This window comes from Panthera leo, chromosome E3 (genome assembly GCF_018350215.1).
Source record: "Panthera leo isolate Ple1 chromosome E3, P.leo_Ple1_pat1.1, whole genome shotgun sequence".
In the NCBI taxonomy this organism is placed as follows: Eukaryota; Metazoa; Chordata; class Mammalia; order Carnivora; family Felidae; genus Panthera; species Panthera leo.
Genome location: NC_056694.1, coordinates 21418219 through 21634106, shown reverse-complemented (window position 1 = coordinate 21634106; position 215888 = coordinate 21418219). Strand labels below are relative to the sequence as shown.

Below are 215888 nucleotides of genomic sequence, written 5' to 3'. Positions count from 1 at the left end.
TCTGTGTGTTAAAAATAAACATTACAGAAAAAAAATTTTGTTTTAAAGACAAACTCTACGCCCCACATGGGGCTAGAACTCACAGACCCCAAGATGAAGAGTCTCATGTTCTACTGACTGAGCCAGCCAGGCATCCCAGAGGAAAAAAGAATTTTTTAAATTACTGTTTGAGGGGTGCTTGGGTGGCTCATTAGGTTAAGCATCTCACTCTTGATTCCGGGTCATGATCTCACAGTTTGTGAGTTTGAGCCCTGCATTGGTCTCTGTGCTGACAGCATGGAGCCTACTTGGGATTCTCTCTCTCTCCCTGTCTTTCTGCCCCTCTCCCTCTCTCTCTCTCTCTCTCTCTCAGAAATATATGAATAAATATTTTAAAAAATAAAAATAAATAAATTGTTGTTTGAAAGAGCAGAGAGCTAGACCCAGGGAAACCTCCCTCCTGGGAAAGCTGCTTAAACTTATGCAGAAAAAAAATCAAAGTACTTGCACATCTAGGGTTCCAGTAACAGAGGAGGGAAGCTAAACAACTGGGAGAATAATCCCAATAGTGTGTCACGTGGAATTTATCCTACTGACTGTGGGATGCCTTGTGAGTCAAGATTCTGGCATGAAAGGGAGAATTTAAGAATTTAAGCTAATTTTGGGGCGCCTGGGTGGTTCAGTCGGTTGAGCGCCCGACTTCGGCTCAGGTCATGATCTCGCGGTCTGTGAGTTCGAGCCCCGCGTCGGGCCCTGTGCGGACAGCTCAGAGCCTGGAGCCTGCTTCCGATTCTGTGTCTCCCTCTCTCGCTCTCTCTGCCCCTCCCCTGCTCATGTTCTGTCTCTGTCTCAGAAATAAATAAACATTAAAAAAATTCTAAAAAAAAAAAAGAATTTAAGGTAGTTTCATAAAGAGACTGTTTCCTGAGATTTCTGCCGCGTTCAGTGCACCAAGGGCTGATGGAGCCCCTGGAGTCTAGCTATCGTGGGCGCAGTCACTCCGAGGCTGAAGAGGTTAGGGAGCAGTGTTACCGAACTCTGCAGAGCCATGGCCCAGAAGAGTGCAGCCACTTCCAGAACCCCAGGGATGCAGCGAAAGAGCAGGGCTGGTGAGGGGCAAGGGAAAATAGGAACACCTCCAATACCTCGGCTACCCTTCCGCACCCTCTGATCTCCTGCGGGCTCCTCCCGTTGGCCAAATGTGACTGGATGCCAGACAGCAAAGGAGGCCAGGTGATAGAGCCCACGGAAATCAGCCTCCTGGGGCACAGAGCCCGGCAGGAAGAGTGGAAAAAAGATCCAGGGCGCACAATGTGGCTGAACTGAGGAGACTGACCATCTCCTCACTGGGAAACCGGAATGGAATTAAGGCAAGAAATTATAACGGCCTGAACCAGGACGGTGGTGCAGAGGGGAGGGTATAGATGAATGCAAGAGGGAGAACCGGTGGGATGGACTTGCCTCTGTGAAGAGTGAAGGAGAGGAGTCTAGGATGTCCCTGAATTTCTGATTTTGCTAACGGCTACTATCTTGGCGGGGGTCCTAGAGGAAAAGAGTGGGTTTCATGGTGCAGGGGGTAGCAGAGTTTGATTTGGGTCTTGGTGAATCAAGGAGCCTGGGAACAGCCCAGTAGAGCTGTCTAGTTGGCAGCTGGGTATTAGTAATGTGGGCACGATACTTCTTCATTGCTGTGTCCTTAGCTCCTAGCCCAGAGCCTGGCACATAGTAGGTACTCAGAAAATATTTGCTGGAAGGAAGGAAGGGAGGGAGGGAGGAAGGAAGGAAAGGAAGGAAAGAAAGGAGGGAGGGAGAAGGAAGGGAGGGAGGGAGGAGAGGGGGAGGGAGGGGAAAAGAAGGCAGGATGGAAGGAGGGAAGGAGGAAGGGACAGGTGGGTGGATGGATGGAAGGATGGATGGAAGGATGGGTGGATGATGGGTGGATGGAAGGATGGATGGATGGATGGATGGGTGGAAGGATGGATGGGTGGATGGAAGGATGGATGAATGGATGGATGGGTGGATGATGGATGGATGGAAGGATGGATGGATGGATGGATGGAAGGATGGATGAATGGATGGATGGGTAGATGGGTGGATGATGGATGGATGGAAGGATGGATGGATGGAAGGATGGATGGAAGGATGGATGGGTAGATGGAAGGATGGATGAATGGATGGATGGAAGGATGGATGGATGGATGGATGGATGGAAGGATGGATGAATGGATGTATGGGTGGATGATGGATGGATGGAAGGATGGATGGGTGGATGATGGGTGGATGGAAGGATGGATGGATGGATGGATGGGTGGAAGGATGGATGGGTGGATGGAAGGATGGATGGATGGATGACTGGATGGATGGGTGGATGATGGATGGATGGAAGGATGGATGGATGGATGGAAGGATGGATGGATGGATGGAAGGATGGATGAATGGATGGATGGGTGGATGATGGATGGATGGAAGGATGGAAGGATGGATGAATGGATGGATGGGTGGATGATGGATGGATGGAAGGATGGATGGATGGAAGGATGGATGGAAGGATGGATGGGTGGATGGAAGGATGGATGAATGGATGGATGGGTGGATGATGGATGGATGGATGGGTGGATGGAAGGATGGATGAATGGATGGATGGGTGGATGATGGATGGATGGAAGGATGGATGGGTGGATGGAAGGATGGATGAATGGATGGATGGGTGGATGGAAGGATGGATGAATGGATGGATGGGTGGATGATGGATGGATGGATGGATGGGTGGATGGAAGGATGGATGGATGGATGGATGGGTGGATGATGGATGGATGGAAGGATGGATGGGTGGAAGGATGGATGAATGGATGGATGGGTGGATGATGGATGGATGGATGGGTGGATGGAAGGATGGATGAATGGATGGATGGGTGGATGATGGATGGATGGAAGGATGGGTGGATGATGGATGGATGGAAGGATGGATGGATGGAAGGATGGATGGGTGGATGGAAGGATGGATGAACGGATGGATGGGTGGATGATGGATGGATGGAAGGATGGATGGAAGGATGGATGGGTGGATGGATGGATGGATGAATGGATGGATGGGTGGATGATGGATGGATGGAAGGATGGATGGAAGGATGGATGGGTGGATGGAAGGATGGATGAATGGATGGATGGGTGGATGATGGATGGATGGAAGGATGGATGGATGGATGGATGGGTGGATGATGGGTGGATGGAAGGATGGATGGAAGGATGGATGGGTGGATGGAAGGATGGATGAATGGATGGATGGGTGGATGATGGATGGATGGAAGGATGGATGGGTGGATGGAAGGATGGATGAATGGATGGATGGGTGGATGATGGATGGATGGATGGAAGGATGGATGGAAGGATGGATGGGTGGATGGAAGGATGGATGAATGGATGGATGGGTGGATGATGGATGGATGGAAGGATGGATGGATGGATGGATGGAAGGATGGATGGATGGAAGGATGGATGGATGGAAGGATGGATGAATGGATGGATGGGTGGATGGAAGGATGGATGGATGGGTGGATGGAAGGATGGATGGATGGATGGAAGGAATGATGGGTGGATGGATGGATGGACAGATGGATGGGTGGCAGGGTGGGTAGAGGGATGGATAGAGAGCTGTATGTATGTATAAGAAAGAAGTTACAAGCGGAGAGATCAGTTTGGGGGTTATCAATCAGAGATGAAGGCTGATGCTGTGGAAATGGAAATGCATGTAGAGTGAAGGTTCGGGTAACACCATCATCGGAGAAGCAGAAAGGAGCCTGGGTGCCTGAGTAGGAAGAATCAAAAATTCAAAGAGGCACGGGATGGAGGGGTGGCAGGAGAGAATGGGATCTCCGAATCTGGGGAGGGAAATCTCAGGGAAGGAGAAAGCCACGTTCTCAAATGCTGCCTGTGAAGAGAGAAAGTCTGGGGGGAGGGGTACAGCCATGACTGGACTCGTGACAGAGTCCTTCAGTGGGGTAGTTGCAAAAGCCGCATCCCAGTGGGGGAAGGGGCTAATGGACAATGGAAGTGGGGGCTGGTATTGTGGGCTGTGTCCCCTGAGAGTCACAGTCCGAGACCAGGGAGCTCAGAGTGGAGGTGGTTTGTTGGAAAGTGCCCTGGGAACACGAATGAGAGAGGGAGGAAGGCAGGATTGGGCAGCAGGAGGATCTGAACTGTGATGAGGTCACAACAGAGACTTAGCTCACCTCTAGGGACTGTGCAGCTGGGGTGACCCTCACTGGATGCAGGGGCAGGATGGCTGCTCCTTTTGGTCCGGGATGATTCCTAGTGAGGGACTCGGCAGGGAGCCATCGGCGACAGTCTCCCGGCAGCTGGGGGCGTAGGTGCCTTGGCCCTGAAGGGGAACATACAAGTGGTTGGTGTAGACGAGTCTCCCAGGGAATTGGTCTATGGAGGGAGAGACTGAGAGACAGCTAGAGGGAGACAAAGGGCCAGAAAAGCTTTTGTGTGCTTCCGCATTTGATAATTTGGGACACACTGGAGTGTGGTTTTCGGGGGAAGGAGGGGGAACCCCTGGAGGAGAGACTGCAGAACCCAGAGAGAATAACGTCGCAAAGGGGCCCCGTGAGGACAGGTCTGCCCTGCTTTCTGCTTAATCCCCAGAGCTCGGAATGTGGCACAGAACGGCACTGAATAAATGACTGGATCCGTGAATGAATAAATTTTAACACTGAATCGAAGAAACAGATGCCGTTCAAATGTAGAAATGCAGGGGTGCCTGGGCGGCTCAGTCAATTCAGCAGCTGACTCTTGATTTTGGCTCAGGTCATGATCGCAGGGTTGTGGGATCGAGCCCCACATCGGGCTCCATGCTGAGCATGGAACCTGCTTGAGATTCTCTCTCTCTCTCTCTCTCTCTCTCTCTCTCTCTCTCCCCCCCTCTCTGCCCCTCCCCCTGCTCACTTGTGTGTGCTCTCTCTCAAATAAAATAATAATAATTAATAAATAAATAAAATGCAGAAATGCTCTGAAAAGAGGAACCAGGACATCCAAGTACTCTCTCCACCTTCCTAGCACACCTGTAGCACGTGTTTGACTCCATGGAAACCCCTAGAAGCCGGGCAGGTACCCCAGGCCTGATTCTCCTATCCAGGCTTTAATCCTGGACACTTGTCTTTCACGCTGCGGTGCTTTATGTTTCTCTGTAAGAATAATCTATAGAAAGACATTAATGCTTTTTAAAACAAATTTGTGAAAGAATAAATGGCATATGATGAACTGTGTGTATTTAGATGCCCAACTGAAAGAGTTTCAACATCTGTGTAAGTGACAGAAACCGTTAAGACAATCAAGCTGGTAAACATATCCATCACCCCCAAAAGTGTCCTTGTTCCCCTTTGTCACATCCCTCTGTGACATCCTGCCACCGCCATCTCCAGACGAACATCAATCTGCTGTTGTAACAGATTCGGCCACATTTCCTAGGATTTTACACAAACAGAATCATTTGGTATATCCTCTTTTTTTTAGATCTGGTTTCTTCCCCTCGATATAATTATTTTTGGGATTTTCGAGCAGAGAGAGAAGTCTCTACAGAATGTTCACAATCTTGTCCTGTTTGGTGCTTTTCTCAATGGCTTAGACAAAGATGTAGAAGAATTATGTTTACATTAAAATCCTCAAGGGGTGCCTGGGTGGCTCAGTCAGTTGAGCGTCCGACTTAGCCTCAGGTCATGATCTCGTGGTTTGTGGGTTCTAGTCCCACGTCAGGCTCTGTGCTGACAGCTCGGAGCCTGCTTTGTCTTCTCTGTCTTCCTTTCTCTCTGCTCCTCCCCTGTTCACGCTTGCTCTCTCACTCTCTCTCTCAAAAGTAAATAAACATTAAAAAAAAATAAAGATTTGGGGGTGCCTGAGAGGCTCAGGTCATGATCTCACAGTTCATGGGTTTGAGCCCCGCATCAGGCTCTGTGCTGGCAGCTCGGAGCCTGGAGCCCGCTTGGATTTTCTGTTTCCCTCTCTCCCTGCCCCTCCCCTGCTCGCACTCTGTCTCTCTCTCTCTCTCTCTCAAAAATAAACATTAAAAAAAAATTTTTTAATAAAGATTTTTTTTTAATACTTAAGTAATCTCTGCACCCAACATGAGGCTCGAACTCACAACCCCAAGATCACATGCTCCTCCACCTGAGCCAGCCAGGAGCCTGCCCTGGAGCTCCCTCTTTTTTTTTTTTTAATTTTTTTTTAACGTTTATTTTTGAGACAGAGAGAGACAGAGCATAAACGGGGAAGGGTCAGAGAGAGGGAGACACAGAATCTGAAACGGGCTCCAGGCTCTGAGCTGTCAGCACAGAGCCCGACGCAGGGCTCAAACCCACGGACCGCGAAATCATGACCTGAACCGAAGACGGACGCTTAACCGACTGAGCCACCCAGGCGCCCCTGGAGCTCCCTCTTAAGCAAGGGAGGCAGAAACCACATAGATCACATCCCCCTCAATCCACTGGCCGCACCACCGCCTGTGGGGCTGGCCAGTGGCGTCTGGGAAGGAAGAAGGACAGATTTTGCTGGCCAGTTCCCCACCTCAGATAATCCTTTTTTTTTTTTTTTTAAGTTTATTTATTGTGTGTGAGAAAGAGCAAGCAGGGTAGAGGCAGAGAGAGGCAGGGAGAGAGAATCCCAAGCAGGCTCCGTGCTGTCAGCCCAGAGCCCGACGCGGGGCTCGAACCCACGGACCGTGAGATCGTGACCTGAACCGAAGTCGGCCGCTTAACCGACCGAGCCACCCTCAGGCGCCCACCAGGCGCCCCTCAGATCATCCTGTTGACAAAGAGGAGACTGAGGCACAGACAGGTGAGGCAACTTGCTGTAACAGCCAGGACTTAACCAAAGCGGGCAGGCAGAGCCCTGGCATCGGGTCCAGGCCCTACAGCTGGCCCACACCTGGACTCTCCGGCTCTCCCATGTAGCCCAGGCCCAACAGGTGGCAGTTTGGGCAAAGCTGGCTTCCACGGGGCCCTGTTCCACTCTGATAATCTCCAAGTGCGTAGAAGTGACACTCCAACCTTCAACCTCTCTGTCATGAATGCCACCCTTCTCACCAGATCTTTCAGGATCTGTTAAAGCGTTTAGTGATTAAGCAGCGGCCTCGTTGATTCATTAACAACCCACTCCACGCTGACCCGCAAGGTCTACGGAGGTACAAACAACTTTGCCGCGCGGCCCCTCGTGCACAAATGTGCTTTCCAAGGAGGGAACGCGCTTTTCCACACCTTGTTTGGCTTTGGGTTTAAATAGAATATCCACGAGACTTTCCCTAAATGCAGACCCCTGTCAACAATTCTCAAGGACTTTCGGATCTAGGACTTTTTACAAGAACCCCGAAGAGCTCTCATTTATGTGGGTTCTATCGACAGCAATTTATAGAACTAAACATTTAAATGAGGAAGCAACTTAGGGGCACCTGGGTGGCTCAGTCGGTTAGGCGTCCGACTGTGGCTCAGGTCATGATCTCACGGTTTGTGGGTTCCAGCCCTGCGTCGGGCTCTGTGCCGACGGCTCGGAGCCTGGAACCTGTTTCAGATTCTGTGTCTCCCTTTTTCTCTGACCCTCCCCCGTTCATGCTCTGTCTCTCTCTGTCTCAAAAATGAATAAACGCTAAAAAAAATTAAAAAAAAAAGTAACAATAGCAACCCCACTGCATGTTAAATAAATTACACTCTTATGAAAAGTAACCATATTTTCCTGAAAGATTCGGTGAGAAGGGTGGCATTACTCCGCATACTGGCCCAGCTCTTGAATGTCTGGGTTAATAGAAGACGGCTGGATTCTCACACCTGCTCCTGTGTTCAGTCTGTTGTGACAGCTCATGTCACGTGGCCTCTGGAAAACTCCACTGGACATTCGCGAAATGATGAGAGAAAAAAAGAAACGTGGCATCTTAGTATTATAAAGACCATTGTAGGCATCGCCTCATTGAGTCTTCCTGACAAAACACCTCGGTACGATTATGACATCCCGTTTTTGCAGAGGAGGGAATATGGACTCAGAGCACTTGAGTCCTGTCTATCAGAACACACAGCGAGGAGCAGAGAAGACAGAATGAGGACAGGGGTCGGCCCGCCCCCCCCCTCCCCCGCCCCCGCCTGCCCCACTGCCCTCCACCACTGTCCTGCAGCCAAGGCAGACCCTCCACGTTTGTGAGAACCGGGACCTGGGCAACAAACAAAACTGCAAAAGAGCGAGAGAGGCGGAGAGAGAAGAAAAAAAGTGCACCTTTTCCTCACTGGATCCAACATGGAGAGAAAGAAGGCCTGAGATTCTCAGTGACAACCAGGCAGCTCATGGTTAACTACGGGGTTAAGTGTGGGGAGAAGGAAGGAGCCGATGTGCCAGGTCGGGGGCTTCTCTCCAGATGTTGTTTATTCTTCATTTATCCTGCTGCAAAGTGAGCAGTAAAAACATCCCTTTGGAAGAAGAAATATTGTTGACATGTCGATACCACCCAAAGCAATCTACAGATTCAATGCAACCCTTATCAAAATAGCACCAGCATTCTTCACAGAGCTAGAACAAACAATCCTACAATTTGTATGGAACCAGAAAAGATCCCGCATAGCCAAAACGATCTTGAAAAAGAAAACCAGGGGCGCCTGGGTGGCTCAGTCGGTTAAGCGGCCGACTTCGGCTCAGGTCATGATCTCACAGTCCGTGAGTTCGAGCCCCGCGTCGGGCTCTGTGCTGACAGCTCAGAGCCTGGAGCCTGTCTCAGATTCTGTGTCTCCCTCTCTCTGACCCTCCCGCATTCATGCTCTGTCTCTCTCTGTCTCAAAAATAAATAAACGTTAAAAAAAAATTTTTTTTTTTAAATTAAAAATTAAAAAATTTAAAAAAAAAGAAAAAGAAAACCAAAGCAGGAGGCATCACAATCCCAGACTTCAAGCTATATTACAAAGCTGTAATCATCAAGACAGTATGGTACTGGCACAAGAACAGACACTCAGATCAATGGAACAGAATAGAGAACCCAGAAATGGACCCACAAACAGATGGCCAACTAATCTTTGACAAAGCAGGAAAGAATATCCAATGGAATAAAGACAGTGTCTTCAGTAAGTGGTGCTGGGAAAACTGGACAGCGACACGCAGAAGAATGAACCTGGACCACTTTCTTACACCAGACACAAAAATAAACTCAAAATGGATGAAAGACTTCAATGTAAGACAGGAAGCCATCAAAATCCTCGAGGAGAAAGCAGACAAAAACGTTTTTGATCTTGGCCACAGCAACTTCTTACTCAACACATGTCCGGAGGCAAAGGAAACAAAAGCAAAAATGAACTGCTGGGGCCTCATCAAAATAAAAAGCTTCTGCACGGTGAAGGAAACCATCAGCAAAACTAAAAGGGAACCGACAAAATGGGAGAAGATATTTGCAAACGACATATCAGATAAAGGGTTAGTATCCAAAATCTGTAAAGAACTTATCAAACTCAACACCCACAAAACAAATAATCCAGCGAAGAAATGGGCAAAAGACATGAATAGACACTTCTCCAAAGAAGACATCCAGATGGCCAACCGACACATGAAAAGATGCTCAACATCACTCATCATCAGGGAAATTACAAATCAAAACCACAATGAGATACCACCTCACACCTGGCAGAATGGCTAACGTTAACATCTCAGGCAACAACAGATGTTGGCGAGGATGCGGAGAAAGAGGGTCTCTTTTGCATTGTTGGTGGGAATGCAAACTGGTGCAGCCACTCTGGAAAACAGTATGGAGGTTCCTCAAAAGATTGAAAACAGAACTACCCTATGACCCAGCAATGGCACTACTAGGCATTTATCCACGGGATACAGGTGTGCTGTTTCGAAGGGGCACATGCACCCCCATGTTTATAGCAGCACGATCGACAGTAGCCAAAGTATGGAGAGAGCCCAAATGTCCATCAATGGATGAATGGATAAAGAAGATGTGGTATATATATACAACGGAGTATTACTCGGCAATCAAAAAGAATGAAATCTTGCCATTTGCAACTACGTGGATGGAACTGGAGGGTATTACGCTAAGTGAAATTAGTCAGAGAAAGACAATTATCCTATGACTTCACTCATAGGAGGACTTTAAGACACAAAACAGATGAACACAAGTGAATGGAAGCAAAAATAATATAAAAACAGGGAGGGGGACAAAACAAACAGAAGAGACTCAAAAATATGGAGAACAAACAGTGTTGCTGGAGGGGTTGTGGGAGGGGGGATGGGCTAAATGGGGAAGGGGCACCAAGGAATCTACTCCTGAAATCATTGTTGCACTATATGCTAACTAACTTGGATGTAAATTAAAAAATAAATACTTTCTTTAAAAAAACATCCTTTTGGACAGGGAGGAAAGTGACTTGGCCCAGGTCTCACAGTTACTAAGTAAAAAAAAAAAAAAAAAAAAAAAGTGTCTTGTTTTCCTCTTGCTTTTATTTACTTGGTTTTACTTGACGTACCTGGTTTCCTCTGAACCACCCAGGAAAGCTCGCCTACGGCAGCAGGGTTTAGGGTTTGCCTTCTTTCAGTTGTTAGAACAAATAGCAGCATTGACAGGTAAGTGTGCGGTGGGTGAAGGTGGGTTTCTAAAAGGCTGTAGAAAACTTGGGAAGGAATTCCAACCTGGAGGAGCTCAGCCTGGATTCCAGAGTAGGAGGGGGTGTGACATGGGGACACCGAGGGACGCTCTGACCTCGAGTCCGATGTGTGGGTTTTTCCCCACACCACCACGCGGTTCTGCGACACCAGCGGGTGTCCCACACCTCGACACAATTTGGACACGGAGACAGCGTCCGAACTCACAGGTTAAGGGCTCAGTCCCATGAGACCGCCCCCTCCCCCACTTCACCTGTGCTTCTGACCCACCCGGTATAGATGGGATACGAAGACACCCTCCTCACGTGGGATTAATTTGCTAGAGTGGCTCGAAGAGCTCAGAAACGTTTTACTTGCTAGATCACCTGTATATTATGAAGGGCTCGTAGAGCAAGGCAGTGGGGGAAAGGGTGCAAGCTCCATGCCCTCTCTCTCTTTCTCTCTCTTCCACAACCCCCACGTGTTCATCAACCCAAAAGCTTTCCAAACCCTGTCCTTTTTGGGTTTTTATAGAGGCTTCATTACACAGGTATGACTGATTAATTCATTGCCATTGGCGATTTATTCAACTTCCGATCCCCCAGAGGTCAGCGGGTGGGACCGAAGGCTCCAAACCCTAATCACACCCAGCCCCTACCCTGCTGGGTGGGTCCCAAAGTCACCTCATTAACATGACAAAAGTCTCCTTGATCTCTCTCATCAGCTCAAAAAGTTCCAAGGGATTTGCGAGCTTGGTGCCAGAAACAGGCACGGAGACCAAATATAGGTTCTTATAAATCGCTACATCAGCGATTACAAACTACAATTTTTTTAAATGTTTTTATTTTTGAGAGACAGAGAGCCAGCAGGGGAAGGGCCGAGAGAATCGGAAGCAGGCTCCAAGATCTGAGCTGTCAGCACAAAGCCTGATGTGGGGCTTGAACTCATGAACCTGAGCCCAAGTCGGATGCTTAACCGACTGAGCCACCCAGTCGTCTCACAAACTACAATGTTTTAACTTTTTTGTTAATATCGAGTTACTTGCCGAACCTTACACATAAAAACCAGGCTTTGGGATTTCTCTTAAAAATCAGGCACTTTGGAAACATTGGGACTGTGTTCTCCAGTGGAAACAGTAGAATGGGACCAGCTGCTGGGAGGTGGTATTTGGGGGGGGGGCGGGGACAACAGCCTCTGCCATCAGAGAAGCACGGGCTGTATTTGCATACTCCTTGTTGGTACATTCTGTCCTATTTTATTAAGGAATTGTTGCAGGATTTTTTACCCCGATACCTGGGATTTGTTGTCTCACTGCTTGGAGGAATAAAGAGGTGGACACAAAATAAAATGAGCAGCAGGAAAAAGTTAATTTGAGTATAAGATCAGAAAGCAAGAGGGGTGCCTGTGTGGCTCCGTCAGTTAAGCGTCCGACTTCGGCTCAGGTCATGATCTCTCAGTTCATGAGTTCGATCCCCACGTCAGGCCCTGTGCTGACAGCTCAGAGTCCGGAGCCCGCTTCAGATTCTGTGTCTCCCTCTCTCTCTGCCCCTTCCCTGCTGGAACTCTGTCTCTCTCCCTCTCGAGAATAAACATTAAAAAAGAAAAGAAAAGACCAGAAAGTAAGAGTAGTATGAAAGCTCTCTTTCCAGAGAGGGAGCATTGGGAAGTGAATGCCCTTGACCATTTGGGTGGTATGAGGGGCGGTCTATGGCCCCAGGGTTCCTTGGGTTCTACATTTTATGGTCTACTTATTTTTAGTCAGGTCTTTTGTCAATTTCCTAAGGGGCACCTGAGGGAGTAGGCGGTGTCTGTTACATTTTTAAAGAGAAACTTAATGCCAGAGGGAGTTTGCACAGAGGTGAGACCTTCCCAGAAGACCTGTTTTAAAACTTGTGTTTTTCCCCACCCAGAGACCTTCTAGCCCTTAGCCTCTCCCTTTCTGCCTCCTGCATCCGATCAAATGTACAGATTCCCGCCCCCCCAACGTAAATGTCATATTTATTACAATATTTATATATATCTTTATTATTTATAAACTGTATAAAACTGTACTATTTCTTTTTTATTTAAAAAAAAATTTTAAGTTTATTTGAGAGAGGCAGAGACAGCACAAATGGGGGAGGGACAGAGAAAGAGGGAGACAGAATCCCAAGCAGGCTCCACGGTTAGCACAGAGCCCGATGGGGGGCTCGAACTCATGAAACCGGGAGATCATGACCAGAGCCGAAACCAAGAGTCAGACACTTAACCGACTGAGCCACCCAGGCGCCCCATCTTTTTTTATTTTTATTTTTAATTTATTTATTTTTGACCTTATTTAAGTTTGACCTCAAACATTCTCATTGATTAAGTTACCTCCAGCTGATCTCTTAACTCAGGCAAAAGGCCGGAGGGCAAAGCATCCCCTAATGGGAACCAAAACTACCCCCTCAGGCAAGAAGGACTGCCCGGAGCCAGCAAGACCCCACCCGCGATCTACCCCAGGACGACGACGCCCTGACCTTTACAGCCCACCTGCCTGGGTCCACTGACCTTTGTCCCACATTTCCTTACACACACCTGCAGGTATTTTCAGCACTTTGGAGAAAGTTTCTCTGCCTTTGGATTTTGTCAGAGGCCTGCGGCCGTCCCTGCTCTGCTCGGAGCCCCCCGCCCCCGGCTCCCCCACCCCCTGCACCGAGCCAGGCTGTCGCACCCCTGCGCCCCGGCCCCGGGTTCAGAAGGTACGTACCTATTCCTTCGCGTCTGGCTCGGCCTCCGAGGTTCAGCTGCGGCGGCGCCTGTCGGCAGCTTGTTGCTACGGAAAAGTAGCGTGGTTTTCCACGGAGCGTGATGGCACCTGCTTGTCCCCGTCCCCGCGGTGCGACCTGGGGCAGCGGTGAGCCAGACCTCGGTGTACAAGTCTTCGTGGCGACGTCTGTTTTCATCCCTAGAGAAATACCCCGAGCGTGCAATTGCTGGGCCGCGGAGCTGGGAGGGGTATGTTCACTTTAGAAGAAACTTCTGAAAAGCGCTTGCACGTGCAAGCGGTCGTGCTGTTCTCGGGCGGGCCACGCCCGGCTTTTACAGATTAACAGCCCTGAGACTTACTTCTCACTTATTTTCTGAGACTTTATTTAAAAAAAATTTTTTTTTGAGAGAGAGAGCTCCAGTTCCAGCTGGGAGTGGGGTGGGGGTGGGGGGCAAGGGGCTAGAGAATCTCAAGCAGCGTGGAGCCTGCCTTGGGGGGCCACCCCACCACTCTGGGAGCATCAGTGGCTCAGTCGGTCCACCGTCCCACTCTTGATTTCGGCTCAGGCTATGATCCCGGACAGTCATGAGACTTTACACAAAATTCTGGACTTTTCAGTTTTCTAGAACAATCGGAAGGTCTGGCACCATTGGGCCTGTGTTCCTCCTCACATGACAGCTGAGCCATGACTGCCCCCTTTAGCAGGGACACATGCTCTCCAGTGGGCCGCAGCCCCACCTGGCCAGCCTCCTCGCTCTGACCCCGGAACCTGCCTGCTGTCCCCCTACCCAGCCCCCCCGCTCTTGTAGGGCTCTGGGTTCCCATCCTAAGTCTGCCGCTCACCTCTCGGTGACCTTGGGCAAGTTACTGGCCCTCTCTCTTTCCTCATCAGTAAAAGGGAGATAATCAGGCTCCGTCTCAGGGTCGTTGGAAAGACCAAGTGAGCGAAGACGTGAAGAGAGAGCACTTAGAACGAACATGACGCACCTTCATTATCACTGTCCTTTCTGAATTATGCTGCAAGGTGGGGGTGCTGCACACCCAGGGCCCAGCAGGGTCTGGTGAAGGAAGAAGGTGGGTTGGAGGTAGGGGTCTGTGGTGAAACAAGTTGGCCACGACGCTACTCCAGCCAGTGGCTGTCATGTGGCACTGTGGGCCTGGTGTGGCCACATCTTCCTAATGGATTTGTTTTTTTTTTTTAATGTTTATTTTTGAGAGAGACAGAGTGCAAGCAGGGCAGGGGCAGAGAGGGGGGGAGACAGAACCCGAAGCAGGCTCCAAGTCAGCCACTTAACCCACTGAGCCCCCCAGGCGCCCCCCAGATCTTCAGAATGTTCTACGAAAGTGGGAGATCAGTCTTGTTTAAAGTCTCATGCTTTGTAAATGCTAGTGTCTATTTCAAAACTTTTTTGAATGCTCTGAACATCCAGTGGAAGTGTTGCGCTGTCCTCCATTGCCTGTCCCGGTGCCGCGGGCCCCTCGGGCCGTGGCTTGGTCGTTCCCCATAGCTCCCCTGGGCTCCAGACGCTTGTCTTTGCCTGCCTTGGCCCGGAGAGCACCCGGCAAAAGGGGCTGAACAAAGGGTGGTCACTGTTACTGCTGCTGCAGTGATGGGGCCGTGGCTGCAAGTGCCCTCCTGGGATTTTTCCGCTGTCCCCTGCCTCCCCCCTCATCCCCCCCCCCCCCCAGTCCCCGCATCTCTCCTCCCCCCTTCCCCCAGCTCGTCCCAAGCCCGCCTGTCCCCAGCGTGGAGGCGGGCCAGTGGAGGAGTGGGTGAGTGAAGCAGGGCAGTTCGGGGCTCCTGCCACTCTCCTACCCCTCCCTGCCATGGGCACCCTACCAGGTGGAGGCTGTGTGGGCGGAGCTCAAGGATTACCCTCCTCCCCACTGGGGACTGCACAGAGTTCAGGGGTTCAGGGCTGGGCCCACCGTCTCTGGTGCCTGGGGATATCATTCTCTTCCTCACCCCTGCCTGTAGTGGGGCTGGAATTTGGAGTTTGACCTGCAAGGAGGCTCTCAGCTGTAGGCGGTGCAGGAGAGGGCGGCCGCTGTCCCCTGGCTAGGAGGGGGGAGGAGCCGGCGGGGGGTGGGGCCCTTCTCCACAACCTCCTTCGGCCTCAGAAGCCACGGGCAGGCCCCAGGGCAGGTGAGCCCTGCATCAGAGGAAGGTAAGGTTCCCTGCTGGCACCCTGCCCAACCCGGTGCCCATTCTCCACACTGGGGACGTTGGTCTGGGGAAGGGAGGCCCTGGTGGCCGAGAGGACTCCCGCTGTGAGCCGGGGGTGGGAGCATAGCTCCTCTCTACCGGGCACATGGAGTGTGTGTTGTTGGGGGGGTGGGTACAGCCCGGTGGCACCAGGCTTGGTCCTCGTTCGTCCACTTCCCAAGTTCGGAGTTGGTGGATCATTTCACTTCACTGAGCCTCAGGTTTCTTATCTGTTAAATGGGAATGTAAACCCCAGCCCAGCCCAGCCTGCAGGCGTGCTGTCTCCCAAGGACCCAAAGAGATAATGCGGGTGGAAATATCTTTGTAAACCCCTGAAAGGCCAGAGGGATAGGCTGCTGCCTGCCCGGCTGCTATTTACAAGGCAAATCTGAGTTTCACTGCAATGTGCTGGCACATTTACTGGCCTCCTCCTCCTGGGCCTGGTCAGTCCCTGCGGAGGACACAGCCACCCTGATTCACAGAGAGAGACAGACAGCCATCCGGAAGCACGCCCAGGTTTGCACTGATAGTGAGAGGCAGAGCCGAGACTCCGCTCCCACAGCCATGAGCTCACCCACAACATCTGGTTTTCCGACAGTGGGTGTTGTGCTGGATGATTCTGGAGAAGCGCAAGGGAGAGGTGCCCTCCCGAAGTCCTTAGGGATAGGACTTGGGGGAGGAGGGGTCATAACGTGCAAGGGTATATAGCAAAAGCTCTGGAAATCCCATGGTTTTGTTTGTTTAAAAAAAAATTTTTTTTAATGTTTATTTATTATTGAGAGACAGAGAGCATGAGCATGGGAGGGGGAGGGGGAGCATGGGAGGGAGAGAGAGAGGGGGACACAGAATCCGAAGCAGGCTCCAGGCTCTGAGCCATCAGCACAGAGCCCGATGCGGGGCTCGAACTCATAATCCGCAAGATCATGACCTGAGCTGAAGTTGGATGCCCAACCGACTGAGCCACCCAGGCTCCCCTTTTGTTTGTTTTTTTTTTTTACTGGAAATCCCATGTGTGCTACCCAGATGTCTATTGAGTGCCAGCTTCGGAATAGTGTGAGCAAGACAGACATGGTCCCTGCTTTCCAAGAGCTTACAGTAGTGGGGACGGCCAATGATGACTCATACCAACCTGACATCTTGTTTGACTCAACAGTGAGGAAAAGTCACCTTTGTTATGACGGCAAATAACTTAAGGACCCGATTTAGGCTGAGATGGGGAGAGAGCTCCTCTGGGCTTGTGATGGTAGGATAACATCTGAAGCCCGGATAGGAGCTGGTCAAGCCGAGGCTGGAGAGAGGGAAGAGCATTCCAGGCAGAGGGAACAGAATGGCGAAGACCCTGAGGCCAGAGTAGTGCTCAAGGGCCAGTGAGAGATGAGGCTAGTGATGTCCTGATCTGACTTATGGTCAACGATCCCTGTGGCTTCCACCCGAGGGGTGGGTTGGAAGGGGACGAGGCGAGAGGTCCTCGCCCTAGTGTAGACCCAGGTGGTGCTGGCTTGGGATGGATGGACGCCTGGAAGTAAAGGGAAAATGGATGGATTCAGCCGTGCTTGGGAGGTGGAAGGGAATGAATTAGGGACCAATAGATTCCGGGAGTTGAGAAGGAGACCCTCTAAGTGCTTCGACAGTGTGTGGCCCTGGCAATGGCCCTCGTAGCCATCTCGCTTGGGCACAGGGCCCCCCACACATCGCAGGTGCCCACGGACCCCTGGACGGGTGAGTGAATGAATGAACGCATGACTTAAGGCTCTTGGGCGTCTGCAAGCGGCAGGTTGTTCAAAGTGGCCGCTGAGCGTCGTGGCGGGTACTGGCCTCCAACAGCGTGCTCCCCAAATTGGACGTGTTCTGTCTGAGGAATCACGAGACAAGGTCATCCCTGAAGGTCCCCACCCCTGGCATTTTCCCTGCCAGGCAGCGGTTACAGACTTAGGCGGTAAGCCTGGGTTGCACCTGGGTTCAGTCATTTACCAGCAGTGTGATTTTGGGCCCCGTGCCACTGCTTTATTTTTCTCCCATGTTCGATGGGGTTAATCAGAGACCTGACCTCTGGGGTGTTGTGGATTTAAAATGAGATTCACACACGTAGGTGGCCAGGATCCACTTGACCACAAAGTCCAGGCTCTTTTTTTTTTTTTTTTTTCTCTAACAAGGACAAGGATACACCAAGTATTCTAGACTTAATCATGTTATATAATGGACTTGCTTAAAGTTTTTAACAAGCCTGTGACATAGGTCTTGGTATTACCCCCATTTTATAGATGGGGAAACTGAGCCTCAGAGAAGTTGTTTACCCAAGATCACGGAGCTAATACGAGGCAGAGCCAGGATTTGAATCAGGCCTTGCAGTGCAAGTATCTTTACACTCGATCAGGGCAGCTCTTTCCCAGAGAGCTTTGGTCTATAATTAAGTCTTGCAGGAAAATAGTTGTTGTCTGTTGTCAGGGCAGGGCCCCTCCCTAGTTTCTGTCTGTCTGTCTCTTTTATTTCCTGTCCCCAATAATGTGGTTTGACAAATGTACCTGCGTCCTGGCAAAATACATCAAACTATTTTGTGTCTTGCATGTGTTTAATATATGCAGATGCTGTTATGCTGTAAATCTTGTTCTGTTTGTTTCTGTTTCTTTTGTGATGAAATGTTTCCAGACACGTAAGTTATAAAGAATCATGTAGGGGCGGCCTGGGTGTCTCAGTCGGTTGAGCGTCCTGGGCTGAGCGACTCTGGGTTTCGGCTCAGGTCACGATCTTATGGTTTGTGAGTTCGAGCCCTGCACCAGGCTCTGTGCTGACAGCGCAGAGCCTCCTTGAGATTCTCTCTTTTTCTGTCTGTCTCTCTCTCTCTCTCTCTCTGCCCCTCCCCTGCTCATCCCCTCTCTCTCTCTCTCTCTCAAAAAAAGAATAATGTAAATCTGACCCCCGGCAGTGGACGCGCACAGGGGAACCAGCCTAAGAAACCTAGGGCTCCCACCCCACCTGTGGACGCATTTCCCGGTCTTTTCCTCGCACCGGGGTGTGGAAAATTTCCACATCTGCTGTGGCAAATTATGTAACCGGCTAAAAGGAAAAGGGTAGGCTGACATCCTTGGGTGCTGGGCTTCCTTTGTTCTCCGGCCCATGGGTGACTGCTAGGGCAGGGTGTTCTTACAAACAAAGCTGTTGTTACAAGGACAGCTTTGTCCGCACTCCTGCTAACCCTGCCCTCCCATACAGAGAGGGTCCCTCCCAGGAGGTGAACCCGGACCCCACCCCCAGCTTGGCCCCGTCTAGAACAGCGCAAGGGCACAGGGCTCTCACGTACAGAGCTGCAGGGGCCATGTCTGCCCCACTCACTACTTTGTGCCTAGCACAGACCCTGGCACACAGCTGGTGCCTAATAAATGCTTGTGGAAAAGAACAGAAAAGGCGGGAGGGAAGGAGGAGGGGAGCAGGCAGGCAAGATGGGCAGGAGGGAGGAAGGAAATAACGACAGAACAGCCAGTGTCGGATAATGCAGGTTCCTTCAGCTGAGGACCTGGGTTCGAATCCTACCGCTGGGCATTTACTGTGACCTAGAAGCAAGTGGCTAAGACTCGAGCCCAGCTCACTTTTCCCTCTTCATGCCTCCGTCTCCCACCTGTAAAGGGGACTGGTGTGTGCCTCACAGGCTGACCAGATGAGAAGTGATCTCCATGCCTCCAGTCCACAGTGCTCACAGATTTTGCTCAGAAGGGGCTCATTGAGCCTGTGAGCATGTGGGTGAACCAGCAGCGCTGGGGTTCACAGCTTCTCTGATCCCCGCTCCTAATCCTGCCACACCCACGGGCCGGTCCCTCCCGGCCCCTGGCAGGGCCCCCACCTCCCTGGGACCCAGGAAGAGCCTGGAGTCGGTGCCAGCCTGCCCGGAGCTGTGATGAATAAGTTGTTTATCCGCTCCCACCGCCCTCGGTGCCTGGCGGGCAGAGGCCTGCAAGGGGCAGCTGGGGGAGGGGCCGCCTCACCCTTCAACCCACTGCCCCTCCTTCCTCCCTTTCAGACCTGCTGGGTTCTAGAACCATCCACCCTACTCCTCAATTCTGCATCAATCTCCGCCTTGAACTGCTTCCTGAGCTCTAAGCCCTCACCTTCCCCGAAGCCCCTGGATTTGGAAGCAGCAGGTCGGTGTGTTTAAAAACACAGGCTGTGAAACCATACAGATCGGGGTTCGAGCCCTGGCTGTGGACATGATGCTAAACCTCTCCCGGCCACAGCTTCTTGGCTGATCACGTGCACTGACCCTACCTACCTAATAGGGATTTCACCCTTGAGCTACCCTGAGGGACCATCCAGCCCCTTCCTCTCCAAGCCTCCAAAATGTGCCTCTCCTGGTAAGACCCTTTTTTACGAGCCTCTCTTCTGACCCAAGAAACTAGCCTCCCTTCCCACTTTCTTGAACAAAGACTTTGCAGGTGTCTGGTCCAGTTAGGTTGGTCCGGAGCAGGATATTACCCCATTTCACAGATGACAATTGCCATGAAATCTAGGCTGATTGACTGCTGGGTGAGGGGGATCCTGGCTTCTGCTACTCAACTTCCTCCTGTATTAGGACAGAGTAAGTGTCTGAGCTGGGTCTGCCCACTACTGGCTGGCTTCCCTCTTTCCCTCCTTCTCTCTTCCTTCCTTCTTTCCCCTCCATAAATGCGGTGGACCCATGGCTGCTTGGGTCTTCCCTTCCAGGGAAGATTAGGTCTGAGAAGCTGTGAGCACCCTCCCAACAGAACTAGGCAAGGTGCAGCCCCAGGGAGAAGTTCAAAGTCATACTTGGCATGCGAAGGAAACGTAAGATCATAGAGCGCCCCCCTGAGGCATCTTGTCTAAGTGAACATCCAGTCCCCTCTTATAGGGCTCTAAGGTCCTGTTCTCCACCCAGGGGACTTCTGTGGCTCTTACAATTGGGAGAAGATGCTCCTGGCATCCAGTGGGTAGCTACCAGAGAGGTTGTTAAACATCCTGTGTTGCACAGGACAGCCTCCCCCACCCCATAACAAAGAGTTATTGAGGATGAGGAAACGTATTCTAGGAACAAGGAACAGCTTGCCCAGGTAATCAGGCTGTTCTGTCTGCGGGAAATTACTCCCCAATCCTTACCCTGTTGATTAATCACCAAGCCCTATTGATTTTTTAAAAAATTTTTTTGGAATGTTTATTTATTTTTGAAGGAGAGACAGAGTGTGAGCAGGGGAGGGGCAGACAGAGAGGGAGACACAGTATCCGAAACAGTCACCAGGCTCCCAGCTGTCCGCACAGAGGCCAGTGCGGGGCTCAAACTCACAAACCGTGAGATCATGACCTGAGCCAAAATCGGACGCTTAACCGACTGAAACACCCAGGCGCCCCAAGCACTGCTGATTTTTAAAAAAATTTTTTTTAACGTTTATTTATTTTTGAGACAGAGAGAGACAGAGCATGAATGGGGGAGGGTCAGAGAGAGAGGGAGACACAGAATCCGAAACAGGCTCCAGGCTCTGAGCTGTCAGCACAGAGCCCGACGCGGGGCTCGAACTCACGGACCGCGAGATCATGACCTGAGGTGAAGTCGGCCGCTTAACCGACTGATCCACCCAGGCGCCCCATGCACTGTTGATTTTAACCCCAAGTTATTTCTCACATCCTCTCGCACGCCCCTCTAGATTTCATCTAAAGTCTGTGGCATTACACGGTCACCTTCCTGCTTCTAGTCAACCTACCCTCACCCCCATTGGATCCTACAACTCCCTTGTCCCTTAACCCAGAGCACAGGTGTGCCGTGGGGGCATGGCTGCCCAACAGGAGATGCTTTGAAAAAGTATGGGAGCATCTTTGCTTATGACAGTCGTTTGGGGGTACCACTGGCCTTCAGTGCATGGAGACCAGAGATGCTAGACTCCCCGAAATGCACAGAACTGCCCCATGCAGCATGAACTTTCGAGATGTTCCAGACTTGCATGTGGGTGAACAACATGCTTATAGACTAGAGCTCCAGGGTATATGAAACACCAAGTGGTTTGTTTTTAATTAAAATTTTTTTTTTGATATTTGTTTATTTGTTGATTGATGTTTATTTATTTTTGAGAGAGAGCCAGAGACACAGAATCTGAAGCAGACTCCAGGCTCTGAGCTGTCAGCCCAGAGCCCAATGAAGGGCTCGAACTCACGAACTGCAAGATCGTGACCTGAGCCGAAGTCGGACGCTTAATCAACTGAGCCCCCCAGGCGCCCCAAAGTTTTTAAAGCAAAGAATGTGCCTGCTTTTATCTTCATAGCATTGTCTCAAATATTTTTCAGTGCTGTGTCTTAAAAACATGGTATTGCTTGGACTTTTCCGTAACATTTAAAATCACAGTAGGCTATTTGTAGTTACATTTTGGGGGAGTCAAAAACCGCACGTGGATTTTCGGCTGCACAAGAGGGTCAGCACCCCAACCCCCACACTGTTGATGCTGGTGCTGTTCCTCTGCAGATTCACTTTTGATTCTGAGGTTTTGCACTAAAATGGCTTCCGACTTTCTCATTTCCCTTAAGTTCAAAACTTAGCGTAGTGGGTACAAGTATCTGACTGTTCTTGGGGTCTCCCCTTGGGGTCTCCCGTGGAGTCGGCAGATGGGTGATATGTTGAAGCATTCATCAGTTTATCATAAATGGCTTTCCTTTTATTTCTTTCGGACTTAGAGCATTGTATTGACTTTTTAAAAAGTGATGTGCGAGGGCGCCTGGGTGACTCAGTCGGTTAAGCGTCTGAGTCTTGGTTTCGGCTCAGGCCATGATCTCTGGGTTTGTGAGTTTGACACCCGCGTCAGGCTGCATGGAGACATCGTGGGGCCTGCTTTGATTCTCTCTTCCCTGCTCCCTCTCCGCTCCTCCCTTGCTCCTGCTCTCTCTCTCTCTCTCAAAATAAATAAATTGATTTAAAAATCTTTATAAAAATATTTGCTATAAAACTATTTGCTATATTTGATGTCTGAGAAGTTGGGAATCGCTGACCCTATAAAAATCCTTTAATGACATCAAAGGGCTGAGATAGTCACCTTCATATCTGATCGGCCCCACTGCCCAGTCCCCTCTTCCTAATCTTACCTAATACTCAGGCGAGAATCTGGCGATTCCTTAAACGTGACATGCTTATTCACCCCTCAGTGTGTAGATGCTGTGGTCTTGGCCTGGGATGCTCCCCATCCCTGCTCATACGTGTAGGACCACCGACTCATTCTTCAAAACTCAGTTTATATGCTACTGGCTGGATTCCTCCGCTGACAATGAAGTGGTCCTTACCTCACTCACTGCATCTTGTAGAAAATAATAGTGATGGTGATAAGAAAAGCAGCCAGAATTGATTAAGCACAGCTGTGCGAATGCTGCATTCCACCCTTCCCAGGTATGAGCTCAGCCATCTATGGATATATACTCTTATCGCCCAGTTAGGGAGTTTGTCCCCGTTCTAAGGATTGCTGAGCGGTGAAGCCAGTGGCGCAGCTCCTGAGCTTGAATCCTAAACACATCTGTCTCTGAACACCTCCCCATATGGACCATCTCTGTATTGTTATCTGACGAGTGAATTTCCCCATTATTGGGCGGCACATCGTGGGGGGCATCATGAGTCTTTTCACTCCCAGACCTCCAGAGTGGAGTCACACACTGGGAATAAGTCCATGCCCAAATCGCTTATGGTTGAAAATCACCCTTAGGAGTCTTATTAGTTTCCAATTATTGCTGCAAAAAATCACCAGAAGGTAGTGGCTTGAAACGATGCAGGGTTATTACCTTACAGTTCTGGAAGTCACAAGTTCTAAATGGGTCTCCCTGGGCTAACATTAAGGTGACAGCACGGCTGAATTCCTTTCGGATGCTCTAGGGTAGAATGCGTTCATTTCTGTTCCCAGCTTCTAGAAGCTGCCTGCTTTCCTTGGTTTGTGGGCCCTTATACTCCCATCTTCAAAGCCAGCAACATTGGTCCAAATCCTTCTCATGCTGGTTCTCTTTTCGGATTCTCTCTTCACTTTTAAAGACCTTTGTGTGATGGGGCGCCTGGGTGGCGCAGTCAGTTGAGTGTCCGACTTCAGCCAGGTCACGATCTCGCGGTCCGTGAGTTCGAGCCCCGCGTCAGGCTCTGGGCTGATGGCTCGGAGCCTGGAGCCTGTTTCCGATTCTGTGTCTCCCTCTCTCTCTGCCCCTCCTCCGTTCATGCTCTGTCTCTCTCTCTGTCCCAAAAAAAATAAATAAAAAACGTTAAAAAAAAAAAAAAAGACCTTTGTGGTTGCAATTATCTCACTCAGACACTTCAGGGAAAATCTCCCAATTTTTTTTTTTAATTTTTTTTTTTTTTTTTAACATTTATTTTTGAGACAGAGAGAGACAGAGCATGAATGGGGGAGTGTCAGAGAGAGAGGGAGACACAGAACCTGAAACAGGCTCCAGGCTCTGAGCAGTCAGCACAGAGCCCGACGCGGGGCTCGAACTCACATACCGCGAGATCGTGACCTGAGCCGAAGTCGGACGCTTAACGGACTGAGCCACCCAGGCGCCCCATTTTTTTTTTTTTTAATTTTTTTTTTTTTTTTTAAATCTCCCAATTTTAAGGAGAGCTGACTGGCAACCTTCATTCTGTTTGTAAACTCAATTGTCTTTTGGCCATGTAACTTAACATATTCACAGGTTCTGAGGATTAGAAGGTGCCCATCCTTGAGGGGGACATTCTGTTCCCCATAGGAATCCCTGAAATTGCCCACAGAAGTACAGTATACTGAGAAACAGCCGAGGACACAGTGGTTCAAGGCATGGATTCTGGAGCAAGATTATTTGCCTTCAAGTCCTGTCTCTGCCACTTGAGCCATATTAATCTTAGACAAGTTCCCTGTGTCTCAATTTTGCCATCTGTAAAATGGGGATGAAAACAATAGTGCCCACTTTACAGGTTTGTAAACACTTAGAATGATGTAGGAGGTGCTATATATATTACAAAATACATTCAGTTTTACGGGCCTGGCCCGTATTGGAACAAGACTAGTGTCCCGCCGACCCTCAGACAAGATGTTGGCTCGACTCTTGCCTACCTCCGAGGTTCCTCAGAAATGGGAAATAACTCCAGTGTCTTGTTTTACTCTCACTCTTGGTCATGTGCTCCTGAAGTGGGATGGGATGATGAAACCATCTGTACTGTTCACAGTTTGTTCTTAATATTTTGCCGAGTGAGTGGCTGAGTTGCTAAAAAGTAGCTGTTGATTTGATGTGACTTCAAATCGTTCGTTTGCTGAATGAATGAGTGAATGGATGGGTGGATGGGTGGGTGGGTGGGTGGATCTGCCTTCCTGGGGGATCTGTCCCCACTACACATGTCTCCACAGGTGTCCTTTCGCTTGCTCCAAGGAGGTAGCCACGCAGAGGGTGAGGAAGTAGCTCTGGTGCTGGCATCTGACCCGCTTTTGCACTTCCCGCAGGATTGAAAGTTTGCTCAGGACCATGGAGAGCAGCTCCAGCAGTCCTCAGCCCATGGAGTCCGATCCCCTGGAGGCTTTTCCCCAGAGGAGCCTGGAGCCAGGTGACATCGCGGTGTTGGTTCTGTACTTCCTCTTCGTCCTGGCTGTTGGACTTTGGGTAAGCCAGGCCAGAGGAGGCAGAGGAAGAAACTCGCCCAAGGTCGTAAAGTAATTAGAACTTTAAACTTGTAAAAATACAGAGTTGACCATGGGTCAGGTGCTATTTAGGCACTTCCATCTCATGCTATGTCATGTAATTTGCACAGATGTCTATGAAGAAGACGCTACTGCTGTACGCATTTTATAGATAAGGACACTGAGGCTCAAAAATGGAAACTCCTTGTATGTTAGTAAGTTAGCACAGCTGGGTTAGAATCCATATCTCCTTCACTTTGAAGCCCATATTCTTTTTTCTTTTTTAAAGCAAGCTTTTTAAAACAATTTTTTTAATGTTTTTTATTTTTGAGAGAGAGAGAGTGTGTGAGCAAGGACAGGGGAGGGACAAAGAGACACGGAGAGACACAGAACTCAAAGTGGGCTCCAGGCTCCATGCCGTCAGCACAGAGCCCGACACGGGGCTTGAACCCACAAACTGTTGAGATCATGACCTGAGCTGAAGTCGGACGCTTAGCCGACTGAGCCACCCACGTGCCCCAGTTTTTTGTTTTTTGTTTTTTAAGGCAATACAGTCACCAGGTTCAAATAAAAGCAACTTAGGGGGGGTCTGGGTGGCTCAGTTGGTTGAGTGTCCCGACTTTTGTTCTTGGCTCAGGAGTCATGATCTCAAGGTTTGTGAGTTCGAGCCCTGAGTCAGATTCTGCACTGATAGCCCGGAGCCTGCTTTGGGTTCTCTCTCTCCCTTTCTCTCTGCCCTTCCCCGACTCTGTCTCTCTCAAAATGAATAAACACTAAAAAAAAAAAAAGAAAAGAAATAAATAAACATAAAAAAAACATAGTGAAAATTTCACTACTACCCTTCCCTTCACGAGTAACCACTGTTGTAACCTTGTTTGTACATTAATTTGAGTTTCCTTATGGAAATCCAAGCAAATATTATCATGTATATTTACCTCTTTCTTAAATAGGAAGTAGGTTATTATACTGTTGTTTTTTTACCTTGCTGTTTTTCACCTATCATGATCTCTGGGATATCTTTTCATATCAGTGCATAGAAGCTTCCTTGTCTTTTTTTTTTTTTTTTTTTTTTAATTTTTTTTTTTTTTTAACGTTTATTTATTTTTGAGACAGAGAGAGACAGAGCATGAGCAGGGGAGGGGCAGAGAGAGAGGGAGACACAGAATCTGAAGCAGGCTCCAGGCTCTGAGCCGTCGGCCCAGAGCCCGACGCGGGGCTCGAACTCACAGACCGTGAGATCTTGACCTGAGCCGAAGTCGGGCGCTTAACCGACCGAGCCACCCAGGCGCCCCGCTTCCTTGTCTTTTTAAAAGTTGCACAGGATTGGGGTGCCTGGGTGGCTCCGTTGGTTGAGCATAGAACCTTGGCACAGGTCATGATGTTACGGTCTGAGAGTTCAAGCCCTGTGTTGGGCTCTGTGCTGACAGCACGGAGCCTGCTTGGGATTCTCTCTCCCTCTGCCCCTCTCCCCCACTCACGCTCCCTCTCTCTAAAAAAATTGCATTTATCTTATAATAAATGAGGCTGGACACCCTTACATATGTTTAAAGACCACTTCATTCCTTTCTGTGATGCACGGTTTCATATATTTTTCCCATTTTCATTAGGTTCTTGTTCTTTTACTTACCAACTTCTAGGAATTCTTTATTCTTTTAAAGTTCTTATTTGTTTAAGTAATCTCTACACCTGGCATGGGGCTCAGACTCGTGACCCCAAGACCAAGAATGACATGCCCCTCCTCTGACTGAGCCAGCCAGGTGCCCCTAGGAACTCCTTCCATGCTCAGAACATGAGTAATTTTGGGATAAGGATGCTGAAGAGAAGATACTGCTATCTGGGTTTTAGGCCATTTGGTACAAAAGACTTGAAAGCTGAGCCCCAAGGTGTCCCCACTTTCCTCCAACTATTTATACATCATTTTTCTACTCCTACCCCTTAGCTTTTCCTCCTCCAAGTCAACAAGGGGATGCAAGTGCTGGACGTTCCAAAGACCTTTCTCTGCACACTCCCCTGCCCTCCGCTCTTAGCAGGACATAGTGAGACGGAGGAGACGTTGTTGAGAGTAAGAGTTTTCGTGTCAGACAGCCTTGGGGTCAGGGTTAAGTTAGGGTGAGGTTGGAGGCACTGGGAATCGGTATTTTCCCAAGAGGACCAGGAGTCTCTGATATATTACTAGTTTGGGAGCCCTGGATTTACATAATCCCTTTCAAGGAGTTCTTTATTTAAAAAAAAAAAAAAAATTAAGTTTATTTATTTATTTTGAGAGAGACAGAGACAGAGAATCCCAAGCAGGCTCCACGCTGTCAGCACAGAGCCCAATGTGGGGCTCGAACTCATGAACCGTGAGATCATGATCTGAGCTGGAGGACACTTAACCTGCTGAGCCACCAAGGTGCCCCGGGAGTTCTTCATTTTATTTTATTTTATTTTTTATTTATTTATTTTTTTTATTAAAAAAATATTTTTTAATGTTTATTTATTTTTGAGACAGAGAGAGACAGAGCATGAACGGGGGAGGGTCAGAGAGAGAGGGAGACACAGAATCCGAAGCAGGCTCCAGGCTCTGAGCTGTCAGCACAGAGTCCGACGCGGGGCTCGAGCTCACGGACCGCGAGATCATGACCTGAGCGAAATCGGACGCTTAACCGACTGAGCCACCCAGGCGCCCCTGGAGTTCTTTATTTTAAAAAAATACTTCCTGTGTCAGGAATGAGCCGGAATGAGCCTCAGGTTCGGTTTTCTATAGCAAGGTCATTTGCAGGGATGAAAAGGTACCATTTCCTGCCATGTCCTACCCGGTAAGAATCCCCTCACCGGCGTTCGCACCCAGGCTCAGAGACGTGCAACTGCTTGCCAAGATCAGACGAGCCACTTAGCAGCCGAAATGTGTCTATTCGAACACCTTTGATGCTTAGAAGCTCGCTCCTTCTAAAGACGGTTTTGTTGGCCGGCTAAGGACATGGGCTCCCAAGGCTGACCTGGACCTGAATTCCCGGCACCTCCGCTCTCAGGAAACAAAGGCACTAGAGTGACTTTACTTCTGAGTCTCATTTTCTTCATCTGTTAGATGGGCCTCATGATACCAACTTCATAGGAGTCTGTAAGGATTAACATGAGCTAAAGCGCAGAGATGCTTAGGGGCGTCTGATGGCTGTGCTCCTGTGACACTATGTAGCACTAACACTCAATAAATGGTGCCCCTTATGAGCCATCCTAGCGATGAGCATGGGTTGAAAACTCAGACATGTAAGGGAGCCATAAGCAGGGGTTGTATTGACCTGAAGAATTTGTCTCCTCTAAAGCATTCAAATTAAAATCTTAAAAACCGTGGGTCCAAAGATCTGGCCTGCTGGACTCCCGGTTGGTTTTCCATGGCTTTGGCACTTCGGGATGCCTCTGACTGTTACCCACCCTTCTTCTTTGTTTCAGTCCACAGTGAAGACCAAAAGAGACACAGTGAAAGGCTACTTCCTAGCTGGAGGGGACATGGTGTGGTGGCCAGTAAGTGGTCTTTGGTTCAATTGAAGTCACTTCTTCACATGCTGATGGTCTGTCTAGCCTTTGGTCTCTCAGGACCCGGGTTGCACGTTGTGTGAAGTCACGGTCTAGAGAAGGCTTAGCTCCAACTCAATCAGTTAGGCTGGTTTCAGGTATGGTTGAGTGCAAGGGCTCAAGTGATATCATTAGGACCTGGTTTCCATCCCTCCCTCTCTTCCTCTCTTTAACCTTTCCTTCCTCCCTCCCTCTTTCCCTCCCTCTCTCCCTTCTTTCCTTCCTTCCCTCCTCCCTTCCTCCCTCCCTCTTTCCCTCCCTCTCTCCCTTCTTTCCTTCCTTCCTTCCTACCTTCCTTCCTTCCTTCCTTCCTCCCTCCCTCCCTCCCTTCTTTCCTCCCTTCCTCCCTTCCTCCCTTCCTCCCTCCCTCCCTCCCTCCCTCCCTTCCTTTCCTCCGTATCAATTTCTCTTCTTCTGGATGAGCGCTATTCCCCAAACAGAGTCAACTTCATGGCAACAGGATGGCAGAGTTTGCTCTAGGCTTCTCATCCTCTCAAGTCCCAGTGCACAGAAGAGCATGGAAAATATCTCACCTCTGACGGTGTCCCATGCCCACCTCTGTGCCAGTCACTGTGACCAGGGTAGTTTGATGTGCTAATTGGCTCAAGCCTGGGTCACACACTCAATGCCTGAGCTGGGGCGGGGGGTGGGGGGGTGGAGCTTGGAACCTGTCCTCAAGCATATGCGATGAGATGGGAAGGGGCTAGAAAGCGTTACTGGGACAAGGCGGAATGGATGTTGAAAACACAAATAACAAACATAGCAGTCCAATTGGTGTTTTCTTTTCGAGTGGACCTCAGGGCATTGCCAAATACAGCATGCACGTGCACACACACACACACACACGCACCCAGGTGTCTATGGGCCTGCCTACGTCATGGATGGTCAGGGATAATAGTTTACTTAGAATCTCCTGAAATAAGAGTGGAATCTTTGAACTAAGAAGAGGAAGGACCGCTCCCATTCGCACTGAGTCCAAAAGATGTAGGGTTTAAGGTGCAGACAGACAAGTGGTATCTGAGCCCCTGATCAGTGAAATGTGTGGAGACAATGACCATACTGTTCTCAGAAGGTACCAACGACATGCCTTGCGTTATATGTTCAACAAATTCCCTAAAAATATATATTCACCGAGGAGGATGTCTGGCACTGTGTCCAACACATCAGTAAGCTGGTCTTCACCCTCAAGGAGCTTGTATTCGAGTGTTTCCCGAAGTATGAGTAACAGTCGCTCTAAGATTTTCCAGCTACACACTGACATAGCATTAAATAACTTCAGATCGCATAATGTGAACATCATCCCTTTCCTATTCTACGTCACTCCTCCTGACTGCATAAAAGAAAAAGTCACAGTTTGGTGCTAATATACCTTCATCAGTCTTTCATCTCTGACCAAGCTCTATGTTTAATCAAGAGACTATAGGCCTCAGTGAGAGAAACTAGCTAGGATTTAGTAACGGAGATGGTGTCCCAGTTCCAGATTCTTAGGAGAGAAAATGTAATTTACCTACTTTGGGCCAAGTAACTGGGGTGTCTGGTTCAATCTGTTGAGACCAGGGATTGGGGCCATTGAGTATAGGCTTGGCCACTTAATGTTCTACCAGAAGGAGAACTATTTACTTTGCCAAGGTAGAAACAGAACTGGGATATATAACAGAACTGGGATATATAACAAAGGCTTCCTGATTCTCCTCATGAAGCACCTTCCACAATACCTGTCATCCTTTCCCCCAGGGACGATGCATACAGTTGTTCATGTTGTGCACTGCACTACCCTATGGGGTATGATTCACATTTTAGGCATCATAAAGATGCATACTTACTGTGCCAATAACTGATAGATGGAAGTAAGAGAGTTTGGGGGAAGACGAGTCTTTCTAATTTGAAAAAAAGGAAGATGCCAGCTGGGCTAGGGATGGCCCTGCCTTCTCTATTTCTCCTTCTGTCTTGGTCCCTTTGGAGCACGGGAAGAACTGGGGGTGGGGAGAAGATAGTGTAGACCTTGGCTCCAGGATCTGACTTGTCTGTCTCCCTACAGGTGGGTGCGTCCTTGTTTGCCAGCAATGTCGGAAGTGGGCATTTTGTAGGCCTGGCAGGGTCGGGTGCTGCTGCGGGCCTTTCCGTAACTGCTTATGAGTTGAATGTAAGTATCTTACCGGGGGTGTCTACAGCTCACCCTTTGCCCAGTAGGTGACCCTGGGGGACAGTGTGAATGCCCCGTACTTGTAAAAATGGAGCAGTACTTCACGAGGAGACAAGCAGGAAGCATCAAGGGTACCCCTCGCCAGCTAAAACTAGTTTGACCCACAGGCTTCTGGCTTGCGTGGGTGTGCTCGGTGCTGGCCGGTAAGGTCAGGACCCTAATAAACCACTGTGTGGGAGAAGAGGGCTCCGAATCCCTTCCCTGCGGAGGCAGAAGCCAGAAGGTGTCCCGGGACCAGAGGGATTTTCTGTGTATCACAAAAAGCAGGTGACATCTGTGGTGTGGTGCTTTGACCTATCTTGCCCGGATGCCCAAGAGCGAGGACACGCTGTCCTATGGGGCAGGGCTCGTGAAGGATATGATTTTCACTGAGGAGGAGGGCTTCCACTGTTAGTGGTGATTTTCATCTTCATAGTGACTAACTTTCTTTGAAACAAACGATTCACTTATTTATTTATTTATTTATTTATTTTATAGATAAGCTCTATGCCCAACATGGGGCGTGACCTTACAACTCCTAGATCAAGAGTCATATGCTCCACTGACTGAGCCAGCCAGTTTATTTATTTTGAGAGAGAGTGAGAGAGAGAGAGAGAGAGACAGAGAGAATGTGAGCAGGGGAGGGGCAGAGAAAGAGAGAGAGAATCCCAAGCAGACTCAGCACCATCGGTGTAGAACCCACTGCAGGTCTTGAACTCATGAACTCTGACCTGAGCCAAAAGCAAGAGTTGGACACTTAACCTACTGAGCCACCCGGGCGCCCTGTGACTAATATTTTAAAGCTCATTCTACCCTGCAGCCTACACTACACGCTTTACCGTATGGCGGGATCCCTTACAAAGCCCAGCCTGGCTCAACGAGGGAGGGGATACGCCTGGAGGAAGGGGGAGGACGTGAGGTTTAGGGTGACACCGGATGAGGAGTCACGGAAAAGCTTCTATTTCCACTCTTCCCTCCTTCGTCCCCTTCTGCCACTTAAACGTGGAAATATGATGGTCCAGGGAGGGTGAGGTACGCAGACTGAACCAGAGGTGGAGCCAGGCCTGGCTACCTCCAGGGGCAGAGGGAGATTCAGATGAGCGCCTTGAAGGTTGGCGGGAGCCGAGTCCTGACTCTCTTTTCCCCGGGCAGGGCTTGTTCTCCGTGCTGATGTTGGCCTGGATCTTCCTGCCCATCTACATCGCTGGTCAGGTGAGTGTGGGGGAGTCGGGGTGCCGTGGGCTGAGAAACCCTTTGGAAGGGTCACCCCTGCGTTCCCTCCTTCCCCCCGACGACCTCCCTTAGTCCCCGGGAGGTCGGTCCTTGCATGGCAAGGGACGCCGCACAGGTGAGACCAGGGGAGCCCCGCCCTTGGCAGCTCCCACCTGGTGACCGATGATCAAGATGCACATGGGCTGGAGGAGATGGGAGCCCAGAAGCATCTCTTTTCAATGCGAACACACCGGTGTGAGGCTCGTGGTGTCTTTGACGTGTGTAGGCGGTAACATATTACTGCTTTTCTTCCTTTGCACACAGAGCTGTAAAAACTGAGATTTTTCTGGCAGATGCGAAGGGTCAAAATGTTTGTTCCCAAATAACAATGCTGCTTTAGACTTAAGATATCTATCGATCTATATCTCTATATCAATATCTATCTATCTATCTATATATGTATATACACATACATACATACATATGTGTATGTGTTTTTAAGTTTATTTATTTTGAGAGAGAGAGAGAGAGAGAGCATGAGCAGGGAGAGAGAGAATCCCAAGCAGACTTCATGCTGTCATGCTGTCCGTGTAGAGCCCAATACAGAGCTCGAACTCACCAAATGTGAGATCATGACAGCTGAAATCAAGAGTCGGACATTTATGGGGCGCCTGGGTGGCTTAGTCGGTTAAGCGTCCAACTTTGGCTCAGGTTGTTTGAGCCCCACGTCGGGCTCTGTGCTGACAGCTCAGAGCCTGGAGCCTGCTTCGGATTCTGTGTCTCCTTCTCTCTCTGCCCCTCCCCTGCTCTTGCTTTCTCTCTCTCTCTCTCTCTCTCTCAAAGATTAAACATTAAAATTAAAAGCAAAAAAGAATCGGACGTTTAACTGACTGAACCACCAGGCACCCCTGCTTTAGACTATTTTGAAAAAGTAGTTTAAAAAATTGTTTCTGATCTGACAGCTTTATGTCACTCATACTGTCTAGATTTATTTCTGCTCCAAAGTTTCTACCACACGGGGCAAGATCATACTCAGGACCATTCATAAGGCAAGAACTGATTTTAACTTTTGATTATGGCAATTAAAAACTACACAAAGTAGGGGCGCCTGGGTGGCTCAGTCGGTTAAGCGTCCAACTCTTGATACTGGCTCAGGTCATGATCTCACAGTTTGTGAGTTCAACCCTTGCATCAGGCTCTGTGCTGACCGTGTGGAGCCTGCTTCGGATTCTCTCTCTCTGCCTTCCCCTGCTCTCTCACTCTCTCTTAAAATAAATAAATAAACTTAGAAAAATATTTAAAGAAACTTAAAAGAAAAAATCTACCCACTCCATTTTTATTGGGAAATAAATACATTGAAAACGTGATAAAACACAGATGCACAGCTTAATAAACTATCGTAAAATAAACACCCGGATCAAGACATAAGACCTAACCTCCCCCGTGTGCCTTTAGCACGTGACCATGCCTTCCTTTCTCCTTGAAGTTCATCTAGTTAACTCCTTTGCTTCTCTTTGCAGCTTTCATTATGCATAAGTAGACAGTTGGTTTAATTTATTTTTGAAAAAACGTATACGGGATCAGGGTAACATATTCTTTCATTAGCTGATGTGTTAATTTTTTTTTTTTTTTTTTTTTTTTTTTTTTTTTTTTTTTGCTGTGTAGTTCTCTGTAGTATGACTACAGCCCATGTGTCCATGTGTTTGTCCATTCTTTTGTTCATGAGCATTTAGGTTGTTCCCAGTGTTAGGCTGTGATGACTAATGCTCCCGTGAGCGTTTATACAAGTGTCCTGAGGCACGTAAACAGGTGTTTATGGAGAGTGTCTACCTATGAGTGTCTGGGCTATTGGGTATGTTTGTCTGGCTTTGCTACATACTCCCCCAATATCCCCCAGAGTATTTCTATCAGCTTAGAGTCCCACCAGCAGTGTCTGCAAATCCCCTTGGCTCCACTGCTTCACATCCTTGCCAACACTTGGTATTTTCCAACTTTAAAATTCTTGCTAATCTCAACGCGCTTTCGACTGGCAATTCTATTTTTATTTTTTTTGGCCCTTTGGATTTCCTCTTTGGGGAAGTCACTTGTCTGGGGCTTTTGCCAACCTTTTTTAAAATTATTATTAGGTGAGGGGCGCCTGGGTGGCTCAGTCGGTTGAGCGTCCGACTTCGGCTCAGGTCATGATCTCGCGGTCTGTGAGTTCGAGCCCCGCGTCGGGCTCTGAGCTGTCAGCTCAGAGCCTGGAGCCTGTTTCGGATTCTGGGTCTCCTCTCTCTCTCTGCCCCTCCCCCACTCTTGCTCTGTCTCTCTCTGTCAAAAATAAATAAACATTAAAATAAATAAATAAAATTATTATTAGGTTATAGAGCTTCTTATTGATTTGTAGAGGTTCTTCATATATTCTGGAAACAAGCCCTTGGGGTGGTTTTATGTGCTGCAAATGTATATATCTATCTTTTTCTACTCTGTGGTTTGCCTTTCCAGTCTCTTAATGATGTTTTTGATACGCAGTTCTCAACTGCAATGTAGTCACATTTATCACTTTTTCCTGTCTTTCATGTTCTGTTTAAAAAATATTTTCCTACTCCAAGGTCATAAAGATATTTTCCTATATTGTCTTTTAGAACTTTTCACATTTAAGTCAATTATCCATGTAATACTGATTTTTGTCCACCGTAGTTTGAGAATGGGATAATGCTAACGCCACCCATCAGGAAACTTACAGACCAGTTCATTCATTCATTGATTGAAGATGCGTTTATTGAGCCAAATGTCAGCTGCATGCCAGGTCCCATCGGTTCCCCATCCTCACCTCGTGATGTGACCATTACAATGCTTTCCCTTCTTGCTGGAAATTTCTTTTTCATTCACAGGGAGGTTACCTCCTGTTCATCTTTCAAATCCTACTTTAAGCAATAGTTCCTCCAAAAAGCCCCTCTGACCTCCCTGATGAGGTTAAATTTCCTTCTTCATCATATCGTGGCCTTTGCTGCTTTGCATTAGCTCATGTGGCTATGAAACTCAGATGTCTCCCAATAGACTGTGTGCCTCTTCTAGTAAACCAAGCTTTTTCAGTCTCAGGGGGTACTCTGCATTATAGGGTGTTCGCAGCATGCCTGGTCTCTACCAAGTAGATGCTCGCAGCACCCCACACCCCAAATTGTGACAGCCAAGTCGTCTCCAGGCGTTGCCAAACGTTCCCTAGGGAGATACAAAATCGTCCTTGGTTGAGAACCACTTTCCTAGACTGTGTGCGTCTCCCATTAGATTGTAAGCTCTAGGAGAGTGGGAACCATTTCTGTTCTCTCCTAGAGTTGTGCCTGGTACACAGGAGATGTGCAATTAAATATTGTTGAAATAACTCAGCAGCAGGGTCTTTGATGGATTCAGAAGGAAGAACATGAGGAATGAGCTAACACCCAAGAGAAGAGGCACTGGTTAGGGACCAGAAGTCTTGGTCAGATCCCAAAGCATCACCAGAGTTAGCAAGTGAGAGGGCTGTACTGATGAACATTTGGGGCGTCGGAGGTGAATGGGGTCCTGGGGCTGACGAGGCCCAGGTGTGGGTCAGGGAAGTGGGGGCTGGAGCAGAAATGCCCCATTCTTGCCGGGGCTGAGCAGACTGAGACACCATGCAAGGTGTCCCATGTGGGTTCTCTGCATTGTCCCTGTGGCTGCTTCCACACTGGGGAAGGGTCTCCAAGAAAAGGAAGACCTTGAAGGAGCTGGAATCCCCTTGAGTCCTGGGCAGGGCCCTGGGGAAGGCTGGAGGTAAGGGGCGGGGGTTTCGGAGGAAGAGGGAGGGGATTTACATGAGGAGGAAGTATGGCAGTCTGGATGGGATGGGGTGGGGGAGACAGTATGCAGGTCCCGGAAGCCCCTTGCCGTCCTCTGCCCCAGGAAATGGGGGGTCTGGGAGGGAGGGGCCCCACAAGCAGCGAGGCCTCAGGAACCAGGGTACTCATCCCCCCAGGGCAGCAGTCATTTACTGCATTTATTTCTTATTCTTTTTTTTTTTTTTTTTTTAGTAGGCTCCACGTCCAACGTGGGCTCGAACTCATGACCCTGAGATCAAGAGTCGCATGCTCTACCAACTGAGCCAGCCAGGCGCCCCTGCATTTACTTCTTTTTAACATTCACCCAGCTACAACCAGAGGGTGGTTCCTGTGCTGCCTGTGGGCCGTCCCTCACCTCTTCGGCTCTTTCTGTCTGTCTGTCTTTCTCAACCTTGCTTGCTGGCAGATTGCCTTTCTAGCTCCTTGACAGCTTAACAGCTGTGGTCACAGACAGTAAATCTGCCAGGGAAGCCCGTTCCTCTCACCTGAATGGACTGAGGCTCTTCGTGTCCTCTCTAATCAGCTGTCACACCATCACCACGGGCACATCCGTTCAGTACTGGTTGAATGTCCCCATGCGTTATTCCTTGATAGAGTGTCAGTGCATGTGCTTCTGGAAAATCTCTGTTGTGGGTACCTTGCTGCAAAACCAGGGGAAGACATGAGAGTCAGAGTTCCAGATTGCTCTCTGGGGGAGATGGGCAGGAGAGAGAAGCTTTTTTTCTTTTTTCCTATTTGAAAATGCCCATTTATTCCTGGAGTTCTTTTTTGTTTGTTTGTTTGTTTGGCCAATATTTTATTGTGAGAAGACGTTCAAGCATACATCGAAGTGGAAATAATTTTGCACCATACACCCTTGGGTTCTTGAATACCCAGATTACCATTAGCCATTTACAATTCTTATTTATTTATTAAAATTTTTTTTTAATGTTTATTCATTTTTGAGAGACAGAAAGAGACAGAACGTGAGTGGGGAGGGGCAGAGACAGAGAGACACAGAATCGGAAGTAGGCTCCAGGCTCTGAGCTGTCAGCACAGAGCCTGACGCGGGGCTCGAACCCAAGAGGTGAGATCATGACCTGAGCAGAAGTCGGATGCTTAACCGACTGAGCCACCCAGGTGCCCCAACTATTTACTATTCTTGAACCGAGTCTAGCCATCTAGTCTTTCCCAGTATCCCTTCACAATCTGACCTCGAAATGGATGGTTTGCCATTCATGAGCTTGTGGTGGGGGACCTGTTAGTTTTCTCCTCCCTGGGTTAGACTTGGGGATACCCAAGCAGCAACAGCCTGGAGGAGAGGCTGCAAACATTTCTGCAAATATCTTTATAACTGGGTCCTTCCCCATCCAAGATCTAGTACCTCACGGAAGAGCCATTGGTTTGATGTCGCAGTGTCTCAGCTGCAAGTCTGGGGCTAGAGTACAGTGAGGGTGAGGAGATTGGGAAAGAACATGCCAAACCCTCAACAGTGGTTTTCAGCAGCACACCCCAGTCACTTGGGTGCCCATATGGTAATGACATCTGACTTTGGACCACCCAGCCTGGGGCATAGGGAGCCGCCATGATTCAGTGCCCCCCCCTCATCTTTCTGCCAATCCTGGAGCCTGCTATTAGAATCCCCTGCTTTTGCTGGTAACCTGCCCCAAGGTTTAAATTTTGTTTTAATGTTTATTTTTGAGAGAGAGATACAGAGCATGAAATGGGGAGGGACACGGAGACACAGAGAGAGGGGGGGGGGAGACACAGAATCTGAAGCAGGCTCCAGGCTCTGAGCTGTCAGCACAGAGCCCGACGCGGGGCTCAACCTCACAACATGGGATCATGACCTGATCTGGAGTAGGACAGTTCACCGAGTGAGCCACCCAGGTGCCCCCTGACCAAAGGATTAGAATAGAGCAATTCCCCAAAGTTTGGAACCTGGACAAATGGAGATTCTTGAGATGCTTTTAGGTGTCAGACATGGGACCCGCCACACTGAGTCACGTGGTAGAGTTATTTCCTTTTCTGTTGTCTTTCACTTGTTTGATGAGCTCAAGGGGGAAGCCTTACATTGGTCCTAGCCTGTCTTCAAGACCAATCCAACACTTCTCCAGCATTCTTTTTCTTTTTTAAATGAGTAGGCTCAGGGTCCAGAGTCTTTGGTGTTGCCAGAAAGGAATAGAAAATAATGAATTGTTTTACTACCCGGTGTTTATTTTACTACCTGTTGTTTATTTTTGCTGGTTCTCTTAAATTGAAGGTTGATTTTCCATTTATGATGGTGATTTGAAGTTTAGGTAAATGTATTTAACTGTTTAGGTGAGCTGGTTGAAAGGAAAACGTTAAGTAACTGATAAGAGATAGCAAACTTTGGGATGGGATTGGTAGTTGGGTACATCCCCCTGCACAGAACCCCAATTCCTCCACACCCCACCCCTCTGCCCCCATTTTCTCCTCCTTTCTTAGGCCTATGATCAAGAAGGCCATTGGTGCTGCTGAGTTTGGGGAGGAGGGAAGGGCCAGTGCCCTGAGACCATGTGCCCAAAGTCAGGTATGTGGTGACCACTGAGCTCTGGCCCCTAGGTCACCACGATGCCAGAATACCTGAGGAAACGCTTTGGTGGCAACAGGATCCCCATCATCTTGGCTGTGCTCTACCTGTTTATCTACATCTTCACCAAGATCTCGGTAAGGTGGGGACATAGCCCAGCCGTGTACCTGTGGCATGGTGAGAAGATCAACGACAGCCACTGCTTGGGAGTGTGTCCTCCCTGTGCACTTCCTCCTTCTGTTGGGCAGGCTTCTGGGAGGTTAGCAGAGGGTAGGAGGGGTGGGAGGGAGAGGACAAGCATGGGCAGAAGTTGGGAGAAGGTTCTGCCAAAGGTTCTCTGGCAACATCTCTAGACGGTGCCGGTCACCCCTTGGGTGGAGCAGTCATATTCCTCCTGGGATTAGACAGTGATCAGCTATTAATCAGATGGGCTGCGGCCATTGAGCCTGCTCCACCTTGAACTTTGGTTGGATGGGCCAATCTCTAGAAAGAGGCCAAGAGCAGATGCCTTGCAGCCTCCAGGCCTGCCTGTGACTCAGCTGATGCTGTCTCCACTTCCAATTGGGGCTGAGGAGAGCCTGTCTCTTGTGAGGAGAGTGCAGGGGGTGCAGAGGAATTCCATTCAATCCAAACAACAATAACTGAGTCCATGCCAGCTGCAGGCTTGAAAGACAGACGTTGGATGACAGCATCCTTTCAGAATTCTGCCTCTGGGTCTGGTGGAAAGCTACAGATGTGGGGAAGCCGTCACCAGGGAAGTTATGACCAAGGAGGATTACGAACTAGAGAAAGGGGACTAGTGTTCCTGATGGATGGACTAGAGCAAGCAAAACATTGGCGACGTGGATGGGCATAGCTTGTTAGGGAAGCAGGGAAGCAGTGAGTGAGGGAAATGAGGCCAAGGGTCAAGCAGACCATGAAGCCTGGCATGCAACTCTAACTTATTTACATAGACGTTATCTTGGGGGCAGTAGGGGGCCACGGAAGAATTTTAATGGGCAGGAGAAGGATGATATGCTCATGGCGGTATTTGATAAAGGTTGCAAAGTGGAGAATGGAGGCTAGAAAGACCGGGAGTAGCAGCAGGAGGGCCACTGAGGAGGTTGTCGTATTAGCCCAGTGAATGGGTCTCAAATGTACTTGCCCAAGGGTCCCAGTTTGAGACCTCTGATACAGGAAGAGGTGGCTGAAGAAAGCACAACGTAGGACTCTTCTGTTTGCTGGAATCCAGTCTTAGGGGAACTTGCGCTGAAAATGTCCATCCATTCATTCATCCGTGAACTTCATGTCTCTACAGGTGGACATGTATGCGGGTGCCATCTTTATTCAGCAGTCTCTGCACCTGGATCTCTACCTGGCCATAGTCGGGCTGTTGGCCATCACAGCTCTGTACACCGTTGCAGGTGTGTCTGAACGAGAGGTGATGCCTGAGAGGCCGTGGGCCACCCCCGCCCCCATCTTTTCCTGGCCCATCTTCTGATGTTCTAGTGTGTTAAAACCATCCATTCATTACACCTCAGTCAATGACCCCAGATAATACGGTGCCTCTTGGCCATTGTCTAAGGGAAGAGGGCTTCCCGATTAGAGGGAGGATTGAAAAATGCACCACAATTGCATCAAGCTATTTTCCATTTATTTACTGCAGAATTATTTATTGAAAACTGAGTGAGGCGCGTGTCTATTCACATGCACTCTGCAAAGTGAGATGGCAAGCAACTGTAATCTCGGAGAATAACGTGCGGCAGCATCGTTTTTCCCCGTCGGAACCACACTCCAGGAGAGTGACTGGCATAGAGTATGGCCTGGACAAATATCTGTGTTGGAATATTCACCTTTTAATCTTCATCTTCTGCTCCAGCTCACCCTTCTCTGCTTCCTCTTTGTATAATATAACTCATTCCACAAATCTGTCTGGATATCACCTACATGTGCTAGACATCGTGCTAGGAAATGAGGTAGAGCAGTAGACAAAACAGGCAAAATCTTGACCCCAAAGGAACTTCTATTCTAATAGGGATGGGGAGACAGACAATGAACAAGGAAACCAATAAATTATATCAGGATGTATTGTTATAATCTGATAAGTGCTGTGAAGGAAGTTCCACGCAGGGTGAGGTGGGGAGTGATGGGTAAGGAGGGGTTTTTTATTATTATTTTTCTTTACATAGCATGTTCAGAGAAGGCCTTTCTAAGGTGACATCTGAACCACATTTAAATGAAAGGAAGGAAACTTTAAAGACAAGGACAGAGGAAGAGAAGACCAGGCCAGGAGAAGGGCACATGTAAAGACTCATGCTTTGTTTGGGGGACAGAAAGGCGGTCAATGTGGCTGACGCTGAATGAGCAGATGGCTCAAGCTGCGACCCGCTAACCTCCAGGGGGGCCACTCCCACCAGGCAGAGACGGATTGCCACACCCTCCCCCCCCCCCACCCCGTGTGGCTCAGCAGGAGATGGGGGAAAGGCCAGCAACCAGTGCCTTGAGGGAAATGAAAGATGAAATGAGCCTGGATCTTGCTCCGAGGGCTGTGGAACACCACGGGAGGCTCTAAGCTCAAGAGCGGTCAAATCAAACCCATGCAAAGGCCCCTGAAGAATCTCTCAGAGTGTTCCACACTAATGGAAGCTGTGTGCCTGGAGCCCAGGGAAAGGGAAGGGCTAGTCCCAGTAGCCAATTTACCTTTGTTTCCTGGTCTGCGTGTCCCATTAGACTGTAATCTCCATGAGGACAGGGAACATGCTGTTTTGCTTGCTTCTCTATCCCTACCATGGAGAGCTCGGTAGGGCACTCACCAGATATTTGGTGAACAATTGAATAAAATACTAAACAGAGTGCATGGCACATGATAAATTGTTCAGTGAACATCAGTATAGAAACGACGGCGGGTTTCAGTGGCACCCGGCTTCAGGATCACTGCACTCAGGCAGCAGAGAGTTGGGACAAGACTCTAGGCTGGGTGTCTGCCCATTTGCGACAGGGCCCTATTCCTGCTGGCCAGGAAGGAGGAGGCATGGTAGAGAACCCCACACCTCTGCCCATGTTTTTTATTGCACGCTGACTTTGCCCACTCGTAAAACATGCTCAGATCAGATAAACATCCCTTTCCCTTTGGGAAGAAGGAGGTATAGTATAAGGAAGAGACTAGAAAGATGGCCTTGGCCAGATAGATTTGCTGCCATTATTGTCATTACCAAGACTATGCTAGGTGGCAAAAGTAAGAAGAATTCACTGAGGCCAACCACAGGAGCCTGCTCAGGAAGCCTGTTAGGGCTCTGAATACCTAGTACTCATATCCTTTTTCCAGGGTTAAAAATAAAGCTGTTCAGAGCTTGGGGACTACAGCCCATGCATCACTTCCTGAATCAGTTAGAAATTACTGTGTAACGAACCACCCACAGATACAAGGATGTAAAACAATGGTCTTAAGCAAGAGCAGAAGCTTCAGGGCCCTTGAGGGCTAGGCTTAGGCCTGCACAGTAGCACACCCCCATATTCTGTTGGTCGAAGCAAGTCGTTTGGCCAAGCCCATAGTTAAGACATAGAGAAATCAGCTTTATTTACATCAACATGAAAAGCAGGAGAACCTGGGTGGCTCAGTTGGTTAAACATTCAGCTTTGGCTCAGGTCATGAAATCACAGTCCATGAGTTCGAGCCCCGCATCAGGCTCTGTGCTGACAGCTCAGGGCCTGGAGCCTGCTTCAGATTCTGTGTCTCTCTCTCTCTCTCTGCCCCTCTCCAATTCATGCTGTCTCTCTCTCTCTCTCTCTTTCTCTGTCTCTCAAAAACAAACATTTAAAAATTTAAAAAACAACAACAACAACAACATGAAAAGGAGCAGGAAAGCCACAAGGCAACATGGGCCCGTGCCCAGGAAGGAGGTCTTGTGGCCATCTTTGTAAACAACACTAAGAAATCTCAGGTCTTGAGCTTCCAGATTCTCTCTGTTGTTACCCAGGGTGTCCGACCCTCATCTCCATGCTTATTCCCACCCTCACCCCCAGGTGGCCTGGCTGCTGTGATCTACACGGATGCCCTGCAGACTCTGATCATGCTTATAGGAGCACTCATCCTGATGGGCTACAGTAAGTGGGGCCCCAGGGTCACTTGGGTGGGTGACAGGCCCTCTCTCAGGAAGGGACATCTGCTCTCATCATGGGGATCAGCAAACCCAGCTGCCAAAAGCATACCCCTGGGGCATTCCATCACGGATGATTTCCTTGAGACATGGTTGTTTTAGCTGGAAGAGAACTGAACTTACAGAAATTTACTGTTTTTTTCCCCAAGTTTATCCATTTATTTTGAGAAAGAGAGAAAGCACCGGGGGTGGGGGTGGGAAAGGGCAGAGAGAGAGAGGGAGAGAGAGAATCGCAAGCAGGCTCTGCACTGTTAGCACAGAGCCGACGCGGGGCTCCGACTCACGAACCGGGACATCATGACCTGAGCTGAAGTCGGACGCTTAACCAACTGAGCCACCCAGGCGCCCCGGAAATTTACTGATTTTTAGGTAAAAATGAATAGTTCCTCCTATATTGAGAGGGAAAAATGATTAATAAATAAAAGGGACACAGGGACAAAATTCTTCTTACAGAAGAATTCCAATTAATAAATGCAGACAGAGGGAGAGAAATAGAAAATCAACATGAGGGCACCACCGTGATAATTGGAGGCAAGATTCAACGGTAAATGCTCAAGATAGCAGGGATTTTTGCATGATCTCAGTTACCATGTCCAAGATATTCACTAATCACAAAGGGGAAAATAGTCGCTTTACCGTGGGGCAACCTGGCATGCACCATTGTAGCTAAGTGATCGTGGTCAATGTCTCCAGGAATAGGACATATTGATATGTAGCTGCTCATAGGGTGAGAGGGACATAACGGAGCCTCTGTGCCACGCTTACCAAAAACACATAATTATTCAGGAATAAACATCAGACATCCGATGGAGAATCATTTTACAAGATTCCTAATCAGTTCCTCAAGAGTGTCAAAGCCACAAGAAATAAGGACTCGGGAATTGTCTAGGAACAGGGGTCGAGGAGATACGAGTTTTATCATAGCATTGTGCCTTTCTGCACACTTTAAATTGTGTTTATGTGCAGCTTTCGTCTTTTATTTTTTTATTTTTTATTTAAAAAAAATTTTTTTTTTTAACGTTTATTTATTTTTGAGACAGAGAGAGACAGAGCATGAACGGGGGAGGGTCACAGAGAGAGGGAGACACAGAATCTGAAACAGGCTCCAGGCTCTGAGCTGTCCGCACAGAGCCCGACGCGGGGCTCGAACTCACGGACCGCGAGATCATGACCTGAGCCGAAGTCAGACGCTTAACCGACCAAGCCACCCAGGCGCCCCAACGGCTTTCGTCTTTTAAACAAAACTATAAGGAAGTTAATTATGGAAAAATTGTTTCGCAACATGAACAAAAATTGTTCATTAACTTTAACAAATGTTTTGGACCCTCATGAAGAAGAAAACTTCACTGATATACCGTATGTGAAGAGGAAATACAGGGGCGCCTGGGTGGCTCAGCCAGTTAAGCATCTGGCTTCAGCTCAGGTCATGATCTCACGGTTCGTGAGTTTGAGCCCTGAGTTAGGCTCTGGACTGACAGCTCAGAGCCTGGAACCTGCTTGGGATTCTGTGTCTCCTTCCCTCTCTGTCTCTCCCCAACTCTCGGTCTCTCTCAAAAATAAATAAACATTTTTTTTTAAAAAAGAGGAAATACAAATGAGTAACAAATACATGAAGGACAATTGTCAGCTGTATTAGAAAAATGCTCGGTGTGGTCACTGTCATAAATACCAAACCTTTGAACCTCCCAGGGCTTCACGAGCTGCTTATGACAGGTTTTAGATGCAGAGACCCAAAATATAGATCTTCCCAAGTTCTGTCATTCTTAGCAACACCTCTAGATCTTTCCCCACAAAAGTATGGGTTCTCAGTGGGGAAGTTCCATTACTTAATCCATTACAGTCGGGCAGGAAAGAGATTACAGATCAGCCCTCTGTAATCTTCATCAATCTGCTTTATTAGATGTTCTCCCAAGGGATCTGCAGATATTCACATGTTGAAAACTAACTGGCCATATACGTGTGGGTTAATTTCCGTGCCCTCAATTCTGTCCCATTGGTCTGTGTATCCCATTGGTCTGTGAGTCTTTTTATGCCAACACCATATGGTTTTGGTTTCTGCAGCTTTATAATAAGCTTGAAATCAGGAAGCACGATGCCTCCCACCTTGTTCTCCTTTCTCGATGTTGCTTTGGGTATCTGGGTCTTTCGTGGCTCCATATGAATTTTAGGGTGATTTTTTTTTTCTATTTCTGTGAGGAAAGCCATTGAAATTTTGATGGGGATTCCACTGATTTTGTAGATTGCAGGGCACCTGGCTGGCTCAGTTGTCAGAGAATGCGACTGTTGATCTCAGGCTCGTGGGTTCAAGCTTCACGTTGGGCATAGAGCTTATTAAGAAAAGAAAAAGAATCTGTAGATCTCATTGGGGGGTGTGGACGTGCTGATAATATTAATTCTTTTTTTTTTAATGTTTATTTTTACTTTTGAGACAGAGAGAGACAGAGCATGAACGGGGGAGGGGCAGAGAGAGAGGGAGACACAGAATCCGAAGCAGCTCCAGGCTCCGAGCTGTCAGCACAGAGCCCGATGTGGGGCTTGAACCCATGAACTGTGAACCTGAGCCGAAGTCGGACGCTTAACCGACTGAGCCACCCAGGCGCCCCTGATAATATTAATTCTTCTAATCCATGAACACAATATCTGCCCATTTATTTGTGTTTTCCTTAATTTCTTTCATCAGTGTGTTATAGTTTTCAGTGCGCGGACACTTCATCTTCTTGGTTACAATTGTTCCTATTTTTTTTTTTTTTATCCTCTGTGTAAATGGGGATTGTAACAGGGTTTTCTTAATTTCTCCTTTCAATCATTTGTTAGTGTATAGAAACACAACTGATTTTTGTATGTTGGTTTTTGTATCTGCAACTTTACTGAATTCATTTAAAAAAATTTTTTAGATGTTTATTTTTCAGAGAGAGACAGCACAAGTCTCTCTCAAAAAAAAAAAAAGAAGAAGAAAAAAGAACCTTACAATATCACACTCCCAAATCCTCTCTTCTTTTATTGTTGCCATACATTTACAGATGTTTTAAACCCCAATACAACGCTACAAGTTTTGCTTTAGACAGTCATTTGTCTTTTAGAGTGATTAAAAAGAAGAAAAAGCCTTTTTTTTTTTTTTTAATCTGTTTATATTAACCTTCATTTTAACTAAACTATCTGTTTCCTCTACAGTCCTATGTATTTTGTATTATGTTATTAATATTTTTTAATGTTTATTCAGTTTTGAGAGAGAGAGAGAGAGAGCACCAGGAGGGGAGGGGCAGGCAGAGAGGGAGACACAGAATCCAAAGCAGGCTCCGGGCTCTTAGCTGTCAGCACAGAGCCAACGCAGGGTGAGATCATGACCTGAGCTGAGGTCAGATGCTTTACTGACTGAGCCACCCAGGCGCCCCTGATTATTAATATTTTGAGAAGCAATACATAATCACTACCGAAGGCATATAAAAAAAGTTAAGAACCTTGAAGGCGACTAACCTTCCTGAGTAGCTCTGCTCTAAGTAGGATTTCACCCATCTCCTACCATGCCCTTAACCACTTGGTGTGGATTGCTCTGAGTTTCTGGACAATTTGCTATTCCTCTGAATTCTAGGTTTTGCTGCAGTCGGAGGGATGGAAGGCCTAAAGGAGAAGTACTTCTTGGCCCTGGCTAGCAACCGGAGTGAGAACAGCAGCTGCGGACTGCCCCGAGATGACGCCTTCCATATTTTCAGAGACCCACTGACATCCGACCTCCCGTGGCCCGGGATCCTATTTGGAATGTCCATCCCGTCGCTCTGGTACTGGTGCACGGATCAGGTACAGACCAGCTGGCTGAGCGAGCGCCCTCTGGGAGGCTTCTTTCCTTGGGGGGGCCGGAGACTCTGGTTTTTCTTCCCTCCATCTGCTCTTGTTTGCATTCCCCGCCCCCCTTGCCCCCAAGCTCGACTACTTCCTTTTTACATCTGTGTGTTGTTTTACCTCTTGAGCTTGCTCATGTAGGGGCAAATCCAAAGCTACTAATATTTGCAAAGGGGAACTCTTTTCTTTTTGAGAGAGAGAAAAAGAGGGTGCAAGTGCGCAAGGGGCAGAGAGAGAGAGAGAGGAGAGAAAATCACATGAGGGGCAGAGGGAGAAAGAGAGAAGTGGGGTTCCCCCGAAGCAGGGCACAAGCTTACCCAATGTGGGACTTGAACTCACAAACCGTGAGATCGTGACCTGAGCCAAAGTCAGATGCTTAACGACTGAGCCACCCAGGTGCCTCTCTTTTTTTTTTTTTTTTTTTTAAGTTTATTTATTTATTTTGAGAGAGAGAGAGCAGGAGCAGGGGTGGGGCAGAGAGAGAGAGAGAGAGAGAGAGAATCCCAAGCAGGCTCTGCACCATCAGTGCAGAGCCTGATGTGGGACTCAAAACCATGAACCGCGAGATCATGACCTGAGCTGAAACTGAGAGTTGGTCACTCAACTGACTGAGCCACCCAGGCGCCCACGAAGGGAAACTCTTAATACATCCTGCTAATGTCGGGAAAGATCCACTAAGCAAAACAGATGATATATTTCAAAAGGAGGTTAAAACTGATAGTGGGCCTCATTTGCTCAACAAATACTCACTGGGTGTCCTCTGTGCACCAGGCACTTGGAAATCATGAGCAAACAAATCAGACAGGGCTCTCGCCTCTCTCGGAGCTCACCTTCTTCTAGTGGGGGGGTAGACAGACAATATATCTATTTAGGCAAATTGTGTGGAATATTTAAAGGTGATATATATCATTTTTTTTTTTTAAAGCAGGGTAGGGAAACAGGGGTTGAGTGTGGGAGTGCAGTTTAAAATAGGGTGGTGGTATGGGTTCCTGGGTGGCTGAGTTGGTTAAGCATCCAACTTTGGTTCAGGTCATGATGTCACGGTTCGTGGGTTCAAGCCTCACATTGGGCTCTCTACTGTCAGCACAGAGCCTGCTTCCAATCCTCTGTCCCCTCTCTCTGACCTTCCCCCACTCATACTCTCTCAAATAAATACACATTTAAAAAATTAAAAATAAATTAAAATTTTATTTATTTAAAAAAATTTTTTTTTTATTTATTTTTGAGACAGAGCATGAATGGGGGAGGGTCAAAGAGAGAGAGGGAGACACAGAATCTGAAACAGGCTCCAGGCTCTGAGCTGTCAGCACAGAGCCCGACACGGGGCCTGAACTCACGAACCACGAGATCATGACCTGAACCGAAGTCGGATGCTCAACCGACTGAGTCACCCAGGCGCCCCTGAAAATTTATTTTTTAAATGTGTATTTATTTTTGAGAGAGAGAGAGAGAGACCGTGATTGGGGAAGGGGCAGAGAGAGAGGGAGACACAGAATCCAAAGCAGGCTTCAGGCGCCCCATAAAAATAAATTAAAATTTTTTTAAAAAGGGCAGTGGTGGAACGTGCAACTCTTAATCTCAGGGTTGAGTTGACGCCCCACACTGGGTGTAGAGATTAAAAATATATACTAAAAAATAAATAAAATAGGGTGGCAAGGGGAGGTAGGACCAAGAAGTGATCCTTGGAAGCACAGGTTTCGAAGGAGAGGAGCAGGGCTCCCAGCGATAGGTGGGGAACAGAGTGTGCAGCAGAGGGAACAGCCTGTGCAAAGGAGAAAGCAATAAGGTACAAGGCAGCACAGGATGCATAATTAGCCATTGTGTTGACAGAGCGTGGATAGAATCAACGTTCACATTTCTTACATTTGCACAAAGGAGCCGGATGCATGTAGGTAAAAGAAAGAAGAGGGCTCATGGGCAGGGAGACAGGGCAGACGCGCCAGGTTGGATGGAAGTTGTTTCCTCCTGTGCACCTGTTCGTACTTTGTCAAGATTTAAGCCCCGTGAATCAAAATGCCTCTCCTGTCGAAGACCAGAGATCTGTGTGCCATCTTGGCAGCCGTATTGCAGAGTCAGGGCTGATGGAAGTTTAACCGAAGTAACGATCATGGCGTGGGGCCGCGGAATGTATGCCGGTCAACACTGCAGGAAAAGGAGGCAAGGTCCCCCCACGGGCCGCGACTCCTCGGCGCCCGGGGCAGTGGTGGGCGCAGCACACATGAACCGCCCCTCTAAGAGGGAGCCCGTCCTTGGCAAATCTTCTCCCCCTCAGCCCATCTCAGGTAGAGGAGACCTTGGGACACAGCGCAGATCTAGGTTAACAGCATGAGCTTTGAACTTCACAGGCCTGGGAGCACCTGGGTGGCTCAGTCAGTTGAGCATCCGGTTTCCGCTCGGGGTGTGAGTTTCAGCCTCGCATCGGGCTCTGCACTGACAGCGCGGAGCCTGCTTGGATCCCCCGTCCCCCTCCCTCTCTGCCCCTCCCCTACCTCAAAGATAAACATGAAAAAAAGCAAACTTACCAGGCCTGGAGTTAAGTTCAGGGGGCGTAACCTTGGCATCCTAACATCTTGTTTCCTCATCTGTTAAGTGGGGTTACTAGTGGTTACAGAAGAGGGAAGCATGAGGAATTCGGTCATAGTCCTTTTGTTGCAGAGACAGCTAATACACCATTAAAAACATTTATAGGTTTGCTATGCTTTATGTTACTGCTATTTTTTTTTTTAAGTAGGCTCCGCGCCCAATGTGGGGCTTAAACTCATAATGTTGAGATGGAGAATCGCAAAGGGGAGCCTTGTGTGGCTCAGTTGGTTAAGTGTCTGGATTCAGCTCAGGTCGTGATCTCACAGCTTGTGGGTTCAAACCCCATGTCGGGCTCTGTGCGGATGGCTCAGAACCTGGAGCCTGCTTTGGATTCTCTCTGCGCCTCTCTCTGCCCCTCCCCTACTCACGCTCTGTCTCTCTCCCTCAAATAAACGTTTTTTTAAAAATTAAAAAAAAAAAAAAAAAGAATCACATGTTCTACCCACTGAGCCAGCCAGACGCCCCTGTTAACTGCTCTTGACACAGTATGAATTTGTGCAAATATTTCCTTGAGATTCCTCACGCCCTTCTTAGTTGGGATCCCAGCATGCACCCTTTGAAAGCCGCCTCCAACCCACCTTGCATGGTTCAGGAGCCTGGGGATGTAGTCACAGAAGACTCTGTCTCCTTCCAAATGCCAGGCAGGGCAAGAGGGCCTAGAAACCCAAGCCCTCCTTGACGCTGTACTGGTTTTGACCACACAGTGTAGCTGCTGACCTAGATTCTGTAGAGTCTTCTGACTTGGTTCACTGTGCTGGTGCTGCCCTAGGGAACGCACAGCCCTCTGTCTAGGCTACTTTTAGAACAGGACACGGGCAAAGCAGCATTCACAATTCACAAAGAATGTTCCAGATCTTCCTGGGTAGAGACTGAGAAGGTAAGTAACAGTGGACAATTATAATGGCATTTAAACATTTCCTGATGCTGATCCAGGCCCTGATCTAACCATTCGGTGAATTAATTCCTTTTCATACCAGTCCTATGAACTGTGGTTCCATGACTTGGGCCTGGGGGTGTCTCTGTCTCTCTCTTAAAAAAATTTTTTTAAATTAAGAAAAAATTTTTTTTAGCGTTTATTCATTGTTGAGAGACAGAGAGACAAAGCAAGAGTGGGAGAGGGGCAGAGAGAGAAGGAGACAGGAGACACAGAATCGGAAGTGGGCTCCAGGCTCCGAGCTGTCCGCACAGAGCCCGACACAGGGCTCGAACTCAAAAACCATGAGATCATGACCTGCGCTGAAGTCGGACACTTAACCGACTGAGCTACCCAGGCGCCCGTCTCTCAAAAATTTTTTAATGTTTATTTATTTTTGAGAGAGGGAGAGGCAGAGCATGAGTAAGGGAAGGGCAGAGAGAGGGGGGAGACACTGAATGCAAAGTAGGCTCCAGGCTCTGAGCTGTCAGCACAGACCCGACACGGGGCTTGAACCACGAACCATGAGATCATGACCTGAGCTGAAGTCGGATACTTAGAGAAGTTCCATGGGAAGTTGTAACTGGCCCACCTTGGATTTGTACTTGTCCTTAACTGAAAATGGTAGCCAGAGAAATAGAGTAACTCTGTGGAGAAATCTAATTGGCCAGCGGCAATCCCAGGATAAAGGAGTGGGGAGGGAACAGAATGGGATTCCTGGCTTCCCGAACTGTACCATGGGTATTGGAGATAGGGAAGCAATGTTTCCTCTGAGGGAAGCCAGGCAAACCAAGATCCTAAGTCCTTGACACGTACTCAGGAGCTGTGCACACTTAGTTTGCCGTTACAGAGAGCCACCTCAGCTCCCAACCACCCCACTGTTTTCCAGGTGATTGTTCAGCGATCTCTGGCTGCCAAGAACCTGTCCCATGCCAAAGGAGGCTCTCTGATGGCTGCCTACCTGAAGGTGCTTCCTCTCTTCATGATGGTATTCCCTGGAATGGTCAGTCGTGTCCTCTTCCCAGGTGAGAAGACAGTGGGGAGTAGAGGCCATCTGTCTTTGAGTTTCAGGCCCTTTGAGTTTCATACATGTTCTAAATGTATGACTGCCATCATAGAATGTGATTGGAGTCCCTGCAGAGTGATTTTGACTGAGGTATCTCCATCCGGACATTTGACTCTATACTGTTTCCCAACAGGGGTTCAACAGGAACGTCTAGTATATGTCCAATCGAGGGGTGACCCGTGTGTATTTTTTTGAAGCCACAAACTGAGCTCAGACCTTGTGGTTCCAGATGTCAGTTTCCTAAAGACTAATGTGAGAGTTCCTCTTAATGCTTTAGTGTTTCAGCTCCATTTGGTCATTTTGGCCCAGTGGCCAAATAACTTTGGGGGTATTTAACAAAAATCAGGGATATCATAGCCTCTAGAATATTTGCCTTAGAAAAGTTTTTTTCAGTCTGGTAAAGTGATGACATTTGCACCGTGTGGATAAACAGGACTGGGGGGAGGGTGTAATCGGGAGTCACTGTGATGTCAGGAACTGCTGATCTGTATGGAGGAAAGTTCCTCTTCTTCCATATCGGTGAGCCTTCTCTCATGCCCACCAAGGCTGTTGTTAACTCAAAGGGGAGTGTAACCTAGAGTGCTTCCTCCTTTGTGCTTTATCCTAAACAGTGCCACCTGGTAAAGAAAGGGTAGTGTTATGCCCAGAATTCGTGATCCCCAAAGACCACTAGGGAGCCGAGTCCGATGCAAAAGCAAAGAGCCTTTATTCGAGCTAGCTCGAGCTCAATCCCCTACCTGCACCGACGCAGTGGTGAGATACCAGGGAAAGGGAAAAAGAGCGAGTTTCAAAAGGACAAGGTTTTATTGGGGCCTAGGGGCAGTTGGTCGGGTAATGGCTATGGCCTCAGCCGATTGGCTGGGGAAGGGTCCGAGTCCTGTTAGGCAGGTGAGGGGGGGTTACTCAAGGGGAGGAGGTGTGGTCAAGGTGAAGGACACAGAACTTAGATGGAGTCGGCCGGCGTAGGCCCGCCCTTTCAGTAGGATGGCCCAGAAATTTTGTCAGAATAATTTAGGACAGTAAGCATTAGGAGGAAAGTGTGGGGAGCTGTCCGTGGTGCTAGACACTGGGCTCATGCTCCTGCAGTCCAGATGGCATGGAGAACCCAGAGTCACTGGGCCGGTGTCCAGGGAAAGCGCACAAGGCTTGGAAAAACCCTCCTGAGACTAAGAGCTGGAGTGACTTGATGGAAAGTACACAGCTCTCGGGTAGGCTTAACATGTGCACAAGAAAGCAGCTTTAAACAACCTACGTTCATCACGCCGAGTCTTACCGAGAGTGCAGTGGTTATGAATATGGACTCTGATTTGAACGGTGCAGCCAGAATCCTGGCTCTGCCACATACTAGCTGTGTGACCTTGGAAAGCCACTTGCCTCTGTTTCCTCACTCATAAAACGGGGATATTACTTCATGAGACGTAAAGCAGTTCTGGCACAAGTAAGCACTGTAGAAGTGTTTGCTCTTTTTTTTTTTTTTTTTTTTTTTAATGTATTATCTCATTTACTCCTCAAAACAGCCTTAAGAGATAGGTACTGTTAAGGCTGTTTTCATTTACAGATGAGGAAATTGAAGCTCAGAGAAGTCAGTTAATCTGCTCATTTATTTAAAAAAATTTTTTTTAACGTTTATTTATTTTTGAGACAGAGAGAGACAGAGCATGAACAGGGGAGGGTCAGAGAGAGGGAGACACAGAATCTGAAACAGGCTCCAGGCTCTGAGCTGTCAGCACAGAGCCCGACGTGGGGGTCAAACTCACGGACCGCGAGATCATGACCTGAGCCGAAGTCGGACGCTTAACCGACTGAGCCACCCAGGCGCCCCAATCTGCTCGTTTATTTATTCTTCTGTGTATCCACCAAAAATCCTGAGAGCCAATGATCTGCCAGGCCTTATTCTAGAAGATGCTGGGGATCCATTAGTGAATAAGACAAACAGTATCTCTGCTGTTGTAGGGCTCACATTCTAGTGGTGGAGGAGAAAAAGATAAAAAATATCCATTGATTGTGCCGACAGCTGTGAGTGACAGGCACAGGGAGATGTTGCAGGGAATGCTGGGCAGTGGTTTCTTCTGACAAGCTTTCCAGGGATGTCTTCTGTGACAAGGCAGCCGTTGATCCACAAAGGGGCTCCTGGGTGGCTCAGTCGGTTAAGTGTCCAACTTTATCTCAGGTCGTGATCTCGCGGCTTGTGAGTTCGAGCCCCACGTCGGGCTCTGTACTGACAGCTCAGACCTGGAGCCTGCTTCGGATTCTGTGTCTCCCTCTCTCTCTGCCCCTCCCCTGCTCATACTCTGTCTCTCAAAACTAAACATTAAAAAAAAAAAAAAAGTTGATCCATATGGATGTTTTCAAAATACATTTCAGAGTGGAGCCAATAAGATTTTTTTTAAGTTTATTCATTTATTTTGAGAGAGAGAGAGAGAGAGAGAGAGAGATTGAGAATCCCAAGCAGGTCCTGCGCTGTAAGCACAGAGCCTGATGCGAGGCTCAGACTCACCAACTGTGAGATCGTAACCAGAGCTGAAATCAAAAATCCAGCATTTAACGACTGAGCCACCCAGGCGCCCCGAGCTAATAAGATTAATGATGGGTTGGATGTGGGGGTTAAGGAAGAGCAACCTAGACCCCTCCTAGGCTACGTGACTTGCCAGAAGTTACCTGGCTAGTGCTGGGTGAGCTGGGATTTGAACCTAGGTGCATCGGCCTCCAAAGCCCGACTCTTAATCACGTATCTTAGGATTTTTTTTTAAGTTTGTTTATTTTGAGAGAGAGAGCACGCATGGCAGGGAAGGGGCAGAGAGATAGGGAAAGAGAGGATCTCAAGCAGACCCCGCATTGTCAGCGCAGAGCCCGACGCGGGGCTTGAACTAATGAATCATGAGGTTTTGACCTGAGCAGAAACCAAGAATTGGATGCTCAACTGACTGAGCCAGCCAGGTGCCCCTCATGTTACTGTATCTTGCAGCAAATTACACTTTAAGCTTTGGATCGGTGTCTGGAAGACCAATCACAAGACCCTGACCATCACTGTTAACTGCCAGCCAATCAGCAATCACGATGCCATGTTCTTTGCCCCTAAGGACTTTGTAATGTAATGGATGAGTCTGGTACTCAGGAAAAAGCAAGCTAAAATATAAATCAAAACACTCTAGCATGTGGTACCAGCAGTAAGTGTGAAGAGAGAGTGAAGTAGGGTGGAGAGGGTGAGGTGGTCGTAGTGTGTTTGAAGGCCTAGACAAGTGCTTCTCCAAGTGTGGTCCCCAGTCTAGCAGCATCAGTGTCACCTTGGAACTTGTTAGAAATGCAGGCTTTCAGGGGCGCCTGGGTGGCTCAGTCGGTTGAGCATCTGACTCTTGATTTCGGCTCAGGTCATGATCCCAGAGTTGTGGGATCGAGCCCCCTCCACACTCAGTGTGAAGCCTGTTTAATTCTCTCTCTCTCTCCCTGTCTCAGTCTGCCTCTCTCCCCAACCTGTGCTCTCTCTCTTTAAAAACAATGCAAATTTTCAGGCCCCATCCAAGACCTACTGAATCAGAATCCCTTGGAGTTGAAGCCTGGCAATCTGTTTTTAACAAGCCCTCCAGAAGACTGAGAAACCCCGGCCACTCTACTTACCTGTTCCTGTGTCTTCCCCCATGTCTGCTCTGCCAGGTGCCCCCTGAATCCTCAATTGGGTCCAGAAACCACCTAAAAGGATGCTGCAGTCCTGAGCTATCATGAGTCTGGACAACACTCTCTTCTGCTTATCCAAGTGAGAAATGGTGCAGACTTTGAAATGAACCCTAGTGGAAACTAAGAGAGAAGCAAAACCACCCTCAAAACCAATAAAACACGAGTCTAGAAATGTACCCATTTTCAAAGCCAATGGTCCCACCTGAGCCCTGGAAATACACTAGGGGAATGAGACCCACCCATGATACTTCTAGCTGTATGATTTGGGGAAGCCTTTTCACCTCTCTGGGCCTCAATTTACTTGTCTTTAAAATAGGGGTAATAACCACATCTTCCCCATGGAGTTGTGAAGAATATAGAGAAGGTATATGTACTGTCTTTCTCTGTAGCACCTGAGCCATAGTGAACCTCCGGTGAATGTTGGCATTCAGAAACAGGTTTTGTGTTATTCGGATCTGACATTGCCAGAAGCATCCTTCTTGTCAAACATCAGAGGGTCTGACAGAAGAACCTGCCCCAGATCTGAATGGTTGATTAATTAACCTAAGGCATGTGGGTGGTTGTTACTGAATGGTGGGTTAATGATCTGCCAGGCCGCTGGTTCCACATGTAACTTAGCTGAGCCAACTAATATCCTTATGGATTCTTTAAGCTGAACAGACAAGGACAATGGCCTTGTAAACTGTGTCTGTCACATTTCATGGTTGAAGGTTGCATGTCGAGAAGGGTAAACAACATGAAGTTAACAACCAAAGGTTAAACTGTGTAGTTAATTAAATATCTCGGGGAGAGTCTTTCTTCTTCTAGATGTACCTTGAAGAGAGGGGCTTTTGGACAAAAAGAAGCAAAGCCCATAGGATTTGAAGGTGAACAAGACCTTTGCCCGACTGGGAGGCTCCTTACCATGTTCTGGGCATGGGAATGACAGTACTTCCTTATCTTTTAAGACTTCTCAGAGGAGTCATAAAAAGCCAAGAACTTTGAACTCTCAAAATAATTTTTCTTAAGATGTTTTCAGCTCAAGACTTCTCATCAAATATCACTTTTGGTCTACAGTTTTAATTTTATGTAAGGATTGAACCAGAGTTTTGGGGGCATCTACTTCTATTCCGCAGCAATTGTATGATCAGTTGTGGCCACAACACCCATTGGTGGATGTTAGTGGAGCAAAGGGTCCCGTCCTTGAGAAGACAAATGACAGCGTGTGGAGAAGTTTTATAGAGACCAGTATGACTTTGGACTTCCCAGTGGATGAAAGGGCCAAGAGTATTTCCATTTCTGAGGTCTGATGTTACAAAAAGGAAGATGCAACAATATTGCATTTAAAAAAATTTTTTTATTCATTTTTGAGAGAGACAGAGACAGAGTGTGAGCAGGGGAGGGGCAGAGAGAGAGGGAGGCACAGAATCTGAAACAGAGCTGTCAGCACAGAGCCCGACACGGGGCTTGAACCCACGAACCGCGAGATCATGACCTCAGCCGAGGTTGGAAGCTTAACCAGTTGAGCCACCCAGGTGCCCCATTTTGCATTTTAAAATCGTGGTCTCCTTTGACATTTATTAAATTAGCAGTTTTAATGCAGGTAAAAATATAGAATATATAAGCTCATCTGGTATACTGTCCAACATCTGCTTTTGAGGCCTCACCTAAATGGTTATCATGACATTGGAACTGCATTGGAGTGGGCGGGGGGTGGGGGGGAAGTCGGCACAGGCAGTGGAGGGCTGCATGTTCACTTGTAAACTGAGGTTCGAGATGGGCTGAAAAGCAGTGTCACCCCTCAAAATGAGGAAAAAGGACTGAAGCCTTTGGATTGAGAATAGGGGGCCAGGAGTGATTCATGGGAGTTAGTTTTCAGTCCATCTGGCAGAGGAGACTTGAGAGATCACAAGTGGCCCAGCCAAGGTGACAGGTGTTGGGTAGACGTTGGCACGGTGGTGAGGAGCATTGGTCGGCTCAGATATCCGGAGCTGAGGAAGGCAGAAGGTGACAAGGTGACAGGAAAGAGGTCACTCAGATGCAGGTGCCGAACCATTGAGACCATACAGAGTTCTGAAGGTCCCAGTGGTCACGATTGAGCCTCAGATGAAGTGACTGGCTGACTCATTAAAGATGGAAAACATACACTCTCTTGGTCTTCCTCCTCTGAAAAATTGGATTGGGAGTCAGGAGACCTGGGTTTCAGCTCTGCCTCTGACATGACGTAGGTGTTTATAATCAGGTCCCTCGCCCTGGTTCCTTATCTGTGAAATGGTTAAAGTAAACTCTGCCTTCCTCATATGGTTATGAAAAAGTAAACAGCAGTTCTGTGATAGCTAGCCTCGGCCCCATAAAAATTTATTGAGCACCTACTCAATGCCACACACTCTGTCCTCCGAGCCGGAGACCTAGGCTCATCTTCTGGGATTGTGTTCATCCTTAAGCTAGGAAGACATAAAGAACTACAGATGCCAGGGAGCACCTGGGTGGCTCAGTCGGTTGAGTGTCTGACTTCGGCTCAGGTCATGATCTCACAGTTCGTGAGTTCGAGCCCCGCCTCGGGCTCGGTGCTGACAGCTCAGGGCCTGGAGCCTGCTTCAGATTCTGTGTCCTCCTCTCTCTCTCCGTCCCACCGCTGCTTGTGCTCTGTCTCTCTCTTTCAAAAATGAACAAACATTAAAAAAATTAAAAATAAAAAAGAAAGAACTACAGATGCCAGGAAGCCATGATGGATTTACACTAGAAGACTAGAATGCTGTCCAGGAGGGAAAAGACCTGATACAGAATTACAGGGAGAGGAGGAGAGACACTCAGCCAGCGTGGTCGGGTTGTTATGAGCCTACAATGAAAAAAGCTATTGAGGAGATGGGTAAAGAAGGATTTAGAAAATAACTCGCCACGTGCCAGTCAATGGCATTCGCCTTTGCACCTCCGACAAACGGCAGGCAAGATGTGAAATGCTTGCGGCCCCTTTTGGGGGATCCGGGGATGCAGCCTGATGTAGGACACTTGGAGAGAGTGGCCGCTTAGGTGTATGTCAGCTTTATTTGGGTCACAGTAATAACAGCTGCAATGCATCCAGCCCTTCCTCTGTATCGGACTGTGTTAAGCGCATGACGTATGTCACCTCGGCTGACCCCCGCTACGATCGTTATGTGACCGTCCCAGTTTTGCAGCGATGGCAAGGTTAAACAAGAAGGTCGTGGTGTAGAGTCCAGGCTCCTTTATTTCATTGAGCTATGCTGGTATATGCAAAAACCCTGGCTCCTGGTGCCGGCCTGCGTCAGTCGGGCCGTGTTTTGGCAAGGCCTGGGCTCAGAGGCTCTGCTCACTCTGGGCCTCGTTTCTTCCACAGATCAAGTGGCTTGTGCGGACCCAGACACCTGCCTGAAGGTCTGCAGCAATCCCTCTGGCTGCTCGGACATCGCGTACCCCAAACTTGTGCTGGAGCTCCTGCCCACAGGTAATGCCCCCTCTCCCCTGAGTGCAGTCCCCTGGAGCGTCCACAAAGGAGGGCCTCGGCTGAGCCCTGACCTGAAGGAGGGACAAGATGGGAGGGCCGTGGGAAGGACCGAGCCACAGAGCCCCCGAATAAAACCCAGGCCCTGGCTCTGCAGGGGTCTCCGCCTGACTCCCCACAAGCAACCCCAGTCCCTCCTCATGGTCCCCTGAGTTCTGCCCCCTCCTAGGGGCACCGACTGGGATCAGCTGGTGCTACAGGCCTGGGGCCCTGGGGTCAGGAGTGGAGGTAACAGCCGGTAGCAGGAGAAACCTGAGGCCCATAGACCTCCCTTTTGCCCCCAGGGCTCCGTGGGCTCATGATGGCCGTGATGGTGGCGGCGCTCATGTCCTCCCTCACCTCCATCTTTAACAGTGCCAGCACCATCTTCACCATGGACCTCTGGAATTGCATCCGGCCCCGGGCGTCCGAGAGGGAGCTCATGATTGTCGGCAGGTAAGGCCGTACCGAGCAGGGCCGGGGGAGGGGAGTGAAAAGTCTCACACACCCAGGGAGGAGAAAGCTGAGCCCACCCAGAGGCCACGCCCCACCAGCCACTCATCCTGGAGGCTCAGCCTCCTCTGATGGCAAAGGGGAGGTTCCTTAGGACTCTGCGTGCAGAGAAGTCACTCATCCAAGAGACGTTCCCTGAGCACCTACTATGTGCCAGGTGGCCGGGCGCACAGCAGTGCAAAGCAAAGATTTAGTTCTTGCTTTCACAAAACTAAAGAGAAGAGAATTACAGAGAAAGGATAATTAAAAAGCAAATTACAGAGTGCCTGAGTGGCTCAGATGGTTAAGTGTCCAACTCTTGATTTTGGCTCAGGTCACGATCTCATGGTTCGTGGGATCGACCCCCACATTGGGTTCTGTGCTGATGGCATGGAGCCTGCTTGGGATTCTCTCTGTCCCTCTTGTCTCTGCCCCTCCCCTGCTCACGTGCTCTCTCTCAAAATAAATGCATAAACGTTTTTTTTTTAATTAAAAAAATAAGAGGAAATTACAACCCCAATGAGTGCTATGATCAGGAGCCAGGAGATGTAAACATTCAGAGGAGGAGTCCCCAGCCTGGACTGGGTGGGACCCCAAAGCCTGGTAAAAAGGGGATGGGGTTCTGGGGACTCAGGAAGGCTTTCCTTAAAAAAAATTTTTTTTTAATGTTTATTTATTTTTGAGAGAGAGAGAGGCAGAGAGAGACAGAACGTGAGCGGGGGAGGAGCAGACAGAGGGAGACACAGAATCCGAAGCAGGTTCCAGGCTCTGTGCTGTCAGCATGGAGCCCGACGCGGGGCTCAGGCTCACAAACTGTGAGATCATGATCTGAGCCGAAGTCAGACACTCTACCCACTGAGCTACCCAGGCACCCCCTCAGGGAAGGCTTTTCTATCAAGGCTTTTTGCAAGGTGCTGAAGTCTAGTGGGGGGAACGGAAGTGGCCAAAATGAATGGTATGCAAATTTTATGTAAAATACATGCTAATAAGGCATCTTGGAGCCCGGAGGGCTGTCTCAGTCTTGGTTTAGTGAAAGCATTCTTAGGTCAGACACAGACAGCATAACCCAGAAAAGAAAAAATAATCGTAATACATTAGACTTCATCAAAAGCTAAAAGTTTTTCACTTCAAAGGACACCATCAAGGCAATGAGAGGAGACGCCACAGATGAGGAGAAAATATTTGCAAGCCGTGTAGCTGACAAAGGATCTGCGATCTAGATCAATCTACAAAATGAGACTGTACCCCTAGAAAGCTACACACCCCCTAGAATGGCTGTAATCAAAAAGGCAAGGAGGCTCAGTTGGTCGAGCGTCCGACTTCAGCTCAGGTCGTGATCTGTGGGTTTGAGGCCCACATCGGGCTCTCTGCTGTCAGTGCAAAGCCCGCTTCAGATCCTCTGTCTCCCTCTCTGCCCCTCTTCCACTTGCGCACGTCTCAAAAATAAATAAACATTAAAAAAAGAGAGACAGACACGGAGGTAGAGAAATAGCAACTTTCATAGCACTACAGGTAGGAATGTAAAACGGTCCAACTGTTTAAAACAGTTTGGCAGGTTTTTTTTTTTTAATGTTTATTTTTGAGGGAGACAGCGTGAGCAGGGGAGGCGCAGAGAGAGAGAGGGGAACGGAGGCTCTGAAGTGGGCTCAGTGCTGACAGCAGAAAACCCGAGGTGGGGCTCGAACTCACGAGCTATGAGATCATGACCTGAGCCGAAGTGGGACGTTCGAACGACTGAGCCACCTGGGCACCCCAGCAATGGATGCTCTGAATCTTGATTGTGTTACCCGAAGTTCTGGGATTGTACACTTGCGATGGGTGAATCTTATGGTGTGAAAATTCTACCCCAATAGAGCTGTTAACAAGAGACAGCAGTAAGCATCCCGGGAGGCATACTAACCAGGGTCTCTCTTGGCCTGCTGTCAGGGTGTTTGTGTTGTTGTTGGTGCTGATCTCCATCCTCTGGATCCCCGTGGTTCAGGCCAGCCAGGGGGGCCAGCTCTTCATTTACATCCAGTCAATCAGCTCCTACCTGCAGCCGCCTGTGGCTGTGGTCTTCATCATGGGATGTTTCTGGAAGCGGACCAATGAAAAGGTAGCTCTGGACGAGTCCCCGCCACGCGAGAAGCTAGCGCCGCCCCGTGAGGGCGTGGGTGGCGTTTCCGGGGATGCGTTTCTGTGGAGGGAGGCATGGGGAGGGTGCCACCCGGCCTTTGCAAAGCAGCGATGGGGGTTCTGTGTTGATGCATTCCGTCACTAGACGGGGGAGCCGAGTTAACAAGGAGTGAATTATGCATAAATGATTAGTCGCGTGTGAAAGATAAACAGCTGAGTAACTTGCAGTCCTTTCAAATCACTGACGTGTGCATCGACCGTCCCTAGAGAGCCAAGCTCTTGAGGACGGCTTGTCGAGGTCGAGGTCGAGGTCCGCAGAGGCCCAGGCCGGCCGCCCCTTAACCTTGGACGTCTCTAAGATGGCCTTGCTCTGATTTACAGGGTGCTTTCTCAGGTCTGATCTTGGGCCTTCTCCTAGGCTTGATTCGGCTGGCCTTGGACTTCGTTTACACGCAGCCTCGGTGTGACCAGCCAGATGACCGCCCCGCCGTGGTGAAGCATGTCCACTACCTCTACTTCTCCATGATTCTGTCCGCGGTTACTCTGATCACGGTGTCCGTTGTGAGCTGGTTCACGGAGCCACCCTCCAAGGAAATGGTACATTTGGGTTTGGTACCGTGTAACCACGGAGACCCTGTGCCGTGAGCAGACGCACCCACGCTGGCCTTAACAAAGAGGGTTCGACTGTTCAAAAAGCTGGGACATCCAGGGTTAGGCCTGAGGGACAGCCTGATTCAGGACTGAGGATCATCAGAATCCATCCTTATTTCTGCCTCTATTTGTAGGCACCACAGGGGCCTGCCAGCTTCTAAGGCTTTTATCTTCTCTTATATTCATTAAGCAATAGCAGAAACATGTTCATCCCAGCATTTCTGGCAAAGCTCCCGATTCCCATCGATGGAGTCGGCTCGACACATGTATCTGCGAACCAATTCAGTCCCTGTAGCTAGAGAAATATATGTGCTGAGTGGCTCACGGGCGGGTCCCCCCAGATTCCCGGGCTGGGGTTAAGCCCTGGGGGCTGGAATGAGGGAGGGGTGGGGGGAGGTCCCAACAGAACTGAGGCTGCTGAAATAACCTGGGGGTATCGTGGGGGAAATATGCCCACTGCTTCTGAAGAGTGCAGGGAGTGGAGCTCGTGGTAGGTGCAGTGACAGGGCCAGGCCGGGGACATTCTCAGACATGAAGCTGAACGCGGGGTCGAGCAGGGGACCCCAATCTCCTAATCCATCGCTGCTCCTTAGGTAAGCCGCCTGACCTGGTTTACTCGTCATGACCCCATGGTCCAGAAGGAACAGCCACTCCCACCAGCAACTCCCCTGCCTCTTCCCGTCTCTCAGAATGGGACCCCCGAGACCAGCATCACCACCATCCAGTTGGAGATGATTCAAGAAAACATATCCAAACCCCACAGCTGTGAGTGGTCTCTCCTCGGTTACAGTTGAAGAAGCCCAGGAAGAATTCTCTGTTTCAGGGGGGAATTTTTCTACCAAATCATAAGCCAGAGAAGGGGCAGAATTGAAATTTTAGCACCGCCTGACTCCTAATGTCCAGCCTTGCAAGTGGGTTCTTCAGTAACTTTCTTTCTTTCCTTTAGTTAGTGTTTTTTAAAAAAAATTTTTTTTAATGTTTATTTTTGAAGGAGAGAGAGACAGTGTGAGTGGGGGAGGGGCAGAGAGAGAGGGAGACACACACACAGAATCTGAAGCAGGCTCTAGGCTCTGAGCTGTCAGCACAGAGCCCAATGCAAAGCTTGAACCCACGAACTGTGAGATCATGACCTGAGCTGAAGTTGGACGCTTAGCCGACTGAGCCACCCAGGCGCCCCTAAGTTTATTTATTTTGAGAGAGAGAGAGAGAGAATGAATGGGGGGAGGCTCAGAGAGAGAGAGAGAGAGAGAGAAGGAATCCCAGGCAGCCTCTGCACCATCAGCATGGAGCCTGATGCAGGGCTCGAACTCACACACCACGAGATTGTGTCCTGAGCTGAAATCAAAAGTCAAACACTTAACCCACTGAGCTCCCCAGGCGCCCCTCAGTAGCTTTCATCAGATACCTCGCTGGGAAGCAATAGCAGCAAACACTTGCTGAGCGCCTGCTAGAACATGGCTCACCTAATCCTCTCGAAATCCCACAAGGTAGGCTGGAATACTACTGGCATTCTCTACATTACACTCGTTCCAAACTGGCAGCTTGCAGACATACTGTGGTTTAGCCCACCTGCCATTGTAATGAAATGTGACTTAGCATTTAAAAATCGGGAGATTGCATGTAAAATTCCAGATATCTGTCTTCTCTTGGAAAATGGGGAGATTGTAACAACACTGGGCCCACGTGTCTGCACGACTGACATCTGGAGCTTGTAAAGCGGGCGCCTTAAGACCTGGGATGGGCCCTTCAATTAGCCAAAGTCCCCACCAGCCCCTATTGCCTCCATGACCCTGAGGCTGTGGGCTGTTGTTCATCATCACGCGTGGCCCTGTTATATATATATATATATATATATATATATATATATATATATACACACACACACACATACATGCACACACACACACATACATGCACACACATGCATACACACTGTGGCTATGTGTCCACATCAGCCTAACAGGGGAAACTCAAGTATAGATCCAGGAGGCCGTGCATTTCAAGAGACACGAGAGATACACCAAGTATTTGTTACTATGTGCGGAACACATCTGGTTGGTCCCCTTGGTGTCTTCTCCCGGACGCACAGCCCATCCTTATGACCTTCCTTTGGGTTCTTCTAGGTGACACGACCCCAGAGCAGTCCAGAGTGGTACGGGCCATCCTGTGGCTCTGTGGGATGGAGAGCCGGGGCAAGGAGGAGCCCCCCAGCAAAGTGGAACCCGTCATCGTCTCCTTGGAAGAAAACCCCCCCGTGAAAACCCTTCTGGACATCAACCTCATCGTGTGCGTTACCTGTGCCGTCTTTGTCTGGGGCTACTTTGCTTAACGTGGGGTGAACCCAGGGGTCCGAGCTCTCGGTTTATTTTCCATGCCCTGTTTTTGTAATGAGAGAAGACAAGTAATAAAGCTTTGTTTGTTTACCACGAGGCTTCATGGGAGTTCCTCCGGGGCATTTCCAACATGACACCGAGCTCTTTTCTTCTTCTTCTTCTTCTTTCTCTAGTTTATGTATTCATTTTTGAGAGAGAGCAAGCAAGGGAGGGGCAGAGAGAGAGAGAGGGAGAGAGAGAGAATCCCAAGCAGGCTCCACACTGTCAGCATGAGCCAGATGCAGGGCTCGAACCCACGAAGCTGGGGAGATGGTGCCCGAGCTGAAATCCAGGGTGAGGCACCTTCTTCAAAGGCAATGGATTGCTGGGTTGCTGTCGGTTAAGCACCTCGGTTAAGTGTCTGTTGATTTCGGCTCAGGTCACAATCTCATGGCTTTGTGGGTTCGAGCCCCACAGTGGGCATTGGGCTCTTGCTGACAGTGTGGAGCCTGCTTGGAATTCTCTCTCTCCAGCTCTCTGCCCCTCCCTTTCTTGCTCTCTCTCAAAAACAAATAAACTTAAAAACATAAAAAAGCAATGGCGGTTTGAATCTGGGGGAAAAAAGTGTAAACGGTTCCTTTTCTCAAAGGGCTGTTCACTCTTCTTACCTGTCGTGGAACACCAAGAACGACATTCAGAGGGATAAAGAAGCTAAGACACCCCCAAGGCCTCCCAGCCCAGCAGCTGCCACACCGGCCCGGCCGAGCGCTAGCCCTTAACCTTCTCCCGCTCCCTTCGACGTGCGGGGACCGGGACCTGCGTCCCACCGCTTGCCTTCCACGCTGGCGGGCTTTGGGGGAAGCAGCGGCCGGTCCCCAGCGCTTTCTCACTGCAGGGCTGCTCCTCCCTGAGATCCCCGGGAAGTGGGCCAGGCGGCGCCCTGGAATCTTGTGCTTGAAGAAAATCCGGGAACTGCGCGCCCTTTCCAAGCACTGGCGGAGCCTTTTCTCTGCTTCGTCGTCCACGTGCTGCTTCCCCTCAAACAAGCGGCCGGAAGGATGGACAAGTCTGTCCACAGCGAATCTCTGCTGGCCCAGGGGCAAAGCCACCGTGTCCCGGGCTGGGTCGGCCATCCTCAAGTCTGTGTTCTGGGCCCTCGTGGGGTCTGATGGGATCTCCGGTCCGGGCTGTTGGCCCCACGCACGGCTTAGAGGGAGGGCAGACCTCCAGAGCTAGCCGGGAGCCCACCTCTGGGGCGGCCCGGCGCCATGAGCGAGGATTCCAGTCCCGGGACAGAGGGGGCTGGCAGGGTGGATGGGAACCACTTGCTGGCGTGACAGGGCTGGGGAACAGGAGTCTCACAGGGGACCCCGGTTTCCACACTTGAGAGGAACATGGACAGGAAACCGGGGGCCGAGGAGCCATCGGCTCAGTCGCTCAGTGTGTCGTTGCCCTCGGTACCTGGGGGCAGCCTTGTCGGAGGCCGGGCCTTGCCACGCTGATCCGTGGGCGGAGGCACACCCCAAACTTTGCGGGGAGCTCCTCGCCAGCGTGTTGCTGGCAAGAGCCTGAGACGACGTCTGAGGCGAGTGGGCTCCAGGGGGCCGAACATCCTTCTCCAGGGGCCAAAGGTGGGGAGGGGAGGCCCGGCAGGCCCTGCTGGGGTCCTGAGCTCCCCCGCGCTGCCCCTCCGCCAGGCCCCAGAGATCTCTGCTGCTGCTGGTCGGGGTCGGAGCTGCGTTTCGAGCAGGCCACGGCCATCTCCCCCGGATCACTGCCACAGCCTCCCCACTGGCCTTCCTGCCTCTCGCCTCGCTCACTGTCCACCCACAGGCAGAGAGAGCGGATCTGATCAAGCCACTGTTCTGCGTAGGTCCCTTCGGTGACTTTCCCAGGCTCGCAGGATGAAGTCCACGTTCCCTGATGGGAATAACCCCTGATGGCCAGGCCTCTCCGCGGCTTCGACTCTGACCCTCTCCCCTCACAGGCTAAGTCCACGTCACTCTCGGGGTTCCCCACCGCTGGGCCAAGCGCAGGGCTGGTGCACGGTGGGTCCCGGAAGTCCGGTTATATCTGTCTGCTCTTCCCTCCACCTAACCTACCCCTCCTCCTTCTTCTGCCTAACTCCTAGCGTCTGCTTAAACACCACTTCCTCCGGGAAGCCTTCTGGGATCATCCCACTCAGGCCCATTAGGGCATGTGCCTTCAAAGCAGGTATCACACATCATCATGGGTTCCTTAACTGTCTTCCCAACTGGAGTGAAAGTTCCACAAGGGTAAAGTCTGTCACACGGACACCTAGCACAGTGCCTGGCGAACGCACAGGTGGAGGGCCTCCGCAGCCCTGCCCCGGCCTGACTGCCCACCCCTGCCCGGGGACCAGGAAGGAATACCCACTAGCCCTGCACAGATTCAGCCCCCGAGGTCTGAGCTTGTGCAGGGGACCAAATGGCCAGTCAGTGCAACCTCGACCACAGACAACGAAGGGTCTGCAGGGCCGCCCTTTGCATTGGCGCTCACCTTCGGGACAGTCGGTTGGCAAACGGGGCCACCTCTGCCTCCCTAAGGATGTGTTCCTCTGTCCGCTGGCCCCCCTTCCCGCCACCTCCACCTAAATCTGGGCCTGAATCAGCTCTTCTCCTGGGGTCCCCTGCCAAGCAGTCTGGCCCCTGCTCTAGTCCATTCCCCGCGGTCACAGCCGCAGGGGTCTAAACTACAAACCACGGGGACTGCCACCCCCCTTCGCCCCCACCATGGCTCCCTCAGCGGCTCCCAACTGCCCTGGACAACTGGACGAGGCCCTTGGTGCTCCAGCTCCTCCTCACCTCTCAGCCCGGCTCCCTGCCTCTGAGGCATCTACTTCACCAGCTGTCCTTCTGTCTGCAGGGCCCGCCTCCACCTGCCCGTGGCTCCTCCCTCTCCACACCCTGGTGCGTGTCCTGGGTTCGTCTGCCAGTTTCCCCGGCAGCCAGGGCCATGCTTGTGTGGCTCAGGTTGGGTCCCCAGGGTCTGGGCCAGCACATGGAAGAGCGAGCCCTCAGTATTTACTTGGAGGACACCCAGCAATTATGTAGAAGACCAGGCTTCAATTCTGAGGGTCCTTGTGTAAACATACAAATGCGGGGTCCCTATCATGAACTGACATGCAAACAATTTTTTGGTCATTCAAATCTAATTTATTGATGTGCATAAAGACTCCATTCAGATACAAGTAGAGAGGGTGAAAACAGAACGCTGATGACTTTTTTGGTTCTCTCAAAAGAATAGTTGGTTCGAATGTTGCCCCACATGTGTCATTTGTGATGACATTCTCATGTGTGTGGTGTAGACCCTAAGGTGACCCTCGACGATCCCCACCTCCTGGTTTTCGTGTCCTTGTATAGTCCTCTCCCCTTGATGGTGGACAGACCCACAACCGTCTACTGACCAGTTGAACATGGTGGAGGTGACGGGATATCAGTCGGTGGTTACATCACATCACGTAAGACCGTCTTGCCAGCAGATGCATCCTGGAGACTGTCTTTGCTGGTCTGATGCACTAGCGGCCACACTGGGGAAGCCAATGAGTCGAGGGGCTGTAGGAAGCCTCTAAGAGCTGAGGGGGACCTCCAGGTGTGGGCCAGCAAGAAGCCAGGGCTCTCAGACCTTGTGGTCCTACAACCACAAGGGAGCTTAGGTGTGGATCCCTCCCCAGTTGAACCTCCAGATGAGACCCTGACCCTGGCCAGCACCTTGACAGCGGCCTGTGAGACCCTATGTGGAGGCCCCGCTGAGCTGTGCCTGGACTCCTGACCCACAGAAGCTGGGAGGTGATACGTGTGTGTCGTTTTAGGTTGCCAAGTCTGTGGGCGTCTGTCGCGTAGCAATGGAGAACTGACACACTGTGTATGGCTCGTCAACGTGTGGGAGACACAAAGGGGGAGGTGGCAGGGAGTATGGAAAGGAAAGTTCGCCCATGGAGCCACAAGGGGTCTGTACAGCTGTGTCCCTGAGTGAGCAGAGGGGGACAGCTTCTTTTAGGAAGTGCATCAAGTAGGGGCCATTTGGTTGTCAGTAACAGAAACGAACCCAAGAAAGCTGATGCAAAAAACACAAAAGGAATTTATTGTGTGGCTCTGAGGGCAGGAAGTGCAGAATGGCCTCAGGACCCAGATGGGCTGTGGGTGGCAAGGGGACTACCGAGACACCCCCAGAAATGGCTTCCAGAGAGAGGTGCCCCGACACCACCCCACTTTTTGCCTGGCTCCCCTTAGCTGGCAGCTGAGGTAGCTCAGGCCACTTTCTGCCTTTGGCTTTGCTGTGCCGGATCTTTCCCCGTCCCTAGCTCCGCCACCATGATATCAGTGGGGGCCACTGGTTTAGAAACATCCGTCAGTGAGCTGCTGCTACCCAGTGGGATGTAAGACTCTAGACCGTGAGTCACTGATGTCACCTGGGGCCCTGGAGCCAAGAGACGGCAGAACAGTCTGTGAGACAGGGTGGAGTCTCTGAAGTTCGGTTGCAGACCACCAGGGCCACGGCGCTGGTGGGGAAATGGTGGGAACAGACGTCAGGTAGAGAAGCCAGAGAAGGATCGCCTTCAGACCTTCAGCTATGAGCATGTGTGAGACTCACTGGGAGCTACAGTCCCAAGAGAGGGACAAGGGTCCATCCGTGGAGCCCCCAGGGATTTCCTTGGTCCAGCTGCATCTAAACTCCTGGGGATTCACAGAGTAGGACCAAGCAGAGTCAGGCCGCCAGAGGCCTGCGCTGACCCCCCGTGGTCTCCAAATGCTGGATTAAGAACAGGACAGATGGGTCCTGAATGCAACGTGTGTCAGTCAGGAATAGGGCCATGACCCCGGTGTCGCTGTGGGCAGGGGAGCAGGAAGAGAAGGCCTGAGCACACAGGGCTAGAACATTCTATGAGAAAGCATTCCGTAGAGAAGGGAAGGAAACCATCTGAAGGGGCAGATGACCGGCACCATCTTCTCAGACACCAGCACCTTCCTGGATGAGCAGGATGGCCACCGTGAGTTTAAATCACAAGACCTCTCCTGCTCTCTGGCGGTGTTAGTGCCAGGAGAAGGGGACGGCAAGGTGGCGACTCTCCCAGCAGGAGTAATCACGTCTCTGTGGGACCTTGGAGATGCTTCCACCATGATGCGGTTACAGCTCCGAATGCAAGCCAAGCCGCCCACACCCCACTCTGGTCCTCCCCCATTCAGGAAGATGCGCACTGGCCTTGGTCTGGTATTCACCTTTGACACGCATAACCATCATTTTTCTTTAGATTGGAGCTGTTGGGGTTGGGAGATCATTACCAACAAAGGAGAGTGAAAACCAAAACATTCTTAAAATAAAGAGGGTCTGTGTTGTATTTTGGAGCCAGCAATAATAAAAGGCATGTGCCGCTCTGGAGAGAACTGTCCACCGTGGACCTTCCCGGTCCCCAGGCACCAGCGCCATCTCCTCGGCAAGCACGGTGTCCCAGCTTCCCCTGAGTGCCAGCTCAGGCTCCGCGGCATCTCCGAGGTGCTGCACAGATGCCGGATTATGGACAGTGGGCTCCCCGGGGAAGGGGCTCGATGCTGATGGGCAACCGACACCGAGCCTCTTGCTTTCTGCAAGGAGCTTGGTCTACAGCAAAGGGGGGATGGGGGAGAGGGAGCCTTAAGTGAATATAAATTTAAGATACAGGGGGACATGGGTTTATAGGTACCTATTTTTTCAAAAATACTTTCTTATTTTCTGTTTGTCCAGTGCTTAGTTTTGATGTGTCAGTGTTTTTTTTTTTTTCAATGTTTATTTTTGAGAGAAAGAGAATGCGACAAAGGGAGGGGCAGAGAGAGGGGGGAACAGAGGATCTGAAGCAGCCTCTGTGCTGACAGCAGCGAGCCCGACGCTCACGAGTCGTGAGTCAGACACTCAGCCGACTGAGCCCCCAGGCGCTTCAATAGGTACCTATTTTCAATGTAGTTAATAATTAGTAAGTGTAGGAAGCACTTTGGGGGCACAGGGAATTTTGAGTTGGGAGGAAAAAGGGATTGCCCTTTGCGAGTTACGGCTGTTAAACCTCGCAGCCTCACTTCTGTATCGTGCCACCAGTACTGCGTGTGCTGCTGAAGCAGAACACAGGGCCGGGGTCCTCCGGGCAAGGCACAGGTCGCTGATGTGCCTGGCAACCAACTCCACCAACGGAATGGTTCAAGGCAGCCGACGCTGGCAGCGTGTGTCCCTGCCTGGTGCCCCGAGGAGCCCGCCACGTCTGGGCCACTGGGAGCGGCTGTCATCAGAACAGGCATCCAGCCTGGGGGCCCCGCTCTGCTCCATTTCCCCACCTGCTCCTCCCGAGTCTTTTCAACCCTGGGTGGGCAGTGCCTTCCCGCCACCGGAAAAGGGCGGCTTCGGGACTCCCGCACTGGGTCTGCGGGGCCGACTGTTCTGTGTCTCTGGCTGGACAGGGAAGGGAGTCAGGACCGGTAAGTGCACAGGAAGAGCCCGACCATGGAACAGTCACTGGGGGACAGCCAGTCCGGGAGGTCTCTGGGGCACCTGGGGGCTGGCGTCACCGCCGCGACTTTGCTCTCCATTCCTTCAGGCTTCTACGGTCACAGTCAGACCCCCCGACGTCTCATCCGAATTCTATTTGGGTGAGAGACAGCACGCACACGCACGCATACACACAGTCCACGGTCTTGCTTCCAAGAATGATAAAGTTTTCATATAAACCACAGAATATATTTAATTCAAATTAAACATGAAACTAGAATATTGTTCGGTCCTTATCAAGTAGCAATTACATTGTTTAAAAAAAAAAAAAAAAGAACAGTACGTTTCTTTCTACATTCTGCAATCCGGCAAGGCACAGGTCACATCCAGTTTGCTGAGGTGACGGATCCAGCAGTCACCATCGATGCGCGTGGTTTTCGGGGGCTCGGGGAGGCACAGACCATACTTCATACAAAATGATTCTGCAGCGATTCTGAAGGAGAGGCACCTCCCTCTTAAGGTGTGAGAATCAAAGTCCAAGGAGCAGGAAGTGGGTGATCTGCATAATGAACGCATTTTATTAAATAGTTAAGCGGTGCTTCTTCATTCCGAACGGCCTGCACTAACCGCGCAGCGACAAAGCTTCCTCCCCACGCCTCGGCGAGCATACTCCTTCCATTCTAGCTACTTCGTTTTCTTCTGTCTTTTTCCATTTTTCCTTCTTTTAGAAATGTTTCTGGGCATGATTTCCTTCCCAGGTAAAGAAAGCCAGCGTCCTCAAGACACAGGTCATTCGGCTTCAAGTGTCAGCCCCCACCTTGTCCTCGGGCTGCGGGAGGCGAGGCCCTGCACGTCAGGCCTTCGTTTCCCTTCACTGGAAGCTCTTCGCTGTTGGGTCTGCAAGGGTAACTGCGCACCTGCCCCTGCTCCACGCGCCAGGGTGGAGGGGGCCGGGCTGGGGGAGGCTTTCTTCACAGGGCGGTGCTTTCCGTGTCGTTGTCTATGTCCAACAGAATGCGCCCGGGCACGTCTCTGCTTGCGGAGTCTGAATGCGTGTCAGGAAAGGTGCTGCGAAGCGGTTCTGAAACTCTAGAACTGGTGTCTGGACAAAAACAGGAGACACGGGATCAGCGCGTGGTAATGCCGAAGCCGCCCGGGGGTGCTCCGAGAGGAAGGGGAGCCGGAAAGTCCGAGTCAGCCCATGCACACACGCCTTCTCGTGCTAGAGCCGCCATGAGCCCTTGGGAGCGGGGGTCAAGCCTCCAAGACCCCAGGGCAGCTCTCGGATGCAGCCTTGCAGCGCGTGCTCGCTCTGACCGAGGAGAGGAAACCTCATTCTCGCCAAGCCCTCTGACGCACTAACGGAACTCCCCTCACGACATCTGGGCCGTGGGGACAGGTGTGCTTCACTGGAGACAGCCCCCTCCTCCGGGGCTGAGGGGTTATTCCTCTTAGCAATGCTACGCCAGCCTCCCACCAGTGACATTCGGGGCTGGATCGTTCTGGCTTGTGGGGCTGTCTGCAGGGTGCACGGCAGCAGCCCTGCCCTTGATGCCCTAGATGCCGTGGCAAACGGCCCCCTCTCCCCCAGGGTGACAAAGATGTCTCCAGACACTTCCAAATGTCCCCTGGCAACAACCACTGCTTGCCAATCACTGAGGTGGATCGCCAACATCCCACAAGTATTTTCTCTTGTCTTCCTAACTTATACTCCAGTTCCTTTTTCTTGTCTTACTATGTTGGCTAGAATTCCGTTAGCAAGAGGGCAACGCACAATCCTCGAGCCGTCGGTCCCTCACTCCTAAACTCACAAAAGACATCGTCACCTACCACAGCCCTCCTCCTAATGAGGCCGGGGAGTCTCAGATGCACTCACTCAGGAACAAGTGCTCACTGAGCACCCACCCGTGAGGGCACAACAGTGGACAAGCCAGACACGGCTTTAATGAAGCCGGCAGTTGACTGGGGGAGACAGCCCCTCGTCAAGACAGAATCCTTTGTCTCTCTAGTAGGTGTGTGTTCTAGAGAATTGTGAGAGCCTGCTGAGAGGTGTCAGGGCTGCTGCAGGAGAGAAGGGAGATGTTCGGATCTGCTGTGGTTTCACGCTGCCGGGCTGGGGTGGGTGTGCTGGGGAGTTTTCCCGTTATGCTTAAGAGATGCTTTTCCTGTACTTGTTGTCTTGTTCAGTGCCTCCCTGATGCCTAGAACAGCGACTGGATGATGGCTGACGCTCCATCAGTTTTACGGCTGGCCAGCTGCAGGGATGGATGGTGAAGAGTCATCCAGCCCGGCCATCTTCCCAATCCTCCCCTCCTACTGCCTCAGGCAGAGCAGTCGTGTCTCAGAGACAAGACTCGTACCAGAAATGCATTGCAAATTCAATCCCCTTACCATTGTCCTAACCCGACAAGACAGATGGTGCAACCAGTCAGCGTCTCTTTTTAGCTCAAAGAGTCTACCAGAGACTGCCGAACCGCCACGCCCGGTGGGGGTGCGTGATGCACGGGCACCGTACGCACTGGGTAGGTTCCTACTTGTTAACAGGTGGGTGCATGTGCAAACCAACACCGATGGGCCGCAGATCCTTCTCAGAGGACAAACTTACTACCTTTCTTTTTCTTTTTTTACATCACATATAAAGAATTCCTGGATTTGTCCTTCCCAGAATTCCTCTATTTTTGATGAGCACGCACGACCTCCACACCCAGGGAAAAAACGTGTGGGGGAGCCTAAGGGAAGTTCCCTCTGCCTCCTGCCTGCTGCGCCTGGTTTGCCTGAGGTTGGCAGGGTTGGTACCCCCTTTCTCAGCCCCCCTTCTCTCTCTTACATGAACCGTTTTTTAAAAAGAAGACAGCAGATCCGTTCACATGCAACAAAGAGGCACGGGGGCAGAGCCAGCTTCCAGAAGGAGACTCCTCTTTGTCACAACGGCTGCCACCATGGGGAGGGGGCCGTTTCCCAGATACGGTGCTAAGCGTTGCACACACGTCCTCATGGCACTCGCTGACACCTCCACACGAGGTAACTCCACGGCAGCAGCAATGCCACCGTGGAGGTAAGAAACGGGGACTCGGAGAGACTCAACCCCTCGGAGGATCGGAGCCACACCAGTTGGACTGTGGGGTCTAACTGACACAGCGCTTCCCTCCTCCCGACAGGAGTCTGCGTGTCCTCGGGTGAGGGTCCTGACAGAGAAGACGGTATCTGAGGAGATAATGCGTGAGTCTTAAACACTCTGGTTCACTGTAGTAAAAATGAGGAAAAGGTTATTTTAGAAAGATTCCCGCAGGAACTCTTTTCTGTTTTAAAAAAAAAAAATGCCTCTGAAACTTTCTGGCTGCGAATTTACATAAGGCATCATTTTTCATTAGATACATTCTAAGAAAGGCTAGTCTTTGAGCATACAACTCGGAGCTAAGTTCACAGGACTGATGTCTTATTAAAAAGCAAAAAAACAAAAAGAGAAGCCCAGGATGCTCCTTCCACTCAGGCAGAACATCACCCCTGATGTGGGGTTTGGACAAATCTAAGTGAGTTCCTTCCTGTTTTGAGTATCTGTATCAAGGATGTGGGCTCCCGGGGGGCCAGAACGGGCACCCTGTGACTGAGGATACGGTCCTGAAGGTTTATCACGTCAACAATTGTGAACACGTGCTTTCGGTTGTCAGTTGACCCTCCAGACAGTCCAAGGGTATTCTCCCGGCCACTCCAAACACAGCCTTGGAATTACACTTTGCAGACACAACTGTGGGGTGACCTACCCCGCCTCCTGACCCATCTGTCTGAGAGAATGACTCCCTTCTGCCCCGCAGCGGCTCGCTAGGGCTGTCGGAGACTTTCCGGTCTGTCAGAGACTCTGCGTCAACTTTTTATTATTTTTACAAAGGAGAGATTCTGCTCAAGTCTCACTAGGATATTCACCTTGACATGATTCTGGTATCTATTTGTTAAAAATAACCTGCAAAGAGAAGCAGGAGCCACTTAAAAATGTCCAACTATTAGGGGTGCCTGGGTGGCTCAGTCGGTTAAGCGTCCAACTTCGGCTCAGGTCACGATCTCGTGGTCCGTGAGTTCGAGCCCCGCGTCGGGCTCTGGGCTGATGGCTCAGAGCCTGGAGCCTGCTTCCGATTCTGTGTCTCCCGCTCTCTCTGACCCTCCCCCGTTCATGCTCTGTCTCTCTCTGTCTCAAAAATAAATAAACTTAAAAAAAAAAAAATTAAAAAAAAAAAAGTCCAACTATGAGCAAAAATAAACCCGCTTCATATCATGCAGTCATTGAGAAGATGGGTTGTAAAAACATCGTAACATGGGAAGGGGCATATGATGTAAGGTAAAATGAAAAATGCAGGATCAAAAGCCATGATCATACACACCATGGACTTTTAGGAAAGAAAAAATAGAGAAAAACTCAGAATATGAGTAGTGAACTACTTCAATTGTAGCAGCGTGGCTTATCATTTCTAGCTTCCAAATTTTCTTTAATACCTATGGTTAATTTTTTAAAATGTGTTACTTTCAGGATGTAAAAAGAGGTTAGTTTAAAAAAAAAAAAAACAAAAAACAAAAAACACTGTGAGAACCGGCAAAGTGCTGAGTTTTGAGTGGCGGCCCCGAGAGCAAGAGGACGTACCATCGCACAGCGGACGGCAGCCCTGGGGATACGTATTCTCAGGCTCCCGAAATATCATGAAATAGTAAGAAATATCTTCTACTCCTGAGCACTTTTTAACCCACAAAAGAACTGCTATTGGGAAAATCAAATGGTGCATTAGAATCTAAATATGGGTGCCCTCCTGTGGCTGGGTTTTTTTATCTTTATTTTTATTTATTTATTTTTTTGAGAGAGCACAAGTCGGGGAGGGCAGAGAGAGACGGGGACAGAGGATCTGAAGCGGCCTCTGCGCTGACTGCAGCAAGTCTGATGTGGGGCTCGAACTCACAAACTGCAAGCTCACGACCTGAGCCTAAGTTGGACGCTTCACCTACGGAGCCACCCAGGTGCCCCTGGGCATATGCATTCTTAAAGCGCTGACCTATGAGTGTAGGACATAACTCTGATTATCTGTTTTTTCCAAGATAAACATGATCATGCTAGATCGCTAGCATTCACTTAGGACCCAGTGTATGCTGAGAACTGTAAGACGTCTTATTTTATCTGATTCAATCCCTTCAACAAAAATTCTCACAAATGTCACCCTCTAACTGATCAGCCAGGCTGTGCCTTTGCCTGACGTTACACAGAGAGCTGAAATTCGAATTCGGGCCCAAGTCCACAAAGTCCTTCTACTACACCTCAAGCCTGCCTGGTACAGAAAAGGACAGAAATTAGAGAAGGCACAAGGCCGGCCCTGTGACCACCTGTCACACACGTCTGTGAACACACTTAGTACTCAGAGTGATCGAGAGCAAGCATGAACGAAGCCAGCATCATTTAGTACATGCACTGTTAGTAGGGATGCAAGCAGGCAGGGTTAGGGTGCCCGGTTAGTAACAGGCGTTAGCGCACGAGTAACGATCATCAAGGAGCACAAAAGCTTTGGCCAATCAGGTGCCTTTTCCTTACCATTAAATATTCCAATTTGAGTTCTTACTGAATATGGCAGGTCATACATCTAAATTATTTAATAAAATGTTTCAATTAGAACACTCTTGGCTAAAATCTGTTCCTTTAAAAACAGCAAGATGCAAACGCTTTAACTTTCAAAGCTGAAAGGCTTGCGCGGAGGACATCAGAATCCCTCCGTTCTCCTGTGCTGGTGCTGAGCCGCTAGACGGTGGCGGTCAAATCTGCTTGGCGGCATCGATCTCCCCCAAGGGTTTATCCTAATCCCCAGGCTGTAATTCAACTTTTTAGGATTAAATGCTCTAAGCAAATAACCTGTTTTTAGGAAACTGTCTACGGTTTTCCACATGAAAACATGATGCCATAATAAAGGATGGCCTTCCAAGGAAGTTACATTGTTTTTCTTCTTGAAATACCCAAGAATGGTTCATCATAGCAGCTTGCTCAATACTAGTGGATACATGAATCCTAAACGGGGCTTTCTGTGTGCTCCCAATGGCAGTCCAGGCGATTTTAGGCAATTAAAAGTTACTTCCGCAATACAAAAATAATTGTGGTGGCCTGGGATTTCTTGAGTTTAGGAGAATTCATAACATAGATTTTTAAATACTTAGGTAATATCTTAAGGCAAAGTACTTTCATATAAAATTTCCCTGATCTGATAAAGTACAGAGCATTACAGTGTTGTACCGGATCAATAAGATAGTTTTCTGGAATAAACACATGTGAGGTGGGAACGGTTTTAAAGAACAGACGTGATTCCAGTTCGTAGTTTTCCTATCTACGTAAAAGGAGAGATCTGCGGGTGAAATGCTGGTGTCATGAAGGGTTAAAAGGCTCAGCCTTAATTAGGGTTTAGTCGTGTCACTCTGGTGCACGACTTCCATACCCAGTGGGGCAACCCCAGACTGCTGGGTTATAAGGAGTCAGGATGTGGAATCATACCCGTGCCTTCCTCCACGCCTTTAAGGCCTCACTCATTTCCTTTTCTGGCTTCTACAGAAAGTCTTACTCAGACCAAGGCTGCGAACGCTGGCGAAGTAGCTCACCAAGGGTTTAAGGCTCAGATCAGCCGATTAGAGCAATGGTACGCACGACGAGAGCCCTAAGGCGTCCAAATGTGGACCCGGCTCAGATGAGGCTAACGGTGCCTTTTGAAAAGCTCGTATGGTTTAAGAAAGCAAAATGTAGGCGTGCTAGAACGCAAAGGAATTTAGTGTGGGATCTTTGGAAGAAGATCGGTTTGTTCGTTTGGTTTGGTCCTGAGAATTTCAAACATCAAATTAAGAAGCTCCATGCAGTTAACTTGCACTTAAGATATACAATTACAAATTGAAGCTCAAGACACAAGGAACACAATGTTCTGTGCTGACTGCACCCGAGTCCTCTTCGGTTGGATGTGATGAGCCAACCAACGACAGGGAAGTCACCGAGAAGAGCAGGACACTTACAAAAGGCTTACCAACAAGAAAGAAGGCATCCTAGCATCTTAGGTGAGCGGCTTGAAATCGGGTTCTCAATCTACTGACAGCTACCTCGAATTTGGAGCACTGCAGCTCAAAATGCTTTTGGTAAGAACAAAAGTAACGTCCACATGCTACAGAATGGACGGCAGGGGGGTCCGGTAGCTGCTCCTGAACACGTGGTCAAAAGCACATTTGCAAAACACGGCTAAGCAGGAGCGTATGGAGCTTGGTGCGAGCTGCTGGGGGGGTTACAGACCTTAGTCCTGGGAACCTTCCCCACCTGTGAGGGCACTAGGAAGGGCATCTATTGGGAAACAAACAAACAAACACACCAATGTGGCTTTGTTTTTTAAAAATAAAAGCTGGAGTGTCATCATACGTTATTAACCATTTACAATACGTGCAAGTTATGCAGTATGTTCCTGGGGGAGAAAAAAGGTTATCAGAAGGCTAGTGGGTTAACCCTCATCATCTGGAGTACCCCCAGTTTGGGGTACACCATTGGCTCATTTTCAGCAGAGAAGTCACGCAGTAGAGCTGGACAGCCCAGAGGTATATTCCACCTCGTCTCTAAAACTAGCCCCACGTAGAAAATGGAAAATTAAACTGTTGTGATTCAAAGCTCCTAACTGCCATTTAAAAAAAACACATTTCAAAAACCCCCATCTACCCCACCGTTAAATCAAATAGTGTATTAGAACACTTAGGGTGGAATTTTGGAAAGAAATCACAATTAAATAAATGCTCGTGTTTTCGACTGCCTATTAAAAACACCCCGTCAGGTGGCCTGCTGAAATCTGTACCATCATCACCACCGGAAACAGGTTTCCATGGGGATTATGGGAAAATGTCAATCCTTCCCTCCCCCTGCCCCGGAGGCACTCTGATGTGATCGCCCCCCCAAGATCTCCCTTCCTGGGGCATCCGAAGTGGCACAGACCCTGTTTTTTAAAGTTATACCTGAAATGCTTCACTATTAACATTTTTACCTTTAGAAGGAAAATAAGCATCCTAATGAGGAAGAAATGAATTTCATGCTCGTGTGGTCCAGTACCTTCCACATGGATTAGGTCATTACACTTAGAAAAATGTCAATGTAGGAGGTCTTAGACACATAATGAAACTATAAGTCAGTGGCCAGCTAACTTCAAGGGCCAGGCACTAAATATTTTTAGGTTCTGCGAGCCTAATAATCTCTGACTATACAACTCTGTTATGTTAGCACAAAAGCGGCCCAAGATGATATGTAGACAAATTAGACCCGCTGTGTCCCAGTAAAACTTCATTTACAAAAACGGGCTGGCTATGGGCCAGATGTGGCCAGCGGGTAAGGCTGGCTGCCCCCTGCTGTAAACCCAGGCCTAAAAGGAAGGGGACAGAGACGACGGAGCGCGGGCGGGGAGCAGTTTCTCACTTACCCGTTACTATTTTGGAGGCAGTGGGAGCTGCGTTGCTGAGGGTGCCGTCCCCTGCGGAGTGGGCGCCAGGGGGGTGTGGGGGCGGAGGCATGCTGGGCCGGTTCCTGGGCTTTGGTACTGGTCGCGGTCTCGGTAAGGTTCCGGCGTGTGGCTGCGCAGTCTCAGGGTTAGTCCCCGCCGCGGTCTGCGAAGCGGGCGGGCCGGGGTTCTGTTTTCCTAAAGGCGGAGTACTGGGGGGCGTCGGAGTCTGGGGAGGGGTGTGAGGTGGCTGCTCCAGTCCCTGCTCGCCGGTCGGTGCCGTGGGGGCGGGCGGGCCCTGGCCGCCACCGGGTTTGGTGTGCCCCGGGGGCGGCGCGGCCTGCGTGGGGGGCTGCGGCGGCGGGTGGCTGGGGGCTTGTATGGGAGGCAGGCTGCTGGAGTACCTCCGGGGCGCCGAGGGCTGCGGGGCGGCGCACGGCTGGCCCGGGGCCTGGCCCGCCTGCTGAGTGGGAGGAGAAGGGCTTCGGGCGGCTGGCTTTGGCGACAGACTGGGCGGATGCTGAGACGTTCCCGGAGAACTCTGGCCCCCGGGGTGGCCGGGAGGCGGGTTTCCTGGTTTCGGGGGTGCAGGAGCAGGTTTTTTAACAGCTGCACAAAGGAGGAGAACGCCTTTCAGTGAGAAGGGCACGGCGGCGAGAGCCAACGCCACCTTCCGCGGGCGAACCCGCGTGGGTACCGTGCGCCCCCGCGGAAGGACGCCGTCGGGGGGACACTTCGCCTCGGCGGTCGTCCTCCCCCAAAGCCCCCGGCCCCGTCCAACCAAGAGAAAACCAGCTGCCCGCACAGATGGAGGACGTCCTTCAAAATGCCTGACCCGCACTCCCCCACGCGGTCAAGGCCAGGGAAACGCACGGGAGGTCAGAAACCGTCTCGGCCCAGGGGAGACTCGGGAGACGAGATGACGCAGTGTGACGCGGTCTCCTGGGCGCCGTGGCCCCGCGGCGGGGAGTGAACGCCGGGGGAGCGGCTAGTTGTTTAGCAGTGACGCTGCAGGTGCTGCTTGCCCAGCTGTGAGAGGGCACCCCGGGGACCTAAGAGGTCAGCAGCGGGGGAAAGCGGGTGCGGGTGCAAGGGAGCAACCAGTACTGTCTGCAGCTTCCCTGCAGATCCAAAACTGTTCCCAAACAATAAGTTTCTATTAAAAAAAAAGAAAAGAAAAGCACCTCATACACACACACACAGACCCTTAAAGACCTGTTGTTTTATTTTGCATTTTTTAAGATTTTTTAGTAATCTCTACACCCGATGTGGGGCTTGAACTCACGACCAAGAGTCGCATGCTCCTCTGAGCCAGCCAGGCCCCCCATGACCTGTTGTTTTAAAAGTTCAGTAAGAATAGGGGCCCCTGGTGGCAGAGTCAGTTGAGCTTCTGACTTCGGCTCAGGTCATGATCTCATAGTTCATGGGTTCGAGCCCTGTGTTGGGCTCTGTGCTGACCGTGTGGAGCCTGCTTGGGATTCTGAGTCTCCCTCTCTCTCCCCTCCCCACCACTGTCTCTCTCTCTCAAAAATAAGTAAGTGTTAAAAAAAAAAAGTTTAAAGTCCAGTAAGAAAAGAACTCAGTCAAGGGGCCGCCCCCCTACACAGAGTCGCTGCTCTTAGCTCACCGAGCTGCCCTCATGTCAGAACCCTTCCCCGGTTGCCTGATGGCCCAGTAAGAAAAGGGGAGAAGCGAGAACAGCTGAGGGGGCAACAGCCAAGCATGACTGATCTGCCTACACAACATACCATGGCCCCTTGCCCTAAGCCAGTTTCTTCAAGACGGCTTGATTTTTTTTTAATGACAGAAATTCTACCAGTTCCAGAATCACTTGAATGAACAGACATATTCTGGATATAAATATAAATAAATCTGGAGGAACTGCCTTAGGTATATCTACGGAGAGTTGAAGCGCTTCACTACCTTCCCGGTATCAGCTGAGATCAGCGTCACTAAGGGGCCATGGGAGTAGAATTTGCTACCAACAGTGGGTCTGGAGACCGGGCTTTGGGCTGGGAGAGGTGGGTGGAGAGGCTTTAGTATTTTTCTTTTTTCTAAAGTTTATTTATTTATTTTGAGAGAGAGCGCGTGCACAAGTGCAAGTGGGGGAGGGGCAGAGAGACAGAGACAGAGACAGAGAGAGAGAATCCCAAGCAGGCTCTGAACCATCAGCACAGAGCCCGACTCGGGGCTTGAACCCATGAACTGTGAGATCATGACTTGAGCTGAAATCAAGAGTCAGATACTTAACCAACTGAGCCATCCACGCTCCCCAGTATTTTTCAAATTGTACCGAGATTCTACTCATCTTCCCAAAAAGGGATAGGGAAATTAAGGAAATGTTTCATTTGCCCAACACATCACCAGCACCAAGGCCGGCCCCTTACATAAACTGTCTCGGTTGAGTCTCATAAGCTCACATTGCAAGATGGACATTGTTACACCCATTTCATGGTGGAGAAAACTGAGGCTCAGAGAGGTCAAGTATTTGCAAAAGCTCACACAGCTAGCAACTGGCAGAACAGCCTCACAACCATGTTCTGTGGACTCCTTGGACTCTCTTCATCCCTTTCCTTCTCCCTGCACAGCCTGGCTGTCTGCTCACAGGGCCCAGAATTAAGGAATGAAAAGGGTATAAAGTCTCCTTTGCTCTGCTGGCCTAGAACTTTTGACCCCAGACCTTGGAAGACCTTTTCCCAAAGAAACAACTAACCAGCAGACAAAGGAAGGAACCTTTGGAATATTAGCTGTACTCTGGCTACCATAAACAACTTAAAAAAAAAAGTTCTGGGGCGACTGGGTGGCTCGGTTGGTTAAGTGTCCAACTTCAGCTCAGGTCATGAGCTGTGAGGCTTGTGAGTTCGAGCCACGCATCGGGCTCTCTCCTGTCAGATCCTATTTGGATCCTGTTTCCCTCTCTCTCTGCCCCTCCCCCACTAGCTCTCTCTCAAAAATAAACATTTAAAAAAGAAAAAGTTCTAGTTTTTTGTTCTGAGCAATATTAATTATGAATTCACATCAAATAAAAGACTATTCCTGTGGCGCCTGGGTGGCTCAGCCGGTTAAGTGTCAGACTCTTGATTTCGGCTCAGGTCATGATCTCATAGTTCATGGGTTCAAGCCCAGCATTGGGCTCCACACTGACAGTGTGAAGCCTGCTTGGGATTCTCTCTCTTCCCTCTCTCTCTCTGCCCCAACCCCACTTGTTTTGTCTCTCTCACAATAAATAAACTTTAAATAAATAAATTAAAAAAAAAAAAAAAAAAAAAAAAAGACCACTCCAGACAGGAAAGGGTGTAGAGGGAATCAGAAGAGGAAGCAGGAGAGCTGGGTGCCGGGGAGATGGGAGAAAGGTGGACTTTCCATAGGACAAACCTATGAAGGTTTGGGGAGGCTGAGGCAGGGGCAGAAGGTTCAGACTAATCCTGTGAGGAAGCCGGAGGTCTGTGGTTTACTGAAGCAGGAAAGACTCCTAATGTGGCCATAAGGAGAGCCTCAACCCAAAAGCAGGATTACACCCAGAATCCAGGAAGAGAAGACCTAATTACGCTCCAGGATAAGCTGGGGTACAGACGAAGATCCTCAGGGGAGAGGAGCACCTTAAAAAGGACCACGTGGGTCTGTAACCAGGCAGCATATACCTGACTTTGCCTCCCTGCCTGTAATTTATTTTTATTTAAAAAAAAATTTTTTAATGCTCATTTAGTTTTTTTGGAGAGAGAGAGTGCGAGCCAGGGAGGGGCAGAAAAAGAGAGAGGGAGACGCAGATCTGAAACAGGCTCTAGCCTCTGAGCTGTCAGCAAGGATCCTGATGCGGGGCTCAAACTCAGGAACTGTGAGATTGTGACCTGAGCCAAAGTCAGACACTTAATGGACTGAGCCATCCAGGGGCCCCTCCCTGCCTGTAATTTATAAAAATTCCACCTAACATTTATGTTACACTTTATAAAGATGGTGCTTTCATGGGCGTTCCCACAATATACCCCTTAAGAAGGCATTTTAATTTCTACTTTATATTTGTAGGGATTCAGTTAGGAAAGGTTAAACTAGCAGCCTTTGATCCAACCAGCTGTGTGACTTTAGGCATAGCTACAGCTCAACTTTTGAGTCTGAGGCCTTTTATTATTTATCACAATTGCCCCTCCCATGACCAGCATTGACCAGGCCACCTGAGAGTAGCTGACTCTCCTGAAGCCGGCTGTCCCTGAGGCCTCTGCCACCCCCTGGGCGGGTGAGATCCCAGCTTTCTAAGAGGTACTAGGGGAAACTGGCAACAAGTTAAAAGACAAATTTAAAAATTTCAGATCAAGAAAAAAAATGCCTGGAAAGAAAGACAGTGTTATGACAGAGGAAGACTTGGTGAGTGGTAGGGACGAGAGGGGTCATCAGTTCAGAGCGGGTAATTGCGGAGGGCTCATGGAGGAGGTGATTTCTGAGCTGTGACCTGAGTGGTAAAAAGGAACCACGTGTGGAACAGAACAGAGAGCCCAGAGATAAGTCCACGCGCAGACAGTTGGTCTTTGACAGGACACCAAAAACACACAGAGGGGAGAGGACGGTCTCTTCAACAGACGGTGTGGGGAAAAGTGGACATCCACAGGCAAAAGAATAAAATTCATCATCAGGGAAACAGAAATCCAAACCATAATGAGGCACCTCATATCTGTCAGAGTGGCTATTATTAAAAAAAAAAAAAAAAACAAACACAAAAGAAGTGCTGGCAAAGATGTAGAGAAAATCGAACCCTTATACACTGTTGGTGGAAATACAAGTGGTACCGTCATTATGGAAAAGTGAGCAGACTCCTCAAAATATTAAAAATAGAATTACCATATGATCCAGCAAACCCACCTCTGGGTACTTAGCCAAAAGAACTGAAGTCGGGGTCTCAGAAAGATACTTGCACTCCTGTGTTCACTGCAGCACTATTCACAATAGTCAAGATGTAGAAACAGCCTAAATGTCCATCGATGGATGACTGGATCAAAAATGTGGGCTATACATACACTGGAATATTATTTAGCCTTAAAAAAGAAGGAAATCCTGCCATACACAACAACATGGATGAACCTGGAGGACATTACCCTGGGTGAAATAAGCCGGTCACAGAAAGACAGGACTGCACGAAGTATCTAGAAGAGTCAAGCCCACAGAATCGGAGAGTGGAATGGCAGCTGCCAAGGGCTGGAGAGAGAGCGCTGCAGAAGGGGTAACGGAGGGCTGCTAACTAACAGACACAGAGTTCCAGTTACACCAGATGAGTAAGTTCCAGAGGTCTGCCGTACCACAGTGTGCCTGTAGTACTCTTAGAAGTTTAAGAGGGGAGACCTCACGGTAGGTCTTCTTATCCCAATAAAATTTCAAAAGAGCCACGAGAAGATGTGGGTCAGAATGTTCCGGAAGAGAAGACATGGAATGTGGATGTCTAAAGAGGGAATGAGCTCAGTGCAGGCGAGGAACAGAGAGCAGACCAGCGCTGCTGGCAGCTTGGTGAGAGAGAGCAGTGGTTAAGAGCGGGGCCCAAAGGTAGGCCCAACCACACAGGGCCCACGGGGGAGGTTTACACAGAAGCCGCTGGAGCCTTTCAACCGAGAGATGACACAACCTGCTGTGTTTTCAAACAGTCCCCCTAACTGCCGGGTGGAGGGCTTGCAGGGGTATAGGTGGGGATGATTTGGATCACATGTCAGTGTCAGGACCCAGAAAGCCCTGACCACCATCTTGAGGGTTGCAGACCCGTAAAGCTTGGCTACTACGGAGGCTGTGGTGCTTTCAAAACGGAGGGAGGGCTTGGCATGCCAGATTCCTGGAAAACTGAGAGCACTGCTTCTGAGAAGCAACCTTCGTTTGTTGGACTTTGTGGCTTAAACATACTCAGCAGTGCCTGTTTCTCTGCTCTCCATTATTTCATTTCTCTTCACTGACTTTGCTCTTAAAATGACTGATTTTTCTGCTTGCCCTTTTATAAACAGACATGGCCATGATCTGTCGGAAAGCCTTGCAAGTGAATCCCCACGCTAACCCAAGGATGTCTGCACATCCGTCCCTAAGGGGAAGGAGTAAAGGTGGCTACTTACCTCGGCGCAGAGTGTGCGGGCTGGGGCCGGCGGAATTGTGCCCTGGGCCGACCGAGAGCTGATGGGAGCCAGCCGCTGTCTGGGCCTGGTTCGGGCCAGCGGCCATCTGACTGTTGCTTCTCCCCGGGGTGGGTGCGGGGGCAGGGGCAGAGTCCTTGGGTTTCGGCGGACTAAGGGGAGCAAAGTCAAATTAGATGTCGGACGGTCCCAGCTAGAAAGCTAATAAGCAAGCTAAAAATACCAGATCCCAACCAGAGTTCTCACCTCCACAGGCAAGGAGGTGATCTGGAATTTGAAACAGTTCACACTGGGTCTACAAAGCTAGTATTTGTTTGGGGCCACACAGGACTAAATATTTCATGAGATTCATTGCATCAGACTGTCTTTCCACTCTTCTGCCCCTTGAACATCATGATAGAGACCATTTCATAGCAACCAACAAGAAATTTCTAGTTTGCCTGTACTTAAGATTGGACAATACTGAAAAACACAAAAGGGCTTTTGGACTTCAAACTAATGAGAGTTTGACACATACAGTGTATAAAACAAAGCAAAAGCTGTGGCAAAATACTAGTGCTGTAAATTACAAAATACTCGGTTATTATCAATAGTTTGGACTTGAGGAAAGAGAAACCCTTTGATCGCTCAAAGTCCGGAGCTGGTTAGTAGCAGGGGAGACGGAGATCGGAACTCGGGCTAGTTCCCGGGTCAGACCCTCTTACACTAAACCTGACAGCTACATTTTGTCAGGGTCACCAGTGAATGCCACTAGCCAAGTGCACACAAAAATGTCTACACAGCATAGAAAACAAAGGCAAACCGAGGACTGACATTCTATTTGTCCATCTTCAGTGAATTCTGATTATTATCTTAAATAATGTATTTAAGCCTTGATTGAATGGGTTGAATGCTAACAGGTACATGAAAATGTGAGGGTTTGCGAGTACTTTTTGCCCAAAGAAAAAAATTTAAGCCAAAACAAAGACGTGTGGAGCAGCGGTTAACGAGACAACACGGAGCCTCAGTTATTTTTCACCAAAACGTGAACTTGCGCAAATTATGGACTAAAAAGGAATTCGGGAAGACGCAGAGAGTCAGAGTTCAGGTGTGACGACCGAACAAGATTCCGCTCTCGTAAGCAGCTGGCTTCACACCCAAGGCACTCCCTCCCCATGCAGAGGACAGGAAGTGAGGGAGCTCTCCCGAGGCAGCTTCGTCTCTGCGCACAATGTATGCAGAAACAGGTTATCCCTGTTCTGTGCATCTGTTTTACTCAATATGTGATTATTTAGTGCTTTATAGAAGGCCGCGATAAACATTTGAGCACGTGCTCTGCAGAGGGGCTCATCTTTTACAGCAGCTTCTGGTCCTGAACCACCTGAGATACCACTTGAAGTGGCCTCCAGTGGTCATCTGCCTGGGTCAGTGTGGAGAAGTGAATTCATGCACATTAAACAGAAATCTCAAGTTCAAAGGTCCTCTTTTTTCAAGCTGCTGTATACTTGTACCCCACTCCAGATGGTTAATCTAAAGGAATCAACAAAAGAGCCTTTTAAGAAAATTTATCATATTTTTTACCTTGTACTCACATTATCAATTTGCCTACGAGACTGAACGCTAGGGGTTGGGAGGGTCTCAGTCACCAACTGCATCTAGTACAGCGTCCGGTACTCAGTTAGTTATTCAATAAGTCTGGATGGATGGATGGATGGATGGATGGATGGATGGACGGACGGACGGGTGGACGGGTGGGTGGAAGGATGGGTGGGTGAGTGGGTGAGTGAATGAATGAATGAATGCCAAGGATACTATAAGTAACTTGCTACATTCAAGTGTTAACCAGTTAGCACACCAGATGGCAACAAGCGAGTGGTCAATGGACATCGAGTGCACATCCAACAGCTAGAAGAGGTTTACAATACTGCTAGCCACCTATTGGCTTCCAGCACCGAAGCAGTACGGTAAAGAATGCAAACGAATGTTGCTTCTTTTGGAAAACAGGAAAGGAAGCAAGCAATTTGCAGTCTTTTTTTCCCCATCCTTTGCCAACCAGAAGAGTGAAGGCGAATCCGGTTCACTCTCTGCCGAGTGATTCTGTGGGCCTGGATGCCGTGCCCACAGGCCAGCCCCTGCGAGAAGGCTGGGGCACCGGGCACCCAGCAGAAGCCGGCCTCCTTACCTGTCGCCCAGGCTTGGCCCCTGCTCCAGTATGCCCGCAGAGGAGGGGACAGCCCCACCCCCTGTGCTGCTTTCAGCCCTAGAGCTCTGGGGAGGGGGCTCCGGGCCCGCAGGAGCCAAGGTGCCGCCATCTGTGGGCGGGAGTGGCGGCTGGAAAGCTGGGGCTATGTGCTTTCTATTTAGAGTGCCACCTCGCCGGTGGGCCTGGAAGTCCATAAGCTTCACACCAAAGCTACACAGAAAGAAGAAACAGTCAACACACCATGCAAGCTGACTACTGAGACAGAAGCCCAACGGTCCACGCGTGTTGAAACCCACACGCGTGGACAGCCCCCCGGTTGCCCAGCATGCAGTGAAGCGGCGCGGACCAGGTTCGCGGCCATCCCTATTACCAAGGCAAGCAGCTCACCCGGGTTTTAAACCTGAGCGAGCCGACAGACCCGGTCCCGATCAGTGTCCTTTCTCAGTCTGGGGGTGAACAGCTGCAAGCCAACAGGCGGGCCTCGTCTCGAGTGAGTGGCATCACATTAGCCTGCCTATCTGCGTGCCACCCAACGGCCACCTCGAGTCTGTGTGTTTGGGGGATGAGGTGGGAGCTGAGTGGGAAGGTTGTGACGCCACCCTGCTTCTTGAGCCGAGATGTAGAAACACTGGTACATGAGTGTGCAAAGAATAGATCTGAAAGGGTCCGTAACCTTGGGAAAAACAGTTGCTTTTGGGAAGCAGATGGCAGTTGGAGGGTGGGGAGGAGGAAGATTCACTTTTCGCTTAAGATTTACTTGATGCGTGAACTTTCAAACTCTTCAGTTTGAAAAATCGAGGCGCATGGCTTCTTGAGCTCATGTTTACTGGGTCAGCTGGTGGGGAGAATCCACCCCGGGGGGTAACCAAGAATCGTTTACTATATGCCAGTCAGACCCGTAACACTGCATTTTGTAACCTAAAGTCCATGAAGGCTCATTTCGTGGTGGACAGTTTGTCATCGTGCAGCAGGACCAAGTGTGTGAATGGGACTGCAGAGAAGTAAGGTCTCGGCACGTAATAAACACGGGCTTCGGGGGGACCGAGTAGGGAAGGAGAGCCTTCACCGTGGATTAAAAACAATCACTACCAAGCAAAATCAAACAAAAAAAGATCATAGGTCGCTACAAGATCGGGTGATCGAAATAGGAGCCTGCTGTTTAGCTGTAATGTAACACCACGTCCGTTTACGCGTGTGCAAGAACAGCACGCTACTCAAACAGGCCTAACTTGGCCTTACTGGTGAGTATGGAGCTATTTCATCACACACACTGAGCAAGCTGGCCTCTGAAGACACAAATCACAAAGAGCCTTACTAACCTTTGAAAATCCCACTAAAATCGCCCATGGAGCACAGCACGGAGACCTACGGTCTCTCACTAGATCTGATACCACCCACCATCTTTTTTTTCTTCCAGAATTGGAAATACTCAAGTTTCTCCAGCTGAACATCAGATTCAGTGGTTGGCTTCCACTGAAGGGCCACGTTCTATCCAAAATAGGTCTCTTTAAACACCAAGTCACACAACTTACTGTGAGAGGTGGGTTATTCTCACACTCGCTCCTGGACATCTGTCCACAATATTTAACTTTTCTTCCCCGCCCTCTCTCTTTTCCCCGAGTGCGTTCGGGTGGCTCTGTCACGTGTATGATGCCATCCCACAGACCACCAAGGAAAGCCTGGACGCACACGGTCTGGATGTTAGCAGACAAGCTACCCATCTGTCTTACGTAAGTCATATTAATGTTTGGAATGAACTAGAGCAAAATTCCTTAAATTTCTGGACCTAACAATCACGGGTGGTTAGTGGGCCACTCTCATGACAGGTCGGCTGAGGCCGGACCAGATACCGAGGGTTCAACCATCCTTCTACATGACATCTGCTGCTGGATGCGAGTGAACAGCTCTGAACACACACCTCTCCTTCTTCACCAAGTCCCCTTCCATTACTGCCATGCTGGCAGGTCGTTTCCTCTCGAGGGTCCCTGAGTCAGAGTCATTTCCAGTGTGAGATGAGTGATTGGAATTTGGGGTGACGAGAGGCACAAATGCTTCTGAGACGTTAAATTCCACCTCTGCAACAAGAGAAAGAAACAAGTGTACAGGCACACCTCGGAGACGCTGCAGGTGCGCCGTCCGACCACTGCAACAAGGCGAATATCGCGATAAAGCAAGTATCACGATAAAGTGAATACCCCAATAAAGCGAGTATCGTAATGAAGCAAGTCAAGTGACTTTTTTGGTTTCCCAGAGCATATGAATGTTAGGTTTACTCCATACTGTCATCTATTCAGCATGTAATAGCATTATGTCTAAAAACACAATGTATGTACTTGAAATAGAAAGTGCTTTATTGTTAGGGTGCTTGGGTGGCTCAGTCGGTTAAGCGACCAACCCTTGATCTCAGCTCAGGTCATGATCTCACAGTTCACGGGTTCAAGTCCTGCATTGGGCTCTGCACTGACGGCACGGAGCCTGCTTGGGATTCTTTCTCCCTCTCTCTCTGCCCCTCCCCCAACCTTGCTTTCTTTCTCTTTCTCTCAAAATAAATTCACTTGTCTTTTAAAACGATTTTATTCTTAAGAAATGCTAACCATCATCTGAGCTCTCAGTGAGTCGTAATCACTGATCACAGATCACTACAACAAATATAATGAGAAAATTTGAAACCACAAGAATTACCATAATGTGACAGAGACACGAGATGAGCAAATGCTGTCAGAAAAACGGCACCGACAGACATGCCCAATGCAGGGTTACCACAAGCCTTGTCTGTAAAATAATGCAGTATCGAGACTGCAAATATATAAAGCAAAGCGCCATAAAATGAGGTTTGCCCATGTGTGACAAGAGAGCATATGGGGGCACAGAGCTTTAAAACTCCCTCTGCAACGAGAGCCTCATTCTTCAGCCCCTCAGCCCTCATTGCTTCACAAGTGGAACCCCTGCACTCTCCTCTTAAGAATGGTTTGCCAAGGGGTACCTGGGTGGCTCTGTCGGTTAAGTGTCCCACTCTCGATTTTGGCTCAGGTCATGAGCTGGTGGTTCGTGAGATTGAGCCCCACGTTGGGCTTGGTGCTGGGTGTGGAGCCTGCTTGGGATTCTCTCTCTCTCTCTCTCTCTCTCTCTCTCTCTGGCCCTCCCTCATTTGTGCTGGTTCTCTCTCTCTTTCAAGTAATTAAAAAAAAAAAAAAAAAAAAAGAATGGTTTCCCAAGCCAGGGGAGGTAAAATGAAGGAACTAGAAATAAGGAAGGGGTGTGATTCAGAATATAACTTACACGATCCCTCTGCTTTCTTCTTTGTTTAAAAAAAAAAAAAAAATCATGGAATATGGACAAGGGCAATAAGCATGGATTACTTTTTTGGATAAAAAAATGAAAAGTATTTACATTCTGATTATAAAATACAAATAAAAGCAACACCAACTCTGTACTGCCTATAGCAGTTTTTCCAAGACTCGTCTTCCCAAAGAAATCTTGGGCAGAATGCCAGGATTCACTGAGACCTCACGTATTTGTTGAGCAGCCTGCATGAGGGAGGCGGGATTCTCGATGGTGTGGAGACCGTGGTAAAGAAGAGGTGAGCGTGGCCTGGGGTCACTCACGGGGCTCACGGAATAAGGGGCGGGGGCCTGGACTCCCAAAACATGCCAACCAGTGGCCCCAAAGAGGGTCGTGGAACCTCTGAGGATCCCAGGACTACAACAGACGCGGTTTGAAAATCTACGGCCTGTAGACTGAAATCCTACTTCTCTGACAGGCCAACTCCGACCTTCAGAAAATGGCTCCAATCCACCTGTCCTGTGTTACCTTCCACCTTTACGAAAAAACCAGCTCTCTGCCGAGAGAAACAAAAAGAGGTCTTCCCAATGGAAAACTGCATATTCAGTGTCACCTCTTCCACAAAGCAGTCCCTGGTTCTTTGTGCCCAGCATCTGACTTTGTCAAACTATCCGCCTCTCCTTCTCACTCGCCATGTGTTACAATATCTGTTTATGTGTCCTTCTCCAAGGGCCAAGTTCCTCCAGGGGATAGCACGTCACCACCAGCATGTGGTGCCTAGTGGGTATTCCAGTATACGCTGGCTAGAGCGAACAGCTCCAGCGTTAAGTGAGACAAAGCGAAACACAAAATAATGTGGTGGCCAATACGTCAAAGATGAACGTAAGCGGTCTATTTTAAAAAGAAACGTGAAAAAGGGAAACCGGTTAGGTAATGGTGAAGGGATTACTGATGCATTTTCTTCTCGGAAGAATTTCTTATACTGTTATTGTGTTGCCTGGGCGGTCAGTGAAGTTGGAAAGGTGAATTACCTTCAGGGAAGAACCAGTCGGCGTGCTGAATGATGGGCTCAATGACCGCAACCACGTGGACAGATGTGGCCGCTGCCATTTCAGCTAGCGACCTGCAAAGGACATTCACAAAGTCAAAGTGCTTCCCCCAGGCAGGTTGTGTCACGGCAGTGTAATTACTTTAAAACGGTAAAATCTTCAAGCACAAGTGCAAAAATTAGATGCACGGGGCTCTGACCTAGGAGTGTGGCGGTGATGCCCCAGGAGGAAAAACTACCCCCACTTGATTATCGCTCCTTGGTCTGCGTGCACCGTGTTAACAGCGAGTGAGCCAGTGAACAACAGTGTTCAGTCCAAATGCTGATTTTAAGTTGGTTCGGAGCAGGATGTCAACCAGGCATTTTCCCACCATGTTCCCACAGTGTTGCCCGTGGTAGTTATCTTGTAAGACCCAAGATACCGCCACCAGTTTTGCCCATAATACAGCAGAAAGTATGTATTGTTTTGCTGTGCCCCTCGTATCAGAAAGCCTGAGCCCCCACAGTAAACATAGTATTAAGGTGGCACCTGGGTGGCTCAGTCGGTTAAGCATCTGACTCTTGCTTTCGGCTCAGGTCATGATCTCACGGTTCGTGGGTTCGAGCCCTGCGTCAGGCTCTGTGCTGACAGTTCAGGGCCTGCTTGGGACTCTCTCTCTCCCTCTCTCTCTCTGCCTCTCCTCTGCTCTCACTCTCTCAAAATGAATAAATAAACTTAAAAAAAAAACAAACAACCCACAGTATTAAGGCTGTCATATCTGGCCCCAAGATGCGTGTTCAGAAGTTGACAGTGTGAATGTCAGGGCTCAAAAAGAAGAAAATAAGTAAGAATCACTATCCCCACTGTCAAGGAGCTCACGTTCCAGTTCAGAGTCAGAACACCACAGAAGCCAAGAAGCTGCGAAGGCCTGACACCCAGGGAGCCCCCACGTGCTTCAGTGTGTCAGGTTCTTCACCTCACTGAACTCAATGTTTACAACATGGACTGTTACAAGGTCTGGGTCATAAATGAGGACACTGAACCCCCCAAGAGGCTGGAGCCCTTGCCTGACTGCCCCAAACCTCCCTCTTCCCTCTATACCCCTCTGACCTCTCTTCCCACCGGGAAGAACATCTTCACCCCCATTACCAATCAAGCAAACGTTCTAGCTCCTTTCAAATTCCAGCTTAAAATGCAAGCGCAGTTGCACATTTTCCCCACTGCCCACTCAGTCCTCCCTTCCGTCCTGGATTCTGATTGCCCTTGTGCCTTAGAACCCTGCTGGACTAGGGAGCAACTCTTCACTCATGATCTCAGCCAAGTTTTCTTTTTGAGGAGATACTGTCTGCTGATTGGTTTGCAAGACCTTTCAATATATTCTGGACACTTCTGGAGGAACTCCTTCATAGTTCGTGAATTACCATTTGTTTAAGGTGCTTTCTGACACTTAGAAGTTTGTAGCTGTTGAGCCAAATCTATTCATTTTTAAATTGTTTACACCAATTTTATGTTTCAAAAAGACCTCTCTATCCCAAAAGGTAGTAAGTATCTACCTGCCATGTTTATGGCATCACTTTTTATATAATTAATCCTTTGGTCTGCCTGGAATTTATTGACTGTAAGATATGATGTATGTAGTTAACTTTGTATATCAACGTAGTGTTAGTTTTGCCTTATGATATTGGATCTTTTTAAGTAATCGTATACATAATGGTTGGGCGGGCATGAGTGAATAAATAAATGAAAAAAAAAAGAAAGGTTTTAATTCAGAAAGTCACTGCAATTTTTTTAATGGAGATGAGGACCGCCCCTGATTTTCCAATATGAAGAAACATGGAGGGAGTCCCAGGGCAGTGGGGAAGGTTCGGGATGTGGCCTGGGGGTCCCATGACTTCCCTGCTGTGCAAACTTAGGCAAGTTACTGGTCCTCCTCTGTAAAAATGAGGACAGAAGCACCTATTCGAAAGGTTGTGAGGATTGAAATGAGGTTAATTATTATGCTCCTGGACAGAATAAATGTCAGTGTCAGTGATTTCCCAGGAGCTTTCTAGCTGGTCTCCCTGACCCTTCTCCTCCAATCCACATTTCTCAGTGCCAGCAAATTATCTTTCCAAATATGGTTGGATGAAGTCATTCTTCTGCTTAGAAACCCTGATGCCTCCCTGACCACTTATGATCCCTTAAATTCGTTCTAAACCTCAGCAAGATACGTGAGGCTCTTCAGAACCTGGCTCTGGCTGCATAATCCCCAGTCACAGTCTCCTGGCCCCTGATTATACAAGACCATATGACAGCACTCCCAGCCCCAAATTAGCAACCAGACCCTTTCATGCCTGCAATGACTTTGCTTATCTGGTCGCACCTGCAGGAAGGTATTCATTCATCCAAGTACAGCCCAAGTGCCGTGCGAGGCTCTCCCTGAACTCTCAGCCTGAGCTGTGTTCCTTCAGTAAGTACCATGGTCATCCGACTTTATAACATCTGTGACAGCATCCCCATGGGCACAGACTATGTGCAGAGCTCATCACTGTGCCACAGCTGTTCATCTGCCTGACTGCCCAAGAGTGGGACCCTCTGAGGACTGTGCATGTGACCAGCACCAGGGACAGGACCCAGTTCACAGCAGTGTTCCAAGAATGTTGGCTAAATGGAAAGACCCAAGTTCAGAAGCGCAACTCTGAAGTGCATCTTACACCGGAATGTGTCTATTCCCACCAGGTGGAGAGAAGAGATGAATCCAGGCACACGGGGAAGACTTACCCTTCGTTTTTGGCCCATAGTAAGTTAGGGCCTAACACAATTGCAATGTTGCTGGGAGTCATTTTATTAATGTCACTGGTCTGGGCAAGCTTTGCAAGGAACTTGATTAAATACCTATGGAAGAAACGAGAAGAGAGAAAGCACATACTCTGAAACCTTTGCACTTATAGCATCCTCCTGCCCACGCGCTCAGTTCCAGATGGCTCAGGTGCTAACTGCAGAGTGCCGCTAAATCAGAATCTGGCTCAGGTTCAGTATTTTACAAAGTCCTGTGTTCTTTGCTTCAGAGAACAGAAAGCCCCACGTTAGGGCTTGGAAGAGGAAAAGAGCTCACGTGTAAACCTCAATGATTCAATCCCTATTTACTGTATATTTCTAATCCATTTCTCCTTTATGCCCTACCTATGTACCCCTCAATTACAATAGGATTAGCTGTGGGCTCAATATATTTTAATACAAACATAAAAAAATACAAGTATAGGTACACTGCTTAAAGGAAATCGTATTTGAAAATGCTTTATGTAGTAATTATGAAAATCTCCAATTTATCATATAGATATACTCTCTTCTATATAAGCACAGTACCTCAGGGGCGCCTGGGTGGCTCAGGCTATGATTTCGAGGTTTGTGAGTTCAAGCCCTGCATTGGGCTCCGTGCTGTCAGTGCAGAGCCTGCTTGGAATCCTCTCTCTGGGCCCCTCCCCCTCTCTCAAGATAAATAAATAAACTTAAAAAAAATTCTCTCCGCCTCTACCCTGCTTGTTCTCTCTTTCAAAATAAATAAACAAACTTAAAAATAATTAAAAAAAAAAAAAAGCCGGGGGGGGGTGGTGCGCGTGGGTGGCTTAGTTGGTTAAGCATCTGACTGTTGATTTCAGCTCGGGTCATGATCCCACAGTTCATGAGCAGGGCTCTACGCTGTGGTGTGGAGCCTGTTTGGGACTCTCTCTGTCTCCCGTGTCTCTCTTTGCCTCCACCCCACTTGCTCTCTCTTTCAAAACAAATAAAAAAAACCTAAAAAAAAATTTTAAATACATAAATTATAATATATCCATACAGTAGACTACTATGTAGCCATAAAAAATTGTTATGTACTGTTATGGAAAAATCTTTAGGATGTATATCCAGCAAAGAAGTTAAAGAGAATGATGTATACAATATATACTACCATTTGGTTTTTTACAAAAAGGGAAGCATGTGAGAGAAAGAAATGTATGTATGTGTATATATGCGAGAGATTCTTCTCTGTACAGCTTTTGAATTTTGAACTATGGGAACATACTCCCTATTACAAATACAATTAGTAAAAATTATAAAGAGTAAAATAAACAAAAGAAGAAGCCAAATCCTAAAGTTCCACCATAGTTCTAACCAAGACTATCTGTAATCCCAGGCTGGGTGTGCTAAATGAAGCAATGAAGGTTACTAAGAATATTAACATATTCCTAAGGCAAAGTTGATACTTAAGGTATTAAAAGGGAATATTTAGCTTAGTTTAGTGGTCGAATCCAGGACTGAAATTAAAGGTCAGGTAACATACTAGAAATTTCACCAGTAGAGTATTTGTCATTTTGGGCCAAGTCCCCTGTACAGAATTCTCTTTGGTTTTCAATGACTTAGGGCTACCTTTTATCCTTCTCTCTATGCTTCTTCAGAGTCACATTTTAAGTCAAAAGGAAAATAGAGGTTAAATTCTAGAAATTTATTCTGTGGTAAGTTTTCTTAGAAACCTAGCTATTCCATAAAGCAATACATCATCTTCAGTTCTTGACCTTTCATTTAATGGGATGATTTATGCTCTATTAAAGATAAATTTATGTAGCGTATAAAAGCACTATTGCAGAAAATAGAATTATTAATTTTTGCCTTTTACATGCTGGAAAATCTTATTTATTTACTTACTTATTTGCTTGCTTATTTACTTACTTATTTACCCATCCATCCACCCATCCATCTATCTCTATCCCCAATGTGGGGCTTGACTCACAACCCCAACCCCAAGATCAGGAGTCACATGCTCCACCAACTAAGCCAGCCCAGCGCGCCCCTATACTGAACAACTTAGACTCTGAATCCAACGTGCAGTCAAGCCAGCTTTCCACGAGAACCTTCTTCCCCGTAGCTGCAGTGGTAAACTGACCAGGCGACTCACGTGTTCGTGTGGACGCAATCAGGTGCTTCAGGTGCAGTACGATAACACACATCAAATCCCATGCCCTGCGCCCCCCAGGCACCCCCCAAAGCACTTCTGTAGTGCGCTTGAATTAAGTGGCCTCTGCTGCAGGTGGAACCTTTCTTCACTCCAGAGTCGCTGTGGCTTGGTAGCTTAATTTGCAGAATGCCGGTCATTCGTACCTGAAGTTAACAAAATTTTGTGGTGGCAACTTCTGACATGTTCTCCATAAATCTTGAAGTTTTTTGTCTTGATCCTGCACACTGAGGAAAAAAAAAAACCCGGTATTCATAACTCTTTATCAAAACACCTATTAGTAACACCTCTGTCAACAGGCTACATTAACAGCAATGTCTTCGTTGACAGAGAAAGCACAGTTGTGACACAGGGTAGATTTGGAAATAAATAAATTTGGAGTCAGATACCAACTAAATATTTAACTCTGGGCAGTTGGTTAGCCTCACTGAGACTCAATCTCCTGACGTGCCCAACAGGGGATGAGAGTGTTGATTCTACCGAGTGACTGTGAGTTTCCAGAAGCATCGCCGTGCAAACTGCCCGTGCCAATGCCCGGCACTCGTGAGACAAGACACCACCGAAAATTCCGTCTAGAAAATGCGTATCTCTGTGTGTGGCTTCATGGAGCCCAGGACTCTTGTCGGCCCAGCCACACATGAGGTGGCCAAGCTCCCAGGCACCCAGGTACCAGTGTCTTTCCCTGCCCTTCATGCCACTCCAAGTCTCCAGGCCAAGAAGCCCTTTTCTGTGCTGAAGCATTTGCAGGAGCTCTTCTGCTCTACAGTTCCAACACACAAACTTTCACAGACACAAAAAAGGGCCAGATGAGATCAGTCACCCCTGCCCGCCAGGAGGAGAGCACGTTAGAAGTTGCCCACACAATACACCTTTGGATCTAAAACATCCTCCACAACTAAAGCAATCTGGAGTTACAAGAAGGGGTCAAACGTAATTATACTTTAAGTAAGCTTCACGCCCCATGTGCAGCCCAACACAGGGCTTGAGCTCACGACCCTGAGATCAAGACCTGAGCTAAGATCAAGAGTAGGATGCTTAACGTACTGAGCCACCCAAGCTCCCCAAACACAATGATACTTTAAAAGCCAGTCGATGTGTCACCGGGATGGGATGGTGGCCCATGCTGACATTTCTCAAGTATATGGAATCAATACACCAATAAACAGATACCTTCTTTGAAAAGTGTATTTCCTCACAGGGATGAGTTTGAGAGTCTCAGAACTGAGAGAAGAATCAAGTTCGGGAGGAGTAGAGGCTACCTAAGAAAAGAGACCCCAGAAAGCTCCCCTACCTGACACTGATGTTGGGTTCCATTTATTCAGCCCCACAAACATGGACCCTTACAACAGGCTGGGCCACACGCAGGTTCCAAGGATATGACCATAACTAAGAACTTATTCTGACTTTAAAAACCTCATCACCTACCCAGGACGTGTTTCGCATTCTGTGGCCACAAAGGTTCTGGCGCAAATGCGGTTAAAACGACAGGCAGCCCCACCTCCTGCCGCAACCGAGCCGATCAGACCCAGCGGCCCATCTGCTGGGAATGGGTGACAGTGGCTAAAGACAGGGGAAGGGGTGGAGGGGAAGGGAGATTTGTTCCTCTTCCCTTAGGGGTGAGGAATTAGGGACCTGCCGGAGGAGGTGAGTCAGAACCGTGAGGCACAAGCTAACAGGGAGGCAGGCTGGTGGGCCAGATCGAAGCCCCTGGGACTTTTTGGACAAAGCTGCCAGCGGCTCCTGGACAGACTGAAGCTGGGGGTGGAGGGGAAGGGACAAAGATAGAGGCCCAGTCTTTGGGTCCGACAGGTCTGGGTCTAAATTCCCACTCTGCCAATTACTTGCTGTTACCTTGGCCCTGTTCCTCCCCAAGTTTCAGTTTCCACGTCTGTAAAAAATAAGGATAACGGCATCTTCCCTTTAGGTCATTGATTGTGGATTACAGGAGGTAATGGGTACAAAGCTTAGTAGGTACTTAGGACACAGTAAATGCTCAGCAAGTGTAAACTGTCATGACTGGTGCCATCAACATTGTATTATTGCCCTGCTGAGTTTCCACAGTTCACCGGGCACATCGCCACCGATCACTACGACACCTGTCCCCGTTATAGGGCTGTCTTCAATATAAAAGGGGCTTGGGATCAGCTGATCTATTAGTGTGGGTTCCACTATATGTCTTCATCGATATACATCACACATATTGAAGCCAATGCACTAGGGGTGACTTTCCTATACTAATAATCATACTCACACTCAATTATTTTCACCCTCAACTTAAGAGCATGCTAAATAATGAATGTGCTATTTTAATGTTATTCTATATCCAAGAGTAAGATAATTCACAAAGGGAAGATAATATTCCATAATATTCCTTTAACTTATAAAACTCCGTGTTCTTTAAACTTACCTTGCCACTTGGGTCCATTCTTCATACAGACTGAAGGTCATCAAAGGTTCAGGTAATTCCCGTAAATAGGACTTTAAAGCACCTGGAATTATTAACACTCACTTTGAGTATGTCCAGGGGTAAGCATGGGAATCTGGGGCGTGTTACTTTGCAAGCTGAAATGATCTCAGTTACCACCTTCCGAGAGTATCTAGAACAAGCCACTAACCAGCGGGAGTGGCTAGAGAATTAGGTGCTCCTAAAACAAATTCTGTCTCTTGCATAATATAGAGAGGGATCAATGGAAAACAAAATTAGCTTCAAAGTCACCTTCTAATAGACATCACTTCCCCAGGAAGATCTCCAGTCTGAAGGTGAAAGAAGGGAAGGAAAGGGGCACTTGGGGTCTCAGTCAGTTGAACATCTGACTTCAGCTCAGGTCATGATCTTACGGTTCATGGGTTCGAGTCCCTTGTCAGGCTCTGTGCTGACAGCTCAGAGCCTGGAGCCTGCTTCAGACTCTGTCTCCCTCTCTCTCTGCCCCTCCCCTGCTTGTGCTTCTCACTCAAAAATAAACATTAAAAAAATTTTTTTTTATTAAAAAAAAAAGAAGGGAAGGAAATACAAGTATGTCTCCAAATATCTGGATTATAAACCACCTTCACCTTTTACGTAATAATCAGGAAAACAAAGAAACAAATAAACCCTCCAGAACAGAAAAGACGTGTGTGTGTGTGTGTGTGTGTGTGTGTACACACAGCTTTTTAAAAAAGTTTTATTCATTTAAGTAATCTCTACACCCCATGTGGGGTTCGAACCCATGACCCCCCAGATCAAGAGTTGCACACTGTTCTATTTGTCCTTTCAGTTTTTTCCAATTAAACTTATATAGGGAGACCATTTCAATTTTATCTGTCACTTAAACCTAAAATGAAAAAAAAAATTTTTTAAGTAGGCTCCACACTCAGCACAGAACCCAACGCAGGGCTTGAACGTCTGACCCTGGGATCATGACCTGAGCTGAGATCAAGAGTCGGATGCTTAACTGACTGAGCCACCCAGGCGCCCCCAGAACTGGATTTTTGACTGATGCTCTGTCTGAGATGCGACCTGCCACCCACCCTGAGGGCGACTCCTTGCGGCTCACCTGCTACAGCGTGGGGGTCTGAGTAGAACTCATCCAGATGAGAAGTGGAGCAGTCTAAAGCAGCTTTCAGTTTCTTTAACTTGGAGGCCCCAGCTCCAATTCGGAAAAGGCCCTGAAGACAACAAAAAGCCATCAGTGTCACGTTCAAGTTGGGGGCGGCAGAACAAATCCGATGGAAGAGCCTTCTGCCCCGGCCCTGCAGACCCCTCTCTGAGGGCGGGAACGCTGCCTGCCTTGTAGGGTTGCCAGGAAGGGTGACGAGGACAAGCGCAGGCAGAGAGCAGCGCATTCCCGATCAGCGAGCGCTCGTGCCCTGCCCCGCTGCTAAAATACCTGTCTCTATTAGAAATCTACTAAATGTGCTATTTTATACTTCCACAAGGCTGATTGCTACAGATTTTCTAAATTTAGGATTCTTTTGTTTTTTTTCTAATGGACATCTCATGAGAAATTGTTAGACTAGGCCCCTTAGTCATTTTCACTGCTCTAAAAGTTACTTGGAGAAAAACACGTGAAGGTCGCCCAAGAAAGGCAGGACTGTGAAGACACTGGTCCAGGAGTTATGAGATTCGGGTTTTAAGCAAAATAAATCTAGGCAGGGTTCCTCAGTCTCAGCAGTACTGACATTTCAGGAGCGGTAATTCCTCATCACGGTCCTGTCCTGTGCGTTGCAGGCTGCTTATTAGCAGCAGCCCTGGTCTCTGCCCACTAGAGGCCAGGAGCAACCCCCCTCCAAAATCGTGACAATCAAAAATGTGTCCAGACTTCGCCAAATCGCTCCCAAAAGGGGACAAAATTTAGCCCCGGCTGAGAAGCTCTGATCTCGGCTACTAGAAGTTGGGGTCATGTCAGTGGGGGATGGGGCAGTGCCTGGAAGCAAACACAGGAGGGCTTCTAGAGTGTTCCTTGATCTGGATGCTGATCACACAGGTAGGCTCAGTTTGTTAACATTTATCAATGCATCACTTATGATACATACATTTTTCTATCTACATTATACTTCAATACGGTTCTTTTTTTTTTTTTTTTTTAACGTTTATTTATTTTTGAGACAGGGAGAGACAGCATGAATGGGGGAGGGTCAGAGAGAGAGGGAGACACAGAATCTGAAACAGGCTCCAGGCTCTGAGCTGTCAGCACAGAGCCTGACGTGGGGCTCGAACTCACGGACCGTGAGATCATGACCTGAGCCGAAGTCGGATGCTTAACCGACTGAGCCACCCAGGCGCCCCTCAATACGGTTCTTAAAAGGAAAAAAAAAAAAAAGAAAGACTCGGCATTTGATTTTCATCCCCCCACCATGAGCTCACTATGTGCCGAATTCCTTATCTACACAGGGAGTAAGTAACAAGACCTGCTTGGCTCCTGGGTTTTTCTGCGGTAAGGATACCATACCCATGAAATAAACCTCCACCAAAACTGCACAGTACCACACGAGGGTAAGATTCTCGCTACGAACAAAGTTCACGGAAGCTCTGGTCCATTTAATGCATCATGAAAGTCAATGCCACAAATCACAGCCAGAGTCTAACGTGAAACAATCAAGGGGACAAAAGAAAGTCAGAGTGTACTGCAGGCGGAAAGGGTAAGTATTGTTTTCCTATGAATTTGGTTTTATTCACAGTGTCCAATGTGCAGGGTCTCAAAATGTGGGAAAACCACCAACGGGTCTACACAGTACAGATGGCGGCAAGCAGGCCCGCTCGGCGCCCTTACCTCCTCCTTCATGCCTGTCTCCAGAAGCAGCATGACACAGGCCTCGATGGGCAGTGCAATCTCACGCCCGCTCCGCTTCAGGTGCTCTTGCAAAGGAGTCCCAAAGGCTGGCTTTTCCGCCCACTTATCTAGAGCAGCAAAGCATCCAGTGAGACACCCAACAACGTCACGGCATCAATGGGGGGTCTTTTTCCTCCCCCAAATTACCAAAGGGGATCTTTTTTTTTTAAGCGGACTGGTGGTTGAGGCTTTGGGAAAAGGGGAAACATCTGTTCTGTTTGCTTTTGCTGTTTACCATTTACTAGAGCAAAAATAGGCATGGGGCTGGGAGGTTACTTGCGGAGCAGAAGCCCTGAACACCCTCTGTGGCACCCCGTGAGAGCGGCCCAGCTGAAGTCACGAGGGTGCTCTTGCATGGGACTGGTGGGCTGCCTGGCCCTACACCGAGGATGCGTCTAGGCACCCTGATTTCACTGGAAGGAAACTGATTCCAGCCACGCAAAGCAGCACTGGCCTTCCATCTAGGGGACTCCCTCAGTGCAAGAGGAAATAACTTCTTAAGATTTTAAACACAAGCCAAGCATCATCACACAAGACCGGAAGATGGCCGATGGGAACTCGTAGCAAATGCAACGTCTCCGTGACATGCAGTGCTTCCGAATGCCGGAGCCCCAGACAGGCCCCAAACATTCTGCGTAGGGAACAACGCGGGATCCGCAGCCCCAAAGCAGCTGAGGCTGAAGCCTGTGCCAGCAGTAAAGCGATCATTTATATTATTTTGGGGTCAGATACTCTGCTCCACTCCATAAGAGATTTGAGGCAGCTTAGCAGAAATACATACAATAAAGCAGCAAAACAGAAACAAGAGTTTAGCGAATGGATGTGTCCCATTGGGATGAGAAGCACTCGGTTGGGTCTGGCCCGCCTGCGGGTCCTGTGCACATCTACCGCTGCCCAAGAAGCACACGGACGCAGAAGAGGGGAAACCGGCCCAAGAAAAATGCTCAGCTGAGGAACACTTAGTTCCTTCCGGTGACGGGAAAGGTTCCCGTCCTCCTCCGCACCACCAATGGACAATTATCCTTCAGACGCTCTGCTGTTCGAACCACGAGTTCAAAGCAGGCACGATCACCCTGGTGTGTCCTCTTAGACTCCACTACATGAAAGAGCAGGGACAGGCCCCATCGTGTGATCTGCACATAGTGGGAGGAAGAAGAATGGAATCCCCAGGTCCCTGGGCCTGAGAGCTTGTGCAAGGCTAGAATCGATGGGAAGAGCGAGTGGGGTCCCGGTTGAAGAGAGGTGAGGGCAAGAGAGGCAGGCGCCCTCCTCATCTCTGGCCCTGGCCCTGGCCCTGGCCCCGGCCCCAGCCCCAGCCATGGTCAGCATAATTCCTAGCAGCAAGAGCATCCAGAGGCCTGGCCCTTCTCCGTGACAGCCCTCTCAGAGGCCAGACCTTCCCCCTCATACTTTGTCCCTTTCATCTAAAACGAGGATTCTCAATCAGGCAGAAAACGGCCACATGACCCCTCCCCGGGAGATACATCAGAGTGCCCCGGGGGAATTCTGCAAATGGCACCTGCCATCACGGCCACCCCACATGCCTGACCCCATGGCGGCAAGGGCTGGGTGTTCTCCAAACACCTGCTGGAACTTTCTAGTAAACACTCTACGGTGTGCCCTGCCCCGCACCGCGGTGTAATGTTGGCCGAGGGTGGACGTGAGAACCAGTGACCTAGACGACTCCTGAGCCAAACTGCCCTGAGGATGCCGGCCTCTCACACAACAGACCAGTCAAGTGCTGGCTGCCACAGCGGCACCCACAGTTCACAACACCCCCCTCCCCCCAAATAAATATAAGACACACATGTAAACGTACAACACTCATTCACAAGACAACGCATGTGTGCTAAGTCATGGCCAAAAAATGGTATAGATGAGGGTCACAAATGCAGTTGCCCACAGGGGCCAGGGACATACCAGCCCTGCGCCTGGCGCCCACCCATGCTGCCATGTAGGAAAACAGATCCAGGGTTGCCAGACTCCCACAACTTCCAGGAGAAGCCAGAAACCAGATTGCTGCATGAAGGTGTCTGGTGTTTCAATGATGGCAACATTTTTTTTTTAATGAGATGTAGCTGTTTGCGACCTCTGGCATAGACCACAGATGCCAGAGTGACTCAGGAGACAAGGTGTGTGCTGTTGGCTTCAGAGAAGGCTTCTCAAAGGAGGGGGGCTTAGATGAATGAAACAGACCAAGGAAGACCAGCTGAGAAAAGTCCAGGGACCTTGAGTCTCAGAAGTGGTATCTGATTCCACAGTTCACGCGTGAAGTGACACAGGCCCGGGGCGGGGAGACGGCATGAGAGGAGGAGAAGGCCTAGCAGAAGGCAGGAAGGGCAGACCCCGGCAACAGGTGGCTCCAAGTTCAAGCCCGGATGGTTTGGAGGAAGGCGGCACCCGGGAGAGCCAGAGGACGAAGGGACAGCTGGCGTGAGGGGAAGAATCGGCTTGCTTTCTGGGATGTGTGGAGTTTCAGGGCACAGCAGGCCCTCAGAGGGAACCAGCACTGAGAAGGCTGTGAGGCCGAAGACGCTGGTGAGATGGGAACTGTCACCAGGAAGGGGCTCTGGGGACAAGGAGGGCAGGAGGGGGAAGAGCACAGCCCTAACAATGAACTTTCCTGTTCCCTGTCACTGGCTGACCTACTTCTCCAGGGAAAACAGCCTTGGGAAAAAAAGAGGTTATTTTGGGTTTTTTTTTTTTTAAAGTTCTGCTCACAAAACCCAATCTTCCCTTTTGCTGTGCTTGTTCGTCAGCTCCAAACCAGATTTTAATTCATTCAAAGGCTAAGATGATGACGGTTACCATCTTGTCCTACACGGGGCCAGGCACACGGTAGGTATCCCATAAATACACACGCCTGGAGCTCGGAACTTGCCCGGCAAGAGCCTGCCCCTTGCAAGGCTGGATGTACACCAGCAGCTTCATTCCCTCGCACGGGGACTTGACCTCGTCATCCACAAACGAGGAAACCGGATCACGTAGGAAAGCAAGAGCAGCTTGCCCTAGGAAGAGCTCATCAGATGCATGCACTCGAGCTGGGTGAAGATCTGCCTATGCAGATCGGGGCCTCCTCAAATTTAGAGAAGTGGCGTTGTTGAGGGTGCTGGTGTGCATGCACACCCACACACGCTCGCTCTCTTTCGCAATCACAGAGTCACTGCGCTCAGCACCTGGCTTGAGACCAAAGGTTCTGCAGGGGGAACCAAGGCTCCAAATGCGGGGTCTACACAACCAAAGAGTACAATAGGTCCAAAGAAGACAGAATAACTTCTGCCTCAACCAGGTTTTCGGATCTCTGCTGGCAGATGCTCTGATGGCAAATGAGAAAATGAGAATCAAAAGCTCTAATGTTGGGCTAAAACTAAACATCAGAAGGAAGTTCAGTCCACTCATGACTTGTAGGTAAAGTCTGCTGAAAGCTTGAGTATGGCGGGCAGAACGTGAGTGCTGAGAACAAGAGCCTTGTATGCAGGCAAGGAAGAGGGGGAAGGAAGTTGTCTATGGCCTCATGGTTCATTCCCACCAACTGAGTGCCTGATGAGGGGCTATCAAGTACTGGCTTCTAAAATCCCTTTCGCGAAGTCCAATATTTTCCCCAGAATGTATGCTCTTGGAGTCGCAGGGTCAGAGTTAAACCCAAGGGAACAAATAACTGACCCGGAAAAGGAGAAGACACGAAAACACATACAGGTACTCCCCCAAAGGGTCCAGCAACTGAACATGTCAGAATTGCACATGTCCCATTAGTATGTTAATTTGGGTTTGGAAGAAATTAGAGAATGCGGCGAGGAAAGATGAGATTATGCTGGGAAACAGTACTCTCTGAGGAGAAAGGCGTTATCCAAAGGAAATGCATGCAAAGGAGTCAGGGTGAAGAAGAACAGAGCGCAAGTGGCAGAGGCAAAAAGGAGGCATCAGCCAGCACGCAGGTTACATTACCTTGATGGGCTCGCATTTCGGGAAGGGCCTTTTCTAAGACTGCTAATGCTTTTCTATGGTAATCTGCTTGGGCTTCTAATAACTGAGAACAGACCCACATTCAAAAACAAAAGCAACGTTAGCATCGGATGGACACACACACAATGGCTGAGCAAAACCAAAAATGAAATCTTTTGCAAAACAAAACAAAACAAAAAAACTAAAATGACTCCATTTTTACAATGTTTTCATACTTTGTCAAGGCCAGGTGCTTACCGTAATGAAGAATTTGCCATACTCCCCTTCTTTGGCCATAAAGTTGTACATGTCCGCTGCAAGCTGGTCCTGGTGAGTGGAAGAGAAGAGAGGTCACTGAAGAAAATGGCATCTGAGAATTAATATCCATGAGCTCTTAGAGCAAAACGTCATGGAAAGAGCCACAGAATAAACATCCATCAATTGCCTGGTATAACCATACATTGGGACAACAGCAACAACAAAAAAGGAAGCTTATTAGGGGAATGATGTGGGAAGATCTCCAAGATACACGGTTAATATTCCTTATTAAGAAGTGAAGTATATACAGCCACCTGGGTGGCTCAATCTGTTAAGTGTCCAACTCTTAGTTCCAGCTCAGGTCATGATCTCACAGTTGGTGAAATTGAGCCTCACATCGGGCTCTGCGCTGACAGTTTGGAGCCTGGTTGGGATCCTTTCTCTCTGTCCTCTCTCTGCCTCTCCCCATGCTGGCTGGTTCTCTCTCTCAAAATAAATAAATAAGCATTAAAAAAAAAAAAAAAAAGAAAAGAAAAAGAAAAAAAAGAAGTGAAATATAGGGGTGCCTGGGTTGTTCAGTCGGTTTAGCATCCAGACTCTTGATTTTGGCTCAGGTCCTGATCTCATGGTTCATGAGATTGAGCCCTGCATTGGGCTCTGTGCTGACAGTGCAGAGCCTGCTTGGGATTCTCTCTCTCTCTCTGTCTCCCTCTGCCCCTGCCCCACTCTCTCTCTCAAAATAAATAAATAAACATTAAAAAAAAAAAACCAAGTATAGAGCATTAGTTATGCTATGTTACCACCTGTGTAAAAATAGAAGAGAAAAAAATGTTATATTTTTGCTGCCACATTAGCATAAAAATACCTCCGGAAGAAAAAACAAGAAATTGGCAATCGAGGTTACCTTTTGGGAGCAGAGGAAATTCGGTAGAAGCAGGACAAGGGTGGAAGAAAGACTTACTGTATATTGCTTTATGCTTTTGATACTTGAACTAATGTAGATGAATTGCTTATAAAAATTAAATAATTTGCTTAAAAGTGATAGATTAGGCAATTGTGTATATATATATATATATATATATATGTATGTATATATACATATGTTTCTTATATTATATTTGAATTAGATTGTATTTGAATTACATATGTATATATTTATAAAATGTACTGTCTTCTGTTTTTAGCATCAAGGTGCACAAATTAACATGAAGGCCCTTCTCATTTATGAAAAAACTTAGAAATGCTAGTTGGGAGCAACAAACATTCGTTTAGAATAACTGGGAAAGCAATGGAGTAAATTCATGGAGATCCACCACACATCTCCAAAAAAGAAAGGGAGAGAAAGAAAAGAGAAAGAGGGCAGAGCAGAGGAGAAAGAAAACAAAGGAAGAGAGAAGGGCTTTCACTCATAAGTGGAATTTAAGAAACAAAACAGATGAACACAGGAGAAAGAAAAAGAGAGGGAGGTAAACGATAAAAGCGACTTTTTTAAAAGTAAGCTCCACACCCAACATGGGGCTTGAACTCACGACGCCAAGATCAAGGGTCACATGCTCTGCCAACTGAGCCAACCAGGGGCCCCAGAGACTCTTAACGACAGAGAAAAAACTGAGCGTTGCTGGTGGGAGGTGGGCAGGGGTTAGACTAAATGAGTGATGGGCATTATGGAGGGTACTTGTTGGCATGAGCACTGGGTGTTGTATGTAAGTGATGAACCACTAAATTCTACTCCTGAAACCAATATTACACTGTATGTTAACTAACTAGAATTTAAATAAAAACTTGAAGCATTAAATTTTTTTTTAAAGGAAAAGGCCTGACAAGTGGAAGCTGGGGATGACCTGGGTGGGTCTATGCCACTCTTGATGGCCAAGGTGTTGGAGTCTGGCAGTCACGTGGAGTCAGAGGACAGAAAATGAAGCCTTGGGCCCGGCAAGGTGAGGAACTGTAACTGACAAGTATGCTCACATCACACACAAAGATCCCTGAGAAACTATATCCTCAGCGGAAGGGTGGATCAGAAAATATTCGCTCAGTAGTATATGGAAAGAATAGAGTATATGTGTTTTGCATTGGGAAAGTAAAAATATTTTCCTGGATTTTACAAATACAGCCTGATTTCATGAAGGTCTGAAGTCTATGTTTATAATACGTGTGGTTCAGGAATCCTAATCTTTTCTCCTAACTGAGAAAGTTAAAGTTAGTTAAAAATGGCCTTGAACTGGTAATACTCTGTAGGGAAAATCACTCCCAATCCTTAAGAGTCCCACAGATAAAGTCTCTCTTAAAATGAACTCACAATACAAAATTGCAAAACACAGGAAGAAACAATCCACCATGAAGTAAACTCCCACCACTCTCACTGAGGAAACAGAATTACCAAAGATTGTTACAGTAAGTATACATAAAATGGTTAAAGACATTAAAAAAAAAACAGGCACTAGAGAACAATATCATAGTATCAAAAAAGGCTGACCTGAAGAAATTTGAATGGAAAAATGCAGTAAATGAAATTGCAAACTCAATGTTGATTAATTATACAGCAGATGAGACTTAGCTAAAGAGAAAATCAGTGAAACAGAACTTAGATGTTGGGAAATTACCCAGAAGTTAGCATACAGAGACAGAAGATATTTTCACAAATTTTCACCATCTGAATTGAGAAGCTCTGGGGTGGAAGTCGAGAGAAGACACATCAGCCCATAATGCACCAGTCCAGAGTCCCAAGACCTCTGTAACTCTTCTGAACAGGAATAAGCCACTATGAGACCATTTTATCAGAAGCATTTATCTGAAGGTCATCTTTTCAAATGCAAAGGCTATGGCATGACTTTGTGAGTTCAGTTTTAAACAACTCATTTTACTGCAGTTAATTGATCCTAAAATTCATTATCTTGAAGAATGAATTATAGCGTGACTTACACAAACTAAAATATAACAGTCCCAACACTATCTAATAGAATAGAGACCATTTTTGGAAAAATGCTGAATAGTAAGAGGAAGAAAAGCTTAGGTCAATGACCCTAAGACTCAGCAAAGACCTGTTTCTTTAACACCTCAAATAACATTTAGAATAAAGATCTATCTTCACAGATAGATGTACAGAGAATGAGATCACTTAACCATCTAATCTGTAATTTATTTAATGACATAAAAAATAGTATTTCTCCCAAATTACAAACCAATTGTCCCAGCAACATTTAAAAAATAATTCTTCCCTTCTCTATGGATATACGATGACCTCTTTACTGTATATTCCATTGTTTAAAGTAATAGCATTGAGGGGCGCCTGGATGGCTCAGTCGGTTGAGCGTCCGTCCGACTTTGGCTCAGGTCACAATCTTGAAGTTCACAAGTGCCAGCCCCGTGTCAGGCTCTGTGCTGACAGCTCAGAGCCTAGAGCCTGATTCGGATTCTGTGTCTTCCTCTCTCTCTGCCCTCCCCTACTCGCATTCTGTCTCTCTCTCTCTCTCAAAAATAAATAAACAAAAAAAATTTTTTAAATAAAGTAATAGCATTGATTCTAGAAAAACTATGCTATTCCACAGATCTATTTTTGTGCCTATTGTGCATTTTTGTTAAAGATTTGTTTAACTAATCTCTATACCCAACATGGGGCTTGAACTCACAACCCTGAGATCAAGAGTTGCACACTCCACCAACTGAACCAGCCAGGCACCCCTATGTACGTTGTTGTAACAGTTGTAACTTTATATGGTTTGCTATGGTTTTCTTTTTTTCCCCATCTATTCCTTATTTTAAATAAGCTCAGACATTTCTGTCATTTAAAAAATTTAAAAAAAATTTTTTTTAATATTTGTTTATTTTTTGAGAGAGAGAGAGAGACGGAGAGCAAGCAGGGCAGGGTCAGAGAAAGAGGGAGACACAGAATCGGAAGCAGGCTCCAGGCTCTGAGCTATTAGCACAGTGCCCAACGTGGGGCTTGAACCCATGCACCGTGAGATCATGACCTGAGCCGAAGTCGGACCCTTAATGACTGAACCACCCAGGCACCCCCTACTTAAATTTTTTTTAAAGGCTATGCTATTCTTAGTATAAAGTAATACAGTCTTGGAAAATAAAGAAAGAAGGCAGAAGAAACTAGAACGCATTTTTCATATCACTCAGAGTATTTGTGCCAAACACTAAATAATCTGCAATATTTGGCCTTTCATCCATCATTTGTAAAAAGCAGACTGATGCAAGTGCGTATGTATCAGGGAAGTCTTGTACCTTGCACTGCTCCACTTTATTTCCAGCTTCATCCATCTCTTCCTTTAGGGTATCTATTTTTGATGGAAGCCCCTGGAAGTTGGTTCCTGAAGATTTGTGAGCTTGGTTCCACCTGTAAAACATGGGGGCAATCAGCATCTGAGAGCTGGCTGCACACACTCAACCTTGCGGAATCAAGGCCCTGAGGGAAACAGACTCTTTCCCCAAAGCCGATTCTACCCGGGATCGGTATGAGTACCTAGGATGCCAGTTCCTCTTGAGTTTATCCTCTAGGAATGGAAGCAAGCAAAAAGAGACATTACATCCCCACTGTGATGGGACTCTGGCAGTGCTGGGAGTAGCTGTCTGCTCTGAGTATAATCCTGTCTCATACACGCCCCACTGCTGGAAACCATGCCATGAACCCCCTTTCCTGTAGTGTCTGATCATGGCACCCTTGCCATGAAACACCCCTGTGCTTCCTGCTCTGATCTGGAATGTTCCTGTGCCCCCGGGAGTCGGTCCTGCTCCTGGACCCCTGGGACCCTTCCTGCTGCCATCCTCATCTGTGATTACCTCCAGCAAGTAAAGACCGAGCTTTGGTCATGCAGCTAACAATCCATAGCGAGGAAAACACATGTAGACCTAAAAACATCTGTTAAGAATTAATATTCTAAAGATGAAGTTTACAGAAAGTCTAAAGCATAATGTGGAAAATTTACATTAAGTCAAAAGGACTGAGAAAAAAAAGGAAAGAATTATACCACAGCAAGAGTAGGGGAGTGCATGGGTCGGGAGGGGTAATAATCTAAAACAATTTCTATTTGGTTTTCAGGTGTGATTTGACCTTCTGTTCGAATATGAATTATGTCTGCTATTGTGAAAGCAATTTAAATGTAAACATGGATATTACAGAGATGCAGCACGAAAACCCGTGCGAGCAACTGCTCAAGCTTCCCAGCTGCTGCACTGCCCCAAAAACAGTAGGCTCTACCTTCTTCCCAGTTCCTGATGAGGCTCTCCTCCAAAGCCGGCCTTCGGCAAGTCTGCCTAAGCAAGACTGGCAATGCCATGGAGTGGCCAGAGCACGGACCTGGGAGGCTGACAAGCTCAGGTTTGAAGCCTGGCTCTCCCACACTAGCTGTGTGACCTTGGGCAATGACTTAACCTCTCTGTGCCTCAGTAATCTCATCTGTAAAGCTAAGATAACAAACACTTTGCAGAACCGTCATAAGGAATCGAGAACAAATCGATATGTGTGTGCACGTGTGTGCATATGATATCTGCCCCATTAGGGATTCCTCCTTAGGAATTAGGTAGTAATTAGTCATTAGATACTATCATTTTCCCCCAGGGAAAAGCCACAGGAATAAGTAAAGGTGAAATATTCAACTGTGTGTTTCTCTGATACCTGCTTTGATTGGTTAAAAGTGAACAAGATCCTGAACGCAGATCAAGAATCAGTGTTGAAATCCCCTCCGGGATACCTGTATTATAGACGTAAAATTCCTGGGGCACAAGCACCTGTAATGTCGCTCAACCAGCTCCGGGGAGGGAGCATTCACCGCCTTGTTTAACGAACCATTAGAACATTCTTCCTTATCCTGAGCAAAAGTCTACCTCAGGGTGGCCCCACTCCTGGTCCTGGCTCGGGGATTCTCCTTACAGATGTACACATGACAAAGCGTGAAGCAAGCCATGTAGAGAATCTGTGCAGGTTCCTCTCTCATCTAGAAAAGGAGTCTCTTCCCGAGAGAACAGAACCCCTGTTCCCTCTCCAGTCCTCACTGAGGGGGCCTCTGAATTTAGTCCCCAGCACAGAGTCGGGCACACAGGACGCACCCGATCGAGATCTGTCGAAAACATGAATGAGCGAATGAACAGGAACTGGCGGAGGAATCAGAGGAGGTGACACGTCATGTCCATCGCTCCATACCTGGCACGCGGCAAGCGTCCGGTAAGTGGTGGCAATTATTTTTACCGCACCCTCTATCATCTCAGTATGTCCTACATCACGACATGTCTTAACGAGTGACCCGTACACTTAATGGAGTGGCGTTTCTTCACCCCTCCCCCAAGGAGATATCTAGTCAGTGGTGCACGGATAGTCACCGGCATCTCAGGAACGAGGAAATGCTGCATGTTGCATTGCTACAGATGTTCTAAATCTGTTAAAAAAAAAAAGCATCTGACAGGTAGAAGCTTAGTAAATGACAGTTATATCTCCATCCATTTGCCAAAGAGAAATGGTCATCTCTGCTTCACAGGACTGCAGTGAGAATTAAGTTACACAATAAACAAGTCACGGAGATGAAAAGTACAGCAAAGGGAATATAGTCAATAATATTGTAAGGACACTGCATGGTGACAGATGGTGACCACACTTATCGTGATGAGCACTGAGTAACATACAGAATTGTCGAATCAGTGCTGTGCACCTAAAATTAATACGTCATGTGTCAGTTACACTGCAGTAATTTAAAAAAATTAAAAGAAGAAAAAGTGGGAGCTAACAAAACAGGGGTCGATCAACAAAGCCACCTTTTTTTTTTGTTTAAATAAAGTTTTATTGGAACACAGTCAGGCTTTCATTTACTTACGGTCCAGGGTTGTTTTTACACTACAATAGCAGAGTTGAAAAGTTGCAAAAGGGACCATCTGGGTTGCAAAGCTGAAAATATTTACTATCCGGCCCTTTATGGAATGTTTGCCAACTCTTGTGGTAAAGCATGAGAAAGGTCGGGGCAGGCGGCAGCTGCCTCCATAGATATTCCCTATTCTCATCCACGGAGAAAGCTGCAGAAGTCACGGATACACATGCCCTCAAGGACAGAGCTGGGCTGGAGTCCTGCCACGAAGCACCACAGACAGTCATCTGGCAGCAGGCGACAAGTCGGCAGCCCTCTGGGATGCTTACTTACTTTTACGGGGAGTTTTCTCCCTTTGGGCGCAGCATTCGATCATGAAAGTATCATAACCACACAGGGTTTGGACGTGGCAGGACCCTCAGGAACTGCTAAGATCACAGATCTATTTATTCCTACACTCCACTATCCTAGAACAGGATGTTCTAACATCATTCCCACTGCCACACTTGGGAGAATGGGCCCTCGAGGCAGGTGTAAGTGGGTGCGACTTGGTCTGTGGGTCAAGTGCATGAATCTGGAAACCCGCATGCTGTCCCCTGAGTGGTCTTCCTCTCGTCCGTACCTTACCTGGCTCTGACCGAATCCCAGTCTAACACCAATTTAGCGAGCTGCTTCCTCTGTTTTTGGATGTTGGGAATCTCCAACTAGAAAGAAGAACATACCACAGACCGAATGCGATAAGCTTTGGGGTTTTTACCTTAACATCTGAAAAGGCAGTATTTATTTACATTTTTCCCCCTGAGGCATAGGATTTTGTACCCTCAACTGATTTCCCTCATTTCCAAAAGGAAGCATATGCCAAAGTCACCGATTGTCGTGAAACTTGCAGACCCAAGCGAACCATTCACCGCGCAGCCCACACCGGTCTTGGCTCTTCTATGCGGCCTGGCAGAAGCACTCACCTCTGCGATGCTGCAGAGAGGATCCACAATCTCTCCCTCAACAAAGACCTCGTGCTGAGAAAGTTCTAGAGCCAGCTGGTTCTCAGCATTGCCACACGTCTCCAGAATCTTCCTTTAAAAACACAAGATACCCCCACAACAAGCATCCGCTCGTTAAACCAGGTGCCCGATTACCATACTCGGCCAGCTCTCTACACGATGGGGACACCTTAGGGTGCTACACGGTAGAACCTTAAAAACGTGGTAAGTCTGGGGCATCGCCTAAAATGCAAGCCCACGGGTTTGTGCTCTAACATGAAAAAGGCACTCTCAGATACACTTTGTGAGTACGTGTGTGGGATGTGTGTGAACAGTGAGGTGATGAGTCCAGGATTAGCTTCAGGGGAAGACTAAATGTTCTCCAAATAACCCTGGAATTCTTTAGAACCTTATGTGCTTTAGAACCTTACGTTCGTTATGTGCTGTTTTATGTCTGTCAGTGAGGCCAGCCGAGGCAGGGTTTGCTCCGGAGTTAATGCAAGTGCTGGTTTTCTACTGGGGATGGTGGGCTAAGCTCAAGGGACATGTTGCATGAAAACCATGTTTGCTTTTGTTTTCCTGGGAGCACGCAGTTGATGTCACACCAAGGACGCGTGCGAATGATACGGCTGCTCTGACTCTGTCCTTCCCTCTTTCCTCCTACCCCTCTCCTTCTCGCCCTGCCCCTCGAGATCCCCACAGGGTCCTTTTAAAATGACCAACGTGTGTGGCACTGGCATGAGGTGGCCATGGTGCTGTCATTAAGAACACGATCTCCGATACCACGCTGCCTGGGTTTGAATATAGGCTTTGCTATTCACCAGCTGTGGGGTCTTGGGCAACTGACTCACCCTCTCTGTCAATTTCTTCAATGGGAGGTAGAATGTAGGTTGTCTCGAGGACTGAACGAGTGAGTACATGGAAAACACGTAGAGCAGTGCTAATGCAGAGCAAGGACTCCCTCCATCAGCCGGGAAGACCAGGAGTGCCAGCATGCACACACCAGCCACCCTCTTCCCAGGACCATTACTCCCAAATATGGGAGCATGGACAGGACGGAGGAAGGGTGAAGAGTGGGGGGAAACTATCATCCTGGAACGGACAAAGTTACGGGGTGCCTGGGTGGCTCAGTCAGTTAAGCATCTGACTCTTGGTTTTGGCTCAGGTCATGACTGCGCGGTTCCTGAGTTCGAGCCCTGTGTCGGGCTCTACACTGATAGTGTGGAACACGCTTGGGATTTTCTCACTCTCTCTCTCCGCCCCTCCCCCCATCAAAATAAATAAATAAACAAACTGCAAAATAAAAAAGAACACAGGTAGCGTTGTAGGGCATGGAGTATAACAGGCCCCTGGAAAGGGGGTTGTGGAGTCCAAAGCCCAGGGCAGCTGGGAAGCACAGTGAGCGGTATAGCAGAGACAGCAGATTGGCTCAAAGGCCCCCAGCCTCATGTAGAAGCAGGTGGAAGGAAGGGTTAACCTTCCCTCTTACAGTAAAAACAACTTCATGATTAGATTTTTAAAAATTATTTATAGAACACATGCCTACTGCAAAAAAAAAAAAAAAAAAAATCCAAATAATTCAGAAAACACAAGATTTTGAGACAACCACCATTGATATTACGGTGGCCACCCTCAAAGGAGGTGGCTCTTGAGGACTGGACGGGACTGCTCAGGGAAGGGACATGTTCTTTATACCGAGGCTCAGGGGAATAAAGAATGACCCTATCAATCACTTTCGCTAGTGGCCCTTTCAATCATCGGAAGCCAGCGTTGCTCCTGCTAAAGGGAAGACTGCCTGCCATCCCGGGGGCCCAGACCCCACTTCTTCCCATGGAGACTGCGCCATTCTCCTCCTGGAGCAGGAGCCACACCGTCACGCTCACGGCCCCTCTGTCACGCAGATGCCTGCCACGCACAGCACCCGCCCACCCGCTCCCGCTGACGCGCAGGCTAGCGGGCTCGCTCTCTGAAAGCAGCCCACTCTTACCCCAGCAGGGAGTCTTCCAGCTGAGTCGATGCTTCTTGCATGTTCTGAGCAAGAGCGGTCAGAGGGAGTTTTTTCTGGAAGGCAGAAGACAATGTGTTGTTTTCATTATTACTGATACCCGTTCTCAATGACCAGCCGCAGATCATCATTCAGTGATTTGTCCTCCAGGCACACTGCACAGGTAAGAGGTAGACTGTCTGGGTTCAGGATCCAGTCTCAAACATGTGCGCTGTGTGACTTAACCTCTATGTCCACGTCCTCACGCCTGGATGATACCGAGGCATGATGACAGCAAGGGTGTCCTAGGGCTGTCTGCCCATCTACGGAGATCTTCAACGTCAAGTACCTAGCGTGTGCTACGTATTTAGTAGGTGTTGGCTGCTAGTATTATTGTTGGGGTAGCTGTTAACTGTTCTTATTAACTAATCAAGTACATACTGTGTCTGAAGCCCTGGGAACATAAGACACAGATCTTACTCTCTGATTATCCTAACAAATAAATGCAAGAAAATGCTCAATTTCAAGAACTTTTGCTAGAATACTCATTCTTAAACAGGCTCTTAACCTAGCTGTAATCATAAGGGCCCAGCTCTAGTTAATATCTAAAAACATCTGGCTAAATATCTGAAAATTTTTTAAGGTATTTAATCACAAAGCGATTTTCCTATCAGAGATTTGTTTTGCAGCTGGAAATGACCATAAGGATCATCTGATTTATGTTCTAATTGTACAGTCAAGGGACCTGAAGCCCAGGGTGGTCAGGTGGGCTGGCTGGGCACCCCAGTGAGGGGCAGCAGAGCCGGACCTTTGTGTCCACGGGCCTGAGCCCCAGTTCAGTTTCTTTCCACCACTGCTTGATGGCTCATCTCATAAGGGTAGAAAGGGCCTGTCAAGTACAAGTGGGTTGGTTATAGCACATAACGTGCAAACAAAAATATGCATTCAGGGCTCCTGGTGGCTCAGTCGGTTAAGCGTCCAACTTTGGCTCAGGTCACGATCCTACGGTTCATGGGTTCGATCCCTGTATTGGTCTCTCTGCTGTCCGCACAGAGCCTGCTTTGGATCCTTTGTTCCCCCTCCATCTCTGCACCTCCCTTCCCCTTCTCAACAATGAATAAACATTTTTTCAAAATGCATCCAATGTGGCAATGCTCCCCATGATTTTGCCTCCCCAGTAGAAAGGGCTGTTATGTCAAAGACACAGGGTCCACCTTGCTGTGGCATTGTTGTGCCTTGACCTCTAGCATATCACCTGCCTTTCCTGCTTTAAAGGGCTCCATGTGATACACTTACACCGTATTTGCTTGTGTTGTAGAGAATATCTCTTGAAAGCTATACAAGAAGCTACTAATGCTGGTCACTCTGGAGAGGGCAGCAGGGTGCCTGGGGACAGGATGCTGAGAGATCTCACTTTGTGTTCTTCTGTATCTTCTGGATTTTGACCATGTAAATATGCAGCCTACTTAAAACAGTATATTGAAATTTAAAAATAAACAACAACTGGGGCACCCGGGTGGCTCAGTCGTTTAAGTGTCCGACTTCAGCTCAGGTCACGTTCTCACAGTTCATGAGTTCGAGCCCCACGTCGGACTCTGTGCTGACAGCTCGGAGCCTGGAGCCTGCTTCAGATTCTGTGTCTCCCTCTCTCTCTGCCCCTCCCCGACTCATGCTCTCGCTCTCGCTCTCTCTCAATCTCAAAAATAAACTTTAAAATAAAAAATAAAAATAAATAACAATTCTATTTACCCACCTCTCATCCTCCCAAGTTATTATCACGTAAGTAAATATCAGGCATCCCCTGCCCCACAAGGGGACATTGCCAGCTTCTGCACTTTCAGATCAGGAAGATAGGAGAAAACGGGCAATGTGCCTTGTCATAATGAGGGTCATTCATACATGTTAGTCATGCTGCCTTTATAAGGGAAATTTAATCTAGGATAAGTGCGATAATCTGGAGAAATACACTTTGTGCAACTCTGGAGCTCGGAACCAAAATCATAAAGAGCAGAGTCTACTTTGACAAAATCATTCAAGTTCTCGGCTATAAACAGCCTTGTGGTTTCCATGCCCTGACCCCAAGCCACAACAGTCCTGCATCTTGATGTACATAAAAAAGGACGTCCCGCTTATTTAACCCCATGCTCTTCGATGAGGATGCTATCCACCAACAACATACTCCTCCACAAACACAGCTAAGCACTTCCTAGGCATGAACAGCTTTCTTTTTTTAATCACCAGGGATTCATTTAAAAAGAGCTAAAGCCATGATTTACGAAATGCATGCCCACTGCCCAAAAGGCAGCCACTCCAGATCCCACATGATTCTTGCCTCCTCACATGCGTGGGGGGTCTCTCGTGGGACCTTTGGGAGGCTCCTCCTGTGTATTCTAGAGTGCTAGAGACTGCTGTCATTTCTTCCACGATATTGACCGCCGTGGTCACCCATCCATCTTCTATCGTTTCCGTGGTATCTACTCTCTCCCACATGCACAGTGTAGACAGCCTCAGAGGCCTGCCTTTGGCACTTTTTGTTCGAGGTTGGAAAAGGAAGCCCGAGGCATCAGGTTTTAGAAATGACCTTTGCATCCTGCTGCCTAGAATATGCCGGTCACTTGCCACTCACTGCCCTCGTTTATGGCTGGGCTACCACCTCCTCTGGGAAGCCCCCCCTGACTACGTCTCTCCTCCTGTGATGCCTATTCTCAGTCCTCCTGTAATACCCTGTGCACACTTTGTTTGGCATGTCATTTTAGGATTATGCATCTGTGTGTATCTCCCCTGCCAGGCCGTGAGCACCTTTAAGGCGGAGGCCACATCTTGTTCATTTTATTATCTCCAGCACTTGTACACAGTAGGTGTTTGATAAACACCTGCTTAAAAGGCAGTCAAAGGAATGGACAGGACACAACGATGTGAAGGACAGAGACGTATGGCAGGCGCAAGTGGGAGACAATGGGACTGGATAAGGGGAAAGGAAACAGGATGGGATTATGAAAGGTTCCTCGTGCTAATGAAGAGCTCAGACTTTCAATCCTGGCAATGGGAGCCAGCCAGCGCCCCTCAAAAGAGGCACCACTGGTGTTAGGGGCCACTTTCGGTGTGGAACTATGCCCCTAGGCACCGCAGAATGTTCAGCATCTCGGTCCCCACCCTCTACATGCCAGTAGTGTCCCCCGGTCCCTATGGCAACACAAAATGTCTCTATGTACTTCCAAGTATCCCCAGGAGTGTAATCCTGGCCCCTGTTGAGAACCGCTAAGCTACGATGTTTTTTCGGCAGGAAGATGTCAGTATCTATCTGTATTTCAGAGAAACAATTCTGGTGATCAGGCTGGAGCCAGGCTGGACGAGAAGGAAATCAAAGGTAGGAAACAAAGATCAGGAGGTGACTGCACCATCCAGGTTTTGCGATCATCGCCTTTGTGAAAGGGATCAGGTTTTGCTTTAAGGCAAAGGTGGCAGAGATGAGGCGGGGGTGAGGAATTCCAAAGACAGTCACAGAGAATCACAGGCCTTGCTAATCAAGCAGCCATGGCAGGGTGAGGATACAATAAAAGGGAACATAAGGTAAGCCGACGGTTTCTAGCTTGCATAACAGGGTGGGTGGAATTCAAGAGTCCACGCACAACGAAGAACTGGTGACGCGTGCCAAAACAGATATCTAGGGAAGGAAGTGTTTTGCTTGGTTGAAATGCTTTAGACGTCCCTGGCATCAACACATCAGTCAGAAGCCACGAGGACAGAAGAGGTGGCCCAAGGAATGTGACGGGAGCAACGAGGAGGAGGACAGAGCCTTAGGAAACAATGTTGAAAGGGGAGGCAGAACAGCGAGAGAACAAGAAGGAGCCGTGGGGACAGGACCGGTGGCTTGGGTCCGGTTCTGCCGGACAGGACGTGCAGCAAGCATTCCTGGAGTCGTAGGTGTGGGCAAACGTCCGCTCTCTGATACCTATTACTGCAGCAAACCAAGTATTGCACGAGAGAGGAATATCCTGGTGTTGGGACGTCCTTCTCAGATGTGTGTAGGAAATCTGAGAGAAGGGTGACACAGGTCACGTGCATACCAGTTCTTCCTCTTGCGACATCGGTGTCCCACAACACACCACGGCAAATCATAGCTTCCCTGTACGCCACTGCAGCCACCACCGTAATGCTGTATGGGCTTCTGAGTGCTAGCATGTGCTCGTAAGCTAGGAACCTGTAAACCCAAGGATGGAGCTGCCTGGCGACTGAGAGTGGCTGTGCTCTGCTGGTGGCACAAGAGGACCCGGATGCTTCAGACAAATGTATCCTGGAGCAGATGTTCGGTGTTCCCGAACATCCCTCTCCCTCTCCCTCTTAGGACATCGAGGCCATCCCTCTCCCTCTTGGACAGTGTCCTGACTTCTCATTCGGGTCCACCCCAGTCTAAATAAAGCCTGTGAGCTACAGAGGCAGCTCCACAGCCCACGCTCTAAGGGCAGGCCCTGATTAGCTTAAGCCAACCAGCACATCCCGCCTCCTCCCAACCTCACCCCTACCCAAGGTAGCCAGGGTGGAATGGGAATGTTCAGGAATGGGGAAGATGACTCAATACAGACCAATGCAATGGAAGGCCATTTCTACCTGCCAAGGACTTGGAAAAAGAAGTTCTCTCACTCCCTTAAAGAAACCCACTGGAAAGCGTGCTTTCTACTTCTGCTGGACAGGCACAAGGAAGCAAGTAGCCGGTGGAAGCTGCTGGTACCAACCCACAGCCATGGGAGGTGCCCATTTAGGGGCAAAGCAGACACTGAGGAAGGCAGAGCGGGCAGAAGGAAAAAGAGTGACATTTTGCTTACACCACTGACCTGCTAGCCCAGGCCTCTCCTCAAGTCCATCCCAGCTTCTGGACTTTTCAGTTAGAAGACCAATAAATTGCGTCATTTTCTAAGTCCATTTAAGACAGGCTTTCAGCTTTTTGCCATCAAAGCATTCCTAACAGACATCTCTATTCTCTTATCAATGACAAATGGCTTATCGAGTCTTTAAAAGCACCTGGGGAAAATGCAGTGTGAGCAGTGCCTTCAGCACAGCCACGTCTTAAGCACAAAAAAATGTTCTGGTCTGGCAGGTGTCGGGAGAGTAAATGGCAGTACGAGGTACAAATCTGCAGGCAAATGTGCTGACGCTGCTTGGGAAAAACCAAGCGAGCGAAGGGTGAAGAGCCTCACGGAGACACAAGAAAGACCCAACAGCCGTGGCCCCATGTCACATCCGATACTCACGTATCTCTTCTCCACGTCGGGGCCGTGGCCCTGGAAGCATGCTGCCAGGCGCTTGTGGGAGTGGTGGCATATTGACCGAACCGTGTCCAGGCGCCGCTCGATCTGACAAATGAGACAAACGAGCCATCAGCAAGGCTTCAGAACACATCTCTTCCTACGTGGCATTGGCATGTAGGTAGAAGCAGCACGCGGGGGTCTAATTTTTTAGCTCTCGATGTAAACGCACATGGTCCCCATTCCCCTAGAGCAGGGTTTCTTTCTACTGACATTTGAGGCCAGATAATTCTGGGTGTGTGTGTCGGGGGGCGAGGGGGGCTGCTCTGTGCATATGGTACGTTTAGCCTCATCCCTCTGGCCTCTACCCAGTAGATGCCAGGTGCACCCCATTCCGAGTTGTGACAACCGGAAGTGTCTCCACACACTGATGAATATCCTCCCAGTGGGCGAAACGGCCCCTGGTTCAGAACCGCCAACCTCTCCTACACTGAGGGGTTTACATCTCCTAAAGGCTAAGTGTGTGTGCAGGGAGGGAGCGCGGTCACGGCCCCAACTCCTATCAGGAAGGGTGGCGGCAGTCGGGCTATGCGCTCCCTGCAAAGGCCTGGCGCCAGCCTGCAGAACCGCAGATGAACACCTCAGGCCCAGACCCACAGCCAAGTGGAAAAACCACGGGACTGTCAGAAGCCATCCCCTGTGGATAGTGGCAGAGCCTTCCACACATGGGACATCAGACAGAAGAGTGCAAATCAAGGCTCCACAGTTTCCGTTCAAGGTCAGTTGTTTTCAAAATTATTCTTTATTGGGGTTAGGGTGGGTTTTTGTCTTTGTTTTTGCTTTGGTTTTAACTAAACCCCTAAAGCACAATGGACTGCAAGAAACACTGACTTAGGGGACCCACGCATCAAGATTTAGTTTCCCAAAATATTATTGCTGGGATATGGCTGTTTATGGCAAAGAGAGCTGCTTTTCACAGGAAGGAATGCCAAAAATGTGTATTCTGATGACTCATTAAGAATGAGTGCAGGCCCTCAGGGATGCTTTCTATTTTAAAGAAAAATCAACAAATTCAAAGCAGAATGCGTTTTTACCCCACAACATTTTACCCAATGACATGGTTCTATGCTTCTCTCCTGAAGGTCTGCACCGCGCTCCCCCCACCCCCCCAGCTTTTCTTCAGAGCCAAGGCCTGACTACCAGGGCCCTGATCGAGCAGGCACATTTATGCAAGGAGCAGAGGCCACATCACTGACCCCTCATCTTATAATGACCACATTGTAACACACTGGAAAACTAATATGCACTTCTTTACTGGCCACAAAAAACAGGCAAAATCAAACAAAAACAAAACCCCACAAAACTCCATTTCGCTTTGATTCTAATTTCTACTAGAAAATTATAAAGTCCACTGGGGGACAGGGGCCTTGGTCTGTTCTGTGCACGGATTTATCCCAGGTACCCGGAACACTGTCTGGAACACGAATGCAAGGTGTTCATTTAATATTTGCTGAAAGGTCAAGTACATGTATTAAGTCCCTGTGTAAGGTATCAGAAAAACAACAGTAAATAGGCTGTAGTTCTCATCCTCCTGGGATTCACAGCCTCCCAGGGAAACTCCACACAAGCACAACAAACTTATGAGCAAAAAATAAGAGGCAAAATAGAGGCATTTGAACTGCTCTCACAGATCAAACAGGGAGCACACAGGCTAAGTGAAGGGAAATCTCACACCAGAAACAAAAAAAAAAATTTCTATGGCCCGGGATCCATCCCTAGTGTTCTCCCGCTTAACCTGTTAATTCCTGCTAATGATCTGATGGAGGGGATACCGCCATTATCCTCATTTTAGAGAAGTGGAAACTGAGACACAGAAAGCTAAGTAATCCCCTGAGGCCACAGAGCCAGTCAGGGAAAGACCTGGGTAGGCAGGCACCAGCCTCCACACTTTCAAACAGGACTCTCTTCTTTTTAGTCAAAGAAGGGGGAAATACCTGTGGCAATGATGGCAGATGGGGGTGGGGTGGGGGTGGGGTGAGGTGGGGTGGGGGGATAAGCATCTGCATGATGAAACAAGGCGTTCCTTGAAACTGGCACACTCTTGAGGCCCCCGTGGATGTTCTAAGAAAGGGACAGGAGCAGACAGTTGCCACCTGCCTCCTGTGGGAATTCTGCAGTCCTCAAACTGCCTGCAAGGCTTGGGGCTTCAAGGGTTCAAGGAGGTTGTGCATATTTATTACTAACGTGGGATGTGGGAGAGAGAACACTGATGTGAAACCTAGTCTAGTTAAAGGTTATCGAGCCCAAGCAACATTTCTGAAAGTCTGAAAGTGAAGCTGAAATATACGATAAAAGCCAATGAGGAAATATTACTAAGAATAAGATTGTCAGGGCTCCTGGGTGGCTCAGTTGGTTAAGTGTCCAATTTTGGCTCAGCTCATGATCTCACGGTTCAGGAGTTCAAGCCCCATATTGGGCTGTGTGCTGACAGCTCAGAGCCTGGAGCCTGCTTCAGATTCTGTGTCTCCCTCTCTCTCTGCCCCTCCCCTGCTCACATTCTCTCTCTCTCTCAAAAATAAAATAAACATTAAAAAGAAAAATTAAGGGGCGCCTGGGTGGCGCAGTCGGTTAAGCGTCCGACTTCAGCCAGGTCACGATCTTGCGGTCCGTGAGTCCGTGAGTTCGAGCCCCGCGTCAGGCTCTGGGCTGATGGCTCGGAGCCTGGAGCCTGTTTCCGATTCTGTGTCTCCCTCTCTCTCTGCCCCTCCCCCGCTCATGCTGTGTCTCTCTCTGTCCCAAAAATAAATAAAAAACGTTGAAAAAAAAAATTTAAAAAAAAAAAAAAAGAAAAATTAAAAAAAAGAATATGATTATCTAATAATTCTTAAAAAAAAAAAAAACCCTCCTACTCTTAATAAAAACTTCTGGTCCTTAAAAAAACAACAACAACAACAACAAAAAAAAAAAACGTGCTCTTAGAATCTTCTCCCTGCAGGTGGCTGTCATAATTTAGAAGGATATTCTGACATGGGCTGGCATGGCACCAGTTTTCTAAGCTATGCCGGCTCCTCTCTGTGGGAAGAGACAGAAAGTCACCCGGGAGCAGACTGCTGGTCTTCAGGGGCTCAGGTGAAAAGACCTGCCGAAGGTCATGGAATGAGAAGCAAGGACACAAGCAAGGAGGCTTAAGAGAAACCTCAGTGCAGAAGGGTTCTGTCTTTCCCGGCGTGCTCTGGGGTGGGCGGAGACGGAGCGGGGTTGAGGCCGAGTGAAGGGATGTGTACAAAGGGTCCCAGGCCTTCTGGAAGAAACCCCCAGCCCCAAAGTTAGGGAAGCCTGTGAGAGACGAAGTGCAGTGGCCCCGGCCGAGGTCCCTGCAGGAAATATCCCTCCTGCAGGGCAGAAAAGTCCAGGCTGATCACAGGCCACCTCAGGGCCTCAGGGTGGTTCTGACAGGTCTGGTCACCGTCACTGAGACTCTAAGTCCTTCAGGAGCCAACTCAGCCCAGAAGTGGAGGATGATAGCATGAGAGGCAAGAAGTGGAAACTCTAGGCTGTTGCTGGCAGGGCCTGTCCCATCAAGGACACCGTCATAGCAGTGAGCGAAGGCCCGCAGCCTGCCCGGGACCTGTGACTAGGCTGCAGTGCCAGTGGACCGGCCAGGCCAGCCAGCGCCTCCCACACCCCACCCCGACACCTGGCACTTGAAAGCAGGACAGCCCCATTTGAACTTCACAACATGACACCGAAGTTTCAGATCCCCTTTTTATCACCATGCAACCCAACTGCTTTTCTTTCCTGCTCGGAACCATGCTGATCAGGCTCATCGTGTCTCAGATCATACATACAGACGTACGTCCACAGATCTGCTTCAGTTTTCGGCAATGAGGCTTTGTTTTGTTTTCCTCTTTAAGCAAAGCACTTTAAGAAGATTTTATTTTGTTACCTGTAACAGATCTTCACTGAGGACTTCTGTTTTCTCAGCTCTGTGGGAAAAAATGAAAAGCTCAGAGTCAGAAATCCAGAAATGCAAAGGAACTCGTGAAATGTAATAATTACTATCCCAGAGTTTAAAACAAAACAGCTAGGGACGGACGCCTGGGTGGCTCGGTCGGTTGAGCGTTCAACTCGTGACTTCAGCTCAGGTCATGATCCAGGGTCGTGGGATCAAACCCCACGTCGGGCTCTGTGTGGAGGGTGGCGCCTGCTTGGGGTTCTCTCCGTCTCCCTCGGCCCCTGTCTCCCCCCGTTCCCCGCTTGTGTATGCACGCTCTCTCTAAAATAAAAAAATAAAAAATAAACAAAACAGGCAGAAATGAATGATAACATGGGGAGAAATTCCACCAATGTTGACATCAGAGGGCTCCTTGAGCAAAACCAAAGAAAAAAAACCAGCAAACAGAAGTCTGCAAAGAATAGCAACCCCAAACAAGAACAAAGCTTCAAGACCAGTGGCTCCCAGACCTGGGCGTGTATAGAATCACGGAGGGTGGGGAGTGTGCTGATTTAAAATGCCAGTTTCCAGGCCTCACCTCTGTTCAAAAGCAGGTGTGGAACAAGATCCTGCTTCTTTAAGAGGCCCTTTCCTCCCATAATTCCATGGTCGAGACCCACAGGCCACCCTTGGAGAAAAGACTGCTCTAGAGTCGCCTCGCTGGCTCAGTCGGTAGAATGTGCAACTCTAGATCTGGGGGTCATGAGTTTGAGCCCCACATTGGGCATGGAGCCTACTTAAAATAAATTAAAAAATAAAAATAAAAAAAGACCGCTGTAGAGAAGCTGAACCTTCAGTTCCTAAAATGATCATTTCTCAACTTCACAGCCTTATTGAAACAAGTTTGTCACAAATCCAGGAACGTGATTCAATACTACACACACAAATAGTTAACAACTGAGTACTCCTTCCTTCAGGCATCTCATCTTTACTTTAAAAAGAAACAAAGTATTTTCACAGCTTTCTCCCACTCATGCTTTCCAATTATCATTAACTATGTAGACCTTTCCAGAAAGCCGACCTGGCAGCCATCAATCGGCAGAGGAACATCCTGAGTTGCTCGAGCCTCAGTTGTCAGATCACGGTACTTTCCGAGGACTCCTCTGCAGTCCAAAGGGGCAGCGCTGTTGCTGTACGTAATACCCAGGATGATGGCAATTGAGGTGCCATAGTGGGACTTCTGGTTCAAACAGTGATTTAAGTCGAGTCATTTGACACCCCTGCCCAATTCCCATTGAAACGAACAAGGAAACTTATTATTTTTGAGTGTTTATTTATTTATTTTGAGAGAGAGAGAGAGAGCATGCAAGCAGGGAAAGGGCAGACAGAGAGAGGAAGAGAAAGAATACCAAACAGGCTCCATGCCGACAGCACAGAGCCCGACGTGGGGCTCAGTCCCACAAACTGCAAGATTATGACCTGAGCCAAAATCCAGAGTCGGACGCCCAACCGACTGAGCCACCCGGGTGCCCTCGAACAAGGAAACTTTTAAAGGGACAAGAAAAAAGTATTTTTCAGCCCTGAACATTGGGGGAGCTGGGGAGAAAGGCAGACCATCAATGAACCAGAATTGTAAAGCCTTTTAATAAGACATATCACAGAATGGAAGGCTGCATGATCTTGCCTCTGAGTGAATCTAATGCACGAGAAGGAAAAGCCGTTTGGCGGGCAAGTTGATAGGACCCCCGAGAAGGACCTTCAAACGCTGCTAAGCTCAGAGCAGCACCAGCTGCATGAGGCACGGTGGTGCACGCTTCCAGCCCACGCTCGGGCCATGGCATGTCAAGTAAAAGCCGGCATTGCCACAGGGGATTCCAACACCAGTTGTCGCCGCGGTGCCCTGTGTAACTCAGAGATGCCAATGGGAATGGCTCACTCATCAGTTTCTGCAGGAAATCAGAACTCTGACCTAACTCAGATACCTCCCTGGTGCGCAGGAGCAGGGCCTGGAGATGAGGTCGAGGCCCCAGCTTTCAGAGGTGGCCGCCTTTCAATTCCATGACAAGTCCTGCAAGTGGCGGGCCAAAAGCTGCCATCCCAGCCCTTGCTTGGCATACATGGTGCCAGGCATTGCTGAAGCGCCAAACATATGTAGTCATGCCAGTTAGGGAAGTGGAGCAGGGCCCCAGCTGACCAGCAGCTCAAGCAACCAGCCTCAGAAAGAACTCCGACAGTCAGCCTCGCAGACCGCCACGGCTTCACCCTAACTCCTATTCGCCAATAGCCTTGTCCCTCCTCTAGCAAAATGCCACCACGAGATTGTGTAACTTCTGCCTCATCTTCTCTGGCCAGAGCTCTGAAATCTCTGCCTTCTGTAAGTAGAAGTATACACAGAGAAAAGCCCTCAAGGCCTCTTAAAACACTCAAAGTTCAAAAGAAGAGATTCAGAGCAAATAAGTCCTTTTACAAAACGGAAATTTTAAAAAATGTAACAGAAGAGAAAAACTTAATTTCAAAACCCGAACGTGGGCCGTTAGCAGGTATGAGAAAGTAACAACTCAATGGTATAGGAAAACCAACTGTGTACATCTTTTCTCGGCAACTTGTTCAATGACCTCACACTGGTCATTTGAAATGAAAACTCGAATACAACACAAAGAAATGCAAACAATACAAACTGGGGCTTTGTGTGTGTGTGTGGGGAGGCTGTCAAACACTTATGAGCAAGCACAGCACTGCAACAGCCACAAAAATAATAAAGCAAATGTAAAAACAAAGCAAGTGTTAACTTTGGGAAAAACAAAAAGCCCATCAGAAAGAATCATAGTGCATTACTATGCTTAGCTGCAAATAATTGATTGGATATAATAATGTAAATACCAAACAGTAATATATCCAAAAATTGTACTCTAAGTGCATTGCAAGGATAAGGGAGCAGAAGCAAAGAGGGAAATCACACACTAAAGCGTGTGTGATCACACACTAATCACACACATGAGCACTAAGCCCTCATTTTTCATGACAGGGGGCCAATAGGTAATAACTAAAACTTGATGACTTGAAGGATAGCTGTTTATATATTATCTACACATGTAGACGTGAGTAAATGCCAAAATAAACAGAAATTTGAAAACAGCTTCCTCTGGGGTTGGAGAATCTCAAGTGGGAGAGTGGGATTACTAGAGAGAGGATCCACTGTAATAAGCCTTTTGCTATTATATTTGACTTTTTAGACTGTATGCATACTTAGTTTCAAAGTTTAAAAAATAGTACGTTAGTTACATTTTTTAGTGACATGCTTGATATGGTTTCAAGTGAAGCATAACTGCAAGTGAAGCATAACTCTAACTGAAAACGAGTCCAACTGCCAGTCTGCACAAAACTATACAAGAATACAAAAGTGTAAAAACTACAAAGCAAATCAATATATTTATTATCCTTTTTTTCATTTTACCAACTAGACCCTTTGCTTTTGATTTAGAGGTACTTTACCTAATAAGGTATCTGGAGACTGAAATATATGTGGAACATATTATACGAAAATGTTAACATACTGCTTAAAAATAAGTTGACACTATGTTTCCTGCCTTTATGGACACTCAGCCATATATTACATTGATAAAATTAATTTTAGAAAGAGATCCAATATCTCTTCTTAATCAGATTTATTTCTGGGCTTTCTAGTCTGTTCCATTCATGTATCTTTTTTATGCCAATACCATCCTATTTTGATGACTACTGCTTTGTAATATACAGCCGACCCTTGACCAACATAGGAGTTAGGGGTGTTGACCCTGTGCAGTGAAAAATTGGCACGTAACTTTTAACTCCCTGAAAACTTAACTACTAGTAGCTACTGTTGACCAGAAGCATCAGTGATAACATAAATAGTTGGTTAACATGTACTATATGTTATGTGCATTGTTTAATGTATTCTTACAATAAAGAAAGTTAAAAAATGTAATTACTTTTAAATTTTTTTTAATGTTTATTTACTTTCGAGAGAGAGAGTGTGTGTGTGTGTGTGTATGTGTGTGCGTGCGCGCGCAGGTGAGGGACAGAGAAAGGGAGACAGAATCCAAACCAGGCTTCAGACTCTGAGCTGTTAGCACAGAGCCCAATGCAGAGCTCTGACTCACGAACTGCGAGACCATGACCTGAGTCGAAGTTGGACGCTTAACCGACTGAGCCAGCCAGGCACCCCAAGAAAGAAAATGTTATTAAGCAAATTGTATGGAAGAGAAAATACATCTACAGTATTGTACTGTAAAAAAAAATCTGCATATACATGGACCCATGCAATTCAAACCCATGTTGTTCAAGGATCAAGGAGTTTGAAATCGGGAAGTGTGACGCCTCCAGCCTTGTTCTTCTAGCTCAGGATTGCTTTTGCTGTTTCAGTCGTTTGTGGTTCCATGTGGATTTTACAATTATTTTTCTTTTTTCTGTGAAGAATGCCATTAGAATTGTGATGGGAACTGTACTGAAACTGTAGACAGCTTTGGGTAGTATGGAGGTTTTAATAATATTAAAGTCGTCTAAACCATTAAAGTCGTCTAAACCATGAATACAGGCTATCTGGGAAGATTACTTTTCGTGACAAATCATGAGTCTGGAATGTAACATACAAATTGGGGTGGCTCCTTCACACAAAGATACCCCCATTGGTCTATGCTATCCCCACCTTAATTTTAGGGAACCACCATGGTCCCTACCTCCCCCAATATGTGCTCCAAATGACTCGATCTTTCTCATCATTGTGTCTGGTCCAAGGCTCAGCCCTTTCTATGCTGAACTGTTTGGGAGTGTTCATCTTTACCAGTGAATGTGCCAGTAGAACTTTTACCCAGGGAAAGTCTAGCAGTTATTCAGAATACTGGCCAAGGTGCCCATTCAAAGAGTATATCAGCCACAGAAACTTGGTTTTTACTGAGATGTGATTTTTTTTTTAAGTTTACTTATTTATTTTGAGAGAGCCAGGGAGAGTGTGAATAGGGGAGGGGCAGAGAGAGAGGGAGGATCCCAAGCAGGCTCCTCGAGATCAGTGCACAGAATCTGATGCAGGGCTCAATCTCACAATCTGAACCGCGAGATCATGACCTGAGCCGAAATCAAGAGTTGGACACTCAACCGACTGAGCCACCCCGGCGCCCCTGAGATGTCATTTTTGATCAGATTTAAAAAATTCATTAATAAAGCAAAGAGGGAGAGCAATATGTTAAGCTTACCAAGGCACCTAGAGACAACGCAAGCCAACAATTAAAAATAATACTTGCTAAATCAGATTGTTTTCAATCAGACATTTTGCTCCACAGACCTAAACTTTTTGTATACGGGTCTTTTTTCTGCTTCATCAGAGCCTTCTTTGTGTCCAATGTTCTGTGCTTGAAAACACACTTGAATGTTTCCTGTCTGTAACTGGGAAAACAATACAAAGCAGGAAAGCACTTCCGGCTCACCATTTTACTCTGGGGTTTGTTTTTTCCTATGCAAGCCACTGTGCAATCTCACTAGTCATTCCAACAAGGCTTACTTACATATGGCAGGATTTTTAAATTTATGACTTTTTGGTAAAGCATTAACTTTTTCCCTTGTAATCCTCAAAACCTAACAAGCGGCAGGGCTGTGCAGGCCTTGCTGTCTTCCCCTGTTCCCTTGACTGGTTGTGGTAATGGCCAGCCTTTCAGTCGTGCCTAACAGGAGTCTCACTCTTACTGGGCCAGAAGAAAATGGAAACGCCCCCAACCTGAAGCAGTTCAACTTACCCGGAAAGACACAGATGCTTACACTAGGACACAGGGTCAAAGGAAAATCTCCAACTGGCGTGACAATTTCCAGCTCTAATTGTGGACTGATTTCTGGAGAAGTTTCTGCCATCAGTAGACTCAAATGCCCAATGCCACTAATGTGAAACACCACCTTGTTTCCCAGGATACAGACTACTGCACGTGGGCCGCGTCCACCTGCATAACGCACGTATTACGGGACCATGGCAATGAATGCTCAAGTCCACACCTTCAATGCATGCTGTGATCTGCCAAGCACTGTGCATGACTGACCTCTTCCCTGCGAGCCAGAGAGATCCACGGGGGCAGAGACCAAGGCTATCTCGGCCATCACTGCCCCCTTCCCCGGAGCACCCAGCTTGCCACCTGCCTGCCACACCATTGTGGGTGCTTCGTAAATACACACTGAATGCATTAATGAAAAAGCAAATGGCTGTCCCAACAATAGAGAATGGTTTGAAAAAAAGGTCTTTCTAGATTTCAATAGAGGTAGCAAGAAAAAAATTCAATGGCAGTAGGCAGAAAAGCAGACGTGTGCGTAGAATTGCCTTCCACAGTAAAATCCACAGCCACTAAAATTAAAACATGATAGTGCCTTCCAAAGCTAATGTTGTTGTTTTTTTAATGAAAAAAATACAGCAAGTAAACTACCCATATTACCAGGGGTCAGCAAACTGGGGCCTACAGATCCAATCTAGCTCACTGCCTATTTTTGTATGGCAAGCTAATGGTTTTTACTTTAAAATGGTTGGGGCGGGGGAAAGAAACTCAAAAGAGGAACATACGTAAGATGCGCAAGAATGATACGAAATTCAAGTTTCGGTGTGCACAAATCAAGTGTGATTGGAGCACAGCCAGGCTGATACGTTTATGCATCATCTACGGCTGCTTTCACACCACAACGGCAGGGTGGCGTTACTGCGACAGAGACCAGACGGCCTGTGGAGCTCAAAATATTTACTGTCTGGCTGCCTACCAACCAGGCTGCCAACCCCGGCTGCACACCAGTGATCCTCACGGGGTGTGGTGCAAACCTCGCAAGGAGGCTTTCTGGAGTCACTTTGAGGACTGGTACGTGAAGCCGGTCTGGAGGCGTGTAGCCGGCCTTCTCCGAAGTTCCGCCTCATGTTTGAGAAGCTGCTGCTAAAATGAACGGGGGCGGCTGACTCTGATGATACAGTCCAAATGTGAGGCACAGCCCGATGCTGGTGACGTTGGTGACAGGCAGAAATCAGAAATGATGTCTCTCCTCCCCCTACCCACCTCCGCCCACTCCCCTCCCCAAAACCCACTGAAATATTGTAACTATTGTTCTCTTCCCGATCCTTACCGATACACCAATGCCAGGACAAGTTCTAAATAAATACAACTGCCTGGGTCAGGCGTCGGCAAACTTTTTCCGGAAAGGCCAGATCGTAAATATTTCGGGCTTGCAGGCCACACCATTGCCGCCGCAACTACTCCGCTCTGCCGCCGAGACACAGAGGTTGTCACAGACAACATACAGACGAATGGACCTGGCCATGTTCCAATAACCGTGACTTCTGGCCGCTGAAATGTGAGTTCACATAACTTTCCTATGTCACAAAATATTCTCCTGATTTTTTTCCCAAACATTTAAAACTGCATAGTTTGCCGACCTCTGATCTGTGTAGCGGTTCAGTGTGGTTTCCCAAGAAGCTTCGATCTTTTCTAATCACTTCCAATTCTTCTTACTTTGAAGGGGGATGTCTGCGCGTTCCCAACTTGCTCTTCTGAAGGCAAGCGGCGCCGCTAGCTTTTCGGGATTTCACCAGCTCTGAGCCACTCTCAGCCCGCGAGCAAAAGCTCACCTTTTACCACTCAGTCCCTCTCTCCCCAGGGATGGCAAACACACGGCCCGAGAGCCAACACTAACTTCAAACATCAGTGCCTTCCCACTGCCCCAAGACTGTGGTGTTGACGGCTTTGGTTGACCAAGCCACACGAGAGTTCGTAATTCTGTTGGTTTTTCACTTCAACCATCACTTGGGTGTATCAAAAAAAAAAAAAAAAAAGTGAGACATGGAGAGAATTTTTAATAAACTGATTTGAAATGCTGGTTACCTGCAAATATTTAAGTGCATGTTTGAGAAAGAATATAAACTATGACCAATCAATTGAGGCATCTCAATACGGTCTACAGGGCAAAGACATACATGGTCAGCGACTGCAATGAAATTTATATTTGCAGGGAAATTACAGCGGCCAGATGCATTCTGCCGGGAACCAGATTTTGAGCAACGCTGTCCTCTCCTGGTACAAGCCTTTACAAAACCCACTTGAGCCTCTGTGCCCAGTCTGGACACACTCATCTGATTTCACAGTGCGCCAGGGAACTACTGGGTGACTTTTTCCTGTTCTGTCTCATTAGATTAGCTGTCTTCTTAAATTTCTGGGCAGTGATCTGAAGTCTACCTAACTGGATTTTAAAAGTAAAGGAACCCTATGACACTTTATTTAAATGAAACAATTTGTTACACATTCCAAAAGTACTTTTAAAAGACTTAAAAGAGGGTTTATAGACTTCTAAAGGGAAAGTATGGGAAAAGAAAAACAGAAGACCCCCCCCCCCCCGGCCCCCCGCATAACACTGAAAAGGAAAAGGGTATTTTTCAGAGGGAAAATGATCAAAGTATTTTGGTAATAGGATGGGTGAAATATACCTAATACCTATTTGTATATACCTAATACATATACCTACGTACATATTTGCCTTCGTATTTATAGCTTTCCTAAGATTAATACCGTTTACTTTTTACCTTAAACAACGATAACAAAACCCTGATGGCTCTTAACTGAATCTCTATACTATTATTTGAATTCCAGTCAATAAGATGAAAGGTTATATTCTCAGATAAACGGAATTGAGTTTTATTGTCTTCCTAGGCACGGAAGCTTAACCCACAGCTTTTTGTTTGGTCAGTTGGCCTTTTTCCCCTCTGGCACACGAAATGGAATCTATTTGCTGTCCCTGCTGTAACCATGTGCTCCACCAACAATTTCTGCTCGTGGCAAAGTCGGAAGGAAGCTCGCTGTGCAAGTCCCTGCAGTGGTCTCCCCAGGCGAGTCATTTATAGTAAACCTGCTTGGGCCTGAGGGCAGCTCAGTTTGAGATTTCAAAATGTACTGAAGCAGGCAGAAATATGTGAGAAATATTTTGTAAAGGATCTCAATGCGGACAAAGCATGTGGAGCTAAATCCTATCGGTGAGGGGGGGGTTCTGGGATGGGGGATTCAGTTTACTGCCACAGCCGGGCAAGAAGTCAGGCGGAGGCGAAAGGCCATACACAAAAAAATGTAGAGCAGAAGTGCCAAAGGCAAGGCCACACAAATTCAGGGCTCGGCTCTGACTCAGTGCCGTGGCCACCGGCAGGGAGGCACTCCGCATCTTAAGACAGGTTGTGCAAGCTCTTTTCCAAATGTTTCTCCCTAAGTCAGCACATTTGGACTTTGAAAAGCACGTTCCCATAAAAAGCGGGTTATAAATGATCATTAAGTTCTCAGTCCAGGACCCATTGTGCTTACGGCTTATCTGAAGTGCCCATTAAGCTTACAGCTTATCTAAAAGGCAGCCCTTGTAGGCGCCTATTGATTTCTCTGAGCCACTGTGAATCTAGGCAACAGTAGTAAAAAAAAAAAAAAAAAAAAGAAAAACCCAAGAGGTAACAGCGATTCTCAACCATAGCTACACATTATAATCCTGGGGGCTTTAAAAATACTACAGGTGATTCCATTTTTTTTTTTTAATATTTATTTTTGAGAGACAGAGAGACAGAACACGAGCAGGGGAGGGGCAGAGAGAGAGGGAGACACAGGATCCGACGCAGGCTCCAGGCTCCGATCTGTCAGCACAGAGCCCGACGTGGGGCTCGATCTCACTAACGGTGAGAGTGTGACCTGAGCCAAAGTTGGAGTTTAACTGACTGAGCCACCAGCCACCCCCAGATGATTCCATTTTTATGAAATGGCCAGAAAAAGCAAATCTACAGAGGCAGAAAGCAGATTCGTGTTAACCGAGGGCAGGGGTGGAACTGAGCACTGACTCTAAAATGGCCTAAGGGATCTCATCGGGGTGAGAGAACTTTTGTAAAATCAGACTGTGGTGACGGTCACACGATGCTGTCGGTTTGCTAAGAAATCACTGAGTTTTGGGGGCTCCTGGGTGGCTCAGTCAGTTAAAGGTCTGACTGCGTTCGGCTCAGGTCATGATCTCGCAGTTCGTGAGCCCAAGCCCCACATCAGGCTCCATGCCGACAGCTCAGAGCCTGGAGCCTGCTTCGGATTCTGTGTCTTCCTCTCTCTCTGTTCCTCCCCTGCTTGCACGCTGTCTGTCTGTCTGTCTGTCTCTCTCTCTCTCTCAAAAATAAACATAAACATTAAAAAAGGAAAAGAAAGAAAGAAATCACCGAGTGTTGCGCTTAAAACGTGCGAATTCTATGACATCCCAAGGTGGTTTCAGAAAGATTGATACCCGGACCCCAAGCCGGAATGACCGAATGGAACCTCTGGGGGTAGGGCCGGGCATTCTGTTGTAAAGCTTCCCCGGCCATTCCAAAGTACAGCGAGGGTTGAGAACCTCTGAGGGAGGAGGGTCAGAGGACCGAAGCTGGCAGGTGGCGCGGTAACCACCAGGACACGACAGAAAGAGGGTCCGGCAGTAAATGGCTGGCAGTAGCAAAAACAGAGGTGCTCCCATAGAACGGGCCGCGGCCGCACCCTTGCTGGGTCAGTACTGCCTGGAACGGGGTCTGATGTGTGTGAGTCACAACCGAGCTCACGCTCCTGCCTTTGCAGGCTGAATGATAAGAACCCGAGGGCTGGCGGACTCTAAGGTTCACCGCAGGCAAAGAAGGGGACGGAATGCGGTACGAGCTGAGTCAGGGCTCTGGGGTCAGACAGATCTGACTTGGGAGTCCCAGTGCTGTTGCTTGGTCGCTGCAAATATGAGTGCCCATGCCTTCCACAGTCAAATGGGAATTATGGTCATAATAATGCCACCACCACAGTGATCGTTTAGCGACGCCACTCATCTCCTTCAGCTCATTAATGTGGTCCCGGGTGAGGGTTCACGGAGAGTCAGCTGTCCGGAGCAGTATGACAGATGACCGCCACCTTCAGATAACTCCCAAGCGAAGTCTTATCTGTGGAAGGCTTCTGCAGTGACCAAGCGTTCTAGCTTCTCCCAGAAGTTACAGCCGAGTGCAGGCCACACAAAGATAAAACTACAACAGAAGCGGGCAGCCCGTTCAACTACAACAAAGAGGTGGTTGTGGACACACTGCGTGGGCTGGAGGCCCCCAAAGAGAATCACAGGCACGTAACGCACAGAAACTCAGAGACCTAGTATGTGGTGAGTTAGCAAAAACCCTTCATCAAAGGATCAACGTCTCAGTCCTCTGTGCCCGACGCCACTGGGAATGAGGCTATAAAAACGCCAGCCCTGGTGCTTCTCAGGTGTGCCTTCCCAGAGGGCCAAAGAACTCTCTGGACAGAAACCATCTTAGGATGACCTTGCTAGGAGATGTGTAGATCTTCATTCATTCAGCCGGTATTCGTGGAGCCCTCTCTAAATGTCAAGAACTGGGGAGGCTAAAAGGAGAGAAATGAGCCGCAGTCCCCACCCTTGGGAGCTAAAAGGAAAGACAGAAATGTAAAGAACCAACTTTGTGCTGAGCTTCTGGGAGCAGAGAGAGAAGCAGAATGGATTGTGTGGCCAGGAAAGGCTTTACAGGGAAGCAGCCTAAGCAGACCCCAACAGTACGGGAGAGGGAATGCGCAAAGGGTCCTATACTAGGGCACAGAGGAAGAGGAGAGGGGGGCCTGGCTGAAAAGAACCAAGAACCAGGAACTAAGGGGCAACAGGGAGCCATTGATGGTTTCTCTGTCCTGGAGTGGCATCAGATTTGAGTTTCAGAATGAACATTCTGACACTGGAGGACAGGCCAAAGGTAGGAGAGCATTTGAGGGCCTCTGCAGTTATTCAGGGAGTGAACAAGAACACAGGCAGGAAGCCCTCCCAGTCCGATCTGGGCCGATGCCATGCTGCTATTTTAAAAGAAATGGTAGGACTGACTCACTGACTATAAACCATCAGCTTGAAAAACGCTTTAAAAAGTTCAAGAAAAACCTATAAAATGTGGAGATCTCTCTGATCAGGAAATAAATCAGAATAGAAACTAGAATTCATGGACCATAACTCAGGTAATCAACCAGCTTTCCAATACTAGATTAAGCTTGCATTCGTACATTCCTCTCTGTTATGAAAGCACTTTTGCATAATTATTTCATTTTATTCTCTTACACGTACCCGTATGGGGCAATTTTTATCCCTATCTCACGGATGTGGAAACTGGGGCAGCCACCCGTTAAATAAATGACATGGGAACCGAAGCCTTTGGACCCTCAGGAAGAGCAGTTTTAAGGTCCCTGACCAAAGCGGACTCTCTCCTCATTTGTTTTCACGCCAGATTCTGGTCCCAGCTCCACCACAAACTAACCTTATGCTCTAAAAATACAACTGGTGACATTCCTGTACCTCACTTTATTTACATTTGCATCAACCATCTCATGCAACTTTTAAGAGATTGCAACAAAACAGAATATTTGTGAGAAAAGAGAATATTTGAAACCTTCGAAGCTGTGCTTTGCAAATGTACGGTCGTATCTCTATAAACAACAATAAATGCTACATATTTTTCAAGGCATGCAAGGCAGAGAATTTGCAGTAACTGTGGATCCTCTAAGTGTCTAGGAGGAGAACACATTGCAGATGTAGCCCAGAAAGTTCCATGATCAGCGTGGTGCAGAAAATGAAGGGAAAAAATGTTCACCTGGAAAACTGGGGTGAGGCTCTTTTGCTGGATGACGGCGAGATTCTGGGTGGAGAACACCATAAATCTTCACTTGCCCTTTTTTAAAGGTCAAAGAAAAGAGCGTTCCAACACCATGGCTTGACGGAGGGAAGGACGCTATTGATGACTCAAAACAGAACGCGAATTTTTTCTTTTACCCTTAAAAAGAGGCTTTTCCTCCAAAGGATATTCAGAATGATGAGATGGTCCCTGAGTGGAACAGTACGGCCCATCGCTGCATTCGACCCCACAGGGTGTCATGCATACTTTGCCACTAACCTTTTCACTCAGTGAGTCACTGAGCAAATATCTGTTGGAGTCCCTTCCATGAGCCATCGCGAGTAAGAGTCACGGCCCCTGCGCTGACTGGGCGCAAGGGCTGTCAAGGAAAGTAAGCGATCATGCTCCAGTGCAGTGAGTGAGGCACAGGGCCTCCGAGAGGAGAGGGCTGTCGTCACCACCATCACAGCTAACTAACGTTTACTGAGCTCATACTATGTGCTTGGCACTGGTCCAGGCGCTTCATAAGAGTTAATCCCCTTGACATTGGCGGTAACATCCAGGGGCTAAGTATCGTTACCTCCACGTTAGATAGGAGGAAACGGAGGCACTGAAAAGTGATGTGACCTGCTCCAGGTTTCACGGGAGGGCGCTGAGTCTGGGCAATTTTGCTCCCGAGACCCCTCTCTTCGCCTCTGTGTTCCGAGTGCTTTGCGTGTGTGGACTCACTGAATCCTCAAGATAACTAAGCCATCGATGCTATCACCATACCCATTCTGGAGATGAGAAACCTAGACGCAGAGATGATGATAACTTACCAAAGGTTAGAAGTGATGGGAGGGCATCTGATGCAGGCCTGAGAGAGCAGGAAGGTTTTCTGAAACTGGTGATGGCTCTTGAGACCTACTCCGTGAGCTGGATTTAGAAGCTTGGGTGCTGAGGAAGGGTACGTGAAGGCAGTGAGGACGGAGGTGGGAAAGAGAGCGAGGGAAGAACACACGCAAGGCGATGACGGGGGTGGGAGAACCCGGGCCCCGGAACCCCTCTTAAGGCTTGGGTGTGTGGGGCCTGCTGGAGTCTGAGGGGGAGCGGGAGGTCATGGCCGCCCACCACTGAAGGAGGGCAAGGGACAGCTGACGACACCCCCGACCCTGGGACCATCCGAGGCTCAGACAGGCAGAGCCTGCTGAAGAGCGCTGGGAACGACCGAGAGGAGGAGCGGTCCCTGCCGGCCTCTGCACCTCAAAATGAGTATCGGGCACTGGTCCACTACCGTAGGGAGGGCACGAGAGCTGAGGAGAGTTCTAGCTCTCCTGAGGCAGGCACACAGGTCCTACTAAGTTAGGGGGTAAGACGGGACAACTGAGATAAACAAGAGCTGCCAAAGGAGACATTTTCATCCGACCCTCAAATAAGCAGAAGCCTGTGGCGAACTGAATGCGCCCAGAGCCACAGCAAAGACCAGACTCCTGCAACAACAGACTAGCAGAGCTGAGTGCCTGCGCGAACAGCCTGACACCAGAGGTGTGGCACTCTCAGTGTCTACACGTGGCTGGCATCCTATCAAAACTCACCACAGGAGAAAAATAGAAACTAGGCGTTATCAGGACACACAGTCAACAGAACTAGATCCAAAGACGGCCAAGATGTTGGAATTATTTTGCAGGAACTTAATTACAGTAAGTACCTTAAAGCATCTAGTGAAAAAGGCGGACCGAATGAATGAGTAGATGAGGGGTTTCATCGGAGGTTTGGAAGTTGAAAGAAATTATCCAAACGAGGGGCACCCGGGCGTCTCAAGTCCATTAAGCGTCTGACTTCGGCTCAGGTCATGATCTCACATTTTGTGGGTTTGAGCCCCACATCGGGCTCTGTGCTGACAGCTCGGAGCCTGAAGCCTGCTTTGGATTCTGTGTTTCCCTCTGTCTGTCTCTGTCTCTGTCTCTGTCTCTCTCTGCCGCTTCCCCACTCATGCTCTCTCTCGAAAATAAAAACATGAAAAAAATTTTTAAAAATGATCCACATGAAAATACAGAGAGGAAGAAAATTGGAACAATATCCAACAACAGTGGGGCAGAGAACTACTCAATACACAATGGCTGGGAAGTCTCCAAATTTAATGAACAATACCAATCCACTTATTCAGAACTCCAAGAACTCCAAGCAGGATAAACACAGAGAACAACACACCTAAAAGGATCAAGGTTGAAGTGTTGAGAAAGAGAAAGAGAAAATCTTGAAGGCAGACAGAAAAAAAAAAAAAAAAAAAAAGAGGCACTTAACGTGCAGGGGAGCGACGTGGAATGACGGCTGACTCATCATCAGAAACACTACGACCAAGGGACAATAGAGTGGCATTTTAAAGTGCTAAAGGAAGAAAAAACGAACAAACCAGTCAACCTGCAATTGCACACCAAATGCCAATATTTCAAAGATGAAGACAAAACTAGTAACGTTTTTGTAAGTAATCTCTACACCCGATGTGGGGCTCGAACTCACGACCCCAAGATCAAGAGTCGCGTGCTCTGCCAACTGAGCCAGCCAGGCAACCCTAAAATAATGACATTTATCAAAGAGACAAAGGTTGAAGAGATCTCATCTCCTGAAGACCTCACCACGGCACGGTCGTGCGGAGGGGAGGGAGAGGGAGGCGGAGAAGGAAAGAATTTAGGCATCTGCCATCTATACCGGACCAGTCTGGGTGGGGACAGCTTTTAGGGAAGGATGATGCCAGCACTGACTCGTCATGGCTGTCTGCAGTCCCGGTCAAAGGAGGGCTGTGAGACTGCACCCGGGCACCCTGGGAAAGAGAACCAGACAGACTGACAGTGACGACGGAAAGATGTACCAAACCGTCCAACTACGGATGTTTTTTTTCCCCCAGGCTAAATGTTATTCTTGATGTCACGCCTTAAGCTTCACTGTGCGGGCACATCAGGCACAAGAAGTGTTTGTTAGAGATTTATCTACTTTCTAGTAAAGTATTAGGATAGTTTAGCATAAAGAGAAGACTGCCAACTTTCAGCTTGCGGCTTTTAACTTCTTAGGTCTCTGACATCTTGGGAGATTAAGGAAAAGTTCTGGTTGCAAGTTGGCTTGGCAATTTACAGTTAACTATTTCCCAGCCTTGGCACTTTTGACATTTTGGTCTAAATAATTCCTTCCTGTGGGCTGTCCAGATCACTGCAGAATGTTAAAAGCCAGTGGCAACATGTGCCCCTCTCCCCAGCAGGGACAAGCAAAACCATCTGGAGACACTGCCAGATCAGGGGGTGAGGAGGACGGCAAAACTGCTTCCGGTTAAGAACCACTGGGATTAAAAAACAAAAAAAATCTTTAGGGCTGCCAGGAAGGCTAAAAGACAGCAGTCTTTTCGTGTGAACGTCAACGTGACTTCGTCACATTAATAGGACTGGAGGCTGGCAGGAAGAGGAGGGACACTCCTCTGACTGTGTAATGGCCTGTTTTATGAGTGCTATTCCTGACGATGTACTTTTGAGGGAGTCCTATATCCTGAGAAATCAAAGAACACAGAAACTTGCTTCACTGCTTTTCCAAAGACCGTTTCTTTCCTTAGTGTCCTAAGACTTTTTATGAACTGGTGACAGATTTTTTAATTGCCAAGAACTCTGTACCTTTTTCTCAGTAGCTTGTTTTTTGTTTTTTGTTTTTTTTTTGTTAATGGATGTACTAGCCTTTCTGAGGATTTTCTTACATCCTATTGTCCTGCCTTGGACAATGAGCGAACAAATAAAACAGCCCCAGGGCTTCTTCTTAATCAGTCATCTGGGACTTTTTCTGAATGGCTTTTAGTACCATCTTTTCTAATTCCCAGATTTTTTTTTTTTTTTTTTTAAATACCTAACATTTCAGTGGACTGTAATGAGAGAGAAGAAATACACACGTGTTCACCCGGTCACCTGAAACGAAAATGTCTCCCATAACGTCTTAAGTTCACGAGAGAATTTTCCTACCCTGGATAATTTCAGGAACCTACTGGTGGAGACAAGCTGTTGTGCTATAACATATTACTATGGTAGTTGTGCTCCTAAGGATTTATGAAAAATCCCCAATTATACGATCAACGCCTACAAAGGCAGGAGGGAAAACAGAATGAAACATGTTCAACTGGCACAGGAAATTCAATGGCATTACTGGGCAAAGCGTTCCATTCCATCTGGATATCACTTGATCAGGCGCTGGTCTTTTCTCATCACACTCTTAGCAGCATGAACATCTCACACAAGTATACCTCCTTTGCCACCCACAACCCAGAAGAACAGAAAAATACTCATGAAAGTGTGAGTTCAGAAGGTGCTGGCCCCTTGTGGGCGGGTGAGGTGGCTAAGACTGACAGCCCAGAGCACATCTGCTGTGGGTCAAAGCCCCGTCCACCACCTAAAAGCCGTGTGAGTATGAGCGGGTTACTTCATGTCTCTGTGCCCGTTTCCTCGTCCGAAAAGTGGAGATATTAAGAATTTCCAACTTCCAGAACTGAGTGGATTAAAAGAGATGATATACGCAACGAGCTAATTCCTAGAAAGCTCAAAATGTGGTTTTTGTTGTGATGACGTAAGTGGCTGAGAGTGTAGACTCTGCAGACAGACTTGCTGGTCCTGTGACCTGGGACAACTTAACTGAAGCTCTCTGGGCCTCTGTTTTCTCACCTGTAAAAGGGGATAATACAGCACTGAGTTTGGTATTAAATGAGTCAACACAAGACTAGCACTTGGGAAAAGGCCTGGCAGATGGTAAGCACCCAAACACACGTAAGCTAGCAGTGTTACAATCATTTTCTTTGGAAGGATCTTTCTGGCAACGGTGTGGAAGGTGCGTGGAGGGCTGGGGAGGGAAGACACACCGGTGCGCAGGGAAACTGAGGAGCTGAGAATGAAGAGACCGGAGGGAGAATGGGAGATCCAAGTGAGAATAAGGAGCACCCCCCCCCCCCCCCGCCCAAAAGCAGCGGATAAGGAGGGGAGGCGACAGAGAGCTATTACAAACATACAACACACAGGCGCGAAGAAGCCCCAGATGAACGAGCCTGGCTGTGGCTCTGTGCAACAGGTGAAGGAAAGAGGCCGGCTGGACAGACGGCTGGAAAGGATGTGAAAGACACCCTCTGTGACTGACTGAGGTCAGAGAAGGAAAGGGACCCAGCAAAGCACAGAGGGGGACTGTTCAGGAAAGGAATCCAAAAAGACAAGAGACTGGAGGATGAGGTGGACGATTTGGGTTCCAATTTTAGAAAAGGTTCTTAAAACGCCAAGGCAGATTTCTTTCTGGAAAGGAATGCCAGTTTACATTCCCACCTGTGTATGGCTGTATGACGGCCTTCGTCAGTGCTCCCAAGACAGCAACATATCATCATTTTGAGCTGTGCCAGTTTAGTAAGTGAAAAATGCAGTCTCAGAGCTTTGGGTTTCTTCGGTTAGTTATAATTTTGAAATGAGTCTTATATACTTACTGGTCATCTGTATTTCATCTGTGAGCATTCTGTTCATGGCATTTGCTCACTATAGTGTGCTTTTTTGAGAGAGAGCGAGAGAGAGAGCGAGAGAAAGGTTAGTGTAGGAGAGGGGCAGAGGGAAAGAGATAGAGAGCAGGAGGGAGGGAGGGACTGAGGGAGGGAGGGAGGAAGAGGGGGGGGAGAGAGAGAGGGGGAGAGAGGGGGGGGGAGAGAGAGAGAGAGAGGGGGAGGGAGAGAGAGAGAGAGAGAGAGAGAGAGAGAGAGAGAAAATCTTAAGCAGGTTCCATGCTCAGTGTGGGGCCCAACATGGGACTTGATCCCATGACCTTGGGATCATGACCTGAGCTGAAATCAAGAGTCAGACGCTCGACCAACTGAGCCACCCGGGTGCCCCTGTCGTGCACTTCTTTCAACTGATCGATAACACAGCTTTATACATTAAAGATATTAATGCTCCGTGGTGGCTGCTCCTGTTTCCAACTAGTCATTGGCCATAATTTTAATTATGAGATAGGCAGACAGAAGTTTAATTCTTGTGTGCTTAAGTTTACAATGGTGGTTTTATTTGCGTGGTTATCTTTTATTGTTCATTCTCTGTACTTTTATGCCAGAGCATGAAGAACTTTCCATCTTTTCCTCCATTCTGTGGTTCTGGGTTTTCACTTGAAACTCTTCATCCGTTTGGAATCGACTTTGGCCCCTAATGGTGAGGTAAAATCTAACCCGCCTGCTTTTTCCAGTGCTAACCTGTTGTTTCATACCGTTTCCTCCCTGTCTTCTGACGCCTCCTTACCTCATGCCGCCTTCTTAAATCTCCCAGGGCCGGTTCCCAGGTGGTAGCAGGAGCCCCGTCTCACCAGCGTGGGAGCGCAGCCGGGAGGCTCAGGCGGCCAAGGTCAGACAGAGAGCTGGGGGACCACACGGACTCGAGTCCAGTTACTCTTTACTAGACTCCAGCTGCCCCACAGGAGTCTTCGTTTTCTTAAGCCCTCACCTAAAAGCTTTGAAAACATTATGGAACGGACTATCAAAAGAAGCCGATTATTCAGGGAAAGTAATTTCATGGGATCGCCAGATCTCATCATGGAGAATATCCCATCTCAGCTTTTCTGGGCAAGGCTCTCACAGACGTCAAGTGTGTGTTCTGGAGAACAGCGGAACACCACCCACCTACACGGGAGGTAGACACCTGTAAACAGCGCTTCTCCACAGATGTGTTTCTAGCGTGGGGGCCGTGACTACACATCTCTCCAGGAACTAGCCCGGGGTTCTTGGCCATGGGCTTGAAGAGGTCTGTGGAGTCCGCGAAATTCTCTGCCAATTTGTGTGTGTGGATGATTTTTTGGGGGGGAAGAGGCCGTCAGAACCTCCCTGTAACATCTACAGGGAGCAAGGTTTCTATTCCTAAAGACTGTTCTAAGAGTCAAAGGCTGCAGTTAAGTCCACTGCCCTGTGACCTGCTGATCACTTCTTTAGAAGTTATGTTAACATATATTGCCGGGGCGCCGGGGTGGCTCAGTCAATTAAGCATCCGACGTCAGCTCCTGTCACGATCTCGCGATTTGTAGGTTTGAGCCCTGTGTTGGGCTCTGTGCTGACAGCTCAGAGCCCGGAGCCTGCTTCGGATTCTGTGTCTCCCTCTCTCTCTGCCCCTCCCCTGCTCACATTTTTTGTCTCTCTCTCTCTCAAAAATAAAAACCTTTTAAAAATTAAAACTAACGAACAAATAAAAACCTATTGCCACATAGGCTCCATTTCAAATTTCTCTTCCAGTTCCTTTCTCAGTCCAAGTGCACTGTGATTGTTTTCTCCATACGGTTAGGCTACCTCAATTCAGTATTCTGCCTTTAAGCCACACGCCTGCCAATCTTATGACTGAGCCTTGGAACAAAGGCTCAAACATCAGACACACTACAAGGTGTGTGGCTCCAAAAGCAGAGGGAAAATGCTTGTAGATTTCCACTGAGAACCACTCAGATTAGGACATTCGCACTTAAACACGACTTCACCTTACCACATTTCTGGAACGCCTAATTAGGGTGAAATCACACGCCCTTTAGACAATATTGCTAGAAACAATTATACAGCTACACATTATTTTCGAGTCTAACCAATTAAATGAGGGATGAAAAAGAAATTGCTGAAAGAAAAGGAAAAGGAGAAATAAAAACATAGATAATACATACGTAGAAATTCAAAGAAGTAACAAAAATGATCAGCTGTGACTAATTTAGCACATCTTTATTTAGTACATAAAGATATGGACAGACATTAACATCACTCACGTTTGCCAACTGAACTAATTAGGCACTCTTCCAATGACAACAAAGCCCTCAGGAAGCACAGAAAACCTTTGTGTATAGAAAGAGACGTGCCAGGCTCATGGGAAAGGACATCAATCCTCCCCAAAGTTTAGTTCACAGATATGCCAGGCCATCAATGCCTGGGATTTACTTATTTTTGGGTTCTCAGGACCCATCCCATAGCAGGGACCCACTAAATATATGGATTAATGTGCTCTCGACCAATCACAATCATAGCATTTTTCTAGGGACTAGAAACGATACCAAAATTCACTTCTACACAGAAATGGGAGACAGCAACTGAAAAAGGAAAGCCAAAGGAGCCCAGCTCTGCCAGATTGAGAACACATTACACATCCACAGTTATTATTAGCACAGTGTGGTGTTGGTGCGCACAAACACACCCACCCGAAGCCACGTGTCAATGAAAACAAAGTCAACAGAAAGTCGAGGCAGGTGTGAGAATTCTATGGTTCAAAAAAGAGAAGCATTTGAAACGAATGGAAAAGCGAATAATCACTGTGTCACCGACTTCAGTAAATAACATCCAGACGTAACCCGAATCACGCCAACCCCTCCCTTCTTCACCCCTAAAGCCATGGTGCTAAATAGTTTCTCACGTCAGTCCCATGCCATTGTCCTGCTCTGGGGGCCATCACCTCTCCCTTAGGCTGCTGCCATCGCTTCCTGCTTCCTGACTCGACTTTCACTCGTGTCCCTTCCCCTTCCTCCACAGTCCTGGCTCACCTGCCACCACAGGACACCTCCTCAATCACCAGCTTGGCTTCCTCAACCTTCTGCACATATGGGCTCCCCCAATTCTACTGCAGCGGTCCTCAAACCACGATCCCCCAAAACTGGCCCGGAAGCTTTTCGAACAATGGTCCTCCACCGATGAGCACAAAGGCCGATTGATACTGCCCGTCTCTAAGAGTTGACGTCCACGGTCACAGGTGTTCGTGTATTTTAGTCCTGCCATCTTGGGGTTGTCTGAGGAACGTTACACATCCTAGCGTGTCCAAGAAGGTAAAAGCTGTGAGAGTAGTGAAAAGGTTCTAAGGGGAGATGAACAAGCATGATGCAAATTAAGGAAATGAGAAGCTTCACCGTGAGAAATGATGCCTCCACAGATTTTCCCATACAAATATGGGACACATTCATTTCAACCTTAGCAGAAAAAATTAAAAATTGTCTATTTTGGGGAAAGATGGCTGTCAGTTTTTATTAAGCAAAGAAAATAAGGGTACACTGGTTTTAAACCTTGTTTATTAATGTTGATTTATTTTGAGAGAAGAGAGAGAGAACAAGTTGGGGAGGGGTTGAGAGAGGGAGAGAGAGAATCCTAAGCAGGCTTCAAGCTATCAGCGCAGAGCCTGACACGGAATGGGGCTCGAACCCATGAACCGTGGGATCATGACCTGAGCTGAAATCAAGAGCTGGTTACTTAACTATGAGCCACCTAAGCCCCCTGATTTTAGAGCTTCAAAGCTTTTAAGAACCAACTTACTCTATCTATTGGATGGAAATGCATCCAGAGGCTTGTGAATTTAAACACCACAATTGCTCTGGACTTAAGAACATATGGATCTACAAACAGCCGTTAGTTCACTACCTCATTGGAAAATAAGAGCTGGACAGACTTTTTCCACTGCTAGCAATCAGATAGTGTTGCCTTTTTCCAATTTAAAGCAAACAAACAAAACATGAAGTTAAAGGACAAGATGGTCAGTGGGTTAGGTTTCCCCCGAGAATTTTTCTTCTCCCTGGGAATTCTCTACCACCCATCACCCCTACCTTCCTGTTCTCAAGATTATTCAGGTGTCCCATGTCCGAGAAGGCTTCACGGACCCCTGGGCACGTCTCAGCGACCCCATGCCAGCGCCCACGCTACATCTATCCTGCACCCACCGTACCTAGTGAAGTAGAAGTACTTTCGTGTATTTCCCCAAGGTACAGACGGGCACGGGTTCAAGTGGCCAGTCCTGTCTATGCATCAAAGTATCCAGCGACCATGTGGCAGGTACCAAGTTGGTAGACTTCTAAATGTTCACACTGACAGGGAGCTGGTCATTGCTTAGAAGAATTTCTGTGCAGTTCTGAACATTTATTTTCATTTGAGTACCTGGTCACTCAGTCTACCATTTCTACTATAAACTCTTTAGGAGGCAGAAATTTAACGAACCCATTCAGAAATGATAGAAAAACTGCTAATGAAACATGAATGGAGAGATCAAGTGGACAACAGGCCGAAGTATCTCTGATAAGGAAGACACTTAAAAAAAAGAACTGTGAGAAAGGACAGAGAGAAACATGCTGGGACCAATCAAAAGGAAGGAGTCTCGGCAAGTAATGAATAAGCTGTAATTCACAGGGAATAGCAAGACTTCAGAAACGAGTCTTGAAACCTGGAGAGCTGAGATGAACTTAATATTGTTTTCGTGTCACTGGCTACAAAGAGGCTCCTCCTATTCAAAAGCAGTTTCTTCTATAAACCACAGGGTCGGTCGGATTTTCAACAGAATCCGCTTTATTTTCTGAATCTTGTTTCAAACCTGTACCTAGTCGTGAATGCGTTCCCTCAAGATTCTGTCCCTGCACCCATTACGTAATGTACCTGAGGATAAGAACGTGAACTTGTTTACCTTGTCATGTATAAATAAATCAAGATGTGGCATTCATACTTCCTAAGGCCTGCTAGAATAAGTACAACCGGCTGTATTCAAATTATCTGCTTGTAGGTCTCTCTCCCCACTCAAATTCCTAGGAATCCGTTATCTTTTTCACCCCAGCATTTGACAGGTTCTCAGCAGACAGGTGTTGAACCGAAACTGGGGATTAAAAAACGAAATTGACAACTGGCAATTAAATGACCAAATAACACATATAGAAAACTCATCAAGAAATACAAATATGGGACACATTCATTCCAACCTTAGCAGAAAAAATTAAAATAGGTAGATTTTTTACAAGACAGCATCTAATGTTACCAGCCTAACAGTGAAACACGACATTCATCATATCACGCACGGTGACATACGATCCAGTGTAAATTATTTGCCACACCGTAACTCAATGATAGCACTATCGTTTCAAAGACAATTTAGCAATACTAGGATGACATAAAATGTCCTCCGAATGTCATGATGTCATCAGAATAAAATAATTTAGAGAGGAATAGCTATGACCATTAAAATTTCGATTGGCCATGTCAGACCAAAGTGGAGGCCCAGATGTCCCACGTATGGATAAAATCCAGCTCAAGCTAGCTAAGCCGGTTGGAAGACAATTGTGAGTCCAGGTTAAAAAAAAAAAAAAAAAAAAAAACAAAACAGTTCAAACCGTAAGAGACTCTTAAATACGGAGAACAAACTGAGAGTTGATGGGGGGTGGGGGGGGAGAGGAAAGCAGGTGATGGGCCTTGAGGAGGGCACCTGTTGGGATGAACACTGGGTGTTGTATGGAAACCAATTTGACAGTACATTTCATTAAAAAAAAAAAGAAGAAAGAAAGAAAAGACCCCGCAAGCTTGAACTAACTAAGGCCACCGAGAGGCAGAGACCAAGTCAGAGATGGTCCAGAGGCAGAGCTGCCAGATGGCAGGGAGAGCCTGGATATGAAGAAGATGGAGGAGAAAGAGGGGGATCGCAGGTGACAGAGGAGATGCGGTTTCCGGCATTCAGTGCACCAGGGCGGGTGTCCACAAACTCTTCCTGCGAAGGGCCAGGCGGTAAATAGCATGGGCTCCGTGGGCCATTCGGTCACCGTGAGATCTGCTTGACTGTGCTGCTGCAGTGCGTGGCTGTGATCCAATAAACCTTTTTCACAAAACAGGCAGTGGGCAGGATTTGGCCTACAGGCCAGAGGTTGCTGACCCACGGCTTAAGGAATACAGGGAAAGAAGGCCAATTTGAGGATGCAGTTCATGAGCTGAATTTCAGCAGGACATTTAAATAGAGAAGTTCAAGACAAAGATCAATCTGGAGATGAAGAGATGCCAGGACTAGAGACATAAAATTAAGGAGCACCCAGAGGGGGGTCAGTCTTGATCAAGCATCTTGATCTTAAGCCGAGACTCTTGATCTCGGCTCAGGTCACGATCTCCCGGTTCGTGAGTTTGAGCCTCGCGTCAGGCTCTGCCCTCACAGCATGGAGCCTGCTTGGGATTCTCTTTTCCTCTCTCTCTGCCCTTTCCCTGCTTGTGTGCGCTCCCTCTCTCTCTCGCTCTCTCTCTCTCTCCCAAAATAAATAAATAAACTTAAAAAAAAAAAAGACATCAAGTTGAAAGTCATCAGCCGTGGGGCGGTAGGTATGGGGATAGGACCAGGGATACGGTCTGAGAGGACAGAAGATGAGGCACACCTCCCAGTCCAAATACAGGGGCGGACATGCAATGGCACTTCAGATCACTGTGGCCCTGGAAAGGCAGGGACATTATAATCTAACCCCCCTTAACTCAAACTTTTTAAAAAAGAGGGCCCTATCTTAACTTCGGGTTCTCATTCCCTTTTCCAAAATAAATAACATTAAACTTTCAAATTCATAGATGAGAAAGAAAACTTCCCAGTGGCTAGAAAATAAGGCAGTGCTCCAGTGTTTTTTTCTTTTGAAATATTTTGCGCTCCAAAATTATATAATAGGGGGTATAGCTCAGGGGTAGAGCATCTGACTGCAAAATTATGTGACATATACGTAAAGCACAACGAATGATGATAAAGCAAACGTCCCATCCCCATCTCAAGAAAGCGTTCACTACCAAAACACCACAGTCCAACTTTTCATTCGGTAAGAATCAGTCTCGCAACCATAGGTCAGAGCAGGCAGCCCAAGGCCAGATAAAGCTTGCAGATATATTTCCTCTGGCCTACGTCCAGCGGTTTCTTTTCTTTTCCTTTTTCATTGCTGATACTTAAGTATCAATAAACTTCACGAAAAAATCAGCGTTCTGGAGTACCCTTAAAAGTGGGAAGGTGGGTGTTCCTGCACCCACATTCACCATGTCCACAGGTAGCTAGACTTGCCAAGAGCAAGCAAGCCCCTGCAATGAGCTAGTTTTGCTATTCCTCGCCTCTCTCTACTGCCTTACATCTACCTTCCCTTCGCTTATTAATTTTACCTGCCTAGCACTTGAGTCTGTGACTCCTAGTTACAGAACATCATTGTGAGGTTTCTAACTTTTTGGAGTAAGGGGGCATTACGTAGAGTAAAAGGCAAAAAACCAAAACAACAAAAAACCATCTCAGACTCTCTCAATAGGAGCATTACTACTGAGTAAACCAGCTCCATAACCCCTTATCCATCATTTTGAAATCTAAAAAACAAGGTTTTTTGGTAACTTATTTGGTAACAAAACTTGACCTGAACTAATATGAAGCCATTTACAATCTTTAAGTGTTCCATTTAGCATGAAGTACCTTTATATTTTCACTCTAGAAATATTAACATATTCAACAAAGGGCTGCTGACCCACACCATGGATTATACAGTAACAGCATATGTACATTTTTACTTTTCTAAAATCTGAAAAAGGGGCGCCTGGGTGGCTCCATCCGTTAAGCATCCGACTTCGCCTCAGGTCATGATCTCGCGGTCCGTGAGTTCGAGCCCCGCGTCAGGCCCTGTGGTGACAGCTCAGAGCCTGGAGCCTGTTTCAGATTCTGTGTCTCCCTCTCTCTGACCCTCCCCCGTTCATGCTCTGTCTCTGTCTCAAAAATCAATAAACGTTAAAAAAATATATATTTTTTAAATAAAATAAAATCTGAAAACGTCTGAATTCCAAAACTCATCTGGCTCCTAGGTTTTTGGAAAAAGGACCGTGGGCCTGTTGTACTTTTAACACCCACGTTTAAGAAAATAGACACACACAGCAGATAGGAGTGTAACAATATTTGTACATGGATCTATACTTGATTGATAACGATGGCACCTGCCTACATTTGAGAAAAAGAAACAGAATGATAAAGGCCAGACATCGCCAGTCCGACAAGACTGCGTGGTGTGCATACTGACTCTGGGACCCTATACCATATACCCATGTCAATCTCAGGGGCAGGGGGCTGCCGTGGACACACTGGGAACCACGACCACAGACATCATTTCCTATTAGAATAACATGCTGCTTTCACGTGTAAAACCAACGCCATAAGGCCACACATGACCACATCTGTTTAGGGTTCATTTTGGTTCAGTGAACCATGGACTTTCTTCACGCACCTATAAACAACCCTGTTTGATTTCACAGGAGGTAAAGTGGATGACCAGGCCACGGAAGCTCGGATTCAGAAGTCGCGGGGAGAACACATTCCTCTCCTCCTCTGCTCTATGCAGAGGCTGGACGGGATCCACTCAGACTGAAGCGAACCAAGCACAGCCACCTCCCCTGGAAAAGGCGGAGGAAGTCAGGGTGTAGAATAGGTGAGGGGTGGAGAATGTTACCGCTGATAGAGCGAGGACACGGTGTGCAGTTTGCGACGCCGAATACAGAAAGGGCCGTCTCGCGGAAGAGAGACGCAGGCGTCGTGGCACCAGAGGACTCCCCTGGGACTCACGGGCAGAGATGCCTTTGACTCGCGTTGCCCCTAACGCAACGGGCTACCTCGCGAGGCAGAGACTCCGCTGCTCCTGGAGGAGGTCGTTACAGACCTGTGAGCAGGGAGGGGTCCACAAGGAACATACCACAGCAGGACAAGCCAGGTAGGGACCAGGGCACACTGGACGGTCGATGCCCCACCCGGATAGGACAGCACCTACGCAGCTGCAGCTACGACGACGTGTCCTTGCACAAGGGTGCGATGCCAGGCTTCACTAGGTCTTGCAAGATTTGAGAAGCAGCAGGAAGCCCAGGTTTCCATATGAAAACTCCCAAGTGTTCAATGTGGGCCAATGATTGTCATTAATACTTCCACACATAAGAAATAGACCAAACAGAACGCATCTTCACCCTGCAGGCAAACATCACGGACCTTTGGTTTTCACGATTCACGTATCCAGAATCTCAAAGGACTCCACCAGGCTTTCCCAACCTCACCACTCTTGACATTTGGGACCAGATAATTCTGTGCGGCGAGGCTGTCCTGGGCGGTGTAGGCTGGTCAGCAGCATCCCCGGCCTGTGTCGCCAGATGCCAGGAGCACCCCACGCCCGAGCCAAGTCATGACAAAAACAAAAATGTCTCCGGCCATTGCCAAATGTCCCCCAGGGGGCCATCCCTGGCAGGAGCCCCTGGACAAGAGCAACATCCAACCCCTAGCTTCCAGGATTTTGTGGAAACGTCGTCACACAGAATTCTAACACGGGGTTTCTGAAACAAAGAGTTGCCTGTGTGAAGGAAGGACTCCTATCTGCTTTGGAAGCAGAACCCTGGTTTCTGATGAACAGCAGCACTCTTATTAACTAGCCCGATGACCTCTCTGAGTCCTCGCTTCCTCATCATTAAACCAGGAATAAATAACATCACCTCTGGGAGTTGCTGTGGAGAAGGCAGTGAGAGACTTGACTCAAAAGCATCTAGCCCAGCAAGTCAGCAAGCACCAAAGACATTTCATCCACACGAACCCTTCCCTGGCGGGCAGCTGGCCCAGTGTCTACAGTCGGAAACACACAGGGTCCAGAGTCACACCCTGGCCCCAAGTCCTGCCTCGGCCACTCGCTGGCCAGGCAGACAACGGCAGGTCATTTTTCTTCTTTCTAAACCAGAAATGATAACAAGCGTCAGTAGGTGAGACCAGGCCAGGTGGTTCGGTACAGCGCTTGGTAAACCAAACCAGGAGAGAAGTAGTGATGATTGCTACTCTCGGATCTCTGAAACGTTTCTGTAAAGGAAAGGACGAGCTCGTCGACAAATCCAAGAACTCAGAAGGTAGTAAAAGGAGGGTGGGGTGCAGGAGGAAAAAGAGAAAAATCACCACAGGAATCTCCACCTCCCCAACCTTTTACACAAGCAACTGCCCACTGGTGACCCACAGACCAACTCTGGCCACAGATGTATTTTGTTTAGTCCCATTCAGGGTCCTGGTGGTTGTTTTCAATTGGCATTAAATGCCACCTAATCTTTATGAAAATCCAGAAGGATTTGGGCCTTTCTCAACAACTCCAAAGGTCGGGCCCGACAGCGGGCCCAGATTCTCACGCGGCCCTTTGGTAAGACAGGCACCGTCGGGTCCCCCACGGCCCTCACCTGGTCTAAGTCGCTCTTATTTTTTTATTATTATTAGCCTGGCCCCCTGAGGCTTGGAGTTTGCAACCCTGACTTATCTAAAGGCTACTATCTAGGAGAACATTCAGGCCTCCAGGGAGAGCTTCAATCGTGGCAGAAACCTACACCCAAAGAGACACTCCCTTCCAGAGCCTCACCCACGTAGTCAACTCTGCTATTAGGCCCCCAGATTCCTGTCCTCCTGGACTCATCGACCTCACAACCAAACGCTCAGGTTCCTCACCTCGGTGCACCCCTTCCTCCACACCCTCCACGCCAACTGCCATCCGCAGCTACTGGATTCTCTGCGCCACGGATTTCCAAAAAGCTCTTTCTTTCCTTTTAGCAGGACTAGAAAAGACCACACTTCCTGCCTCCTGCTGGGAAGAACACCCCGGTTATCTTGCGGGGGAGGGGGCTCAGCACTCTCCCATTCTAGGCCCCTGTGGCGTGGGTGGGGCTGACTCCATTTCCATGTCCAGGCGAAGGCCACTGACCCCATCAGATACCTTCAGAGTCAATCCTGGGGCTCTGGCCACAGTGAAAGGTATTCTTTGTCCCTCTGGGACTTGAACTGAAGATGTTGGAAGCCGGGGGGTGGAGGGGTAGGGATGGGGGGGCGATTCCTGCTTAAAGACACAGCTTCCCTAAAGAGTGGAACCCCTGGATCCAGCCCCGGCTGCAATTATATTGCTTTTGGACTCTTTTCCTCACATAGGAGCCAATCAAATTCGCAGCTTGGCTCATAACAATTCCAGTTGGTTTGGTTTTGTGTGTTTTTTTCTTTTTTCGTCATTGAGACAGAGAGCGGGGAAGGGGCAGAGAGAGAAAATCCCAAGCAGGCTCCGCACCATTGGCACAGAGCTTGACGTGGGCGGGGCTTGATCCCAGGAACTGTGAGATCATGACCTGAGCTGAAATCAAGAGCAGGATATTCAGCCAACTGAGCCACCCAGGCGCCCCTCGAGGTGGGTTTACTGACAATCAAAAGAGACCTACGGGGCACCTGGGTGGCTCACTGGGTCAGGTGTCTGACTTCGGCTCAGGTCAGGATCTCTCGGTTCGTGGGTTTGAGGCCCGCGTCAGGCTCTGTGCTAACAGCTCGGAGCCTGGAGCCTGCTTCGAATTCTGTGTTTCCCTCTCTCTCTCTGCCTCTCCCCCGCTCATGTTCTGTCTACCCTTTCTCTCAAAAATAAATATTTAAAAAAAAAAATTTTTTTTTAATAAAAAAAAAGGGACCTACTCAATACAACAGAAGTTTGAAAGAAGTGTTGAAAGATAGAGGGGAAAGGCTCTGGTCAAATTTTCTCCTGTTTTTTTTGTTTTGTTGTGTTGTGTTACCTCTCTCCTTCCAGTAAGAGTAGAGTTTCCCTTAGTGTGTTCGCCATCCCTCTGTAAGGACTTACCTCATGGTGTATAATCATTTTTGCTTGCCTATCTCTTCCACAAGTCTGTGGAGCCCCTTCAGGGCAGAAGCCGCGTTTGTATTCACTTGGATTCTTTTCTACTTTCCACAACGGCACATAATTTGGGCTCGATAAGGGTCTCTTGAACGCGTGAGTCAACCATCGTAATTCTCTTCTTTGGGATACCCCACTCAAGAGACCACTGCATCGTCCTTGCGCCTGTGATACACAAACCATCTTCCGAAACAGACTCATGCACCCATTGTCCACAAACTGCATCATGAGAACTCACTTCTACCCATTACGAATTCTCCCACACGTCCATCCCACAGAACCTCACTGTGGGGTGACTCACGAGGTCCTCATTGTTCGGAAGAGAATATTTCCTCGCAAGACACCATTCAGAACTCTATGCATCCGTAACAGACACAATGGGCGAGCCACTCACACACAGAATATCACTCCTGGCTGCGGCGGGGGGGCGGGGGGACGGGGGGAGGTAACTTCTCTGCTTTCTAGCTTTCCTCTGGACCCCAATACCCCTCAAATCCCAATCCCGATGCCTACGCCAATAACACACAATTACAATTCTAGGCTCTCTCTCGCCTCCCTTTTTCCTCCCTAGTCCTTCGTAATTATTGACGTGGAAATAATACAAACTTGTCGAGGGAATCAACAGCAGTAAAGCCAAAGCTTCCCCAGTAAACAGTTTGGCTTTGGGAGCAGAAATGGCCACACCCCTAATAGCTCTGTAACAGCTGCTGCTTCCACTGGCATCTAGCAATAAAGATTTTCAAACAGAGTCAAAGGTCAGGGCCAGAATTACAATGCTAGCACGAATCACCATTTACTCTATCCAGCTTTCATTTTCCCATTCTTGGGCTCACACCACCGGAGCGATCTGGTAAGATCTAGATGTGTGCTAGATTGACAAATGTTTATGGAGAATCGACCATATGACAGGAGCCACAGCAGAGCTGGCCAAGGAAACAGAAAGACGGCAAGGACTCTCAAGGCGTTCAGTCTAATGGAGAATACTAACAAGTAAACAGGCCTTGCATTATAGAAAAACAGGTGCTATGCGGACGTATGTAAGTGGCCAGGAGAGGGACTTCCAATCCACAATGGAGCATCAGAGAAGGTCTTTTAGAGGCAGTGACCTTTGCCTGGACACCTAAAGAATGAGTAGGAGGCAGGTCTAGGGCAGGTGAGGTGAAAGGAGCTTTGGAGACTTCCAGGTAGAGGCTAACAGGGAAGAAGGCTCGGCGGCCTCTGGCAACCGAAAGGAGGCACATATGGCTGTAATTCGGCAGCGTGAAGGGAGAACCTGCTACAGAGGAAGCCGGAGCCAAAGAGACCCTGAGCGGCTTGATAGCTTGAAAATTCTCAGAACTTTGTGCAAACAGAGCAAACACCCCTTTCCTCATGAGATGTACAAACTGGCCAGAACGACAATGTGACAGATGTCTCTTCATAGTCACTAAATACTGATTTCACAATGCATGTTACTGAGAATGCTAAGGGAGGGGGGGGCGGGGGGGGGGACAAAACTCCTAAGGAGTTATCTTGTAACTCATTCACGGATGCCTGCTTGAAGCTTTGGGCCCCATGACTATTCCATCTGCCTTCCCCTTGGCACTCGTTATTTCTATCATTTTCCTACAAACGACAGAAAAGTAGGCACTGCTAGGCTCTAGGGACAGGGATCCACTCTGGAAACAGGATAAGTGCACACGAAGATAATAGGGTGGGAGTAGCAACGAAATTGAACAAAACTAAGCAAAAAGGTTAGGTGGGGAAATGAAACTGTAAAAAGCAAATATAGAAAGCTCAAGGGGAAGTAAAAGTATTTTCAGACACACACAGAAAAGAAGTGTCCCCACGTGCTTTGGCCAAACCAAACTCCCCCTTTTACTCAACTGTTGAAAACAAAGAAGAAGAAAAAGCGATGAAAAAGTCACACTTTCATACCCCTTCTCAGAATAAACAGTCAGCGGGGACAGGACAGCTCACTGCCCTGAAAGACCTTGAAAAACTTACCCTAGATAACACAGCACACGATAATGAACCTCCAGAGGCTCTCAAAACCACTACAAACTCTGGTCTCTTCTGTCATTTCATCATCGATAGTTTCCTGTCAAGCATTAAAGCGATACCAGAGAAACCTGGAGAAGGATTTGCTGCCCAATCCAAAGTGAGAAAAGCTGTTTTGAAAGCCCCCCCTCTTTTTGTTTTTCCATTTGCCCAAGGCGTTTCCACAATTCTTTCCTCCCGGTTCCGAATGTCTACAGGTCAAGAACTTGAGCAGTCCGGTCCATAGGGGCCACGGTTGGGAGACGGCACACCCTCCAAAGTGCCTCCAAGGGAGTCCTGAGTCTCCCTAAGCGGCTCCGATGGGCTCTGATCGCCCCTTACTTATTGACTGCCCTCAGGCACTTGGAGGTGGACGTTCGGTCGGCAGCGGCCGGGCGACCCGGAAAGGCTGAGAATGCCGCCCCCCAGAGCACCGCGCCCGCCCGGCCTCGGGCACACCGGTTACCGAGTTTTCGCCCAAGGCAAAGCCCCGAGAGAGGGGGGGAGGGCCGGGGAAAGCTTGGGTCCAGACCCCAGAGGACGATGCTCAGCGGGGCCGGGACAATGGGCGGCGGGGACCCGCGCGGGGGGCGTCCCGGGAGGCCGGGCCGCCCCGCTGTTCCCGGGGGCTCGGGCGGCGGCCCTGAGCTGGGCGACAGGCCGCGGTGTGGCGCAGCCCTCGTCCCTGGCCCGCAGCGGACCCGGCGCGGAGCGAGCGGGCGGGCGGCTGGGCCGGAGCGCGGGGCCCCGCGGGGGAGCCGGCCGTCCCGGCCCGGGCCACGACCCCGACCCCTGGTCCCTGGCCCGCGCGCTCAGGGCCGGCCCAGCGCGGCTCACTCACCTGCCGACGGTCTGGTTGGCCAGCTGCTTCATGCGGTTGAACTGCTTCTTCATGGCGGCGACAGCGACGGCCTGCAGGGCTCCGGCCGGGCAGCTCGGGGGACGGCCTGGCCTGGCTACATCGCTTCCCCCCGAGGTGGAGGAGGCGGCGGCGGCGGTGGCGGCGGCGACGGCGGCAGCGTCGGCGGCTCTGGGCCGGAGCTCCGCCCTCGCCGCGTCACTTCCAGCGGCGCCGCCCGCCTGGGGCGCGCGGGGCCGGGCTGGCAGAAGAGCGCCAGGCTAGGGCGCGGCGCGCGGCCTGGCCCCCGCCGCCCGGCCCTCTGCGCCCCTCACCCCCGGCGCCCCGCGTCACAGCGCCCCCGCGTTCTTGACTCCCAGGCCGGCTAGGCCGCGCACCGGTGGGAGGGGGCGGCAGGCGCCAGAGCGTGACCCCGCGGTCTTGGAGGCAGGGAACAGCCACACCAGGGCGTGGGACGCGCTGTCCCCGCAGGGCTGGCCCAGGGCGTTCCGGGAGGGGGGGGGGGGACGAGGGGGGGGGAGGAAGACGGGAAGGGGGTGGGGGTACGCAGGAGCCTCTGGATGCCCCCCTTAGGTTGTGCCTAGGCGTGGCTGTAGACATTTCTCTAAGCCCCTAGGTGGATGGGTGCGTGTCACTGTGTATGTTTTATGTCAATTAAAAGAAATCATTGCGTGGAAACCACAAACTACAGAGCCCTGTGTACTGTGATCTGACTTCGCGGGAAAGTCGAGGGCGAGGCTCATTTTCTGACCACATGTGCTCACAGGCACCTGGGGACCGCCAGGGATGGCCCCTGGGGCATTGGGGGGAGGGTAAGGGGTGGGAGGTCGTGGGGAGGGCTGACGTGGACCCTAGCAGCCCCGTGTGCGGTGTGGCGTTGCCTAGAAATGCCTGATTCTGTTTTGATTATTAGCCTGGCGCAGGCCTTCCTTCAGAGAAACTTAGTGGGATTGTCCGACTGCGCTGGACGCTTTTTGCAGAGCGGACCAGGTCAGTTCCGTGACCCGCAGCGATATCCTTTTCGTTTGGTGGCCTGGGCCATCCCCTAGAGCAAGTGGGTGGCAGTGTGGCTTCCTTCACTGACCGCATCTCTGAGGTCATCAAAGATGTGCGGATGGAGGGAACCGAAAAGGTGGGAGAAGGGCCTGACTCTGACCGAAAAGAGAGTGAAGGGAGTCAGGAAACCTTAAGATGGGAGAATCAGAGACTTAAACGTCTTTGTAGTCATCTGGAAGAGAAGTATGAAGCCTCGGAGCTTCAAATAAAGCGGCAGACTCTTAGCTACCGATACGAGCTACAACAGAAAGAGGCAGAAATGAAACTTCTTAAAGCGAGACAGATAGGGCTCAAGAACCAGTTGCTGAAGCTCCAATCAGCCCTTCGATCAACCACAGCGTCCCCTTCCTTGGGTTACGGTATCAACTACTTTGCTTCAGCTTCCCCGGGGGATGACCTGGACTTTGCTGACCTCATTTGGTCATAACAAGAAATAAGCAGACTGTCAAATCAAGTTTTAAGACTGGAGGCTGAAGTTAGCCACGGAAGCATTTTTCCCAGACTTCAGCACCGGGAGCGAATAGCGACGAGCAAAATGAAATCTACAAACTGCAGGTTACCATCAGGGAACTTGAACAGAATCGAAATGAGGCCATCGATGACCATCAACTTGAAAAGGCAGTACTGCAGAACGTCTATCAACAGACACTGGCAGAAATACGTCGCAGGTACCATCCAAAGGCAAAAGGCTATGAAAAAAGAATCAAAGAACTGGAAAATCTGTTAGAGAAGGACGACTCTGTACTCAGAGCAGCTGATGAGTCTGTCATTGAGGATATGCAAAACACCATTCAAGTGCTACAGACTGAAAAAGTGGAGTCTACCAGGAAAATTGAAGAACTTGAGGACACCGTAAAATACATCAATAACAAATTATCTTCGGTAGAAAGTGAGAGAGACGCTTTAAGGAGAGAATGGGACCGGGTAAATGAGGAAAAGAAAGAAAGGACTGAAGAATGTGAATCGCAGCCTTCCGCGTTGAGGCCAAGTGATACAGTGACGGAAAAGGAAAGAGTTCTTTCCGAGAGTACAGCAGTGGAAGAAGTGTCTGGACCGCGGCAAGTGCTGTCCGATGCGGAAAAGGAGATGACGCCACGGTGTAGCTTAACCCAGGGTGACAATCTCATTGGAGACGATCTGAAACTTGAAGGGCGAGTCTACGTTTTAGAACAAGAAAGCTCATCAGGTCAAGGACGGGAAGCACTTCAACTGGCACTTTGGAAAGTGAGCCATGAGCAGGAAGTGATTGAACGTACGGCTCCAGGAGGTGTGAATGTGGATTCAGAAGTAGAGCATTTCAGATGTAACTTGGAGGCCGACGGACAAAAATCCACTCAGGGTAGGACCGAGAAGGAACTCCCAACAGCAGAGCTGGGGCAGCTCGATGGACAGAAACAAACTACACGGCCCAGGGTTTTGATGAGAGGCCAGCTATCAGAACAACAAAATGAAGGCAACGGCATCAACGGCAAAGTGGAACACGATCTCAATGACGAAAAGGGAGCTTGTCCATTTGAAGATGAGCAGATGGACACAGCTGAAGAGTTAGATGCGCAAAACGAAGAATCACCTCAAAGTCAATCGGCTGTTAATGATTTGCATCGGTCAGATCCGTCGCAAATACGTAATTTAAACATCCCGAAGGAGAACGCTGAACTTAAGGAAGATATTAAACAAGAGGAGGAGGAATCTGCTAGAGCTGAGAAGGAGCCAGCACCGTCTCTGAATCAAGACTCTGACAATACTGTTGAAGATGACTCACTTAAGGGGAGGGAAACGACGGTTAGAAAGTTGCAGCAAAGCCTTTCAGAAATGGAAGAGCTGAATGGCAATTTAAAGAAAGCTGCTTGCAACCTCAAGGTGGAAAATGGAAAGTTGGTTTTGGAGCTTGAAGATGTAAGACGTCGGCTGGAAGAAACTACTGTCTGTAACCATAAGAATTCTCTGGAAAAAAAATCTATTACACGGGCCTTAAAAATAGAAAAAGGACAGTTAATAGTAAAATTGTGCCGGGCTGAAAAGAAGCTGTTGGAGAAAACAGCCAAGTATGAGCAAGCTATTAAAGAACTGACCAACACGTATAAGTTGTCTAAGTCGTCCTCCCAGTTAGAGCAGGAGTGTTTAATTCAACGCAGTCAAGAGAAAGACGATGAAATACTACAACTCAAAAAGAGTGTTGAGCAGATGGATGCCGACCATAGAGAAACTAAGGAAATGCTCTCCTCTGCTTTGGAGGAGCATAAGCGATTGACACGACTTATTAAAGAGAAAGAAATCTGTATCGAAAAACTTGAAAGAAGGCCAGAGCTCCAGGAGCTATTAGAGAAGTACGGCCAAGTCTTAAGAGAAAACGAAATTTTACAGCAAACCGTGGAGGAGCAAGACATTTGTCTTGCATCCACGAGAGAAGAGAATGAATTTCTGCAAGACGAACTGGAGTGTCTGCGAGAAGACAGCCAAACTGTACCTGTGGTCGACCCGCAAACGCAAGACCGTATCATGGAACTGGAATGCGAGGTGTATCAGCTGAATGCAGAAAGAGTTTGTCTGGAAGACGAAATCAAACAACAACAAAACATCATTGAGGATCAACGCCAGGGTAAGCTGCAATGGCTTCGTGCTTTACAAGACCAGAAACGGAAGATAGATGATCTCACACGCCAGCATGAGCAAATGAACATTAAACACGCTCAGCTCCTTTCAGCGAAAGATGAGGAGATTAAGATTTTGCAGGACACAATAGAGGAAATGAAAACCCAGATCCTTAAAAAACCCAGCACATTCCTACAAAACATTCTGACTTTTTTCAAGTAACAACGATTCAGCATCTTCCTGTAGAAACACGGAAGTGAAAAGCATGATTCATCTAAAGCTGAAACTGAAAGATTAAGTAAAAGGAACAAAAGGACAAGAATTGGAGACTAAAAATAATAAAAAAAAACATAACAAAAAAAGAATTGGAGATTAAACTCCTCACTGAAAAGAACATCTCATTAACTGAACAGATTGATCACCTATCCAAAGATGAGACTGGTAAACTCACTCAGATTATCCGGCAAAAAGATTTGGAGATAGAGGACCGCCCCAGCAGGACATCTGTGGCTTCCTACAACCAGAATGTGGCAAACCTTCAGCAGCCATTGCAAGGTATGCTTTGGAAAGAGAACAAGTATTAGCTGCCTTCCAGGAGAACTAGGGAAAACAGCAATCTGAACAGAGAGTATCACAAAATGACAGAATTGTTGCCAAAGAAGCATATCTCATGAAGCTGTAAGATGAAAAGATTCACTAGAATTGAGTCTAGCGACCAGGACGTGTTTAGAGAAACGATTCAGAATTTATCGCACGTTATTCAAGAAAAAGACACTGAAGTGGATGCATTAAGGCAGAAATGTCAGGCTTTATTGGCAATTTTGCAAACATCCGGCACTGCTGATGAGGTTACAGGTGTTAATATCGATGGGGTCAAGGAGCTTCTACAGGAACGGGACAGATTAAAACAGCAGGTTAAGATCATGGAAGAATGGAAAGAGCACCTGATGACTTCGGTACGAAATACGAAGCGGGAGTCACCCCAGCTTCAGAAACATCTTCAACAACTTCAGCCGAGGGTTCTAACTCACAGTGACAATAATCCTAAACTACAGATGACCTGTATTGGGCTGGTCCAGAGTCACGAAGGAAACGAAATCAAACTAAAAAAATTCAGAGACAGGACTGACACAAATTCAGCTTAGCATCGCAGAGCTTTGCAATGGCAAGGATCTGCTTTTAGGGAAATTCGCCATCATTTCGTTCCAGCCCTCCACCGAATCATCCGAGTCAGCAGGCAGGCTCTCTTAAGGCAATTAAGTCTGACGTATCGAGTGAGTCTTCTCCATTGCTCCATTAAGAGGGAGAAGAGCTAAGAAAATCAATGCAGGAAAAAAGATGCCACAGTGAGAACCCTCCAGGACGATAACCAGAGATTGTCTGATTCGACTGCTGCCCCTTCAGAACTGGAAAGAAAACAACACGAACACCCCGATTCAGAGATCAAGCAGCTCAAGGAGAAGCGAGATGTTTTACCAAACTTACTTCAGGAAAAACAGCTCCTGTTTTCCCAAAGCAGAAAAAGTGATGAGTTGCTTCCCCTGAACGAGAATTTCACCGGCGAAGTGGGTGAAAAGGAACTTTTGAGGCAGGCAGTAACCAATCTGAAAGAGAGAATATCAAATTTTGAAATGGACGTGTGTAAACGAAAACAGGACAATGAAACAAGAGTGGAAACATCTAGAGAACGGGAGACACAAAATCAAGCACTACCAGAGACAAATACGCAGCTTTTAATGGTGCAGAGAGAGGAAGAATCCTAGCGTGCTCCAACGAAAGAGAAGGTGCTTGCTTTGAAAGGGCTATTGAAAGACAAAGAACAGGGCAAGACGGGGCAATTACATCAGCTTGTAAATGCAGTTACATCAATTCAGGACAAGACAGCGACGTTCCAGCGGGAAGAGAGATGAAGTCACGTGGGCCCCGAAACAAAGAAATGGAAACCTGTGCCCTCCAGAATGAGATCCAACATCCACGTGAAAAAGAATGACACCTAAAGCAGGAGCTGGAGAGATCACAGCGCCACGCTTTGGGATCCGAAGATTCTCGTAAGCGCGGTACTTTGGCCGCAGAATACAGAGCGGCTAAACTAAGAAAGACCATGGTATCGGAGGAGAAGCTAGTTTTGTCTTCCAACGCAATGGACAATGCGAGCCATCGAGCCAGTCTGCAGATAGCGTCACCGCAGGAGCAATTACACGGGGTCAGCAGGCAAAAAGATGAAAGCGTATTCTGGCTTTCTGCCTCCCAGGAACAAGAAAAGCAGCACGTTGGAGCACTAGCTAAGCTAAAGCTGGAAGCAGCCCAATGGATGGAAAAAGCGGACACCCTACAAGGAAAACTGATGTCATTGCAGGGACGATTAAACGAAGTGGATGCTGTCTTGGATCTGAAGGAAGACCAAATTGAAGAATTCAAAACGCAAAATGAGATCCAACAGGAAATACCGGATGATGCGCAGAAGAAATTAATGAACTCACTGACGCCGAGAGGTGGATAGAATCCTGATAAGGAAACTCTTAACTGGATATGTTCAAGCACAGGAACACGAACGTCGTGAAGTTTTATGGCTGATGGGATGCACCCTGGGTATCAAAGAGGAAGAAATGAGGAACAAGGTGGTGTCACCGGATGGATGACTGGGTGGTTTGGACCCAAAGGTGCCCCCAACACACCTGTGAAATCGAATCACCAATCCATGCCCGATAATTCTTTTCCAGGACTTTTTGTAAAATTTCTAAAAACCGAACCTCAGTTAGCTTTTCCACCACCCAAGCTCCCTGCTCATGACATGAAGCCTCCAGATTCAGCAGGAAGGAAAGCACTGGCTTTAGAAAAAGTACCACCATGTCTTAAAACTACCCTTGGATCCACACCCAGAAAAACAGATGGGATTTCCCAAGCCACGGCCACTGCTGTGTCTCTTATTAACCCACCTGGACCGGAAACGGATGGGTGTGGGCATCATCTTCTAAATGCTGTGACTGACACTTTACCCATGTACAACACCATTAATACTGTCACCTGGGAAGAGGACTGACCTGGCAAAAGACCTTTCAAAGCAATACAGGATTCTTAAGCCAGAGAGGAGACAGTACTTGAAAGAAACCAAGTCACTATGTGTGTGTACCTTATCACAAAATGGCCTTTTGCGAAATGCAATATATTTATAGTTTTGGTTTAAGTTAAATAAAAATTTCTTAATATTTGAAAAGACTGTCTTTTAATGACAGCAGAGGTATTCACTAAACTGAAAACAGTGGCTACGTATGGGGCACCTGGGTGGCTCAGTCAGTTGAGCATCCGGCTTCGGCTCAGGTCATGATCTCGCGGTCCGTGAGTTCGAGCCCCACGGCGGGCTCTGTGCTGACGGCTCGGAGCCTGGAGGTGCTTGGGATTCTGTGTCCCCCTCTCTCTCCACCCCACCCCTGCTTGTGCTCTCTCTCTGTCTTTCAAAAATGAATAAACATAAAAAAAAATTTAGGGGCGCCTGGGTGGCTCCGTCGGTTGAGCATCCAACTTGGGCTCAGGTCATGACCTCGCAGTTTGTGAGTTTGAGCCCCGCGTCGGGCTCTGTGCAGACAGCTGGAAGCCTGGAGCCTGCTTCAGATCCTGTGTCTCCCTCTCTCTCTGCCCCTTCCCCGCTCATGCTCTGTCCCTGTCTCTCAAAAATGAGTAAACATTAAAAAAAAATTTTTTTAATTTAAAAAAACAGTGGCTACTTCTTTGTTTTTCAATAATTTTTTTATGTTTATTTTTCTTGTTTGAGAGTGAAAATGGGGGACGGGCAGAGAGAGAGAGAGAGAGAGAGGGAGAAAGAGGACCTGAAGCAGGTTCTGCGCTGACACAGGCGGGCCTTGAACTCCAGAGCTGAGACGTCACGAGCCACAAGATCACAAGGCACGAGACCACAACCTGAGCCAAAGTCAGATGCTTACACTGACCGAGCCACCGAGGCACCCCAAAACAGTGGTTACTTCTGACCAGGGTAGACACTGGTGGGTTTGGAGGCTGTGGCCAAAGGAAGACACATACGTATATTTGTCTACATGGGAGGAGAGTATTCTCCAACCGCTTTGTTTGGGTGGAGGCCCACTCCATGTGGTCTGATTTACAAGTAACAGCATAAATGGGCTGAAGTAAAATTTATCAACAAGGAATATGTTGCCTCCAGAACCCAAAAAATACGGAAAGATTTGAGACTTGTATGTCCTCAACAAACGTGTCCAACAAATGTCCTCACGGTAGGATGTCAGACATGCGATGTCATACCTGTGCTCCCAGAGAAAGATGGGTTAAGTTAACATCCCGCCTGCAAAGATGACATGTGATAGCAGAAGGGTTTGGGTGCCCTGTGCATAACAAGGTAAAACATGTCCCCTTCAAGGTCAAGGGAAAGGTGGCTGAGAGGACATTGAAATCGGCGCTGAACAGAACCTATTAGCCAAATCTATAAGAAAGAGCAAAATATTTACCGTCTTTAAATTTGTTGGGATCCCAGGTGTTTTAAGGCTACCAGGGTTTATACTGATTTTTTTTTCTAAGAGAGAGTGCAAGGGGGGGAAAGGGGCAGAGGGAGGGAGACTGAATCTTAAGCAGGCTCCACCCTCAGCACAGGGCTCAATCCCAGGACCCTGGAATCATGACCTGAGCCCAAATCAAGAGTCAGACGCTCAACCGACTGAGCCACCCCGGCACCCCTCACCTGATCCCCGTGGACTGAAAACTCCCCATAATAAACTCAGGCTGTTATAGAAGAAAAAAATACTGGAGAGACACAACCACAAATGTCTTCTTCAGCCTCTCTCGGGGAAGTTTCATGATTAATGCCTGCTTTTTGCTCCCAATATTAATGTCCACAGGGGTTTTAAATGTCAGTTCGTCATTGTCAGAAGATGCAGACTAGGTGGTGAACTTTCTCTGATATTGTCTCATGACGTTGTTCATGACAACCGCGGTGTAGCCTCCTATTTGGAGGCACCACACAGCCTGAGATGGCTAAGCTTGCCGCTTCTAGCCTCCACTCCTCAGTCATAAAGGTCTAGCTCTTCAACCAGGAACTTCAATGAAATGAATTGGCCCTGCCTGCAGGAACCCCAGCGGAGGTCCTCGGTGAAAAATGACAAAGTCCTCTGAATCGCGAGCTTTTTCTGAATCAAAGGCTCAGCAAAGAACACTCTGCTTGTCAAACGACACAGGTGTACCAGGATATCTGTCTCCACCCTCTTCCCCTTACCCTGAGCCTTACCGTCCGCACCTACGGGATTGACACCTTGTACTACTCGCCAATGACACTTTCTACTTATGACACCCGTGGAATGTGTACACGGCCAAGCTGGGAGACTATGCTTATTCAGTGTTTTGCATTTACCCTCTTGGCAGAGCACGACTCAGAGAAAGTGGTGTAATCCATCTCATCATAACTCCCCCTGGCAAGCCTTCCTAACCTCGGCCTTCCCCACTGTCATTTCTACCTTGGGTACCAATGAGCTCTTATCCCTCCAATGACTACTAAGCAAGCTTTTGATATATGATTTTGCCCCAAGATATGTGCACTGAGGTTCTGTTGTTATTTTGCGCGCACGCGCGCGTGTGTGTGTGTGTTTGCGTGGTCCATGGTTCTTACAGTTTGAGTATGTCCGTTCAGTGCTCCTGACAGATACAGAAATGGAACATACAAACACACTACTTACCTAGAAAATGTTTTAGAAGGCCAGTATAAAATATATGTAACGAATGTCTTCGCTATGTGTAATAATGAAACACAGGTGAACCACCCCAACTTGAGAAATTATTGAAGGGCCTAAGTAACCCTTCCCTTCCAGTGTTGTATCCTCTCCACTCTCTAAAGGTCACAAGTGTGGTGATTCCTGTCTCCCTCCCTCCCCCCGCCATTCCTTTATTTTTCTGTAGAGTGTTTTATCATATATATGTGTGTATCTCTTAACATCCGTTTTGCTTGGTTTGGACTTTATAAAAGTGTTACATCCCTTCTTTCACTGAATATTATGTCCTTAAATTCAGCCAGTGATGCTTGTAACTGGCAGCTCTGGTGCATTTACACTGCAACATAGTTTTCCATTGTACCAGTTTCCCCACACGTTCCTTCCTCCGCATTTGAAAGGCGATTATGTGCGCAAAGCCCTTACTTAGCACAGCTCCTGGCGCAGAGTCAGCACTCGGTGAACATTTGTTCAATTGTCGAATGAGACTGAGCCCCGACTAACTGCAACACGAACACTTGTTTCCTGCAGCTGGACTCTCTGCCCTTCGACCCAAAGCTGAGCATCCTGCTAGCTCTCCCGCCCTGCGTGAATCACAGTTATAAAATTTTCTGACCAGCAATAAGAAACCCAAAGCCTGGGGTACCTGGGTGGCTTAGTGGGTTAAGCGACCGCCTCCTGATTTCAGTTGGGGTCGTGATCTCACAGTGGCGAGATGGAGCCTAGCGTCAGGCTCTGCGCTGCGCATACAGCTTGTTGCAGATTTTCTCTCTCCTTCCCGTGACCTTCCCACTTGTCTTCTCTCTCTTTCTCGCTCTCTCGCTCATAGATAAACACACACACACACACACACACACACACACACACACACACACACACACAAATGAGTAAATGAATAAATAAGTAAATAAATAAATGAATGAATACCCAATGCACTCCCAGCGCACCCACGACCACAATTCCCAGAAAGCATTGCGGTGCTCTCGTTTTGCGTCCACTTGTTTCCTTCCCCTCCTCAGCCTACTTCCGGGTGGTGTGGGCGGGACCAATAGAGCTATCCAATGAGCCGTTCCGCGGGCCAAGGGGGCGGAGAAATTGTCCAATGAGCGTCTGGGCAGAGGCGCCAATGAGCGGGAAGGTTGCTGGGGGAGCTGACGTGAGCGACGTCACTGAGCCGCGCCCGCTGAGGCCGCTGGAGCCCAGCCCCTGTCTCCAGCCTTCTCGGAGGCTCGCTCCTTTCCAGGGCGTTTGTGGAGCTCGCTTCCATGTCCCCGGTGGGCACGGCACCCCGGAACCTCCACGCCCATGGCCGCTAGCCTGAGGAGGCCCTCTTTCTCCGCCTGTTCTTCCTCCTCCGCAGACCCAGACGACGAGGGGGTGCGCGGCACTTGCGAAGATGCTTCTATATGCAAGAGGTGCCTGCCGGCGCGGGCTTAGGGGCCAGCGTCCCTGGGGGGCTGGGGCCTAGGTGGGAGGCGGGCCTGTGATGCCAGCGTATTAGGAACATCCTGGTGCGCCGGAAGGTAACCGTCAATTTCGGGCGACCCTGGTTTCACACCTGTGAAGTGCACAGAGCAGCGGTTCATTTATTTAACTGGTAATTGTCTCACTCTGCCGTGTGTCAGGCCTGGGGAGAGCGTGACTGGGAATCCGGCCCTAAACCAGGCACACGGGGTCTTGTGGCCTTCGTGAGGCTCAAGTCTTCCTGGGAGACAGACTGCACTTCACAGACAGTGAAGCAAATAATTCTAGTCTTGAGGACTTAGAAGTGCAAGTTCTTCCTATTTAATAGGTTACGTTTCATTGGGGGTTGTTACGATCCCCATCGTGCCCCTGAAACTCAGGCCAATCGAGATGGGGGGGCGGGGGGGGGGGGGAATGGCCTGCCGGGGCCCCATAATGTTGCTGTGCAGAGCCAGCATTTTCCAGAGCTCTTGCCTCTATGCCACAGGGGTCTACATACTTGGGGGTGTAGTGAGGGCAGTATCGTGAGCACAGACATGTATCACACACCTGGAAGCACGGGGCTCGAGTGTACTTTATTCATTCGTTCCACAGAAATTATTGAGCGTATCCGTTGTGCCAAAGCCTTCTTTTTTGAATGGTTGGTGGGTATTCAGTTATTGGGAACACATGATGAAAGGACTGACGTGGCGTCTGAGGGCAGCACCATCTCCTCGGAAAAGACAGGAAGCAAATAATTCCCTGTGAAATACATAATTACGGTTTTGTGTTGAGTGCTGAGAAATACAGCATGCCATTCGAGTTTGTCATTGAGGCAATAACGTTGAAGCTGAGATCACAAGGCTGAATGCAAAACGGGGATATAGGAGGGTGTTGGGGCAGAGCAGGGGAGTGCGAACTGTTAAAGGAATGGATAGAATGCCCTTGAAGCTGGGGCCACTAGGGAATGGAGGTGGGGAATGCCAAGGTTTTGGGTTAAGGCTCGCGCTTTTTGTAGGTTCTTGGAGACTAAGCATAGTGATTTAAAACATGGACCTTGGGGCCGGGCTCTGTCAAGCTGATCCTAGCTCTGCCACTAAACCATTCTGCATCAAGTTTTTTGATCGGGCTCTGCTGCTGATGCTGCGTCTCTCTCTCTTTCTGCCCCTCTCCTGCTCATGCTGTGTCTCTTTCTCTCAAAAAATAAATAAATGTTAAAAAAAAAAATTAAGAAAGAAAGAAAGAAAGAAACCACAGATGCTCATGTCCTACTCTAGACTCACGGAATCAGAATCTGCTGGGATAGGTCCTGGGCTGTAAAGACTGGGTGTGTTTGCCATCTGGGCGCATTTCATTGAAGCTTCTTTTGCACTGGCCTTTCCCTCATCTGAAAAAAACACGCAAAAAGATTTTAGAATTCTTAAGTTAGTGTTTTAAGACATGTTGTAGGTCTCTCTCCTTCAAGTTCTGTGATATCTTCACCGTAATGTGTTAAACCCTTCAATCTTGTCAAAAGATCACGTTATTAAATAGGGATTCCTTGCATGAACCGTGGGCTGTCTGTCGTCTGAGTTTTGAAGTGGGGGGATAACAATGGTAACCCACCTTCGGGATGTAAGGATTCAATGAGATCACAGACACAAGACAGTTAGCACAGGATCTGGCACAGCGTGAAGCCTTCAATAAATTGTTACTACTGGTTTTGATTTCCCTCCATTCCGAACACTGTTTGGTTGAAGTTACTGAATATGTCATACCTGTGGATCAGGCTGGTTCCCCCCGCCTTAGGTTACGGCCATAAAAGCCCTAATTTAACACAGGAGCCAGTTAGCTTCCCAGGACTCGTGCGGTTCTGTTACTTCTCTTGCAGGTTGTTCCCTCCTTCCTTTCAGAGCCCTCCCGGGGATAGTAGTGACGTGAACGGTGTCAGACGGCTGTCGGCAGGATTAAATGTGGCGCGCTCCCCACAGTGCCTGGCACGTGGCAGGTGTCGAAGACTGGTGGTTATTATCAGCACTGTCCCAGTCGTCATCGTCAGTGCCGTGACCATCAGCATGGGCCTGTGCTCTCAGTCCTGCGGTCCTACAGCGAGAACTCTTCTGAGCGGACATTCTGGGCTTATGCTTAAAAATTCCATGGGATTCCGCAAGTATTTTTCCAGCACTTACTGTGATCGCTAACTCTCGCCACTACCCATCTCCCCTCTCCTTGTCTTCTCAGTCCTGTGCTGCCCTCCCAAGGCAGTTCCCTCTGTTGTTTACCCCTGACCCCCTCTCCCCAGACCCTCCCTGTGTCCCGGGAAATTCCCACTCCTTAATCGCCAGCCTCGTCTCTTTCCTCAGCCTCTCCTTAGCCATCTCTTCCCTCTCTTTGCTTTGACCCTGGTCCTTCCCCGGGGATATCCTTTTTTGAAGTCCTCTCAGATGGTGCCTCTGTTTTCTCATACCCCGGGGTATGAGATTTCAGGATCGGGGGTGCAAGATTTGTGTCCTTGTTCTTTGACCCCCCCCCCCAACCCCCCGTTTCCTTGAGATCCATGGTCCCCAGGCGGAGCATCCTCTCTTCCTCCTCATTACTGTTTTCTCCTGGTTATTCACCTGATTCGTGGACGCCTTGGGTGCCTGGCCCACAGTCCTCCTGTCTGTCTTGACCTTCTTGCCATCAGCCCAGTCGGCTTCACTGTGCGTGTGGAGGACCCAGGCTACACACAGGGCACTCATTTTCTGGAACGCCTCGTCTGTAGCGATCACCTCTTCTCATCCATGTCTGTCACCATCGCCGCGGTGGCACCCTGCATTTCCGCCCTGGTGCCGCACCACCTGATGCGTGAGCAGCGCGGCCCCTCTCGACCCCGATCTCTGCTTTCCACCTTGCTTGGTCAGTTATTTCTGCTATGTCCTCAGGGTGTTTTTCCTTAGGACCTGAGGGTTTGTTTTTTTTTTTTTTTTCTGTCCTTTAGATGCCACTCTAGGCTGGTATCTCTGAGTAGAGCTTAGAGTTTCCCCTGAGATGGCCCCCTGAGAAGGACAATGGTGGGGACAGACTTGTAGGAGGTGAGGGAGGGAGCCCTGTGGATGTCTCTGGAAACGGTGTCCCAGGCAGAGAGCAGGGAGGGTAGGAAGGCCCATGGAGGGAGCAGGCCTGACTTGTTCCAGGAAGGACCAGGCCAGCATGAGGGAGAAGGAGGTGGGCTGAAGGGGTCTTAGGGACTTGTGGTGGTGTCCAATGGAGAATTTTGACCCAAAGAACGAGGTGACCTGACTTGGGTTTTAATGGGATCATTCTGGCTTCTCTGTTGAGAGCAGCCTGTAGGGAGCAAGGACGGAAGCAGGGAGATCAGTTAATAGGCTGATGGAATATTCCAAGACAGAGGCGCTGATGTCTTGGGTCAGGATGGTAGCACCGGAAGGGCTGAGAATCGACCAGATTCTGGGTACGTTTTGAAGGAGGAGGTGATGGGATGTGTTGACAGATTGGATGTGGGTGAGGCCAGTGAGTGAAAGAAGAAGCCAAGCCCTCTGGCTCATCTCAGATGCGACTCCCACCAGGAGGCCCCTGACACCTGCAGACCAGGCCCAGCCCCTTCCGTGTTCTCTGTGCGTGTCCTTGGCGGTAGTCAGTCCAGCTGCGGCGTAGGCAGGCGTAGTGTTGAACGTTTGTCTGCCCCCGCAAGAAGAAAGGTGCAGGGAATGACCGTGTCTGCCTTAGCCACGTGCCTGCTAGACCCATTTCTCAGGCGGCCAAGTGACGAGGAACTGAACGCCGATGCTCAGGGTTGCACTTCCTGATGAGGTCTCAACATTCTGCTGTTCTGTTTCCCTGGATTTGAGTGGTCTGTCTGTTTTAGAAGCCAGGCCCGGGGCTGTAAGACTGAAATCCTGTTGTAAAAATTACAGAAGTCAATCTGATTTCCACCGAATCCAAAAATGTCCCCCTTGAGGTGCAGGTGGGTCACAGGATCACCTCCCTGGAGAGGCAGCATTTTCCCAAGGGCCTAGGCCTTTCCAGCACACGGATTGCATCTTTGCAGCCATGCCCAGAGAGCAGGGCTTGAGATCGTGATCTGAATATTTGAAGGTGGGGGCTGCTGCTTTCCATCCTCAGAGAAGATGTGTCACTTTAGAATTAGAATATTCTGGCGAGGATAAATTAGCTGCCCAACTTGCCCATCACGAAGGTCCCGTAAATCGTGGATTTTCTGCAACCCTCCTCATTTTTTCAAAAAAGCAACAAATTAAATTTTGGAAAATATCTATGAAAAACAATGGTTTCTAATCTAGAATACTAATTGTTTTTAATGATTATGTTTTTAAGATTTTTTCAATTTTTTAAACATTCTTATTATTGATGTTTTGTTTATTTATTTTTGAGGGGGGAGGTGGAGGAGCAGAGAGAGGGTGAGAGAGGCTCCATGCCATCTACGTGGAGCCCAGTGTGGGGCTCGGTCCCACAAACCATGAGATCGTGACCTGAGCCAAAATCAAGAGCCAAGCGCTTAACCAACGGAGCCACTCATGTGCCCCTAAGATTTTTTTTTTAATTTTTTTTGTTATTTTTTTAATGCTTATTTATTTTGAGAGAGAGTGTGCCCGAGTGAGCATGTGCAGGCGGGGTTGAGGAGGGTGGCAGAGAGAGAGGGGGAAGGAAAGAATCCCAAGCAGTCTCCACTCTGTCAGTGCAGAGCCTGATGCGGGGCTTGATCTCACAAAATGTGAGATCATGAGCTGAGCTGATACCAAGAGTCGGATGCCTAACTGACTGAGCCACCCAGATTCCCCCCCACCCTCAAGATTTTAAGTAGTCTCTACACCCAACGTGGAGCTCAAACTCACAACCCTGAGATCAAGCATCACATACTCTTTGAGCCAGCCAGGTGCGCCTTAATGGTTAATTTGTTAAAGGGCAAAAGTGAGTACTTTTCCCCAACTCATTAGTCTAATTTGAATATACTGTACATATAAGTTTTTGTCTCCATTTTTTTTGTTGTTGTAATGGCTGAACAGTATTCCACAATATGGTTTTAGTTTATGTGACTGTTCTTCTGTTCATTTGGGTAGCTATGATTTTGCTATTAAAGCGGGGCTGCAATAAACATCTTTGCATGTGCGTTTCAGTTTTCCAGTGAGATGGATTTCAGGGGAGAAGCCTTTGCAAAGTGGTCCTCGAAAGAGGTTGTGTCCGTTTCTGTTCTCATGGTAAAAGAGATGCTAAACACAGAATATTCTCAGTCTCTTAAATTGTTTGTCAGCTGGCAGGTGGATAATACCTCTTAAAATTTTTTATTTTATTTAGAAAACTTTTTTATTATACTCACTAGTAAGACTGAGTATTTTTATTTAAAAAAAAATTATGTTTATTTTTGAGAGAGAGAGAGAGAGCAAGCGGGGAAGGGGCAGAGAGAGGGAGAGAGAGGATCTGAAGCAGGCCCTGTGCTATTAGCACAGAGCCTGGCACGGGGCTCGAACTCACAAACTGTGAGATCATAACCTGAGCCGGAGCCAGACGTTCAACCGCCCGAGCCACCCTGGCGTCCTAAGACTGAGCATTTTTAGTTCTTCACTATCTCTGATATTTTTTTACATGAGCCTTTCTCCTTATCATTTTCCTAACTGGGTCTTTGGTTTTTTGTTTCATTTATGTTTTTATTGGTCTGTAAGATCTTGTCATATGTATGGTAGTAGTCCTTTGCCTACGTATGTGTTCCATTATTTTCTCTCAAACTGTTGCTTGTCTTTAAGATGAGCTTGTACCATACATTTCATGATGCAGAAATTCTGAATCTTTATGGTGCCAAATCTGATAGTCTAACTTTATGGCTTGGGGCTTTTGGGTAACGTTTTATGAGACCGTTTTCAATCACTGCCTTTTCTTTTAGCACTTTTATGGTTTTGGCTTCTATTGCTTAGAGCATTCATCTATCTTTATAATTTTGTATAAGTTAGCAGTTTTTGTTCCTACACTGTCCGTTGATGGTCTGTATCCTCCATTGATTTGAAATATCACTTACATACTAAATTCTTATGTATACTTTAGCACAGCAATGCGTAGATCATTCTTGACTTCCAGTCGGAATTGCTTTTTTCATTTCGATGCGTAAACATTTTGACTTGCGAAGTGTTAGTCATGACTTGCCAAGAGCTCCTCTAGCTTGGGGTAAAACAGGGTTGTATCAGGGACTAGCACAATCTCCTTAGTTCATTTGAGCAGCTGTACTCCAGGAAGAAAGAAAAGAAAACGATACTAACAAAAGCATGTGTTTGAGTCTGTGAAAGCAATAGCTTTTCAGGGAGTCCCACCCTGTAGACTTCTACATACTTCTCATTGGCCAGAATTGGGCAGGTGACCTCACCCCTAGCTGCAAGAAAGTGTGGGAGGGGAGAATTTCTCACGGGGCAGATTGATACCTCAAACAAAATGGGGGTAAGGAGGAAGGGGTAAGTGGATATTGAATGGGGAATATCCCCCATCGGAGGGTCAGCTATATTGCTCATCTTTCTTGTTCTTCAGAATTTCCCCAGGTATTCTTAAGAGACAGAGGGAGAGGGGAAGGAAGAAAATGGAGGTGGGAGAGCAGGGGTGAGAGGGTGATGATTTATAAAATAAAATGCTCAGGTCTTTAGTGTTCAGTTTGATGAGTCTTAACAAGTGTATATGGTTGACTCTTGAACAACATGGGTTTGAACTGCACTTATATGTGGCTTTTTCAATAAATGCAGTACAGTACTCTAAACGTATTTTCTTTATGATTTTCTTAATATTTTCTTTTTTTTAGTGCTTATTGATTTTTGAGAGAGAGAGAGAGAGAGAGCGCGCGCACACGTGCATGAGGAAGGGAGAGGCAGATGAGGGAGAAAGAGGATCCAAAGTGGGTTCCGCACTGACCGCAGAATGCCCAATGCAGGGCTCGTATCCATGAACTATGAGATCATGACCTGAGCTAAAGTCAGACACTTAACCAACTGAGCCACCCAGATGCCCCTCTTAATATTTTCTTTAGCCTACTTTATTGAAAGAATACAATATATAATAAATCTAACGTACAAAATACATGTTAATCAACTGTTAAGACTTTGGTCAATAGTAGTCAATTTGTAGTTAAGTTTTTGGGGAATCAAAAGTTATACTCAAAGTTTTGATTGCACAGGAGGTTGACACCCCAACCCGTGTTGTTCAAGAGTCAACGTACACGGTATATCTGTGTACCACCACCCAAAACAAGATATAAAATATATCTGAAACTCTAGAAACTTCCCTTGTTATATGTTTCTAATTAGTCTCCTTACCCTCACCAGTCATTTTCTGGTTTTGAAATCTGTGGTAGATTAGATCTGCCTGTTTTCGAATGTCATAGAAATGGGGTCATACAGTATGTATTATTTTGTCTTCTTTCACTCAACTGTGTTCCTTGAGATTCATCCATGTTGTTTGCGTTATCAAAGATAAAGCCAGGGGCACCTGGGTGGCTTGGTCACTTGAGTATCTGACTCTTGATTCCGGATCAGGACATGATCTCACGTTTTCTGGGATTGAGCCCCATGTCTGGCTCTGCATTGACAGTGCAGAGCCTGCTTAGGATTCTCTCTCTTTCTCTCTCTCTCTCTCTCTCTCTCTCTCTCTCTCTCTCTCTCTCCCCCACCCCCTGCTCCTCCTCTGCGTGTGCATCCACGCACACACACAGTCTCTCAAAATAAATAAACATTAAAAATTTTTTTAAAGATAAAGCTAGATACTAGTTCACGTGATGAGGACAGAGTTTAATCAGTAATTAACTATTCCAATAAGGAAAAGAGTCCAGAGTGAATGAAACTCAACTTCAGTTTGTACAGAGGAGATTTTAAAGAGAGAATGAGGGAGTAAAGTTGGGGGTGAATAAAGTCAGAAGTAAAAAATTACAAAATCCAGGAAAGGTATTCGTTCATGTGAAACCACCTGGATTTGCTCACTGGGAGACAGGGACCTGATCTTTCAGTGTTGGCTAGAAGAAACAATGGATGCTTTTGGCAGCCTTGAGTTTTCTCGGGCAGGCACTAAGGGGTACCGGAATCATCCTAGGGGTGGAGCCTTGAGCTGTTAAAGTCTACATTAGTGTTTGTTCGAGTCTGTATACAGTAAGTCAAGGTTGAAGCCTAGTCGAGAAGAGGGCTCGAGGAACCTGGCTAGAGTTTGGTCAAGGAAAGAGTCTTTGTCAGTGTAGTTTGTTCCTATACGTGTATGAATACACCATGATTTGTTCGCGTGTTCTCCAATGATAGGACATTTGAGTTGTATCGAAGTTTTTGGTCATTGTGAATAGGCTACAAGGGACATTCTCATACAGGTCTTCAATTTCTCTCAAATAAATGTCTAGGAATAGAATTGCTTAGTCACAGGGTGGGTATATATTTAACTGCTAGACTAATTTCCAAAGTGGTTTATCGCTGTACACTTCCCACCAGCAATATATTGAAACTCCAGTTGCTCAACATCCTTGTTAACATTCTGTATTGTCAGTGAGGGTGAAAGAGCATCTCATTATGGTTTTAAATTGCATTTCCCTGGTGACTAGTGATCTTAGGCATCTTTTTGTGTGTTTATTGGACATTCCTACATCTCTCGTGAACTGTCTGTTCAACATACATGGGTAGGAAAATTAAAATTGAAAATATTGACAATAGCATCCAAAAACCTAAAGTGGGTAGGAATAAATATAACGAAAGACGCAAAACAACTTTACACAGAAAACCGTAAAACACTGTTGAGAGGAATTCAAGAAGACTGAAATAAATGGGAGATACGCTTTGTTCATGCATTGGAAGATTTGATGTTTTGAGATTCCTGTTCTCCCTGACTTGATCCGTGGAATCAGTGCAATCACCATGAAAATCCTAGCCATCTTTTTTTTTTTTAGAAGAAATTAACAGATTGTTTTGAAAATGTATATGGAAACGTGAAGGGTCTTGAATAGCCAAAAAAGTCTTCAAACGAAGAGCAGAGTTGAAGAACTTAAACTGCTTAATACTGCTTGATTTGAAGACTTGCAGTAAAGCCACAGCAATCAAAGTCTTTGGCATAAAGATAGATCAGTGAAACAGAATAAAGAGTCCAAGAAATAGACCAAACACAAGTACTGCTGGTTGATCTTCACCTAGATTGTCAAGCCAATTCAGTGGGCGAAAGGGACGTCTTTTTAATGAATAATTCTGGGTAAAGTGGATATTCAAGTGGAAACCAAATGGACCTTAGCCCCTACCTCATTCTGTACACATTAATTTGGGATGGATCATAAACCGAAATATAACAGCTAGAACCATAAATCTTTTAGATGAAACCATGAGAGCATATGTTGACAACCTTGAGGTAGGTAAATGTTTTGGATACAGAACCAAAAAAAGCACTAGTTACAAAGGAAAAATGGATGCACTGAGAAAATGATCAGGCAAGACAGACTGGGAGAAAATATTCAGACTACATGAGCTTAAATGTTTTGTTTTTTCCAAAAGAACTTTAGCATTATTCAGGCCCATGACATCCTGTTACTATATTCTGTATTAACTGGGTTTTTTGCTTGCTTAAGTCAGATATGAGACATTGTACCATGGGAACTTTCTGATTGACTTCTCCTACTTAACTCACTCTCTTGTGAATGTTGGTTCCTTTTTCATAAATGCCTTGCCCACTAGTCAATGAGTACTTAACAGTGGAGGCAGTAGATTTTAGGACATACTAATCCTTGTAAAGTAATTGGGTGTTAGCTGAAGCCAAAAGGCAGTACCAGTAGCCTCTGTTAGGAAGAAACGATAGCGTGTGAGTTCATTGAGGCTCAGTTTTGTTTTGTTTTTTTTTAGGTGATTCAACACTTAAGGCCTTGCGGATCTACTTAAGAAAGCAACAGAGCTCACAAGAAAGGAAACAAACTGAAAGTCTGTTTAGGTACAAAGTCTGTTGCCCTTAAGACTTTGCTTCCTGCCTTCCATGTATAACCAAGAATAAAACTACCAAGAAATAGAAACAAAAAAAAAAAAAAAAATGAGACTAAAAAAAAGAACAATAAAATTAACGATAAGAGGTAGAGCAGTATCTTAGGCTAGTATGCAGTATGTAGTTCAAATTTCAAACTTAAAAATTGATGCTAAGAGTATCGGATTGATTTTTGCAATTGCATTTAAGTACATTGTATGTATGTGTATGTGTGCATACGTTACATATATATGTTTAATGTACATATATATGTGTGTGTGTGTACATATATACACACACACGACCACGTAAACACACACACATACACACACACACAGATATCATTTAAGCAACTGAAGTGTCGGGGGAGGGATCCAAATCCAGGTGAGTAAATAGGTCGAAAAGCAATAGAATGAAATTTTCTTTTTTTTTTTTTTTAATTTTTTTAAAGTTTATTTATTTTTGAGACAGAGACAGAGCATGAACAGGGGAGGGTCAGAGAGAGAAGGAGGCACAGAATCTGAAACAGGCTCCAGGCTCTGAGCTGTCAGCACAGAGCCCGACGCGGGGCTCGAACTCACGGACCGTGAGATCATGACCTGAGCCGAAGTCGGCCACTTAACCGACTGAGCTGCCCAGGCACCCATAGAATGAAATTTTCTACAGGGTTCTGCAGCTTGAGGGACCGACCTTCACCTTAGTCTGTAAAGCAGTGCCTTCCACGGGGGGTCATTATGAGGGTTGTAGGCGTTCCGTTCCTATCGGTCAAGCATTTGGACTGATGCCTGGCATTGTAGTCAGCTCTCAGGAGTGTTGATAGAAGTAAATGAACCTGGCCTTGATCCTCACTGGCTGGGAGAGTGCGGAGGGCCCCTGCCCTTTCCTTCAGATGAAGAAATCCCTGGCGGAGAGCATGTCACACCTTTCCTGTTGTAGGTGGTACTCATGCCTATAGGGCAGAGTCAGTAAATGCTCTCGAGTGAGTAGGCGGTTGGCCCAGATCAGTGTTTCCCACGGAAGGAATGTGAAATGACTTTAGGTGGCACACAGATGTTTGAAATTTTAATAGTTAGGTATTTATTATAGTGTGTGTTATAGGTAGCACGTCAGACCCGAGTACTAAAAAAAAGCGAGTTGATTTAGAGAAATGTTACACTGAACAGGTGGTACGTGAATGTCATGAAAATTTCAAAAGCAATAGGGATTGACCGAAGACTGCGAAATAGGTCTTTCCAAATCGGAGATTTTTGATTCTTTGGGTTTTAAACTTTTTTTTTTTTTTTTTTTTTAACGTTTTTATTTTTGAGACAGAGAGAGATAGAGCATGATCGGAGGAGGGTCAGAGAGAGAGGGCGACACAGAATCCGAAACAGGCTCCAGGTTCTGAGCTGTCAGCACAGAGCCCGACGCGGGGCACGAACCCACGAACTGGGAGATCGTGACCTGAGCTGAAGTCGGACGCTTAGCCAACTGAGCCACCCAGGCGCCCCGATTCTTTGGGTTTTAAACAAAGTCAGGATACCCAAAAAGAGGGGATATTTTCTGGGTTTGGGCAACAGAGGACTGTGGTGGGGACAGACAGACAGCAGCAGTAGGTGCACAGCGTCAGTGTAGAGGCGACCACTGTTCACCTTTTGGTGCCTACTCTGGGAAGTCTTGATATGTGTACTGTACATGTATGTATATTCACGTGTACGTGAATGTACGCATTCATCTAACAGAATTGGGAACATTCTGTACGTAGAATTTTGTAGCTTGATTTGTTCACCTGATACCGTAACCCCAGGTTCAGTGTTCTTACCGAAACCTTTTTGTGTTCATTCTTGACTATTTCCTTAGGGTAAAATCCTAGAAGTGGGATTGTTTGGTCATCGCGTAAATATAACTCTTCAGCTTTGGGTACCAGCAGCCGAAGTGCCTCGTGGCATGGCAGTGACAGTTTACAGTTCTGGCGGCTCAGGTGCCCTCTTTCTCATCCTCACCAAAGCCAGGTTCTATTAAATGGTTTTGTTGCTGATTTGATAGCAGATTTACTGCTTGCTGTTTCTGCTTTCATTTTGCATTTTTTGGTTTCTTTATTTTGTATATTCAGTGATCACTTGGCTCTTTGGTGAACTGCCCATTTTTGGCCTTTCTTCTGGGATATTAGGATTTTTTTCCTTACTGATTCGTAAGTTCTTTATGTTTTCAGGAAGTTACTATGTGATGTCACAGGTACTTTTCATCGCTTAATATTTGCCTTTTACGTTTGCTTATGATATCTAAGTTTACTGTTGCTCATGTGGTGAAGGCAACACTGTATTTGATCCATGCTGTGACACACGTTCTTACGTCTTTGCCATCAGCTGTGATTTATTCTCGATGTGTCCTGCAGTCACTGCCAAGTCGTGTTAGAGTTGTCATTACCTGTGCGAGTGGATGTGGTCATTGTTGCTTGCGGCAGGGCCGGATGACTACACCGTCAGCTCTTGGGTGCTTCTGCCCACGTGCCTTTTAAGGGCCATTTGCAGAAGGAGCACAAATCCTGATGCTGTTGGAGAACCATCCATGGATACCTCCTGATGAGATCAAGAAAGGCTCAGTAACAAAACCTGCACCTGGAGGGTCGGCAGCGTGGAAGGAAATCTTGGAGAGGATGATGGTGATCTCTTGGGGATGCAGCCTTGCCAATGCCCTTGGCGGCCCGAAGGTCAATATTGTGTGGAAACTCACAGATACCCCAAAAGGGAAGACTTAACCCTCTTACTGCATTCATCCATTTCCTTTCAATCCGCTCAAATAAGCACAAAAGGGCTTTTGCAGGAGCGTCTGGCGGCTCAGTCAACAGAGCATGTAACTCTGGATGTGGTTGTGAGCTCAGGCCCCACGTTGCACACAGAGCCTACTTGAAAACTAATTAAACAAACAAGTAAACGGGCTTTTTCCAACAAGCACAAAATTAAAATTGTAAGCAATAAGAAAAACATTAACTAACTGGCAGTGTTTCTTCTTTCTTTTTTCAGTCTTATAATTGATAATGTCTTAGATGAAATATGGCATATAGTTCATGGAGAAAGAGTTTAAAACATAGAGATAAAACACACACACACACCAGAAATCACCAGTACCCTAGTACTTGTCCTTAGATACGCACATACACGTGTTCACGGGCACATTGGCTACATCGGTTTTTGGCCCAACATTTTTCCCTTCACGGTGTCTTGAACATCTTGGCATGTCTGATCCTTCTAGTTCATATCTGAGATGACCGGTTAGTGGTTCCTTGTGTGGATCCACCATGTTCAGCTGGGCTCCCAGGGGTGACAGAATTCTAAGCTCTGAAACAGGTTGCCCATCTCCCTTTGGAACTCCCCATCAGCAGTGCCCGCTAGTTCTTTGACCCGTACTCTTCTTAGCAGTGCTCTGTAAATCTTCTCATGTTAGCCACTCTGAAGGGCAGATCAGTGACATCCTTTTCCTCCCAGAAACCACTGGCAGTCTTCTAGATCTGGAGACCAGAAGGAGACGCATGTTGGAGACATTAGAAAGTGGGAGTCGTAAGGACTCGTGACCGGATACGTTTGTGTTCTGTCCCCACCTGTTACGTTTGTGCACCTCGCCGTGGTTTGGGGCCGCTGCACGTGGCTGCAGAGGTCTCTCCCTGGCTCCCACCACCCGCCTCTCTAGTTTCTCCTGTTTCCCCCGCTGTTCTCCAGCCTCCCTACCGACTTTCTGTTCCTGGAACATTCCAAGGCGGTTCCTGTCCAGAGCATTTCTGTCTGCTCTTCCTCCTGTCTAGAACGCCTTTTGCACAGCTTTCTCCGGTTCTGTAAGCACCCAACTCAGCCCATTCCCTTTTCAGAGAGGCTTTCCCTCTCACATTCTCTAACGTAGGTCCGTCCGTCCTCCATGCTGTTGTCCTTCATCTGTCACAAGCCCTTCCTTATCTTTGTGGCTGGTTCACTACTGTATCCCCAATGGCTGGCACTTAGCAGACACTCACCAAAGATGGCTTGATGGAATCAATAGTATTAACTTGACGGAGAATACAGTTGAGAGGAGCGGAAACTGCTCCTTGTCATCCAGAGGAGGGCGGTAGTAAGTCCAACGCAGAGCTTGTGGAGGGGGGCAACTCAGCTTTTCAGCAGGTAGGGCTGCTGGGCATTGGAGTGAGTGCCGCCTTTGTGGTGCATAGTCACGCAGTGGCTTGGTGTTGTTGAAGGATTCTGGCATCGGATGTCAGGGTTGACCAGGTCAGTTCCAAGGCCCCCTCCAACCCTTACGTCCATGTTTGATGTTCGCATCACTAGTCTGTGGTTCTTGGACTGCAGACACGGCCTTTACCACTAGATGGCACCAGGTGATTCCTTTGAGGCCGGTGCTCCTCAAATCCGCCAACAGGGAGAACACCCTCTTCTCTCTTTTTTTACTTACCGAAGTATAGTTGACATACAATGTTACATTAATTTCAGGCGTGCAACATAGTGATTTGACAGATCTACATATTACTCAGCCCTCACCACGGTTAAGTGTCGTCACATCTGTCACCGTACTGTTACAACAGTATTATTGACTGGATTCCCTATATTCCACTTTTCATCTTTGTGCGTTACTCATATGACTGGAAGTTTGTACCTCTTAAGCCCTCTTTGCCTATTTTGTCCATCCCCCCGCCCCCTCTGGCAACCACCACCTTGTTCTCTGTGTTTAAGAGTCTATTTTGTGTGTTCGGAGAACAGACTTTTCATTGCATTTTACCCCAAACACCCACTTCAACAAAAGCTTCACAAAACCGTCTTAACTCTTACAGTGTGGAATGCATACTGATATTGTCTATTTCACTCTATTCGACTGCATTTTCACAGATGGAGACTTGCAAACTACTACACTGATTTTATTATACGGATGGGTCATAATTCATCATTTGAAAAGCACCGTTTTAGACAGCTGAGCCTGTTCACACTTGTAAAACTTGGACAGTCTGGGCCCGTAGCAAATCGTGTCCCTTAATGAGTACTTTGTGCATTTCCGTGCTGACTTGCTGCCTCGAGAAGCCAAAAGTATGTGCTTCCTTGTGTGTGTGTGTGTGTGTGTGTGTGTGTGTGTGTGTGTGCGCGCGCGCGCGGATGTGTGAACGTGGACATGAGAGAGACTGGGGGGGATAGGTTTGTACAGGATTAGCAGCGACCACAGTCAAGGCAGCGGTAAGCCTTGTCAGTGGACGTAAAGAGAAGATCTCATATCTGCCTCTGGGAGCTCAGACTCTAGCTGGGTAACAGTCACTCACCCCTTCCCCTCTCAGCTTGGTCGTCAAGAAACACGGAAATGAGCTCATACACTCAGGATATCACTTAGGATGCTTCAGGGTGTAGCAGGTAACAGAAGCCTGACTCCGTTCGGTTTAAGCGATAAAGACATTTAGAAACTCTCAAAATGTCTGTTGAGAGGTAGAGCGGGGTGCAGGCCCACAGTGGCTCGGCCTTAAGGATCCAGGTTTCTTCCATTACATGTCCTTGTCCTAAGGCTGATTCCACTCATGGTTGCCAGGAGACCTTAAGTGGTCATTGGGGTTTCAGATCCCTGGCTTAGAACACTAGAACTTTGATTCCCTGTCGTGTGGCCTGGGGAGAGGTTAGGTTACTGTAGCATTTTCCAGGTTGTAGTGCATGCCAGAGAGGGTAAGCTACAACGGCATTTTCTAGGTTGTAGCTGTTCTGTTTATTTGTTCCTGGTTTTCCTTTTACTCCTTAAGGGACGTGAAATGACAGAAATGACAGAGCCGGGGGAAATACTTAGGGAGTCATTATCGAGTTTTACAAAACAGTTCTAGATCTCCTTTCCTGTGGACCCAGAACTTCTGGTTGAGTAGAGTTGTCTGAATAGTTCTGGCCAGTGAGTTTGCCAAGTGAATAGATGGTTGCACGTCTTCTGGGTGAGCTATGAGGTGAGGTTATATGCTCTCCAGGGTCCTGGAAATGGAATTAGCAGTCAGAATAAAGAGAGGTGACACATGGCCGCCGTGGGAAGGGTGAGAGGCAGTGGAAGTGAGCACCTCGGCGGATGGCTGAGTCTGTTTACATTTGTAACGGAGTGCTAAATGGGAGTGTGTTGGCCTTGTGAAGTGGATGGTTTTCCTCCTAGACCTGGTCCCTGAGAACCTGAATCTACTGACGTCTACTCACCTGCCTCCTTTTTATCCCTTCCAGGTTTGCAGTAAGCATTGGCTACTGGCATGACCCTTACATCCAGCATTTTGTAAGACTGTGTAAGGAGAGGAAGGCCCCCGAAATTAACAGAGGCAAGTGACCCCCTCCCTTCTCACTATTCCCTCATCAGCTGAGAGGCCTGGGGTTTTAGGGCTTCATTCTTTTTTTTTTTTTTTAAACAATACAAATTTATTATCTTACAGTTCTGAAGGTCAGAAGTCAAACACGGGTCTTACTAGGCTAACATCAAAGTGTCATCAGGGCCGTTTCGTTTGAAGACCATAGGGGAGAGTCTATTTCCTTTTCTTGTCTACCTTCTAGAAACCACCCACATTCCATGGAAGATGACCCCTTCTCCATTTCAAAGCCAGCAGTGTAACATAGGGATTCATTCTTAACATGAGAGTTCCAGTATTCCTTCTCTCCGGTAGTATATGAAAGTGCTTATTTCCCAACATCCTCACCAACACAGTGTATTATGAAACTTTTCATCTTTGTGAATCTGATACATGAAAAATGGTATCTTACAGTAATTTTATTTTAGATTCCTCTTATTTTTGGGTGAAGTTGAAGATCACTAGGATTATTTTTTTAATATATTTTTTAAATGTTTATTTTGAGAGCAGGCGAGCGAGCGAGAGTTCACTTGCTTGCAAGCAGGGAGGGGCAGAGAGAGAGAGAGAATGAGAGAATGAGAGAGAGAATCCCAAGCAGGCTCCATGCTGTCAGCACAGAGCCCGATGTGGGGCTCAAACCCTTGAACCGTGAGATCATGACCTGAGCTGAAATCAGGAGTCGGGCACTTGCTTAGCCAACTGAGCCACCCAGGTGCCCCAAGATCATTTTATATGTTTAAGAGCCATTTATATATCTTTTACTGTGAACTGTCTGTTCATGGAAGGAATGACTTTTTTTGGCCTTGTTAAAGTGATAGTAACACTGTTAGGCTGTACAAGTCATTTCTATCAAGGCAGTGAAAGGATTTGAGACAGGAGGGTGACTTAGTCTCAGCCAGATTGAGAAATTGGCCAAATGACCCTAGTTCTTGTGGGTGCAGGGCATCTTGGCCCTAAAGATGGATCCTATGGGTAGTTTCAATGAGAAATGCGAAGAAATTTTAAAGTGGTGCTTCCTAAGAATAAGGACATGGTACTTTGAGCTGAGGGTGAAACCAGGCATCAGTAAGATTGGATGAGGCCTGGATAAGAGGCCTTAAGCCTCCCTCCCGTGCTCTTGAGGACACTTTCCTAACAGATGCTGCAGAGGCAGGGCCCCACCATGGTGCCCTGGGTGCTGGGGGCCCTGGGCAGCAGGTCAGCCCTCCGGCCTTCCTTCTTCCTCTCCCTGGGTTGGCATCGCTAGACTAGGGCCCCACAGTAGGAGAGTGCTTCCCAAACAACGTGTGGGGAGCATTTTAAAATTTTTTCCAATGTCCAGTCCATTGTGGATGATACTCTGTAACCCACGGTAAAAAGGATTTACGAGAAAAGTAAAATGGAAGAGACACGTAACGTTTACTTATTTTTGAGACAGAGAGAGAGACAGAGCATGAACAGGGGAGGGTCAGAGAGAGAGGGAGACACAGAATCTGAAACATGCTTCAGGCTCTGAGCTGTCAGCACAGAGCCCGACGGGGGGCTTGAACTCACAGCCTGTGAGATCATGACCTGAGTCGAAGTCGGACGCCCAACCGACTGAGCCACCCAGGCGCCCCAAAAGAGACATGTAAAAAGACAAGCTCAAATTATTTACTAGTAGAATCCACAGACATGAAATCCCTATGTCAAATTGCAGTAAGTGTCTATAAATGCCACTCAAATTTTGTTCTTAAAATAGTAATACTGTAAGCAGAAGGGCTTTAGAACCCAGATCAATTTTATCTTCCTTTGACCCTCTTTTATTTCTTGTCTCCTCTGTTCCAGCTTCCCACGCCAGAGCTTGACAAGTCAGTTTATTAGGCACCATTTGCCTGTGCACCGCCCCCCGCCCAACCCCGCCTGTGATGTTTTACAAACATCCAGGCTCTGACCCGCACAGGATGGAGATGAAGGGAGCACGCTAAGAAACATGGCTGTCTTTGCTTTGACATTTATCTGCCCCATTTCCTGACCCCAGAATACTTTCCAGAGGGTCTCCCAATTTTGAGTTTCAGTCGAATTCTGAGTAGCTTTCACTTAGCCACGAAAAGACACATTTCTAAGAGGGACATTTAGATCCCATGTTTTGATGTAAAATATTTTTCTTTCATATGTAGAATTAGGGGGCGTTGCGTTTTCCTTAAGATAGTTGATCCAACCATTAGATAGATTGTGCTTATGTTGGTTCAAATGGCTTTAAAAAAAAAAAAAAGGAAGAGAATTTTAAAGTCGTTACTTCTCCCATAAGGTCTCTGGATAACCTAAACCGCTACCCCTGAAGAAGGGCAGAAGGGTTGCGTTTTGTCCTCCTGGTGTGAACTTTGCAAGGCTTATTTCCATCATCACTGAGTCATGGCTTGTCTCTGTCTCTCTCTCAGGATATTTTGCTCGCGTCCATGGCGTCAGTCAGCTTATAAAGGCATTTCTACAGAAGACAGAATGTCACTGTCAGATTCTAAATCTTGGGGCTGGGATGGATACCACCTTCTGGAGACTAAAGGTAAATTAAAAAATACCGCCCCCTTGTTTCCCCAATTGTTTAATTTTGTGAAGGTTCCCAGCGGGTTCAAAAATGTCAGGGGCACCTTGGCGACTCTGTCGGTTGAGCACCCGACCCTTGATTGCGGTTCAGGTCATGACCTCTCGGTTTGTGGGTTCAGGCCCCGCATTGGGCTCTGTGCTGACAGCACAGAGGCTGCTTAGGATTCTGTCACTCTCTCACTCTCCCTCTCTCTCTGCCCTTCCCCCATCTCTCTCGCAAAATAAGTCAATAAACATTTTTTTTTAATGTTAGAAATATATTCAAAAGGAATGCGGTGACTGCCTGTCCCGCGTCCCTGTCCCCATCTGCTTGCACCTGCTGTGCAACCACTGTCAGCCACGTACGTGATGTCACCAGGGCCCTAGATATGTGCCTTGCTTCTTAGCTCCTGCTGTTACAAACAGGGGTTTTGATAAAAATCCTTGTATACATTCTCTGCGTGTGTGCGAGAGCCCTGCCAGTGGAGTAGCTGAGACCAGGGGCCCATGCATTTGCCGTTTTGACGACAACAAAAGACTTTACTGTCGTTGTGACGGTGTCTTCAGTATAGTTTGGAGATTTGCAAGGCTGGGTGATGGTAACATGACACAAAGCCCTTTTAAGTTTAGTTATTCATTTTGAGAGAGAGAGAGAGAGACAGAATCCTAAGTGGGGCTTAGATGCGGGGCCTATCCCACGGAGCATGAGACCGTGACCCAAGCCGAAATCAAGAGTCAGAGCCCAACTGCCTGAGCCATCCAGGTGCCCCTTCATTCTCTGATTTGGTCCCTTACCTCCTTTGTTAGGGTTCAAGAGCAGGTATAATTACACTCACTCACAGAAGAGGAAATGGGTCCAGTTAGTGGCAGAATCCGGACCACAGGCCTGGTCTTTGATTCCGGGCTGGAATTGTAGCACCAAACCTTTTCTCTACAACGATCTCACTGATTGCGTTTTCTTTTTTATAGGTTTGTACCGATCTCTCTGGGTTCTTCTGTCAGGTCGGTCATGTGGCAGTCATGGGTACGTGCATTTCCCCAGATTCTTGCAGAAGTACACCAAGATAAACTAGAGTGTGTGGGCCTAATGCGACCTGAGTGTGTATTTTGTCCCTCATCAGCTCACCCGATGAGGTCTTTGGTCATCGGTGCTCCCAGCGTCTCTCTCACTGAGGCGAGAAATCAGTGGCCTCAGCACAGCCTTAGTATTAACCGGTTGCCTCTGCATTCTTCATTCAGGAGAAGATAGCTAACGTTTCTGAAGGGCGTGCACATCCACGACCTCAGGAATGAACATGAGAGCTCTGCAGGTGGGGGGGTGGTACCCAGACGGGGCAAGGAGGGCTCCGAGAGCTCGTGGCGTCGCCAGGTCGGACAGCCAGTGGCGCTGGAGCATGGAACAAACAACGGACTGCAGTTCGTCCACGTCCAGATTCCCTCCTTGTTCTCTCCAGAGAGCCCTGCGGCTGCTCGGGGGGGGGGGGGGGGGGGGGGTGCTCTTTGCTATAGGTCGGCGGTGCCTCTGGGCCTCAGAGAGCACGGCGTGGTGGAAGGAACTGGAAGAGAATGCAGTGGCAGAATGTGTGCAGTGTGAACAGAAGCCACGGGAGAAACTCCTCCTTTGGGCTTGACACCCTTTTCAACGTGGTCCTGTGGTTTGGTCTCTCCCCCCGCCGTGTAGGTGGGTTAATCATTGCTAAATCTGAGATTTTTATTTCTGAGCAAGGTACACTGAAGCTCATGTGCCCCTTCCAAGGAAAAGGTTATCTGTGAGGAGTGAGGAAGGAGAATAGTGCAGGGTCTGAAAAATTTGGTGGAGTTTTTTCGTTTTGATAATGACATCAGTCTAAAGGGTTTTAAAAAACCTAAGTTTCTTTTTAGAAAACTGATGCTTGTTTGCTCTGTGGAGCAGGAGCTGAACGGGCCAAATTTAGGCTGCCACCTATGTTGGTAAATAAAGTTTTACTGCAACACAGCCAACTCCCAGTTCCTTCCATCTTCCCTATGGCTGCTTTAGCCCTAGGGCAGCAGAGTGGAGAAGTCACAGCAGAGACCGTCTGGCCTGCAAAGGCTAGAGTACTGGCTGTTTACAGCAAGTTCGCTGAGCCCTGTTTTTGAGCTCTACGTGCTTCTGTAAAAGAGGAGGAGAAATCTCGTCGGCTAGTCTTGTTGTCTCGTGCACCTTCCACCTGGGAGGGTCCCCTGGCTGCACCAGCAGAGGTTTGGCTGTGGGTCACAGGCTTTTTGCTGCCGCTGGTGTGTGAGCTCGTTCTGTATGACGTCAGGCCCCAAGACCAGTCGAAGGGACAGTTGAAGGCTCCCACCTTCAAGCAGCGGGTGAGAGTAGGGTGCAGGAAAGCCAGTACAACCCCAGACAAAGAATAAAGGGTGAGTGAAACCCTTTAAGGGACCTCAGCTTCTTGGTGTCTCTTGAATCCTATTTCCACACGGCCAGAGGATCAAGGACGCAGGGGGTCAGTCTCAATATGGCAGCCTGTGCAGCGGTCGGCCACGTTGGATCTCCTTTTTTTTTTTTTTAATTTTTTTTAACGTTTATTTATTTTTGAGACAGAGACAGAGCATGAATGGGGGAGGGGCAGAGAGAGAGGGAGACACAGAATCGGAAGCAGGCTCCAGGCTCTGGGCCATCAGCCCAGAGCCTGACGCGGGGCTCGAACTCACGGACCACAAGATTGTGACCTGAGCCGAAGTCGGACGCTCAACCGACTGAGCCACCCAGGCGCCCCGAATCTCCTTTGAGCCTACGGGATACTCTTCCTCACGGTTGTCCCCGGCTGCCCTCCGGTAGCTATGCACGGTCCCGGTTGCCTTCCATGCCTCCTGTGACGTGCGAGCTACTGGCGAGTGGAGTGTCGGAAGGGCTCGGGGAATCCCAGAATAAAAAGTTGAAGCGTCATGTCCCACAGCCATTTGTTGCCCCTTTCCCAAAGGCAAGAAAGAAGATGTCTGTTCCTTAAAAGCTCCAGTGTGCCTTTTGGAAGCTTTCCCTCCATGGTGACCCCTTAATTGGCATTCTTAAGAGGGCAAGTAGCTGATGAGTGGGAAAGCTCTTTAGAAAGTCAGAAGTCCTAGACGAGCCATAGGATCGTATGCTGTCCTGCATTTGCTTTTGTTCTCCAGGCCTTCTGGAATTTTAGCGTGTCCTTAACTTCATATCGTGTGAGCGAAATCCTTAGAGGGTGTTCTGGAATGTCCTAGCAAAAGTCATCTTCTGGTGTGCTCTAAACATTTCCTCCAAATATCTTCGGACAGCTTTTTACCAGGCCCTGCCCTATACACGGGCAGGGGAGCATGGCAGCACCAAGAGAGAACGGTTGAGATCGGTGAGCGTGTCTCTTCTGATGGGTCAGGAGACTGTCTTTGTCTCTGTCTTCCTGTCTCCCCCTTCCTCCCTCCCCCTTTGTCCCCCAGACCAGATCCCCTGAGATTTTCCAAGGGCTGAGGGGTAGCTGGCTCTCACAGTTCTGACACTTGCCCTTAGGGTCACCTCCTACTGGAAAATGCTTGCTTGTGATTGCTGCCTCCCTGCCCGTCATGCTGTCGTGGGGGGCCGGCTCCCTCTCGGTCCCTGCTGTCCATCGCTCGTTACTGTGCACGTAAATGGTGTTCTGCGCAGTTGCTCAAGTCAGAAAGAGGGGTGTCATCCTCACCCCAGCTCTTCCTTAATCCCGGCCCACACCTGTGAGGCCCACCACCGGGTTCTGGGCACCAACAAGTGTCTTTTTCTTGGTCTTTTTTTCCACTTTAAGGAAGCGGCTCTGTACTTGTGGAATGTAAGTACAGGTGGATACGGAGGCGTTAGAAGAGCGCTTTGGGGGGGCGCCGGGCAGGTCACCAGGTTGTGGAGCGCCTTGTTTCTTTCCCCAAGCCTCAGGGGCATCGGGAGCTGCTGCAGGCAACACGCAGGGTGTCGCTGAGAGTCCAGACAGCGGTGTCCTTACAGTGTGTGCAGTTGGCGAGCTGAGGAGGAGAGAATGTGTTCGTGAATACGCTTCGGGGCTGAGGGATTGATTGGACGTGACAGAGAATGTGCTAGGATGGCCAGGGGGCCAAGGGGAGACCAGGCCGGGGATGCAGAAGGGGGAGCAGGGTCGTGTGTGTGTGTGTGTGCATGTGCGCGCGCGTCTGCCACGCTCTTTTACTGCAGCCCTCAGTAAAGATAAATGTACACCCCAGGCCAAGACCTAATTCTAAGTACCCATGTCAATAGGTTTTTAAGTTTATTTATCTAACTTGAGAGAGAGAACCGGTGGGGGAAGGGCAGAGAGAGAAGGGGACAGAAGATCCAAAGCGGGCCCTGGCCCCCACGTGGGGCTCAAACTCACGAGCCGTGAGATCATGACCTGAGCCAATGTCAGACACTTAACCGACGGAGCCACCTCGGCGCCCCGTCCCCATGACAGTCAATGATAAAGGCACACACGTGGCACTTACTAAGGCAGGCCCCGTTCTGAGTGTCCCTTGTGTGTACTTATTTCCTCATTACTCCTCACAACCCCGTGAGGTGCTGTCCCTGTCTCTGCTTCGCAGAGGAGGGAAACTTGGCCCAGGGAGTGGAGTGACTTTGGGGCCTCGCGGCAGACAGGCGGTGGAGCTGGGATTCGAACCCCCGTCCCCTGCTCCAGAGCACCTGCCCTTTACCACCCGCTGTATCCTCCCCTCACAGAAAAAAGTAAACGTGTCACAAAACAGTACTCACCCCCACTGTGTGCGATGCTTCGGGATTTTTGCTGTTTTATTCCATTTTATCCCTCAAATGCTGGTCAGCATTGGTGTCCTGACCCTCTCTGATTCATCTCGATCTGCTTTTTGGAAAATTCTGTCAGGTCCTACTCCCCCAGCGCCTCCACATACCCCCACCTCCATCCCAGGCACTGCTCCCCCAGTTCAGGCTCCCCGTGACTTCTTCCCTGGACAGCTGTGAACCCCGGACGCCCGTCCTCCATCCATTCCCCACGTGGAGACCACAGTAATCTGGAAAATACATCTCTGCCCATATCGTTCCTGGATGTCAAACCCTTAAGTGCCCTGATGCTCTTCGGGGCCTAGTACTGGCTCGGTACGTGAAGGTGGTCAGTAAATGTAGGAGTGAACACATAATTCTAAAGCTTACTGCATGTTTTTCCTCAGGATGAAGATCTTCTCCCAAGTAAATATTTTGAAGTGGACTTTCCCATGATAGTCACAAGAAAGCTGCACAGCATCAAGTGAGTATGGCTTTGACCACAGGAGAGAGCCCGGCAGGATTCAGGGGCAGCGTTCAGGAGGTGGCCGGTCTGAACACCAGAGACCTCGTTTTAGGGGACTCTTCCCTTTTACTCCCTTCCCGCCTTCCTTCTGGCCCCAAGGTCCCCATTCCAAACTGTCTTCAAAATGAAATGTCCCCTCCCTTGCAACTCTTCTGTCCGTTAACCTAATTTCTCTGAACACTTAATAGAAATGACCTGTAGTGGTTTAATTTTAATCTGAAATTTAAAAAAGTGTTTTAATGTTTTATTTTTGAGAGGGGGGGGTGGGGACAGAGTATGAGTGGGAGAGAGGCACAGAGAGAGAGAGAGAGACAGAATCCAAAGCAGGGCCCAGGCTCTGAGCTGTCAGCACAGAGTCCGATGTGGGGCTCGAACTCATGAACCGTGAGATCATGACCTGAGCCAAAGTTGGACACTTAACCGACTGAGCCAACCAGGCGCTCCAATAATCTGAATTTTCATGTGTGCTCCGGCTACTTCTGTATCTCCAGAGCGTAGAAAGGGGCCTGGCTCAGAGCAGATGTGTAGTAAATAGCGTTTGAATGAATAATGGGAGGCCAAACTGGCCATTTACTATATATGAGATAGTATGGGGGCCACCCTGAGTCCATGTTTTAAGAATTCTGCAGTTATAGATGGCGAGTTTGTGAATCTTTGCTGAGAGCTTTTGTAGCACCATGTGAAATGCTTCACTCAGATGATCTCACTGAGTCCTCAGAGCCGACTCAGGAATGACATGCTTTTATTAGCAGTTGAGGAAACCAAAGCTCAAAGAAGTTAAGCTAATTTCCATAAGGTTACCTGTTGACAAAGGGGTAGAGCTGAAATTTAAACCCTGACCTCAAGCCCAAGGTCAGATTTTCTCAGTGGTTTTTAACGTATACTTCTTCCCCTTCTTTTTATTTTTTTAAAAATTTTATTTTAACGTTTATTCATTTTTGAGACACAGAGAGAGAGAGCATGAACAGGGGAAGGTCAGAGAAAGAGGGAGACACAGAATCTGAAACAGGCTCCAGGCTCTGAGCTGTCAGCACAGGGCCCGACACGGGGCTCGAACTCACAGACCGCGAGATCATGATCTGAGCCGAAGTCGGACGCTTAACCGACTGAGCCACGCAGGCACCCCTTCCCCTTCTTTTTAAATTAGTCATTTAAACAAAATCTTAATTCTGACATTTAAAAAAAATTTTAGTGAACATTAAAACTTTCACCTTGTCCTTTAAAGATGTGTAATTCCCACAAGCTAGAAATAGTTTCCAAGTTTTTTTTTCTAACTTATCCTATGGAAACAAGTTTTCCCCCTTTTCCAAATACAAGATTATATTACATGAAATGTGCATTTTATCTAAAAAAAATTTTTTTTAATATTTATTTATTTTTGAGAGGGAGACAGAGTGCAAGCTGGGGAGGGGCACAGAGACAGGGAGATACAGAATCCGAAGCAAGCTCCAGGCTCTGAGCTGTCAGCACAGAGCTCAACGCAGGGCTCAAACTCACGAGCTGTGTGCAAGATCATGACCTGAGCCGAACGAAGTTGGATGCTCAACCGACTGACCACCCAGGCGCCCCACATAGTGTGCATCTGAGATGCGCTATGGCATCTGACGCTGTGCAGCCACAGAATACGACCTAGCTTGTTAGGACACCAAGTCAAATAAGAGCAGGTGGGCTCTCACTTAAGCCTAGAGGAGGTTTCTGGGGTGAAAGATGTGTGTATGGTGGTTGCGATACTGAAATCGGCTCTCTGATGTCTAATTTTTTGCACATTCTGGAGGAGAGCAGAGTTATCACATAAATGTTACTGAACGTCAGGTCTGAGTAGGAATCAGTTTATTTAGTTGTCTGTGATTAATAATGGTTAAAATTTTTTTTTTAATTTTTTTTTTTAACGTTTATTTATTTTTGAGACAGAGACAGAGCATGAACGGGGGAGGGTCAGAGAGAGGGAGACACAGAACCCGAAACAGGCTCCAGGCTCCAGGCTCCGAGTTGTCAGCACAGAGCCCGACGCGGGGCTCGAACTCACGGACTGTGAGATCGTGACCTGAGCCGAAGTCGGCTGCTCAACCGACTGAGCCACCCAGGCGCCCCAATAATGGTTAAAATTTTTAATTGAGTGAGCAGAAGCGGGAAACGAGAGACGGCTTGGAAAACACTGGAACGTTTGGAGACACATCGCTAGCCTATCTTTGGCGATTCCTACGTCTTGAGTGTTTCATGATCAGTTTGTGACTTGATGTCAGATTCGGAGTGTAACGCTCACTGACGTACTCTGAGACCTGACCCACTGAATTTTTCATGTGTGTGCTTAGGGTCAGACGTGATTAAGCAGCAGGCCCTCTGGAGTCACCCTTGCTTTGAGCAGTAGCGGTACCTACTGGCCATTTCGGTAGTGGGTGTTTGCGTTTTTTCAGTAACTAAGCTACTTAACTCATTTCTCTTTCCCATCTTGCCATAGATACAAGCCTTTCTTACTACAACCCATTATAGAATTACATTCAGAGGACACACTGCAAATTGGCAAGTACCTTTAACCTAAGTAGTACAGTATGGGCTACCTCTCTGCTTTTCTTCCCCTTTCTTTTTAAAGATGGTGTGTGTGTGTGTGCGCGCGCGTGTGCGTCTGAGTCTGCGCGTGTGTGCACATGACGTCACAGAGTGTATATTTCTGCATCACATCTACTGTGAAGGAACTTGAAACAATTTTTTGTATGGCCCCTCTTAGATCTCCATAGGTCCCAATATTAAATCTTTTGAAAAACATTTCAGTGAGTTGCAAACATTTCAAATATAGGAACTTTTTCCCGAAAATCTTTCCTTGGAAAAATCCAGTCCGGCAGCCTCAGACCCTGACTCCTACATGGCTGCTTCGCTGAGAGGGAATGCACATCCCCACCAGTGTTGTCTCGTACCTGACCCCCTTCACCTGTTCCATTAGGTCCTTGGCCCCGGGGCTCAGTTTTTACCCGTAAGTTTTCATTATGAGTGTTTCCAACAACTCTTTCCTCCCTTCTAAGCCTTTAAAACTAAGATCAAAAACACTCTTCCTGAATGTTCCATTGTGTTCAGTGTGTGTCTGACTGAGAAGTTCAAGGGGCTTATTAATAATTCAGGTCAGAAAACATGCTCAGAGAGGATGGCCTTAGATGGTGGGCACAGATAACACAGAAACGTCAGGCAACTAGACAGGCCTCTACACCAGCACAGTGCCCTCTTCACGCTCCTAGCGAACAGACTCCCACAGAAAATAGTATCTCCCCCATCCTTTGTTTCCCTTGTACTTAACACTACTGTTAAGTAGGAAAAGCAGTTTTCAAAAGAAGAATTGGCCCTGTTTTCTTTTTTCTGTGTGATGTGTGTATGTATTTGTGTGACAGAAAATGTGCTTATGTTGTGTGTATGAGTTTATATTGTATGTATAGAAAAAAAGACTGGAATGTTCTATACCAAAACATTAATAGTTGGAAGATGTGATTTTCTTTCATTCCACCTTCCTCCTTCTTGATTTTTTTTTTCCTTTTTGGAGTGGGACATGTATTTCTGTAATGGAGAAAAAATAATTTAATTTTGAAAAAAAAATCCATTGAAATGATCACCTCTGGATGAATTTCTGTTGAAATGATAATCTCTTCTTGGTTTTCCAGATGGACACCTGTTGGATTCAAAGAGATATGCCATTATTGGAGCAGATCTCCGAGATTTACCTGATCTCGAAGAGAAGCTAAAGAAATGTAACATGAATCCACAGTGAGATATTTTTTTAACCTCTTACGCGTTTGTGATTTCATGCGAATGCGAAATAAGGTCAGGTGAAAGTGCAGCATGATACCCGTGTTCCGTTTTTAATTCTGAAATGTTTATCATTTCATTGCTATGAGGGAGGTTTTCTAAGTCTTTGAGAAGCAATGTTTCTCCTGTTTTCACATCAGAATCACGTGTATTGCTTTTATAACATACTGATGCCTAATACCATAAAGTTTGAGAGAAGATAATTGTACGTATAGAAACCTATAACTGCAGGGCGCCTGGGTGGCTCAGTTGGTTAAGCGTCCAACTCTTGATTTCCGCTCAGGTCATGATCTCACGGTTGGTGAGATCGAGCCCCATGTCAGGCTTTGCGCTGACAGCTTGGAGATTATATTAAGTATGCGTGTGAAAGCAGTTAAACGGAAATTGGCATAAACTATAATCTGTAGATTATTACAGTTGCAGTGGTAACCAGCAGCAACCCGCTGCGCACGTAGAAACACACCATTTGGGCAAATGTGCTACATAGCCAGGGAAATAATCACTTACAAATCAGGAGAGCTCTTGGGATGCCTGCATGGCTCAGTTGGTTAAGCATCCAACTTCTGCTTTCGGCTCAGGTCGTGATCTCCTGGTTCATGAGATTGAGCCCCACATTGGGCTCTGTGCTGACAGAGCCTGCTTGGGATTCTCCCTCCCTCCCTCTCTGCTCCTCCCCTGCTTGCCCTCTGTCTCTCTCAAAATAAGTAAATAAACTTTAAAAAAATTAATCAGGGGAGCTGTTGATAGGGAAGTTTGCCTCACTTTTGGAGATCCACAAAATGGATAAGGAACAGCAGCTATCACAAGTATTAGAATTACATCCATAATTCTCTGGGGTTCATTTGTGCTCTGTGTTTTCCTCTGTGGGCTGTTTTTGCTTCGCTTAGATTTCTCTTCTGAAAAGTATTAATCCTGTTTTTAATATTGGCGATGGTGCCTCTTAAAAATATATTGTAAACGTGTTTAACTTTTCATTTTAAAATAATTCAAATTTGTAAAAAAAGTTGCAAAAATTGTACAGGAAATTCCCACGTAGCCTTCTTCACCTGGCTTCCCCATGTGGTAATACCGTATGTAATAATCGGAGCCTTTTACATTATAAAGGTTTTTGGAGGGGCACCTGGGCAGCTCAGTCGGTTAAGCATCCGACTTCAGCTCAGTTCATGATCTCATGCTTCGTGGGTTCGAGCCCTACGTCAGGCTCTGTGCTGGCAGCTTGGAGCCTGGAGGCCTGGAGCCTGCTTCAGATCCTGTGTCTCACTCTCTCTGCCCCTCCCCTGCTTGTGCTCTGTCTCTCAAAAATAAATAAACATTTAAATAATTTTTTAAATAAATAAAAACGTTTTTGGAACTGTTTTTCTCTAATTACCAACCTATTGAGGTTTTGAAACTTTTTTTCCACTCACTCACTTTTTCTAATCATTTCTATTGATATAATCTGGGGTTTTAGACTTAGGTTAAAAAAAATTGCTTACTTTAAACTTCTTTTAAATGTTTTTCTTTCTGATTTTCAACTTCATGTGCAACTTGGACTTCATTGTCTATGCTCTGGATTTAGTTCTCTCATTCTTTGTACCATGACCCAGTTGGGTCCAGAGAGCATTTGTAGATATATACATACATATGTGTGTGTGTATGTATATACACATACATATATTTTTATTTTAGAGAGAGAGAAAGAGAGCACGTGCAAGTCAGGGAGAGGGGTAGAGAAAACGAGAGACAGATAAGATCCCAAGGAGGCTGTATGCTCAGCATGGAGCGCAACACAGGGCTCAATCCCACAACCCTGGGAAAATGACCTGAGCCGAAATCAAGAGTCAGATGCTCAACTGACTGAGGTACCCAGGCGCACCTGGATATATATTTTTAATTTCTTTTAATGTTTATTTATTTTTTTTTTAGTTTTTTTAATTTTTTTTTTTTAACGTTTATTTTATTTTTGAGATAGAGAGAGACAGAGGATGAACGGGGGAGGGGCAGAGAGAGAGGGAGACACAGAATTGGAAGCAGGCTCCAGGCTCTGAGCCATCAGCCCAGAGCCCGACGCGGGGCTCGAACTCACGGACCGTGAGATCGTGACCTGAGCTGAAGTCGGACGCTTAACCGACTGAGCCACCCAGGCTCCCCAAATGTTTATTTATTTTTGAGAGAGAGTGCGAGTACGAGCCGGGGAGGAGCAGAGAGAAAGGGAGACACAGAATCCGAAGCAGGCCCCAGGCTCGGAGCGGTGAGCAGAGCCCGATGTGGGGCTCGAACCCATGGACTGTGAGATTATGACTTGAGCTGAAGTTGGATGCTTAACCGACTGAGCCACCCAGGCACCCCTGGATGTATATTTTTAAGTCACTTGAGTTATACAACATTTCCTTGTCAAAAAAAGAAAAAAGAAAAAAAAGGAAATCCTGATGAACAGTAACAGTGGATAGTCGGGACTGTCAGGTCAAAGCCAGCAGCACTTGTGGGTAGCCTTTCTCTCTAGCGATCATGAGTCCAGGCACTGAGTCTAACTGCATGGGTTACATTCTGACACTAACGTACACGATGTTCTTTTCAGCAAATCTCTTGGGTATTTTCAGTTCAGACAATTTACTTGTTTTGAAATTCCCCGCCAATAAAAATAGGCAAAAGTAACCTACTTGCTTTGTGAGAAAAATAGCAACCAGCCATGAGGAACAGCAGCGTAAAGGGGCAGAGAAGGAGGAGGATCCAGTAAAGGAGTCAGAAGGAGCCGGAATAAATCAGCAGAGCTCACATGATTTAGCGCTGCCTGTGTTCCCTTCCAACTGTAAAGCGTTTAGAGATTTCTGTAGGAGTTTATTGCTTTTCCTGTTTCGTAATTTGTTCGTTACTTCGGGTCTGGTAACTCAGACGGCATGCTAATGTGTCATTGGCTGAAGACTGTTCGTGTTGTTTTTAATTCTTGATGATAAAAGTTTGTGTAAGAAGAATTAGATTCTGTTAAAGGCATAGCAGTATTTCTGCATTTTATCAGTCAGCTTTTGATGTGTAACAAAATCTCTGCAGCCTCAGCGGTCTCGAACAACTTACAATTCAAGCAGGTCACAAGTTGCTCAGGATTGTGTGAGGGGACCATTTGGACTGGGCTTAGCTGGGTGGTTCTTCCACTGGAGCCAGCTGCAGCTGAGGTCCCCTGGGGTTCACTCCTGTAGCTGAGATCCCCTGGGGTTCCCTCCTATGTGGATGCCTCATTCTCACACACAGGGCCTCCCCTCCGATAGCAAGCCAGCTTGGGTTCATTGCCACACGGGTTCAGACTTCCTAGCAAGAGGGCAAGGGCCAACGTGCAAGTGATTTTCAGCTTCCGCTTGCGTCGTGTTTGCTACTGTTGTATTGGCCACAGCAAGTTACAGGCCTAACCCAGATTCCAGGGGAAGGGAACTAGACTGCCTCGGAGCAAGGGGTCTGCAGGGCCACCTCATCACCATGTGTGGGCATGCCGGGGGAGAATTCGTAGCAAGCCAGACAAAACCTTGCTCAGTGCTCGCGTTGTTACGGTCTGAAACTTTGGGTCACAACGGGGCTCTCCACCTCTTACCGCCCTGATAGTTGACGTGCTATCCGGGGCTTCTCCTCTTCCTGCGGTGTGCACCCCAGGGTTTTCCTGCCCTGCCAGCACTATCCGTGGCTTTCGTTAGAGTCCCGATTTGATGAATACATACTTATGTGCCTTTTTTCTTCTCTGAAGATTGCCGACACTGCTGATAACGGAATGTGTGCTGGTTTACATGACTCCGGAGCAGTCGGCCAACCTTCTCAAGTGGGCAGCTAACAGTTTTGAGACAGCTATGTTCATAAACTACGAACAGGTAAAAGGAAGCTCAAGACCTTTGCGTGCTGTATGCGTTCGCGTGGTGGCTAACCCTCTCTGAGCAACCTCAGTATAAATTTCCACTCACTCTTTTCCTTCCGCCTCTGGCCACACACACATCTCCTTTTTAATCGATTCTAGCAATTCCCAGCGTTCCTGATTTCTTAACTTCCTGCAAACTCGCAGCCAGGGTTTTTGGAACTTCTCTCTTGGCCTTTACAAAAACTTTGTAAAGTTCACATTTTACCGTTGTATTAATTATAGAGTCATAGACCGCGATGGAAGGAATTTTGGCTAACATATGGGTGTCAGGGTAGCGAACCCTGATTCCTTCCGAGGCAGGCAGGTGATGCAGTGGAGGAAGTTGGCCAGGTGTAAGGCAGACAGGAGTGCTGGGGACTCTGGTGAACCACAGTTCACCCCTGCTCAGTGCCACCTCGTTGTTCCCATGTGGACATGGGAGCCTGGAGTTGAGAACCCCCAATTTTTCAGGAGAAGCTACAGTGTAGAATTTTAATGTAAAATTCCTAATTTGTAAGATCCCCGAGTTTGGCCCGCTGGTTGCCTGTTTTTCTCTTGTGATGTGGTGGGAAGGGTTCTGTTTTAGAGCTTTGGAATTATTCAGCGTGGGTCCGAGCCCTGGCCCTGGCTCTTATGATTGGCCGGGTGCCCTTAGGCAGAATGGTAGGGTGGTTGGGAGTCCATGCTCTGGAGGTAGATTGCCTAGCTGTGTGACCTGGACAAGTTTCATAACCTCTCCGTGCTGTCTCTTTATCAGGAAAATGAGAATAATAACAGTCCCGACGTTAATAGGTTGTAGTGAGGAGTAAGCGAGTTAATTTGTACAAGAGCATTTTCAGGATTGCCCGGCTGCTGAGCAGGTATTAGCTGTGATTTGGATCTTTCTGAGCCCCAGGTCCTTGTTTTTGTTTTTGATTAAGTTTTTAAAGTTCTCTACTTATTTTGAGAGAGAGCATGAGCAGCGAAGGAGCGGAGTGGCGGTTGGGGGTGGGTGGAGAGAATCCCAAGCAGGCTCTGTGCTGGCAGCCTGGAGCCTGACGCGGGGCTTGATCCCACGAACTGTGAGATCGTGACTTGAGCCGAAATAAGGGTTGGATGGACGCTCAAGTAACTGAACCATCCCGGTGCCCCCGCCAGGGCTTTGTTTATAAAGGGATAACTTCTCTGGACTATTATGGGAGTTCATGAGATGATGTGTAGTGGGGGGCACGTGACTGAATACATGGCGCTAATTTTATTGCTTATTTCATTGTAACTTTATTGATTTTATTTTTTTCATCTCATTTTATTTTTAAATTCCATTACGGATGAGAGCAGTAAAGGCTTTGCCCCGTGTCACATAATTATGGACAGATCTACGGCTAGACCTTACCTTGGTTGACTTTCTCACCCCTTCGTGCTCCAGGCCACATTCCCGTAGAGGTGGTTCTCGGTTGAGTTTTGTTCCTTCCCTCTGTGTAACTGGGGGCATTCCTCAGACTCAGTCTTCAGTCCTGGTGAGTGGACATAATGGTAGCTGGCCTCATCTGGCTTCTGTAAATCCTGGCAATCTGTCTTTGCTTGCAGGATACCAGGACTGGGGAAAATGAATTCTGCTTGCTTGCTTTTTTTAATTTATTTTTTTAGCGTTTGTTTATTTTTGAGAGAGAGAGAGCGCGCGAGCAGGGCAGGGATAGAGAGAGAGGGAGACACAGGATCTGAAACAGGCTCCAGGCTCTGAACCGTCAGCACAGAGCCCGACGCGGGGCTCAAACTCACGAACTGTGAGATCGTGACCTGAGCCGAAGTCGGCCGCTTAACCGACTGAGCCACGTAGGTGTCCCTGAATTCTGCTTTGTTTTCACACATTGTGGGTGTTCACCCTGCTCTGTTCGCCTTGTTTCATTCGTGCGCTCTCTTATTCAACATCATATAGCAATGGTGGATGAAGTGAATCTTGACCATGGACCCAGTCACTTGGGAGCAAGCCTGGGGATGTGTCCGTTTTCACTGAATTCAGCAATTTCCTAACAAATGCAAACCATCAGCCTCCTCAGGTGTACTAATTGCTCACATGCCTTCCATGATTTCCTAATCAGTATTTTAAAATAACAAAAATCACATGAATGATGAAAAAAAATTTTTTTTTTAATATTTATTTATTTTTTAGAGAGAGAGCGAGCAGAGGAGGGGTAGAGAGACAGACAGAATCCCACGCAGGTTCCATGCTGTGAGCACAGAGCCCAGTGCGGGGCTCAAACCCACAAACTGAGATCATGACCTGAGCCAAAAATCAAGAGTCGGTCGCTTACCGACAGAGGCGCCCTGAGTGATGCAAATTTCAGTACTGATATAATAAGGGTAGCGAACTTGTAGAAGTTGCTTGCTATATAGCAGGCACCTTCCATGAGTGTGACCTGTATTAACCTACTTGTCACAGTAACCAGGGTGTGGCGGGTGTGGCCGGTGAGGGGACCCAAGCACAGAGGGATTGGACAGCTTGCTGCCCACGGCCTCACGGCCTCACGGCTGGTAAGTTTCAGGCCAGGATTCAGACCCAGGCAGGAAGATGACGGAGCACGTGCTCACAGGCACCCAGTGTGACCATTCATGCCACGTAAGCCTCACACGTCCACCGAGAGAGAGTGATGCTGCTTCTTGCCTGCCACCGTTGTCACAGGAGCTCTGGGAATCATTTCGTATAGTAAACTGTTGACGTTTTGGGACAAAGTAATAATAGTGCGCGGTGTATTATGTATGTTTTGTGACATTTGTGCGTATAGATACGTTAATGGTTTTTTTGAAGTGGTAAATGGGGGGCACATGGGTGGCTCAGTCAGCTAAGCATCTGGTTTTGGCTCAGGTCATGATCTCACGGCTCATGAGTTCGAGCCCCACGTCGAGCTCTGGGCTCACAGCTCGGAGCCTGGAGCCTGCTTTGGATTCTGGGGTTCCCTCTCTCTCTGCCCCTCCCCTCGTTCATGCTCTGTCTCTCTCAAAAATGAATAAACATTGTAAGAAGGGGGTTTTAAATGGTTTCTCATTAGATAAGTAACACCACATGCAAAACTTCAAAAAAAAAAAAATCAAATAGTACAAAAGGGTATGCAGGGAAAGGTAAGTGTCTCTTCTACCCCAGACCTTAGTGAGTCCTCCAACCTGGGAAGCAACACTGCCAGATTCCAGAATTATTCTGTGCATATATAAATGTAGCTAGAGATTTTTTTTTCTTAAGGGCAGACAGGAGCATGTTATGCACATCCCTCTGTACTGTACTTTTCGAGTGTCTGTTATCTGACATTATTCCACATCTGTATCTGTGTCTGTATGTGTGTCTACGTCTGTACCTACATCTACTTGGATGTCCTTTTGCTGTTTTCATGGCAATGTGATATTTCATTAAACGACCATGCCACAACTGCTTTAACCCCAGCGGATGGGCATGTGAGTCCTTCCGTCATAGGTCCTGTTACACATCATGCTGCGGAGTAAACCCTCTTGCAGCTGGCGTGCACGTGGGAGTCTACCTGTGGAGCAGCCGCTCAGTGGTCTGACCGGCTCCCAGGCCGAGCGCACACCGCCCGGTTGCCTCGCAGGGGGCGGCAGCAGACGACGCTCTCGTCAGCCCCGCGTGCCGGGCCCGCACCCGACTCCGTTGACTGCACTGGGTATTAGCAAACATCAGCCTTGACGGCTCAGAAACAAAATACTGTTGTCTGATTTTGCATATTCGAGAAGCCCTTCTGGCATTGCCCAGCCTCCTCTTTCCCTTCCCAGGTGAACATGGACGACCGGTTCGGACAGATCATGATCGAAAACCTGCGGAGGCGACAATGTGACCTGGCGGGAGTGGAGACCTGCAAGTCATTAGAGTCACAGGTCGGAGAGCAGGGCGGGGACATCCTTTGGTACCCTTTACCCCCCAGGGAAGGGCACACTCCCTTCTCAGATCAGAGAATGTGAGAAGCCCTGTCGAGTGCCCACCTGAACGGGCAGCTGGGGTTCCACGTGGCCCACTGGTTCGTCACGCTAAAGAAGTCCAAGACCTGGGCCGCCATCTTGGTTTGGAAAATACACATTCCCATTTCCCATACCCTATTATTCCAGTTTTTCAGTATGCATATTTGCAAACAACATGAACGTAGAGGGAACAGTAGGACGAAAACCCACGTCCCATCAGCCAACTTTGGTGACTCACATCTTTCAGTATTGTTTTATTTATCCCCATTTTTTGTCGGTGTTGTCATTGGAATATTTTAAGGCACATCCAGAGAGTATAGTATTACCCCCATAAATAGTTCCATGTGAATCTCCTACCAGTAAGCATTTTCTTCCCCCACCCCGGGATAATGGTAACATCATTATTGTACCTCACACAGCAGCCGAAACTCCTCCATAGCACCTACTCCACAGTCCGTGTTTGGATTTCCCCAGTTGTTTAAAAAAAAAAAGAAAAAAATTCTATAGGTGGTGTGTTTGAAACAGGATCCGAACATGGTCCAAACTTTCTACTTGACACATCCCTTACATTTCTTAGAATCTGTAATAGAGACTTTAAATATCTTTTATTTATTGTTTTTTTAGTTTGTTTGGTTTTTTTTCTTTTTCTTTTTCTTTTTTTATTTTTATTTTATTTTTTTGCTGAAGAGACACCACCCAGCCCTGCCCCTATTAAATAGGTGAGATTGTACATGTCTTATGTCACATTACCCCTCGAACGCATTCAAACACTCTTGCTCATGGAGAAGTTCCTACCTTTATTTCTCTTTAAATATACATTAGTGACTTCTCTCCCATGACAAAAATGCATGTTTGGTGTAGAAAATTGGAAAAGAAAAAGAAGAAAGATGGGGGCTGGGATGGGCTTTTGAAAAAGGAGTCATCTAAGAGAAATTCTCATGTGCTCCAAGAGTGCCTTGGATTTGTACAACGGTGCATTGTGCCTTCCCTTTTCTCTCCACTGTACATTCTAGAAAGAACGGCTCCTGTCGAATGGGTGGGAAACAGCATCAGCCGTCAACATGATGGAAGTCTACAGCAGATTGCCTCAAGCTGAAGCGAGCAGGTGTGGATTGGCGAGAGTTAGTTTCACGGCGAACAATTTTGATTGATTAAAGACATAACTGTCTTTTTTTTTTTTTAATGTTTATTTTTGAGACAGAGAGAGATAGAGCATGAACGGGTGAGGGGCAGAGAGAGAGACACACACACAGAATCGAAAGCAGGCTCCAGGCTCCGAGCCATCAGCCCAGAGCCCGACGCGGGGCTCGAACTCACGGACCGCGAGATCGTGACCTGAGCTGAAGTCGGACGCTTAACCGACTGAGCCACCCAGGCGCCCCCATAACGGTCTTTAATGTAAACACAAACACAAAAGAAACCTCAAACCTCCAACCCTCACTAGATATATTTTGAACCATGTTAATCTGCTAATACAGGCTAAACCATAGCACCTTGAGAGGAACTCATTAGCCACTAACGGAGATAGGGTTTGTGCCAAAGCGGGTTATTTTGGTCAAAACGAGCAGTCACACCTGTCGCACTCCCAGAGCACCCTGTGCGGTGGCAATTCTGCACAATCCCTGTGTTTTGGAGGAGGGAGATGACATTGCCCAAGGGCTTCTGAGGGGGAAAAGTCTGCTTGCAGATTTTTTCTTTGAACTTATTTTTATTTTAAGAGAGAGAGCGCGAGTGGGGAAGGGGCAGCGAGAGAGGGAGAGAGAGAATCCCAAGCCGGCTCTATGATGCCTGTGCAGAGTCCGAGGTGAGGGCCTTGAACCCATGAACCGTGAGGTCGTGACCTGAGCCAAAATCAAGAGCCGGACGCTTAACCGACCGAGCCACCCAGGCGCCTCTTTGTGTATATATTTTAAAGCTTATATTTAAATGCTCTTTTGAAAAAAATCATACAAGCACATGATAAAACAAAACAGAAGAAGGCAGCGTAGAGTACGAAGACCACCCTTCCATCCTGCTCCCCTCACCACGAGTCTCCCACCTTCTCTCAAGACACAAGTGCCCTTGCCTGTTCTTCCAGAAGTGAGCTACGCGTGTGGAAGCACGTATGTCCCCCACTTGCTCTTGACGTAGATAGTAGCGTACTCTGCACGTTATTTACTCTGCAGTTTGCTTTTCGAATTCCACGGTGAGCCTTAGAGACTGTGCCAGGTCGGTGCACACAGACCCATCGCATTCTTTCAGATAGCTGCATATCCTCCAGCTGTGTGAGTGTGCCATAGCCTCTTGAACCCAGCTCTCCTCGGTTACAGCTGTGATGCAGCTGTGAGGCTGCAGTCAATATTCTGGAACGTACATCTTTGTACATATAGGGTAAACTCTTAAAGGCAGAACTGCTGAGTGGAAGGGTGTCCATTTTAAATGCGGGGTGGGGGGGGCACCTGGCTGGCTCAGTCGGTAGAGCATGCAACTGACTCTTGATCTCAGGGTCGTGAGTTCAAGCCCCACATTGGGTGTGGGGCCTACTTAAAAAAAAAAAGGAGGGCGCCTGGGTGGCTCAGTCCGTTGGGCATCCGACTTTGGCTCAGGTCGTGATCTTGCAGTCCGTGAGTTTGAGCCCTGCGTCAGGCTCTGTGCTGACAGCTCAGAGCCTGGAGCCTGCTTTGGATTCTGTGTCTTCCTTTCTCTTTGTCCCTCTCCCTACTCTCACACTCCTCTCCTTCAAAAATAAACGTAAAAAAAATTTTTTTTTTATTTAAAAAAAAATTATAAAAGGTTTTCTCATGAAGTGTACCAGCTCTTTACATGGCAAGGAAATCTACCCTTTGTCATTTGTATACTAATATTTTTTTCTAGTTTCTCATTTGTCTTTTGACTTTGCTTATGGTATATTTTTGTACAACAAGAGTAAAATGGAACCATACCATATGCACTATTTCATATCCTTCTTTCCTCTTAGTATAAATATGAACATCTTTCCATATCCCTAAACTTTCGGTCATCATGTTCATTTTCATTTGCATAAATTCATACTGTTTTTTATTCTCTCCCCAGAATAGAGTCACTTGAATTCCTGGATGAAATGGAGCTGCTCGAACAGCTCATGAAACATTATTGCCTTTGTTGGGCAAGCAAAGGAGGAAGTGAACTAGGTACGTGGTTTTACATCTGTTGATTGGACCTAGAAATGGGGACCTTTTTCTCTCCAAAGAATATAAGACATGCCTGGAAAAACTGGAGTATCGTATGTGTGTGTTCATGAGCCTATTCAGAAAACTAGCTGTTCCCTCCTCCGTGTTTTCATAGCACAGAAACCCGGTGAATTGTTCAAATAAGTCATGTGGACCACACTAACAAACCTACGACGCTTTAGCAGTCTCGTGGCATTTCCTCAGTTGGAAGGGAAAAGACCTTGAGAGTTGAAAGCAGTAATCTTAATAAAAGTAACCACTGTTTGTCTCATTAATCACCTTATAACCAGGTTTGCTAGACATAACCTAGACACATATGAGGATATGTCCTCATCTGTGTCTCCAGCAAACCCTTGCAGCTGCGGGTCGAATTTCTCCCTCTTGCCTCTTTTTTATGTTTATTTTTGAGAGAGAGAGAGTGTGTGAGCAGGGAAGGGGAGAGAGAGAGGGAGACACAGAATCTGAAGCACGATCCAGGCTGAGAGCTGTTGGCACAAAGCCTGACGTGGGCCTTGAACCCATGAACCATAAGATCGTGACCCAAGCCGAGGTCAGACACTTAACTGACTGAGCCACTAGGCACCCCACCTCTTACCTCCTATGATTAAGGTGAAGTCCTCTAGCCTGGCAGAAGAAGGCTGTGGAGGGAGCATGGATCCTCGCCTCTGTGTTTCTTGTTTCCTCGGTCTTGACCAGTTCCTCATTTACAAGGGGCCCGTGTTGGTCTCGCTTCTTCTGGGGGGGTCATCCCCTAGGGCATCTCTCAGAGCCTCGTGGAGACCATGTTAGATCCCAGTTTTGGCCTTGATTGGAGTAGCTGCCCTTCAGACTTCCTGCGGAGGTCATCCTGCAGCCGGTCCGATGAAATACAGCCTGAGGCAGGGAGCCCACACGAAACACAGAACTTGACGGAGCGAGGGCAGAACTTTTCTCCTGTGCGAAAATCCCATGTTGATATGTAGCTGTCAGTCTTCCCCCTGGGGCTTATCATTCCAGTAGTTTATAAATTTACCGAGCAGTTCAGCCCCAAAAATCCTTTTAAATGTGTCTTTTTATTTAAAATGATTTATGAGTGGGGTTTTATACTGTCATTCCCCTCCCCCCCCAATTTTAAAAACAACGTGATTCTTAGTAGACTTTGGAAGCTTCTAAAACGTAAGAGGAAAAGCTTCTAAAAGAAGAGGAAGATTGCCTGCGTGCCTGTCACTCAGAGACAACCCTAGTAGCTCTTTCCTTCCACTCTTTTTCTAGCTACGTGCTCTTTTTAGCAGAACTGACTTCCTGTGCTGTGTAACTTGGAGTCCTGATCTTCTCCATTTAGTATTATGACAGCCATCTCCCCTTGCTGCGAAAAACTTGCACTGAGGATAATTTTAACAGCTTTATAAAAATTCTGTCCTGAGGCTATGTCCAGATTGACTCAACTTTCCCACACTTTTGGAAACGTAGTTTGTCCGGAATACTGCGAAGCCGATTCTAGTTTTTATTTTTTATAATTTTTTAAATGTTTATTTATATTTGAGAGAGAGAGACACAGTGTGCGAGTTGCGGGGGGGGGAGGGGGCAGAGAGAGGCAGACACAGAATCCAAAGCAGGCTCCAGGCTCTGAGCTGTCAGCACAGAGCCTGATGCAGGGCTGGAACTCACAAGCGGTGAGATCATGACCTGAGCTGAAGTCGGACGACCAACCGACTGCCACCCAGGCGCCCCTGATTCTAGTTTTTATAAAGTTTTTTAATACACCGAACACCTCTGTGTCAGGGGCAGCTTTGTGACACGGGTGCTGTATGTGTGAGGTGAAGAACCACCCCGTGTCCGCACTTGCTCAGAGTTCATTACTGAAAGGGTAGACTTTGGGCGTTACCTGCAGAGAGCCCGTGAGCTGTGACCGTGCTCTCTTAATCCCCTTGTCACCCCTGCACACGCAGCCTTGTCCAGTCTCTTGTTTCCTCGCGGCTGATCTCGTACCACGCCAGAGACCAGAGCTGCCACGACGAGGCGTGTGGCCCGTGCCCCCGAGCCGGTCGCCAGGGGCATGGGGTCCAGCAGGGCCTCGTCCTCCTGCCGCTGCCTGCTTTCTCTGCCCTACAGTGTGAGTCTGCTAACATTATTGTGTGTTTCCCCTCCTCAGGTTTGAAGGAAATCACTTACTAATCTATTGGAAGCCCAGGCCGAGCTGGGAGCTGCTGCCACCAACCTTCCCAGAGTGGACTGGCCACGTTTCCTGGGCGGTGGCCAGCCCTGGGCTCGTCCCACACCCTGACAGACCTCACTTCCCAGGGCTGTCGCACCACCTGCTGTGCCCGTTGGCTTACCGTTTAAATAAATCTCTGTTGCCAGTTGCCTTTGGTCCTCTGCACTTGCTCGTGTGCTGCTCCCCTGGGAGGGCTCTGGTTCACCGCCACGTCAGCCAGAACCAAAGCTCCCGAATCTTCCTCCAGCCTTGGCTTGCTCCCTGTGAGTCAGACTCCGCTCAGACCCCAGCGTCCATTTGGGGGTTTATTCCCGCGTGCTTGTGTTGTGACAACTGATGTCACACCTGGCACCTTGACCTCGGCCTCCACCTCCAGCTGAGGCACATGCCTGCCTGAGCCTATCTTGGTTATTGCAGCAGGCTGGGTGAAGGCCCCTGAAACGTCTGCTGCTGTCCCTTGAACCTGTGAATGTCTCACCTCATATGGCCAATGGGGTTCGCAGGTGCGATTAAGCTAAGGACCTTGACCGACATGGGGAGATTATCCAGGCGGGCCCAGTGCAGTCACAGGGTCCTTACAAGGGAAGGCGGGAGGGTGGGAGGAGAAGGAGGTGTGATGGTGGAGACAGAGAACAGCGGTGCACTTTGGAGATGAGGAAAGGGCAAAGCCGACAACGTAGGCGGCCGCTAGACGCTGGGAAGAGCAAGAAGACAGATTCTTGGAGCTTCCAGAAGGAATCAGTGTCGCTGACAACTTGAGCCCAGTGAAGTGGATTCCGAATTTCTGGCCTCTGGATCTGTAAGAGAATATTAGTGTTTGAGGCCACCAGTGTTTGAGTTTGTGCTGGTTTGTTACGGCAGCCACAGGATGCTAATCCAGTTGTACAGACGAATAGGGCCCAGGAAGCCTCCCCAGTCAGGAAACAGAAGGTCTGTCCATGGCTATTGCCTGGGGCCGGGAACCTGAACCTGCACGTGCAGGACGGCAGCGAGGAAGCTGCTCCCCTTCCCACCTCCGGGATCTTTTGAGTCTTAAGAAATTCAAAGAGAACGGGGCGCCTGGGTTGCTCAGTCGGTTAAGCATCTGACTTCGGGTCAGGTCATGATCTCACAGTTTGTGGGATCAAGCCCTGCGTCGGGCTCTGTGCTGACAACTCAGAGCCTGGAGCCTGCTTTGGATTCCCCGCCCCTCCCCTGCTCAAGTGCTCTCTCTCTTTCTCAAAAATAAAGTTCAAGGGAAGCTCTCAGGCTGGTACTGGTATGTTTGAAAAAAAAAATTTTTTTAATGTTTTTATTTATTTTTGAGAGAGAGCACAAGCCAGGGAGAGGCAGAGAGAGAGAGGGAGACACAGAATCCGAGGCAGGCTGCAAGCTCTGAGCTGTCAGCACAGAGCCCGACGAGGGGTCCGGACCCACAAACCGTGAGATCATGACCTGAACTGAAGTCGGACACCCACCCAACCAAGCCACCCAGGCGCTCCAGGTACCGGTGTGTTTTTAACACTTCTGTAACATTCATTAATCCAGTGGTTTTGAAGCTGTGGGACCAAGCCACGTGGTGAATCCATGTAATGGATCAAAACCACTATTTTAGAAAGATGCAGAATAGAATAGAAAATATTATAGCACATTACTAGTAGGAAAAGTGAGTATTGCTCTTGGACACATTTCATTTGCACTGTGGCAGATTGTTCCTAATGTTTTGGTTTTGGTTTTTATCAGTGTGTTAGCACTTTGTGAACTGAGGCAGCCACAGAATCTGGCTAAAATTCAAAACACCTTGCTTTGCTTCCATTATATTTCTCTTTTCCCTAGAATTTATTTTTTTGGATTACCTTCTGTTCAAGGCAAATGATAACACCATTACTGTTGACCATTGTGTTATGAAATGTCCATTAAAGTACCTACCAACTTCATTTCATTTTTTAAATTAAAATTTTTTTTAAGTTTATTTATTTTGAGAGAGAGACAGTACAAGTGGGGGAGGGGCAGAGAGAGAGAGAGGGAGAAGGAAAATCCCAAGCAGGGCTCATTTATTCCTGATAAACTTCCACATTTATCAGATTGGCTTGTTTCCCATTTGGGGGCCGTTCTAGATGTCAGTGATGAAGAGTGACCCCTTTCTCGAAAATCTTACAGTTCTTTGTGAGACTTTTGAATAACTAGTAGCAGAAATGGCTAAAAAAACAAAAATGAAACAACCCCCCGCTCCCCCCCCAAAAAAAAACCCAAACAAAAACCCAAAACATCAGGGGGTATCTGGAATGCTTTCAATTTCAGTAATAAAATATTGGAGAATATCATGAAGGACCTCAGTTTGCTCTTTGTGCTCTGTCTTCATCAAGATGTTGACTCTCAATCTTTTCTTTGTTACCTTATGATCATAAAGTAGCTGCTAGACTGCCAGGCATCACAGCTGCGTTCACGGGTAGGAAGAAAGGTGAGTCTTTTCTTCAGTGGTCTCCATCGTTTTATTCAGAATGAATTTGTTCCCAAATGTGCCTGAATATACGTTGCCTATATCTCATGGTGGGAACTGAGTAGCATTGCCAAATAAGATACAGGGTGCCTAGCTCAATTTGAATTTCAGGCAAGCAACACGGAATTGTTAAGGTATAAGTATGTCCCATGTAATGTGGAACATATTTATACTAAGAAAGTTGTATGTTGCTTGTCTGAACTTCACGTTTACCTGGGTGTCCCCTATTTTTATTTGCTAAATCTGGCCACCCTGGAACTTGGCCTCCTTGCAAGAAGGGCTAGGAAATAAAATATCTGGATTTCTGGGTTTTGTAATAATCCCAGATGGGCAAGAGAGAAAGAAATTAGAAAGCTTTTAGGTCATCGGCCACCCAGTGTGGGGTCATTTTGATTGTGTTTGTTCCACTGCACGGAGACTATGTTTACATAATATCAGAAAATTTATGAAGTTCAAAGCAGAATCAAACTATATCTTCATTTTAGATTTTTTTTTTTTTTTACTTTTTGGGGGGGAGGTACAGACGGTTTTGTATAAAATGTCTTCTGTGGGTAAAACATTTTAATTTTAGTTTACTTTTTTATATCCCTCCTCGTTCCACAGAAAGGATTGAGACAGCTGATAAAACTCCTTCATCACAAACGGCAAAAATAAATACTTTGGGGAGTGGAACATAAGTTTAAAAAATTAAGAAAGGCCCTCAGATGTGTGTATTTTTTTTAATGTTTATTTTAGACAGACAGAGTGCAAGCGGGGGAGGTGCGCAGAGAGGGAGACACAGACATAGAATCGGAAGCAGGCTCCAGGCTCCACAAACTGTCAGCACAGAGCCCGACGTGGGGCTCGAACTCACAAACCGTGAGATCATGACCTGAGCTGAAGTCAGACGCTCAACCGACTGAGCCACCCAGGTGCCCCAGGTGTGCGTATTTTATTGTCGGCACAGGTACTGCTGGGCTGCAAATCTGACTCCCACAAGTCCTCACAGAGACAGAAACACGCTCCAGCTTCCAGAAAATCACAGCCAGCCTCGTGCTCCAGAGAGGCACACCCCTTCCTACATAGAGCCCCGAGAAGCTTCTCCTGGGCCTCGTCAGTGGGATCTCTGAATGCTGGGGGCCGGGCTGTGGAGGGCCTGCCCCAGGGCCCTCTGACACAAACCTGTGCCTTAATGCCGATGTGAAACTCCATGAGACCCAAATCGTACGGTCCAATTATCTATCTCTGGGACGCTAGATTAATTCCAGAGTAGAAGTTAGAAAATTTGGGGACAGTGAAAGGCCCGCAGAACTCACGTGCCTCAACATCGTTTCTGAAAGCTGGACACTTTATACAAGATTCCCCTCCAGAAAACCTGGAGGCTCATTGGCTGAGTGGTCCAGATCCAAGCGTTTTTAAGAGCCAGGCAGGGGCTGGGACTAAGGTCTTCATAAGAGAGTATAAGAATCTGTACAGCGGGGAGAGCTTCATTCCAAGGTAGCTGCCTCAGACATAAAATGGGCCGTTTGCGACACCCCCCTTAAAACCCTCAAGGCCCCCTCTTCCCCTTGGTATGAAGCTCAACTCCTTCCCATGGCTCACAAGCCCCAAGACTCTATGTGTTCTGGCTCCTCCTCCCCTCTCCTAGTCATTTTGTGCCACTCTCCTACCCATGACGCTTCTTCCAGCCCTGCCTTCTTTCTTCTCCCTAACCTGCCCAAACTCTGCCTCTGCTGGCTTGTGCACCTGCTGTTCCCTTTCCTGACTCAGCCTTCCCCCTTAAGGCTTAGTTGAAACCTCAGCTCCTTAGAAAAGTTCTCCCCCATTACCGTGTGTAAATTTCCCCTGTGGCTGTATCTCAGCACCCTCTTTGGTGTCTTTGTGGTTCTTTCCTGAGCTTCTCATCATTTTTATTCATTCCACAAGTATTTATCGAGCATCTTCTATGTATCAGGCACTGAAAGACAGTGAAGCAGGTGAACAAATAAATAAATAATATAATTATGGTGCTACTTGAGTGCTCTGATGACTCAGTGGTCATGGTGTGAAAGATGATGTAATCCTACCGTATCAAGGTATTTGATTTATAGCTCTGGGTAAACATCGCCAGAGTTCTGATGTGGGGGACTCAGCTACTATCATTAATAGTAGGTTATGAATATGGTGACACCTGGTAGGCTTTTACTTAAAGATCAACACACGAGTGTGGGGTGGGGGGGAAGATGCCTCCAGTAACAACAACTCTTGCAATAATGTGGTACCATTCAAGTGAGGCACCTCTCCAGGCTAGCGCACAAATGGCTGTTGAGCCCCCAGAGAGAAAGGCAGATAGAAAACATCCAAACCTTGCTAAGCTCAATGTCAGAGAAATTATCTTGCTCTGTCTGCAAACAGAGAACTTGTTAAACTCAGTGATTGAGTAATAAAGTGTCCTGGAGAGCTCTTGGGAACTCAGGTAAGGCTCACTGTTCACATTTTACCCACCCACTGTTTCCCAATTGTGGCTGAGTTTGAGTGCTGGGAGGTCTGAACCCTGAGGGTGGCTCCTGGCTGGCAGAGCGGGGAGAATTTAGAGATGTAAGGAGATGGGACCACTGACGGAGTGGGAGGTGGAGGTGGTCCTTGAGGGGTGAGAATCGGGGAATGGGCTCTTGGAATATCCTGGTGAAATCATGCCAAAAGGAACACTGCAGGGAACCAAGTGTAGGAAAACGAGTCACAAAGGGCAGCAGCTTTTGGCTTTGGTGCTGGTGGTGAGGGGTGGCAGATCCCAAGGAATGGCCATAAAGTCTTCCATAGTCTCTCTCTGCAGCTTGAATCAGGAGTGGCCATGCGATTTGCTTTGGCCAACGGACCGATAAGAAACAGGATATGGGCATCAACTTGAAGGTGCTTGTGCACTGGGGTTCTCCTTCTCTCGCTGCTGGGGAACCATGTGGTGACTAGGATGTGAATAAGCCCCAGCTTGCCTGTGGGATGGGAAGACCACGTGGGAGCAGAGATGAGCTGTCCCAGATGAGGCCCTCCCTGGAGGCCCCAGCCAACACACCAGCGGACCACAGATGTTCGGGAGAACTCAGAGGAGATCAACCAAGCCGGCCCAGACTAGAAGAACTGCCCAGCTGACTTGCAGAATCGTGAGCTCAATGAATGGTTATTGTTTTAAGTCACTGGGCTTGGGGATAGCTGGCTATCCTTCAGTAGCTAGCCAATACAGGTGTGGGGGTGTGAGGGTTGCCGGGAAGAAGGCAAGTATGGGTTGATCGGTTCTTTCATTAATGATTATTCTGTGCTGAGCTGCGTGCTAGGTATGAAGATTTCACAGTGGACACAGCGGATGTGGCCTCTGCACTTGCAGAGAACCATGCAGCAGCGGCCTTGATAAAGAACTTGGCCATTTCAGTATCTTGTGGCAAGTCCAGGCGGTGCTGTGGGAGGTGCTAGGGATGTGCCAGGTGGGGGGGACCTGGACCAGGGGGCAGGAAGAGAGTTTCTGGCTGTCAGAGAGTCTGGATGGTTGAAGAGAGAGCATGGCCACCTGGCAGGAGCCTCAAAGGGGCTTCAAAGGGGCACACATTTCATCTGGAGTCACGGATTGTTCCCAGGGGGTCCATGAGGATCCTTGCAAGGCGTCCATTCCCAATGGAGGTGATAATGCTTCCAACGAGGCAAAACTTCTTTCTTGGGGGGTGGTTTGTAGCCCTCCAAAGAGCCAAAGTGCACGAACCGATTTAGTGTGTCTGTGGCATTAAAACTTGATGGAGGGGAGATTGGGAAGAAAAAAAGTCTAGAAAGTCTCCATGGGGGGGTGGGGGACAATGAAGAAAGGTGGAGACACTGCTTAAGGGACTCTGTTTCCAGATCCTCACCTCGTGTGCCTGGCTCGCTTTCTCCGCTGCTGTCCTAGCTCACAGAGGAGCATCCTTTTCCCCCCAAATCCAGCCTGGGGATTAAAGCCTGGGATAAGGGAGCACTTAGAAATGCTTAGTGCGGGCATTGAAGAAGTGAGTAGTGAC

At 48.0% G+C, this 215888-nt stretch overlaps 4 protein-coding genes and 1 long non-coding RNA gene across 11 annotated transcripts; 3 read left to right on the top strand and 2 right to left on the bottom strand.

The window, feature by feature from the left end:
- Positions 1 to 24965: 24965 nt before the first annotated feature.
- On the top strand, positions 24966 to 63762 carry SLC5A11 (solute carrier family 5 member 11). Of its 2 annotated transcripts, XM_042921563.1 has the most exons (15): positions 24966 to 25100; positions 28547 to 28618; positions 30708 to 30812; positions 32004 to 32063; positions 38465 to 38569; positions 39730 to 39835; positions 42435 to 42515; positions 46158 to 46363; positions 50791 to 50926; positions 57974 to 58081; positions 58423 to 58573; positions 60536 to 60704; positions 61106 to 61321; positions 61969 to 62140; positions 63499 to 63762. In XM_042921563.1, exons 1-15 carry the CDS (start codon positions 24966 to 24968, stop codon positions 63702 to 63704), a joined length of 2028 nt encoding a protein of 675 aa, XP_042777497.1. In that variant the 3' UTR covers positions 63705 to 63762. The 2 variants fall into 2 exon arrangements, with proteins under 2 accessions (XP_042777497.1, XP_042777498.1); XM_042921564.1 differs by lacking the exon at positions 46158 to 46363 and having other exon boundaries at positions 58493 to 58573.
- A 6629-nt stretch (positions 63763 to 70391) lies between these two features.
- Positions 70392 to 204539, bottom strand: ARHGAP17 (Rho GTPase activating protein 17). Of its 4 annotated transcripts, none has more exons than XM_042921944.1 (20): positions 204443 to 204539; positions 124642 to 124681; positions 120702 to 120803; positions 115456 to 115529; positions 113451 to 113558; positions 113116 to 113192; positions 109922 to 110033; positions 105689 to 105757; positions 105434 to 105515; positions 101429 to 101556; positions 99713 to 99824; positions 98587 to 98668; positions 96326 to 96406; positions 93971 to 94084; positions 91214 to 91305; positions 88819 to 88975; positions 86880 to 87110; positions 84701 to 84870; positions 78606 to 79232; positions 70392 to 71260 (listed from the first exon to the last, which is right to left on the bottom strand). In XM_042921944.1, exons 3-20 carry the CDS (start codon positions 120769 to 120771, stop codon positions 71130 to 71132), a joined length of 2517 nt encoding a protein of 838 aa, XP_042777878.1. In that variant the 5' UTR covers positions 120772 to 120803; positions 124642 to 124681; positions 204443 to 204539; the 3' UTR covers positions 70392 to 71129. The 4 variants fall into 4 exon arrangements, with proteins under 4 accessions (XP_042777878.1, XP_042777876.1, XP_042777879.1 ...); XM_042921942.1 differs by lacking the exon at positions 204443 to 204539 and adding an exon at positions 157572 to 157741 and having other exon boundaries at positions 113451 to 113562; XM_042921945.1 differs by lacking the exons at positions 86880 to 87110; positions 204443 to 204539 and adding an exon at positions 157572 to 157741 and having other exon boundaries at positions 113451 to 113562.
- On the bottom strand, positions 152542 to 156126 carry LOC122209779. The gene is made up of 2 exons (XR_006197749.1): positions 154658 to 156126; positions 152542 to 153631 (listed from the first exon to the last, which is right to left on the bottom strand). It is a non-coding gene; the product is annotated as an uncharacterized LOC122209779 (long non-coding RNA).
- Positions 157623 to 161877, top strand: LOC122210308 (thyroid receptor-interacting protein 11-like). Its single transcript, XM_042922932.1, has 3 exons — positions 157623 to 157848; positions 158639 to 158721; positions 159147 to 161877. The coding sequence occupies exons 1-3, from the start codon at positions 157623 to 157625 to the stop codon at positions 161457 to 161459; spliced, it is 2622 nt and encodes an 873-aa protein (XP_042778866.1). The 3' UTR covers positions 161460 to 161877.
- On the top strand, positions 168122 to 209562 carry LCMT1 (leucine carboxyl methyltransferase 1). Of its 3 annotated transcripts, XM_042921948.1 has the most exons (12): positions 168274 to 168375; positions 178228 to 178312; positions 184525 to 184616; positions 187040 to 187161; positions 192333 to 192409; positions 194910 to 194971; positions 196096 to 196198; positions 199950 to 200070; positions 203850 to 203951; positions 205046 to 205137; positions 207084 to 207181; positions 209352 to 209562. In XM_042921948.1, exons 1-12 carry the CDS (start codon positions 168357 to 168359, stop codon positions 209372 to 209374), a joined length of 996 nt encoding a protein of 331 aa, XP_042777882.1. In that variant the 5' UTR covers positions 168274 to 168356; the 3' UTR covers positions 209375 to 209562. The 3 variants fall into 3 exon arrangements, with proteins under 3 accessions (XP_042777880.1, XP_042777882.1, XP_042777883.1); XM_042921946.1 differs by lacking the exon at positions 178228 to 178312 and having other exon boundaries at positions 168122 to 168375; XM_042921949.1 differs by lacking the exons at positions 168274 to 168375; positions 178228 to 178312 and adding an exon at positions 180673 to 181053.
- Positions 209563 to 215888: the final 6326 nt, after the last annotated feature.

Coding starts and splice junctions, on each gene's coding strand:
- LOC122210308 (XM_042922932.1), top strand. CDS start 157,623: ATGGCGGCGACAGCGACGGCCTGCAGGGCTCCGGCCGGGCAGCTCGGG. Junction 157,849..158,638: donor GGCTGGCAGAAGAGCGCCAG/GCTAGGGCGCGG, acceptor GCCATCCCCTAG/AGCAAGTGGGTGGCAGTGTG. Junction 158,722..159,146: donor GGATGGAGGGAACCGAAAAG/GTGGGAGAAGGG, acceptor CATTTTTCCCAG/ACTTCAGCACCGGGAGCGAA.
- SLC5A11 (XM_042921563.1), top strand. CDS start 24,966: ATGGAGAGCAGCTCCAGCAGTCCTCAGCCCATGGAGTCCGATCCCCTG. Junction 30,813..32,003: donor TAACTGCTTATGAGTTGAAT/GTAAGTATCTTA, acceptor TTCCCCGGGCAG/GGCTTGTTCTCCGTGCTGAT. Junction 50,927..57,973: donor CAGTCGTGTCCTCTTCCCAG/GTGAGAAGACAG, acceptor TTTCTTCCACAG/ATCAAGTGGCTTGTGCGGAC.
- LCMT1 (XM_042921946.1), top strand. CDS start 168,266: ATGGCCGCTAGCCTGAGGAGGCCCTCTTTCTCCGCCTGTTCTTCCTCC. Junction 184,617..187,039: donor GGCCCCCGAAATTAACAGAG/GCAAGTGACCCC, acceptor TCTCTCTCTCAG/GATATTTTGCTCGCGTCCAT. Junction 194,972..196,095: donor AGAGGACACACTGCAAATTG/GCAAGTACCTTT, acceptor TTGGTTTTCCAG/ATGGACACCTGTTGGATTCA.
- ARHGAP17 (XM_042921942.1), bottom strand. CDS start 157,624: ATGAAGAAGCAGTTCAACCGCATGAAGCAGCTGGCCAACCAGACCGTC. Junction 99,825..101,428: donor AGACAGGCATGAAGGAGGAG/GTAAGGGCGCCG, acceptor TGTTGTCTTCAG/GGCCTTTTCCGAATTGGAGC. Junction 96,407..98,586: donor GAATGGACCCAAGTGGCAAG/GTAAGTTTAAAG, acceptor TTTTTTCCTCAG/TGTGCAGGATCAAGACAAAA.